General features: G+C 36.6%; 17 protein-coding genes and 2 long non-coding RNA genes across 36 annotated transcripts in view; 7 read left to right on the top strand and 12 right to left on the bottom strand.

Moving 5' to 3' along the window:
• Positions 1-6,949, bottom strand: part of LOC132110751 (glutamate dehydrogenase, mitochondrial-like) — a 10,601-nt gene extending 3,652 nt beyond the window's left edge. Inside the window, exons 1-6 of the mRNA XM_059517614.1 lie at positions 6,408-6,949; positions 3,847-3,927; positions 3,702-3,757; positions 3,292-3,355; positions 2,485-2,579; positions 442-621 (exon numbers count right to left, since the gene is read on the bottom strand). Coding sequence (XP_059373597.1) covers positions 442-621; positions 2,485-2,579; positions 3,292-3,355; positions 3,702-3,757; positions 3,847-3,927; positions 6,408-6,810 — 879 coding nt within the window. The 5' untranslated portion in view covers positions 6,811-6,949. The remainder of the gene's footprint in view (positions 1-441; positions 622-2,484; positions 2,580-3,291; positions 3,356-3,701; positions 3,758-3,846; positions 3,928-6,407) is intronic.
• Positions 6,950-14,605: 7,656 nt separating this feature from the next.
• On the top strand, positions 14,606-28,527 carry LOC132110750 (nuclear factor NF-kappa-B p100 subunit-like). 2 transcript variants are annotated; one of them, XM_059517612.1, is made up of 24 exons: positions 14,606-14,807; positions 15,249-15,304; positions 17,330-17,369; positions 17,922-17,991; positions 18,104-18,144; positions 18,378-18,476; positions 18,565-18,716; positions 18,874-18,986; positions 19,085-19,243; positions 21,409-21,513; positions 21,601-21,689; positions 21,798-21,936; positions 23,575-23,715; positions 23,816-23,992; positions 24,092-24,233; positions 24,534-24,648; positions 24,803-25,010; positions 25,130-25,299; positions 25,480-25,582; positions 25,911-26,134; positions 26,246-26,327; positions 26,413-26,576; positions 27,814-27,925; positions 28,019-28,527. In XM_059517612.1, the coding sequence occupies exons 2-24, from the start codon at positions 15,288-15,290 to the stop codon at positions 28,093-28,095; spliced, it is 2,739 nt and encodes a 912-aa protein (XP_059373595.1). In that variant the 5' UTR covers positions 14,606-14,807; positions 15,249-15,287; the 3' UTR covers positions 28,096-28,527. The 2 variants fall into 2 exon arrangements, with proteins under 2 accessions (XP_059373595.1, XP_059373596.1); XM_059517613.1 differs by lacking the exons at positions 14,606-14,807; positions 15,249-15,304 and adding an exon at positions 16,946-17,100.
• Positions 28,528-30,473: 1,946 nt separating this feature from the next.
• Positions 30,474-65,536, bottom strand: LOC132110749 (PH and SEC7 domain-containing protein 1-like). 4 transcript variants are annotated; one of them, XM_059517608.1, is made up of 17 exons: positions 64,732-65,536; positions 55,062-57,365; positions 54,857-54,974; positions 53,484-54,015; positions 52,482-52,937; positions 47,956-48,141; positions 47,534-47,614; positions 47,296-47,408; positions 47,099-47,157; positions 46,291-46,380; positions 39,173-39,216; positions 35,923-36,110; positions 35,250-35,320; positions 34,992-35,149; positions 32,408-32,552; positions 31,625-31,768; positions 30,474-31,548 (listed from the first exon to the last, which is right to left on the bottom strand). In XM_059517608.1, the coding sequence occupies exons 2-17, from the start codon at positions 57,201-57,203 to the stop codon at positions 31,288-31,290; spliced, it is 4,788 nt and encodes a 1,595-aa protein (XP_059373591.1). In that variant the 5' UTR covers positions 57,204-57,365; positions 64,732-65,536; the 3' UTR covers positions 30,474-31,287. The 4 variants fall into 4 exon arrangements, with proteins under 4 accessions (XP_059373591.1, XP_059373592.1, XP_059373594.1 ...); XM_059517609.1 differs by lacking the exon at positions 64,732-65,536 and adding an exon at positions 62,230-62,383; XM_059517611.1 differs by lacking the exons at positions 53,484-54,015; positions 54,857-54,974; positions 55,062-57,365; positions 64,732-65,536 and adding an exon at positions 48,853-48,988 and having other exon boundaries at positions 52,482-52,608.
• A 413-nt stretch (positions 65,537-65,949) lies between these two features.
• LOC132110748 (uncharacterized) lies at positions 65,950-69,260 on the bottom strand. The gene is made up of 3 exons (XR_009424677.1): positions 68,916-69,260; positions 67,800-67,931; positions 65,950-66,404 (listed from the first exon to the last, which is right to left on the bottom strand). It is a non-coding gene; the product is annotated as an uncharacterized LOC132110748 (long non-coding RNA).
• A 170-nt stretch (positions 69,261-69,430) lies between these two features.
• On the top strand, positions 69,431-78,478 carry LOC132110324 (DNA replication ATP-dependent helicase/nuclease DNA2-like; the record flags this gene model as incomplete). The annotated part of the gene is made up of 23 exons (XM_059516877.1): positions 69,431-69,511; positions 69,587-69,634; positions 70,110-71,041; positions 71,300-71,476; positions 71,583-71,766; positions 72,256-72,404; positions 72,574-72,705; positions 72,831-73,059; positions 73,164-73,281; positions 73,805-73,961; positions 74,061-74,252; positions 74,356-74,586; positions 74,691-74,807; positions 74,899-75,008; positions 75,151-75,260; positions 76,287-76,508; positions 76,700-76,893; positions 77,074-77,163; positions 77,380-77,587; positions 77,699-77,788; positions 77,886-78,068; positions 78,139-78,285; positions 78,425-78,478. Coding segments are annotated over 23 exons (4,155 nt in total), but the record flags the coding sequence as incomplete, so codon positions are not given.
• A 1,105-nt stretch (positions 78,479-79,583) lies between these two features.
• On the bottom strand, positions 79,584-81,757 carry LOC132110747 (phenazine biosynthesis-like domain-containing protein). The gene is made up of 9 exons (XM_059517606.1): positions 81,598-81,757; positions 81,390-81,486; positions 81,209-81,307; positions 81,026-81,135; positions 80,887-80,916; positions 80,725-80,813; positions 80,291-80,466; positions 80,029-80,091; positions 79,584-79,890 (listed from the first exon to the last, which is right to left on the bottom strand). The coding sequence occupies exons 1-9, from the start codon at positions 81,679-81,681 to the stop codon at positions 79,778-79,780; spliced, it is 861 nt and encodes a 286-aa protein (XP_059373589.1). The 5' UTR covers positions 81,682-81,757; the 3' UTR covers positions 79,584-79,777.
• Positions 81,758-82,656: 899 nt separating this feature from the next.
• On the top strand, positions 82,657-88,460 carry LOC132110746 (heterogeneous nuclear ribonucleoprotein H3-like). The gene is made up of 10 exons (XM_059517605.1): positions 82,657-82,810; positions 83,555-83,664; positions 83,760-83,915; positions 85,333-85,476; positions 85,844-85,982; positions 86,464-86,660; positions 87,259-87,464; positions 87,567-87,702; positions 87,785-87,841; positions 87,965-88,460. The coding sequence occupies exons 2-10, from the start codon at positions 83,577-83,579 to the stop codon at positions 88,036-88,038; spliced, it is 1,197 nt and encodes a 398-aa protein (XP_059373588.1). The 5' UTR covers positions 82,657-82,810; positions 83,555-83,576; the 3' UTR covers positions 88,039-88,460.
• Positions 88,461-89,222: 762 nt separating this feature from the next.
• LOC132110744 (RUN and FYVE domain-containing protein 2-like) lies at positions 89,223-105,465 on the bottom strand. 3 transcript variants are annotated; one of them, XM_059517603.1, is made up of 19 exons: positions 105,327-105,465; positions 104,739-104,881; positions 99,369-99,542; positions 98,808-98,925; positions 98,342-98,443; positions 96,601-96,724; positions 96,445-96,512; positions 96,281-96,346; positions 96,068-96,137; positions 95,878-95,979; positions 95,492-95,608; positions 95,229-95,396; positions 95,051-95,148; positions 93,235-93,354; positions 93,017-93,146; positions 92,738-92,832; positions 92,603-92,651; positions 92,346-92,426; positions 89,223-90,163 (listed from the first exon to the last, which is right to left on the bottom strand). In XM_059517603.1, exons 2-19 carry the CDS (start codon positions 104,812-104,814, stop codon positions 90,020-90,022), a joined length of 1,902 nt encoding a protein of 633 aa, XP_059373586.1. In that variant the 5' UTR covers positions 104,815-104,881; positions 105,327-105,465; the 3' UTR covers positions 89,223-90,019. The 3 variants fall into 3 exon arrangements, with proteins under 3 accessions (XP_059373586.1, XP_059373585.1, XP_059373587.1); XM_059517602.1 differs by lacking the exons at positions 104,739-104,881; positions 105,327-105,465 and adding an exon at positions 103,309-103,854; XM_059517604.1 differs by lacking the exons at positions 89,223-90,163; positions 92,346-92,426; positions 92,603-92,651; ... (3 more) ...; positions 104,739-104,881; positions 105,327-105,465 and adding exons at positions 93,628-94,005; positions 103,309-103,854.
• Positions 105,466-110,236: 4,771 nt separating this feature from the next.
• Positions 110,237-125,002, bottom strand: LOC132110743 (tetraspanin-15-like). Its single transcript, XM_059517601.1, has 8 exons — positions 124,836-125,002; positions 120,000-120,185; positions 118,953-119,027; positions 118,294-118,389; positions 115,837-115,950; positions 113,596-113,646; positions 113,101-113,217; positions 110,237-111,115 (listed from the first exon to the last, which is right to left on the bottom strand). Exons 1-8 carry the CDS (start codon positions 124,917-124,919, stop codon positions 110,954-110,956), a joined length of 885 nt encoding a protein of 294 aa, XP_059373584.1. The 5' UTR covers positions 124,920-125,002; the 3' UTR covers positions 110,237-110,953.
• Positions 125,003-126,745: 1,743 nt separating this feature from the next.
• On the top strand, positions 126,746-132,121 carry LOC132110742 (neuromedin-K receptor-like). The gene is made up of 5 exons (XM_059517600.1): positions 126,746-127,513; positions 128,523-128,717; positions 129,020-129,170; positions 131,229-131,425; positions 131,654-132,121. The coding sequence occupies exons 1-5, from the start codon at positions 127,119-127,121 to the stop codon at positions 131,844-131,846; spliced, it is 1,131 nt and encodes a 376-aa protein (XP_059373583.1). The 5' UTR covers positions 126,746-127,118; the 3' UTR covers positions 131,847-132,121.
• Positions 132,122-140,024: 7,903 nt separating this feature from the next.
• Positions 140,025-154,684, bottom strand: LOC132110739 (hexokinase-1-like). The gene is made up of 18 exons (XM_059517598.1): positions 154,372-154,684; positions 151,751-151,913; positions 149,403-149,551; positions 149,096-149,215; positions 148,863-148,958; positions 148,660-148,759; positions 148,203-148,386; positions 147,960-148,115; positions 146,869-147,102; positions 143,251-143,555; positions 142,527-142,675; positions 141,997-142,116; positions 141,816-141,911; positions 141,587-141,686; positions 141,273-141,456; positions 140,721-140,876; positions 140,347-140,580; positions 140,025-140,229 (listed from the first exon to the last, which is right to left on the bottom strand). The coding sequence occupies exons 1-18, from the start codon at positions 154,432-154,434 to the stop codon at positions 140,082-140,084; spliced, it is 2,757 nt and encodes a 918-aa protein (XP_059373581.1). The 5' UTR covers positions 154,435-154,684; the 3' UTR covers positions 140,025-140,081.
• A 4,193-nt stretch (positions 154,685-158,877) lies between these two features.
• On the bottom strand, positions 158,878-167,713 carry hkdc1 (hexokinase domain containing 1). Its single transcript, XM_059517596.1, has 18 exons — positions 167,230-167,713; positions 165,928-166,090; positions 165,643-165,791; positions 165,226-165,345; positions 164,958-165,053; positions 164,720-164,819; positions 164,433-164,616; positions 163,783-163,938; positions 163,278-163,511; positions 162,868-163,172; positions 162,480-162,628; positions 162,208-162,327; positions 161,964-162,059; positions 161,653-161,752; positions 161,332-161,515; positions 160,421-160,576; positions 159,822-160,055; positions 158,878-159,731 (listed from the first exon to the last, which is right to left on the bottom strand). Exons 1-18 carry the CDS (start codon positions 167,290-167,292, stop codon positions 159,581-159,583), a joined length of 2,760 nt encoding a protein of 919 aa, XP_059373579.1. The 5' UTR covers positions 167,293-167,713; the 3' UTR covers positions 158,878-159,580.
• On the top strand, positions 163,866-173,454 carry LOC132110741 (uncharacterized). The gene is made up of 2 exons (XR_009424676.1): positions 163,866-163,967; positions 173,235-173,454. It is a non-coding gene; the product is annotated as an uncharacterized LOC132110741 (long non-coding RNA).
• Positions 169,320-179,073, bottom strand: LOC132110740 (ATP-dependent RNA helicase SUPV3L1, mitochondrial-like). The gene is made up of 15 exons (XM_059517599.1): positions 178,676-179,073; positions 178,365-178,442; positions 178,060-178,167; positions 177,136-177,250; positions 176,810-176,978; positions 176,603-176,714; positions 176,279-176,356; positions 175,099-175,190; positions 174,806-174,986; positions 174,526-174,619; positions 173,717-173,936; positions 173,545-173,625; positions 173,278-173,454; positions 170,077-170,225; positions 169,320-169,937 (listed from the first exon to the last, which is right to left on the bottom strand). Exons 1-15 carry the CDS (start codon positions 178,929-178,931, stop codon positions 169,559-169,561), a joined length of 2,289 nt encoding a protein of 762 aa, XP_059373582.1. The 5' UTR covers positions 178,932-179,073; the 3' UTR covers positions 169,320-169,558.
• A 1,231-nt stretch (positions 179,074-180,304) lies between these two features.
• On the bottom strand, positions 180,305-187,034 carry LOC132110737 (vacuolar protein sorting-associated protein 26A). Its single transcript, XM_059517595.1, has 9 exons — positions 186,890-187,034; positions 184,837-184,986; positions 184,673-184,748; positions 184,037-184,193; positions 183,681-183,845; positions 183,429-183,535; positions 182,509-182,577; positions 181,788-181,930; positions 180,305-181,665 (listed from the first exon to the last, which is right to left on the bottom strand). Exons 1-9 carry the CDS (start codon positions 186,890-186,892, stop codon positions 181,552-181,554), a joined length of 984 nt encoding a protein of 327 aa, XP_059373578.1. The 5' UTR covers positions 186,893-187,034; the 3' UTR covers positions 180,305-181,551.
• Positions 187,035-188,808: 1,774 nt separating this feature from the next.
• On the bottom strand, positions 188,809-191,966 carry LOC132110736 (serglycin-like). The gene is made up of 3 exons (XM_059517594.1): positions 191,768-191,966; positions 190,308-190,446; positions 188,809-189,092 (listed from the first exon to the last, which is right to left on the bottom strand). The coding sequence occupies exons 1-3, from the start codon at positions 191,832-191,834 to the stop codon at positions 188,828-188,830; spliced, it is 471 nt and encodes a 156-aa protein (XP_059373577.1). The 5' UTR covers positions 191,835-191,966; the 3' UTR covers positions 188,809-188,827.
• Positions 191,967-194,905: 2,939 nt separating this feature from the next.
• LOC132110735 (KIF-binding protein-like) lies at positions 194,906-203,376 on the bottom strand. Of its 4 annotated transcripts, none has more exons than XM_059517590.1 (7): positions 202,933-203,376; positions 202,716-202,814; positions 202,102-202,181; positions 201,826-202,012; positions 197,351-197,444; positions 196,216-196,328; positions 194,906-196,133 (listed from the first exon to the last, which is right to left on the bottom strand). In XM_059517590.1, exons 1-7 carry the CDS (start codon positions 203,374-203,376, stop codon positions 195,255-195,257), a joined length of 1,896 nt encoding a protein of 631 aa, XP_059373573.1. In that variant the 3' UTR covers positions 194,906-195,254. The 4 variants fall into 4 exon arrangements, with proteins under 4 accessions (XP_059373573.1, XP_059373574.1, XP_059373575.1 ...); XM_059517591.1 differs by having other exon boundaries at positions 201,826-202,009; XM_059517592.1 differs by lacking the exon at positions 202,716-202,814.
• On the top strand, positions 203,274-218,950 carry LOC132110733 (phosphoinositide 3-kinase adapter protein 1-like). 8 transcript variants are annotated; one of them, XM_059517586.1, is made up of 20 exons: positions 203,274-203,413; positions 203,609-203,676; positions 206,596-206,710; positions 208,011-208,109; positions 208,320-208,430; positions 208,937-209,160; positions 209,931-210,075; positions 210,256-210,398; positions 211,005-211,134; positions 212,208-212,404; positions 212,654-212,819; positions 213,034-213,102; positions 213,519-213,794; positions 214,115-214,177; positions 214,296-214,498; positions 215,112-215,172; positions 215,603-215,770; positions 215,877-215,962; positions 216,511-216,611; positions 218,052-218,950. In XM_059517586.1, the coding sequence occupies exons 4-20, from the start codon at positions 208,031-208,033 to the stop codon at positions 218,158-218,160; spliced, it is 2,331 nt and encodes a 776-aa protein (XP_059373569.1). In that variant the 5' UTR covers positions 203,274-203,413; positions 203,609-203,676; positions 206,596-206,710; positions 208,011-208,030; the 3' UTR covers positions 218,161-218,950. The 8 variants fall into 8 exon arrangements, with proteins under 8 accessions (XP_059373569.1, XP_059373570.1, XP_059373567.1 ...); XM_059517587.1 differs by lacking the exon at positions 206,596-206,710; XM_059517584.1 differs by having other exon boundaries at positions 208,011-208,430; positions 212,654-212,813.
• An 817-nt stretch (positions 218,951-219,767) lies between these two features.
• On the top strand, positions 219,768-269,852 carry LOC132110732 (sorbin and SH3 domain-containing protein 1-like). Of its 2 annotated transcripts, XM_059517579.1 has the most exons (27): positions 219,768-219,874; positions 233,632-233,674; positions 234,279-234,365; positions 234,480-234,596; positions 238,816-238,931; positions 239,665-239,812; positions 240,418-240,566; positions 240,680-240,740; positions 240,894-240,968; positions 242,307-242,336; positions 242,418-242,514; positions 245,369-245,483; positions 247,049-247,132; positions 253,217-253,266; positions 255,343-255,518; positions 257,397-258,743; positions 260,162-260,247; positions 260,886-261,050; positions 261,186-261,232; positions 261,357-261,471; positions 261,563-261,688; positions 262,542-262,736; positions 262,922-263,470; positions 264,602-264,700; positions 265,208-265,392; positions 266,897-267,003; positions 267,162-269,852. In XM_059517579.1, the coding sequence occupies exons 3-27, from the start codon at positions 234,335-234,337 to the stop codon at positions 267,227-267,229; spliced, it is 4,338 nt and encodes a 1,445-aa protein (XP_059373562.1). In that variant the 5' UTR covers positions 219,768-219,874; positions 233,632-233,674; positions 234,279-234,334; the 3' UTR covers positions 267,230-269,852. The 2 variants fall into 2 exon arrangements, with proteins under 2 accessions (XP_059373562.1, XP_059373563.1); XM_059517580.1 differs by lacking the exon at positions 262,922-263,470 and having other exon boundaries at positions 219,769-219,874; positions 240,864-240,968; positions 265,340-265,392.
• The last annotated feature ends 18,506 nt before the right edge of the window (positions 269,853-288,358 follow it).

The raw sequence follows: 288,358 nt of genomic DNA, 5'->3' as shown, positions 1-288,358 counted from the left end.
ATGTTTACACATACGTGTCCCAATTACTACTACTTATATTTGCAATATATATTTACTTCTCTGACATTACAATTAAGTGTCACAACACATAGTAAAATGAGTTTTTAATCATTTATGTAGGAAGTATAACATTTGCTTGTTTAGCACCCTTTTAAGCTTTCTTTATAAATACTGATTGGGCATCTAAAAGCACACACTGAATATTTAAAGTCCTTAGACAAGCAAAGTCAGAATGATCCGTGTCAACGTACACTTACTGATAGCACAGAGTCATGAGATAATGGACAAAGTGCCTGTAAGTGCCTGGAGTTACAAGTGGATTTTGGACCAATGCATAACAAGAACAATTCTTTAGCCACTGATTTGATATGACAAAAAAAATAAATAAATAAATGCCATAAACTTGAAGTGTGGTTTAGGTGTTAATTGACATGCACGAACCTGAATAATAAATGACTTGTCTCCAAACCCGGGGCTCAGGCCCAGCTGGCTCATGTAAGAAGCCTCATTGACAAAATTCTCAATGCCATGGAAGACCCCACGGCCAGTGGCAGATATCCGCCCATGGATTCCACCCTGACTGATGGGCTTACCGGTAACACAGGCGTGAGCATTGATATCCTGATAAAGAAGAATTATAATTCTAAACATTAGAAGAATGTTGTTTGATTTCAAACAGAGTAACATAAACTGTAACAACTTATTATGAGGCACGAAGCTATGATATCTTTGGTGTTAGCTGGTGTTTAGCGAGATAAGTACAGGTCCTGTTGATGCTATAGTATATCTCTCCTGTCCTTTCATTTATCTCACTACAGGGCAGCTTGCAAACAGAACAGAACATCATGGCTACCTAGACAAAGCATATGACTGGCATGGGAGGACAGACTGTACTGAAGGAGTCTGTCAGGAGAGGGTGGGAAAACACTGGGGCACTTTGTTCTCTTGGTCCTATAAACACCACGCTCCTTGTCTGGGACAGTAAAGGCTCTGGGCACTGAGTCACCAACAGAGCTGCAATCTGTTTGCTAGTTCTTCCAGATATCCTGTAGGATTTTTCAAATTAGCTACAATATGTAAAAGCTTAACTGAAATCACTGCACCATTTCAAGGTAATGTAGGCCCATGCATCAAATTTCCTGTATGTGCTTATTTAGCTAAGATATTATGCTATTATATGTGTCTTTGGGGGAAACTAGATTTGAATTTCATGAAGGACATCTTGGCAAGGCAGCAAAAGAGTGTTAACATTTTGAGTAAGTTTAGTTGTTAGCTTTTCCTATGATGTGGCATATTATTTACAGTAAACCAAAGTGAGTATGTCTTGTTTACAGTCAGCTAGACAAAAGTATCAACACATAATACGGCTATAAATAATTAAATATCATTCATGCTTTCATCACATCGCGTTTAGATTATTGCAACTCCTTGTATTTGGGCCTTCCTCAGTCAACCATTTCTCGCCTCCAGATGGTTCAAAATGCAGCTGCAAGGATGTTAACCAAAACAAAGAAATTTCCCATGTCACCCCGATCTTAACATCGCTCCATTGGCTCCCAGTCCATTTCAGAATTCAGTTTAAAATTCTTTTGTTTGTTTTTAAAGCTCTTAATGATCAATGAGAGAGTATTTGATATACCCACTCTTATTTAAAAGATCTTGTTATCCCACATTCATCTAGTAGATACTTAAGGTCTGCTGATCAGTATCTTTTATATGTCCCTCGATCACGTTTAAAAACCAAGGGCGACAGAGCTTTTTCAGTTGCTGCCCCTCGCTTATGGAATCAGCTGCCACTGGATATTCGTCTTGCACCTTCTATTATCATTTTTAAAAAGAGGCTGAAAACATATCTTTTCTCCCAGGCGTTTTAATTTAATCTTAGTACTGTATTTTTTAGTATATTGTCTTCCATGTTGTTTTATATTTATTTTATTTTTATTTATTATTATTGTTTTTTTTATACTCGGTTCAAACTCAGCTACGCTGTGTTTAAATGTGCTATATAAATAACATTTACTTCCTAAATAACTGCATGGCAGATTAGACTAATAACCATTCACTATGCAAAGAGATGCAAAGAGAAATACAAATAGAATAAAATACAAAAAGAATGAAATATATTAAAAGCACATTTATCTTAAAATAAACTCTTTCTCTTGAACAAATACCTCAGAAATGATCAGAAATAATGTAACTACAGTGTAAAGATGAATTCAAGTACTTTATGCACTTTCGCTATATTCTTTGAGACGTCTACATTCTTATCCTACTGATTATTCAGCTGGCATATTAAATAAATAAATAAAAAAATCTATCAGCATCAAAATATCACTGCTTGCATGTGATGACAGTGGCATGATCTGTAACATAGCATATTGTATAATACAGCATGCCAAACAATACGATTGTTTTCTTATAAATTTTTGCTAAAGCAAACCTGTTGTATACTATATGAACACTTGGTCAGGTTCTTCAACTTACATGATGGCCCATTGTGTTAGCATATGTGTCAGCAATCCAGGACATTTCCCTTTCTCCTGTGCTCATGTCTGGGGCTGGGACGTCAATGCCAGGCCCTGACACGGGAAACAGAAATAAGTGTGCGACTGACCCTCTCTTCCCATGGCTTATTTATTTAATTCAAATATCTGGACACAGTTAATGTAAATCATAAAAACCTCTTTGATAGTATATTTATAAGACATTATTTCAACTGTCACTGAACAATTTTTTGAGGAGCTACACTGTCAGAGAGCAATGTGGGAATCCTGCACTCAAAAACACCAACTACCTAAGGAAAGTTGGCTCTATTACAAGCTCTTTGAATTATTGTAATATGAATACAACTTACCTAGGCTTTAGGGCTACAGGTTAAATAACTTATGTAGAAGTGGTGTCAATTGCAGCCTGACTGTTAAACTTTACTGTGCCATCTGATAATAAGCATTACATGACTATTGTTCCTGAGTTGTGGTTTAATCATAGAATTCCCATTTCATTCTAGTCAAAATGGTAACATAAGCAGACTTATTTATCATATTATTTTATATTATATTTATAATATTTTCTCATATTAGGAGGCATTCTGTAGAATTTGACTGAATGAATCCTTAAAATTATTTAAACAGAGGAGTATGCTTTTATTGGTAGATGAGTGCATAATTGGGCAAATTATTCCATAAACATCCACAAGGAATGAGCGATGTGCGATAGAGTTTTGTGCATGATGGTCATTTCGATTCTGCTGAACTCATGAGCAGAATCAGTTTATGCCTGCTCATAACTCACCAATGAAGCCCTTTTTAGCCAACTCAATAGTAAACCTTCTTGTGATCTTCTCCAGTTCTAAGTCCTGAGTAACAAAAAAAAATGTTGGGACATCTGTGACTTACCAATATGAAAGTATACTGTACATTACGAAAGCAATGCTTGGGCATTCTTTATTCCAGCTGTGAAAGGGGAATCGTCATCTGAGCGCTAAACTCAAAATTGCATGACACTAAGGATTTCACTTTACGAGTCATGAAATAAACACCATCCTGAATCTGGTTGGTTCCAGAGAATTCTCTGTGCACTGCATCTTACTGCTTTTTTAGAACAATCTCATAAAATTTTCAACATCACTTAAAGGGGACGGATTCTTCATAAAATCTAAAGTTAATGTCTCTTTTGTCAGAGAATATGAAGAAAACACTCACGGAGTAATTCTTTGGGTTAATTTTCACCCCCGCTTTAGCTCCTCCAAAAGGCACATCTGTTAAGAGCACAGTTCATGTGAATGATTCAATGTTCATACTAACCAATAACAAACACATTTACACATAAACAAACTTAAGCACTTACCTACAACTGCACATTTGTATGTCATTAGTGAGGCAAGGGCTTTCACCTCATCCACTGACACCTCTGTGCTGTAACGGATACCTGGAGAAGCAGAAGCAGTGTCCTCGTCAGACTTTAGGTCTACGCAAATAATGTCTGTAGATCACTCATTAAACAAGCATCAAAATAAATCACATGCATTATAGCCTTCGTTTTAACTTGTTTTATTCATATTCTCTCAAGCAATTAAAGCTTACAGACTACAACACTTTGATAAACTTTCATTTCGCTTGAGTGCTTATATAATGCAAGATATTTTAGGGCTTTTGAAAGCTCTTGGGAAAATAAAAGAATAAATAATAGAATAAGAGCTGCCAAATATTCGACCACTGCAAAGGTGGGCCTTGTCTATCAGTTAAAATAGTATTGATGATCTGGACTAATATGCTGTTTAGAGCAGGAAGTCTGGAAATGTAAAGTCCTGTAAGGCCTTGCACAAAAAAAAGACAGGTCTAGAGTTTTGAGAGGGGAAGTTCTATGTGGCTGAACAGGCAGTAAACCAGCCACCCTGATGACTCACTCTCTCCACTGAAATAAAAGGGAAGAAAATCTAGGCAGGGCCCAAACTGGGTGTGATTAAAGCCAATGTGTACTCTAAACTAAACATCTCTGTTTTTAGTCGGCCTCAAAAGCACTGCTTGGACAGCACTAGCAAATTTCTTAAATTCATGGATGATGCGCTAGTAATTCATTTCAAATTACTACTAACATCAAATAAAGTTATAAGTGCAAATTTAAAGGGATAGTTCACAGAATAAAATTATTATTTTTTTGGTCATTATTTATTCACCCTCAAAAGCTAACATTCTTCAAAATATTTTTTGTGCTCAACAGAAGAAAGAACCTTGTACAGGTTTAGAATAACTTGAGGTTGATAATAAAAGCAAAAGTAACTATATTTTTCATTTTGGGTGAACAGTGTCTTTATAGAACAGTCTCTTCCTGAATTTATTGGTGACTAAGTGCATAAGGTAGATTGAATTGTTTTCAAAAGGCTGTTTTGTTGGCTCTTCTGTGCACATCTGGTTGAATGAGTATGTACTACTGTATATATTCAGTGAGTCCAAAGTCAAGCATGTTTTTTCTTAATTTATTGAGTTTTTAATCAAGTATCTGAATAAGATTGCAGGTTATATTATTCTTTACCAAATTTCCTATACCCCTACATAAGCCAATAGTAAAAAACAGTACAGGATAAATTACAGCGACATACTTTTTTTTTCTGAGGAGGAAAGAGCCAACCTTGAGCTCTTCCCTCATGAAAACTGGTTTTGAGGGCTCTTATACATTATATTAAATACAGACTTCCCAGCACACAAGGTGTAAAAACACATGATGTGCTATCTTGTTATCCGGTTACTAGACCTCAATGTAAAATCATTGACTAAGCTAATTTAAAAGCTTAACAGTTTAAAGTCTAGCCATCTATTCATTGACTGTCTCACTGAATGCTCTCACTAAATCTACTATACAGAAGATCAGGAAGTGTACGTTATAAGATCTCTTCCAAAACTTTGTTGATCAGTTTAGCCTGACTCATCTGCAATGTAGACCACTTAAAATGGTGGTTAAAGTAAATGATGTAGTTTTAAAAAGGGGGAAAGAGTCTGAAAATGCTGATAGGATGGAGTTGTATTCGAGGAAACTGCAGAGAGATTGAACTGCTCTCGGGGGGCTTCCTCCTCTCTTCCCTTATAAAGCATTGCACAGTCAGTCCTGACGAAGCAAAATTTAATGGCCCAACAAACAACTCCAGACTTGGTCATCTTACACAAGCACATTCCATTGATAATAAATGAGTTCACAACTTCCAAAAAGTACACAAATATCTCTGCAAAGATAAGACTGTAATTTATAAGATGGGGGGTTATTTCAAGCTGCACATGCAGCTGGATTCCTGTTGGTCTAAGTTGGTCATTAGCTTGTATAACATCTTGTTCCAGAAACAAACCAGAAACCAAGTGGTCCAAACAGCTTACGGTGGTCAAACAATGTTTTAAAACGCTCTAGTTGGTCTCTATCTGGTCTAAGGTGGGCACAAGCTGGTCATTTGCAGCAACAAACCAGCAATGACCATCTTAGACTACATGTATACATTAGACCATCTAAATGTCAAGCTGGCCATAAATCATTAAATCAGTTTAGTCTTATATAACACCTAAATATTAGCCGCTTTATTATCAGCTACAGTACACTGCATGTTGGTTTTATTGTGAAGCTTCAAACTCCGTGTAAGTTTAAGAGTTGCACCCTAATGTCGCAGTGTCGCTACGGCGCAACCGCGATTTGGGATTTTTTTCCTCAAGTTCATTGGCACGCTTGTATCATTTAGCACTCTCTGTTAAATTTTAAAGACAAAGCGTGTAAATAAATGTGTTGTGACGCAGAATCATGACGTGGCAATGCAAAATTAAAAAGATGCTATGACAGATATGTGATATGTGTTTTAGTTTGCTTCTGTTTTCTCCATAGAGCGCGACTGCTTCCTATTAACGCCTGTGTAAATAATGCATTGAACTTGCCTCCTTTACACGGGGTTCTGTGCTGACTGTGTTGGGCTCTGTAGCCCTCGATCATCTCCCACTCCCCGTTGTCTCTCTTGATGGGAAACGACACGGACAGGACGTGATTGCAGGGCTTGATGATCTTGAGGATCCCTCGGACTCGGTGTCTCTTCTGCTCGGGCGTTTCTCTCGTCTTGAGATCGTGCACGAGTTTGTCCTCCACGATAGAAGCTCCTCGATCGAAGAAACCCTCGACCATCCTAAAGAAGTTAGGGTCATCGTCTTTCTCTCCCACGGCTTCGCTGTAACGGCGGACCCGCATGAGAGTCGCAGAAGCAGGCAAAGCGGAGTCAACGCATCCCGAGGCCAGCGCGCTGCTGACGGCTGCGCGGGTGACGAACTCCCCCAGACACCTATACATGATTTTTAACTAACCTACTAACAGTATTAGCAAAGAGAAAAAAACTTAGACATAGAGTGTCAAAGGGTGAGACGGGGTGAATAAGCGGACTCCGCAGTTCCTCCTTTTCCCCCACTCAACAAAGTGTCAACTTGAGAACTGTTTTTGAGTTGTTTTAAGCGGCAGGCGTGCTGTGGGTCTCCACCTCAAGCTGGGAGGCGCTCAGAGAGCAGGAGCCCGTGAGCAAAACACTGCGCTTTGAGTATTAAAAGTATTAAAGTTGCTGCTGTATATGAAATAAATGTATTGGTTAAATTGATGTAATTTCTCTGTAAAAATTTTTATTTATTTTTTATTTTTGGGGGGGGGGGGTGTTCTTCGAGGTACTATGTACTGTAATGGTCACGGTATTTTACTACAAACTATATTATAGGTGGATTTAAGAAATAGTGAATGAGATTTTTAAATTTATTTTTTATTTTTGTGAATGTCAACTGAAAAGGGCTTTCAAAACAGACTGTGATGCCTATAAATAACACAATGAAATTTGTAAGAACTGTTTTGAAATCATTTTAAATGACAGTATTTCTAAAGCTGTTACTTTTGTAGTCCTAAAACCCCAGAAGAGAATTTGCATTTTGAACCATTCCCTCTGGTGTTTCTTTTTTAGTATGGTGGTCTAAGATTTATGAATAAAATAAGATTTGCTATTAACACTACATCAAGAGAATTGGACATTACAGTCATACCTTGAATGTGAATTTGGAAGTTGCTATATAAGGATTACAACAGTTTCCCATGTTGCCATAACTCAACCTACTTGTGGTAATAGTAGTTCTTATCTACTGGCTAGAAGCTTTAAAAAACAGCAGTTTCATTTATGCTCACTGAATATTAACTGTAGTAAAGTCTGGTAATATTTTTTAATTATTATTATTATTATTATTATTATTATTATTATTATTATTATTGATAAGGGCAGTAGGTTTTACAGTTTTTGCTTATCCAGTCTGGCTTTTTCCTGCGTGGCTGAGGTCAGATAAGGTTAGTTAGTTAAGGTTAAGGTTATTAGTTAGTGTCAGGGTTATTGATCTTTTAGTTAATTTTAAATACTAGCCTACTGAAAGTAGTATTTTTTTATTTTAAATTAAGTAATTTTAAATACTACTGAAAGTTCATTGTACTTAATAGAAAAATAGTGGCATCAACTCAGCTGATTATATTAAGCTTTACTCAAACTAAATGAGATATAGCAGATTTTGTTACTTCGGACTGTAAAAAGAGAGTAAATATTGAGATTAACTTATTTTGTGTGTTTTTGCACAAGATTAATATAGGGATAGATGTTTTATTGTTTATGTTGGGATTTAACATGTTTAAACATGGAAACTCACTTCACCTTCAGAGGATCTGTCCGGGGCAGTTCAGTCTCTGGTTGCAGGGCCACCGCACCGAAGCAGACTCGCTGTGTGTATGAGCCAGACTGAGCGAACGCCGCTCTGCACGTTTGAATCAGGGACGTAACTAAGTATTTGAGGGGCAGGGGGGAAGGGCGAATAATACATTTAAAATTAAAAAATAAATTGTTCACTTTTGGTAAATGTATTGGACATAGTGGTGGGTTGATTTTGTAAGTACAGTTTTTGGATCATTAACGTTAGGGGGGCAGCTGGGGGGGCAAGGCTCTAGAGTGGGGGGGCACCTGCCCCCCCTTGCCCCCCTGTAGATCCGCCCATGCCTTCATGATCTTACTAGATATTCCATCTACATTCCAGCGGTATATGAGCTCCTCAAATCAAAAATAATTTTGAGGAGTTCGGTACTGTCTGTTGGTATAATGAAGAATGAGTGAATGTAACTACCAGAAAGAAAATGCTTAAAAGTGACACCCTTAGGTGGACTTATATTTTTTGACAGATTCAGACCCATTGAGGCAAAATGATTATTAAAACTCTCTCTCTCTCTCTCTCTCTCTCTCTCTCTCTCTCTCTCTCTCTCTCTCTCTCTCTCTCTCTCTCTCTGTCTCTGCACACAAAAACAGATATGACTTAAATACGACACTAAAAAGTGCCTTATATGTATTTTTCCTTTACTACAAGGTGGCAAAACCAGAGTTTTCAGAGGCAAAACCAGGCCTCTCTGATTGTTTTCAAGGGTGGAATTTTTGCTTGTTTTTGGCATTCTCCCAGGATATCTCTCAATGTGTTGATGTCTCCATTGCCTTAGAGAATCATAGTAGGTGGTCCACAGCAATGGGTTGCTATACTTATATTTCTCATGCTTTTGCTATTAAAAATGTACTATTTGTACAAAATGCCTGATCTCGGTGTCAGTGATATACATTAAGAGTGTCCATAATTGGTAATCATAAAATATAAATAAATCTTATTTTAAATAAAACGTGATAAGTTATTTGGAATGTATTTTTATTCATGTTGGTTTCACATGGCTTTGAAAATATTTGTACTATTTTCAAAAAAAGTTTCATTTGATGGTGTAAGTAAAAAAAAAAAAAGAAAAAAAAAAAAAAGAAAAAAGAAAACCTGTCAGCTCTAAGTCCTCTTTCTTCGACAGCACCACCCCTCCATACCTCCATCTCAGTCTATAAATTCTGCCTGGAATAAATCACACTGTAGTTTGAATGAAGCCTGGACTGCTCTGTCATTGGCTGATGGGGTGCCTGCCTACACCCATATGGTTGGTGAACTTCTGGAGAGTCACTCATTAAAATTCTATCTTTCTTCTTTTGCTAAGTGAAAACAACTGATTTGAGGAATGCACACTTGCACAGACACATTAAAGACCTCTTAGTTATTCCCACCAGCTGTAAAAGGTTTTTCAGTGTATTCCTGCTTTTCTTCCTCAATGACTTTGCTTGGAGTTCTCCTTTACTGTAATTTAGCATAATTTAGCAACTGTGTATATATATATTTGGTTTTTGATAATATTTAAATGGACAACCAGTGTAGTTCTATATACTCTTATAATATTATTAAAAAATATATTTTTGTATGTTCAGTTTTCATTGGACTTTAAGTTTATTTTAGTAATTTTTGTGCTTTTGGCATTTTTATTAGTTTTTTATTTTTGTTAAAATATTGTTTTTATATATTTATGTTCATCTTTTTTAATTTCCGTTTTAGTCATTTTAATACTTAAACCTAAATGTATTTTATTTCAGTTTTTCATGTAATATTTTCCTTTTTTTAGCTTAATTAATGAAAATATTTTCTTTTTTATTGTTTTAGTTAACAGTGGGGACAACATCGGGCATAGTTTGCCCAAAATTGAACATTTTGTCATCGTTTACTCCCACTCATGTCGTTCTTAACCTGTGTGACTTATTTTATTTTGTGGAACACAAAAGAAGATATTCTGAAAAAGGTTTTTCCATGCATATTCTTTATTCATACATGAAAGTCAGCTGGTTCTTGTTTTGTTGTTTTAGACACCATTGACTTTCTTTGTATGGACAAAAACATTTGAAACATTCTTCAAAATATATATTTTTTGTCTTCCGCAGAAGAAAATCATGAGGGTGAGTAAATGATGACAGAATTTTTGGCTGAACCATGCCTTTAATAACTTTGTGAACTTTTGTCTGTTTGTTTTAACTAACAGTATGCATTTCTGTTTTCTGTTTCCTACAGATGACTTCTTTAATCTGGCAATCTTATGACTGGCCCATTATCAGTCCAATTTAAGGACAGGAAAATGGCAAAAAAAACAAAGATTCATGTTTTTTTGGGTGCCCCATGTCCCCAAGCACTCGCTAAAGAGGTCTAGGAGAGACCAGCCCCACACTGGAAGATTGTGGACCTCGCTTGGTGTCAAGACAGGTTGATTCCCAAGGAAACCATTAGAGAAGCCCAAACACTCCATCGGGCTGCCACTGCTCTCAATCCAAGGAAAAGTGTGTTGAAGAGAAGGAGTTGAGTCCTGTATTAGTAACAGAATACCTAGATAGTTGCTTCTCCTGCTCACATACTAGTCACGTGTTTCAACAGAGACTGAGTATCTGAGTACATAATCAAAGTCTCAAGCCTTGCTTCTTTGAGGTAGAGTGTCCCGTTTTTTATTTTTAACTTTTATTGTTTTTGTTTTTTTTTCTTTCTTTTTGGTTCTCCACACACCCCTCCCAAACAAACGCCCTCAGCCTCCATAAGTTCCCCAGAATTCTGTCTTTCTGTGATTTCAAGTTTTCCTTTCCTTATCCTTTAAGATCCCTAAATTTACAAAGACAAAAGACTCAAACCCAAAGATATATTCTTTTATAAAATTTAAGACCGGTGCACACCCTCCTAAAACTCCTTGTTTAAACACTCCCCACATGTCTACGTCACTGTGTGGGAAGATTTGCATAATGCCACCCAAATGTTCACACAAAGAATGAAGGCGTAACTTTATTGTTGACTCAGCCGCCATGTTGTGGAGATGCTGTGTGTTTCATTGCAAAAGCGAAAATACTTTGTTTGGTCTTCCAAAAGAGGACACAACTTAAAATCAGTGGTTAAGTTGTATTTACAACACTGTTCCAGAACAGTTCAACCCAAATATTCAGATGTGTGCAGTGCATTTTATGGTTTCCTGATCCTGGGAGAGTAGACTACAATACTGGCTGTTCTGACTCACAGCCTGTAAGTAAGTTTTCATATGTAAGAAGGGCGGGGGATAGAAGAGAAACAATAATATATAGTATGTGGAACATAATGTGTTTTTTTTACCTTAAATCGCATAATTTTTATTTCACCAAGACTAAGACTGTCTTATTTATGCACTCGTTAGGGGATGTAGAGCTGGGAGTTAAAATCATGGCGTTCCAGACCCAGAGCACTCCATCCCAGGAGGCCTCACTGTTAATAGATGTCAACATGCCCTTGAAAAGGATCCTGGATGTAGTCTCTGGTGACATCATCTTTGCCGGCTGTGGCCAGTGCTCTGCAGAACTGGAAACAGATGAGAACAGCATATACAGACCCTGATACCAATCTCTTTTTCTGTCTCATCCAAAGTATGTACATATATATATACACACACACACACACACACACACTATCAGTCAAACATTTTTATGTTTAAGAGAGCTTATGTTTGATTCAAGAATAAAGTTAAACAGTAATATTGTGAAATAGTATTATACTTTAAAATAAATGTTTTCTATTTTCAAATGTAATTTATTCCTGTGATGGAAAATTACTCCAGTCTTCAGTGTCACTTGATTCTTCAGAAATCATTGTATGCTGCTTTGTTGCCTATTTACAGATAATGGGGGGGGGGGGGGGTCCTTTATTTGTATCATGATACATATACATAATTAAATTATTGTATCTTTAAAAGTTCTGTGTGTGTGTCTAGCCCCAGCAGGTAGTGGCTAACAGAATTAGTTCCATATTGACCCCCATGAAGAACACATTTCACCTGACTGTCCGAAGTCATTTCCAGTGTGATGACAATACCATTCCTGTCATTCAGAACTTTTTATTATTACACTTGAGCTCACTAGAGGTGTGAAGAATATTCATGTGTCTTTAAGACGATGCCGAGTATTTTATGATAGGATTATTCTATGATTAAGCTGTCTTAAGGTTATATATCATGTCTAACTTTCAAAACACATTATTATTTTTGCATCCTGGATAATTTTTTGAAAGACGTATTTTTAATGTTGCTAAAGCTATAATTAAAATGTATTACTTAAGAAATTTAATGTAGTGGTCTCCATCCTCAGTATGGTCCATAGTGTGTGTGTGTGTGTGTGTGTCTGTGTGCTCTTGTTTTTGTGACATATCCGGACACAACTCTGTATAATGACATGGGTATTACACAGATATTACAAGGAGAGGGTGACTTATGTGCACATAACCCATGTCCCCATTTTTCAAAACACTTATAAATCATACCGAATGAGTTTTTTTATATATAGTTCTTTTATATATATATATAGTGGCGCAAAAACGGGGCACTTTTTTGCCGAAATCATTCTGTGAAAATCTTCTTGAATAAAACATTATAAATAATCTAAATCTTATTGTAATGAAAAATTTTAAATTAACGATTTTTAGCATTTTTTATGAGTAAAAAAATGTAGTCTTTTTATTATAAACTGAGTACATATCAACCGCTCAGCCTTCGACACATTACTGGTACAGACAGAGTCAGATGAATAGAGGAAGGAAACACTCTGGGGTGCAGAACAGAAAAGAAAAGGGGGAAAAGAACAATGCCTTAAAATAAGGACAGCAATACCCAAGTGAACTAAAAGAAATGTGTAAGCTTACTCCAAAAAGTCATGCAATATTTAACGTTGTTGCCTAAGAGGGCAAAGTGATTAACGTGTGTTAGTTTATTTCTGAGTATCTATAATTGCTAAAAAATGTCGCAATATGTTTGTGAATAGGCGTTTGATTTACATTTGAGAGGAACTGAGGATTATTAACAAGGATACAAACAAGCTACCTTTCGCCAAAAATTGCAAATAGGCCGTTTGTGTGATTCGAGTTTTTTTTTTAACTCTTGCTACTTCATGCTTCGTATAAAACAATGCTGAACTTTGACAAATAAGTGATTTTTAAATTTTACAATAGTGTTTTTGTGGAATGCAGATTAAATAACCTAACTGAAAAGTTAGCAATGTTACATGTGTTTGAAGAAAATTACGTAAGAAAATAAAAATAAATTCATTCTACTGTCTGGGGTCAGCCATGTGGAGTTAAACTGGATGTGTTTCAGGATGCACCAACGAATATAGGAGTCTCCATAAGACCGCTGAGAACACGGTAGTTAAATTTCATTTACGAAGGATGTCCCCGAAATAAACGGAAAAGTCCTTTATGTTTGTGCTAATCATTTTACGCGTGACTGCCTCACAAAGGAGGCTCAGTTCAGTGCTGGAGCAGTGCAGAGGATGATTCTGAAAGAGGGATCAATAGCAACAATCGTGTGCGAGCATCAGCTCCAGACAAAGTAAGTATCACGCGGCATATTTTGTTTTCCAAAAGAGCTTTTTGGCACTCTGTAAGGCTAATATAAAGCTACCATTGTCTCTGCCTGTTTTCACTGATGCTGCTTCCACGTGCTACCAGAATGATCATAAACAGGAATGCTGTTGGTAGTTAAAATTTGCACATGAAAGCAAGTGAAGTCCACCACTTGAATTTGTTGAGCTCATGTGATAGCACGCAAAAGCAACCATGAGACCAGCCATTTCGTTATTTTTATCACTCCGTGCTCCCCGTCTGTGTAATACACAAATGCGCATTTACTGCACAGTACAGTCAGGTAGCTGATATTATCCTGTTTTGTTGTTGCCGGTGTTAAACCGAATTCAGAGAGACCACTGAATTATGTGACTTCAGTAGGCACTGTAGGGTAGGTTGGATTGGCATGAGATCTTGAAGCTCCGCCCTCTTCTGAAAAGGGAGGTGGGAGCACCAGCTCATTTGCATTTGAAGGCACAAACACAAAAAGTGGCAATTTCAACAAGCTATAGAAAAATATCTATGGGGTATTTTGAGATAAAACTTCACATACACACTCTGGGGACATCAGAGAATTATTTTACATCTTGTAAAAATGGACGTAATAGGTCACCTTCAAGCAATCCTGTCTATTGCATTATGTCATAGTTTATAAGATTTGGACAGTTCATAGCCTAACTTTGCTATAAGGTTTAAGAATGGGATGATTCATTAGCAGTTGAAATAAAACCGATATTGGAGCGGAAGTTTTGGAGGACCTGCAAATCATGATTGGTCTAAGAACCAATCAAAACTCTCCCACCAGGCCACGTGATTGCGGAATTCCCCTTTGAGTCGGGGCTTTCCAGCACAAAGAGTGTTAGATTCATGCACGCTCGCACTGAGAGCTCACTAAATATTTATTAAAGAAACTGGAACAGATTTGTTTGATGGATGGTGCATTTTGTTTGTTTTTCAGGCGTTTGCTAAGATTTTAGTAGTAGTTAAGTCGACTTCTAACAGAAACTATACGAGAATAAGCAGACATCACAGTTGTCCAAGGTAAGTTTAATACGTCCTCATGTAACGTTAACTAGGAAAAACGAAATTATCAGTATTACCGATCAGTTTTGTAACAAGGCAGGTGTGTCTATAAATAGTAGAGAATAATAGTCAGCTTTCTTATTTGGAAGTAATGACTCCGCTCATAGAGAATCTATTTTTAAGTTTGTTTTGAAAACATTACAGAGATGCAGTAAGGTTACAGTTATGCCATCGCGTGCATAGAGTATTACTGAATATTAACAATAAGACCGTGAAAATGTTGTGCAGTGTTAATTAATGGCAGTTATCGATAGTGTACAAGTTTTGTCCCGTGTGTTTTGCTGCTGTTCGTGCGAATCTGCGGGAAATTCCCATTAAAAGTCAGTACTTTTTGGATCTGTCTTAACGTTACATGTGCAGGGGAAGCACTCATCATTTCCATCATTTTCAATTTGACAGGAGTCCAGAGTCGGTTCGGATGACCCAGCAGAGCGCAGAATGGCTGGAGCACTAAGGTAGAGTTTGATCCACTATTGCTGTCTCGCATCCTAGTGAGCTGTCTGTCTGTGCAGCCTTTCATTGAGCATCACTGGCACATACAGAGTCAGATGTCCAGTAATGTTGTTCTGACCGCCAGTTCACTTGGTTATGAGACTTGTTAAAGGTAAATGTACTACGAAGTGTGTGGACATGATTACATGGCGCATCTAGACTTGTAATGAGTCAGATTTGCATACTGAAACCAATAGACTTGTAATAGGTAAATAATTAGAGGGTTTACATACAATAGCTTTTTTGCCTTTTAAGTTCACTCGTATGGAAGAGCTGGAACCGTTTTGGAACAATTTTATTGTGATTTTTCTACATCAAAAAAAGTTTCATTTTCTTATGGTTAGTCTTTAAAGAACATTATAATGTGTTGTCTGTAAGGAACAGCTGCTTGATTTGAACCTTTCTATTGAGAGCAATCATGAGTGTCAATAAAATTAAATAATTTATCCGGAAATTAATCTTGTTGTTTTGTTTTTGAAAGGCGTATATGTTCAATTAACATGTTAACATACTGAAAGACATGATGTCAGTAATACTTTTTTTATGGTTAGCATTTAAATTAAATTGAATTACGTTTATATTACATTTATGAATAATTTACAGTAATTTTGCACCATTGGATGTTTACTGTGGCCTTTACTGTCTCTTTGACATCCGTTGCTTTAGACTGATGAAACCAGTCTTTCTTTTGCGTTTTCTTAATGAATCTTTTCGTCTATATTTGAGAGAGATTTAGGGGTTGTTTGGCTGAAGTGAAGATGTTATCATTTCACAGAATAAGGACAGGATGTGGTTGTTATCCAGAAGAGTCTTACTCTCTTTTCAGTGATGTAAGGAAATGCAGTTTCACTCAAAGTGAGCCCTGATACCTCAGAAAGAAAGTTCATAGTTTATTCTGCTAGTCGTCCCATGGGTTTAAGAATATGTGCTACTTTAGAGCAATCTTAGTACAGCTCGTCCTGAACAGTGCGACGCTTCCTCATTCCTGTCAATGGCAGTTTAAGCAAACTCTTGTGCAATCCTGTCATCCAGTGTAGTCAAGCATAACCAATATAAATAAACAAATACATATATCAATAAATAATGAAAGGAAACATTTCCGTTTCTCATTATTTATTAGCAATTCTATCATTTAGCTCAATTTCTTGTTTGGTTTACAGTGGAAGTGTTTGTGGGTACAAAAATGTGTGGCTGCAAAGGGGAGGCCAGCAGATGGGTGGCAATCCCCGTCTTTCAGGGCTGTTCTCATGGCATTTGTATTGACGGCACTATTGAGATATCTGACTAATTCAGTTACACAGACTCAGAAATACGTTTTTAGTCAATTACACACAGGTGGATTTTTTTTGACCTACTTTTCACAGAATTTCATTTGAATATTGATAAAGAAAACATTATAGGAATTTTGTTTCAAAAGTACCTCGAAAAAGAGAAGGGAATTCAAAAAAGCCTTTGGAAATTTGAGGAAATTCAGATATGAGAAGGCTTGATGACTTGTGTGAGTATGCTTGTACCTGCATCTCTCAGGATTTGACATCAGAGGCAGCAGTGAGCTGGTATTCTGGGGGCTTTCCTCTGTTTTTTTTCACTGCCTTACTTCCTGGAAGTAACGCAAGCAAGTCAGCCAGACAGAAGGAGGGAGGCAGAATAACAAAAATCCGGTGCACGTCTCCTTGTTCTGACACGGAAAGTGAAACGGACTCTGTGTGAGACCTTTGTGTAAATCTGAGAGCCTCTTTCTCTGCATTTTGTTTGTCAGGTAGGATAAGTGTACATACAGTACGTATACGCCTTTATGTGGATAAGTCACAGCAGGGGAAAAACGGGGGAAATTAAATGCATCTGTAGGGGGCTGCAGCTCAGTTGATGTTTTGATTCAGCATGATGACTTTATTAGAGAACCTCAGCTCTTGATTTTTTTGAGTACTAGGTTTGTCTCTGTGCGAGACGGTCTCAATAAGAGCTCCTCTGTTTCTTCTACATTACAGGATGGATGATACACAGTATCCCATGAAGTTTAACAATGAGGTGAGACACCTGCCATCCATATTACTGCTGTAGTTTGATTTAGAGTGACGACTTTTAGTGTTTCGTTTTTTGGATGCACAATATACTGGTATACTCTCATCATTAGAGATTTTTGTTAAACAATCGTATCAACCGATATTGTACAGTGTATTTCATTTTAATATTTATAATTTTCTATTTATATTACCTTTCCCATTATTAAACACTAAGTTAAAGCTAATCTTTAAAAATGGTAATAATTGAATAACACTGTTAAATGTAATTTTTACAAATCCCAATATCCTGAAAATCCGTACTGTACATTATAATGTTGTGATGCCTAAATTCACTTGTAGTTTGTTTAATTTAAATATTTTTGAATATATATTTAGACAAAATAGTCCACAATTTTATATCAGGCCAATTATGTTTTGTCTTATTGGTATTGGTCAGAATTTTATAATTGCTGCCTCCTTAATTTTCAACCTCAGATACATTGTGTTTAATAGACACATAAATATATACTTAATATAAAAACAATAACATTTTGTATTTGCCATCTTTTGTCCTTAGTTTATGGTGGACCTTCCATACCTTCATGAACCTTTTGAGGTGAAGCCTGAACCCTTTGTGCCAGAGACAGGTGAGTGTGTTAATGTATTTAATGATGTTTTTCATTTGTTGTTCGTTTACCTTTTGATTTGAAATGGACAAATAAGGATAATTTACTGTATGTGGTCTGATCTTTATTCCAGGTCATGGGCCTTACCTACAGATAATTGAGGAGCCAAAGCAGGTACAAAACTATTCATTTGCCTGTTTATTTATTTTGACAATACTGACATGTTCATGTTAAAGTGTATCATTTTATGAGTGACGATAAGTCATTTTGAGCACATTCGTAATGTGTTGCACTCAATGTGCAGGCAATGTGGGATAATTCCAAAAAGTATACCCTGGAATTCCCCAAAAACTGGGTTTTATCAGTGAGTAAGGTGTAGCATGAATAATGTTCTTTGTGTGTTACAGAGAGGATTCAGATTTCGCTATGAATGTGAGGGCCCATCCCATGGTGGTCTGCCAGGGGCCTCTAGTGAGAGGAACAGAAGAACGTATCCCACAGTCAAGGTAGGTTATGCAACATGGAAAATCTAGCAATCTAAGTTTTAAAGAAACAGTACATTCATAAACACACACACACATTCCCCCTCTACAGGTGTCAAACTACTTGGGTCAAGCTCGTGTAGAGGTTCAGCTAGTGACGCACACAGACCCCCCTCGTGTTCATGCGCATAGCCTTGTGGGTCGCCATTGCAATGACAACGGGATATGCACCATTGATGTCGGGCCTAATGATCTCACAGCACAGTGAGTGAACACTATTACTGTTCATGTGATCTCATTCTTTGTTATTATGATTCATGTGAATTGCATAAGGCAGTGTGTATCATCATGTGACACTTGTGGCTTTCAAGTGAGGTTTATGTATAATTGTGCGACCTTTATTCATCTTTGCATCCTCTAGATTCAGTAATTTAGGCATCCTCCATGTCACTAAGAGAGGAGTGGCTGAAGTATTAACGAAAAGACTGAAAGAAGAGAAGAGGAGGATGAAAGAGCCTGGATATAAATTTACTGGTAAGTCTCTGATTTCATTATTCAGCTGGACATACAGTAACCACTGACTGCTTACGTCCTCATTTGACATGCTTGCTCTCTCTGTCACTCTCATACAGATGCAGAGGAACAGGCTATTTTGCATGAGGCCAAAGAACTGGGCAAATCCATGGACTTAAACATTGTGAGATTAAAGTTCACTGCTTACTTGCAGGACAGCAATGGGAGTTTCACAAGAGCCTTGAGGCCAGTTGTCTCCAACCCTATCTATGATAGTAGTAAGTCCTGCCAAACAAGAAGAGAAGTAGTGAAAATCATTTACCCGTATTTTCCAGACTATAAGTCGCACTTTTTTTTATAGTTTGGCTGGTCCTGCGACTTATAGTCAGGTGCGACTTATTTATCAAAATTAATTTGACATGAACCGGGAGAAATGAACTAAGAGACATGAACCAAGAGAAAACATTACCGTCTACAGCCGCGAGAGGGCGCTCAGTTCTGCTCAGTGTTCCTGTAGTCTACAGTGAGCAGCACAGAGCGCCCTCTCGCGGCTGTAGACGGTAATGTTTTCTCTTGGTTCCTGGTTCTAAATAAATGCGACTAATAGTCCAGTGCGACTTATATATGTTTTTCCCTCATCATGACGTATTTTTGGATTGATGTGACTTATACTCAGGTGCGACTTATAGTCCGGAAAATACGGTACAAACATTTACCTAGGACTTATTTCAAAGTTTAGAGGTCATTTGGTCATACCTACCAAAATAAAAAAAATTATATATAGGCACTATGGTTTAAAACAGTGGTTCCCAAACTTTTCCATTCCACGACCCACCTAGACAAGTGTAATATATTTCACGACCCACCAAAATATTAAAAAAAAAAAAAAAACAACGAGTGAAATTACTTTAAACCTAATCTTACTTAAAATTTTTATGACAGAAATTAAGTATTTAAGAAAAATAACCATTTTATTTTAGAGTACAACTGAAAATTTCACTACAAATTTACAAGTTTTAATTTTTGTTTACTGGCGTTAAAATATGTAGTGTCCATAAAAACGTGAAGCAGGCTCACTCCAGTGAAGTGTGATCTGCGCTGCTGTGTTTTGTTGCATTCATGATCCTTCCGTGTGTGTCGGCGAGAACGGAGCACAATCCAACACTTTTTTAGAAAAGCATAAGAAGCAAAGCAGAACTATCTAAAACAGTTTGGAGATTAAAATAATTGTGAAATAGGTAAAAAAAGACCGATTGAACCTTTTAATGACATTGCTCTGAGACCTTCAAAACACGCAACGCACACGGACTTAATTGCAATTTGAAAATCACACTAAGGATATTGCAGTTCATTATTAATGTTGGTGGGCTATATCGTTGTGATGAGTGGGTTCCCAGTTCCCGCCTCCTTCTTCCTGTGATTGTGAAGATTTTAATGTTTTACACTGGTGCCGAAGCCAGGGAGGAAGGAGGGGCGCGCTGCCGAAGATCCTTCGCCGCTGGGGTGAATCCGCAGTGCCATCGAGCAGGGCGAAGGAGTCTGCCGCCGAGGGTGCTCGATGTGGTGGGCTGGAGTGAGTTGCCGGGGGGGGGGGGGGGGCGAACTCACTCCAGCCCACCGCCTCGATGACTCCTTCGTGGAAAGAGGTGGGAACCGGCGGACAATCAAACAAAGTTTTAATAACCAAATAAACACAAAACAGCGCGACAGCCCCTCTCGGATGACTGCCGTGCACAAATAAAAAACAAACACAAAATAAAACCCAGGCCTGGTCCTCTCTCGTCCTTCACTGTCATCGCTCCTCTTTTGTATCTTTCCGATCTCCTCCGTGGTTCTTGAGACCGGTGAGTGTTGCTCATTTCCCAATCACTCCACCGGCCTAGCTCTGTTCCCATGGCACTAGGCCCCGCCCCACTCGTCACATTCGTGCAGCCCTAGACTGAACTGTGTTAGTGTCTGTGTGTCATTGAAACGCAAAATTAGCTGCAGCCAAGTGACTTTGTGCGACCCACCTTGTTCCATTCCGTGACCCACGAGTGGGTCGCGACCCACAGTTTGAAAACCCCTGGTTTAAAAGACAAAAAATGTTACTCATATGTAGTTACCTAATACCTATACAAATATATTTTTTTAATTATTTAATTATAGAACTTCCTGTATTTCTATGTAATTGTTACGTTTTTAAAAATTAATTACTTTTTATCTGCAAGGATGCATTAAATTTATCTAAAGTAACCGTAAAAACCATTTCGAACGTTTCTGAACCTTCTATTCATTAAAGAATCCAGGCAGAAATCTAACAAAGTTCCCACAAAAATATTATGCAACACTTCTTTCTGAAGATTTGACTTCTCCAAACTTTTGAACCACAGTGTAAATTAGAAAAGTATGTGTTGTTGATCTTTTGTTATAACTAATGTCAAATGTGCTGATCTTTACCTAGAATCACCAAATGCTTCGAATCTGAAGATCTCCCGCATGGATAAAACCTCTGGATCAGTGCTGGGAGGAGAAGAGATCTTTCTGCTCTGTGATAAAGTTCAAAAAGGTTATTACGATTATCTCATTGCAGAAAGGATCACCAGTCCTTCCCATCCTTTCAAATCAAATAATATTTATTCTCTTTCCTTTCCAGACGATATTGACATTCGTTTTTATGAGGAGGAAGATGATGGAGGATGGGAGGCATTTGGAGACTTCTCCCCTACTGATGTCCACAAACAGGTGTGTTAGAAATTGACATGTGCATATCATGATTGACGCTTCCAGATTTTGCCGCCAGTTTAGCCTTTTACAACAAATGTTTAATAACACTGTTATTAATTCCATCAGTATGCGATCGTGTTTAAGACCCCACCGTACCGCTGCGCAGATATCCCACGTCCTGTCACAGTCTTCCTGCAGCTCAGGAGGAAGAAGGGAGGCGACTGCAGCGAACCCAAGCAGTTCACATACATTCCTCACAATCAAGGTTAGTAGTGCTATATTAAACATTAGCCCTTAAGCCTGAATAAAGCATTTAAAACAACAGATTACCACAAACTGTCATGTGGAGACCGTTTATATCTCCTTCCTTTGCTTTAGTGTTTCACTTCCTTTTTTTTAGCACTATGCACCTAACCATTTAAATGTCGGTTTCAGAAGCCATTACTCCAGTGTCACGTGATCCTACAGAAATCATTCAGAAACTGTTCTCATTACCAATGTTGAAAAAAGTTGTGCTGTTTAATGTTTCTGTGGAAACCATTGTATATTTTTATACAGCATTTATTTGAAATCGAAACATTTTTTTAATTTTGTAAATATCTTAATTTTCATTTTTGAGTTTAATGCATCCTTGCAAACAGTATCGAACATATTTTTATTAGTGCTGTCAACGTTAACGCGTTAACGCATGCGATTAATTTTTGTCTGGTTTAACGTGTCAAAATATTTAACGCAATTAAAGCAGCATCTGTATTTTCTGCCATCCGTTGGCTAGCTTTACATTATATGATCACGCTCTTATTCATTTAAATGCTTTTAAACATTTCAAGCACGGCAAGACAAAAGAGAATGCGCTGTCTGTGAATGCCCTTATGTGACGCATACACACGTACACACACACACACACACACACAATGCATAGACAGGGCGCCAGAATTCAGTTCTCTCAAGCGCTTGAACTAACAATAAACATCCCAAAGTGCCAGTTTTGTCGATTATCCTCATAAGAGCAATCTTAAATGATTTATATAAAGTCTAAAATGAACAAAAAGAGTTGTGAGAGAATGAGGCGAGATCCATAGACAGTACATAAACGGTGAGATCCGCATGTCTGTCTGCTCTTAAAGGGACAGCAGCCAATAAAGCTTCCTGTCAGTAAAGTTAAAGAACAAAGGGAACAGAGAAAATGACTCACTGCTCTTGACTAAATAACTTTTGTAGCTTTAATAAGGATTAACTATTTAATTTATAGTTTATGCAGTGCAGACTGCATATAACTTTGATAACTTTATAAAATTTCTGTATATTTCCTAACTGTTAAGACAGGAAGGGCAGGAGTAAACATGACATTTATTATGGGTTTATGTTAGCATTGTTTTAAGTTTACTTAAATTAAAACCTGTTATATTTTTGAAGCCTAATAATAAATGTAAAAAAATTAAAAAAAAATCAGTAGCTGTATTAATATCAGTAATACTGGCCTTTATTCATAAAAAGATGCCATTTAAACAAGTATTTAAAATATACTGTCTTTATGTTGTTTCTACATTAACTTGATTAACTGTGAAATTATTACATTAAATAATATATTAAAAACGTACAAAACATTTCTTTTTATTGAGATTAATTGCGATTAATCACAGAAAAAATGTGTGATTAATCTAGTTAAAGTTTTTAATCGATTGACAGCACTAATTTATATATATATATATATATATATATATATAATGTGTGTGTATATATATATATGTACATACACACATTATATATATATATATATATTTACATATATAAAAAAACCTTACTAACCTCAAACTTTTGAACTTTGTTTGTATCCATCAAATATTATCCATATGAGGTATTTCTCGTGTTTGATTGCATGTTGGCTCCTGTTCCCCCATAGACAAAGAAGAGGTACAGAGGAAGAGGATGAAGGCACTTCCTCAGCCCTATGATCACTGGCGGGGAGGACCTCAAGGAGGAGCAGGGGCCTTCGGAGGTCCTGGATCTGGAGCAGGAGGAGGTGGAGGTGGCATGGGAGGAGGTATAACATTTTATATTCCTGAACTCTTGCGTAGATTGCCAGTTCTGGTGCACATAAGAGTGTTCATAAATGTAACATTTTATGTCAATTTCGCCCTTAGGTTATCAATTTAATCCTGTGATGGATGCTTCAGGGTTTTTCACTGGTGGATGTGGTGGATTTAGTGGCGGGGCACAGATGTCAGGCTCCACCCCACAGGCTGATGGATCTCAGAATCAGCCGACAAACACACAAACTCAGTCTGGCTCTCAAATGCAACAGCAGCTCTTTCAGATCGGTGAGTATAATTCAGCCAGCCACCACTCAACTCACACATTGAGATATTAGGTACATATGCACTAAGTGATGTATGTTTTCTTTCCTGTATTGTTTCCAGCCACAGTTCTGCAGAATCGTGCCAGTTTGATGGCAAAGTACTCTGCTCGTGCTTTGTTACAGTACTGCAGCACAGGGGATGTGCGCCCTCTGCTGCTTCTGCAAAGACATTTGTGTGGAGTGCAAGATGAGAACGGAGACACGTACGTCTTTCACACTTTTCACCTGGACTCTGTGAATCAATGCCTTCATACGTGTCAACTATACCAAATTAAATACATGGTTATGTGTCTACTACCCTTAAATATTTATAGTATAGTTAGTGTATTGTAAATTGCTTTGGAATAAAATGATCTGCTAAATGAATAAATGTAAGTGAAATTATAGTGTAGTGACGTTTTTAATAAATTGAACAATGGTACACAGATACAACTGTAAGTGTAAGGCTATAGTGATTGGACTTGAAATTTATTTGAATCTGTATTGTATATATTTTCCCATAGTCCTCTGCACTTGGCCGTTATCCATCAACAACCTGTTGTGGTGCAACAGCTTATTCAGGCCCTGAGCAACACCCCACAGCAGAAGTTTATCAACAAACTCAACAAACTCAATCAGGTAATATAACCGATATGTGCTCTTTTATTTTATTATTATTTAATAATTCTATTATGATTATCTTTATTAATCGTATTTCTTTTTTATTTGAATATTTATTAGAACTTTCTTTTGGTTTCAAGTGTCATGTTAAAGTTCATCTTTCTTTCTCCAGGCTCCACTGCATCTGGCTGTGATCACGAAGCAGCCCAAGTTAGTTGAGATGCTGATGAAAACCGGGGCAGACCCGAGCCTGCTGGACCGAGAGGGCCGGACAGCGCTTCACTTGGCCGCTCACACCGGCGATGAGACCATACTACGACTGATCCTGGGCCTGCTGGGAGAGCGCAGTGCTCATTTAATAAACTCTGCTGACTTCTCAGGTGAGAGTTACACATGCCATTGTTTCTCAATCATTGAAATTGTGCTTAAGGTTGCATTTGGAGTATTACAACATACTATATTGTTAACATGCTGAGACTTTTCCCTCCTTGTTTCTTAGGTCAATATCCAGTTCATCTGGCAGTAAAGAAAGATGGAGTGCGCTGTCTTGGATTGCTGGTGGAGGCAGGAGCAAAGATTAACATGCCCGAGCAGAAAAGTGGCTGCACAGCACTACACCTGGCAGTGAGGGACAACCTTTTAAAACTGGCCTGTTATCTCATCACAGAGGTAAATGACCAACAATTCAGATTTCTTGTGGTTCTATGGCTATAGTTTTGGATCAGTTATCACTATTAGGGGTTCACCAAGCTGGAAATTTGAGTAGAAATACAGAAATGGTTTCACCCTGATTTAACACTCCTTCAGCAGACAGCCACAACTGTTTTATGTTTGTTATTTCTGTTCCAGCTGAAGGCAGACGTGAATGCATGTACCTACGGGGGCAACAGTCCTCTTCACATTGCTGCCAGTCAGGGCTCCCCACATCTCTGCTCCATGCTGATAGCTACAGGTAACCTTTTTTCCTACAGATTTAATACGAATATGATGTACATCTGTGAAGGCCTAGAAACCACAAAGAAAAGTAATTAAGAATATGCTCATGTTGTTTTGTTTCTAGAGCAAATATGATAATTTACTCTATAGCATGTGATTTACGTAAAGTCTTTGTCCTGATTTTCTTAATGTGTGACATTAGTTTATTATGTCATTCATAATTAATGACATTTGAACGGACTATCCTTTGAAATTAAGCATCATCATATCCAGAGCAAATGACTGAAATAAGTCAAGCTTGGGGTCAGTGCTTGATTGATGATCTTCTTTGTCCTCTTTTCTAGGTGCTGATAAACGCATGGAGAATGACGAGCCTCTTTTTTTCCAGAGCTCGTCGTCATCGGATGAGGATGACGAGAGCGTGAAGAATGAAGTCGACAGGCAGCTTCCAGATCACATGGTTCAACAGGTTCACTGCATGTCGATATCATCTGAAAAAAGAACATTTAACCCACGCAAGAGACCTGCTGTGGGACACACTCCATTTGACCTGGCCAAATGCCAAAAGGTTTGACCTTTTGTATTTGTCTTTATCAAGTATAATGTGTGAACATTTGTAGGCGGATGAATAAATAAATGCGATAGATTTAAACTTATGAATCCCCACTGTCTTCCGCAGGTTAGAGATCTTTTAGATGGCAGGAAAAGCCCCAAGCCCAGTTCAATCGCCCACAAGAGAACCAAAATCAGCACTGACGAAGGTAATGAGAGTTAAACGCATGCACAATGTTCTCACAAACTCACGATTCTTGCATACGGGACTGATCTGTATTCCTCCTCATCCAGCCAACCAGGGTTTGGACAGTGAGGTCCTCACAAAACTGTGTGGTATTCTCATTGAAGACTGCGTACCCTGGAGAGAGCTGGCGGAAAAACTGGGCATGCTCACACTCTCTCACCTTTACCAGGATAGTGTCTCACCCTGCCAGAAGCTTCTCGAGAACTACCAGGTAAGAGACAGTCGTTGTGCAATCAAAATTTGGAAATGCTGTTATAATGTTAAAAAGGTACTGGCACATTATGCCAATTTTCTATATGCATGGATTACTTGGATGTCGATTTCATTTGCCAAAATGTGCAAAATACATTATAGATTCTTGTCATATCTCACAATGTATTGTGTTTGGCTTGACCTTCCTGTTAAAGTGCGACGAATCAGCTGGAAGTAATATAAAGCTACATTATGTAACTTTTTTTAGTTTGAAATGAACAAAATGTAAACAATGAGCGAATACATCCTTGATACATCTTCCAAACAGTGTTTGGCCTTACCCAAGTGGGGAAGTCGTGGCCTAATGGTTAGAGAGTCGGCCTCGCAATCAAAAGGTTGTGAGTTCGAGTCTCGAGTTGGCAGGAATTGTAGGTGGGGGGAGTGCATGTACAGTGCTCTCTCCACCCTCAATACCATGACTTATGTGCCCTTGTGCAAGGCATTGAACCCCCAACTGCTCCCCAGGCGCCGCAGCATAAATGGCTGCCCACTGCTCCGGGTGTGTGTTCACAGTGTGTGTGTGTGTTCACTGCTCTGTGTGTGTGTGCACTTTGGATGGGTTAAAAGCAGAGCATGAATTCCGAGTATGGGTCACCATACTTAAGTATGTCATGTCTGTAAATAAAAGGAAAGAAAGTCTGACTAGGCTACTATTACTATATGCAGTGGAAGGTGTTCTTACAGCTTGAATCCACAACAAATAAGCGCTGATGAGTTTGCAAGCAAAAAGGGAAATTTATAGTTTGCATAGCATCACATTTACTTTGCATTGACAAGGTTCACAAAACGGTGTTTATGTTGGTAACAGTGCCAATCTCTAAACCAGTTTTTACCCAGACAGCAAGCAGTTTTGACCCAGATCTGGCCCAGATGTGGGCAAACACTATGTTGCTGTCTGGGTACTTTGCTCTATTTGATTTATTACCTACCAGCCAAATTATAATAGTATATACTGTCTTTCCTAATCTGATATGAATAGCAATCATTAACTCTAATGTCAGTAAGATATTAAAATGTTTGTAACCTTGTTTTAAAACGGCAGTGGCATTTAAGGTACTTACGGACCTTTTTTTTTTTTAAGAAGAATTGTAGCTTGTATCTGTTCGAATAGACGGATTTTGTATTTGTAGACCTACTGTTGGTTGGCATGGCATCCTTATGAGTGGTTTATTAAGCGTATTTATTTGCATGTTCAGTTGAGTGGTGGTCCTGTGGACGGCCTGGTGGAGGCGCTACAGTCTTTGGGTGTGAGTGAAGGAGTGAGACTGCTGAGAGACAGCCAGCCCAGAGAGGACAAGCAGAGCACAGGTACCGGTTCACCCTCTGAAAGAGAAACCTCTCACACAGACAGAAACTCTTTAAACAGTAGACTGAGCGTAAAACATGTTTCCTTTCTTCCAGATTCTAAAGCAGACAGTGGCTTTGGGAGTCAGTCTATTGGAGAGGAGATGGGAAATCCTGCAGTGGCCAATCACTGATTATCAGGATCTATTCTTTGTGGACAACTTGGCACTTTAATTGACTGGTTTTGCAGGTGCAAACTTGTGGACTGTTCATCATTTCAATAAAGTGGAAATACAGTACATCACAGGAGGAATTGAAAGGATTGTTTTGAGGTCCAAAGCCCTTGCTGGTATTACACAAAAGCAAGACAACATCACTGAAATCAGTTGCTTTTAGATACTCAAATCTCCAGTGAAGCTGGAGTGAAGCTGTAGTCTTAGTGCAGACAATTCATTACTTTTATCTAAACAACAACTCGATAACTAACTGAGATTTTACAGAAATGTAATGGTAATGCAGTGTTCATTAACAAGTATAGCTGCAATCATGGAATATTTCTGCAGAATATTCTGATATGAATGTTTCTAGTAAAGCTGTTTTGATTTATATGCATTCGCTCTGGTTCATTTTCTGATAGGTCTAGAGACATCTATCCAAAACTGTTTATTTATGTATATTTTGGTTGCAGATATATGCTTGTTCAGAGTTTGAGTAAATATGTTTGTGTTTGAATAAAGTTATTTCATTGTTCTTTGTCTAATATGATGAATGAATATAGTAGTAATAAAAAAATCAGCATATTCCAATGATTTCTAAAGGATCGTGAGACAACGAAGACTAGGGCAACAGCTGCTGAAAACTCAGCTTTGCCATCACAAGAATAAATTAGATTTTAAAAAACAAAGTTATTTTCAATTGTAATATTTCACAATGGTACAGTTTGTGCTCAAACAAATGCAGCCTTGGTGAGCACGAGAGACTCAACATGTAAGAAGAATAAGAATAGAATAAAGATTGGGTTTTTAAAAACCTATATTTAAATATGAAACGAAACAGTTATCCTTTTAAAATGGATTTATTTTGCCTCTGCCTTCAAAACATACAAACATAATATAGCATTTTTTACTGAGCGGCTGTGACATAATCACATATACAGCTAGAATGGATAACACACCAAACTTAAAAACTAAGTTATAAGAAATAAGTTACATTTACAGCAAAATCTTTGGGTGACACCAAACTACTTGAGTGTTCCCTATAAAAACTTGTTTATAAACCTTTTAGTCAATATGCTTAAGTCATAAACAAATACTCAATACTCCGATAATAAATGTTCAAAATATATAAATAACTCTTCATTACATAATTTTATACACCTTTTTTTCATAGTGTATCGAAGCGTAACACTGTTGAAGTGCCATTTGATGGAATTCGGGTCCCAGATCAGGTCAAATCATTTCATTTTTTATTTTTTTTTTGTATTTTGTGTCCTTTATGTCTGAATTTGATTGATATGCTGGCAGTGTTAACAGTCAGTTTAGAAATTCATGACCTGGATTTGCATTAGTGTTGTTTTTCAGGTTTTACAATTTCTTGGATCCTTTATGTTTCTAACATATCAATAAGACAATTCATGAGGTTATGATAAGCAGCACAGAAGCTTGCCTTCACTCTCCTTTAAAGCAATACTTCGCATGACTTGGAACAAGAACACACCAGATTGTAAACAGGTAGAATTACTTCCGACTAAATGACACTCCCTTGAGCAGGTGTCTCAGCGCAAATGAGGTATTAGATGTGGTCTTCGTTTAGTGCCTCCTGTTTAACCCCAGCACTGAATGAATGATCATACATTTGAAAAAGAATGCCTGAGAAGTCAATGGCTTGGCCATATCCAAAGGGTTTTAACACAGATTTTGCATCACGTCATTCTCAAGCTCAATACATTTTAAATACACATTATACAAAAAAAATACAAAGGAGTTGATGAATTTTAACATCCGTTTCACATGGTAATTGGTCATTGTGCACAGACATTACTGTTGAAATTATGACGGCATGGAATCCATTGTGAAAAAGAAGTACACTTCAGCATACTTTTAAAAAGAGTACTTACTGGACACTTAACTGCATGTTATTTGCAATTAACTGATAATATTATAAAATTAATATTATAGTTTAAATGCAATATTATATCAAATGCAATTAGGTGCATTTAAGAGTGAATGTTTGACATACTCAAGTAGGACTTCGCATATCTTTCTCTGTAATTTCATAATTACTTCAATTGACTTTAAAATATGGTTAAAATGTATTGCCGAATATACTGACAAGCACTTACATATACTTTAATGTCATTTCAATTGAAACTTGTCATATATATATTTTTTTTCTAATTACACATTTGTAATAAAGTTGCAATTAAGTACATTTAAAATATATTTATCTTAAATGTAATCTCAAATAAAACACCACAGTTAAAATCAAGTAATTTACATGTGCTTTACCATGTTAGTCAACACATCAAAATAAGTGTATCATTACATCATTACAAAGTGTGTTATGAAACAAGTCAAGAAAGAGTACTCTAAGAGCACATAAGTGGCCTTAATTTCATTAATATTCTATCATCCTCAAGTAGAGTTTTTAAAAAATATACTTTTAAGATTTGAAGTACTTCAAGTCCACATTCATACAATACGATTAAGCGCACCTATTTTTCCAGGGAATGTGTTATTTGCATTTGTCATTATCACTAAACAGCTGTCATAAAAAATAATGCATTCATATTTTTAGTAACTGTACCAAATGAGGAACTGATTGTCTTCAAACATCTTAGGCATGCTTTGAGACGTGCTTTAAGAAGGTTTAAAGAACGAAACTTCCCATAACGAGTTAAAGCGCTTGATCGACCTCAAATGATGAAATGATAGCCTTAAAAAGCAAAATCTACAATGCTTTAAATATATAAAGTGAACAGTATGTTCACACAACAAAGAGGTACGCTTCTCATTTGGCTGCCGCTCCCAGGGCCACCAAATTAAATTTGCACTTCAGCTTGAAAAGCCACGAGTGCTAAACTGACGATCAGCAAGCATAATACACAGATAAACCGAACAAGTTCGTGGTGAAAACACAGACTAACAGAAATAAGACAACGTGAGGCTGGTGCTCCTTCTCATCTGCCGTCTGGCAGATATGGGCTTGCGGTTACTGGCCAGAAAAGCATGCTTTACCGGCGGTCACATGGGGCACAGCAACCCCAATCACAGTTCCATAATCATGATGACTTTAGAGCAGACATCAAGGTAAACTGCAGCCATCCTGGTAACGCTCTATATTCAGCCCCTGAATGCAGATAAACAAGCCCTTCCGCTTGGGCTTTCTCACAGTTTGACAGCCTGTCTGTAGCTGTGTCTCTGACTGTGTGAGCGTTTGATCCTCCTGCTGCTGCCGCTGCTGCTCCTGCTCCTGGTCGACGCTCTGGTGCTGCTGCCGTGGCTGTTGTCCTGGGGTAACATGGGGCTGGAGTGAGCCCTCTGCAGGCCGCCGTCGTCAAACAAACGCGCCTCAAATGCCTCCAGGTCTGTTTCCCCTATGCGGATCTTAGCTTTCAGAAGCATTGCATATGTTCCACAGCGTGTTTTCTACAAGATACATTTAGGAAGATATAAATGGAGCGAAGAGTGAAGGAAGGAAGCGTGTAGTGAAAATGTTTTTTACCTCAAAGTCAAGATACTCTTCCCTTTGCTTGTACTCTTCTTGGTCCCTGCTTCTAGTCCTGCGGTCTTGCGTCGAAGAGCGTAGTTCCTGGAGCTCAGAAGAAATGGCTCGAAACCGTGTCTCATGAGACTTAAGCTGCTCCTCCTAGTATTATAATGAAGAACATTTTTTATTTTTTTACATTTGTTAAAAATTCAATAAATAAATATATATATATATTTAAAAAGTTTAAACTGTCAGTTTGGATCTATCAATGACAATAAAAAGGGAAAAATAATACGCAGCTTTGTAAAAATATAAATAGTTTTAAAACAAAACAGCAATCAGACTCGTGGTGAACCAATGTGCAAAAAAAAAAAAACATAAACCAGGAAATTACATCATAGAGAAGACCAAAGAGCCTCTGTGTCAAGGTTATTATGTTTCTTAAAATAACAGATATCAGGTAAGATTAGTTCAGGTAAAATGTCATATGGTATCAGCAATGATATGTATTATTATTATTATGAATTGATAATTCATAATATTTGTTAAACACCTTGAAAAATGTATTTAAAAATGTTTTTGAAAATAATGCACATTCACATGTATTTTAAGTCATTTAATTTAAACTTGTGTTGAAAATGTTATAAAGTTTTTCACACTTAAATTCAACATGAGAGCAAAGATATTTGCAAAGAGATTTGCTCATGTTTTAAATGTTAAACGTCTTCACATGAGCTTGCATTTCTGGTCTCCAGCATTCACATGCATGTGAGCGGAAGAGAGAGCAGTGTTGATTACCTGTGGGAGCTTGGTGTTTGAACCTGGCAGAAGAGGGCGGCTGAACTTTTTTTGGGAGCCAATGGCTGCTGGGAAGGGAGGGGCAGAGAACATGGCTGCCACCGTGTTGATGCGTGTTATCCAGGACTGCATTTGCTCTGCGTTGCTAGAGGTGAAATGCAAGCACCGGTCAAACAGAGGGCAGCAAAATAACAGAATTCAGTTGATGGAAAAAAACATGTCTAATTTTTTTCCTGCTCAAAGAAACTGTGCTCTGAGTGGTTAATACAAATGACACAGACTGGAAAAACTGAACAATTAGCAGGCAGCTATTAGCAGAAGAGATGAAGTGGAGCAGATGGAGCAGAATGAAAGGGAGATAGTTTTAGTATGTGTTTCTGGGACAGACAGAATAGCTGAGAAGGATCCATCCTCTTGGGAGATATACGTTGAGCCATTCATCTGAGATGAGACCATTTTGACAAGGGCATTACCAACCCTACATGTATTCAACACCCAAAAGTTTTGAGAATTACATAAATATTAGTTTTCAAAAAGTTTGCTGCTAAACTGTTTTTAGATCTTTGTTTCAGTTGTTTCTGTGATGTACTGAAATATAATTACAAGCACTTCATACGTTTCAAAGGCTTTTATCGACAGTCAGTATTTGCAGTGTTGGCCCTTCTTTTTCAGGACCTCTGCAATTCGACTGGGCATGCTCTCAATCAACTTCTGGGCCAAATCCTGACTGATAGCAAACCATTCTTTCATAATCACTTCTTGGAGTTTGTCAGAATTAGTGTGTTTTTGTTTGTCCACCCGCCTCTTGAGGATTGACCACAAGTTCTCAATGGGATTAAGATCTGGGGAGTTTCCAGGCCATGGACCCAAAATTTCAACATTCTGGTCCCCGAGCCACTTAGTTATCACTTTTGCCTTATGACACGGTGCTCCATCGTGCTGGAAAATGCATTGTTCTGCACCAAACTGTTGTTGGATTGTTGGAAGAAGTTGCTGTTGGAGGGTGTTTTGGTACCATTCTTTATTCATGGCTGTGTTTTTGGGCAGAATTGTGAGTGAGCCCACTCCCTTGGATGAGAAGCAACCCCACACATGAATGGTGTCAGGATGCTTTACTGTTGGCATGACACAGGACTGATGGTAGCGCTCACCTTTTCTTCTCCGGACAAGCCTTTTTCCAGATGCCCCAAACAATTGCAAAGGGGCTTCATCTGAGAATATGACTTTGCCCCAGTCCTCAGCAGTCCATTCACTATACTTTCTGCAGAAGATCAATCTATCCCTGATGTTTTTTTTGGAGAGAAGTGGCTTCTTTGCTGCCCTTCTTGACACCAGGCCATCTTCCAAAAGTCTTGGCCTCACTGTGCGTGCAGATGCGCTCACACCTGCCTGCTGCCATTCCTGAGCAAGCTCTGAACTGGTGGCACTCCGATCCCGCAGCTGAATCCTCTTTAGGAGACGATCCTGGCGCTTGCTGGACTTTCTTGGACGCCCTGAAGCCTTCTTTACAAGAATTGAACCTCTTTCCTTGAAGTTCTTGATGATCCTATAAATTGTTGATTTAGGTGCAATCTTAGTAGCCACAATATCCTTGCCTGTGAAGCCATTTTTATGCAACGCAATGATGGCTGCACGCGTTTCTTTGCAGGTCACCATGGTTAACAATGGAAGAACAATGATTTCAAGCATCACCCTCCTTTTAACATGTCAAGTCTGCCATTCTAACCCAACAGCCTGACATAATGATCTCCAGCCTTGTGCTCGTCAACATTCTCACCTGAGTTAACAAGACGATTACTGAAATGATCTCAGCAGGTCCTTTAATGACAGCAATGAAATGCAGTGGAAAGGTTGTTTTGGGATTAAGTTAATTTTCGTGGCAAAGAAGGACTATGCAATTCATCTGATCACTCTTCATAACATTCTGGAGTATATGCAAATTGGTATTATAAAAACTTAAGCAGCAACTTTTCCAATTTCCAATATTTATGTAATTCTCAAAACTTTTGGCCACGACTATGTGTGTGTGTGTGTGTGTTTGAAAGAAAGACATTGTGTATTTCTGTGCTGTCCTGCTTCCAAAAGACAAAGCAACAGGAGGCTTCTGCTGACTAAGGCTTCTTGTTATCAAAAGTTATCAAAGTGACAAAGTATCCAAGTTATGCAAAAGTTGCAAAAAGTTCTATAAATGGCTAAAAACTGATTTAATTTCCTTTCATATATACAGGACAGTTGAAATGTTTAGGGTCAGTACGGTATTTTTATGTTCTCTTATTCTTACCCAGGCTGCATTCATTTAATCAAAAATCCAGTAAAAATAGTAATAATGTGAAATATTATTACAATTAAAATAACCATTTTCTATCTAATATAGTTTAAACTGCAATTTGCTCCTGTGATGGAAATACTGAATTATGGCATTACAGTAGGCTTCTGTGAATTGTGTAAAGGGGTTAAAAAAACGTACTTAAAAAAATTTGAAAAAAAAAATCCTTAATAGTATTAAAAAAAAGCTTAAAGATGTAAAATTGTCTCTGATTTTGAAATGAATCACCCCTATAGTACATGTAAGACAACAACTTACGGGGCCTGGAAAAGAAAGACCCTCCAGTCAGCAGTGCGAAGGTAAAACACATCGGGTCGCTTGCTATAGTCTGCTGCCCGCATGGCTAAAGAATGATGGATTGATACTGCATTCTTCAAGTCCTCATCAGACAGCTGCTTATCTGGACGATATTCATCCTGTAGACCAATTCCAACATTTTTTTACAGTTAATATCTGTACAGCAACCACAGGAAAGTATGGTCCAAATAGTATGAAACATTAATGTCTAAAATGTACCTTTTGCAGGTAGAGGATCAGTCCTTTAAGAATAGCATGAAATGTCTTCCATCCTCTTTTACCTCGTGGGGCTAAAACAACAACAAACAGTAAACCTTAACTTAATAGTTAAGTTAAATATTCTAGAACTAGATAATCATATTTATAAAAATACAGTGAAATAATCATAATACAGATAATCTGTATTTTTGTCCTGATTTCTAGTGAAAATATACAAAAATTCTTAAAGCAAGATACATTTACTAAATTAGCAGAACTTTGAGATAATACTTGTTTTAGGAGAAATACTTGTTTACTTGTTTTTATACCCATTGACAAATATCTTGTTGTTTAGATTTATTAAAACAACAAAGAAAAACACTTATAAAATTTATAAAATATTATAAAAATATATATATATAAAGTATAATAGTATAATAAAAAGTATAATAGTAAAATATTTTATAACAAATTTTTGTCTATAATTAATTGCTTATTAGTTAAATGCATGTTTTTGTTATATACGTACAGTATTCATATCATTTTATTCAGATATTTGATATTTTTACTGGAAAGCAAAACAAGAATTTTCTTCTTTCATTTTCTAAACTAAAATATATTTTTTTAATTGCTGCATTAAATAGATGAAAACAAACCAAATCAACTAAAAGTCTATATTTGAGGGATGACTAACTTTTCTTGCCATCAGGATCCGCGTGAACTTTCCTCACGAGAAAGCCGTTCATGTAGACCTGAGCGCTGGACTGCTGTGCAACACTGATGAGGGGGTTTCCACCGCTGCTGGTCCGCTTCATTGTGTGTGATGTGGAGTCGTTCTTGCCATCCAGCTCAGAGAAAGACTTCCGCAGTTCCTCCTCATCGCTGAAGAATACACAAGCAAGAGCTTTATTATGAACAGTTCTCTGGATTCTCACCTTTACCCAAAAGGTATTTTAACATACTATTGCTAAATCCCCAGACTTCCAACATTTACCTTTAAAGGGGTCATGAACTCAAGGGGCAGATCTACTGGGGTGGCAACTGCCACCCTAAGAAAAAGCATTGCCATCAACAGATAGATGGGTTGCTAAAATGATGCTAGGTGGTTGCTATGTGTTTGTTTGAGTGTTCTGGGTGACCTATCATAATTAACACAAACATTCTCAGTGCATTGATATTTTGACCGTTTTTTCTAGCAAATTTGAAAGTTTTCTTTGCTCTTACACTTTTGATGCACTAAAACTTGTGATTTATATATCATCGCCTGCACAAATAAACTCATCTTTATTATGGTGCACCTACTCTAATGAGATCAGAGAGATTTAGCATGTGTTGAGGAGTGGTCGACCGATATTGTTTTTTTGACAGCCAATGCTGATGCCGATATCTTGGAAAGCAGGTAGGCCGATATAAAGCAGGTGTCTTTTTATTATTATTATTATTATGATTATTATTATTCATATTTAAGAAATTGTAATGGATTAAAAAAAAGTTGTAAAATAAACATACTTATACTTTGGTTGTCTAAGTATTTTTCACAAATAAATATTTAATACAAATATAATTAAAAAGGAAGTAAACACCTTAACCAACAGTATTCTGGGAAGTTTGTGTGCACTGGGAATCATATTTTTCAAATAAAGCAAGGGTAAAACTCATTTCACATACAGCACACAGAGAAAATGACATGAATATGACAGTGGGAAAATACATATAAAATGTATTTTTATATGTACATTATAAAATGTATGGGAAAATACAAGTGCAGTTATAAAATGAATGTGTGCAGTTATAAAAATACATTATAAAATGTATGGGAAAATACAAGTGCAGCATAATTTGAAATCACGAGTTTAAAGTTTAAAGCATTCAATTGACATGGACCGAGCGTCACACAGTGAACATGCGATCAAGCAGCTCACATGCACATTTCACAAGATGTCACAGATGAAATATGAAATTTACTGCTATCCATTTAAAACGAAGAGACCAATTTATTGGTCTTTTCCCAGAGAATATAATTAAATATTATCAAATTTCTATAAAGACACAAAGACACTTACTAACTATTGTGGTATGAATAATAAAACAAACACTTAAACTGCAAGCATAAGTTATGGCTACACATAATTATAGAAATAAATGATAAAAGATCCTGGAGGAAAAATGCTTCAGATAAAGTTCGCCACTGGTGCTTCGATGATTGCGGCTTATTGTGCATTTAGAGTCACTGATAAGGACTGAAACTGCATCTTTATTACCTAGTGCTTGGCACAGTTGTATTTTATCTACAGTACATATTTCCAGCTGAGTGACAACTGTGCAGGGAGTGCAGTCAGACCCCCTGGAGAGCCCCTGAGGTCTGGAGCGCTACACATTTCTCTCCAACTGCTATGGAGTACAGCACATAGCCTTTGCCTTCACATGATAATGCTCTCATCTGTTGCTTAGTAACTGCTGGCCTTCACACTAGTAACTAAGAGAGCCAGCTCAGAAGATGGAGCACCATGAGAGAGGGAGACAGAAAGAGAGGAGAGGGAGGTAGAAAGAGCAGGCACATAAAAATGGTGACTGGCGTGCATTGATTCATACAGTGAACAATGGCCTTTAGCTGAGAATCACACAATGCTAAATAAATGAAAGTGCAATGAAGTGAATCAAATGGAGGGGGTGTGAAACAGAGAGACTAAAAGAGTGGAGGGGTAGAGCGTAGAGACGCTGGGATAGATGAAGATGAAAGAACTGCTGCTGATGAAAGAGATAAAAAACAATAACTCATGCTTTTCTCTTTCACACATTAACAAGAGTACTGCAGAAAATCTCAATGAGCGAACACAGTTTACATGAGAGTTAGTATGTGTGTGTAAGAGAGGGTTGTGTTTAAGTCTGCACATTATTAGCAAGTCAAAGATTTCAATCTGTAATTAAGGGGAGGCTAACTGCGGTAACCGTGGCAACAAAATCTGGAAAGCCAGTGTGTAAAGTAAGGGTTTAGAGCATCATACGGCTCTGGACAGGTCATAAATACACACATATACAGTAGTACCTGTACATACACTAATAAAAAAAGGTTTCCAAAAGGGGGGTTTTGCAACAATGCTATAAAGGAATCATTTTAGGCTCCCCAAAGAACCTTTCAGTGAACAGTTCTTAAAAGAACCATTTTTTAATAATCTTAAGAACTTTTTTCCCCTAATGAAGAACTTTTTGTGCGATGGAAAGGTTCCATGGATGTTAAAGCTTCTTCATGGAACCATCAGTGCCAATAAAGAACCTTTATTTTTAAGAGTGTATGGTTCTATATACAACCTTAAAGGGTTTACTCTTTATATTTGGAATCCCTAAAATATTCCTTAAAGCGGCTTAATCAAAAAAGCCCTACTGGATTCTTTGTAGACTGGTGAAAATGTTCTAAATAAAAACAAAACCACTTTAAGAGTAGCAAAGATCATAATATTTTATGGATTTAGTTTGCTTTACTGACACAACATTTCAGTAATAACTGGATTAAACAGTTTGTAAAAATAGAGACTGTCGTTAAAATAAACTAAAAAAACAAAACAAATGAGTAATAAAAAAGTAAGATTAAATACTAAAATACTAAAAACTATTATTTAATGAATCCTAAAGAATCCTTTCATTTATCTTTAATATCAAAAAGGTTAATTTTTTAATAGAATAGAGTGGATTCAAAAACCTGTATAAAAACTTTATAACACCTATATTAAAAACTTATTTTCCTAAAAGTGCACCTAATAAGCACATCTCACAGAATTAATGAAAGGCCTTTCCAGCTAAAGGATTCTATAATGAGCTTGCACCATTTTAAATGAGTAACACTTCTAGAGGCATTGAATTATCTTCAAATGTTTTGGATGACACTGGATGAGGAGGATAGTGCTCTTGAATATAATGTAGTGAAAAGGGGAAAACATTAGACTTACATTGTCCACTGCAGCTTTTCATTTTTGATCGAGTTGTAGAGAGCCTGTTAAAGAGGAAAACAAAAACGTTAAAGCACACAACCCCATCAATAGATTTGCCCTTTGCGTGTTTATGTGTGTGCGTGCTCAAACATCCCACTGACGTGGCTAAAAATAGCAAGTTAACAATAACCATGAACCAGAAACAGGTTGCAGACTACACTTTTTTTCATGTAGCATTTCAGTTCAAACATGGAAAAACAACCCAACCATCATTAAAAGGAAAATAGAGAACTTCCATGGTCAGCTCCTGTAGTTAACAAGTGTTACCTTTTGTTTTTTCTTCCGGGTTTGTGGGTGATTTTGGCCATCCTGAACCTTGCCGAGCAGATCAGGGAAGGCCAGGGGCTTTAAGGAACGCGAGCGAGGTGCTTTGGTGTAACGGAATGGGTCCATCACACTGAAGTCCCGTCCACATCGCACCGAGCACAGGGAGCGAGAGCGGAGACGACCAGTGGAGTGAATACTGTTTACACCAATCATTATTTAAGATACAGGATCCGCAGATGACCAAACGAAGGCTTTAGAATCAAACAAATGTAAAATTAAACTTGATGGAGTCTTTCTTCCACGAGTAGAATCCAGAGTTCTGGGAGTAATCAGTAGAAATGAGTTCAAAGAGCACATCAAATGACACAGTGGCAAACTCAAAGTCTCTGGCAGAGGTGAAGCTCTTTGGCAGATCCTTGAAGGTGTCACATGGGCATCAAGCCTTCCATAATGATTCCAACTGTTGCATTATGGATCCATTCCTATTCATTATGCATGTAAAAACATCACCCGGCCACTGCAAATCCACCAGCGCCATTTTGCATCAAACTTTCTACTTTGACTGAAACACCAAAGACGTTCAAGGATGTGGATCCGTGAGCAACATCCAGTTGTTTCCTTGTATACATCCTCGAATTCATCACACCTACACACGTTCACCAACGCATGCTGACACGCTCACAGGTGCAGTGCAGATGGCTTGCGAGGACCGTGATGGTGGATGAAGATAATTGGAGAAGAGGACAGACGGATGAATGCGAACATCACTGATGTAAATGCATGAGATAAACACACATGGGCTCATGCAGGGAACAGACTGAGAGGGTCTGTCTTCCACCCACTCTCAAACTGGCATCCCAAAACTGTGACGTCACCTAACGTCCCTCTCTGGGACGGAAAAATAGATATCAGATGTGTGAGAGACAGAAGGACTAGATTTGAGCAGGAAATCAGTAAAGCAATAAAGACAATCCTGTTGCTTTTTTCCGGAAATCTCTGTCATCCCTCTCTTTCTCTTCAAGCTTGTATCCTCACACGTGTTATTCAATTTGCAGATTCTTTGCACAGCTCTGCAGCATGGCTGTAGGAACAATAAAGGTTTGGCGTCTGAGTCCTGCGATTTTTGTCTTCTTCTCCTCACAGTCTTTTTCTTCCTCCGTGATGCAGATAAAAAAAATGGGCTGTGCGGTGAGAATGAGATCTTGTGAGGGAGGAGTGTTCACCCTCCCATCTCTCTCTTGCATTCACAATCTCACCCGATCTCTTTCACGGTCTCTCTCATGCTCTGCTTCTCAATTGATCCCATCTCCCAGCATGACTGACAAATCACGGCACTTGAATGTTCAAAGATCCCACCCTCCTGTGAATGTCAGTCAGTTTTCAGGGATCTCGAACGTGCAAATCCTCACATCACATTACTGCCACGCTCTCAATTTCAAGACACATCAAGTAGAAAAGCTATGTTGTAATATATAACGATAATAAATAAGCAATAAACCTGTTGCTCTAATTATTATCATGTTAATTAGTATGCTGGAACTCAAAATCAGTATTAACCCTCAAGTTATTTGATACTGGCTTTTTGTATTGGCTAGAATTATAGTAAAAAAAAAGTAAAAAAAAAAAAAAATCATTCACATTTCAAATTAATAAACAAACTGATTTAAATTTGTTTATTAAACCATTAAAAATGTATCAAATGTCACAATAAATAATTAATTGATAAATCACTTTAAATGCAAAATGTCACTGTAAAAAAAACTTGTAATTATTTGTAAAATTTACTAGCCAATAATCTTGTGTTTTATTTACAACTCAGAAAAATCATTTTTACAGTTATTGCATAAAGCTTGTACAAATTGCTTTTCTAATTTATATCCATTACCCAAATGCTTTATCCATTTGCCAAATTCGTTACAAATTATAACTGGACAGTTCACACATGGGAGCAGCCAATTGAACAGTCGACTTATGTTATCAATACAAATTAGGCAATATAACAAGTCACTGGGGATATTGTTGAAGCAGTGAATTCATTTGGTTGGTGCAGGTTCTTTTGGCACTCTGCTCACTGATGCATCCTGTTCTCGCTCGCTCGCTCTCTCCCTCTGTCTGTAACGGACAGCTCTGGGACACTGGACATCCCATAGTCTGAGTCTAACTTTATTCAAACGTGACCTGCTTTTATTTGGCCACTGTCACCAGGCAGCCAGCAGTTATCCCAGTGAGCTGGGCAGAGTGAGCTTTTATCTGCTCATGTTAGAGCACAAGAAAGACTCCATGTGTTCATCAAAGCAGACTGGGATGCCAGCAGTTGAGATTGCACAAGCACAGCCTGAATTGAAAAGGTCTGTATACACCTTTGACAAACCAAACACATCTTGGAAATTAAATTGGAAATGGAAATGGAATTACATCCATGTTTGTTGTGCAGTGGCTGCTGCAACATAGATAGTGCCTGAACTATTATGAAAAAAGATACTTTGTTAAATTTTCTTTAATTAAGTTCCAGTCCTGGATGGTAAAAGATCAATACAGCATTCCATCAGTGATAAAGTACACATGTTAACAGTAATGATGTATGAAATAACAATAAACTATAAAATAGATAAAATCATATTTTTTCTTTTCATCTTTTCTTTTAATCTTTTTTATTATTATTCCTACTTTTAATAATTTTTTAATCTTAAACTGAATCTTATTTTGTACATACACTACCATTCAAAAGTTTGGGACTTTATTTAATTTTCTTAATGAAAATAATACTTTTATTCTGCAAGGGTGAAAAAGAATACAAGTATGCATACAGTATATTAAGCAGTACAATGTTTTCAACATCAAAAATTATAATAATTGTTTTTTGAGCACCAATTTAGCTTTGCCATCAGAGGAATAAACTGCATTTTAAAACATAACAAAAGAGAAAATAAAATATTATAAAAATAATTCACAATCGTTGAATTATTATTTTGATCAAATACAAACCCGATTCCAAATAAGTTGGGACACTGTACAAATTGTGAATAAAAACAGAATGCAATGATGTGGAAGTTTCACATTTCAATATTTTATTCAGAATCCAACATAGATGACATATCAAATGTTTAAATTGAGAAAATTTATAATTTTAAGGAACAAATAAGTTGATTTTAAATTTCATGGCATCAACACATCTCAAAAAAGTTGGGTTGTTTACAACTGTGTGGCATCCCCTCTTCTTTTTATAATAGTCTGCAAACATCTGGGGACTGAGGAGACAAGTTGCTCAAGTTTAGGAATATGAATGTTGTCCCATTCTTGTCTAATACAGGCTTCTAGTTGCTCAACTGTCTTAGGTCTTTGTCGCATCTTCCTCTTTATGATGCACCAAATGTTTTCTATGAGTGAAAGATCTGGACTGCAGGCTGGCCATTTCAGTACCCGGATCCTTCTTCTAGGCAGCCATGATGTTGTAATTGATGCAGTATGTGGTCTGGCATTGTCACATTGGAACATGCAAGGTCTTCCCTGAAAGAGACGACGTCTGGATGGGAGCATATGTTGTTCTAAAACTTGGATATACCTTTCAGCATTGATGGTGCCTTTCCAGAAGTGTAAGCTGCCCATGCCACATGCACTCATGCAACCCCATACCATCAGAGATGTAGGCTTCTGAACTGAGCGCTGATAACATCTTGGGTTGTCCTTGTCCTCTTTAGTCCGGATGACATGGCGTCCCAGTTTTCCTAAAAGAACTTCAAATTTTGATTCGTCTGACCACAGAACAGTTTCCCACTTTGCCACAGTTAATTTTAAATGAGCCTTGGCCCAAAGAAAACGCCTGCGCTTATGGATCATATTTAGATATGGCTTCTTTTTTGACCTACTGTATAGAGATTTAGCCGGCAACGGTGAATAGCATGGTGGATTGTGTTCACCGACAATGTTTTCTGGAACTATTCCTGAGCCCATGTTGTGATTTCCATTACAGTATCATTCCTGTATGTGATGCAGTGCCATCTAAGGGCCATAAGATCATGGGCATCCAGTATGGTTTACTGGCCCTGACCCTTACGCACAGAGATTGTTCCAGTTTCTCTGAATCTTTGGATGATATTATGTACTGTAGATGATGATAACTTCAAACTCGTTGCAATTTTTCTCTGAGAAACTCCTTTCTGATATTGCTCCACTATTTTTCACTGCAGCATTGGGGGAATTGGTGATCCACTGCCCATCTTGACTTCTGAGACACACTGTCACTCTGAGAGGCTCTTTTTATACCCAATCATGTTGCCAATTGACCTAATAAGTTGCAAATTGGTCCTCCAGCTGTTCCTTATATGTACATTTAACTTTTCCGGCCTCTTATTGCTACCTGTCCCAACTTTTTTGGAATGTGTAGCTCTCATGAAATCCAAAATAAGCCAATATTTGGCATGACATTTCAAAATGCCTCACTTTCAACATTTGATATGTTATCTATATTGTATTGTGAATAAAATTTAATTTGATTAGATTTGTAAATTATTCCATTTCTTTTTAACTTACAATTTGTACAGTGTCCAAATTTTGTGGAATCGGGTTTGTAAATGCAGCTTTGGTGAGCATAAAAAAATAATAATTTCAAACCATAAAAATCTTACAAACTTGCACTTTTTTGAATGGAAGTGTATACTTATACTTTTTTAACATTTTAAGTTGTAAAAATTAACATTAGTTATTAGTGTATTATGAACAAACATGAGTTAACAATGAACAACAAAATATTTATAAATGAACATTAAGCAAGATCAATTAATGCACTTTGCTTTATTGTTAGTTCGTGATATCTAACGCATTATCTCATGTTAAAGTACTGAACCTTATTGAAGTGTTACCAGATTTCTAAAAATCAATCGTCAAAACACCATCTCTCACAGTTTGAAGCTGTAAGTTGTGTAGTGACCAGTAGGAGGAGCATAATACATAACGCAATGATGCATATGCACACACTCATTAATCTCAACCTGAGAGATAACAAAGGAATCATGCTGTTCTCACAACTGATTCAAAGAACATAACCATCATTTCCACACTGAAAAAGAGGGAATAAAAAAGAGAAAGGGGGACAGGAGAGAGAAAATGAGCAATTTGTAATGCATTTATGATAATACCATGACAAAACCCTCATTTCAGTGAGAGGCCGTGTGGCAGCCAAATTCCCATCTGTCCTCCCTGCCACCCCTGCTGCTGCTGCTGGCATGAAGACAGACTTCACACAGGTTTGTCATGGCCGTTAACTGTCATGAACCACACAGGCACTGAGAGCCTCACCTGTTGGCTCGCAGGCGTCTCTCTCAGTTGCCATCTCTATCTGCGCTATATTTAACCCTAAAATATGTTATAATATCAGGCAGACAGAGATGAAAAAGAGGGTCAAGAGTCTAAAATTATGGGAAGAAATATCCAAGTAGATAAACGCTGCAGAGCCTAGTTAGACACACTAACTCTCTTTACTAGGCAACTGTGTGGCAGTCACACCTCGACATAGTGTTAGGAGGAGAGAAACCAGGAGAAAGAAGGCCAGGGCTGAGAAGAGAGAAGAAGGATGCCATTCATCAGCCAAGGCCTGAGATAAGGAGGATTCTATAGATATGGAAATATCCTAGATAGAGATGGTTAAGCACAGTTCAGGAGAGTACGTTTTTGCAGATTACAAGGTGAAACAAAGAGCAAGATGGCAGAGAGAGAGAGAGAAAGAGAGCGCAGAAAAACTGTGAAGAGCGAGGGGGTGGGAGGTGATGGAATAGAGCGAGGCACAGAGTGAGAGGGTGGAGGAGAGAACGAGGGATGAGCGACAGAGAGATGGCCTGAGGAGAGAGAGAGAGAGATAGAGTGGGAGGACCAAAGGTTTGAAAGGCTCCATGTGATTTTAAAGCACATATAAGCAGAGTGGTTCAGGTGCGGTCATCATGTGGCTATTATTCTTGTGCAGCGTGGCCTGTAATCCGAGAGAAGGGACTAAAATAGACAAACCCTCAGCGCTAGCACATTGGAGCACAGGAAGTTCGTTGACATCAGCTGCGACTGAAATCCTCTAAAAATCCTCTGACCCTCTGATTACCCTGATTTTAGTCACAACACTCAACTTCAAACATGGCAAACAATAAAATGGCAATTAATCAATCATTTCAGGCACAGAGTGTATTCAGTGCAGCATTATAACTCAAAGCTTCAACTTGTAGCTATGATCTGTGAGAAGGGTTCTTCCACAACTTCAAAAACATCTACAAAAAAGCTGCCCTTTATATGGACAAGAATATTCTGATAATAATTTACATGCACAAGAATGTTCAGATATGAATCAGATTATTATGATCATTGATTGAAAACATTGCAGATTCTATACATTTAAATAAAGCAACAAGAGTATATCAAAGCATATTATGAACTGTTTTTTATCAAATAAATGCAGCCCTGGTGAGCATAAGAGACTTCCTTCAAATACATTTGAAAAATCTAACCAATCCCAAACTGTTGGCATTTGTAGTGTAGGAAAATATTAATTATTTTATTAATAATTTTCAACTATTCTACTATGACAATAATGAGCTAATTAACTATCCATTATTACTAAAATGCATCATATTAATAAGAGTGAGCCTTTTTTCAAGAGAAAGAATGTGCATGCCTTAATTTATTTAGAATAAGCTAATTACACACAGGGATATTTCACTAAGCTGTGGAGCAGGTAAATGTCTTCTATGGCTTGAACACAATTAGACCTTAATGGGATCATTCAATATACAAAAGAGGTCATTGTGTGAATGCTTGAAAACCCTACAAACCTTGAGAAGATCTTTTGGGAAGTTTTGGCCATCATTTAGCCCCTCCAGGTTACTAATGAACTGCGTGCAGGACATCCTCTTCCCGATGTTCTGAACGAGAGAGAGGCGATAGCATATAAATTCACAGTCAGCTGATGCGCTGACCTATTTCACAGTTCCTGTGCACTCAACAACGCTTAAAATACCAAGTACACAGTGGGCAGTAAACATGTTAATATTTTGTGCAAAAATTCTTTTGCTTCCCCTGAGAAATGTTTTGACTATTACATTTATGGATGAATTTCTATTTTAATTCCTAACTGTAAAACCGACACTCCTCCTCATCCCCTCAGGGTGCTGAACAGCTCAGAGAAGAAAATCCATCCTAAAAACACAGTTCCAGCTCCCCTCACAGAGACTCAAATCATGTACATGTAATAATAACAATAGTAATTTCACAATAAACAACTTATTATAACTTCCAGTTTTTTAAAAGTCTTATAATATTTTTTAGTTTTCCACAAAACAGACATGAACATTTCAAGGATGTGACTGGCATTCATTTTAGAAGATCAACTTATGCACGGCAAAAACATAGTAAAAATTTATGGATTTAAGAATTTATGCTTTATAGCTTACTGTATATTACACAAATAATAATCATTTAATATAATTAATATAATAATAAGTTACATTTTCATGGAGTATGTTTAAAACTTAAAGTCACAAAGAATCAATGTATGTTTTCCAAGTTAAACGACATTGGGATTCTTTTTTTTTCATTGTGTGTTATGTTTCTGGTACATCAGAAAGTCATTCTCAAACTCACGTGACCATGCAGATCAGTGTTGAGCAGCATCAGGGCACAAGTCAGTGTGTGAATACTGTCTGAAACACAAAGGCACAGCACTCCCATTAGCTCACACAATCAGAGCAAGAGCACCCCCTAGTGTTAGCCATATTATAATACACACCAGATGCACAACAATGGCATTCATTCACACACACAATGCTGGTATGGCTTACCTTCATTTAGTTTCGTGTTCGGGTTGCACTGAAGGTATCTTTTAGAGAAATGGGATAATACCCGCTCCCTCTCTTGTGTCTCTCCCATTAGGGCAAACTCTCTCAAAAACACTCTAAGAAACAAGAACGACAAAAGACAACAGGGAAAACAGACTGAGAATTTGAATAAACCTGTTGGACATGTGAAAATGAAAGCAAATATTTACTTAAGTAAAAAAGGGAGGAATAGCTTGCTCACCTTAATGCCTGATCCACCATCATCCCTGAGAAGTTAAAATAATTGAGATACTCCGCCGCCACCATACGACTAAAATCATTGCTGCACAAGTCATGAAAAGACAAAAGCTCAGAAAATACATTTTTGGGTCTCATACTGGGGGGGGGGGGGGGGGTCCAAAAGTCAATCCTTTCATACAAAGATGTTCACATGGTTATTTTCACAAATAAGTGACCCTAAAACAGTGCAGAATTACTCATATTTACTATTCATTTTAGTTTGTTACATTTTTTTATTTTCGAAAACCTAAAACTTTATTTTCAGGTTTAAATATTTAAAACACAGTCCCCACTGTATATTTCTAAAAGAAGAGCTAGGACTGAATTAAAATAAATGCAAACATAAGCTCATTAGTATTTATTAATGGTTAAAATAAACCTCACTTCTTGCTCAAGTGACGTGCCACCTCTGACTTCTTAAATCCATCAAGACTGTACAAACGTTTGGCCAACCGTTTTGCAGCTTGGAGATCAGATTTGTTGCCATTGGTCAGAGTTTCAGTGCCGCCCACAGCCAATCGCTCTGCCACCACTGGATCGGACTCAGACACCGGACGGGGCGGCCTCTCTCTGGAAACAGAGGAAAAATAAATGTCATCTACATGACAGGTGACACACATTTATTTGAAAAGGAGTTACCAAGTAAAAGTGGTAAACATTTTACTTGTAAAAAGACAACCCGGATATGATATCTAAATATGCTTGGGCTTAAAATCAGCCATCATGGACAACACAATAGCATTCTGAACCATACTAAAGCATACTGAACATATTAATACTGACTATTCATTAAAGCAGTCAAATCATGAGGTTAAATTTGTTTATCTTTTATCAGTCATGTCTGAACCTGTCATATGCACTAGCAGTGTGATGTAAATAGAGTCTATCTGATCTACCTTTACAAACTCTTTCCCAGCAGATCATTTCAATCCACCATTTACAGAGAAACTAGCATAACAACTAAAAAAAAAGAAAAAAAGAAAAAGCACACCTGACAAACTATTGTGAGCGCATAATACATTTACCCTTTGTACACCAATCAAATGCACAAAAGCTTGTCATACACACACACATAAAGGTCTTCAACTGATATTGACATGTGAATAATTAGAGAACGAAAGAAGTTTAACTTGTATTAAAAGAGTCAAATATATATATACTAAATACATTTCATTCAGTCTTGAAACAAAAACCAAAACATAAAACTCTGGCAAACTTTACATAAAACCAAAACAAGTGGAGCTCTCCCCAAAAAGTGCTTTAAAAAAGCATCTACTCTACCTTAGTGACCCAACTCTGCCTTTTAACCACTGCATTCCAAAAGTCTTTTAGATGAACGAACACCAGAAAGTTCATGCCACATGCAGGTCACACCGTCATCTGTCTTTGGTTTGCTCTGAAGTTCTCCATTCCTAACCTACTCCGACCGGATAGTTCACAAACAAGGCAGGGGAGGAGACTCGAAAAAAGGGTATGAGGGCAGACTGTTTCTTCTTCAAACAATGTACAGATAGTAACATGGCAGAGAAAACCAGGAAGAAACATAGAGAGCTTTTCCGCCATGGCTTCTAGGATGTGAGAAGGGCTTTTACAAAGATGCACAGTGACTAATAGATACACCTTTGCTAAATATAGATATTTTTTTTATGTCAGACATCATATAATTAGACATCTGTGTTTGAATAACTTGTTTGGTGAGGGCACTTAAACAGAGCTAAAATGCAAGACAATGATAGCCACAAATGCCAATACATATTTCTACATTGCACAAATAAATGCAGTGAGGCATATGCAAATAATCACCTCATATGTGCCGAGGCTCTACAACATTCCAGTGCTTTTTAAAAAACTTTTAACACACCTCTTTTTAACGATGGATGACAAGATTTACATACCAAAGGAAGAAAAAGGACTGCATAATTTAAACATTTTTTGCATGACTACATAGCTTAGACTAACAATGATTCCAGTATCACATGCTGAGGATATGATACTACCTTACACTGAAAAGGAGTTGCACTAGAAGTTTAGGTCTTGACTGGTAATGAAAAGTGACAATAACAACAAGATCTATACAGTGGCTTTTAGTGAGCTGATGTTTTTCAAAGAAATTTGAAGGAGGAAGTTTCACAGTGTGTTGAGGTTTGTCTTGTGTAACGCAATATAAATCTGATTGTGATATCTTTGTCATATTTTAATCAGCAATGAAGTGATAGTGACAGTGTTTATGTTTTGTCAATGCTCTGTCAGATGATGATCCTAATGAAAAGGAACTGACCGTGACTATGGTCACATCCTTAGGCTAATACGATTTCTGGTAGCGAGCATCTATTTACAATCAGGTAGCTAACTAACTAATCTAACTTTTTTGTTACCAAAATATATATATAAAAAACCCTGACTAAAACATATACTTATATGTAAAAGTCATTTTAACAACAAATTTTAATTAGAGGAGTCAGACCACCCAAACCTCAACTTAATTCAGACCCCTGCTGTTAAACTGAGACCATAATGGTCTTCATAAAAATCTTGAAATGCTTTTAAATACTGCATTTTAATAGTGCGATAAACTGTGGATTGCCTCAGGTATTCACCAAACACTATTTAGCAAATGAGATTAAGATAACTAAAGCTGAAAAAATAAGAATGAAAAATAAACACTACATACATTTTAATAATGACAATAATAAATAAATTGCTAATAAAAATATCAGAAACAAAGGAACATTTGTAAAACTTTACAAGTAAAATGAAAATGCAAAACATTAATAAATCTATAATAGCATCTCACTGATACTATAACAACACTGATACCGACAAAATATTCAAAAGAAGTCAATATTTTCTACTCACCGGTATATGGCAGGGTGGGGGGCATACATGTAATTATCCTCCAAGGCCCCACCCCTCCAGCAGAGCACATAATGAGCCATCTCCTTAGCCCTGCCCCTTCACACCTTACATAGCCAGAAGACAGGAGCTTGCTTATAAACCCAGCATCCAGCCTCCCTCATTTTCTACCCTTCCCTGAACCTCCCTTTGTCCAGAACTAGCCTGTGGAGGTTTAGAAGAAATCTGACCCTCTGCTTATGCAAGTCCCTTGTCAACTGTCATTGAAATCTTTTAGTTGCTGTGATAGCTGATCCTACTCCAAACTTTTACAAGCTCTTTTTGTGCCCAATGCGTAGTCAGAGGAGCGATACAGCTGTTCATCTGTTTTATTTTCTCTCGTTCTTTCTCGCCCCACCAGCTTCCACCTTACGCTTGCCTGTTTGTGCGTGTTTGTGGATCTGAATGCATGTTCCTCTCTTATCATCTAAGCTATTTTTCTCTGGTGGATATGGTCTGTATTTCCTTTCACAACAGTTTACCCCCCCTTTTCCCCTCTTTTCAGCCCTCTCTTCCTCTCTTTGTCTTGCCTTGTTACTTTCGTCCCTCCCATTAGACTTAGTCAATCTCCATTTCAACATGGTGCTGAATACATAGTCTCATTATCAAATTATTAATATGTATCTATAAGGACAAATACAGGCCAGAATTATGTGATTGAATAATGGATTGTGTTTTTTTAATATCAGTGGCCATTTAAATAAAATAATGGACAGATACAGCCCTGCTGAAACAGTAATAGTTTCCTACTCACTCTATTTAAAACCCTGAAATCACAAGACAATTTAATCTGCTCTCACCATGGAGACCGAATGTGTCTGGCAAAGCTCCAGGTCTATCTAGCCCCATAGCAGGAGAAGGAATGTAGTGGATGAGCCAGGTATCAAAGCATACAGTGTCGGCTTTCAGGCGCTCTTAATAACCACAGTAAACCTCAGATAAAATATCCAGACATTGTTCCTTATTGTAGGGGACTTGAAAACCTTATGCCACATTAAAATGCCGGTCTAAAAGCTACAAAACTCTGTGAAACTGCTGTTGTTGCACAATTTTTATGTTCCAAAAAGGTCAAATGGATATATTTTCAACATTGTTGTCAACATCAACATTGTTGTCTTGTGTGTTTTTTTGACTAAAACATTGACATAATTTGTTTAATATAAATCTATCATAAAAGATAAATTAATTTTGCATATAAATCAAGAAACAACAATTTCCTGATGAAAAAAATGTAATACAAATATTACATTTAAGAATTATACAGCAAGATCATTTTTATTTTGGAGTAAATTGAAACTTTTTAAATTCTTTTGTTTTTTTTATTTATTGGAAAACAAGATAAAATAGCTGACGCTGCCCTCGGATTTATTCTGACAGCAGACAGGAAGGAGTAGTAAGATACTATAGGCCTAAACACAACTCTGACCCTGAGATTCCGGGTCAGTCACAGCCCTGGAAGGATACTGTGCAGCCATACCCAAGGAAAACTTATTTAGTTAGGAACTTTATCCTTATATAACTACTTGCTACGTAGCGTTCTATTTCTCTGAGGATGGTTTGAAGCAAGCCCTGCATGTTAACACACATTTAAAAAAATGCATAAGAAAAAAAGTTCACACTACATTCATCAAGGGCATTCCTAAAACAAAGTGAGTTGGTATCTCAGTACAATCACAAAGCTCGGCACTGCCCTCCAGTGGTAAATACTCAACCGTTGATTCTTTTTGTAAACCCATCTTATAACAGAAAGCCCATTAAATCCCTTTTCACTCATCAACTGGTTACTCAAATATGTCAAAAAGAACAAAGTCTCTGAGTTTGTCTGTGTGTGTGTGTGTGTGTGTCTGCACTGCCAGCTGTTCCTCTTCTAATGTGTATAATTGCTATTATTCTTCCAGGTGTTTATTTCACCAGGGGGGTTTGGGGGTGTTAACATTACACTAATTTATCTGTTAACATGCAGTGATGATGAGTTATTTATGACAAATCATGAAAAATATCACCAGACCGATACTAACCTCACGGCAGCATCTGTGTCAGAATCAGGCCTGCGGGCTTGATCAGAGCTGGATCCACTACAGAATGGACTCTCTTCTACACAGACACCACTCTGGTCCTTCCTGTGTGGGCCCTGGGAGGCCACACACTCCGTGGGATCAGACACAGCAGGTGGTTTTGGGCACATTAGAGGAGAGAAGTTCAGTTCGATGATCTGCTTGGCACTTTCACTGATCTGACTCTGGATCTCAGGAGTGAGAGTCGGAAAGTCAAAAGTGAAGACAAGTGGGCCACTAGGGGTGATGTCTTCACTATCCAAGCTGCTATAAGAGGTGCCCTTGGCACGGTGCGACTCCATAATGCTCTCAAAGTGTCTGCTGAAGGAGTCCAAGCCATCTGATGAGATCTGACAGGGGCTGGTGACAGAGATGGGAGACTTCAAAGCCATGTGGCTGTCAGGCTGGCAATCTAGGGGACTACAAGAAGAGCATAAGTCATAGATGAGCTCCTATGAGTGGTTTGCCTACATCATTTAAAATGAATTAAAACTATGCCACAGAACTGACACCTTTCTAGAATTCTAAATTTTCATGAATAAAGACCCAATTAATACAGTAAAAAAAACAGACATGTAAAATATTTAGTTTATTTTAAATTCACACTGTATTTTTTCTACCCACCATAAAAAGACATAAAGAGAAGCTACTGAAAATATGGGTTTTAACAGAAGAAAATAACTAATTAATCTGATGGAAGTCTTTAGTAGTGTTATAATGTATATGTAAATGTGAATTTATGTTATGTTATTATTAAAACCATTTTAATATTATTTAATCTATTTTAATCTGACCCCCTTGAACTCCATTGCAGCCTCCTCGGCGTCCCAAGGAAACTATATAGACCCATTATAATTTTCCCCTAAAGTCTTCAAAATGGAGCAAAACAACATGAAGCAGGCATCACTCAGATATATGTGTGTGAATTCAGATATGTAACTATAGTGTATTCTATTCCACACTCACCCTCTTAGCAGTCGACTAAACACTTCATCTCCTTCAGGTGTGGCATTTTGCCTCTTTTTGTCACCTTGTATCCTCACACTTGCCCAGCTCACCACCTCTTCATCTTGCAGCTCCTCCTCACCATCTGTGTGTGGGCACAACACTCCCTCCAGGGGGCTGCTGCTGTTAGTGCCTGAAGTGCCTAGCACACTGCGGTTACTGCCAAAAGCAGAGTCCACCTCCTCCTGTTCTGCCAGCATCACCTCATCAAGGTCTGTTTCCCTGTAACAGCGCAGGGGCACTGCATCTATGTCGGTCTCTGAATATTTCACACTACGTCTGGTGATGCCGGTCTTATTGGAGCTTTCCATTGTGGGATGATGGTTTATCAACTCCACTTCAACTTTCTGCACAATGTGGCATACAGATTTTGAAGAGCCAGTTGCTTTACAGGGTCTTGACTGTGTTGTTTTTGACCTTACAGGGGTAGACAAGGGTGAAATGGATGCTGGAAACTCAATGGTACAACCACTGGAGGGTACAGTGGAGGAGCCTAGAATGTGTGTTAATAAAGGAAAATCAAAGGATTGAGAGTGTCATGTCCTAAATAAGGAAGTTTTATATATATATTTATATATATAGTCTCTCTAAACAGACAAAATGTTTAACCTTTCTAATTCACAGTTTCAGTAAACGGTAAATGGCTTTGGCCACATTAAATTCTATTTGCAGAAAGTTTTATCTGAATTGGCTTACAAATAAGGACGTTATTAAATTGTATAACATTAGGCCCTGTCGCTTAACAAGTAGAGTATGGCACTATCAGTGCCAAGGCCATGAGTTTGAATCCCAAGAAATTCATACACTGATAAAAAGTGTAGCCTGAAATTGTTTTGGATAAAAGTATTTACAAACTGTATACATGTCAAGGTAAGGTAAAAGGAATAACCACATAAAACAAGCAATTCTCAAGAATAATTCTAGTGACTCATTCTCTTCTAAACTCTCTCTCTTTGACAGTGAATTGAAAACACCTACACACAGTAAAGAATTGAAACTCAATGAACCTAAAAATAATCTATTTGAAAACCACAGGAAATACAGATAAATTAATAATTTTTCAAGAAATTTATACACAACATAAAACCACAGCTAAAATCAAGCAAAGCTGTAACAAAAATCAACTAAAAGATAATTTCACTAAAACGGAAAAGGGCACATTCTAATGTCATGCTTTAGGGATGAGGCTTGTTACACAGTTGGATTAAGAATTTATTAATGAGGCAAACAGCTTGTTTACAATGAGAGGCATATGAAGGATGAAGAAAGAAGGATGACTTTTCAGAAAACTGCATTCTGGAAGTCTGAGTTAGAAATTTCTAAGAAAATTTCACCCTTTGTTTCGTGTTGATCTTGTTGATCGGAGTGGGACCCAAACAGGAACTCCCATTTGGCACGAGCAATCTTCTGATAGTGTAAGGAAGGCCTCAGCAGAAATGGTCCCCTTTCAGACTACAAACAAAAATTGAGTTATCAGACAACAAAATCACGCAGTGAATCAAGGCATGAGCTGAATCTAAAGATGTGTACCAAGATTACCTGTATTCCTGTGTTTCCAGAGTCAGGACTCTTTTGGCTGGTTTTGCTAGATATCTCAGAGGATATGCAGTCTCTCTTATGCAGAGTGCTCTCTATAAGGCTGCCTGTGAGCCCACTGGAACTCTGTGATGCTGTACAACTCCATTCCTGTTTATTCTTAGTGTCAGCTTTCATCTCATTTTTCTGCATTGAGACCATATAATGGTTCTCTTGAGAGACTGGTGTTGTTGGACTATTCCTCCAATGACTGTCCATCTCCCTTAAGTTTTCCTTTTCTCTGACTAAGCAATCCTCTACCCCATGATTTTGCTGAGTGGTCCAGCTTGGTGTCTCTAGGTTAGGCCTTGTAAAATGTCTCCTGCTGCTATTTGGGCTGTCTTTGAGACTTCTGAGTGTCTCATACTGCCTATGTTCATAGCTATGTGTATGATTATCTTTTGTGTACTGGGAAGGTAGGTGCCGATGCAAAGTCGGGCTGTCTTTCCCTACCAACTGTGTTCTCTCTGTCCGTGGGTCTCGTATAGGAGAGGATGGTATTACATCTGATCGGTTCAACCTTGCTGGAGCTGCTGGAGATATACTTCCAATGTGGGGCAAAAGAGGGGTTATTTGTACAGAATGGTGACCAGTTTTGACAAACCCTTGTTTACATTTGTACTCCTGACTAGGAAGGTTGCAATTAGAGTGAGTCGGTTCTCCAGGGCCCTGGAAGTTAGCATAGAGCTGAGGCTCTCTTGAATGTCCCAGCTGGGGACTGTAAGACCTTACTGTGTCTGTTGAAGATGGGGTTGGAGACCCCCTGGCTTCCATAAGTATGGAAAGTTTGGTGGCTTCTTTTGCTAGTTTACAAGCCATTTCAGGACTTGTGGCTGGGGATACGCTCCTCCTTCCACTCAGCTGGTTAGCTCCTTCTTCTACATTATTTTGTGAGTTGGCCAGGTTGAAATTAACTCTGTGGGCTTGCTGTGGATTATCACTTATGGAATGACTGATTTGTTGATTGCTTGATGGTTGATTTGCTCTTTGGTTTGAGACCTCCTGAGTGTTGGTGCTTGAGTGTGACATTGTAAAGTAAGCTTGCTTGGCATGGTTAGACAGTTGGTCGGTAGCATGGCTCCTAGGAATTCTATAAAACAAACTATTCCGCTCATGGTCCATTATTGTTGCTTTAGTGGGCAGGGTCCTAGAACTGCATGGTATCACCGGTGATCCAGACCAAGACCGACAGCAATGCTGCTCTTCTCTTCTGACATCATGACCTCTATCAGGACAGTTGCCGGCCAGTTTTTGCCTTAGTTGTGGGGAACCAAATTCTTCCAATGCTCGATGGCTGGCTTCTCTGGCAATGGAGTCTAGAGTTGCCCTCCTAAAGCTGGGCGTACCTATATGTGAGTTTCCCAAACCTTGACTAAGCTGTTTTGAACTACAGTTATTCATGGATTCCAAGCTGTTGAACCACACTGGATCACTGAGCCTTTTCCTGAGGTGAAGAGGGGTAGCACTCTCCTCCATGGTTCTGTTGAAAGGATTCTGAGGCTCGCTTTGGCACAAAGAGTTATACTGACCCTCTACTGATTTCATTTGAGCTTTTTCAATGTAACTGAAAGTGGCGACAGATCGCTTCCCTTCATTTCCTCCCTTTATCTTATTTGGGCTGCAAGCTTTACGAGTTCCACTGGGAGTAGAAGGGGCAGTAAACCGTCCTGAGAAGTGAGGTTCCTTTCCAAAGAAGGGATCACTTTCAGAAGGAGCACACACCAAGTGACATGCATTTCCAGTGGGATCTTTTTGAAAGACAGACAGTAACTGGTTTATCTCATCATAATGTAGACTTTTTTGCTGTTGGGTCACCGGTTGGTCTGAGTCATGTCTTGGATGTAGCTGAAAACTTACAGAGTGTCTAGATGTTGATTTACTAGAGGCCAAGTTTTTGGTGCTGCTTCCACTTTTATGCAGGACTCCACGTGGGGATGTCCGGCCATGTGATGCATTTGGGCCACCATTCTGTGATGACTGAAGAATGTCTGGTGCTGTCAACATGAGGGAGTCTGTTTTCGCCACATCTCCCAGGTCTTTTCCTTCTCCATTAGTGACAGATTTCACCTCTACATACAGGTGGAGGATTTTACCTGACTGAGACATGACTGACCAAAATCAGCCTGCAGATCTTTCCTATAGCACAACACCTGTTCTCTGCAATTGATTTTTCTTACTGGTCATCTTGTTTGCTCAGGAAGTATGTTTCTGTTCACATCTGAGATTTGGATGAGTTTGGATGGACTCCAATATCATCTTCAAAATCATCTATAAGAGACAAACAAGAAGTATTTCAGCTTTAACTTTACATTAATATCTTTTATAATACATTCAGCATGGCATTTTTACACTGACCAGCATAACTCACACTAACATTAAAGGGTTAGTTCACCCAAAAATGAAAATCAGGCTGTGTTTTACTCTTTAGCCCGAGGCATACCTAAGTGTGTATCACTGTCTTTGAATTTTCAAGCAGTTTAATGCCACTCAGTGGGTGTTGCATGCTTCAGTCAAAAAGAAGTTAAATAAAAAGCACCAATCCATAAAAAGAAGTGTCACGCGTGGCTCAAGGGGATGAATAAAGGCCTCCTGTAACGAATCAATGTGTTTTTGTAAGAAAAATGTCCATATTTAAAACATAATAATCACTTTAATCTAACTTGTGCTCACTGTCGTAAACAGAAGCAGTTCCGGGCGGATGACGGATGAGTTCGGCTTTGCACATGTGCCGCTCAGAATTGACGTATGCAGAAAAGCAGGGGAGAGATCAAAACAAAACAACGGTCACTAATTAGAAGTACAAAACAAAGATTTGTAAAGAAGAATGTCAGAGGATTTTGATATAAGCCAAGAGGAGACTGGTTTTCTTTTGCTAAAGTAAGGAAACTTTGCTTCCTTTGATCCTGCAAACAAATGTTGGTTTTCACAAGACTCATTGGCGCATACGCAATGCTGACCTCATACATCATCAGCCCGGAGCTGCTTCCGTCTACAACTGTTGGCACAAGCTACATTAAAGTGATTATTAAGTTTTGAATATGGATTAGGGCTGTAGCTATCGAATATTTTAGTAATCGAGTATTCTACCAAAAATTCCATCGATTAATTGAGTAATCGGATAAAATGTGTTTTTGCTTAATAAGTGCAATATTAATTATGCAAGAGAAAATAAGACTCCTGGGTCTCTTAAAATGAACAACTAAGTTTCCTTTTTTTTTTAAAAAAGATTTTTATTTTTTAAATGCATAGAATGCCATACATCAAAAATTAACATTTAATTATTACCCATTGTTTTTCTGTCTGTACTTGTACTGTGAACAATGACAATAAAGTTGACAGATGAATTAAGTGCATTTAAGTGCCATTCAGTTGGGGTTTTAAATAAAGCATTTTCTGAGATGCACATAAAACATTCATTTAATTTATCTTTTAATTATTGAAAATTAACTTAACTTTTTGGTAAACAAAGGGGATTTACTATTAAAAATAAAACATGGAAGAAATGTTGTGCGATTAAACCTGAAAAAAAAGAATGTTTGATTTTTTTTTTAGTTGAACAATAGTCTTTAACCGGACTTTTATTTTGATGGGTTGATGTACCTTTACAGTTCTGTGTATGTGATGTGACACTAGTTTTACTCAAATCAAACGGTCAAATGCTCATGCAGTGGCTGTCAGAGCAGTTCTGGAGATGTTGTTCATGTGTCCTTATTTAGTGAGACAGCAGACGCTGAAATCACCGCTAGCGTCACGCGTGCTTCAGTGTGTGTTAATAAACATTCATTAACAGAGGCACGCAGAACATGCAGGATTCATATTTAAATAGACTGTTCCGGCTTAATATTTACAGATATTAGTCCATATCATGATTTGATGTAAGTGCAATGACCTATTTTAGATTAATTCATTCAAAATTTGGCATATTCCGTGCCATTCCGCGTTAAACTGTAAATTCCGTTTGTATGACTGGATTCCGCGATTCCCTCCGCGTTTTCTGCATCGCGGAAACCATAGGGCCCTAGTTGTGGTATGCCAGCTCTTGCAATGGACATACCACGACGTTCTCTTTACGTTTGCACGCGCCCTCAAATCAAAACACTGCTGACTCCTTGCAGTATGCGATTTTGGACACAGCGCTTGTGTCTCCTTCAGCTTTGTGGGTGACGTAAACACGTTGTGTCACATTTAAAAAAATAATTGTGAAAGAACCTGACGTGAGATTTAAAATAAATTAAAAGAGGCTTAGAGGCAGAGGAATTTGCCTCGATCATTTTTTGTAATCGAGTTACTCGAGGAATCGTTTCAGCCCTAATATGAATATTTTTCTTACAAAAATGCATCGATTCACTACAGGAGGCCTTTGTTCACCCCCCGGAGCCATGGGAGACACTTTTTATGGATAGGGGCTTTTTATTTCACTTCTTTTGGACTGTGGCACTGCAACACCTGCTGACCGCAATGATAGAGCTTGGAATAGCCAGGACAATTTTTTATATAACTCTGACTGGATTCGTCTCAAAGAAATAAATCATATAAACCTAGAATGCCTCTGGGGTGAGTAAAACACAGCCTAATTTTCATTTTCGGTGAACTAACCTTTAACATTAGCAATATGTTATAGTTCTAGCTTTTGAACTCTCATTTAAATTCTATTAAAAAGTTAGAAATCACACAATACCTCTAAAGCAAAACATTGTGAACTAACCACTTTGGCTGCTCGTTTATAAAATAAATTAAGTGTTTTTACTGATTGCAAGAGGATCTAATGTGTCACATGCTAATCAAAGAACCTAAAGCAAATTCCACATACATAAGCACCTTGCACTGCTGCTGGCAGGCCCTTTCTCCCTCCACCTTCATATTACATACCTGTAGTGGTAAATAAAATCTACTGAAGCTCTTTCAGTGTCACAGTGCTACTATGTGGGAGCGACCAAAAGTACATCAACAAGGTATTTAATGATAATTAGGAAAATTCAAGAAGCACAGGATGTAGACATAAACAATACAGGACACTGAACTAAAGACAGAGAACACTATTTAAACACCTGACAAGATGAGGGGAAGACGAGACACACTTGGGATTAATGAAAACAAATGGGGAACACCTGGAATTAAATCAACATAATAAGGACAGGAAACTAACCAAATATGGGCATAAACACTGGGACACAGGGAGCACATGGGGAACAAAACACAACACAGGCCTGACACTCAGAGGTATAGTAAGGTATAATATAATTACCTAAACAGAGATACTATCAAGTATGTCTCTTGCGTAGTCAAGTACATCTAAGCTAGCTTTCTGATCATCTTTACTGATGAAAACCTTGCAGGTTAGGTTAGCTAGGACCAGCATTCAAAACTTAACATATCCTTGTGCCAGTAGAATACATAGAACTCCATATAAATCTTTCTCCTGTAATCCATTCAGAAAGGCTTTACAATCTGCATTAGACTGCAATCACCTTTACAAAACCTCAAAGTCAGTTCACGTTAAATGAAATTAACCTACTGCATATCTCAATAGCTCAGAAGAGAGATGAGGCTAATCATTACAAAAAGCCTTCGAGGCTTCATTATCTTTGATGCTTATAAGTCAGTCTAACCTCTTAAATGCTAGTCTCACACAGCTGCTTGTGTTCTGTCAGCTCTTGTGAGAGTGGGCAAGTGTGGCTGCGATTGGACGTGTGCCAGGTGTTGCACTCAATTGAGTTTTACGCACTCGGCATCATGACCACCACTGCAGTTATGGGGGATGAGGCAGGGAAGGATAGAGAATAGATTTATCTCAGAGACCACACACGTGCTTTTACATATGTATGGGAACTCTCTAGGTCTCTCTGCTCTATTTCTCTTACACACTCACACACACACACGCTACAAACACGTCCTTTGTATTTGAAAAACATTATTCATCACATTCACAAACCAGACACTAATAATGCCATGGAGTCAAACTACACAGACAGGTAGGGTGACAAATACTTGAAATAACTCTCAGCTCATAATTGCAGTCAGTCTGAATGTCAGAAGTAGAGCTTTTGGACGCGAATAGCAGATTTTTACATTCAAAGCCCTTATTTACTGCAGTCTTTCTAAATTTACTGAAATGTAATGAATATTTTGTAAGCCTAGTAACATTATCTATTTTACATGTTCCAAGGTAACCTGTAACAACTTGAAATCGATCCCCCTTTAATTAACTTGTTTTTTGGATCAAATTCCTTAACTGAAAGAAAGTTTACATTCAAGACAAAATATGGTCAGAAGTTTGTTAAGAATTTTTTTTAGAATTGACTACAAATATATGTAGATGTAGAAAGACTTATTTTGTTTCTAGTGCTACTTTAATTTATTTTTAAGATAATAAAAAATAAAACTTTTTGGTAAAAGTTTACATTAAGGAACAAATATTCACTACAAGGTTTTCCCTTAATGAACTCCTAATATGTTGCTTATTGATAGCTGTAGTAATTATGTTTAGGTACTGGGTAAGGTTAAGGGATCTGAGATATGGTCATGCAGAAAAAGCCATTAATATGTGCTAAATAAGTACCAATAAACAGCCAATATGCAGCTATAATAAGCAGCTAGTTAATAGTGAATAGACTTCCCTAATCTAAAGTGTTAAGTCGTTTTTGTTGTTGTTTATTAACCCACAGATTTTATTATTTTATAATGAGTACTAATTAGTTCTCACAACTACTGCACAAATCTTTGAAATTAAACCTACAATTTTAATTTTAATTATGAAAAAAAAAAGAACAAAAACTTTCCCATCTTTAATAGTCCCAAAGAGTATGAAGAGGTATATGGTGTAATTTTTAATTTTGTTCGTTTTCTTTTTTTTAATATTATAAAACATGTTTATTAATTATTTTGACTTTTTCAGCCATTTAAATCATTGGTGTACTATTTTATTTCTGAAATGTGAGAAATTGTCAAAATTAGCTAAGGATATTGTTCAAACGAATATATTTGATATATCTTCTTTCTGTTCAGCAGGCCATTTAGACCTACTTTTCCTCTGCTGTAGCGAATAGGATTCCTTCAACCCCTCCTTCTGTCCACACTCCTGTTACATGAACAGACACATAGAAACCAACTGCAGTCAAACCCCTCCCTTTACCTGTTAACTCCCCTCTGAACCGCTCCTTCCCATCCGCTACACTGCAGCAGTGGGAACGCAGTAAATTCCCTCCTTCAGAGTCTTCAGAAAAAGAGGCTATTCGTGTGTATGAAGTCTCTGTGCCTCCCTCTCTTCTCCACAGAAAATAAAAACAGCTCTGGCCTGCCTCACTGCCTCACGTATACTAGATTTACACCACCCACACGACTTAGTGCATCTTCTCCAAGGCCCCCCCACACTGAAAACCTGTCTTAGCTCAACAGGACTTCCTGTATTCACCCTGTCACTCATGTTCTTAAGACCCACCTCAGTCTAGAAATAATCCTATCAGGTGCGCCAGCTCTCAGTCTGTTCTGTGAAGTACTGCATTTTGCAGTAACACTGTAACAGACGGTAAAATGTTCAGCTCACTCTGCGGGGGGGTTGGGGGCTTTGGGTGCTAGCCAGAGGGAAAGCCCCTTGTAAACAGACTTGTACAGTAGCAGGAGTTAAGAAAAGAAAACAATCCTGAGTTTCAGCAGACACTCTCACAATACAATTCTGTTGCCCGCATGCATTACAGCATGAACAAATGTAACATTTTATTATATTACCCATCAATTAAAAACAAATATGCAACAAACAATAAATAACATGTTGCAATATGGAATTAAAGGGGTCATATGATGTTGTTAAAAATAAGTTTTTGGTGTAATGCAATGTTTATGCAGTTTAAGATTCAAAAAACATTATTTTCCACATACTGCGCATTATTGTTGCTCCTCTATGCCCTGCCTTTTTGAAAAGCGCTGATTTTTTCAAAGCTCATCATTCTGAAAAGCGAAGTGTACGCTGATTGGCCAGCTATCCAGTGTGTTGTGATTAGCCTAACATCTACAGAGTAGATATTAACAGAAATGTTACGCACCTCACCATACTGTGATGCCATGTCCCCCCGCGCGACGAGACAAACTTAGGGGCCTTTCACATGTCCCGTCTTTTGCGGGCTCAAGTTCGTTATTTCAAATGTAGGCGCGCGGTATGCGTGCGTGCTTATGGAAAGCCAAGCGGCGCGCCTAGCGTTTTCCACGCGTTTTTAGGCGCGATATGTCAACGGCTCCTTAAAGAGCACCAAAACTGTATTTATTGTTTGAATTTTGTTATGAATTTGGAATAGTTTTAAAGCTGATACTTTGTAAATTAAAAAGTAACAAAGCACAAAGCTTTTTGCGATTACTGGACGGCAAGTGCACTTCAAATAATGAAGTTAATGGCATTAACAGAACACAGCATGGACTAAGATCTTGTTAAGAAGAAGCCTTATGATTATAAACGAGAACTGTTAACGATATTGCCAATATCCACACAGATGACAGCTTTACCTGTTGTAGTTTGATCAAGATATGAACGAAATAGACGCTGTTTTTCTGCACTTTCTCTTCAAGTCTCCATCATTTTTCTCTCTCGCGCGTTTATCTGGTGTGTGTCAGCGCTGCTGCGTGGCAGATGAGGACTGTTTAAAACTCTTCTTCCCACTAAAACTTCGATGCGCATTCTCTCAATGCGCGAACATAACAAAAGATGTGAATGCAAAACAATCAGGAAAAAAGGCATTACATGCAATTTTTTAAGAGATAACATGTAAATACATAGGCCTAGTCGCCAGTGGCGACCTCAGCAAAAATTTCAGTCGCATTTTAATATTTATGGTCGCAAATGCGACCATTTTAGTCGCAGTTTGGAGCCCTGATATTGTAAATATATATTGTAAATACAGTAAATATTTTATTGCTAACAGCACTATACTTGCTGCCTCAAGAGGATTGTGGTACATAAATCAAGAGTCAAAGCCATGGTCTAATGGTTAGTGCATGTGACATCGTGAGCCTACAATTTACTTTTCCCCTTTACTTTATACAGTATTTGAGTATTTGACGTGATGTAACAGAACTATCCTTCATTGTGCCAACAATCTTTTTTCTATAAATGTTTATAAACACTTTTAATGTTAATAATTTTTTTAATATTGTGTAATCATTTAATGACATTTTTATAGCGCTGTACAACTATTGTACAACTCGGCTGACCTCCCACAAACACAGAGACACCAGGCACTGTGTAATGCTGTACTGCATTACCTACTGTGTTATTTGAGAGCTTTGGAAAGAATACTTTACTCAGATTGAATGCTCTTAGACATTAGCTTCTAAGGTGACTGAGAACAATAATGGACATCTAGGGTACGGTATATGACAGATCTACGATCAAAAATTAAAGCACATGAGTTCAAATTTACATTAATAATACACTATTTTTCTGCAACCACTAAAATAGAATTTACAATTGCAAAGTCAAAACAAGGACAAGAAGCCTATAATCAATCCAATAGACAATACCATTTGAAGACAGCCTGCGGTAAAATTCAGAAAATAAATAACAGGTACACCACACTCTCAAGAGGCTTGCTTTACCTACTTTATAGCATATCAAGAAAAAAACAGAGGGAAAAGCAACATGACATACCTGATGGGTCCAAGAAGAGGTGCAAATGCAGGTGATATTGAGACTTCATGGTTTCATTGTGCAGGTGGTGCTGAAGTGGACAGCTCCGCTGTAATTAGAAAAACTTCTACAGCAGACAAAGCAGTCAGTACACTTATGCCTGTGTCTTTAGGGAGTGTCCGTATCACATTAACAGAGCACTGGCAGGAGGCCCATCTGAGCTTAAGGTGGACTACAACTTTGTAAAGAAGTGCTTTCTATCTTCTAAAGCTGGATAAACTCAGGTTTTTATTAATAGAATGAGAAGCAATGAGAGCTGATTTTCTAAATATGGACAAAACAACAAACGATGACAGAATTTTCATTGTGAGATGAACTGTCTTTTTAAAGAAAAAAGGGCTAAATAGTTTACTACAATTAATTGGGTTAATTTGTCTATATATATATATTTCTATTTGCACAATTTTCTCACTTTTCAAAAAAATCCAGAGAATAATGGGTTCATTTTAACAGTTAATATCTATTGACGCAGAAATGACAAAAAATAATCAAAGTATTAAATCCTATATTTCTCATGATAACTACACCAAACTTAATTATATACAATTATTTTAAAAATAAAATAAAATAAATTATATAAAATATATAATAGATATACACTATAGAATAAGCTATATTTTACTTATGATACTAGAAATATTTTTGTTTCATAGATTGACAAGAGGCTGACTGTTTTGGCCATTTATGTCAAAACTGGGATTAAAGATGGTATAAACTGGGCCAGAAAATTCAACACAGAATGAGTGGAGCAAAGCCAGCGTATCACCATCATAGATAGACATATTGAATGGTTTTCCTTACTGCCAGTGGCTTTTTATTTGAGTTCTGTAACAATACTGTAACAGACGGTAAAATGTTCAGCTCACTCTGCGGGGGGGTTGGGGGCTTTGGGTGCTAGCCAGAGGGAAAGCCCCTTGTAAACAGACTTGTACAGTAGCAGGAGTTAAGAAAAGAAAACAATCCTGAGTTTCAGCAGACACTCTCACAATAAAATTCTGTTGCCCGCATGCATTACAGCATGAACAAATGTAACATTTTATTATATTACCCATCAATTAAAAACAAATATGCAACAAACAATAAATAACATGTTGCAATATGGAATTAAAGGGGTCATATGACGTTGTTAAAAATAAGTATTTGGTGTAATGCAATGTTTATGGCCATTTATGTCAAAACTGGGATTAAAGATGGTATAAACTGGGCCAGAAAATTCAACACAGAATGAGTGGAGCAAAGCCAGCAAATCACCATCATAGATAGACATATTGAATGGTTTTCCTTACTGCCAGTGGCTTTTTATTTGAGTTCTGACAGATGAGATATTTTCCATTACCATGATAGATGTAGCAGAATGCATTGTTAAAGTCACCATTGCAATGCTCTGAATCCTGATCTCCTGTAGCTGACCCATATGACAGACCAATCAACCAATAGGGTTTCTTCCACACAGCCACCTCCCAGTAACGGGAGCCGCTGGAGAATCTTTCCTTGACCCGGACGCTGTACTGAGAGCTGATGTTTGTTTTCTGTTTCCTCTCTTGGGTTGGATTCTTACTCCAGTATACCTCCAGCTTTTCTGCTGACACCTCCAAGGTGTGCAGTTTCTCGGTCTAAACTTATTGCTCTGAGACCTGCAGGTGGAAAAAATGTGATATGTCTCACTATAAGGATTACTGTTTGTAAAATGTAAGCCTATGTAAGTCTAAGTATGTATTTTATCGTTGGGCATTGAAACATCATACTTACTAGAGTGTTCTGAAGGAGAACTTCATCTAAGTTATCAACCAGCTGTTCGACTGTCTTCATCTTGTCTGAGGTCCTGTACTCTTGCTTTATCACAGCCTTGAAAGGCAATTCCACCTGGGAACTAGAGTGATGTTGAGGGATTCTTTGAAATATAGCATATGGCACTGTAGAAAAAGAAAAAACACTTTTAAACGTTAATTTGTCAATTCAATCCTGAATAAAATAAAGTGTTATTTTACGGATATGTTTTGTAGATGGATTTCAAGAGAATGCAGAAAAAACTCACCCTAGTCCATGTTTTTTGAAATACTCTAAATATTTTTTTTCTCTTAGTCATCAAATACAGATGAAAAAGAAATAAGGAAAATGTACACTCAAAAATAAACTTAAAATATGCACCTGGAGAAATACAATGTCATTCTCAATGTCTGACTCACTTCTCCATCTTCTCAACATCAGTTTCTGATCCTCCTCAATGTGGGCTTTTATCTGGCTGTATTTCTCAACTATTCTGACTCTGTATGCTTCTGCATTATTCTGCAAATTACCACAAGATGTCAAAAAATGTCAAAGTCTGGTAAACTTATAAGCTGGCAAAAAAAAAAAGATTTAAATCACAGCACATTTGCATCACGTACACTTTATTTATAAAAAAAATATTAATTTCAAATCATAATTATCTGAGATGTGATGTATACAAAAATTTTCTTGTTTTAATTGGTTATTATATAACTCATAAAAATAAACACAGACACCTCTGAAAATAATGGCTCCAAATCTTGCGTAACAGACTCAAATAAATGTTTTCTGAGTTAAGGAGTGATGTGATGGTCTCCAACACCTTCTAAAAACAAGGGATATGTTTCCATAAGTTCTCAATACACGGTTACTTTAATAATAATAAAAGTCTGTGTCTGAATTGAAAATCTGAGTTAATTAATTTTTTTTCCAGATCTATTAATTTAATACAAAAAATACATGAAAATCCCAAAATTAACTGAACACACCTCTTCTATTATAAGCATGTAAATTCTGTACTAAAATTATATTAATATTATATGTAAATATATAAATATACTGTACATATTTATATGTACTCTAGTTTTCACTTTTACTAACTTTTTACTCGATTATTATACCATTTGACATTTTTAGAGTCAGAAAACACTGACTCTTATAACTTGACACCTGTGTTTTTGTTTTATTTCTATCAACAATATTTTTTACTTTTTAACTTTAATTTTTTAACTTATTTTTAAAATTAACTGAAATTGAATAACCTTGAATTCTGTGCATGCATCTTGCAGCGTTACAGCTCGATGGTTTTTGTGTGCAACTGCAATGCACAGACAACACACAGCGATCTGGTCCTCCCGACAGAAGAGCTTCAGCTCCTCCTCATGCTCCTTAAACTTCAAAAGAAATCAAGTCTTCAGTTACTTGGATGAGAGAGTGTCCTCTTAAAGCCTCTCTCTGCTGGTACAGGAGGGTGTGAGCAGAGCACAGAGAGGCATCGCAGGCGAGCTCTTCACAGCCACCTCAGTCTTTCCAATACACTGATCACACTTGATAAAAGGAAATGACATTTGAGATGATTCTTCCAGCGAACGTGCTCTTGCAAAGACATCCTGAACTTTTCTTTGAAGACCTGAGTTGATCTCTAGCTCAAGATCAGGAGGAAGAAGTACAGCAGCCCTTCTCTGGAGGTTTTTGGGTCATCCATGTTCCAGACCACTTGGATGCAAGTTGTGCTCACATGGAAGGCGTACAGGGTCTGTAAAGCTTTCTACACAAACAGGACATTTTAGTTCTTCTCCTAGAGCATCCATGTCAGCAAACCTTCTACAGTATGTGTGCGGTAGCTCTGCATGAATATTTCAAAGATGAGGTTCAGATTTCAATGCCATTCTGTTATGAGTGTATTTAATTACGATAACCTGTGCATGTCTTCTAATACAACATCAAAATATTTCAAAACAACTATGACATGCAGTGATATTCAAACCCTTCCTTTCTTCAAGTTTAACTTCAAATATTGAAGAAAACCACACCAAAAGGCTCACGAATGCCTTTACTGTGAAATTATTCAAGTGTAAAATTTATATAAAATTCAATTTTCTCATTCCATTCATGTTTCTTTATGCATCATTTCACATTTAGATCATTTCATATCAACATTTCTGCAACTGTAATTTCTGTATAACAATGTAACGTAACCGCATTAAACAGTCTGTATATAAATGTGCATTTTATTGTGGTCTGGATTACAGTAACGTTGTGTATTACATAACGTACCGTTGTTATGTATTATTAATGACAGTCATCTGTTAACAATTTGAAAGGCCAAATGTATAATTAAGATACCTAGCATGTATCATAAAACGTGCTTAACTTACCATGTGGATATTCAAAGATTTGTTGTCTTGGTATCTACAAAATTAATTCCTATTACATAGAAAATGACGATATAACTGCCCGTTTTTCGTTCAAAAATATACAACACGAGGCTAACGGAGTGTTAACAATAAAACTTGGATTTGTTTCAAACTGTGTAACAATTACAAACTCGACCAGTGATCTCACTGACGCTAGGTGGCAGTGTGTGTAATAGCAATGTAAATGCAGCAGACAAAAAACAACGACGAAACGTTTGCTTTCTCCTTCTATGGCGTCGTACGCGGGAATTTTGAGATCGCAGTGTTTTACTCTACTGAGATCCAGGAGGAGTTGTTTATGCGCGAAATCTGCTATTTTTAGTCGTGTGCATGTGTCAAATCATATGTGAAAATGCTGCAGGAGAATATCTGCTTCTGGACTAATTACTTTTGAGCCGAAATAGCTGTGGCTATCTTTATATGCAGCTCAAGTGATGTTATAAGTTTTTAAGTTTTGAGCTGCTGTGTGACATTGGATTCTCTGTAGAAAAATAATTTTTAGTAATTTTAGTCACTTACGGTCCACGATGATTAAGTGTAAATCCAGCAAATCTTCCGTAAGTATTTCAGATTCATTTCTGATGCTTTGTTATTCATCCTCAGCTATCCTCAGCTTTTTTTTTATGTTGTAGATGGTCAGTGGAGTTCAGTCAAACATTTCTGCCTTTTTTGTCTCAAAGGTAAGGAGTAAGGACATAAAACAGCAATTTGCACTTAAAGGGATAGTAAACTCAAAAATGAATATTTTGTCATAATTTACTCACCCTTATACTGTCCCACATCTTTATGACTTTATTACGTGTAATATGAATTTTGTTTTCCAAATAATGACAGTAAATGGGGTCTGAGGATGTCATTTTAAGATTTATTTAGAAATTATAAATAAAAGCCCCCCAAACTTTTTTGGTAAATAAATTTAATATGTTTGTGATGCCCTTTAATTTGTCATTTAAGGAATTTGTTTATGCAGTTACTCTGCATCGATTTATGTTATTTGATAAATATCTTCAGAACCTTCTTAATTGATTTGTATTTTTGAAATTCAATAAAAAAAGTTAACTGTACCTTGCACGTTCAAGTTAAAAAAGACCACCTGCTCTGATGTTAAAAATATGGTTGATGTCACACCATAACATCACCTTTATGTGTTCTCAGGTTTCACCAAAGTCACCTAAAAAAATTGCAGGTGGAATTACAAGAGTCCCCATTTCACTGAAGATAAAGGATGAAAGTGTCCCCTGCTCTCCAATCCCTTCTGCTGTCCCAGAGACACCAGACAGTCTGAGGAGCGACAACCCTTCAGACACTTCATATGAGAACCGCTCACCTGTGTCCCGTGGCCTTCTTACTAAAGGTGTCAGGGGTAAACCTAGCCTGATGGCACGTAAGCTGATGCAGCCACAGAAAAACAGCAATTTAGAGCCAGAAGACACTTTTGAGCCTAACAAAGGCGTAAGTCACTCTGGCTCTGTGAAGAGGTTGTTGCACAGCTCCGAGAACATCCAGAGTGCAAAGCAGTCCAGGACTATGCAAGTTCAGAAACTTCCCGATTGTGACACAAGCTCACCAAGGGCTTCATCTTCGGGAACGTTACAGAGAGCATTCTCAAATAGTCCTGAGAAAAAAACCAAAGCTGATTCTTTCAGTTTTAAGAGTAGCCGACTGACAACTGGGCCTTGCTTGAAAATGAATGGAAAAACAAATGGTTTCTCAAAGGTCTCAAAAAAATCCTTTCATCAGCTGAGCTTTAGTACCAGTGAGAAAGAGAATTCACTTGCTTTAAACATGAAGCCCGAGATCGACTTGAGTACGGTTTCTGGAACAAATGACTTTGATCTTGTGATGTCATATAGTTCGTGGATACAAAATGAATCTACTGAAGGAAAAGAGACTTTTCTCAACTGTCCAGTCACTAAGAAGAGATCCTTGAGTACTGCTGTTTTGCAAGTAAAAGACAAAATTGCTGATGGAGAGACTTTGCCAGCTCCATTTGAAGATGATTTCACTGATCTGATAGACGATTGGTTTGATGATGGTGTGGAGCAAAAAACTGAATCTGAGCCAAAACCCAAGAAGTTCAGTCACGAGTATGAATGTGTTATTCAATCTATCTATGTGCACATAAGTGTGCTTTTACTAATATTTGATAGCTTGGTGATTTTTGTGTATTAAAACTAGTATTATTTTAGGATAATTTACATACTGTTATAGTTTTTATTCATATTTTAAATGAGCTTTTTTATGTTTCTATATAAATATATTGCATTTGTGCTTCATCTTTAAAAAAAAAAAAAAAGATTAAGTTAATAATAACCCTGCTTTTAATTGATTTCTTTGAATTTTAGAAAGAACAAATGCATACCAGAGCATGTTATACTGGCCTCTGGTGTTCATAACCGATACTGGGTACTGGATGTACAGGACGTCATGTCATCACAAAGTTGCACGGAGAAGCACTTAACCATCACCTGCTCCAAGACGACTCCAGAGTCCAGAGAGACCTGTATTCTCAAAGATGGCTGGTACAAAATGTTACTTGCCCTACAAAAAAGATTTTTGAACGAGTTCTTTCTTTCTGATTGTCTTGCTGATTTTTTTCTCTTTTACTTTCCAACCTGTTTTCTAAAGGGAGAGTACTCCTGTTTCTGTGGGGGATGTCGTTCACTTGGAAGGGAGGAGTGTTTCTGGCTTGTGGACGATTGATAGAGACTCTGGTTTCCTGGTTCTGCTGCCTGACCTGCTGATATCGGGGACCAGCATTGCCAGCAGTATTCACTGCATGAGGCGAGGGGTGCTGGGAGAGATGTTTAAGGTGTGGAAATTTAATGTTGTGTATGTACCTTAAAGGGGGTCAGTAAGGTTTTTTCAGTTGGTCGATAATTACAGTGAAGACATTAATAATGTTGCAGAAGATTTCTTTCTAGAACTGTACATTCATCAAAGAATCCTGGGAAAAAGGAAAAATACTATGGTTTCCAAAAATAAATTAATCAGCAATGTTTGCATGATTGATAATAATATAAGATGTTTGTTGAGCATGAAAAAAAAAAGTTATTCTGAGATTTTCTAAATTGTTTAACAGTGTTAATGAGCATGTACAATTAAATATCAATCTCACTTTGTCATATACAGAATGTACAGTGTATACTGCTCATATTAATGTTTTCAACAGTGGAGAATACTGCGCATTTATGTCTTTCCCTTAATTTATGATTCAAACCTTTCTGTGTTCTTAATTGTTCTTGTGTCAAATTTTAGTGCTTAAAATAATGAAACCATATGTTGTTTGTTTTTTTTACAGGCATTTGATGGTGGATCTAAGCAGATGTTAAATGGTACCATAGTTCATGATATCTTCCAAAAAGCAGCCATGTCCTCAGATTACTCCCCAGAGCGGATACAGACATTTGCTGCAGAGGCCCTTAGAAGCCCCAGCTACCTCAGACAAATGTAAGATAAATGCCTCAGATAAATGCTATCTTGTAACATCAATTTCATTTATAAAATATGTTTTTATTGTTTCCTCAAATACAGATTTTGTGCTAATATGTGTTTGACAACAACAGCTCTCTTATGTGCCTTAAAAGGGCTGTGTTTGTCTTGTACTTGCTTTAATTAGGTATAGTCTAAAGCTGACCCAGGCTGACATGAGACAGGAAGTAGAAGAATATCTTCCCTCTTTATCTGAGTGGGCAAAACACTATGTCCACACTTCACCGCTGGCTGGACAAAAGCAGCTCACTCTCAAACTGTGAGTAAATATGTATGTATTTAAAGAAGACCGAGAGCATGGTCTTGTGGAAAATGTTTCTGACAGGTTCAGTTTTCATATTATAAATCAATTATGTTATGGTTTGTGTGGTTATTTACTATCAGCCCTAGCGACGGGGCTCTGAGCAAGCAAGATGCCGTCTGTAGTGTGACAGTCACAGATTTTGTGGACATTGAAGAGAACATGTGGTGTCCACGTTTTGGACTGAAGGGGAAGATAGATGTCACAGCTGGAGTTAGGATTCATCGGAGAGGCAGAAAGCCCACAGAGAGGATTGTGCCACTGGAGCTGAAAACTGGCAAGGAGTCCAACTCCATTGAGCATCGCAGTCAGGTACAAAACACAACATAAACTGTAGATATTTCACATGTTAAAAAAAAATCACTATGTATGTCATTACTGAATATCGCTTATTATTTGACACCTTTTTTTTTCAGGTTATTCTGTACACGTTGATGAGCTCAGCTAGACGCTGCGATCCAGAGGCTGGTTTTCTTGTCTACTTGAAGACTGGCAGTCTACATCCTGTTGTGGGCAACCACATGGACAGGAGAGGTTGGTTTGTTTTATTAAATATATAGTTCAATTAAAAATAAATGTTGTCATCATTTATCTTTAAAACACAAATTAAGGTATTTTAATGGAACCTGAGAGATTTCTGTCCTCAAACCACATTGATTATAGTTTATATGGGAATAAAAACTAAAACCTAAATCTCCTCCGCATCGGAAGACTTGGATCAAGCTGCTTGATTCATATGGATTACTTGTACAGTGTCTTTCTGAACTTTTTGAAGCATGAAACTTTTGAGGTAGTTGAAACCGAGATACCGAAATCCATCAGTTTCATCAAAAATATCTTTACTTGTGTTTCAATAAATGAGTTAAATGGGCTTATGGGTTGGCAGTGTCGTGAGGGCGACTAATGAATGACAGAATTTCCATCGTTGGGTGAACTGTCCTGTTGAGTCATGTAGTTTCATACAAATGAGTGTCAATTTCAACAGGGTACATTAAAATCTAAGATAGGCTTACATCCTGCTTATGACCGTACTGATTAAAAAAAAATTCCATCACAGAACTTGTTAAAATAAGAAACACATTGGCCCATCACATCGGAAACAGCTTGGTCAAGGTGGAAGGAAGAAGTCAAATGGCCCCATTGCCTGCCATTGTATCTGACAAGCAAGCTTGCAAGTACTGTCCTCAGAAAAGGAATTGTGCAGTTTACAGCAGGTATTGTTTTTCTCTCTTCGTGCATCATCTTCTATTACAGCTTCAAACCGAGAACTGTAATTCCATTGAGCTTCAGCTGAAATGCATAATTTTGTGTAGAGCTGTAGAGAGAGATCACGTGGAGAACTGTAGTGAAAATCCACAGGCCTTTGTGCAGTCGGAGAGCGAGCACCTCAGCCATGTGCACCTCCAGTACTTCAGCCACTGGCTGCTGCTCTGCACACTGGAGGCTCTCACCATGGAAAACAAAGGAGGTCGGCGCAATATCTGGCTTCAGACTGCCGAGCAGAGGTGGGTGTTTTATAAAATAAGACTTTTACTATACTTTGTGTTTGATGGAATTAATTGAATGCTTTTGGCCATAATGAATGTCTCTTATTTTGTTCATTCTCAGGGAGAAAAGTGGTGGCTGCGTGGGTAACATGCAGTTAGCTAGAGAGGTCAGCATCCTATCAGATGGAGTATATAAGCACAGCTTTGTGAGGAAGGGGGCCGATCAGACTCTCACTGGGCTGATGGTGGGCGATAGGATTGTGGTCAGTGATCAGGACTCGGTTCTCATAGGACTAGCCACAGGATATGTCACCGAAATAACTACCAGCGGAGTGACTTGCTGTTTGTCCAAGTAAGTCTCTTGCAGATGATTTTCATTATGTTGTTCAATTTGTTATTAATTTTACACAAATCTGAAATATTCAAAGCTTAATTTCACATTCATATCATTTCCAGAAACCTTTCCAAGTTTTCCTCAAACACAGTTTTCCGACTGGACCAGGATGAAGGTGCAGGGGGTCTTGGCACTCATCTAGGAAACTTGTCTATGTTAATGGAGAACACTCCAACCAGGTCTGATCATCCTTTTTTTTTGTATTTAAATATGTCCCTGGAGGTGTTTTTTGTTCTATATTAAAAGCTAAATATGTATAATTTTCTGCAGTGAAAGACTGAGGGAGTTGATTGTGGAGTTCAGGCCTCCCCAGTTCATAGACGGCCTCAGCAGTGTTTTGCCACGAGATGCCAAGGACACTGTGGCCAACATTCTGAAAGGTTTGTTCAGACACTGCCTCCTCCTGATAATCTACTCTCATTGAGCCATTATCGCACTCTTTCTGCAGTAAGTTGCTTTGAAACAAACCCTTGATGTATTTGTTTAAAGTTTTAATCATTTTTTAATCATGTTGCCTCTCAGGACTCAACAAACCTCAGAAGCAAGCCATGAAAAAAGTGCTTCTATCCAGAGATTACACGCTTATTGTGGGAATGCCAGGTACTGGGAAAACTACCACCATTTGTACACTGGTAAGATCTTGTTTTGGAAACCAGTAGTGTTTTAGATAATGAACAACTATATAAATTTTCTTGCCACTGCAAATGTGGGCATTTTCATCTTTCACCTTATATCATGTTAATCTTGAGTACCTATAGAGTAGTACTGCATCCTTCATATATCCAAAAGGTCTTTAGTTTTATCATATTTGTAAAAGAAAAATACAGCTTTCCGATTCTTTCCGGAAAAAGCCGAGCTCCTGGAGGCGTGCCATGAGCGGAGCTATAATACTGATGTTTTGTGTTGTTTTCATTAACATATTTACTTATGTGCTGATTTTCAACAAAATCCAGAAATCTGATGCTATTGTACTTACATGAATGGGGTGTTTTATCACAGGGACGGCTCCATGTTTTAATAGCAAACGATGTGCAAATCCAGCGTCGACTTGGGCCTTGTTTATAAAAAATAGGTCACTCAAATGACCAGAACATACAAACGCACTTGATACACTCCATTGCTGCCCAGGAAAAACAAACTGCATCCACCTTTCATGTAACGCTGGGTTCTTGGGGAAGCTGAACACTGTAAACTTTCCCTCACCAAATGCACTTATTTGGAGGCATTCTCGAACAAATCCTATCTGCCAAGACTTGTACCAACCCGGAAGTAAGATTTTCGGCACAGAAATTCTCAGTCATTCTTCTAAATTATTTTTTTAAACTTTGGCCATGTTTAGCATGAGAATCCATCTCTTTAACACTGTGAACAGCTCTGAATACACGAAACACCATTGTACCTCCCTTTAAAGGGGCTGTATTTTAAACAACCTTTTCACCACTTGTACTGTTAATCAAGTTTTTTTATTTTATTTTTTTTTCATTATTTTGTTTGCATGAAACCCCCACCCCCTCTGACCCATAGAGTGAAATTGACTTTTTGTTGTTTCTACTGTTTATATATATATATATATATATATATATATATATATATATATACACACACACACACACACAAAGGAATGTTAATCTGACATTTACATCTTCCTTATTTTACAGGTGCGCATACTCCATGCTTGTGGCTTCAGTGTACTTCTGACTAGCTACACCCACTCTGCTGTGGACAACATTCTCTTGAAACTGAAGCGGTTTAAGATCGGCTTCCTACGCCTGGGTCGTGCTCAAAAAGTGCACCATGATATCCTGCCCTTCACAGAGGAGTCATGTCGGGCCGAAGGGGTCCAAACACTAGAAGAGCTGGAACAACTGTACAACAAAGAAGTAAGACACATTAAAATCATTCATCTTAAATTTTCAATTTTCATATATCCTTGATGAATAAAAGTATTTTAAACATCTTCCTCACACCAAACATTTGAACTGTAGCATAAGGGATAATGTTCAATCACTGATTGCTCCACATTTTGAAAATCCAAATAGTTTTGTAAAGCTCACCCCATTTTTCTTTGTAGCTGATCGTGGCCACCACCTGTATGGGTGTAAAGCACCCGATATTCAGCCGTAGACGCTTTGACTTCTGCATTGTGGATGAGGCATCTCAGATCTGTCAACCTGTATGTTTGGGTCCGCTGTTCTACGCCCAGCGCTTTGTCCTGGTGGGAGACCACCAACAGCTTCCTCCTATTGTACAGAACGTTGAAGCCAGGTAGTGAACTTCTGTCATCATTCAAATGAGCTTTGTGAAGGATTTTCATGTTGAGCCTTTGAATGCAGCATGTGTTTTTAATATCAAAACTGAAGAAGTCAAAAACCCAGTTACACCATCACCATATAATTACCAATTATTTGGCTAAATAATTTAAGAATTGCTCTAATTTTTCCTCAGAACCCTGGGCATGGATGAGAGTTTGTTCAAACGTCTGGAGCACCACAGTGATGCAGTTGTTCAGCTGAATGTGCAGTACCGAATGAACAGGTGGGAGTTACACCAGTCAGACAGATTGTTAAATGGAAAATAAGTCATCAATATGTAAGTTATGAAAAATTTAGACTAAACATTTTATATTAAATATCTCTATAACAGGCATTTAAAATTCATGGGGAATACTAATGATTGTTTCCAATACATTTTTTAGAATATTCGCAACCACTAGCTCTGCAGTTCTTATACTTGCCGTTTTCCATCCTGCAGTGCGATCATGTCCCTGAGCAATGCTCTGATGTATGAGGGCCGACTGGAGTGTGGCTCTGAGAGGACGGCAAACGCAGTTCTGCAGCTGCCCAGTAGAGTTCAAGTCGAGAAGGAGCTGGACCTGTATGTGTGTCAGCCACAGTACAGTATTTGGGTCCAGGCTGTGCTGGAGCCCAATAGCCCTGTCTGTTTCCTGGACACCTCTGTGGTCAGTCTGACTTGCTTTTATTCTTAGAATTTATTTCATTTTGCCTCTTATAGAATGTGCATCATTTGCTTTTGATGCATTTTCAGCAATATGCACTGTATCTTTCTTCAGGTTCCCGCCCCTGAGACGATGGAAAAAAGTGGCATCAGCAACCACACGGAAGCTTTATTGGTGCAAGCCCTTGTCACTTTGCTGCTCAAGGTCCGGACATGCCATTTTTTTTTTTTAAACACACCGAAATAATTTTTTTATTTTTTTTTCTAATTGAAATTACATTTTAATTTTAAATGTGTTGTAGGCTGGATGTAGAGCATCTGATATTGGGGTCATTGCTCCGTATCGACAACAGCTAAAAGCCATCTCCAGTCTGCTGCAGGGAGACGCCTTTAAAGCTCTGGAGGTCAACACTGTGGACAAATACCAAGGACGTGACAAGAGCGTCATCATTGTGTCCTTTGTTCGAAGCAACCCTGAGGGCAACGTAAGTGGCCTTTCCCCCTGAATTTAAACAAATGAAATATTTAACATTAATCCAATTAACTGTTTTTCAGCTGGGAGAGTTGCTTCAAGACTGGCGTAGGCTGAATGTGGCCATCACTAGAGCCAAACACAAGCTCCTCATGCTGGGCTCGGCGCCCACCCTTCGCCGATACGCACCACTAGAGAAACTTCTCAGCCACCTTCAACAGGAAGATATGATATCCTTTACAAGTGTTTATGAATGAGAATCTAATTGCAGGTACATTCAGTGACTTTTTTTGTCACTCTGTCATTGAAATTAATAAATTAACAATTTATCGAAACCAAATTTTTTAAATTCTCCTTAATCTAAGTCACATCTTCCAGCTGCCTGCTGCTGCCCATGAGGCACTACCCAGGGTCCACTTGTGATGAAAACAAAAACCTCTTCTGATTCATAGTGTAAGTCACAAAGATAATGCTGTGAAACAGTTACTTGAAAGAAATTTGTGAAATGGTATACATAAGCTTCAGATAACTGTAGACACCTTTTTTTATTTTAATGATGGATGTGAAGTTTAATAATAAATCAGTGCTGACAGGCCCTAGTGCATAATTTTCACTTGTGAGTTTTTTTATTTTTTACTTTACACAATTAATTCTCACTACCTCCTGTTGCATATTTTTTAAATCCATTACAGTTTTATCCATGCAAGTGTTTTGTGTATGTGCGTTTTATATATATAAGAATTTTAAGAGTTTAATGTTTTTGTTTAATAAAAAATTGCTGCAAATACTACATTATCTTTTACTTTTTTTTCCCACCGAAGACCATTGACCCCTAAAGAGACATAAATAAAAAATGTTTGCAGTCTGTGAATTTGCACTCTATTAAATGGCACATAACTTATAATGCACCTACAGATTAATGTAAAGAGCCATAAAAAATTCCCTGCACCTTTCAAGTATTTTTTTAAGGAGTATTTGAAGTTAAGATAGACTTTGACCGCAATGAAATAAAAGGCTCAGATTAAAAGTACAGAATCAAGATTTCAAAATGCCTTTTTAGAAAGACTTTTTTACTCTCATGTTATCTTTAAAAGAGAGTGGAAAAGAAGATAATGCTGATCTATAATTAAAAAAAAAAATATATATATATATATATATATATATATATATATATATATATATTCTACACTAAACCAGTAGCAGTATTGTTCTTTGTTAATGGCATTTGCATTTTCACCTATTGGTATTTTCTTGTAAATACCTTTTATTGTAGACTTTATTATACAATCTAAATGAAAAGGCAGTTTGCCGCCATCCATCAGAGCAGCTGCTGGGATTCCCCTGTAGGATGACCAATGCCTGATGAGCGATGTTCAGTCAACCATCACCTCTGATCTCTCGCTTCACATTCTCCCTGTGACTGTAACCATGGTTTGCTGCATCCTGGATCAGTATCAGAAGATCTAGCCTTACTCTGCCCAACACACAATTTTATTAATATTCTGCAATAAAATGTATAAAACATCCATTCAGATTTAATTTACTAGTTTATTATTTATTAATTTATTCAGACAATATTTTTTATTGTATTTTGGCACACAAGTAACCACATTTGTCCATTCAGCATATGAAAAAAATAACAGTCTGTGGATCTTTGCGAAAGAAAATTGACTTATTTCCTTAAACTATTAACTCATTCAGTGAGAAAGTTTTATAGGTTGTCTAGATTTTAAGAGTTCCCTGAAGAACGATCTGTGCCTGACCACTGATGTTGAGTCGACCATCATCTCTAACCTCCAGCCCAAGCTCTCCACCACGACTGGAGCACTGATAGGCTGAAAAAACATAGGACAGAAAAGAACCATATTGTGCATTTTATTTAAGCTTTTTGAGAAAATTGTTTAAATCAGTGAACTAATGTATTTACGAATTTTCTTTGATTCACCAGTGCAGGAACAAAAAAAGGCCTTTACCCAACATTTTCTTTTTGTTCAGCTTTTCAGACCAGTAGGCAGCAAGAACCGTATGTGCAGAACCTTTGAGAAATAATTATTAGTCTTTTAAAAACACGAAACAAATTCATATGAAAATTATGATTACTATAATTGTGCATTTCCATTTCTAACTATTCAGATTCATGGCTTTACATTAAAACATGGACACTTCTACAGATTTCACCTCCTGTATTGTAGGTTGCTGCATTTTTGAGAATTATATATGATTATTTCAGCTCACCACAGACTGGATCTTCAAGGATCCCAACCCAAGGAGCAAAGTAACGGGAATAGAAGTCATATCCAGGTTGTGCGGTTGGAGCTCCCTTCATTGTAACAATGACACCTTTAATCTTCCCAGTGGATTCATTTTTCAGCAGAGCTTCTGCTTCAGGCTTCAGAGATGTTAGTTGAGATCTACCAACAACAAAGAGTCAACAACCTTGCTTCATGATCTAGATACTAGAATACTTGAATAACTGCCATTTTGGACAATATTACCAACATACTATTAATTCTTGTCTTGACATAGTCTACATTTGCAATAAATTCTCTCTTTTTGCTTTGAGCTAATTGTTTTCTGTTACTCTCTTGACATTATTCGTCTCATTTATATCCACAAACACAATGCATCCACAATATCATTATATTCAGCCTCTGAATGTCCAGCAGTACCTGTCACATGTGTCAGCCAAACGAATCATCAGTTTGCTTGTGGTTGGACTGTAGCACACTTCCTGAATGGGCACATCTCCTACTGCGGCCTGAAAATACACATAGAAGCTGGTTTTTCCATATGTCCTATTAAAAACCTAAATTACTCACTGGCTAACTTACTTTCAAAAGATCCTTGACTTCATGCTGATCCTGGAAATAAAACATACAAAACTCAATAGATTCAGACCGAGAAACACTACTTTATTTATCATGAGAGACTATATGAAGAAAAGGTCAACAAGGTGTGTTGTGGTCATACCTGGGGGTTCGGTTTGTTTAAGGGAAAGTCCATTATTAGAGATTCTTTATGCTGGCGCACATAAAGCTCTCCACTCATAGTCTCAAACACCAGTACAGGGTTGACATTTTCTGTGTGATGATTAGAAAAGTCACAGTCCATTGTCTTTGGTAAAATATTAATTTAAGAACAAGTGTTTCTTACTTTTCAGGTAAAAGAGAACTGCTGCTGAGGCCAGTGTTGCATGTCCACACAGTGGAACCTCACTTGTGGGAGTAAACCAGCGTAATCCAAACCTTGCACCTTTCAAAATTTAGCAAAACCAAAAACAGACATGTAAATCAGTTGTTTGAGTATTTCATCATGCATCTCACCAAAAGAATACCTGAGGAGAAATCCATAGAATTCAGTTTTGTGATGAAAGCAGTCTCTGATAAATTCATCTCAGCAGCAATGCTCTGATAAAGATCATCTCTCAGCTCCTGAATGTATTACAGATAAACACTTCACATTCTGATCTGCATAGCTGCCAACATGTTTAAACAATCAGAAAGTAAAAAACATAAAACTGTCTTGTGCAGTGTAATACTTACGTTCTCTATAAGACATATTGCAGCAGGATTACCTTTGAAAGGTAAGTTAGTAAAAGCATCAACAGTAAATACTGGAATCTCCATAGCTTCTGCTCTAGAGTAAAACAGCTGCAACAAGTTTAGCGTAACATTTTAGCAAGTCATAGTCCAGTGTTCTGAGGTTTGCTTAGACTTTGACCCCAGTAGTGAAACACCCCATTTTAAAGTTACAAGCAACACGATTTCAGAATGTTTCTTGTGTTTGCTGTACTCATTTCATTAAGTGTTAAAGCTCATTAAGAAAACAGAGAAAAATAAAAATGTATTAAAATGTTACTTTTTATTTCTTAGATAGGAATAGGATCAGGGTCCAACTTAATAGGTATCTGAAAATTACTTTATTCACTAATTATTACTTAACGTCTTCATGTTGTATTGCAAAACACTTTTACAACTACTGAGGTGGAAAACAGGTAGGTTAAAGAAAGAGTTTAGGGGAAGGGGTATCGGGTTAGCAGTGTAATTATGAATGCAATCACAAATTAATTTCATGTAATTATGCCAGTGTTTTTTTTTTTTTTTTTTTTTTATATATATTAATACCAAGAAAAATGTATGTACACAATAATTGCATTAATGATTCAATAAAAGTTTAGTACACAGTAGTAACAAGACACTTGGTGATCTTTAATCAGTTACAATATTAATATTTGCATAGTTGCATTGTTAATTTTTTTCACTGTCAACACAGACAAAAACCGTAAAAAAAAAAAGAAAAATGTTAAAAATTATTTTCTGTGCATGTTGATGAACCATTCATAACTAACAGTTATTATTTAGGGGGGAAATCAAATTGATTTTTCCAGTTAGCTTCATGGTTTTCACAGTCTTGCCACAGCTGTATTTGTTTGTACAGAGCTGCAGGCAGTGGCGGTCTCTCGCAGTAGTACACATGGAGGTCCTACTTTAAGTCTGGAGCGTTCGAATGTGCCACATTGCAGTATTATCTTGGATTAAGTACAAGCCTAGTGACTACGCTCGATGATTCTCCCGTGATCCACGCGCCACATGCGCCACACGCGCGTGAAGCCTCTGCTCATACCTCAGACCATTCGCTGCGCCTGCGACGAGGTCAATGTCCTCTGACAGGCGTTCTCGCGAGAGTTCGACTATCTGGACTACTGGACTATCGTTCAAGGGTTACCTGAGAGGACGGGCGCTTGACGGTGAGAAGGTACAGTATACGCTATTCATGTGCACATTTCTTCATATTTAACTTGTGTATAAGTTGATATTTTATATTCAATGGTGAATATATTCTGTTTACTTTGGATCGCGGAAGTGCTGGTATTTGTTCCAGAATATGTCAACTTGTAGGTCGTTGATTCCTGTCACGCTAATGTTTACAGTCGTTGCGCTTAAAGTTAACAATCAGTTTCGGTTGCGGTTTGTTTGACATGACCGAACTGTTTTCCGAATGCTATATATAACATGTACCATGTTAGTTTGGTCTTAAATTTAAAACTATACTGTATTTTGACCTACCGTTACCGGGTAGTGGTTGTCTAGCTAGCTAACTAACTTGAATTGACGTTTAATATAAGGTGCCAACTGATTTATACTAACGTTAGTCTGTATTCTAAACTACACCAAAACATGTTGCGTTTGTGTGAAATGTCATTATTGTTTGTCTTTTTATCTCTTAAAGGAAGCCTCTTTCTATTGACAACATGGCTGTCTTTCAAAATATATTGAGTTGCCTAACGTTACCTAGACAGCATTTTTGGGCGTCATACGTGCGTTCTTCTGAAATGAGTCAAAAATGCTTTCCAAGTAGACAACTTCCTATGTTTGTTGCACTAGCAAGGTTAAAAAAAAAAAAAAAGAGTAACACAAACTATTTTGATCGAGTCTAGGTAGGCAGCTCACTAGAGGTTTAGAGGCACGGCCCATGTGTTACAATCATTTTTATTTTCAGACACAGTCCTGACCAGGTAAACATGTCTCATAACGATGAAGGATATGTGGTACGGATCCGTGGTCTACCTTGGTCATGCACACAAGAGGAAGTGGCCTCCTTTTTCTCTGGTATGCAAAATCTCAAAATGAAAGCATCTTTTGTAGTGCTGTATGTGAGTTTACAGAAAAAGAGCTGCAGTTGTGTCCTTTTCTTCCATTTCCAGATTGTGACATTGTAGGGAAAGTGAATGGCGTGTGTTTTACCTTCTCCAAAGAGGGAAGGTCGAGTGGAGAGGCATTTATAGAGCTGAAGACATCAGAGGACTTTAAAAAGGCTTTGGCAAAAGATCGTAAATACATGGGTCATCGTTACATCGAAGGTACCGGACATTCTTGTCCACAATGTAGAAAAGACCAGTAGGAGTTTTTATCTTCTGTTGATCACAAAAGATGATATTTAGAAAAATATTGACTTCCATAGGTATCTTTTTTTCTATACTGGGTGAACCATCGCTTTACCATGAATGATTTGACAATTATAATTTTTATGGAATATTGCATTATTATACATTTATTTGTGCAATTTATTTTATGCATCTTGTAATTAGAGATGAACCAGTGCAGAATTTCTCTTTACATTAAATTCATTCTCTTGAATTTCACTGATAACCGATTTTTCAGAATGAAATCTGCCAATGCCGATACAGATAGTGTGATTTTCTTAAGGAAAAAAATCTCTCCTAACTAATGCTGTAAATTGTACTGGGAACACTCTCATTTGCTACATTGCTGTTATAGCCTATTAAAGGTTAAAATTAATAACAGAGCTATTATATTCAACTGCTCTTTATTTTCAAATAATTACACTCAAATAAAAACTGAATTGTCTGTATACAACTCAGTTGCACATTACGTTTTCCTAAACAACTGTCTTCATGTCAGATTTGTCAGAGAACGAGCTCCTCTTTAGTGTTTTTGTAGCTAACTAATGAACTGTGTGGAAGAGACTCATACTCCGTGCTGTCGCTTGAACTAAAGCTGCTACACAGTGATCCGTCACGCCACATTTAAATGTGTCAACATAGCATTTATTGTTTGAATTTCATGACAGTGGATAGAATTTGAAAAATGAGACTTTGTTTCTTATCACAAGTAACAAAGCGCAAAGCTCTTTGTGATTATTGGATGGGAGGTGCATTGTTTGGTTTTAAGGGGAAAAACAGTGTGCATCTGGCAAACCATGGCATGAACTAGGCCTACGGGTGATTCATTGGGTCAAATAGAGCCTGCTTTAATTTAGCTCATTTGTTAAAAGGGTCATATGATTCTGCTAAAAAGAACAGTATTTGGTGTAATGCAATGTGTTTATGTGGTTTAAGGTAAAAAAAACAAAACAAAAAAAACATTATTTTCCATATAATGCACATTATTGTTTCTCCTCTATGCCCCGCCTTCTGAAACGCGTCGATTTTTACAAGGCTCATCGGTCTGAAAATGCGAGATGTGCTCTGATTGGCCATATCCAGTGTGATGTGATTGGCCGAATGCCTCAAGCATGTGATGGAAATGTTACACCCCTTAACATACTATGCCGTCTCCCAGGCCAGCAGCATGAGACTCAGCCCAGCTGCACTGCTCGTGCACATCCCATCATCGGTTCTCTTTTAGCAGAAAAGACGATTGCTATCTCTTTCATGCTGATTTTAAATAGCACAAGTTAACACACATGATATTTTTGCTCATTTGTTTTTTAAAATGTATATTAATTGATTGTCTGCCTTTTGCCCCTTCCCACAGTGTTCAAGTCAAACCGTAGTGAGATGGATTGGGTGCTGAAACGCTCCGGTCCCACAGACTATGACGGCAGCAGTGGTTGCATGTTGCGTCTAAGAGGACTGCCGTTCGGCTGCAGTAAAGAAGAAATTCTACAGTTCTTTTCAGGTACATCTGTTGTTTCACTTCAACACCTCCTAGACTTGCAGGTATTGCCAGGTTATCCTTTTAAAACGATTGAAAATTGTGATTTGTGGTTTTTGAATCATGTCAGTTCTTCCTTTTTATGTCTTTATATAGTCAGTCAGATCATATTGTGAAGGTTTTTCATTTTATATACCCAGCAGCTGTGCTATGATTTCTTGATTGATTTTAATTTCATGGATTTATCCTTTGTGGTATGCTTAAGGGTTTTTGTCTGACATAGGGAATGATGTAGGGGCTCATTTGGTGGGGGATGTATTTTCTGCAGATGAGAATGTTGCGGCTCTTTAACATGTTTCCCCATGTGGGGTTATTTGTCCTTGGGTTAAAGGGTTGAAAATCGTGCCAAATGGGATAACATTGCCGATGGACTACCAGGGGAGGAGCACAGGGGAAGCCTTCGTGCAGTTTGCCTCAAAGGAGATAGCAGAAAAGGCTCTGGGGAAACACAAGGAAAGAATAGGGCACAGGTGGGGCTGGCAAGACTGGGCTGGGTGCTAATGGTCTCTCTAAATGTGGGATGTTGGGGGGGGTATGCATCTTTCTGCTTTGGAAAAAGATGGTATGATCATGTTATTACACTTGAAATGTTTAATTTTAGTTAAACATGTCATGAGGGGACAAAAAAAAAGACAAATATGATTTCATAATGTGGTTGGGTAACACTGCAGAAGCAAAGGAGCCTTTTTATAACAGGCACTATACAATACTTTTAAGATTCTGTTTCTGTCTGAAATTGGCCTTTAAATGTAATTTATGACTGGGCAGAATTTCAGACACTTGCTACTTCTCCCTCTGGTTAATAACTGACAGTAAATTGCCAGTTATTGTTATGTCATAATGAATTTAGTCAGTGGGCCCCAAATACTGTCTTCCCTAAGATCTTCCAGATTGCTGTTAAACATTCAGCAGCCTGTACATTTAACATGTAGCATTTCAAAATAAACTCAGGTATATAGAGATATTCAAAAGCAGCCGAAATGAAATAAGTGCATACTACGAAGTGCCTCGGAGGATGATGGGACAGAGGCCTCGTCCATATGACAGACCCGTGATGGGACGCGTGAGCTTCTTTGGGTCCAGTCCTGGAAGGGGAAGTGCTGCCCTGGACCTGGTGCGCAGCGGAGGTGGAGGCGGTTACAGCAGTGGTATGCTACTTTAATAGTGCTTAGTAACTTTATTAACTCTTACTGGGTTTTAGTTAATAAGATGGATAGCTAATTAACAAATATGGGTTTAAGTGGCTATGCACACTACCATTCAAAAGTTTGGGCTCAGAAGGATTTTATATATATAAAAAGAAAGGATATAATACTTTATAGTGCAGGGGTGCATTCAATTGAGCAAAAGTGACAGTGAAGACATTTATAATGTTACGAAAGATTTATATTTTAAAATAAATGCTAATTCATCAAATAATCATTAAAAATATATGACCCTTTCCATAAAAATATGTATTATAATACAAAATACAAATCTCTTGAGCAGCAATGCAGGATATTAGAATGATTTCTGAAGGGTCATGTGTCTGAATACTGGAGTAATTATTCTGAAAATTCAGCTTTAAATGGTAATAAAATGTTGCAGTATTGCTGCTTTTTTACTGTATTTTTGATCAAATAAATGTTGCTTTGATTAGCATTTCCCTCAAAAAGAAACAAAAAACATACCGATCTCAAACTTTTGAACAGTTCTTTCACTGACAGGAAGTGACCTAAAAGTATTGATTTGTCTCTCCTTCTTAAGGATATGGTGGGTTTGACAACTACAATGGCTTTAACAACTACTGCTTTAGTAACGGCATGTTTGAAGAGCGTGTGCATGATGATAGAGGAAAAGGAAGAACGAGGGGTCATGGCTACAGCAGCGATTCAGATTCAGGCTTTCACAGCGGCCATTTTGTTCACATGAGAGGTCTACCATTCCGTGCTACAGAGACAGACATCGCACATGTGAGAAACACCACAAGTGTTGCCACTGGACATATTCTTACAATATTTTGTTTTACAGTAAAGTATTATCGCCTTCGTGTGAGTGTTTTCTTTCTTTTTCAGTTCTTTGCCCCTTTAATTCCTGTGAGGGTGCACATTGATGTAGGACCTAATGGAAAGTCTACAGGAGAGGCAGACGTTGAGTTCAGATCTCACGAAGATGCTGTGTCTGCCATGTCAAAAGACAAGAATCATATGCGTAAGTGGTCTCCATATCCAAACCTCTGTCTTAGTCAAACTGTACCACCATCCTAACTTTTTTTTCTCCTTCCTCCCTGCAGAGCATCGTTACATTGAGCTGTTCCTGAATTCAACTTCAAGTGGGCCGTCCGAAATGGGTGAGTATGACTGCGTGAAGATTGTTGTTATGTAATAGTTTTGTTAAAAGTGTATGTATTAGAAGGTGTGAAGACAACATTCAAACTAAGTCTTTTGTTTTGGGGGGAATTAAAACACTGCAGGCCGTGGAGGAGGTTTCTATGGCAACTCCGGCGGTATGGGCTCTCGAGGAAGTGGACTAAGGGGGATGTATTGAGGATGCTTAAAATTCATGCACTTTTCAACCCAAAGTTGGAACTTCCAATCTTTTTGTATGAATATGTTTTCACATGTTCCTATGAAATATGCCCACAATATTTTCCAGACTCTAAGAAAATGTAATCTTAATCCATATATATCTAATATATATATATATATATTTGAGCTGTTGCATATAGATTGACCGGCTACTGTACATTTTGCTTAATGAATTTTATATGACATTGCTTTGTATGTATTTTGACTCAAAAATGAGTGTGAATAGCTTGAAGCCCAAGTCGCGTGTGAGATTGCACTTTTGTTTTCTTTCCCAAAGCAATAACATCATTTTGGATGTTTACCTGTTTTTGCTGCTCGGTAAAATTTCTAATTGAAACCTGTGAAATTTACACATCCGTGGAATAAAACCTTTTATTGATACATTTTGTTTTTGACCTAAGAATGTTTACTGAAGACCACTGTAATGTAAGAATAAAGCGTGATATCTTGCTGTTGGTCAAAGCTAGAGGAAACATATGGCATCAGTCCATTCATATATCATGGTTTTCAAAGCACAGGAAGATTTGTGTACTAGCCTTGCGTTTGTTCATTACCATGTAAAACTTTAGGATCAGTAGGATTTAAAAAATGTTTTGGCTACATTTACTTGATTAAAAATACTATAAAACGGTAATATTATGAAATAACAATTTAAGCATTGTTACAATTTAAATAATAAAATGGATTTATTCCTGTGATGGCAAGGCTGAATTTTCAGCAGCCATTACTTCAGTCTTCAGTTTCACATGATCCTTTAGAAATAATTCTAATATGCTTATATGCTCAAGAAACATTTCTTGTTTTTATGAATGTTAAAAACAGTTGCACTGCCTAATATTCAGTCTTCCACATGCATTCTGTCATCTGAATGATAGTGTGTATAAGGAGGTAAAAGGAAATCTTTACTGATTTTTATAAAGTAACCATAACATTAACTTTTATATTTTCAATATTATATTATCAAGATGATCGATCACTGGACTGAAGCAACTTAGGTTTACATCGAAGAGTTGATGCATATTTGCTGAATAAAACAATTTCTTTCAAAACAATCAAACAAAACTAACTGTTCTGACCCCAAACCTTTGAACAATTGTGTGTGTACTGTGGCACCTAAATGCAAAATCCATCACACGAAAAGTAGAACTATAATCAATTTTAATGGTTTAAGGCTATGTATAGTTTCATACATAAACTTTACATTTAAGTCAACAGTTGTATTTGAGTAATTATCCAGACAAACGTTAGCACAGATCCTCAAAATGAGTAGTGTTCCGGTTCTGTACCAAGGTAAATCTGTAATTGTGAAACTAATACCATTTGCAGACAAGAAACCTGAACACCATATTCAGAACATTATTTCTGTGCTTTCTGACATGAACACCTCAGTCATTCCCTAGCAGCACTGACAATATTCTACTTACATATACATAAGGTTTTTGCCCTTCTAGATTCAGGGAAACATTTCAAATCCTTATTTGTCAGTTTGGCTTGTTATACAGGCACATATGAATCTAAGGTTATGGATTTGAAATATAATTGTTTAAGAAATGATATCCCTTTAAGTAATTGCATTTGTAACTTTTGAATCTTGAGGAATGAAACCTGTTCACCCTTACATATCAAAAGTATACACTGCATGGGAGTGTTGTACTAGTACTGTATAAATAATCTAAATCAGTCTACTTGCAGCCCAGATGGAGGCACTCAGTCATTAATTCTTTGTAAACTCATTTCTTTCATTAGACGCTCTGTGACAAACACTGCATTGGCCATCTGCACAAGTGCCATTAAGTCTTCTCTGAGGCAACAGGCTTTATCCTATGTGAAATGTAAACTTCAAACACAGAGAAACGGGTGCATCCATTTTGGTCACTTTGACTATGCGGGACAGCACAGTCTGATTTTGGCCCTTGTTACGATGTGCTGTCATTTCTATCTTACGTGGCATTGGAGGAGCAGCGCTGGAGGAGCAGAGCATGGCAGGTGTCGCAGACTCTCACGGGTTTGGGTGAAGCGGGGAGCGGCAGCTCATTATCTGAGCAGGCGTTGCAGAAGATCTCCCCACAGTTCCTGCAGTGGTGCTGTTCAAACAAAGACAAAGAAAAGAGCTTTCAATTAAAGGGCCTGTTGTCTTTTGGTTTGGATTGGACTCTAAATGACTCAATGGAATCTTCACAACTGATATTTTGGGATTCATCCAAACAGTTGCTCTAGGGAATTTCCCTTTAATTGTTTTTCATGGGAGTTAAATATATAAATCCGAATTTTTTAGAGTAAGGTCCCATTTAAAGATAAAACAGAAGTAGTAACATATATTTTTTTTTCCTGTATTATGACATGCATCCAAGTGAAATAAATTATCAATGCAGAAAGAAAGAAAAAATGCTCAGCATGGATGCAGATATGAATATCAGCTTGCAATTAATTGTATGAAAAGGGGCAGGGTTTAGGCATATTAAAGGGGACATGATTCGATTTCAAGTTTTCCTTTCTCTTTGGAGTGTTACAAACTCTTGTTAAATGAAGAAGATCTGTTGCAAAAGACTAAAGTCTCAAATCCAAAGAGATATTCTTTATAAAAGAAAAGAGTCAACCACGCCCTCCTAAACAAGTTTGTTCTAACACGGCACAGAGGAGAAATAATAATGTACAGTATGTGGAAAATAATGTGTTTTGAGTTGAAACTTAAACCGCATAAACCCATTTGATTACACCAAATACACAAAATAATGTTTCTTTTTAGCAACATCATATGACCCCTTTAAATCTGTGTCCCAACCGGTCCCAACGGACAGTTTTCACGTGACGTCACACACTAATAGGAACGCCCACCTGGAGAGCAAAACAAGGCTTTTCTCCACTGACCACCAGTTATTTTTACACAGTTTGCATTAAGTAGTAATGTAGTAAAATGCAGATATTAAAATGTGAAATTCTGTAAAAACTTACAGTTAAAAATGAACTCAGAATATAAACACAATGTGCAAAGTTTCATGTTAAATGGTTTCCCATAGAAAATCATTATAAGGAAAACACTGAACCAGTTCATATTACGACCTCTTCTGCTTGCCTATGTAAACTATGCATCATTAATATAGTGTTTACTGAATTTGTTCTTTTAATATTACTGTTTTAAGTGTTTTTACAATGCTTGTCACACTGTTTAATGATTGAAATGCTTAATATGGATTGAAATTGCCAAACTTGAATTTTGTTCACAAACTTTTGTTTTATTCTTTTGAAAGGTTATGTAAATACTTGCGGCTGTGAAACAGATGGAAATTTGAAAGGATTGTGCTGCAGTTCTATGAATGTTTTGCCCTCCAGCTCTTCGAGCCAGTCACATGACTGAAAGGGGCTGCATCCTAAGTCCACAAAGGTTGAACTGAATGTTGTTAAATGGAAAAGTCTAGCCTTCAGAAGATTGTTCTTGTTGCCTAGCAACTATGAAGGCCGCATTTGATGAGTGCCAGGTCCAGGACTATTATAAAAATAATATTCAACTGTCTGAAAACAAACCAGGGTACACAACCTGTCTAAATATGTTCACCTTGGTCCATCATATACTAAGAATAAACTACCAATAAAATCACATCTTGGTAAGATATGTCAACATTTGAACTGCTTTAAAAAAAAATTAATAATTTTTACATTTGTTTCATTAGATATTTGAGTAAGTTAACACCAAATATTAACATTTAAAAGTGTTGTAATCTGCAATTTTGAAAGTCCTGTCATCTGTCTAGGCAAGGCCGCATTACATCCTTCATAGATCGGGAAAAAAAGAACTCAATTCAAGGTCATATTTGAGACTTTGAAATGGGACAGCTTTGTTTTGTTAATGCAGCCTTCAAAGGATGCAGCCTCTGAATTGGAACACAACTTAAAATGTTTGTATAGGTCTGGCATGCATCACCAGAAAGAAGGCTGTCGTTTCACTGGAGGATCAAGTAATGACATTTTAATTAAATATTGGGATGTCCCAAAAAGTTAAACATGCATAGATGATAGACCCTTCACAGTGATTTAGAAAACTTTTCATTTCATGCCGTCTTCAACAGTACAGACCACCACTTGCCAACTCAAGTCCTTTATTCAGGCTTCATCTAATCCTGATTTGGACATGTTTTCAAGTCTTAAATCCAGTACGGTCTTTGTGCCAGTGAATTTCTTAATTTAGAGCAGTTGAATTTGTGTGGATGTGTGAGATTGGACAGCAAGCTGTGAAAGAGACACCGCTGTGCATTACAATTTGATACTGACCTTTCTCCTGGAGATTGAAAACTCCTTCTCACAAAGCTTGCAATTCGTAGCGTCTTTGTCCTTCAGCCAAACCTGTCCACCCTGAAATCAATTGTTTATTAATATGATCAAGTTAAATTACTCAAGAAACTGAAAATGTTCTTAGAAAAAAAAAAAAAGCACCGTGATGGTTTCAGATGGTACATTGATATATATCATAGTTCATATCCACAAACATGTTCCAGGCACTTTTTTTTGTTTATCTCAATGTTTCAAACCTGAAGTGCTTTGTTGGCTTCTTTTATATCTTCAATTTTCAACTTTGACCTAAACAAGAAAAATATGTGTTATCAGTAAAAGAATGACATGATTTGAAGGCTCCCAAATGGCATTTGTATATAAATCCTACATACTCTCTGAGTTTGCAGCCCAGCTCCTCCAGCGCCTGTTCCTGCTCTTCACAAATTCCCTTCAGCTGCGTATTCTCTTCCTGCAACCTGTGAAACTCCTGACAAGACACAAGGACACATCAGAGCCCAAGACAGGATGTTTGGCTTTCACCACAACGAAAACATCCATGAAGAGGCATTTCAATGACACAAACACATTAGTCCTCATACAGATGTATTGTGGACTTAATGGTCATTACATTTCTCTCCCTCGCCATTGTTGAGATGAGAAATTCATCGTACTTTTTTGAGTCCGTTGATTTGCTGTGCTTCGGTAGCGAGTTGTGCGATGGTCTCTCGTTCTCTTTCTAATTCATCCTGTAACGTCTGCCGCCAGTCCCTCTCTATTTTCAAGTCTGTTTCCAGCTGCATCCTGAACAAAAAGTGCCAATTATCCTAATTTTCCACTCCAGCATTAATGGGATATTGTGATACAAATTCATAGCCATTGCAAAACTTACATTTGTTTCTCTCTCTGGGCAATCTGCTTTAGGAGACTGTCAGCTTTGTTTGTGAAGTCCTGCTTGAATTTGCGCACCCCATCTTCGGCACTGACACGTTCCCTCTCGGCATCCTGCAATCTGGTGTAATTCAAACCAACTGGGTAAAACTACGGCTCAGAATGTAATGGAATGGGCGGGAATGTATTGGAACAAATGGGAAACAAAATAAAATGATGGCCATAATTCAACAGCCACAATAGAGCGGGAACAAATACAGAGCCAGACGACAGAAATGCGCTGCGGGAAAAGCCAGAAAGTTGAAAAGAGTTGGCAATTTCATAAGGGTCGAGGATACTTTGATTTTCTAACGTGTTTTTTTGTCAAATAATTCACAAAGTAAACAGTCACGAGTAGTTGAAAACATCAAATTTATTGAAGGCTGTGATAAAAGACACGTCATATTTGTGGTTTGTTTGACTGTTAAACGTTACAGGTAAATATTTATGCTACAGAACCACAAGAAAGATTCGCTCACTAAATAGTATGTGGAAAAACAGTGACCATCATCAAGTAAAACTTAAAAGGGGGCTAGTGAAGAATGATCAACTCATCACTTTTAAGAACACTGCATATTGCCATACAACTAGCTCTGAGTAATAAAGAGCAAATTTATCTTAATATCAGAAGGAAATATCTTTGACAAGTTTGTACTGGTGCTCGGTGTCTGTGCTAGCGCATTTTACAAATGACATAGCAAGAGTTCTTGTCTGGCTGAGTAGGTCTTTGTCACTATTTGTTGATCGAGGAAAAACATGGAATTAGAGGAATGGAAAAGAAAAGAAAAAAGAAATGAAAAGGGGAACAAAAAGGGAAAGAGGATGTAAATATCAGTGAATTTCAAATTCATCCCAAGGCTTTAAGAACTTGTTAAGCAGTGCAGTCATAAAACATCAGAAATACGATGGCGGTAAATCAACAGAAGAAAGGGAAGGATGATTCATGTGGACAGAGAAATGGACATGACGGCACTACGTCACCACAAGAAAATAACACAAATGCTAAAGGATGAGCGGTTAGATGAGAGAAAGCCATTCAATGTGCCTTCAGAATACATGCATGCAAAATCCTTTGCATGCTATCAGGTATCTGACACTTCTAGCCCCTCTGAAAACTGATTCTACTGATGAAACAAAAGCACTTTTGGTTTGGACACCATCAATGCACGCTAATTTGATTTAGGCTTTAAAAGCAGATATCATATTCTGAAATGCATTTACACTGGTACACTAGCATTCAAAAGTTGGGGGTTGGTAAGATTTTTCAAGTCAGTATTTTATGTATTTTATTCCTGTGAAGGCAAAGCTGAATTTTCAGCAATCATTGCTCCAGTCTTCATCCTTAAGAAATCATTCCAGACTTTTTTTTGTAGCAAGTTCATAAGAGCAGCATTTACTTGAAATAGAACTCTTTTGTAACATTATAAACGGGTCTACTGTAACTTTTGATCATGTTAATGTGCCCTTGCTTGAAGAACAAAAACTCACTGACCTCAAACATTTGAATAGTAGTATACTGTACATATGCTACTTCCTGCAGACAAAAATCTGATTTTCTCCGAATCTCAAAAAAAAAACTGGCCAAAAATGTAAAGTTTTTACACAAATCATATAATTACAAGATTAAAAACCAGGCTAAACTAAATATTCTAATTAAATTCAAATAAACAATTCAAACATTCGAAAACAACTGAAAACATTCTGAATGCACTTCAGGAGTATGATGACTAAACGTAATGCTCGACATGATTCTAAATAAATTAGGAACTGCTTCTCACCTTTGTTCTAGTTGTTTCATAGTCGCCGTTATCTGATTGGTCTTCTCCTCTAACCGTGCGATCATGTCGTTTTTTTGTCTCATGTTGTCATCTGAAGACTGTTGATGATTAAATAGCTTGATTACAACATATTCTAACCACAAATTGTGAAGAACACTCAACAAAAGATGTTATATACCTGCATTTTTTGGTACATCTCCACATTGATGGCTTTAACTTCATCTAATTGGTGCCGAAGTCCAATCAGAGTGTCTTGCTTTTCATGGATGTCCTTTTCTAACAGCTTCATGGCCATTTCCATCTCCTGCTTCATGCTCACCTGCACAACCAGCTCGTTCTCCACATCCTTGAGCACAAATACATTTAAAAACAGGTTTGACCTCCACTGAGTGCCACCGCACAATCTGAATAGCAGGTTCCTATTTTTATATGAACACAGACCTGCCTGAGTTGACATTCCTCTTTGAGTTGGCGTCTTGCCTCATTGAACATTTCATCCAGGCCCTGCCTTGATTGCTTGTACGTGTCAAGCTCACAGCTCAAATCTCCTTCTGCAATCTGAATAGAGTACAGTGCTTGTACAGTATACAGCAATTATAATATATAATGAATATTGTATTTGGCTTGCACATTGATTTATGAAATCCTTTAATTATTATCGCGTAAAACTAGGGTTCCGAAAGGAAAGGGGTGTTAGGGGAAAAAGTACAGAGAATTTTTTTTAAATGTAAATATTTTTACAGATCACATTTTTCACACGTTTATAATTTTTTTTTATTGCTTTAAACATAAATACAAACACACAAAACAAAAACACTCAATAATACCTCAAGACGCTGTTGTGCTTTCATAAGAATGACTGAATTTTCTGTTCTGAGTTGGTGGTTCTCTTCCTGTAATTTAATTATGTTGTTTTTCGCAATTGCCAACTGCAATAAAAAAAGATGACAGCAACAAGTTAGTATAGAACATAACTATTTCACAGATGAGACTTATTCTTCTGAAATCAAACAGTACCTCTTCGATGAGTTTGGAGTTGGATTTTTCTAAGGACTCCACACGTCCCTGTAAGCCTTGAACTGAAGAACTTCGACCAAGACAACGTTTTAGATAAAAATCATAAACGCTCATATCGAAGTTTTAAAGGGCTTTCACAGATTAATCTGTTTTTAGAAGCCACAATCACATCCTAAATATACCACAAAAGTTTCAGAAAAAACATGAACTTACTTCAGCTGCCTGTTTAATTCTTCAACATAGTTCTTCTGATCCAAAATAGCAGAAATTTGTCCATTTCTATTCAAAACACAATCAAGATTATTCGAACAGCATAATACATCAAGGTTATTATAATGATTTAATGTGATCAGTTATCGTCCGAGTGTACTTTCAACCTTTCTTCACTTCTGTAGTCATCATCAATGTCATTTTTCAAGTACATGGAGAAGTCTATTACACCAACCTGTAGATTCCAATACGAGGTATTAATATTTCTCAGACAGACGCTAGACAGCAGGTTATTAAAAATGGCCAATACACAACGCTCATACTTGTGTATCGAGGTCCTCGCCCTTCACACATAAGTTGGCATCTATGACGTTCAGTCCCACCAGGAGACCAACGATGACAGCTCCCTCCTCCTCCAGCATCACTGCCGAGTTCTCATAGAACTCACTGCAAATTCACCAACACACACACACACACACAAATGCTTTGACATTTATCAATTATTATTGGAGTAGACGTTTATTTGAATGTATCTCTGAGGGGAACTGAATGTCTTTAGAAAAGTCTATGGGGTTTTTTTTTTTTCCATCTTGCCTCTGAAAATGCACATTAGTGTTCACTAGGGCAGCTAGCGGTAACCCAGGAAACACTAGCTGAACCCAGGAAAAGCGCCACCTGCTGTCAAAGAGTGAATCTGCATCTCATTCAGTTCATCAGATATGTTTTATGTAGTACAGTTTCCCAATAATAAAGTCAGAACATTCTTTATTTTTTTTTTGCTTCAAATTTCGAAATTATTCAGTCTAATTTAGAATTAAAACTACTCATGCTGCATGTATGCTGCATCTTTAGTTGGATCATGATTAAAAGCCAGTGGTTGTCTCTAATTTTAAATGGAAAAGGCACAGACAAAGCCTTTTAGTTTGTTTATATTAAGATATTTATTTTATTTGTGCAACTTGTTTGATTTGGGGTTTGTTTTAAAATTTCAATTACATTTTTTTATATTTTAATTTTTACAAAGAAACATCCAGCATTATCCTAATAAAATTACAACGTTTCATTTACTGTATGAATTTAATTTATGTGAATTGTGAGATCAAGTCAAAATTGTGAATTGAATCGTGAGTTCAGTAGATCGTTACATCCCTAGTATCATTTAAATATTTAGGGTCAATTCGATTTTATTTTTTAAATTAACACTTTTATTCCCCAAGAACTTTCTTTTCATCAAAGAATCCTGAAAAAAAATATTTTATGATTTCCACAAAAATATAAAGCAGCACAAATGTTTTCAACATTGATGATAATTATAAGAAATGTTTTCTATTATTATTATTTTATCTATTTATTTAAATTATTTATTTTTTATTTTGGGTTTCTTTATGCATGTATATTTATCATCTTTGGAGTTGTTTCTGTAGTTTATTTTAAGCAAAACTCAAGTCATGCAATATTTTAAAGACTTGCTGTTAAATTACTGTATTTCTGTTTCCTTTAGGAAAGCACACTGTGTACATTGATCATGTTAATTCTGAATAAATAAAATAATAAAATAAAATAAATGTTTACTAAGAAACAAATTAACCAATTAGAATGATTTCTGAAGGATCATGTGACGCTGAAGACTGCAGTGATGAAAATTCAGCATTCCCATCACAGGAATAAATTACACTTAAAATATATTACAATTGAAAACAGTTTTTTAAAAATGTAATACTTCACAATAATAATGTTTTTAATTTTTATCAAATAAATGAAACCTTAGTGGGCATAAGAGACCTCTTTCAAAGTCATCTGAAAAGACTTACTAGCCACAAACTTTTGACTGGTAGAGTGTATTTTAAATCTCAGGCAGTAGCAGCAGAAAGAGTTCTTTAGATGGCTACAAGTGATGCACACCCTCTAGCCAGCACTGTTCACTGCACTCTGATGACCTTAGCAGGAAACACTAGTTTGTCTCAGACACATGTTATCACTTCTCTAATAACTAATTCTCCACCACAACTGTTGTGATGAAGGAAGAAAGAATGAATTACAGGTGCTGGAAGGGAAAATACTAACCTAAGTATATCTTTCCTGGTGATGAGGAGACGTAGATAATCCGCTAATTTCTTCTGCATCAATGCCAACCTTAGCCATGCTCTGGCTCTGCCCAGAGGTGTCCTAACAAACACATTCAGGTTGATTTACAAATCATAGATAGAGAGATATACAGTGAGAAAGAAAGTCAGACAGATAGTGATATGCATAATTCTGGAAATAGCCTTTACTTGCAGTTGCAAGTTTCAGTTTTGTCAGGGAACTAGAACTGAAATTTGCACTTCCCTATTCTGAATGTCACATTTCTTAATGCAATGAAAAATGACTGTGAGAAAGCATGTGTATATATATATATATATATATTAGCGGGCCTGATTGCTTTTATATTAGTGTATTTGAAAGATCTAAACAAAATTGAAGCACTTAAAGCATTGCGTGCAAAGTAATCAATGTAGCAGTAAGGCCAAATATTGTGAACTGAACATACTTAAGGCCGGGAAGGTCTCGTACACTGGCTGCGATTTCGCCTGCTTCTGGGCAGAGCTTCTCAACCATCTCCAGAGGCCCCCACAATGACTTGTTGTATCCAAGAAATGATTTCTTCACTGGGAGATGGAGACAAACGTGTTTGTTAAACAGCTCAGGGTCACTGTATGTAATACAGAGTATGCAAACGCTTCGATTAAACACTCAAAATAGTATTCAAATTTTGTTGCAGCACTGGCTCACTGGACGAGAACTTCAGAAGGATCTGTCATCTGAGAATGATTAATAAAAGCATTTCCTCGTTTTATTTTCCTATAAAAAAGCCTAGCATAACAGTGGCTGCTGTCTGTCTGATGCCTAAGAATAACACTAGCATATGCCTATAGGAAATATATAAAAGATATTGATAACAGATAATGTTTAACACCAAATCAGCTATTCTACCAAAAAACAAAAAACGAGCATATAATAACTTTGAATGATTATGATGTTTTGTATACAGTTGTTGTTAACAGTTGTTTCTCTGTGGCTGGCTGTTTGGTGATGGTTGAACATACTGTACCTTTGAGACCGTGCTTCAGGCAGTGCTCCATGACAACAAAGAACTGTTGCAGAGGCGGATAGTCAGAGTCCAGAGTTCGTCCAAAGCTCAGAGCCGACTCGATCAGGCCTTTGATGCTGAGCTTAGCCATATTAAGCAAGTTTGCTCGTTCCATTGCCATTGGATCTCGAAAGGCTAGAAGACACAAAGCCCATAGACTACTTTATCCAAAAATGATAGCATTATCGCTAAAATCAATATCTTACAGTAGTAGAAGATGAAAATGAATATCAACAATCAAGCTAAACTCATCACTGCACTTTAACCTCTGGCTGTTTCCTTAGAACTAACATGTGACCACACTTTGCATGGCTAAGTTTAAATTTTAACAAACCCTTAAAGCGCTTTCACTGGTCTTGACTCTACTGTCATTCAACAGTACTTAACAGCAGCATTTCACTTCTTTGTTTTGTGTTTCTACAACAAATACTGCACAAATGATATACACTGGACCCTGTTTTCACCATCAGGCTAAACAATAATCGTTATGCAAATATATTCAGACAGGCTCTGTCTAGCAAGTATATTGACACTGTGGTACTCTACTTCCCACTTATATCAGCTGGTTCCCATTTCCAATTTATTTGGATATTATATGAATGAGGCCTTTTTCTATCAGACTTCTGGGGTAAATAACTTTATATATTTTGCATTTCTCCTTTCTTTTCAGTATTTTTCACTATTATTACTATTATTGAATTTACAGTAACTGTATGGATGAACTGGTGCTTTGTAGTCTTAAAACATCAAGATTTATTAGATGCACAAATGAATACAAACCAACAAGGCACACTCTTCATGACATCATACCATTATTACATCATGCAGAAAATGTTGCATGGCAAGCCATTTTAACAAATTTCTTAAAGCTAATATAATTAGTATCTATATTTTCTTACTATCATTTACTAGTAAATATTATTCAGTACATTACTAGTATATTTTTCAAGTTTACTAGTAACTATTCATTACACACTAGTACTTATTATTTAGAACTTAGAGACAATTTTATTAATGGCAAGTGATCACAATTGCTTTTTTTGGTTGTGTTTTGTTATGTTTAGTCTGAATGTATACTTTATAATTCAATTAAAAATCTCACTAGTAAGTAACAATAGGAACACATAACTATTTTAATAGTCAGAGGTAACTAAACAATATAGTTACAGAAATAGTAGTATCTCTTACTAGTAAAAATGTAATCACTATTAGCAATAATTATACTACTATAGGCCTTCTAATCAAAAGCATAAAGTTGATACATAACTGCACAAATCCAAACTGAATTCAATGGCAAAAAAGTGCAATTTGTTACTAGCAATAGCTGCATTTCCACTGTCGGGCCAGTGTGAGCCAGTGCTTTAAACGGGCCGGGTGGGTCTAATATAGAGATGTTCCGATACCCTTTTTCTCTTCCCGATACCGATTCCGATACCTGGGCTCAGGGTATCGGCCGATACCGAGTACTGATCCGATACCTGGGTGTGTATCTGTATATACAGCTGTATATACTACTAGCCCTGTGTAAATTTCTAGAATTAATTTATGGTGTGCTCCAGACTTATCCCTTGATAAAACATGAACAAATACATGGTTAACTACTGTATTTATTACAGTATTTTTATTATCTGACATGAATTTGACAGTAATATTATTTAATTTCTTAAGCGAAAAAGAACTTCAAATGCAGCCAAAAATCTAACACCGCAAACTAAAAAAGGTATTTTAGTATTTTAGTTTTACAATATTAGTGTATAAAAAACTGCAACAAATAAGTCTAGGAATATAAAAAATTCTATATTAATCAGATAATCTCTTTACAACAAAACAAGTAAAAAACAAGCAACCGTCTAGGCATAATTATTATTATTAATAGAGACGTATTATTACTACATAGAGACGTAGCTAAATCTACTGTAGGCTACAACAGTAGCTTAATATATTGTCAATTTACTCGCCATGAAGATCTTTGAGTGTCTGTGTTTATGATATGACTGTTTTCTCAAATGAAACGTTAAATTCTCATGAAGTGACGGTTTATGCGTTCATGTCCTCATATAGTGACACAAAACAGCGAGCTCCCGTGCATCTGCGCCCGTCTCCCACAGACATGTAGACTTTGCAGGAGTAATATTTAAATAGTATTTTGCAGTTTAATATTCACAGACACTAGTATATATATTCGGCTACAGTCTGGAGCCCTGCGCTTAGACTAACACGGAAGCGACTGAACGCAGCTGCGGGTAACGAATATACTCAAACTTACTACCGGTTCTACAGAGACGCTGGTATCATCACATTTTAAAATTTTCAGCACCGTCTTGGTAGTGAAGTGCCAGTACTTGTGGCATCCCTAGTCGCCGTTTTACTGTCTGGTTGGTCCAGTCTGAAATACTGCTAAACAGCGGACATACTGCTAACCACTGATCTGTAATATAGAAGCGGCTTCACTGTCTGTTGGCAGTTTAGAACGCGATGAGCGATCCAGTCATATATAGATCAGTGCTGCTAACGCGTTTTCATTTCTTCTTCGCTGCTCTAAACAGGGGTTGCTTGTGGCATTACAGCACATCGTCCTGTGTTTGCAATGCATTCTGAGCAGCGAAGAAGAACCGTGCAGCGGTTAGGCAAAGCTAGCGTTCATAACTAGGTCTTGAAAATGGTATCGGATCGGTATATGGGTTCATGTACTCGCCGATGCCGATGCCAGAATTTGTTGTGGTATCAGAGATATTTCCGATACTAGTATCGGAATCGGAACAACTCTAGTCTAATAGATTTGGACCTGTAACACCGAGGCCAAAATAGCACTGCGTTTCCACCATCGGGCCAGAAGCTCTGCTGCGCTTCACTCAAACCCGCCCTTTACATGCCTTTCAGGAACAACGTCATGCAACTCCATCATTTCACCAACAAAGAGAAGTTATCAGAAAATAAGAAATAAGTCACTGGAACTAGCGCGATCACAGAACGAACATGATAAAAGCGGCCATTTGTTTGCATGCTTTATTAAATATTTAAATCTAAAAGCATCAATGTTTTACTATAATGTGATAGCCTACACTGATCATAATGAATTAATTCATCAGGATTGAAAATGTCACACAGAAATAAAGCGTTATGAACATAGCCTGCTTATTCAGTCGAGTCTGTTTCTGTTTATTTGTAGTCACAGCAGCCTATATACAAAACAATTAGCAAAAATTAGCTAACTCTTGAGATGAGTCTTATGACAGCTAAAATATGTTACCAAATAAATACACGATTGTGATAGAGACTAATAAGATGACGTCTGATTTCTTCAAGTGGTCACATTTACCATGTTTACTATGGTAACGTTAATGCCTTGAGTGCAAAGTCTTTTGCATCGCTTATAAATATTTCTGCCTTGTATGGTGATAATCCACATCGGATCAAGTTATTTGAAACACTCGCTGCTGACTGAAAGTGAATTTTGAGCTCAACTTATTTTAAAAATTTTTTAATGCTGGTGTTATGTTAGCTTTATGAAATGATCCGCGGCGCTGACGCTCTTGTTCATAAAACTCCGCTTTTGTTCATAACCACTCCAGCTGGCCGGCTTTGGCCCAAGGTTTTTGCCAAACAGTGGAAACGCAGCTAATAATGGCCTAGTTGCATGGCAAACTATTGGGTTACTGTCTAGTGGAAAATGTATATATAATAGTGAAAACAACTGAATGAATAGATATTAATCAGAATTGTATCTCTCTCTCTCTCTATATATATATATATATCATTAAAAATAATTACTAGAAACAAAACAGATTATAGTTAGTTTTAAGCAATAAATGTTATCACGGCTTGCCATACACGTAGGCTCTGCATCTGAACAACTGAATCCCAACCTCAACCACGGGCTTTAATGTTATACATAACCTACCCTTGGCACCCCATTCTTCGGGAAAAGGCGATGTTTTTGGCTCTGTCACTTTGGGCAAGACGTGAATGCCACCCGAGAAGGTTTCTGACGCTTTTCTGGCTAACGCGAATATGGGCGCCTGCCATCTCCCGTCTCCAGTTTTCATGGCAGCGGCGCTCACTTTCTCACCGGCGGCCGATTTATCCTCCTGCAATCGGAGGATACCGAACATTTGCGCTCTCTCTTTGTTGCTCTCTGCTTCTGCCAACACAAGGTCCTGTTCTGCAGGTGTCGCCATCGTTAACGAAAATAGCTTACAGTTTAGGATAACGCTTCACATATCAACCACGGCGGTGATGTGTTGAGCGGCATTGATAAACAGTTAACGACGTGATTCAAGCGCTTTCCTCAGTGATGGTCCTTGTCAACGCCCCAACGGCGACGTATGATTTGCATTCATATGATCATGGTATCTCTAGAGAACAAATGGCTAGATTGTAGATTTGTTTACACCCGAGCACTCCTGCACGATCCGTCTGCAGCAAAGGGGTGGTGTCATAACGATAAAAAGACGTAATTTAGTGGAAGAGTACGGATATACTACCCTCTACTGCTTGTATGAAACATTGTCCTGGACTGTTATTTCAATAGTATTTCATTAAGAAAATACTGAAATAATCACTGGTTAACAGTCTTAACACATAATAGTTCTTAGATTATAATTGTTTATTGTAATAATGGGGGCGAGTATGGGGTCATTATAATAAAATGACTTCGTTCGCTCCATCATGCACTGACTCATTCACGTCTCTCCCCGGTGAGTGACTGCATTCCCTTTTCAAAGACAAAACTTAGGAAACACTCTTTGAGAGGAAAAAGTCTCTCTTTGATGTAGATTTAGTAGCATGCAAATTTAAATAGATGAAAAAATGTCCGCATTCACAGTATTCATAAACAGTAGGCGAAAAGTACCCGGATGAATACTTCTGCCAATTATGGTGTGTGCATAATATCCCATAAAGCCATAGTTGAAGAGGAGTTGTGACGGCTGTGATGCAATGCAACTGGTGCTGATCCTGGTGGATGTAGTTTGTCTTAATTTTATTTATACTATATAGACAGGGCATACTTTTTTAGCAGTCACAAAGTATGTTTCAAACAAAAATCCCACTATTAACTTTGAGTTATTTAAATTAAATGTAACTTCTTTTTATTAAGTGCAAGTGTTAATCTAACAGTTCTGACACTGAGGAATTCAAACTTGCGCTTTAAAATGAACACTAACAACATATGCTGACAGCCCCCTCACTGGTGCTGAGTCAGGATTCTTCTCCTTGTAGACTAGGGTGTCACTATGCAAAGCTAGTTACAAAAGGGTAGGTCTGCAGTTGCAAACAACTAGAACTTATATACTTTGTATAGTTTTAGTAAAATAAATTCTAGAAGCTTACCTTGACTGTAAGCTAAACGCTCCATACTTTCACTATGGGTGATGCCCCACCGGTGGAGGCTCTGAGGGGAATACATGACTGCTGCTCCACAACCCTTTCAGGGCAAAGATGAAGCTCTTGTTTCTCAGTGAGCCCTGAATACACTGAACACATAAAGACAATAGATGGGTGGTTAACATTTCTATACATAACATAACATGTCTAACTGAACTACTAGCATACCTATTGTTATTTATTCGTAACTAACTAAAATGTTGCAGAAAATTAAAGCTAATACTGCTGCATACAGTTGCTGACCTACATCCAGACATCCAGTCACAAACTCAACATGTTTCTGTTGTTTTCTGCTGATCAGGATCTGGCTATCATATGACTCTTATTTCCTGCACCACTGTGCCTCCTCACATGGAAGGAAATGTTTACACATTCCAACTGAACAGACTAAGATTTCAGTGCAGTAAAAATGTGGAGCTAATAACAACATGAATTCAAACATCTAAAGCTTTGTCATCTTAGACACTTTCTTCTACTTTAAAATGTAACTGAATCACTCAGTGATGCTGCAGCAACATAATAATACACACTTACCCCTGTTAAGTCTACACCCGGTGCTGGTGTTCTTCTGGTACTATTGGGCCAGGAGAGCTGATAAGGTGAGGTGCAACCATTTGCTGCATTAGCTGGTTGTGGGGAGGAGATGTCTCTCGCTGGAACAGCTAAGTGCATTGGGGCAGTGTAGCAGAGGCGGTCAAACAAAGGGGGCAGGACATGTGAGCCTACTGGTCAGCCAATAAGTGTGGAGTTGCAGACTACTCAGGAAGTGGGATTCAGAATGAGACTGCACTGCAAGAGTAACAAGCATTAATATGACAGGCATACCTCAAAGTATTACGGCTAATCCTTATTGCAGCTGCATTTTGTGTGGTAGCTAATTTTATGTGAATGCATTCACGTTCCACACAAAATAATGATTATACACTACTGTTTAAAGAAAATAGTAGGCCTACTTTTATTTAGCAAGGAAGTATTAAACTAATCAAAACTGACAGTAACGTATTTAACATGGTTACAAAAAAAAATGCTATTTCAAACAAATGCTGTTAATTTGAACTTTCTATTTAAAAAAATAAAAAAATTCCACACACACAAACAAAAGCAGCAACATTAAGCTGCATAACTGTAATATTGATAACAGTAAGAAATGTTTTTAGTACCAAACCAGCATATTTCGTAATATTAGTTTTTATTGTATTTTACAGTGTTATACTGTATTGCTCAAATGAATGCAGCCCGGGTGAGCATAATAGACAAAAAAAATTATAATTAAATGAAATAAAATAAAAACTGAATAAAAATATCTAACCCCAAACTTGTGACTGTAATGGAGGGTATTTCCACAAGGGGAATGCCCTGTATTCAACGTTTTTTTCCTGTTTTCGGTCATTTAGATTTATCAGAATTAAACTGCAAAGGGGGAAATTCTTAGGTTTGCCTTATACAAAAAAAATCTGATCGTGTACCTATACAAACCTGTATTCGGTATTTATTTAAATAAATAAAATGAATAAAATGCCATAATTTTATTTAGTGGCTTTCCATTGTCTTTAACCAGAAGATGGCAGTGTCCTAAAAAAAAGAGTAAAAAGAGTATAAAAAAAAAGTATATATAAATCATCAGTTAATCTTCATCATAAAATTACTTTGATTACTTCAATTACTTCTTCAGTGTTCAATTTAAAAAAATCTTCCACTGACTTGACGTTTTGATGAGTGGATTTCACATTTGTGATCTTCCTGGTAGCACAAAGCTAAACAATGTTGTGAAGAGAGGAGGAGTGGCAGTAAAGAGCTTTCTTCTGATTCATTGTCTTGAAGTGCTCTGCATTAATCTCCAAGCTTGTAGGACTCCATATGTGTGTAGGGTTCTTTAAATGAATTAATACATGCCTTTCATTCAAAGAAACAAATCTTCAGCCTTTACATATAAAACCTATGTAAACACTAAGTGTGATATGTGGCAGTAGACCTATTTAAATATGCTCACTGTCCAGTAGATATAACCAACCTAAAATAATAGCCATAGTTTGTAGTTCCATGGCACTCATTGACTATGTACAATAGTAATCTAATATGATTTTTAATCTTGGATGTTTTTCCAACAGTTCCAAAGACCTCCAGAATAAACAATCAAATAATGATAAAAAATTGTGCATTATCACAATTCTGCATGATTTTTAATAAACAGTTGGTTTATTTAGTTAACATTATGCCAGGTATGCAAGGTACAGTATCACTCTTAAAAATAAAGGTTCTTTGGCCTTGATCACCTTTAGGAGCCTTATCTTTATGTGTAAGAGCTTCAAAACCATTCATGGGACATTAAAAGCAACAATTTACATGCCTCAAAATTTACATGTAATTGCACACTTTAGTTTTCCATCTATTTTACGCAATATAACAAACACAAAATCTACATAATGTTAAAGGAGTCCTCACAGCCATCATTATAAAGGGTGAGGTGGTTTTTCATTATCACAAACTTTCAGCGTTGGTGCCTTCCTAAGAACAATCAAAACAGGATAATTTTGCTCTTGAACAGAATCCAGTGATCTTGTTGGATTAGGTTGCATCTTTCATGCCACTCAATAACATTAGTTCAAAGCTGTCCAGTAACTCAAAAGTTGCTGCCAGCACGGGAACAAGAATCATCAGCAATGCCGTGAATAGGAAATCACATGTGATTGAGTTTGAAGGGTTTTTCAGACATTTAACCAGGCTACTTTAGATTAACTGCTGCCTCCTCGGCACTCCCTTCAGACGACTCTCGCTAAAGGATTTTGCTTGGTTATAAATAGCATTGATCTTTCACATCAGTATAATGAGTGCATATTTTGTCCCTTAATTTCCATAGCCTTGGGAAGTCAGTATTTGCCACTTGGAGGCCATCACAGGGAACCATCACAGGGAAGCTCCTGTGAAAGTTTAAAGATGTTCTAACTGTTTAACATTGATAGTTTTTATACACCTAACTTGATGGCAGGCTGGTGTAACGCTTATTACCTGGGAAATGGGGAAGGTCAGTTTTGTACAGACATTTTATTGTGTTCAAGACTTAAGACAGCACAGTGTTGATTTTTTATCTATGGCTATGGCCTGAAATTTATATCTTAAATGATTTGTGCACAGATACTGATGTTGGGTATTACTTTAATTTGTCTGCCAAAGGACGTGATAAATGAGTCCAAGAAAGCCTCTTTTAGATCAGCGATGGGTGTAGACAGCAAGACCTACAGTCCTCATCTTCTTCATTATTAACTGAGCCCAAAGAGGTAATTATGAGCTCATCTATTTAAAGAACCCGCTCAAATGAGGAAAGACTTCAGCTTATTAAATAAATAAAGACCTCCTGCTGGAGAACGTGGGTGGGCATCGTAATGCATATGTCTTTTGGTCTTGAGACACTGTAATTCAAACGTTATGATCATAAAGATCCATTGCAATGACTTATTTCATGCAGGAACAAAATAAGGAAAAGTGATGAAACAAGATTGTGATGGAACAACAATGTATGGTGCTTTCTAAGGCAAAATTCTTCATTCATTCTTCTTTCATTTTATCCCAACTTTAATTGAGATTATATAATAGCCTCTAAATTATCTTAAATGTGGGCTCCTTTGATTTGGACAAGTGAGCAACAACTTAGCAATGACCTAGAACACCCTAGCAACCATTTAGAACATCTTAGCAACAGTAGCAGTGCTCTGGTAACTACTCCATCCTAAGAAATGTGGTTGCAGGTTATTCATGCACAAACTCCTTTTCCTTACATCATTTTCTTCAGAAATGTAAAAATCAAGTTTCAACTACAATTTATTTTTTAAACTATCCTTAATGAGGTCAGAATAGTTTTTTCATATATCTTTCTGAAGCACTGCACTCTTATCGATAAATGTGGCCGATCATAGAGAAGTATGTGTGATGCAGCTGTCCACTGACTTATGATCAATGGTTCATTTGTTTTTAATTTATGTCATTTGTAATACTTCATTGTAATTCTTTTAAAGCCATTACAGTCTTGTACCTTTGTCTTTTTGTCAAATAATAAGCTTGTTGGATGTTATCAAGTAACATTAAGGTAAAAAAATTATAATAATGGAAATTCTAAACAGTATTTATTTTATGAATTCCTTTATGCCTTCACTATATGGAGACCACTCACCTACAGGGATGACACAGGACTTCATAAAAATATATATATTTTTATTCTTTCACCCTCACTATAAAAGAAATATGAACCTTTGAGGCCCAGGCTGTGGTCAAGAGTTTTCCACTACCTTTTCTAGAAGCATCTTTTTACTCCACAGAACTTAAAAGTTTCATTCACATGCCATAGAAGCAGCTTATCAAAAGGCACTTTTTGTTTTGATGAAACGTATGCTAAAAGTGTGACCGATTTTAACATACCTTCTCATAATGATCAGGTGATTGCATGCAACAGCAGTCCTTTTTACATTCAGCAATATTTATTTAAAAAATACTTATGGTAAAACCAGTTAAGAGCTCAACTTGATTTTCTAGCCTATTTATCAAAATGGGGAGAAATTACAGAGAAACTCAAACATACTTCATCAGAATGTGTGTAACTAGTTATTATAGATTATATATAAAAAAAAATTCTAATATTTGCCCAAAGCCACACTTTTTAAAAGATATGAAGGAAATTGAACAAACAAGTAGATAAAACACAGACTGTCACATATTTGTGAAACCAGACAATAGCAGTCCATGTTTATCCGAGTGCCGCAGTTCTCCTGCAAACACAAAAACCAGCGTGACAGAAAACAGATAAGAACATCCACTGAAGCAGCAGAACACAGCTCTGTAAACATCATTTATTCATTCATTCAGCAGGACACTCACTGTGTTCAGGGCAATACTCAAGCTTTAACAGTCAGGTCAATACATCGTCAAAATAATCACATAAAGACAGCAGAGAATTCCAAAGATAGACCAAGAAAATGGAAAAAAAAAAAGAACAGAAAATGTTAAGGCTTAATATTACCATTCACTTCAACTTCTTTGTTTGCAATTATCTTTCAGTGAATAAAAACATTATACGCATGCAATATGTTGTGCATTTTACATAAACTGTGGCAAACTTTAAATAAATATGACATTATATGATTCTCCTGTCATTTAATGACAAGACACAAACATGTCATGTACGTGTTATAAAAACAGGTCAAATATGCAGTTTACCTGGATTGTTTTCATGTTTATACAAAAAAAAATACCATCACCCTTTGGCAAAAAAGAAGGAAAAACATTTTAAAATATATACACAATGCAGTGTTGAATAAATACAAGAATCTAGACAAAAGAAAAATATCATGAGAAGCACAACATGTAAATGAGGGACATTAAAACTCCCAGATTCACAGATTACAAAATAATCAGCTCGTAATTTGCCGTATTTTATTAAAATTAAGAGGAACAAGCCCTGTTTCAGGTAAAGACTCAATCTGAAGTAAAACAATTATCAAATAATTAAGAAAAAAAAGTTTTATAGGCAAATATGGTAAACTAAAGGATTGGATTTACACAGCTTTTAAGTGTGGTAATGTTTGTAGCCAGGATTTATTATGTTACTCATCTTAGATACAATGTACAAACAAAACTGACAGCACTCATATTATGCTCAATGTAGCTGCCGTTTTCATAGACATTTACGGTATAAGTTCACATGTGAAGAGCACTGTTCACGCTGGAAAAAAGAAACCTTGAATTTCCTTACCTGAGACTTACAGGGTGCCAATTTTCCAAACAGGTTCCCCATTAAACAGAACTAAGCTTTGTAAAATCTAAAGGCATTTGGACTGTCGACATGACGGAAATGTTAGTGTTCTGCTTCAGGTCTGATTTAGTAGAAAGATCCTAAGACAGAAGGTCAGCCCTAGCATTGGTCAATTTTGACAAAAAACTACCCATTTTCAACTGACAGGTGAAATAATGAATCTTGAGAGTAACAGTGAAAATGATATTGACAGTTCAAAAATAGCTTTCTTGCATTAGTCTGTGGTTGATGTTACAAAAGTACAGTACAGGACAGTTGTGTTTTGCATTGCTACAAACCGTTCATTTCATCCACAGCATGTCATAGTAACTGTATATACCTTTTGTTTTTATCAAATTTAAGGCTTTTTAGGAGATGGCACTCAGTCAATCAAAGGCATGCATTTGCAACATTTGGCCCACTTGCTTTGGTGCTTGTTCCCCTGGGGTCCGCCGTCCAGCAGACCATCCATATAGTGTCCATACTCTTCGATGGCATCTTCCACACGAGTGATATATAGCCAGGTAAAGATCACACCAAAAAACTAAAAAGAAAAAAACAACTTTTACTTTAGTACAATTCAATTGTATTCTGTGGGAAATGAAAAAAAAAGATATTGGAGTGGTTTATTGTATGTATTGCAAGCACCTTGCAGCATTACAACTGGATTGAGATCTGAACTTTGATTTTGCACTTCAATATCCCTCAACAGATGACCATTTTGCACATTTTGTGCAGCCTGTTTTTTAATAGTTGTCTGATGCACATTTTCACTAACTGTTGCCAGAGCTGCCTTCAAGTCTATAGATGGCACCCTGAGGTTCTTTGGGACTTCCTGATGCATTTACTCTTGGGGTGAATTTGGTAAAATGGTCTGGCCTGGACATATTGCCAGTGGTTTAAAACAGTTTCCATTTGTTTTGTGTACAATGGAATAGATAAAAATTTCAGATGCATATCCTTCAACAGTCCTCCTCTGAGGCTCAAGCAGCTCTTTTACTCTCGATATAATTGCATCATGTACTTCAATGCTTAGGACAAAACCAGACCAGTTTACTGAGGTTTATATAGGGTGTGGCCAGGGTTGCCAGGTCTATATAAGAAAACTAGCCCAATGGTCAATCAAAAATAAATAAAATTAGCCTATTGAGAAATGTTAAGAAATGTCTCATTTGCGCTTGTCCATATAATGGCAGTGAATAGCAACCAGCATCAAGCTTTTAAAAAAAGACGCAAAAGTATCACAGAATGATCCCATGTGACATGTGTCATATACTTAATGTGTCCTGTGGGTACACAATAGGGTTTGGTGAAAAACAAACTGAAATGTAATGTAATGGCCGGCACATTCATGAGACTATTACTGCAGCAGTTCACTACGACTTAACCAGAAAAAACATAGATGACAATCAGAGCTCCAGTCTGGAGGTATCCAACTCCGTGAAGAAAATAGCCTACAAAGATACTTTTTTTTCTTTCTAGGCATTGTTTTTACCATGTCACATTTTTATTAATCTTGATTTCTCGCAACTTGTGTGAGCTGACGTGTTGCATCGGACCATTCTGTGATAATTTTGCATCTTTTTTAAAAGCTTGATGCTATTCACTGCCATTGATAGACAAGCACAAGAGGGGCATTTCTTTACATTTCTCCTTTTGTGGTCTGAAAAATAAAGAAAGGCATACGGCATTAGAACAACACAAGTGTGAGTAAATGATGACTTAACTTTCATTTTTGTGTGAACCTTCCCTTTAATCGGCACACTTCATACTGCAGCTATACAATTTATTCAGTAATATAAATCTTATTATAAACAACTGAGATAGTTCAGTGTGGACAGACTAACTAATGACTTTCCCCAACTGTGAATCCCGATTTACTGAAAAACTATGAAACTATAAAAGTGTTTTGATTTCAAGAATTTTATAGCAAAAAAAAAAAAAAAAAAGTCTCACCACTCCTTCCCACTCGCATTAACATATTTGCCCACCGCACACAAACAGCAGACTGAAAACCATTCAGATGTGAACGTTGAAGTCATTGCTGGCAAATGTTCTATTAAAGTCTATCTGAATAATACCTGTGCTTATTGCAGATGAAGCCCTGTATCATCTGGCATCATCCTGTGAAACCGCCTAAAGATAGGGACTGTCTGACCTTATAGAAACTTATTCCTGTTCCCAGAACCTCCAATGTACTGGAGCCTTTATTAGAAAGAATTTAATTACTTTTGATGTACATGTGCTTTCTGTGTATTGGTGGGTTATCAAAGATGCAGCGTTAACTAAATGGATTCAAAATCTATGTGATTATGAAAACCTACACCTGTGACTGTGCAGTGGTGTTTTTCAGTGCATCAAAAGAACCTCTTTAAGGCTTTTACAACTAAAAGAAAAAAATTTGTTTTTGTCAAGCTTATAAAATTATAATTGAGCATATGTGTTTTATATAAACATTATGACATTTGATAATCAAAAAGACTTATGCAGACAATCTGAACCTACTTCACTGAGAAGCATGAGTCTTACCTGAGGAACTAAGATGCCCAGAAGAAGTCCAGCCATGATTTTATAGTTGTCCATGAACCAAATGAAGACGGCATTCGTGCAACCACGGGTGTAGATCACATCTATATTTTCTAGCCTCTGCGGGCAAAGTTCAAGCAATAGAAATGAGCTGCCATCACTGCATGTCTCATTAACAACCAGTGTTACGAATTCATTCATTGAAGATGCATTGAGAGATAACTGGAGGTTGTTAGAAGGCAGCTCATCATTCATCTGAGGTGCTGCATATCCTCACAGCTTGTTAAAATTTAAAGGAGGTTCTGATTGCTGTTCTAAGATGATCAGACCTTTGACCCCTTCAAATGACCATATTTATGCCAGGAGGATCGACACAGGACACAGAAACCTTTTCAAATATCAGAATGCTTTAATAAGCTACTTTAAAAAAAATTCTTCATGAAAGTGGACCTAATGTAACAAAATATAGTCAGAAAGAGAGGTGATCAGGGCACATACCTCTCTCTGCAGGGCCTTGTATCCACACATTGTATTAACAACTTCAGAAGGCTGTAATACACAAGGAAATGATTGTCTTAATATTTCCATACAGGTTAAATGCATATAATAGTTAACATTTATCTAGTATCTCTCTCATCAGCTGTGAGATTGTGTTAAAGTACCGATTTGGCAAACAACTAGCTACAGTACTCTCTACATAACAGGTTTCCATTATAAGTTTTGATCCTCGTTTTGTCATAAGTTACAGAGGTTTTAGTCTTCATCTAATGCAGTGCTAAGACTACTAGGCTTTTTACTTCATCTTAATGTCGTTCCAAATCCATAAGACTTTGGTTCATCTTTGAAAACCAGTTGAAGAAATGAAATTATTTCGATCCCTCTATTGTAAGTTCAGGAAACTTCAGTCAGTATGCTCTATGTATGTGCGTTGATCAATGTCTGTAAGTAAATGGCTTTAATTAAATCAGTGCATCATATAAAGTGATGGTGTCTCTTCAGAAGATTTGGCTTGAGCTACTTGATTCATGAGTTAATTTCCTGATCTCTTTATAGACTATTTGATACATCAAATTTTTGGTTGCATGAATTTCCATGATTAACAGAAATCAGATTTCATTAAAACTATTATCAATTGTGATTCAAAGATGACCAAAGTCTTATGGGTTTGGAACTATATGGGGATGAGCTAATGAGGGCAGTTTTAATTTTGGGATGAATATCTCAATATCCAACAAGACAAACTGTTCAAATCCTTTAATTTGACAAATTAAACAAAATTAGCTCAAGGGAATGTAAAAATCTGGGTTATATTAGGCTAAATATTCTTTTAAACAATGTGATTTTTTTAAGTTTATATTACGTTCACAAACAAAAAGGCAGATAAGTTATCAACATCTAGTTTCATTTGCAACAAGTGTATCTAATACGATAAGCACACATTGTTGTAACTTAGGCACCTTGAAGAAATTCAGTCAAAATGGCTGTAATATCAAGACCTTGAAGGCACCATGCCTTAAGATTATACTTAGAAAAATCTACCAAATAAGAGATTATTGTTCTCTTTTATTTGGTTTGTTAAATGGTTAGCAGTACATATATTAAGAGAGAATCAAATGTTTAGCATTTGCCAAAATTTTCTACAATTTATTACTTCCTATACTGAGCCAGGTTAAGTGATGTATCATTTTATATCTTATAATCTGGCATTAATGCAATGTCCTTAGATAAGATTCTGATATTGGATTTCAGACAAAACATTCTGATGTAATCTTCATATATATAGAAATCAGCATTGCTTTGTCTTCGACTGAAGCAGTGATGAGGTAATGTTTGTCCACAGGTAATCTGCACACAGCTGGATGTTAGCAAACAGGCTCTATGCTTTTTCCAAATCTAATGAAAAATGTATGCCCTTTTTGACTGCAAGACCTGCTTTAGTATTGCACTTAAGAGGACACATTTGTTAACTGTCCTATGCAATTAAAAAAAATTGGCTCTTTTAATATTCAAGAAAATGTAATTTCAAGCTGGGCTTCATCTCTGGCTCAACGTTTCCATAAATGAACAAAAATAAAGCCACGCAACTGGGTATTATGAAAACTGGAAATCCTGAGCAGAAAACAGTGCATGCATAATTTCAAAAATATGATGTGTGGGCAAAGTTATTTTCCAATTCACTGGATGTAGTGTCATTGTTTTTCCACCTGTAAAAATCAGAATGTGTCAGTCAACTGTGAAAATTAAAGCAGACATGAGGAGAGCTTAAATGGGACAAAACCAAACTAACAAAGGAATGCTGAAATACATGCTGCCCACATTTATCAATTTACGTCTCCTTTCATGTGAGCAAACAGTTTCCTCACAAAAGACTCAATCACAAAAGCAATAAATGCTATTGTTTCCTATCAAGTGAACTAGGGCTGATCAAAATCTAGAAGTATTTGCTCCCATTGACTGCTGACCGCAACAAATAAGTTTACAGACATCCTGTAGAGCAATATTTGTTTAATTTAATGTGTCCTTACTGAATAAAATTATTAATTTCTTAAAAAACAACAACAACAAACAAACAAATGAACAAAAACCCTTGTTGGTTCCAATCTTTTGAATGGTATTGTGCTTTATGACAAACTGGAGTCATATAAATGTGACTCTTTTTGCAAGAGCAGCAAACATAAGATAATGAGTGGTGTGTGTGTTCACATAGCAAGACAAATTAAAAAATATTCATAGACAAACCTTGCTTAGACAACAGGTGTAAGGCACTGCACACGCTAGCGGACCAGGAGCAGAGCAGTTGTGATACATGTTCACCTTCCAGTCTGAGAAGTCTGTTCCCCCACAACATTTGAACTGGAGAAACAAGAATCAAAGCATTAACAATCACTTTAAAAAAATCGAAATATCAGCAAAGCTTTAGAGGAATGCCACTATTACTTGATAAAGCTGGTAGTTTTCTCATCTGGCACCGCAAAATATGGTAGCACATAGTGGTTCGACAGTGATGTCACTACTAGAGGAATATTTGTACATCGCATTTTTAAAAATAACATTTGGGTAATGTGCAAATGGTTGGATAGGAGTTGTCATCAGCAGCTAAATTGCACCTGGTTGACAAGGTATTAAACATAAGAGGTGAAAAGAGTAATCTGACCTGCTCTGTATTCATTTCTTCAGCCAAAACTTTCAGAAGACAAGCATAAATAAATAATATAATCGGTCTTCTTTCAATGAATGGGACAATTCATATTCCAGCCCCTCAGCTCATTTAAATGGCAGTGAATAACATTAGAGGTAATAACTCGATTCTCTTATAAGAAACATAATTATTATACATCAATATGAGATATATGACAATCAGCTTAAGGAAAACAAAGGGCATAATTGTTTGATGATGTCCTACTGCAGAAGGCAGACAGAAACTAATGCAGCATGGAATGTCAATCACAAAACAAATAAATGAGGAATGACCTAAACCACTGGGGATGAAGCCACTGGACACCGCAGCCAGAGAGAACTTGCTCATTTGGAAAGTATATGTTGCCTGATACAGACTGAATACTTGTGTGAACAATGTAGAAACTATGTCTGCAATGACTTAAGCTGAATAGAATAACAGAAATACTTTTCACTGCTTATTTTAGCCCAAATTTGTGATGTATTGAGGGGGTGCAAAATGACTGTCAAGTGTCTTTCTCTCTCTAAAACTTGTCAATTGATATTCGGATGTAGACTTGATCCCTGTGATGTGTTCATTGTCCTTCAGATTGAACACACATTACCTCTATGATCTGGAATCTTATTCATTATAATTATCCTGTGAAGCAGAAATAAATACCCACTGTGTCATGTTGAGCTTATCGGGAGACTGTTTGACAGGGAAAAAAAAAGGAAGGAAGGAATTTCAAGCACTAAAAAAAAATTTCCAACCACAATGAAAGACTGCTGTGACGAGCACTGAAGGTGGTTTAACCAGAAAAATAATCCCTTTATTTTAACAATGGACTGAATGGAATGTGCTAAACTTTTGTTTCCGACCATCACAGTGTGAGGAATGATTACTTGAAACTGACTGTTCTTATAAGCACAGCTCTACTTAGTTTCTTTAAAGTCAAGTCAAAAAGGATCTTTGTAAATAAAATAAAATTGCTGTAATATTTGCGTACATAACCGAGCACTGCTGAAACAGCTCGCTGTAATCACTCATATTAAACCGGTACATGCAGATGCTCAGGGTGAGGTTGTGCAGCCGGTGGACTGGTACAGAGTCATTCTGTTCATTCTGAATGCACTCTGAGTTGTTGTTACCTAATTAATGGTCATAAAAAAAGCACATTTGAGTGATCTGAATATAGGGATTTTTTCATGGAAAACACAGACTTGCATTATCCAGTCATTAAAACAGAATTTATAAAGCAGAAAGTCATGGAATTTGGAAAATAATAAGTCAGTGATGCTCATGGTTTTTTCAGCATCTACTGACTATACGAGGACATCCACATGAACTTCATCTCCAGAGCCACTCTGAGATTTCATGTGATAAAAACTATCTGCAAATACATTATCTCTAAAAGGTCTTCATTATAAACTTCAGGTTGTTTAACCTGAAAAATTATGGCAGAATTCTAAAGAAAAAAGACTTTTTCGCAGCCATTTATTTAAAAAAATAAATAAAATTCATTGTTTGTTGAAAAAAGGAACCATTCTATTTTCATTTTCTTACAATCTTTTAAAGATTGATTTTATATATATATATATATATATATTTATTTATTTTACAAAAAAATAAATAAATAGAATTTAGAATTTCATATGGCATTGTTATTGTATTTTAATAATAATTTATAATACATAATTTAATACATTTTAATAAATTATTAAATTCAAATGATTGCACATGCTTTTAATGATAAAAATATAAATCTTAAAAAAAAAAAAAATCACAGGACCTATAGGTTTCCTATAACACATAGAGTCCCAGTTTCTTTTATTTTCAGAAACGATTAAAGAAAATTTTGTTTGAAATTCAACAAATTTTAAACAGAATGGGTTCACCAATAGCAATGCAGAGTGAATGCATGCAGCAGAGAGGTCTGGGTTTTCATAGTTTCTTAATGTGAAACTTTGTTGACAGGTCAAGCTCAAAGTCAGCATATTAAATCTGTGCCTTTCATGTGTCCATGACAAATCTCTTACCTTTATCTGAACAAAGTCCATGATGTTTTTGAAATCCAGGTCATCATAGTAATTGACCATGCCTTTACGGATGTTTTTGTTGAGAAGGTCCTCTGTCTATTGGACAAAGGAAATTCTGTGTTATAACAGAATTTTTTTTTTTTTATTGCAATAAAATGTATGATTTACTTTAACATGGGATGTTGAGCTTTCGTTGTTCCTTTCATTTGTTTTGAAGCAGAAAAAACTTGAAAAACAACGGTAATATCTGAGGACTAGTGCAATTTGTTTCTTAAAAAATATGATTAAAATTAAGTTCACAGTGATGCTTTTATGCTCTGGCATCAAAATTATTTTGTTAATGATTGTTGAAGTGTCAAAAAGCCAAACAAAATTCAGCAGATGCTGAAATACAACATCACCTAATCAGAAAACGGTCATGACCCAGCAACCATTTAACAATCCTTTGGATCCCATTAGCCCAATGAAATGAATAACAAAGAAAATACCGAAAATACCAAAAATTGCATGGCTAATGACTATAAAATACTGCAATACTGAATTCTGTACAGTATGTATACATTTCTTGCCACTTGGAAATTTACATAAACAAAAATTGTCTTATTATCAAGAAAGGGATTTGTCAAGAAAATTTTACATGCAACAAAAAAGGACTGTACCTGTCTTCTAAAGATCAAAGCAATAATCCCACTGACGAGCTCCAAAATGAGACAGAGAGCCAGCATGTAAAGAAACTGCAAGGAAACAGTAAACAGTGGATCTCAAGTGAAACAGAAACACACGCACATTGCTCAGAAGCAGCTGAAACAGTCACACGCCTCAATTTCTGCCCTATGTAGGCTGTGAGTCCGTCTATGCGTGTACAACACCCAGTGTCCTCTTTACAAGGCAGATGGACCAGTGAATACATTTCCCATCAGCTTGTTTTCTGGCTAGTGTGTGATTGGGGAGTTGTATTAACAGAGAAATTGGAAATTAGAGGATGCTATTCTTCCACTCTTGCTCTGAAACAGGATGTACTCTTAACATCGTTTGTCATTTTCAGCCCTGTCTGTAATAATTGCACTATAAAAATTTAATACAGTATGTCGATGGCCCTGCTTTCACCATGATGTTTAGGCAATGAGAGGTAATTTTCATATTGGGTTTGACTGGTATTTCAGTATTTCAGTCTGCAAAGTTCATGTTAATTCTCCATCAGGTGAACTGATGTTTGACGTATCAGATTGTGTTATTCAAATCATTCCTTTACGCAAACTGATAAATGACTCATCCTTTTATAAACTAGTTAAGTGTGGTTTGTTTTTGCTACTTTTTTAGTACAAGTGATTTAAGTAAGAATGTTTTCCTCTTTCTACTGTTGACTCCCTTTCAACCTCTATTATTTTTTTGGAATGCAAAAGAAGATATTCTGAAAAACAGTTTTGTCCATATAATGATAGTCAGTGGGGAAAATAACAACACTAGGCACTGACTTTCAATGTATGGACAAAACAAAATATTTTTTGTGCCCCCTTGAAAAATGAAAATCATACATCTTTGGAACAACATGAAAGGGTGAATGAACAATGACAGGATTTTCTTTTTTTTATCTCTTTGTGTTAATTTTATTTTATGTTAGCTTTCTTCAAAAAGCATCATTATAAAGAACAGAATATGAAGGGCACTACTGTATGCAAAAGTCTACTGGAAAAATGAAAACTTACCACTTTGAGAAGGCACAAGTTGTCTCTGAGAGATGCCAGAACGCCGATGAAGGAGACGATGAACATGATCACACCAAGCAAAATGAGGATAATGGCAGGAGCCAGGAATACTCCTTCCAGCGTTTTGTACTGTTGCCTCTCCACCTCCGCATAAATGCCGATGGCCAAAATAAAGCCCCCTATCAGCTAAAACAAATCACACAAATCAGACCATTTGGGTTTCATGCAAAATTACACATGGAATGAAGATCACTATTTTACTGCTATTAGTACCTTTAAAAAGGCACATGGGTTAAAAACAACCCAAAAGAGTACATAAAATATGTAGATTCACTTTACTAAATCTAGGAATATATTCTTCAGTATGTTTTTTATATTTAAAGGTATTATGATTCAAACAAGAGTGAAGTAGAGTTATGTGAAATTTCCCGAGTTTATGTATTCTAACCTTGAATCTTAATGGCACCCGATGCGCCGAGTGTGATTTCCATTTAGATATACTCTACAGGAATATTATACTCTACTGATCGGAGCTGTGCTTAACTAATTGAAAAATTAAAGCATGTGGTGTGAACCCCAAAGCATCTCTGTGTCACAATGAAAAGTAGTATAAAGTAGATCTAGGAGAAGCATATTCAGATGAATTTGTGCAAAACTGACATAGAACAGCAAATGCACTTGTGTAACTTTGAGAAACAAATACTGAGCTCTAGTGACATGGCTTAATGGCACAATCAAATAATAACATCATAACGCTGCCCTGGTAATTGCAGTAAAACCACTCCATATCCATTAACTCACTGTGTGTGTGTGTGTGTGTGTGTGTGTGTGTGTGTGTGTGTGTGTGTGTGTGTGTGTGTGTGTGTGTGTGAACATGTCTGTGTGCAATGCATATGGGCTTTACAAGACATTTGTTGTACTAATGCATTCCTTTCTCATTCAACATCACACCAGCATGTTCTCTGTATGGATAAGTTTGAATCTTTCTCCTCAAATGAATAGAGGCATCATCGGTATATACCAGGTTGTTTTTTATAGGATGCCTACTCGAAAGCATTCAGATGAAAAAATGATTGTCAGTGCATAAATAAAACAAAGTAAATATTATAAACTAAAAATAGCGTGTAATACTCAACAGTGACATCAGCGGGTCAAGTTTCAGAAGTAGCTAAACTGTATGAATGTGAGGGGGTGCAAACAGGTTAAACTGGTGGAAATGAATGGACTAATTAGAGTAAACGACTTGCCTATTCATTCCCCTTTTAGTCTCGTCCAAATTGAAATAAAGTAGAAACATGAAATGATCTGTGGGTGATCAGGATTTAATGAAGGTCTTTGCAGTTCGGTTAATTTAAAGGTCCACCTCCGTATCTACCGTCATCATTACTTTACAGAGGGTTTGTGGACTAATGGGCTAAAAAAAGAAGGTGGCTTTTCATATCAGTTAACAACAGGTAGTGTTTAAGATAAACAAACATGTGTTACTGTATTTTTTCTTTTTTTATTATGAAGCAACATAAATCTATTAACATATAATTAAATGTTAACTTACACTATCACATAAATTGTTTAAAAATGTTTTTGAATGAAGTCTTTTATGCTCTGCATTAATTTGATAAAAAATAAAACCCATAATATTGTGAAATATTATTACAAATTAAAATATCTATAAAGTGTTTTAATATATTTTAAAATGTAAATTTATTCATGTGATGGCACAGCTGAATTTTCAGCATCATTACTAATCATTATGATAAGCTGATTTGCTGCTCACTATTTTTTTAATTATTATTATTATCAGTGTTGAAAACATTTGTGCTGCTTAATATTCTAAATATCTTAACAGTCATTTTAAAATTAGGGCTGCACGATTAATGGCATGTGATTGCCATGCGTGTCTCGTTAGTAAAGCCGGTTCTGTGATTAGCGGTAAATGTCCATCACCTGCTTTCAAATGGAGCGGCACTTAATAGACAGAGCCGTAGTTCGCTTACAAGCTACGCAATATCGCGTTCATTACCGCATGTGATTCATCTGTGATTATGACGCGATATTGCTATGCATTATTAATGCATATATTAGCCTAATATGTGATATTAATGCGTCTTTGCTGAAAAAAAAGCTAATTCGTTTTAAAAAAAGCCTTACTGATCCCAAACTTTTGATGAGTAGTCTAAGTTAATGAAAACTTGATGTGAATTGATTTTTACAAACATCATTTTACAAACATATAAAACAACATGGTAGCATTGATTAACCCAGATGTGTAAATTAAACAACTAACTAAATAAATGAAGAGAAGCAAAGCAAACAGAAGCAAAGTCCTCTCTGCATTTCAAAAGACCACCAAACATCATAATGTTTTTATTTTATTTTTTATGTTTTCATATTTGTTAGTTAATACATACATGACAACAACTAATACCTTGGGATACTGAAAGACTGGAAAAAAGAAAACAGAAAAAATAAATGCCTAATGTTCCAAAAGGTCGCCTGAGAAACTGAAAGTATCGACCAGAGTTATGAGCTTTGGAAGACTATAAAGACTGAAGGCATAAGTGCTGATGGAGTCCAAGACCACCACCACCTCATTTCAACAGAAATTTTCTGGGGCTGAAGCTGGCTCCATCTGGGTGGTCATAACTTATAATCCATTTATTTTCATGCACCTTTATGTCAAAACACATTGCTTAAACATTATTTAAAAGTATATGAAAACAAAGAACATCATGATAGAAATCTACAAAACCTCTAGCACATACATCTGCAAATATAAATTAATCAAAACTATTCCCAAACATACAAAACTGCTATTAAGCCAATCTATAAATTTACCACAAGTCAAACAAGGTGTAAGCGGACGGTGGACTTCAGAATGCCTTTGACCAATTAACATGAGTGCACATTAATCAACAGAGATGGTAAGAACAGATGTACTCCCTTGCCTTCGTGAGCAGAAAAAATCCACTTGCATAATCCACACATAATAATTCACCCTTTCAGCCCTGTGTAAGGCACGTGCACTAGGTCTCTTGTGAACCCGGTGATGAAAGCAGCACAAAGTGTGCGCTGGGTCAGTCAGCACTGTAATACTGGTGCCAGTGGGCCACCAAGAGCCTCGGCTGGTGGCATAATGGTCTGAAATGGGCTCCTAAGGGGCCCATTATTTATGCTGTCAGTGTGATGGGCTCAACATGTGCAGACCTGCTCTTGACAGTACACAGGGAGAGAAGCACAATGGTGCAGCAAAATGGACACCCGCCCTTTATTCACAATAATCTTTTTCAAATGTCAATAATGTTATTTGCATATTTAAACAGTATAAATAATACATTAATGGCACAATTGTGAAATGTATTTAAAAGATTATTATGAGAGTTTATGCAATGATGATGTAAAATAATTAAAAAAATAGGAAAAATAGTCTGGTGAATAACATCAAATGAGGAGAATAGAAACAACTGGGGACAGAACATTAAAATGAATAAACAAACAAACATTGCATTGAAATTATAATCAGGATTTCCGTTTAGAATTTTAATCAGATCTGAGTTTGAACTGTCAAAGGAATTTAAAACGGCAAATAACAGGACTTAAATAAACCCAAATTACTCTCTGGTTTATTTTTGGGAAGTCACAGGCTGACAACAGTAAACAAGAGTATTACGTTACTTGAAAACTAAAAATAGAGAAATACATGCATGGAAATAATGTATCAAGAGTGGGAGAGAGAGAGAGAGTTCTGCATCTATAATATAATATTTTCTTCAATACTATATTATATATTTTCTTTGATACTATATTTACCTTTTGCAAAACCTAAAAGTTCCATCTTTACCCATAAATGGTACATATTAATACTTTAAAAGTAAATATTAGCACATAAAGTGAACATATTGGTAATTTATTGTAATCCTGGGTTCAAAACAAGCTTGACCTTATAAATGCAGGTCTTATTAATAGCAAACAAACTTCCTGCTTAAGACAAAGAAGAAAAAATCTGTTCATGAAGATGGAAGAAAGTTCTCATTTGGTAAATTTTTAACACGCACTAAACAATGCATGTTGCTCATCTTGAGCGAAGTAATAATGATAATGTGCAAATTAACTATGAGTGTTGGTTTACATTTTTTTTAATTTTAAAGGGTTAAACTTTGCACAGTATGACCACATTCAGTATTTTGGTCATCTGATAATCATGCAATCAATAAGAGAAGCAAAATAACACACAAAGCACTAAAAAGAGTCTGTTTCAGTTTCTATCTGCTTCTTTTTAAAGTCAATGCTATGTATTTATTTATTGTTTTTGTACAAATGAACACATACATTTAACAAGAAAGTTGTTGCTGTTTTAGGGGTTATATAGCCTACCTATAATTTACAATTTTCACTTAATATTTTCTACAGCGATGTCTGATATTTATTAATAAATCGATGGATAAACAATTGCAACATCAGATGTTGTTATGCAACATCATAACAACATCTAATGTGTTTAACAGCAAGTTACTCTACTAAGAAGATCGATAATTCAGCGAGTAACAAACCCATAATGGCACAGTACAGAATAATAATTCAAGGAGGAGGAGGGTGGGGTCAAGAGCACTTCAACGGGTAATAATGGGTGATATTATAACATATTAAAATATATAAACATACACAAATATATAAACATAAACTCAAATTTTATTGCTAGTAGACTTTTGAAATTCAACTTTATTATTTGCTTTCTCTGTTTCTTCAGACTCCTTACACCGCACCTGTGTACAGTTGCTGACTTAACATTACAGAATACAACACAGGTTAATAACATATAACAAAAACAATCAAACTCACCCAGAAAATTGTTGCATATACGATTAAGCAGAACTTGAGAAAGAGGTAAGAGCACTTGTCGCAATATCGGACTTCACTGGACATGTTAAAAACGTATACGACACGATGATACGAAATATGTTCGCGTAGACACTTCCTGGTTTGTTTGTCTCGTCTACCTGATTGAACGCAGCGCGCGCCTCATTATCACACAGTATGAAGCACAATGAGTTGATTGATGGGTGCTTTGTCCAATGAGAGCGCTGGATTCACATCCCCTGTTTACTATCTATATTTCAGGAGAGTTTATGGTTTTAGAGATCAGATTTTTCAAGGACATTATTACTTTTTGATTTAACATTACAATTAACACGAAAATGTTATATGTTTGTGTTATATATTAATGGTATTTAAAGATATTTAATATATTGAAACATAATTTTCATTATTCATTAATAGATTTATATATCTAAATAAGCCTGGATTTTAAATAGATATTTTTAAATTAGACACCACTGATTTAACCTCTTTTTTGACTGTATGCGTCCTATTCTTCCATTGTCCATTTTCTGGCTTTCTATCCTGTCTTTGGATACAGATGTAATCCATAAACACTTGTAAAAAAATAAATACAGTGAATATACACATATAGATTACCATCATCATCAACTATTAAAGAACTTTTTTTTTTTTTTGCACAGGAAGAACCACAACAGATTAAGTTTGCAAAATCTCTGTCAGAAATTCCCATTAAAAATAAATAAATAAATACATAAATTAATACATTTATTTTAGGGTAAAGTGGGCTTAAGAGAGGGTGAGATGCTCTCCTTAAGAACAATCTAGGCTGGATAAGTTTAGCATATGCAGGATGAGGATACATCAGCCAGTGTCTTTAAGGGATTGCTATGGCTAGTTGTTATAGCAATGTAAACTATTAAAAGTCTAGAGTATCTGCACCATGCACTCTAGAAAGTACAGAGAGTATTTTTTATTTTTTTTACAGAAGGTAATAATAGCTTTTGATATAATATTAATTATATAATTATTAATATTTCAATTAATAATTAATAATTTCAATATTTTATCTGTCATTCATGTAACATACTAAATCAACTGTTCTATTTAATATTTTATTTTTATAATTTAGTTGAATAACTGAATAACCGAGCAGAATCCAATGAAAAGAAGATTCATCTGAAAAGTAATTTACATATTTAATAGCCTATTAAAAGAGCGAAGATATGTCATAAGCAACACTGTGTATGCAAAATGTTATGATTTTACTTAATTAACCTATAGGGTTTCATGAAAAATATCTAATAAATGGAAATAAATAGTGCATAAAACCCCAATAATTACAACAAATATTTGATTTTAAAATGAAAACACTAGTAGCAACATGCAACTTGGGGTCATGTGCAGTTCTCTGTCATCTTACCCGATTTAATCTCTTTACTTCAAAATAAAAACTTTTACTTTCGCTCCACAAACCCAAAAGCATTGATTTGTCCACATATCCCTAGTAAAAAAAAAAATAAAATAAAAAAATAAACACACAATAAAAGTCACAGATCACAAATTTCTAGAGACACAAAATTAAAAATAGCTAGCCATTCATCAAAAGTGTTGAGATGGAATTTTGCGCCAGTTCTGCTGGACATCAACCAGGAATAGCCTACTGTACCGTGCTCGAAGTGTCCAAATAAGAGTAGCCTATACTGTGTATCACTCTCCATTTCCTCCACCTGCTGCCCAGACTCCTGTCTCACTGCTCTGACAAAATGAACGAATATCACCTCACACCACTGGAGAAATGAGAGGTGTCTCACACATGCTCAGCAGACCTCACACATGCTCTAAACTGTAACATATTTCCATTAGTGTACGCTACAGGGGGTTGGCAATTATTAATGACAGCAAGCTGTTAACGCGTCAATTGCATGCCAATTCAATATTTTCCTTATCGCCAGCTTTAAGTAGAAGGAAAGCAGGATGCTGTGCGTCACAATGCGCGCTGGAAAAAGTGTGTTTCATCCAACGTCACTGCATTAGACCCGACTAACCTCCAACACGTGGCACACATTCCTTCAGTTTTTCAGTGCTATCATCTCTGCAGGCGCGTTAACACTCTTTAGCATGCAGTTTGGACACAAGGCGCACTGACCACTCACAGTTTGGAAAACTAACTGCTGCAAATGTCTAAAATACACTGGTTTACCATGTCGTAGCGACAGCAGAGTGAGTCACTCACTGGAATAAGCATACAGATTGATTTATCACCTTTGACAACGGACAACTACGATGGATACCACTTTGGACCCCCTTTCAACATCTCTTCTATACGACGAGGAAGATGGAAACGAAACCTCTACCAATTTATTTGAGCAGCCGGACTGGCAGGTGGCACTATGGGCGATTGCATACTCCTTGATCGTAATTGTGTCCTTCATTGGCAATGTCACTGTTATTTGGATAATTCTGGCACATAAACGCATGAGGACAGTGACCAACTACTTCATTGTAAACCTCGCCTTTTCTGATGCATCTATGGCATCTTTTAACACCGTCTTTAATTTCGTGTACGCTTTACACAATGACTGGTATTTTGGTTTGGGATACTGTAAATTTCAAAACTTCTTCCCAATAACAGCAATGTTCTCAAGTATTTATTCAATGGCGGCTATTGCTGTTGACAGGTAAACAGACAACAAAGCACTTAATTGAACATCACTGCAGTTATTTTACTACAGTAAAATGTATACATTGCAATTAATAATCTGTTTTAGTTCTTTTTAACTTTACCATAACATGTTCCCACGGATTAAGATAATTAATCATCATACATGACATAACCATGTCATAAATCAGTTATGGCTTGTAAATTCCCGAAAGCATACATGATCTGTTATGTATGCTTGACATGACCTTCTTATGGCAGCCGGTTTTCTTTTAAGGTTTTGTTTTTTTGTTTTGTTTTTTTTTGTTGGTCGTATTAAGAACTCTAAAGAACTCTAAATGCATCATCTGGCTAACATATAAAGCATCTATCTGTGCTCCATCTACCACAGACGGTCAAAAGTAGGCTATAATGGTATTTACTATTAAAATAGATCTGAAAAAACGTATTCATTCTAGCCCCCTTTAATGATAAATAACTAATTTGTCATAGTAATTGTCTTTAGCAATTGTCATGGTTATCTTAAAAGTGTTTTGAAAATCGTTTATATGCTCATGCAAGTTAATGCAAATGATTAGGAAACTTCAGCTTAAATGAGAACATGTGGGCATGTAGTTTGCGCGCGCAACGTCCACGAACATGTCAAATATGCAATTAAAGAGAGTCCATTTACTGCGCGCAAATCATGCATTTGTGATATTCCTGTATAATCAATTCCAGTTGACCTGGTAACACGTGCGCAAAAATGTATAGGGACACTTCACGTGGAGTGTGGATCGCTTTCCACATTGTGTGTTCTGATGATATGAATATAAGAGTCTGATTTAGTGACATTATGCATGCAGTAAATTCCGTCCAAAAAGCGCTGTGATGCACTGAATGGCAATAGAAGGGAGAGTCAACAAACTGGTATTGGCAACCTTTTCCATTTTGTTATTCATAGTAGGTTATATATCATATTTATGGTAGCCTATGATTTAAAGGTATACGTTCACTGTCATTTTGACGCTGTTTGCTGAAATCCCCAGATATATGGCTATAATCCACCCTCTTAAGCCCAGGCTCTCCTCCACTACTACTAAAGTTGTGATCGGGGTCATCTGGACTGTGGCTCTTTCACTGGCGTTTCCTCAGTGTTATTACGCCAGCACAAAGTTCTACTTCCCTCGGACTGTTTGTATGGTGGAATGGCCTGACGATTATGGAGGAAAACATCAGCTCTCGTAAGAAAAAGAGACGACAAAATGTATCCTTTTATTTTGTATGATTCAAAGTATTTTCTCAATTTTTGCTGACAAATAAACTGTTAATAAATTCACTTGAATAAGCAGCAATAACTATGCTTGAGAGAACATGTTAGAAAACGAGGTGCAACATTAAGTGATTTTGCACTTATCAAAGATTTTAATCCCCATCAAAGTTATTATAAAATAATTATTAGTATTATTTTAAATAAGAGTAATAGATTTACCTAAAAATGTTAATTTATGTAGATTTGACTTGAATTGATGCTTAATCTCACTAGGTATCAGATTGCTGTGATTGTCCTGATCTACTTGCTCCCTCTACTGGTGATGTTGGTGACCTACAGCCTGGTGGGAAGGAGGCTGTGGGGCAGCGAGATCCCTGGAGAAGGATCAAACCACTACCAGAACCAGATGCAGGCGAAACGCAAGGTCAGTGATGCTAGTATTTACTCATATCATTTTTTTTTTATTTATTACAGTTTCTCCAGACACTTAACTAAGCCATGCCCCATACATGCCCATTCAGATGAAGGCAGTTTTCATGTTTCGACTCTTAACAGATACAGTCGTGGCCAAAAATATTGGCCCCCTTGGTAAATATGATCAAAGAAGGCTGTGAAAATTGATTTGCATTGTTAATCCTTATTATCTTTTATTTTAAAAATTCACAAAAATGTTTCCTTTCATTGGATAATAAGAATTTAAAATGGGGGGAAATATCATTATGAAATAAATGATTTTCTCTAATACACATTGGCCACAATTAATGGCACCCTTTTATTAAATACTTTTTGAAACCTCCATTTGCCAGTTTAACAGGTCAAAATTTTCTCCTATAATGCTTGTTGAGGTTAGAGAACACCTCACAAGAGATCAGAGACCATTCCTTCATCCAGAATCACTCCAGACCCTTTAGATTCCCATCTCCATGTTGGTGCTTCTCCTCTTCAGTTCACTCCTCCCATTTTCTATAGGGTTCAGGTCAGAGGACTGGAATGGCTATAGCAGAAGCTTGGTTTTGAGCTCAGTGTCCCAGTTCTGTGTTGTTTTTGATGTTTGTGTTTGGGTTATTGTACAGTTGGAAGATCCAAACATGGCCCATTATAAGATTTTTAACAGTCTGTTTGTTTTAGTCAGTCACTTACTAATTTTTTTTCTGTTGGTATTTGATGGAATCCACGATGCCATGTATCTAAAAAAGACGTCCAGGACCTCCAGCAGAAATATAGGCCCACAACATCAGAAATACAGCAGTATATTTCATTGTACACATGGGGTACTTTTTTTATCTCTGTGTTCACCAAACCTATCTTGAGTGTTTGCTGCTAAAAAGCTAATTTTTGGTTTCATCTAACCATAGAAGCCAGTCCCATTTAAAGTTCCAGTCATGTCTGATAACGGAATATGCTTTAGTTTGTTTTTGGATGAGCTAGGAGAATTTTTCTTGTAACCCTCCTAAACAACATGTGGTGATGTAGGTTCTGTTTGACAATTTTTTTAAAGGTTTTCTGAACCTAAGATTCAACTATTTTCTGCAATTCTCCAGCTGTGATCTTTGGAGAGTCTTTAGCCACTCAATCTGACCTCCTCACCATGCATTAGGACGATATAGACACGTCCTCTTCCAGGCAGATTCGTAACATTTTCTGTTGATTGGAAATTCTTAATTATTGCCCTGATGGTGGAAATGGGAATTTTCACTGCTCTAGCTCTTTTCTTAAAGCCACTTCACCAATTTGTGAAGCTCAATTATCTTTTGCTGCACATCAGAAATACATTCTTTGGTTTTTCTCATTGAGATGAATGATTAAGAGAATTTGGGCTTTGTTTTCCCTCCTCTTTATATTTCTGTGAAACAGGTAGTCATGGCTGGATAATTTCATGTTTATAATCACGCTGGAGTGCTCAAAATTGTGAATATGAATGGGAATATACTTCAGAGATATTTTACTCATAAGGATTTCTAGGGGGGCCAATAATTGTGTCCAACGAGTATTTGAGAAAAACCTTTATTTCCTAATGGTATTTCCCCCATTTTAAATTCTTATTATCCAATGAAAGGATACATTTTTGTGAATTTTTTAAGTAAAAAATCTAAAGGATTAACAATGCAGAGAACTTTTCACAGCCTTCTTTGATCATATTTACCAAGGGGGCCAATATTTTTGGCCACAATTGTACATATCATTGGTTGCTAAATTAAAAAAAAAAAGTGTATTGTCATAACCAAATGTAGTTAAGTTCCATAAAATCTTAAAGAATTGATGGTAAAATCTTCCCTCTGGACAAAACACTTTGCTTCTGTCAGAACAGGAAATTGTTTTTGTTTTTTTCATTCCTTTCACTATTTTCTTTTTCGTGTCCTTTATAATAGTAAGCCTCTCCAGAGAGATATTTCATAGGTGTCAACAGCTATTTATGGTTTTGGATTATAGTCCTTGTGTTGAAAGTAAAAAAGATTCATGCCATTTTTACAATTTAATAAAGGTTGTGAAGATGATGATAGTGGTGGTGACGACCTTTTCAATATGTTGGCTTCCATACCACATCTACTTCATCCTGGGGAGCTTCAACAGGGACATATACAAGCAGCACTACATCCAGCAGGTCTATTTGTCCATCTTCTGGCTGGCCATGAGTTCCACTATGTACAACCCCATAATTTACTGCTGCCTAAACCAAAGGTAAATGCACATTACATCTGAAGATGGAGAAAAGAAATTAGATGTAAAGACATTAACATGGATATTGAGTACAGCATTTGCATTAATGTCAGAGTTAACCTAGAAAAGTGGTCCCTAAAGTTTTTAATCCCAATCCCAATCCCTAATTTCAATCAATATTTATTATTCAAGAAATCACATTCTTAATTCACAGGAGGTTTATGTCTAGCATATGCTGTCCTTCTTTAGATTCCGTTCAGGTTTTCGCAAAGCCTTCCAGTGGTGCCCCTTCATCAAGGTTTCTGAGGAGGACAACATGGAACTGCAGCACATGAGAACCTTCCACATGAAACGCAGTTATTGCACTGAGACCACCAGCGTTGTGGTCCGTAATCATGTCAACGAACCAGAAGACACCACATCCAAACTAATCAAGGCCTGAATCTACAATATTTCAGTGATGAGGGTGAAAAAGACGGCTGTTGGCTATTCTTAAAATCAAGCATGGCCATACTTGAACATAATACCTCACAACAGAATTAGATTTTCCTTCCTATTGTTCTCTATTCAGTGGGCTTTACGAGTATTCATCTACTCCTATGGCATAAGCACCAAGCCTTTTTTGTTTCCGTGTTGCTACATGAAGTACTAGTCCTAGTATGTATATAGATCAGTTCATTTTATATATGATGTATACACTGCTTTTAAAAGGTTTTAATAAGAAATGAATACATTCAGAAACAATGCATGAACTAGATAAATACTGACAATAAGGACATTTCTAATTTGACAAAAAATACTTCAAAATAATCTTTTGAACTTTCTATTCATCGAATAATCCTTAAAAATGTATCAGTTTCCATAAAAATAATAAGCAGCACAAGTGTTTTCAACATTGATAATAATAAGAAATGTTACTAGAGCACCAAATCCATGCATATTAGAGTGATTTCTGAAGGACTGGAGTAATTAATACTGAAAATTTTGCTTTTATTTTATGATTAAATAAATGCAGATAAAAATATTACTGACCCTAAATTCATGAACCACCATAGAGCAATGGATGTTTAATGCTGTAAATATTGATTACATTTCAAGTGGCATCTCTAAATGTTAAAACAACTGCAAAATCAGCATTAAACTGGTCAGAGCATCTGTACCCTAGGTCAAGAGTATGGATTGCTTGAGATATATACAGTTAAGTGTAAGCAGGATGATGACTGTTGGGTTGAATTGACAGCACTGGGAAAAGAGAGACAAAATTAGGTGGGAAATCTGTGTTGCCTAATTATCTATAGTGGTTGAAGACATTATGGCCTGGTTTCACAGACAGGGTTTAGACTACACCAGGATTAAGCCATAGTTCAGTTAGGACACTTAAGAAATTTTTATAACTGTGCCTTAGGAAAAAAAAACATTACTGGTGTGCATCTTGAGACAAAACAAAAGCAATGACATATTTTAAGCTCAATCAGTGCAAGTTTCTTTTAGTTAAAACAGCTCAAACTTACATTTTAGTCTGGGACTAGGAATAAGCCTTGTCTGTAAAACAGGGGGAATGTATATAGGCAAGCTACAACATAAACACAACCTAACACTTGTAATGGAATGTACATAGACAAGCAATTACCTTTCAGTGATACTCAATGTTTACAGCATGTATTATCTTTAATATACATGTGCATGATAATGTACATACATATGTTTTAATGATTAAAGAGAATTGAGTAAGATTGCATGAGTTTTAGCCCTGAGATATTTCATTTCAAAGTCATTAATATCTGTTACAACATCTACCAAATTAAAAAATGCTGTATGTTTTCCATATAAAGATGATTTTGTTATCCTGTCACATATAATGGCAGTGGGTGATACACAATTCATATTTTTATTGATTTTGTTGGTAAAATGTTATATTTCTTTTGTGTGATTGTCTAGCATCTGTTTAATTGTATGATTGTTCTGTGCTGAAATCTAAGTAAAGATTACTGCATTACTAGTGTTTTGTTAAATACAAAAATGCTAAATGGAACAGAGGGGTTGGGATGTACATGTACCCCAATAAAGCAACCCAGGTATGTAGAGAGAGAGAGAGAGAGAGAGAGAGAGAGAGAGAGAGAGAGAAAGCCTTTTTTAATCTTTCTTTATTTGTGATTTTCTTGTGTGTGAAATGCCCTATATAGTGTGTAAATAAAAATACTGCAAGAAAGTAAAAAAATCTATAGTAACCAGCATTTTCACTGTAACAATAAGAAATATTTAGCCTGTGTGATTTGCCCATTTTGTTCAGGAAAATCAACTTTCAATACATTCATTCAAGAGATATATGTAATGTCTGTTTTGGCTTTTGTTTCTTGTTCAGTTTTCATGTCTCTTATTTTGCAGTTTCATGCCGTTTGTGTCATGCTTCCCTTGTCCTCATGTATCGTCTATTGCTGCATCCGAAAACTGTCTAATCAGGCAATGACTTTGCAGGCAGCGTTTTTGCACGAAGGCACCTCACGAAACTGATTTTGGACAGGCTTCACAACCTTGGAATGCGTCCCCCGAAGGCAGCATTTTTCATTTCTCGGATGCAGCCTGTCTTGTGTATGTGTCATGTTCGCATTGGTTATTGTCTTGTCATGTGATTTATCAGTTCTGTTAGTTCATTGGTTGTTTTAGTCGTGTGCCTTGTTCCCCATTGGTTTGTTCATGTCATGTGTCCTTCTTTGTCTGATAAGTAGTCAGGTTCCCTTTCATAGGTCACTTCAATGCTGCGGTGACGTCACCACTATGGGAACATCTTCGGTGTGACGAATGTCTGAAGCCCTATACCATCCCGCCAATCCTATTGGCCAAATAGCGCTTGGCACCGCCCCACGCATGCGTACGCATATATACCTGGTGCCGCGCACCATTTCACTCAGATTTCATTCCTTCAGTAAATGTAGCGAATCTAGCGAATCTTCTGTGCCCTATTATCTCGCGTTCTCCAGCGATCTTCACGAGCAGTATTACTCCTCTCCGCGGACGCGATGAGTCAACGAAAGGTAAGAGCCGTATGATGGGTTTATCACGAGGAGGCACTTATGAGAGGTTCGTTGCAGCCTCTCTACAGGTTCTCTCCTTGATAGCCTATGGCTACAGTAAAAAAAAAAAAAAAAATATATATATATATACATAATAAGAAAGTATCCGCGCTCTGGAGTGTATTTCTTAAGTCGCCTCGCGTCTAACCCCCACCGTTTCGCTTCTGTGGTCGCCGAGGCCCCGCACGAGGTGTTGGTTAGGGGCGATATGTGCGGCTTGACTATGAATACAGTGATGCACTGGAGTTTCCACTTGTTCGCTCTCCCCCACTCGAGCGCGTTAATCAGCAAAATTGCTCTTCAAACTATGTTTGTCCGACTGCGGCCTCGAACTCTGAGTAGGCTCTGGCCGGCATACGCGGTTCTCTCCCTCCGAGCGGACAGGAGAAACGCGCCTCTCCTTCCACAGTGAGCTATTTATGTGGCTACTCGCATGGTGGATTACGGCTCACACAGCTACCGCGTTCTCGCTAGCGGCGTGGCCCTATGTTTATCTTGTTGGATTAAATCCTGCCGTGGATACGCTTCAGGATTATACACAACGAAACGCAGCGAGTTTGACGTACACGCTTTTCTTCATGTTAAAATGCCAGGGACTGTGCCCTCCACTGAGAGTGCTGTTGGACTGCTAATGCACATCTACCCTCTCACTGCAGTCCCCACACTCTAACATTGACTGTCTTGCAGCAAAGGCACCTCGAGCGTCATTGAACTGAGCTATCATTCGAGTGCCCCCTCAGACACTCTGCACAATCCAGCCTTCAGAGTTTGAGGGATGGCACGGAAGCTGGCAAAGATGGCCAGTGTATTACGGCTCACACAGCTGCCGCGTTCTCGCTAGTGGCGTGGCCCGATGTTTATCTTGTTGGATTAAATCCTGCCGTGGATACGCTTCAGGATTATACACAACGAAACGCAGCGAGTTTGACGCATGCGTTTTCTTTCATGTTTGCCAGGGACTGTGCCCTCCACCAGAGAGTGCTGTTGGTTTGCTAATGCACATCTAACCCTCTCACTGCAGTCCCCACACTCTTACATTGACTGCCTCGCAGCAAACAGCGCTTCGAGCAGCATTGGATTGAGCTGTAACGCCAAACGTTCCCTCAGACACTCTGCGCAATCCAGCTTTCAGAATTCGAGGGGCGATTCAAGGGTCCTGCACAGACGACCCATTTATGACGGCTCGCACAGCCGCCGCTTTTCGCTAGCGGCAGAGCCCGATGTTCAATCTGTTGGCCTAATTCCTGCCGTGGACACGTTTCAGGATTATACACAACGAGACGCAACGGCTCTTATGCATGCACTTCCCTTGTGCACGAACGGCATGAGCTTTTCGTGCCCGGACATTTTAACATGTATGACAGCGTTGCAGGAAGCGGAAATTTTGAGACCGCTAGTATGGTCTCGGGCCGTGTGTGAACTCTTGCCCGACATTTCTCAATGGGTGTTACGCACAATTTGTCACGGATACACCATTCAGTTTCAATAAGGCCCGCCTCCTTTCCGCAGAATTATTTCCACGGTGGCGAAACCGTGCGAAACCGAATATTTTCATATTCAAATCATCAAGAGACTCAGGAAGTTCCTCAGATTCGCTTTAGAGGGCAAAGCGTATCAGTACTTTCTCAAAGTGCATGGATGGAGCTCTGGCCCCGTTGCGGCTCCAGGGCATTCGTGTATCAACTATTTTAGGCGATTGGCTGGTGTTAGCGCAATCGCAGACTCAAGCACACTCTCATGGGGATCTTGTGCTGAATCATTTAACAGCCTGGGCTTACGCATGAAATCCAAGAGAAGTGTTTTAATCCCCTCTCAACGGATAACCTTCTGGGATTAGAGTTGGACTCTCGCGCGATGACAGCGAAGCTTTCTCTCCCGCGCGCTCAGTCGATTGCATCATGCATGCGGCGTTTCAGAGCGGGTCGCGCAGTGACAGTGAGATTGTGCCTCAGACTTAGGTCCTATGGCAACGGCATTCCCTGTAATTCGTCTGTGATTACTTCACATGCGCCCTTTTCAGTGGTGGACGAAAAGACGGAATGTTTCACCCCGTTGTCTTCCGCATCGGACGATTCCGGTGACACGGTGGTGTGTGATGGCGCTAAAACTATGAATGTCAACCGAATTCCCGAGAGACTGTCACGACGGATGAGTCTTTGACCGGCTGGGGAGCTGTTTGTCAAGGGCGCCCAGCCCACAGAGTGTGGACAGCGGCACAACGCAGTTGGCACATAAACAGGTTGGAATTACTGGCGGTTTTTTCTGGCTCTCCAGTATTTTTCGAATCTGCTGATCGGCCGTCATGTGCTGCTCAGATCAGACAACACAGCGGTTGTGTCATACCTGAATCATCAGGGAGGATTATGCTCTCGCCCCCTGTGCAGGCTGACGAGCCATGTTCTTTTGGTTTCAGAAAAAATTTCTATCGATCCGAGCTGTTCATGTCCCCGGACGTTGAACTTCGGAGCGGATTTGCTATCCAGGCAGACTCTGGAGCAAGCGGAATGGAGATTGCACCCCCAAATGGTGAGTCTCCTATGGCAGATTTTCGGAGAAGCGAAAGTGGATTTATTTGCGTCGAACACGACTAAGCATTGCCCGCTTTGGTTCTCCCTATGCCCTCCAGCACTCCTGGGCTTGGATGCATTAGCCCACAACTGGCCCAGGACCAGTTTGTATGCGTTTCCCCAATCCATCTGATTTCGGCGGTATTATGCAGAATACGGCTGGACAGGGTGGAACAGCTGCTGCTGGGGGCTCTGCGGTGGCACACACAGCTGTGGTTTGCGGATCTGATCAATCTGTTAGCGGGCTCTCCATGGGAGATTCCCCTCAGACAGGATTTATTATCACAAGCACAGGGACTGATTTGGCACCCGAGGCCAGATCTATGGAATCTGTGGGCGTGGCCTCTGAGCGGAGTGAGTTAATATATCCCGGTCTTTCTGCTGAAACTACCGAGACTATACTGAATTCTAGAGCAGCTTCTACGAGACGCTTATATGCTTTCAAGTGGAGACTGTTTACGACCTGGTGTGAAACTCATAATATGGATCCAGTTTACTGCCCAGTGGCGTCAGTACTGGAGTTCCTTCAGGACCGTTTTTCGGATGGAGTGACACCAGCTACCCTAAAGGTTTACGTGGCAGCCATTCAGCTTACCACGAATATATATATGGTGCCTCAGTGGGCCGTCATCAGGGTGTGCGACGGCTGAGGCCTTTCCGCCCGTGAAAGTGCCTTCATTGGATTTATCCATTGTGTTGCATGGTTTATCAGGGCATCCGTTTGAGCCCTTGGAAACTGTACCGGATAAAATCCTGACTTTTAAGACACTTCTTCTTATGGCTTTATCCTCTCTCAAGAGAGTTGGGGATTTACAGGCTCTTTCTGTCTCATCCTCGTGCATGGAGTTTGCACCGGGCTCTGTGAAAGTGTTGTTGCGACCAAGGTCTAATTATGTCCCTAAGGTTGCATCTAATCCCTTTCACTATCAGCAGGTGTTCCTGGAGGCTTTATCCCCTGCTGTGGCGGAGTCTGGAGATCTAAGTCTTTGCCCTGTGAGAGCTTAAAGACTTATGTGGATCGTACTGCCCCATGGTTGAGTCTGACCAGCTGTTTGTCTGTTTGGACAAAGGAATAAAGGCCATGCGGTTACAAACAGCGCATGTCCCATTGGCTGGTGGAGGCAATATCTTTAGCCTATGAGGCGCGCGGGCTCGCTTCGCCCTTAGGAGTTAAAGCTCATTCCACGAGAGCAGTGGCTTCTTCTCAAGCTTTTCTCAGTGGATCTTCTATGGATGGTATCTGTGCTGCGGCAGGTTGGTCCTCACCGAGCACTTTTATCAAGTTTTACAGTCTGTATGTGAGGATGGCCCCTGGCTCCCGGGTTCTCTCCGCTTGAGCAGATGCTTCCTTGGATCCCAGCTATCAGGTACGTCAGGCGTTATGGTATAGCGTTCCCATAGTGGTGACGTCACCGCAGCATTGAAGTGACCTATGAAAGGGAACATCTCGGTTACGTATGTAACCTTGGTTCCCTGAATAGGGAACGAGATGCTGCGGTCCTGGCCGTGCCATACCTTGATAGCATTCTTCTTCTTCAGTCATGAAATCTGAGTGAAATGGCGCGCGGCACCAGATATATATGCGTACGCATGCGTGGGGCGGTGCCAAGCGCTATTTGGCCAATAGGATTGGCGGGATGGTATAGGGCTTCAGACATTCGTCACACCGAAGGTGTTCCCATAGTGGTGACGTCACCGCAGCATCTCGTTCCCTATTCAGGTTAAGGTTACATACGTAACCGAGATGTTTTTGTCCTTGTGGTTGGTCGTGTATTAACGTATGTTACCTGCTGTCGGTGAGTCAAGTCTGTTCAAGTCAAGTCTGTTTCCGTCGAGTCAATTATTTATTTATTGGTTGGATCATGTCTGGATGTGTGGATTATCACCTTTGACAATAAACTGCACTTGGGTTATCACTACGCTCGCCTTCAGTGGACTGATCGTTTATATATATATATATATATATATATATATATATATATATATATGTATATGTGGAATTTATTTTACTGCACAAACAATTACCATATAGGATGTAAATACTGAACAAAAAAATGTAAATGTAAACAAAAAATGCTAAGATGTTTGGGCAACCGCAAAGGACACCACAGAACACAAATTGAGTTGATCAAAATATTTTTATGGTTTTTTCCTATAGGTTTTTCCAGGAACAACTATTTATATTGTGCAACTATGAAATAGTACAAAATCAGTGGATGTTAGACCTCGGTTACCAAATAAGGCATGCATTCATCAAAAGCTCTCTGAACCACTAACGTTACACAGATTCACTCACATCAACTACACAGGATCAATCACAAATAAGCAGCCAGGGCACACAGAAGGATATTTACTGGGAATCAATTCCGATAACCCGAGTATCTGCATACACACACAGCAAAAAGCTGACAAAAGCAATACGCATGATACAATTTGCTAAATTCTGCAGAAATGAGGGGGTTATTATTTCAGATATTATTTTAGAGAAAGTGGATATGAAAGGCAATCGTTTTCCTGTCCTTGTTCATTTGTACGGCAACCAGTATAACAGGCTTGAATTTCACAGGAAGGCAGCTGTGACTGCGAGTCTGAACTTGTATGTCGTCGTCACTTAAACCGTGACCAATGAGGGTGATGGTAAGCGAATGCTCTTCAAATGTTGTGGAATATTCACACCACAAACTGCCACAGACAAATGACAATATGCAGAGGATGGGAATTATCTTACCATAATCGCAACTAAATTCTTCCCCTCAGGTATCCATTCCTGTTACGTCTACCATCAAATATAAAAATAAAATAAATAATATCTCCATTTACTTGGGCAAATATTTTAACTTTAATGTTTGTTTTTGTGCTTACATTTCTTCCTTTTTTCCAATATACATCTATAAATACTTGAACAACAGTTTATTATTATTATTCTTTAACAGTTTAACATATAGTTTGGGTCGACATAGGCCAACCCCTAATAACACACAAAAAATATACGCTCTGAGAGAGCCAGAGAAGGAAATGAGGGCTTGTTTGGCGCAGGGTTCAGCTCTTTTGTTCTTGCTGGCGGAGGCGGCACCCAACAGCAGTGATCAAGGCGGCACCTTTCCCGCTTCCATCTTCTGAGAGAAGGAAGTTGACGTTGCAGTTGGGGGCAAGCTCCTTCACAGTCTGATGCATTATTGGTGAGAAACTGAAGAGATGAATGAGGCATAGGTCAGGTACCACATTTACGCCCATCAATTGGAAATAAGTACTGTACCTACATCACAAAACCTATTAAAAATACATTCATTCTGCATGTACTTACTGTGGATGGAGCTTATACAGAGTGCCATCCACACCAACGGTGATATCCAGATGGTCCAGACCACGGTTCTCTCTGATTTTGTCAACAACAGCAGCCATTCCTGCTCCACAGATCTGAGCTGCCCGGTGAGAAACCGCTCCACACACTTCCTTGACGATGATACTGTCATCACATGTGCTGTCCAGGCCCAGATGCTGCAGAATAGACCTGACCTGCAGTAGCGCCAAACGGTCACTAAAGGGAAGAAACGACATTTCAGGCCATGACCATTAAGCAGTTTGAAATGTTTCTAAACAGAATGGGTTTTAGCATTTCAGTATGTCTGGTTTTCATGATGAAATGTGGCAATGGAATCTGAGGAACCGCTGCAGTACCTCTCAATTTGGGAAAGGAACTTGGTTTCGAAGATACCCCTGGTCTTCAGGGTCTCAGAGATATGTCCTCTGAAGAGGAAGCCACGCTTTGTCAAGTCGATCAAGATGTTCCGTACAATCTCACCCAGATACATGCCACTGCACATCTTCTCATACCTAAAAGATAAAAAAAAATAAAAATTTAGATCTCAAATATGCCAAAACATTATAAAAAATATTAAATATTGTACACTTTCTTTCAAAATGTATGGGCTGATTAATTTTTTATTTATTTTAAAAGCAGTCTTTTATGGAAACCATAATGATGCATCTATTTAATGAATAAAAAATACAGAAACTATAAATAGTATTATTGTGAAATATTGCAATTTAAAAGAATATGCAGCAACACTATAAATATTTACCGCATCTGCATTTAAATTCTTAAATTATGGTACAAATAGTAGGCTCCTTATCTGACCAATTCTTCCAGATTAGCTTTCTTATGTTAGATCAGTTTATTTTCAAAACATGTTTTCTTTTCCTCACACTCGACCGGGTAACACTGCTCACTTTTGTTTGCCGGCATTGAGGGAGAGATCATCCACAGCATTATCATACTGAGTCCTGATGTCATCCAGGCAGCCATTATCTCCAAATGCTCCCCACTCCATGTTCACACACATCCTGCCCTCCACACCATCGACCGTCTCAATGTTTCGCATTTCCTCCATGTAGCAGGCATTGCTACCCGTTCCTAAAAGCACACAAAGCATTTTCTCTTAACTCAAATGTTTATAACACTCTTTAAAATGTAGAGTTACAATTGTATTATTTGTTGTCACATTTAATATACTGAATAATATTTGATAATACATTGTATTTACCTGCAATTAACCCAACCTCACATGTGGGTTCCTCATATGCACAGGTCATCATTGTACCCACTGTGTCATTCACTATGGCTACAACGTCCAAATCAAACTCCTGTACATAATATACCATACACACACACACACACACACACACACACAAAAGAACATCACACGTGGATCAAGATTTAAAAATGAATTACTCAAATGAATTGAAAAATGAATACAATATGCCATAACTCACCTCTCTTCTTTTGATCGCATCTCTCAGGAGGCCGACAACATCTTCTCCTTCACAGTCTGTGGCTTTAAAGCCCTTTGTCCAATTTACCAGAATTCCCTGTATCCATCAAAGCATGAAAAGTCATCAGGATTTTATTCAATAGTTGAGCAAATGAAACTGAAAGAGCAAACAAGCAGCTCACCGCATCCAGACTAGTTTGTCTGCAGGGGAAGGAAAAGGTAAAGCCCAGAGGCAGACGGGTGTTCTTCATCCCCATATAGTCCAGGAAGTCAGATATGCAGTGCACAATGTGATCAAATAGCTGCGGGTGGTGTGGAACAGCAATTAATATCATTTAGTGATGAAATGTTGCCTTTATTTAGAGATAAAAATTTGTTATTAAGCATTATGTAGGCATTAATGAAAAAAAAAACAGCAAAATGTGAATATTGTGAAATAGCATAACAATTTAAAATAATAGTTTAATTAAATTAAAAATTGCAGCCATTACTCCAACTCCAACTTTATTTATAAAGCACCTAAGAAAACAACTAAGTTGACCGAAGTGCATTACAGTAAGTTCAGTTAAAAGAATATAATAGCAAATAATAGCAAACACTAATAATATAATAATTACCGCAGTTTTGAGTGTCACATGATACACACAACTATATAAAAGATGCTTTTTGAGTAAGTCTAGTCTTTTAATAAGGTGCAAATATGACCACACACCTCCTCTCCGGTTCCTTGCATTACTTCAATGGGAATGGCATAGATTTTATTGTGCATCTCCACAGTTCGTTTCTTGCCACTGCGAATCTTTACCAAAAGCACCCTGAAGTTTGTACCTCCCAGATCCAGAGCCAAAAAATCACCATTTTCTATATAAAAGAGAAAATATAGGAACACCTAGAAGTCATGAATCATGCATCATACAAAAATGTATTTAATAATGCCAAATTTATAATTTAGGATAAGAACGAGAGGACAGCATAAAGTTACGGTACCGTCGTTTCATTGTATTGCTATATTTTTGAAGTTAGAAGGTTTTGAATTCTCAACACATTTGTTCAATATTGATATTCGTTGGATGGTGAAAACACATCTGCATGCACTTTTCTTAACTGAGCTGCATATTAAAAACCTTAACCTTAAATCGCCATCAGGGATAAAATACAATGTCACGTGTCTGTTCTGAGTAAGCCTGGGATTATACTATGATGCAATTCAACAGGGATAAAGAAAATTTAATTTACTCGTAGCAGAGGAGCAAGTGGATTTTAGACAAGATGCATGAATGCATTTTGATAAATGTAATTATGACACTGCATGTTTTTTTTTTCTTTGCAGTGAAGGAAAGGCAGATTATATCTGGGTTATCACTGCATATCTAGAATTCTTGTAATTTGCTTGCCTATTTTTAGGAAAATAAACTGTATTGCTTTAGATCTTTCACCTGTTCCATCCGGGGTGCTCCGCACATAGGTGGGCAGCATCTTGACGGTGGCTGTGCTTTGGGTATTCTTGCTCAGTCCATTCTGGATCTCAGTTTTCATTCTCTTTTTCACCTCCAGCAGTTGTTCTTTGGTCAGGCAGAACTCTGCCAGAGTCTCGGCAATCTGATGTGTCTGATCGGCCAACCGGGAAGCCCAGGCTGTGACCATTGCAGCTCCTTTGCCACTTCCGCTCTCAGAGAGCAAGAAGCGAACGTCAGACTCCGGCACTAGACGACGCACAGTTTTGTGCAACCGGCGGGAATACCTGGAAGAAACAGACGGATGTGGATTTAAATGTCTGTGTGTCATGCGTGTCTTCCAGCCAGTTCTATCAAACCTTTACAATTAATCCAGAACACGGCAGCAAGATTAATTTTTATTGAACTGAAAATAATATACATCACACCTCTGTTTATCAATATGCACTGGCTTCCAATAGCTGCTCGCATAAAATTCAAGGCATTGATGTTTGCCTACAAAACCACCACTGGCTCTGCACCCATTTACCTACTTCAGACTTATGTGCCCTCTAGAAGCTTGCGTTCTGCAAGTGAACGTCGCTTGATTGTGCCATCCCAAAGAAGCACAAAGTCACTTTTACTGACTTTTACAACCCGAATTCCGGAAAAATTGGGACGTTTTTTAAATTTTAATAAAATGAAAACTAAAGGAATTTCAAATCACATGAGCCAATATTTTATTCACAATAGAACATAGATAACATAGCAAATGTTTAAACTGAGAAATTTTACACTTTTATCCACTTAATTAGCTCATTGAAAATTTAATGCCTGCTACAGGTCTCAAAAAAGTTGGCACGGGGGCAACAAATGGCTAAAAAAGCAAGCAGTTTTGAAAAGATTCAGCTGGGAGAACATCTAGTGATTAATTAAGTTAATTGATATCAGGTCTGTAACATGATTAGCTATAAAAGCTTTGTCTTAGAGAAGCAGAGTCTCTCAGAAGTAAAGATGGGCAGAGGCTCTCCAATCTGTGAAAGACTGCGTAAGAAAATTGTGGAAAACTTTAAAAACAATGTTCCTCAATGTCAAATTGCAAAGGCTTTGCAAATCTCATCATCTACAGTGCATAACATCATCAAAAGATTCAGAGAAACTGGAGAAATCTCTGTGCGTAAGGGACAAGGCCGGAGACCTTTATTGGATGCCCGTGGTCTTCGGGCTCTCAGACGACACGGCATCACTCATCTGCATGATTGTGTCAATGACATTACTAAATGGGCCCAGGAATACTTTCAGAAACCACTGTCGGTAAACACAATCCGCCGTGCCATCAGCAGATGCCAACTAAAGCTCTATCATGCAAAAAGGAAGCCATATGTGAACATGGTCCAGAAGCGCCGTCGTGTCCTGTGGGCCAAGGCTCATTTAAAATGGACTATTTCAAAGTGGAATAGTGTTTTATGGTCAGACGAGTCCAAATTTGACATTCTTGTTGGAAATCACGGACGGCGTGTCCTCCGGGCTAAAGAGGAGGGAGACCTTCCAGCATGTTATCAGCGTTCAGTTCAAAAGCCAGCATCTCTGATGGTATGGGGGTGCATAAGTGCATACGGTATGGGCAGCTTGCATGTTTTGGAAGGCTCTGTGAATGCTGAAAGGTATATAAAGGTTTTAGAGCAACATATGCTTCCCTCCAAACAACGTCTATTTCAGGGAAGGCCTTGTTTTTTTTCAGCAGGACAATGCAAAACCACATACTGCAGCTATAACAACAGCATGGCTTCGTCGTAGAAGAGTCCGGGTGCTAACCTGGCCTGCCTGCAGTCCAGATCTTTCACCTATAGAGAACATTTGGCGCATCATTAAACGAAAAATACGTCAAAGATGACCACGAACTCTTCAGCAGCTGGAAATCTATATAAGGCAAGAATGGGACCAAATTCCAACAGCAAAACTCCAGCAACTCATAGCCTCAATGCCCAGACGTCTTCAAACTGTTTTGAAAAGAAAAGGAGATGCTACACCATGGTAAACATGCCCCGTCCCAACTATTTTGAGACCTGTAGCAGAAATCAAAATTGAAATGAGCTCATTTTGTGCATAAAATTGTAAACTTTCTCAGTTTAAACATTTGCTATGTTATCTATGTTCTATTGTGAATAAAATATTGGCTCATGTGATTTGAAAGTCTTTTAGTTTTCATTTTATTAAAATTTAAAAAACGTCCCAACTTTTCCGGAATTCGGGTTGTAAATTAAATGTTCCCTCCCTCCCAACTCAATCCGACCAGCTCAGTCCTTAGCCACCTTCAAGAATCGGCTTAAAACACAGATCTTCCATCTTTATTTGACCCTCTAACCTTTAGCACTCACTATTCTAATTCTATTCTTAAAGAAAAACTACCGTTCTAATCTTTTTGTATTCTATTTTCTTTTTATTTATTATAAAATTATAAAAAAAGACCTCTAACACTAGCTTGCTCTATTCTTTTTCTATTCTATCTCTTTTCTTTTTATTTATTATAGCCTATTGTTTAAAAGCCCTTGCTACGTGTACTGTGTTTAAGCTAACTGAGACTTGTTATAGCACTTATATATCATTGCTCTTTTGTTGTTTTTGATTGCTTCCATTGTCCTCATTTGTAAGTTGCTTTGGATAAAAGCGTCTGCTCAATGACTAAATGTAATGTAATGTAAAGTGTATTACTGGTGGGGAATTTTGACCGACTCTTTCTGTATCTTACATATTGGGTAAAATGATTCATTCAGGAACACAGCAGCAAGTGACTTTCTTTATGAGTGAGTCAATGAATCCATTCAAACGATTCGTTCAGGAATGAAACATTTGTGTTCCATGGATTCGGCCATTTGTGGAACGATACGCGGAGCAAATACACAGAAATAACCAACAATGTGTCTAAAATGTAAGTTACACAATGTTAATTTCTCCAGTATGTAATTACTGAAATATTGAAAAACTGTGAAATGGTTTACTGGTTGTCAGAAGTTTAGGCGTTCTGTGAGAATAGCTCATAACCTGTTTACATTTTAACGTGAGTGCCGCGTTTTTTTTTAAATATGCGGCGCGAGAGGAACGGTGAGGGAAAACTACGAAAAAGCGTTCTGTGTGAACGGCCACTTTGAACACAGAGAGTGATTAATCAGAATTTCACTGAGTAATACTATGCCTTTCAGGTTTATTTAAAGGCTTCCTCTCTATTCTGACATTCAAAGAGGCCTGTGAACTCTTGTGAATAGGTGACGTGAATAGCATTTAAATTGATGTTTCAATTTATTGATCTGCTTCTTTAATCTTTCAACTAATCCCTCTGTGACCTTGTAACATTTAATTTATTGTCCAGATAAGGTCAGTGAGTAGTGTGTCACAACAAATAGATGTGCAGCTGCTCCTGTGGCAACCTACTCAGTGTTTATTAATAGAACTCGCCTTTGTCTGAAGAGCCCTCAAGAGGGTTCAGCGCTCACCCGGGGGTCCCATGCCCCTGCAGATGTGTTCCTAAAACCCTCTGTGATGACTTACTAAGCATGCTGGGTACATCATATTACTGATAAGTACCGTTTTAGTCTGATTTGATGATCTGAATGTTATACTCACTGTGGATGCATCTTGTAGAGGGAGCCATCGATGCCCACTGTGGTGCGGAGGCGCGGGGTGTTCTTATTGTCCTTAAGACGTTTAAGGATTGCACCCAGAGTAGCAGCAATTAGATTTGCAGAGCGAAAAGAGACAATAGCGCAAACATGCTGCACAGCAATGCAGTCATCTTCAGATGGCTCTACACCCAAGCGTGTCAAAATCTCTTCAGCTTTGGTAAGTCCCTCTTTGCTCCTAAAGAAAATGTGGTTGTAAGGTTAAAAATATTATGATTTTTAGCCACAAAGGACCATTTATATGACCCCTCCCCATCCCCAAAAAAGAAAAATGTGCTTACCTTCAGACCATCCAAGATAATTTTGTTTCTTCATTAGAACAGTTTTGGAGAAATTTAGCAATACCTCACTGCTCACCACTGTATCACCTTCAGTGAATGGGTGCCGTCAGAATGACAGTTCAAACAGCTGATAAAAACATCAAAATAATCCACAAAGTGTTTCTAGTCCATCAATCAATGTCTTGTGAAGTGAAATGCTGCATGTAACACAAATTAAACTGTAAAAAAACACCTTAATAATATATTTGTTTCTGAAAAACACAGCTTTTCAAAGGCGTTAACTGATGAATTGTTAAATGATGGAGCTGTGTGGATTACTTGTGGATTACAGTGATGTTTTTATTAGCTTTTTTGACTCTCATTCTGATGGCACCCATTCACTGCAAATGATCCATTGGTGAGGAAGTGATGTAATGCTAAATTTCTCCAAATCTGTTCAGATGAAGAAACTTGTGGATGGCCTGAACTATTTGGGGGTGAACTATTTCTTTAATTTCAGCCCACTAGTGACAGTGATTAAATTTTTCAAATTAAAAAATAAGTACATTTTTTAAATGAAAGTTAGATAATAATTTCTAAAAATAAATAAATAAATAAATGTTGTTTATAAACTCAACACTTAAACAGATAAATATCAAATTACCTTGTATTTTAGAATGTTTTAATATACCTTAAAATGCTGGAAATGACAGAATTGAACTCTTTTTTATTATTAAAATTAATAATGACCATAATGAAACAAACGACAGCTCACTTCTCAATTGCAGAAACATGCTTGGTTTCGATTTTTCCTTTTGTAAGCAGCTCTGGGGTGATGCGGCCCTCGAACAGCAGCCCTTCCTTAGCCATCTTGACCAAAATCAGCCTCACCAGCTCACCCATGTACATCCCACTGACCATCTTCTCAAACCTGAAAACAGCCAAAACTCACCTTTACCTCTTCAAATGTTATGATAATTTATGATTTTTTGAGAGCTTTTAAAGTTCTGTGACTTACAACTGCTTGCCGGGGTTGGGGGACCCGCGATCAATCTCCCTGTCAAACTCAGTTCGGATATCCTCCAATGTGCCATCGTCTCCAAATGCCCCCCATTCAGTATTGATACACATCCTCCCTTCATCTCCCTCCACCAGATCAATGTGTCTGAGCTCCTCCATGTAACAAGCATTAGTGCCGGTACCTGAGGGATCACAGCAGCATATGCCATGGCAGATGTTCAAGAATCCAGAAGCTTTACTTGAGCATATCAAGTATATTTGTGGTATTCACCATTCATCTGTATTCTGTACACTGAGGGAAGTTAATTTTACAATGTTGCTTTGAGGAAATTGATTTAAATGTTAATTTATGTGATTCAAATGGGCATTACAGCTTTACAATTCTGATTTTAAACTCATTTGATGTCCATTGATAAAATATATAAAACAAACAGATATTAAGCTAAAGTTTTTACCAATAATAATGCCGACTTCACAGCGCTGGTCATCAAAGCCACAGGTCATCATAGTTCCCACAGTGTCATTGACTACAGCCATGATATCTGCATCATAGTCCTGGAAGTGAATCATTACACCTTTACTTCCTCAGTAAGAAGTCAAAAATGAATATCCACCTGTATAACATTCCTTAAATAAGGGATTATTTTCTCAGACTCACCCCACGTTTTTTGATGGCTTTTTTTAGAAGCTTTACTACATCCATTCCCTCAACCCCACTGGCCTTAAAGCGTTTTGTCCATGTTAGCAGAACAGCCTGTAAAAATACAATGGTAAAAAATATGGTCAAGTTTGTATGCATAAATTGGATCTGTGACGCACAGTTTTAGAACAATATAAAATGTAAATGGCATAACTTCTTAGCAAACCACATAGAATCTACTTCACCGTTACCTCATCCAGTTTGGTGTGTGCACAAGGGAATGAGAACGTGAAACCCATGGGAACCTTCTTGTCTTTAATTTTTTGTTTCTCCATGAAGTCTCCAAGACATTCTGCAACATGGTCAAACAACTGCAAGAAATAATGAGACAATTAAGAAAGCTGTCTACGTGATATTAAACACACAATGTTTGATTTTTAAACATATATTGACTGTTCCGAAGGCGTTCAATATTAATTTATATACTTAATTCCACACATATTTTCAACAAAAACTGGTTGTTTATGATTTCAGGTGGACAGAGAACTGGTCATGTACCCGTGTTCCGCTGCCGTGGATGATGTCCTCTGGAGTCTCGTATATTTGACTTTCCATCTGCACGGTCTGTTTCTTCTCATGAGACACTTTGACCCGCAGAATACGGAAATTAGAGCCACCCAGATCCAGGGCAATGAAATCTCCCTTCTCTGTAAGTGAATTAAAGAAATCATCAATTTATAAGTATTTACTATCAAGTGTTCACAAGTTTACTTCAATGCATGAGGTGTGTAAATGATGACAGAATTGTCATTTTTAGGTTAGCTATCCCTTTAATGTATTTAAAAGTATGTAACATTAAACTAGTTAGAGCCTTCCACTTCTTGAAATTGCTTTACTAAGCTACCTAAAGGACACTGCAGCTGTTATCCTTATGACAACATGGCAGAAACTTGACTGGGTATAGTGTAGCATTCTTTTAATAGTGGTACTGCCCATTAACATTTATTTTGGTCGTGGCAAAGGGGGCTATATCAGGAATGCTGTTTTTATCCTTAGCTGGACAAAGACATATCACCACAGGCAGCAATCTTACAGTGAGAAATAGTGAATCCTTCCCAACAGATTCTTCAGAAAACGTTTGCAGTACAATGGTGATTATCAACAAGTCTGTTTGTGCCATAGATTAAACAGAGAAAGAGTAATGCCAAGAGATGTTTGCGTTAGGTCAAGAATGCACTCTGTAACGGTCTTCTTTGGTTCTCGGGGCTCTTCGACGTGTCTAGATTGTTGATATTATGTGCAGTGCTTGTTACCAAGCAACACTGAAAATCTAATGCCTTTCTTTTTCTTGCTGTCTTCTGTTTTTAGGTTGGAAATGATATGTCTGGGAGTGTGAAGGTTTTTAATACTGTAAACTCAGCATCAACTTGAAAGGTCGGTTAACTGGAATTACAGGTTACTAGGTAGCAAAACTGCAACCTAAATGTATTTGAATTTTTTTATTATAACTGAATTGATCTGTAGTAGACTTAATATGTTGTTTAACAACATATTAAAACCATTCATGGAAAACTTGATCATTTAAGTGAAGATGAGTACAAATATAAAAAGTAACAAAGTAAAGTGTATTATATCTCTAACGATCTAAAATCACATCCAACCAAAAAAAAACTGATCCATTTGTTGTGGGCATTTTAATATATTGAAGCACAGACTTGCTGTACACACTCAGGCATTTTGTCATTGGGAAGTTAATAGGTCAGAATCTATATATAGCATTTTTTATGATCTAGTGTCCAGCACTTTAGGACTAGGGAGCTGCTCTTGACAAGCTATTCTGCATTGAATGTGTGTTTATTATACTGCATATTACAGTGATGGATTATTTATGTGGACACAAAATCAATTAGATGTGTCCATGTTGTTATAATTGCTTTGAAGTTTGAATTACTTTGATGGCGCAGGAGCAATAAATCTGCCATCCCTAACTAGAATGAAAATGCCTTGCAGAACACATCGTAGTAGGAAAGCTAAAAAAAATCAGTCAACTTTCACATGCCAATCTGACTGGGATTACAGCTCATATAATCCGTGATGTAACCCAATGAGTTCGGTTGGATGCTGCAGGGCATGTAGAAAGGCATGAGCACATGTCAGAGAAGCTTTCCATGTGTTGTGGTGTGGGGAAAATTGGTTCAATATTGTGAGCATTCAGTAGTAGATTCACCCCATTCTGTTCTTTGGTAAAATGTGCATTGTAAATATATTTGGTGGCAGGTAAATGTTATCATTTCAAAAGCCATTTAAAATAATCGAACCAGATGCCTTTAAAAGGTTTCAGATGTAACCATTATTTAGCCTTGATTCAAATTCTTGGGAAATGAATAAAATGTGCAGAACTGAATATGCATTTTAAAAATGGATCAAACAAACAAACAGTTAAAATTAAAATTCAGATTGCAAGCACTTTTTGTGTTATGGTAAATCTACACCTAAGGCAATACTGGTTAAACCAGTTTTCTTCTCAGTTTACAAACAGCCTTTAATAAATACCTTCTAAGGTTGTAACCTTATGAAATGCAAAGGTATGTCTGAGGGCATTCACTTAAGGCATTTATTCAAATTTAAGAATCTCATTTTGATTCAGAAAACAATTTACTTATTGTTCTTTCTTTTGTCAGACCGTTTAAAAGAAGTACAATGAAGAAAGCTGATATTTCTTTTTTAGACTGATTTGCCCTGATGGACAGAACTGCAGACTCATTTCTATACACAGGATATTCCTTTCTGGAATACTTCCAAAGCTAGCTCTTGTAATCATTTAAGGATTTTGTCACCAGATAAATGTCTTTTACTTATATAAGGCATTTATACACGATTTGCAGCCATAAAAATGATAAGCTCACCTGATCCATCAGGAATGGACCTTACAAAGGTGGGCAGCATCTTGATGGTAGCTGTCGGGTTAGTGTCGCGTCCCAGTCCGTTCTCCATTTCCCTTTGGAAGCGGGCCATGATGTCACGCAGAGTCTCGTCAGAGAACCGCATGGCGTACAAGTATTTGTCAATCTACACAAATTGACACACAATAATCTACATTGTGCATTTGCCCCCATATTTCTAAAGCATACAGGTGTTTGTTAGTAATCAGTAATGTTGAACATGATGAATGTGGTCAAGTCATTGCCTCAGTTGTTAGGTCAATGTGACCTTCAAATATATGGCCCACGGCCTAGACTATGCAGACATATGAGAAATCTATGGGCAAGACCATTTATAAACACAAATGATATTCATCTGGAAAATGGCTAGGGGAAGATGTTTCACTGAAGTCTAATGCAACAAAAGTGAGTTAATACTGTAAACATAAGCACCTGCTCTTGCATATGCTGACTCATGATTTAGTCTTTATTGTGATCATATAAGAGATTTAGGCTGGAATCTGTGTCTGATGCCATTGCTGGAAAAATGGTTTACTTTAGTATGCAAAGTGTTGTTCTTTACCTGCTGGTGTTGGTGATAAACTTGTTGTTTTTAAGTATGATGCAAATATTCAATATACAGATTAATAAGCATACTAGAATATATTTATTTATTATGCTACACAAATATATTTACATTATATTATTAATTATATATTTATTATATTCGTGAACTTTATTTTTAGTCATTTAAATGCAAATAATTTTTCAATCAGATATTGTTCTGTACATAGCATAGTCTTCCAAACTGCAAGCAAATGTAATTTTTTTTTTACAAATATCACACATGTATTTCTTTCAAGTTGCTTAATTTGGTTTGTTAAAAACACTAGCAGAGTGTGTAAAATGGGTAATTGTGTAACCAGCATGAGTAACATCCAACATCTTCATAATACATGAGAGCAGTGGTAAAGCTGCCATAACTGTCTAAATGAGGGTGAGGAGAATGATGGCTTTATCTTTAAATATGCTAAGGGCACTGACATATTCTTCTGTCTGTGTGATTTGTTTGCAAAGGCTATGTCATACATGCTATGCTTCAGCACTGTTTAACCGCTTATTCACAAACTTCCTGTCACATTAGCAACGAATAACTTTTATAATCAAATTATATGTATGACATCTATGGGTCATAAAACTCTTTTCATTTGCCTTACATGTTGTTATTGTAACCATGTTACACAATACAACTACTGCTTTTTACTCTGAAGTGGAATTGGGCTTCTGTGCAACAGTATTGTTGTTGTTGTTAACTAAAACTATTAAAAATTGTTAATTGAAATAAAGCTGAAAAACATAAATATTAGATTAAAAAAAATCTAATTAGAAATGAACTGAAATAAGTTGAATTACTACTTAATAAATAAAAACAAATTCAAGCTAAATGAAAATATAAAAACAAACTAATAAAATGACAAAAGCACATACAATTACTAAAACTAAAATGAAAATATACAAATAAAAGCTAATTAAAATATAATTAAGTACTATAATAATATATTATAATAATACTAAAATAACATTCATGTGGAAATTAATAATGAGACCTATAAAATATCTGACTTGAATTCAAACCATAATAACTTCTTGATGCACATTGCCAGAGTAACTGGCACATATGCAAATTTAAATTTAAAAGGAAGTTTGAGACAAAAGAAATCTGGTTAATTAATTTTGTGCAAATGTTTTCAAATTAGTACTATATAATAATTGAGCGCAATATAAGGTAATAAGGATTTTTAGTTCATGTATTTTTTTTATTACAGATTATTTAAATGGGATTTTCAGTTGTAATCAAATTTCCTAAAATATTACATTTAAACCATTTATGTATTAAAATCTTAATGTGTGTGCTTATATTAAGAGTATTTATCAAATATTTCTTGGTACTTGGTACTGGTTAAGTTAAAACTATTGAGTAATCTCATTTAAAAAAGGTATTTTAAAATCAAGGTTTTTTAATGGGCTAACACATAGTTAAAATATGAAGACTGCATACTCTCAAAGCGAGACACACAGGCATGTGCATACACGCAGTCCTGCTCTGTTTACACTCCTTTACTCCTTTACAGTTGCATTAAACACGGTCAAAACTCTGGCAAAGTCACGTTAGTCAGCTATGGAAACCTGATACTGTTCCTGCCGGGGGAGGGGGGTGTTGGTGCTCACGACCACCTTCCCCAACTCAGAGACGTACTCTGAGATAAGCACGTTCACACACAGACGCACTCATTTAAAAAAATCGCTCCTCTCCTCATGGCAGCTCCATGATGCCCCACATCCTGCTTTCAAGGACATTGCAGCATGAACCCAACAAGCTATGGCGACGACATTGTGTCGTCATTTACAAGGGTAGCTATACCTCGTCCTCTCATCCTCGCCTTCGCACGTCGTGTGACGTAGAAGCTGCAGATGGAGGGACGTGAGATGATGCAAATCTAAAATGAAGGCCTGTGTCACCTGTTTTCATGGGTCTGGATAAGCTCACAAACGCTCGCAATGCCACATTTGCTAAGCACTATTTAAAGGCAAATAATGAAACTCACCTTTTTGACCTGGTCATCCTTCAGTTCAGTGAAGAAGTAGGCCAGAAGCTGTGCCGCTATCATCCTGCTTCACCTCGTTGGTGAAAACGCAACAGAAGAGAGAAGGACAAACCTTACGACCCTTTCCAGTCAGGAGGGCAAACAATATGAGCCCAGAAGCAACGTGTGTTTACTGTAAAACGAGAAACCAGCACGTAGGGGTGTTCCCTCCCAGCACTACGGCAATGTCCGACTTTCTTCGGCCTAGGAAGTCAAGCTGCAATGTAATGCCCTTGCATGAGATGCAGCGGAGGCTAGGATGAGGCACGGCTAAAGCCCTGCCCACTCACTCTGCACCTATTGGCTGAGCTTGATGGGCTGGCTTGTGATGCAGAGCACAGCTGACAGCCGCCCCCCTCCTCCAGCTCTCCTTCTTGCTTCTTCTCTTCAGATCCCACCTCCTTCTTCCATTCTATCCACTCTGTCATTTTCAGTGTTACTTCTTCCTCATTCTCATCCTCATTGAGGGAAAGAAAAAGGGGATTCACCTAAGAGGCACGTAGTGCACGTCCTCAATGCGTCACATACCCAAAGCCATACCGCTTGAGTTCTTAAAAGTGGTTAGGTTGGTAGATTTGAGTGGAGAAGCAAAAATGCTGAGTAATGCTATAGCCAAAGTCATATCAGCACAGAGATGCGTGTTTCCTTCTTCTACTGTTCAGCGACATGACCGTTATGTGTGACGCTGGAGGAAATAAGGAGACTTGGGACGTTATTTGAGGGTAGTCGGCAGGGGGGATGGTCAAAAGGTTGCCGGCAAAAATGACATCAGGGGGTCAGTCTGGAAAGGCCTGGCCTAAAATGTTTGAACAGCTGGTGATAATTTACATTTGAAAACAAGAGAGGATGAATATAACAGGTTGATGGTATAATACACATAATGACACACAATGCAAAGGAAATGAACTCATTATGTGATTTAATTGTCATTTAAAATGTTCATTACAATGACTGAGGCTCTAAAATACCCATTTTACATTACATTAAATTGTTAATTTTCTGATAAGGACAGGAACACAAAGCATTAGACAAATGTTGTAATTATGTAAAAAACAAACACTTGGTACATACTATATACATACGTAATAAATACTGATGTAATCAGTGACCAGTATCTCAAGGGAATGTCATGGTGGGAAACATTCAGGGAAATTGGAAAATCCGTTGAAGCGATGATCTTACTGTGTGTCGTGCTTTAAGGCAGCGGTCCCCAACCCTTTTAGCGCCAAGGACCGGTTTAATATCAGACAATATTTTCACGGACCGGGCTTTAAGGTGTGACGGATAAATACAACAAAATAAAATGATACGACTGGCATAAAAACTGTGGTATATTGTAAATATAATAATAAACATGAATCCACTGTGTATTCGTATGAAACTTTATTAGCAGCGTCCTCGTAACATCGCACCAACAACATAAAATGAATAATATATAATGAGCGAGTAACAGTTACATCATGAAACCATTTTCCAAACCATGTTTTTGTCTTATCCTGAATCACTACGGTACACCTATAATAAGTGTTTATATTCGGACTATTGTAGTCTGGGGGAGGTCGGCAACGCTGCAGAATAGCACAGTACCTGCGTGATTCGCCGCAGATGTAAACAGAGAGAAGTAGCTCCGGCTAATGTTCTTCCGCCAGACGCGAGCAAAATAGTGTTATATTGTAGAGCAATACAGCTTTATAAAGCAAAGAAAACTGTTCAATTTTTTAATTTAATTTTAATATTGGTATTTAATGTAAGTCCTACGTATACGGAGAGTTGCTACAGTTTATTTTTAGTGACAGACAGACAGAAACATTTACAGAGATGAAGACATCAAAATCCTTCATGACCATAATACTAGTGACTCAAATTGAGATAAGGTTTCTTGGAACAGAGCTATTCATATTCTACAGGACATGCATCGTACTGGCAAAAATGTCACCATATGGCATACACTCAAATGTCTCTCATTCCCGAAAGTTTATTTACAAGGGAACAATGTCCAGCCAGTTAAGTACTTTGCATAGTTGAGCAATGATATCATTTCCTGGCAGATTTACTCACAGCACTGGGAGTGTAAAGGAAATGAATTCTGTGTCTTACAATATAAATCTCATTGTTAGCCTATTTAATTGTCATTTAAAATGTTCATTTACTGACTAAAGCTCTAAAATACTCATTTTGAATTACGTTTATTTGAATATTCTTCACAAATCAAAGCACTTTTTTCAAAGTAGGGCAGATTTACTCTGATTTACTCCAGGACTGTGTTTGCTTAGCGTCTGTGACAGCAGAATTATGACATATAATAAATAGTGGCTGATATTTTCACAGATGACCTACCCAGTAGATACTACACCCCTTGACAGCTGAATGTTCATGCATGAACGAGCCACACAGACATACAAGCAGATACAATGACCAGCTTTGTAAAAGGACACGGACCAGTTCTTAACCAATATGATACATTCTCAAGTCCATGTTGTAGTTGTTATATATATATATATATATATATATATATAATCATTGTAAATTTCTCATAAGGAGGAATGGTTGATCCAGATCAGGAAAAGTGACTAAATATAAGATATAAATTAATTTTAATAGTATTTTTTGAAGTAGGCATAGGTGTAAGACTGACTGCTGTGATTTGCTAAAATTTAAATTTAAGAATCAGCTTATGGTGTGATTGGCTTATTTAGACTGCCCAGTGGAACTATACATTTGAGATGCATAATTACTGGTATTTTAATGAAAGAAAAAAAAGATATTCTAACTGTTTAACAGCTTTTTTCTAAAATGCTTTTAGGCTCCAGTAATTATACCATGTCTTCAACAGAACATCCAGAAGAACAGGAATAAACTCTGCAGAATGTGTGTCTAGTTCGAACTAGTCTTTACTGAGGCAGAGCGAAACACTACCTCTACAAGGGGTAAAAGAAATGCTCATGATTTACTAATATACAATGCATTAGGCCTAATATAATTATCATTAATCTGTCTGGAATTTGCACTCTGGACCTGCATACATGATTTGTCGGTTTACTGTGTACTTCTCTCTAGCAGAAATTACAAATAAACATGATTTATCTCATGTATTACCCAATACTATACAACATAGGGCTTTTGCTGAAATTTAAAAGACCTGAGAGAACATTTTTAAGGAACTAAACACTATAAAATATCAGCCTGTTCTCTAAACACAGCTATTTGAACAGACACAGGATGCAGGAACTTTTAGTTATTTACTTTCCATAACTAAGAGCATAGTTTACTAATATATATATATATAAACACACACACACACACACACACACACACATTTGGATAGAGAATCTCACCATCAGCTGAACTAGTTGGCTTCTTGAGATCAAGTCGGATTAAACACATACTCTTACATAATTCAATGCCACCTCAGAGAAGGGACCTTAGGACTGTTACTGAACTTGTGCTTTTGATGTTTATTGATATGGAACAAATAACAAACCGTGCTCAATATTTTTTCCTTGTATCGATTTAATGAACAGAGGTAAACAATATACCACAGAAAACAATTACTGTAAGCAGAGAGATGTGTGTTTCTTATTATACTTAATTTAGCAGAGTTATCTAACTTGGCTAACCTTAGCTAAGTGTAAGTGAATGTGTTTGCATGCATACTAGAGCACATGCAGGTAACAGTGACGTGCTTATGAGCATGGTTACTTGCTTCAGCTACTGTTGTTTGGCAGTGAAGCTAGTTAGCATTTGCAGGAGGGATTACGATGAGTAAACTTTTCCATTCCTGCACCGTGAGGATTTGTGATCAGGAGCTGGCCTGGTTTACTTGCTTTGTTAAATCCTTTAGAAGCTTAAATTAGTGTAAACAAAAGGGAAATCCTAATGGATCTATTAAATCACCATTTGAAAAGTGGCCAAAGATAATTTAAATTCAAATGCATACTGCACTACGTTTTGAAGAATATACAGTACCATTCAGTTTGGGGTTGATTTTGAAAAAAAAAAGTCTCTTATGCTTACTAAGACTGCATTTATTTGATCGAAAAATACAGTTAAAGCAGTGATGTTGTGAAATGCTAGTACAATATAAAATAATTGTTTTATATTTTCTTATGTTCCAAATGGAATTTATTCGTGTGATGCAAAGCTGATATTTCAGCATCATTTCTGCAGTATTCAGTATCACAGGATCTTTTAGAAATCATTCTAATATGCTGATTTGCTGCTCAAGAAACATTTCTTATTATCAATGTTGAAAACAGTTGTTGTACTTAATATTTTTGTGGAAACCATGAAACTTTTTTTCAGGATTATTTGATGAGTATAAAGTTCAAAAGAACAGCATTTATTTGAAATAGAAACATTTTGTAACAATCATTGTCCCATTTGATCAATTTAATGCACCCTTGCTGAATAAATTTATAAATTACTTTTGAACAGTAGTATACTAGTCTTTTCCTCTTTTATCTTTTCCATAAAATGACAATGAATGTGGACTGGATCTTGTAAAAAAAAAAAAAAAAAAGATGTAAATATACCATAAAATGATCTTAAATGTCTGCTCACATTCGATTTCAAATAAAATCTTAAGTCATTTTTCACAATACCGAAAACAAACTTTCAATTTGACTCTAATCTGCCTCTACTATTTAAATAAATAAATTGCTTTTCAAGTACAGCAGTTCCTGATTTAATATGGCTGTTTGGTCTCTAAGCTTCTCAGACACCATCGTAGAGCACTAGAGCAACATATTTTCATGACATTCCACTGCACACAGCCACTGCCCCCTTTAGTTTAGGCCTCTGTGAGCCTTTCACTCTGACTGCCCATGCAAACCGTTCACTGAGTCGGAACAAAAAGACCCTTCAAAGTGGCAATGTACAGTGAGAGTGAACCAATGCTGAACATGATAAACATCAGTGCAGTCTTAATTGCACTAATTAATACATTTTTAAAATAAAAGAATAATAATAGAAAAGTAATAAATGAACACTTTTCTGCCAATGTACCTGATTTTCGGATTTTTGTATGCAAAAAAATAAAATGATATGCAAGCTGCAAAATGAGCAAGAATTTGTGAATGTTGTCATTTGATAAATCTGTGATTACTTATACAGCAGAAACCTGAACTCTTAAAACAACACATCAGCCCTCAAAGAAACCCAGTCTGTGCATCTATTGAGGTCCTTGTTTCTCTATATTATGCTGCTGTGCTACCGCTGTGATCAGGGCCGCCCCTTTCCCACTGCCATCCTCTGATAGGATGAAATCCACCTTACAGTTGGGCGCGAGTTCTCTGACAGTGTCCTTTAAGATTGTGGAGAAGCTGTCACAAAAAGGAACACATCAAGTTTAAGATATGAATCCAACACTGATTGAATGAAAATGTTAAGTTGTTGCACTAATCTTTACTTACTGTGGATGTAACTTGTAAAGGGTGCCGTCCACCCCTACAGTAATCTCCAGATGGTCCAGACCACGGTTCTCTCTGATTTTGTCAACAACAGCAGCCATTCCTGCTCCACAGAGCTGAGCTGCTCGACGGGAAACAGCTCCACACACTTCTTTGACGATGATACTGTCATCACATGTGCTGTCCAGGCCCAGATGCTGCAGAATAGACCTAACTTGCAGCAGCGCCAGACCGTCACTGAATAAATGGAAGAAGCCAAAGCATGAGTCAGAATAAATACATAACGTTGCATTTATTCACTTAGACTTTAGAAGTAAATACATTTAAATGACTTTGAGAGTCTATTATAAAAGGAGCGCTCCGTTTTTTTCCCCATCATTTAAAAACCTAATACTACACTAATTTATGAGCTTCATATACTGTACATGAGGCTCATAAATAAGCAACTGAGTGCAACTTAAATGTGAAATTCAGCTAAAGGTGAAAGCTACACAATAGGTTGAACAACATCAGCATGATATATAAAGGTATTTGGCAAAATATTTAAGGAGTTGAGGTCAGGCATGTGACCAATACATTTATGTCATAAATGGCGACTGTACCTCTCAATCTGAGAGAGGAACTTGGTCTCAAAGATGCCTTTGGTCTTCAGTCTCTCTGTGATGCGACCACGAAACAGAAGACCATGCTTTGTGAGATCAATGAGGATCTGCCTTACAATCTCTCCCAAATACATTCCACTGGTCATCTTTTCAAATCTGGAAATTAGAGGAGAACACATCAGAACATATCTGGAAAACCTGAGACTTTGTTTATATTTAAAAAAAAAAAAAGCAAATTAATAATAGTAGTAGTAGATTTTTTGTGACGCTGGACCACTAAACCAGTCATATAGCAAGGATTTATTTGTTGCAATAACCAAAAACACATTGTATGGGTCAAAATGATCTATTCTTCTTTTATGCCAAATGCCAAAAATCATTAGGATATTAAGTAAAGATCCTGTTCCATGAAATTTCCTACTGTTAATATATCAAAAATGTATTATCATTAGTAATGTGCATTGCTAAAGACTTCATTTGGACAACTTTAAAGGCGATTTCTCAATATTTAGTTTTTTTTGTACCCTTAGATTCCTGATTTTCAAATAGTTGTATCTCCTAACAAACCATAGGCTACATTAATGGAAATCGCTCATGACTTTGTGGTCCAGGGTCACATTTGTATTTTAAGTAAAATTATGTAATTATTATTTCATATAAATTAATATATAATTAAATTCTAATCTTCCCAATAATGGCAAAGTAATTAATTACTAATTAATACCCCTTATTTTTGCTTTTTGCCTATAAAAGGCTATGTGCATTGCAACATTAGTGTCGCTAACACTGGTTTCATGCTTCCTGCATGAATTCCTGATAGTATACTGCCTCCATGTGGACTAATGCGGAAAACTCGGAACTGTTTAGAATAACCACTGGAAAATAACATTGACTAAAATGGTCATTTTTACCTTTGTTTTCCTGGATTGAGTGAGCCTCCGTCCACTTCTCTGTCATATCTGGTCCGGATGTCCTCAATATTATCATTTGCCCCAAATCCTCCCCATTCAGTGTTCACACACATCTGGCCTTCATCACCCTCCACTAACTCGATATTCTTCATCTCCTCAATGTAACACACATTGCTTCCCGTTCCTGTGGATTTAAGAATCATAGAGTTATCGATAAGTTGCATACTATAATCTTTGTGTGTTTTGGTTTATAATCAGCAGTGAGGTTGTCAGTTAACATACAGCCTCACTGAAACACCATAGAAATACATTAACACATACCAGCAATAAGACCAATCTGACATTTAGGGTCCTCATATGCACATGTCATCATTGTGCCAACTGTGTCATTCACTATAGCAACGATATCAAGGTCAAATTCCTGAAAGAACAAATTAAATCATGACCACACCAATACAAAAAACAAGTAACACAAAAAACTAGAGGAGATTATAAACTACATTATAATTATTTATGAAAAAATATAAGCATTTGATCAAGTCTGAATATTCTGATAATGTGACAATGGAACATTGACATTAATGATGATAATAGTGCTTCTTGATGAGTGTGTCATGTTTGCTTCTCCTCACATTTCTTCTTTTGATGGCCTCTCTCAGCATATCCACAACATCATACCCCTCGCAATCTGTCGCTTTGAAGCCCTTCGTCCAGCAGACCAGATCTCCCTAAACATTTGGATGGCAAGGATGATCAATCGAGAGTTGCATTTGTCTGTGTGCTTAAACAGTTTGTTTTAAGGTGTTTAAGCCTTGTTATGAGAATTAGTGGCAGCTGAAGTGACTTCTGATATCTCAAGAAAAGATTCTTGTTTACCTTATCAATACCTGTCTGGTTGCATGGGAAAGAGAAGGTGAAGCCAAGAGGCAAACGAGTGTTCTTCATTCCCATATAGTCCAAGAAATCCGAGATGCACTGAACTATGTGGTCAAACAACTGGAATAATAATAATAATAAACAGCTTTTCAAAACTAACATTTCTTGTGAATGTTGTACTGATACATTTCTGACCTTATAATGACGGTAAACGTTATACAAATGTATTCATTTGGACTAAAATAATAGTTTATTTATTGACAGTGTTTCACCTCCTCTCCTGTGCCTTGCATGATCTCCAGTGGAATGGCATAAATCTTGTTGTACATCCTGACTGAATTCCGCATACCGGTACGAATCTTAACCACCAACACACGGAAATTGGTTCCACCAAGATCCAAGGCAAGGTACTTTCCTCTTTCTGTGATGGTAACATCCAGTGACATAATATGTATGTTAATAAGTAAATTATCATAACCCTCAGACTTCACATCTATTCTGTATCCCACTAAATATACAAATGAAATCAAAATAATGATATAAATATAATAGCCTGCAGCAATAGGACAAGTGGTTTGGAGAATTATTATATTATAGAATAGTATAGTGCTAAAAATAAATGACTTACAAAAAATTGCTATAATAGCCAGTTTCCTTTACCTGTCCCATCTGGAGTCCTGTAAACATATGTGGGCAGCATTTTGACTGAGGCAGTGGGATGGGAGTCTTTCCTCAAGCCTCGTTCCAATTCCACGCGCATCTTCGCCTTTACTTCCTGAAGCTGTGTGGAGCTCAAGGAGAATGCTGCGAGAGTATCATCGATCTCCTTCCTTTGGGAAGCCAACCGCTGAGCTACTGCAGTCACCATGGCGGCACCTTTTGCACTGCCACTTTCAGACAGCACGAAACGGACATGACAGTCTGACACCAGATGGCGGACCACCTTGTGGAGCCTCTTGGGGTACCTTTAAAATTTAAATACAAGTTGTGGGTTTTAAATCTTCTTCAATCCAATTTCAATTTTCACCTCCTTGGGTTTGACATTTGTTTCTGAAAGTGAACTGACATACTGTGGATGTGTTCTGTAAACCATCCCATCCACTCCTACTGTGGTCCGAAGGGTTTTCAGCTTTTTGTTTTCTCGGATCCGTGTCAGAATGGCAGCCAGAGCGGCAGCAACCAGATTGGCTGACCTGAAGGAGACGATGGTACAGACATGCTGGACAGCAATGCAGTCATCTTCACTAGGATTTAGACCCAGGTCTTCCAGGATCTCCTTGGTGTTCTCCAGACCTCCTTTATACCTGGAAACATCCTCAGTTAGAATATGCACATTTAACCCCATCTAGACCAGCACTAACCACCAACAACCAGACTGAGCCAGGGTGGAAATCCATGCTGATCTAAACTAATCTATTCAGCAGGAAAAATTCTCAAATAATCACACATGAATATTTAGAACCTTAAATCAGTCATAATAGGTTTGGCATAGGACTCCTCATAGAAAGAAAAACGTTTTGCTTATTTCAAACCCATTTAATATCAGTTTATATTTTTGTGACTATGTAATCTTACTGTTCAATCAAGCAGATATGTTTGGTCTGGAAAGTTCCCTTGGTTCGAAGAGCATCAGAGACTTGGCCACAAAAGAGTAGACCCTTTTTGGCCATCTTCAGCAGGATGAGTCTCACGAGTTCTCCCATGTACATCCCACTCACCATCTTTTCAAAACTGGGAAGGACACAACCAGAGTTACAAAGGTAATATATTATCTATAAAACTTGGCGAAAATAGAAAATTAAATTTTGGGAAGAATCTTAATTTACACGTTTCGAAACCTTTTAAAATGAAAGGCCAAAAATAAAACTTGATTGAGGCTCAAATGATTGAAAACTTGATTGTGGGAATAAGTAAATGATGCATTAAATCCAAATATTATATTTAAAGGTGCTGTATGTAAGACTGTAGCATTGGTTTTCAGATAAACAAGTATGTTAACTTAGCACGTTTCTTAAATATCTGCAAACATGTAATAAAATATTTTATTTTATTAGTTTATTTTATAAATAAAATGAAAATTCAATTGCACCTTTTTTCCTGCTTTTGAAATATGGCATGACGGCCAAATCAGAGGTCATTACGAGCTAACTTTTGCCTAAAAGGCCCTGGTTTGGGCATCTCTGTGTTAAAGCAATCTGATGACCTGCCTATTAATAAGCACTTACAGCTGTTTTCCTGGATTAATTGAGGCGGCATCAATTTCACGGTCAAAGCTTGTGATGAAATCATCAAGCACACCATCATCTCCAAATGCCCCCCATTCAGTATTAATACACATTCTGCCTTCATCTCCTTCCACCAGATCAATGTGTCTGAGCTCCTCCATGTAACAAGCATTAGTGCCGGTACCTGAAACAGATAGTGGCACAAATCAAACATTTACATTTCTCTTACTCTTGCATGAGTCTTATGAGTTTTAGAGCTCTTCTTTACGTGTCCAGTGAGGCCTTACCTATAATAACCCCCACCTCACAGTTCTGGTCATCATATCCGCAGGTCATCATGGCCCCCACTGTGTCATTGACCATAGCCAGGACATCCACGTCAACATCCTTCACAAACAACAAAAAATATAAAAAATAAAAAAAAATACCAGCTGACTATTGCTATGACTTCTACTAGCACCAGCTGGTTTCTACTTTCCCATTTTATTCACTAAAAATGATGAATGAAGAAAATAGTTTCCATACCCCAACTTTTCGAATGGCTTTCCTTAATAACTGCACCACATTCTTCCCTTGAACACCTCTAGCCTTGAAATTCTTTGACCATGACAACAAGACACCCTGTGTCAACACGAACACAATGTGTCAGTGAGATCTGCTGATATCAGTGTCTCTTCTTTCATTTCACTGGTGCAAGAAAATCCACTTGAATCAATATCTTGACTTGAACACCTTGATTGAAATAAAGGGTTAAGATGATATTGTATATAAACATGTCTGAGTTCAACTGTACCTCATCTATTTTGGACTGAGCACATGGGAAAGAGAAGGTGAAGCCGAGAGGTTTTCTTGTGTGATTAATGTGGTGTTTCTGTAGAAAAGACTTCAAAGATTCTGCCACATGCTCAAAAAGCTGAAGGAGAAACAATAATTTAATGAAAACATTATCAGTTTGAATAATCCGCTTCTTATTCATGTTATTTTTTTTTTCAGTGACTTAGACTTGAGGTCAGCTGACATTGTTTATTGAACACGAGCAACGCATGAATAAATACATAATTGCTATAAATGTATTGGTATAATTACGAGAACTAACAACAAAGTTTATTCAGTCTTTTCTTATCAACATCGCAATCACAATACACTGAAAAAAGTGTATCCGCAATAGATTACTTTTTGTTCAAACTCATATATGTGAAGTGATGATCACCTCAGTTCCTCTGCCATTGAGGACCTCTTCAGGGATGGGAAAGGTTTCACTCTCCATCTGGACTTTCCCCTTCCCATCTTCAGAAACCTTCACCTGTAGTACCTTAAATTTGGAACCCCCCAGATCCAGCGCCAGAAACTCACCCTTCTCTGCAGGAGAAACATATGAAAGAGAACAAACCTCAACAGATTTTAATTATTTAATATTACTCTAACGCAGAGGTTCCGAATTTTGCTGGTGCATGTGAAAATAGTTATAGTAGGAGGCATGTATATGTCAGTGTACCTGAGCCATCGGGTGTTGAATAAACGTGGGTCGGGAGCATCTTGACTGCAGCTGTAGCATTGCTCTCGTTTGACAGTCCTTTCTCCATCTCCTGCCGAAAGCGAGCTGATATGTCCGCCAACTGATCATCTGATAAGCGCATTGCGTACAGATACCGGTCTACCTGTTGAGAAACACAATTATTTCAAACACTACAACTTTCTTATTTAATACATTCACTGAAACAAAATACGGTGGAATAAGTGACTGAATAACAAAAAAGGATAAATACACAAAATACTGACAAATAATATTAAGAATTAAATGTAAAATGCTGAAGGAATGACGACAAGAAAATGACCAAGTTATAAAATAATACTAATAATATCAGTGACGAATACAATTACATGACATTGTGAAAGATAATGTAGGTGTGTTTCTGGAGATAAAAATTATACTGTTATATAAAATGACATCTCTAAATGTAGGGATTCGTTTGGCTTACACCGGAACACTCGAGATTAGTTTTGCATACAGATTTGTCAGTGGGGTTCTTTATGAAACTAAACTTTTATTTATATATATTTATTTGACATTTATTAACAGATAAAGGAACAGCAGTGGAACAAGTATCCAGCATACTCAGTAACTGTTCAAAAAGAATCCCAGAATGTACCTTTGCTCCCTATATAATTCCCATATGTCCATTTGTGTTATTGTATCACTTTGGTGACTTTACTATTATTATAAAATTTGGAAAACAGTAATAATAAAGAGTGTGTAGCGGTGTCTTTAACTGATCAAGTATAACAGATAACTTCATAGCACACTACTGAAATTGAGAGATTAAATAGTTAAAAACAAGGTAAAATAGATAAATCTACAACAAAATAGTCATTGTTTTAATTTTGGCTCAAAACGGTGTGAACTTTTATGGAAATGAAAAACATTTCAATAAATGCAAAAGAGTAGGTCAAGGTCCTCTCTCTCTCCTCATGCATGCGAGAAGAGTTAATGATTCCACAGGCCACGGTGAAATCACATTCATCATGGACAATAGGCTGATAAAAGAAGTTACAGCATAGCACTTACAGCATAGAAAGTTACAAAAAACAAAAACAAAAAAAATTCAGAGACACCTCAGAAAGAGAATTGAAATAATGATACATAATAATAATAATAATTGAAGTGAAGAATAATACATACTTTATAATTGAATACAAGGCATAATTTCTTAAAAACAATTATTATAATTATCTTCTGATGGAAAGTCTGTCTAAAAAGATATTTTAACAAGTCGAGAGGTTTTATAAACACAATTACCTTCTTGATCTGATCCTCCTGAAGCTTTGAGAAGTAAAAGGACAGCAAATGGACCGCAAACATATTGACTTCCTGACACAGGTGGTGACCTCAGAAAAAAAAAACGTGATTTACTTATTGAAAGACAAAATGAGTCCTCAGGTTTAAATGTGTCTCGAAGCCGGTCCCCCTCAATCCTCAGGAGTGATTCTAATATGACTGAAAGATTTCCTCTGAGCTTGTATTTCCCTATGTGAGAGTTCAGCACTTCTTTTCCCTCCCCTTTCACGGCTAAATAATTAATGGCTAAGCCTCGTCCGGCCTCTCTGCTCTCCAGCCTCACCTAGCAATGTGATTGGCTTCCCTCCAAACTGCAGGAACACCTTAAAACAAATCTTGAGTGAAACAATAGTTCAAAAAGAATCCTCTCTGTTCAGTTCGAGTTTAATATGTAAACATCCTTAGTGGGAAAATGGAGAGAAGCATGCTAAATGCAGAACAGCCTTATCTGTGTTCACCAGGACAGAGCTGACAAGATCAAAGAGAGGGTATGTCCACACAGACAATTTCAGGCCTTTGCTCCACTGGGTCTGTAACTGTAAAGTATTAAATGTAACATAAATGTGCTGTTAAAGGCAACAAGTTCACAAAGAGCTTTATGGGCTAAAACCAAGGAAAATGTTCAAGGATTAAGATGTTTCTCAGACGTTCAGCTAATACAGTTACCATAGTAATGGGCAGAGATTAACCGGGGCCTTCAGCAAACACAGAGCAGCTTGATCTACCAAACCTTTTAACACTTCACTTCATTGCTGAAATTTTAATCCTGAAAAAAAGAAGTCCATTATCATGATACATGCTATTAGCTGTTCCATTTTCGTTGACAGTTACAATGGTGCAAATAAATCAATGTGTAGGCATAACTGTCCAGATAATTTTCACAAACAGAATACAAACAGGTTTCCCGTTACTTGAAATAATAAATTAATAGTAGTAGTAGTCCAATGAATAAATACATTAATCTCAAAATTGCAATTGTTGGAAAGAGGACTATTACCTATTAACATAGCATGAAAGGTAACTTTAAACAGGCCAAAAGTAGAAAAAAAAATTCTGAAATTTTTTTGTTTAAATCTATTGAAAAGAAGAAAAATTTCACTTCATTTAAATTTTTCAGTATAAGTAGAACTGTAATATATGACAAGTTCTGATTTGCATTGATTTTTTTTTACTGACCCTTACACTGCCCTCATCTGTACATACACGGCTGTTGACGAAATCAATCCACATATCAGCTGTAGTATTTCATTGGTCCAGTAGAGTTCCTAAAATAACATCAGATTGCATAACCATGCTAAAAATAAAAGAGGGTAAATACAAACTAGATGAAAAAGTCAGTCAAGACAAACTTTAAGATTAGATTTAAATCAGCACAGCCAGCGAAGGATTAAATGTAACCGTTTTGAATGACACGGAATGAAAACATTTTTTTAGGAGTCGTGGCAGTAATGTTAGAGGCGGCGCGACTATAACGATGTGTGATCAATACTGCCCACTCTAAAGCAGCACTAAACTGCAGTGGAAACTCATACCGTGCCGCGCTCAGCAGTGCTGTACTGTACTGGGCTGTGCCAAGCCGAGCCGTACCACGCAGTGGAAAAGCTCCACTAGGGTAATCCGGGTGGTTGCTAAGGTGTTGCTATGGTACTCTGGGCGGTTGCTAGGGGTTACTAGCATGTTGTTAACATACATTAATAGCTATCACGTTTCAAGCATGTTAAACATGTTACTAGCAAGTTGTTAACATGTACCTGTATAGACCTGTAACATATGACAAGTTCTGATTTGCACTGACTTTTTTTAAATGACCCTTAGACTGGCCTCATCTGTACAAGGCCGTTGCAGTGAGGTGCACACTAAATCAATCCACATATCAGCTGAGTTCCTAAAATAACATCAGACTGTATAACCATGCTAAAAATAAAAGAGGGTAAAATACAAATCATCGTTTCAATGGACTGCCAAGAACCTTTCAATGTTTTTGATTCTGGTTATTATCTTGTAGAAGAAACAAAAATTTTTTTTAACATTGGTTAGGCAAAGGAGAGCCATTAAAAATATCAATATCATTTTATTGTCACATCTAAAAGGGGGTGTTACATGTCTCTTTTTGACACTCAGTTTTAAATTTCTATGAAAGCTGTGATGTTTTATAGCAAGATAGATGTCATGTGCTCCAAAAAAATGGTGAGGCACAACCATTACATCCAGTTCAGAACATCAGAAGTATGGCCATACTGTTCTCTTGATCCTCTCAATGTACAGAAAAGCCCATGTTACACATTAATGTTCACTTTTTCTTTCTTTTCCCTTTATTTGCTGAATTGGAGTCGTCTCCTTGTTGGCTCTGCTCTCGAACCCATTCTCTCTGCAGCTGCTGTAAAAGTTCCTTTGTCAGTAGGCCGTCCCGCACCAACCTTGAGCTCAGTGAAGAGTCCGGCGCCCTGGGATCTTTTCTTTGATTCTTTGTCCCTCGTCCCCTCCTCAGTGGTGGTGTGTCTAAAAGAGCAAGTCCTATGGAGGCAGTGTTTTGTGCAGAGGCGGGTTGATCCTCTGTGGCACGGATAAGCCGCGTGATGTTACGCACACCAACCTGGATGATCCCGTCCAATTCCTTTTGAATATCACGGATGAGACTAGCATCAGGGAACATGTCCATGAAGCGATAGCTGTGAGAGGGAAGCGGTCCAAGAGGTTAATCATGGGAAATGAGATTTTTAGTTAATTATTGATCTCTGATTTAATGCTACAATTCAAATAAACAGTTATAGATGGTTTGTGTTCAACTTTAGGGTAAAAAATATATACCTGAGCCAAAGGTAAAGATCTAGCACATCATGGACAGCCTCGAGGTGAACCAGGTCCTTGATGTTTTTGGGAGGAACCAGAGGCCAATTCACATGTCGACACACCCAGCTGAATGTCAGAGGTTCATCTCTGCTGAACTGTCTGGCAAACTATAGAGAACAGATTTAGTTTTACAGCTTTTATTAACCAGGTCAATGTTAATTTATAAATATACTATTATACAATTACTACTAAATAGTGTTACTATTCTTAACAAACTAAACATTTAAAAAATAATTTCAATTAATTTAAATAAAAGCTGAAATAAAATATTACATGAAGAAAACATTAGAAATCTTGCATTGGCAACTAACTCATAATAATAATATATTTGTAATAAACTTATGCATTGAAATATAAAAATAAAAGCTAATTTAAAAAAATAAAAAATAAATAGCATATAAGTCATACTAAAATAACACTGCTACTATATTGGATATTTACATTGGAAAAAAAAAAAAAAAAAATCTTTCCTTTTTTTAGTTAGTTTTCTGGCTCAGAAGACCTGAAAAGAAAACACGCAGCCAGTTTGTTATGGGCTGTGAAGACCCTAAATAATCATACCATCTTGGGCGTGAAAGAGAACAAACCTCTTTGGAAAATGGGCATCCGATTTCCCCTTTAAAAACAAATTTATATTTTGAAAATGTTATTATCATTAATATATTTAGAAAACGGCTACACAAAAATTGTCCACTGTTATTTCATACTAGATACTGCTTTAACTTATGTTAACAAATAGAACCTTATTATAAAGTGTTACAACCTTATTAAATCATCTTCATTTTGATGCAGGTTAACAGATACAAATATACCATTACAATAATAATAATTTTTTTTTCTTCTGTGGAACAGCAGCCATGAAAGTGACAGGGTTCAGTCCATGGACCTTCAGGTCGTTTGATTTTCTACTTAAAAAGAAATAGAGAAATGAGAAATGGAAAAAAAGAGAAATGATTTTGTTTTAAGAAACAGAAGAAAAAAAATTAGCTAGATTTTTGAGGTTTTTCATAAATAGGCCTAGAATAAAATGAGTAGGCTAAAATGATGCCCACACATTCGAAAAATAAATATTAAAGCATAATTAAATTTTTTACCCATGAACAAAAATATAAAAAATCAGCTTATTTTAAAATGAAAAAAATGTAAATAAAAAAAATTTAATTTCTAATTTTTCTTTATTTCTTTTTAAGTAGAGAATCAAATGACCGGAAGGTACAGTGACTTGGGATCCTGCACGTTTTTATTTATTTATTATTATCCATCAATTTTCCAGTTTTTTTTTTATGTCCAGGCCAGGATTTAAAAAAATTATTTTATAAAACAACCATATGGAATGATATTGCGGACTTTATTCAAAAGGAATTGCAAATTGTATTTGCAATTGCGTTTTCAATTTGTGGACGCATAAAATGTGACATAATCCAAACGCAAATCGCGCATTACCATTTTCATTTTCGATTAAGTGAACGCACAGTGTCTGCCAAATTTAAAATGGAAATGCAAAGTCCATTTGCAATTGTGTTTCCCATATCTTACGAGCTATGAGCCTGTCATATTTAAATAGCAATATTAATTACCACATTTGCCTTTTCACTCTCTCTGCACTGTGCATGTAAACTGCCAAAACTCAAATGGAATCGCAATACCTTTTGCATTTGAATTTCCAACGTCTACACGGAAACCTGTCAATCAAGTGACAGGGGTGGGGCCATTTTATTGGGCGTGTTTGCATTGGGAAGTGACGCCACTCACAGTCGACGGTAATAAATAATTATTTATTAATTTGTGTGGACTTTGTCATCTAAATACTTAATAACCAATAAGATTAAGGATGTGTCTTACAAATTACTTCATCTTTTCTATCCTGTGAAGCTTTAAAAAAGATGTTTCCTGCTATTGACACCTTATGCTCTTTTTGTGGTGCTGAACACGAATCCATTTCTCATCTCTTCTGGGAATGCACATATACAAGTCTGTTCTAGTAGAATTTTTGTATCTTCGATCGTACTAAAATGTACCATGTTTTTACTAGGGTAAATATGAGTTAACGATAGTGTTTATAATTAAGCCACAGTAGCCACAAATGTACAGTTGTCTAAGACGTTATGAAATGTTCTTTAACATCATGAACCATAAAATGTAGTCAGTGTAGTCAGTGCTATTGTTCATTTTCATAATAGGTAAACACAGGCCACAAGTTAACACGGTCACATTTCCTTGATTCAGCAGCTGCACGATGTAAAGCCGAGAGTCCTGTCTTGAATCTAGAGATCTGGTGCTGATTCAGTGTAGCTTGGTAGCTCAGTGGTTAGTGTCTGTCATCTCTCACGGCATACCGTCTTTTAGCGCGTGTTCGAAACCCGGGCCAACACAGACGTTCTTTATTTTTTTGTTTATCCTACTAACTTCAGCCGCCAATGTAAAGTGTGAATGAACAATAAAAGATCAAAACACTTTCAAACAATATCTAGGGCATTTGTAGTCCAGATTAAAAAAAAAAAAAAAAAAAAAGAATGTTTGAAGATAAATAGCCTATTAAGTCTAAATATTTCAGTAGTTGGCTCTGTCATAAACACCATAGGGAAAACACAAATCTGAATGGTTATTTAAGATTATTTAAATATGGTTTAGAAAGTAACAGCTGCTTTATTTACTGTGCTTACAGTGTAAGGGCTGCATTTTAGCGCCATTTGCTGTCAGAGAGTGAATGTGCTTTCATTCAGCGCGTCTCTCACGTGTTCCTCCATGTGCTTCTCATGCGTGCTTGATTATATCAAAGCACACACATGTCTTTCAAGCAGCATACAGCAATGTTGTGCATTTTAAGCAGCTGATGGGAATACTATTCTTAAAATGCATTCCAAATTCTGAATAATTTGTAATGTATATTTATTCACAGTATTTAGAAGTGCCCACGATAACAATATCGTGCATATTAATCACCGCAATATATCTAACATCCAAATATAACTTTTTTTTTTTATTATGTCTGCACAATTTTCACATACAATTTTCCACTGGCTTATAAATAATTTCTTAACCAAATCAATTCACTAAATGTTCACCATTTTCTATTAGTTATCTGTAATTCTTTTTTTTTGCTGTGAAATATTCAGGTTTTGAGCTCCAGGTGGTTCGTTCAGAGATTATTACACTCACCTTGAGAAAGGATGTGCAAACGAAGGCCTGTTTCTTGTTAATTGGGGCCGTGCAGAACACATAGCGGGTCCGCAGATTCAGAGGAATATGCTGAATCATATCCGCCAGGAATTTGAAGTCATCAATGTTGCAGACAAAGTAAATTCCATCCACTTGTGCAAGACTGACAAATATATCCTGTATAAAGGAATAGAAAGTAAAGGGAGTGTTTTAAAAGTATATGATTATTAATCAGTAAAATAGTTGTGTGATAATCTTTAGACTTACAATAAGGTTTGAGAGAGTTGCTTGGGGGAGATGATAGGCGAACATCTCTATCTGCTCTGCTGTGGGGTGCAATCCTGCTGTCTAAGATCAGGAATGCATGAAAAATACACAAATAATAAATCCTTTTTCCAAACAGCATATATACTTTTATAATAAATCACATTATTCTTACCTCAATAGGATCAACAGGCTTCCCCAAGATCTCCTTTAAAACAGGCAGGTCGTCCCTTTGCATAGTAGTGACCTCCCCCTCTTTAAACACAGAGCAGAAGCGTCCTGCTCGGCCAGCAATCTGCAGCGCCTGTGAGGTGGAAATAGTGTCCAGCTCCCTCTCCCCCTTCTCATTCACACTGGGTTTTACCAGAGAATTAAAGATGATTCTCCTAATACTCCTGAAGGAATCAAAGAACCAGTATTTTCATTAAGATGCTGAAGAAATCAAACTCTGTTGTGCAAAAATGAGTGCAATGTCACAAAAGGCTAAAGCAAAGCTTACATGTAGTATACATGTAGTTACATTTTTCTCAATCTGGGGCCATTGAGTCCACAAGAGGACCTCAGCAAACATCCGAGGGGGCAACTATTTAAATTAATAAATTTAAATATCCTAATCTAAATTAAAATGCTACAAAACAAACAAAGAAGATATCAACTGAAATCTTAATTCTTTTTCTCTCTGTATTTTTAATTGAAAACCTTGAAACTTCTGGAGTCACACAATTTATTGTGGTTAATTTAATATACGTATAAATACTAGTTACCTTTTTTATGTTTATTGAACCCTGCAATACTTCCAGGATAAAATACTAGATCTCTGCCTATATGGAGGGCTTTTAACTCAAAAGGTTTGAGAACCATTAATTTAATTCTCAGGATCAAAAACAAAGCGGGGAACTGTCATTAAAAACAGGGGGATAAGGTTTTGAATGTCAAAATGTAAAACAAGGTTACCGTTTTATTTTATTTTAAGAAATTACTCACAGGTTCAACCCCATTCCAATTGCATCTGTGGCAACAAGGATTTTGCAAGGGTCGTCTGGATCATTAAACTTTTTTGCTTGAGCCAACTTGGTGCCTGTTGGCCAATCAAAATGCTACGTTAGTATCCATGTCATCATTATTTTGATGTAATGACTGGAAGGCAATGTGATATTAATAAAGCAAGTTCGAAAAACTAGAACCAGAGCATAAATATACCAATAAATATAAATTCAATTTCCTCTTATGACACATTTGAAAAAACCGACTCAAGGACTCTTACCAGGGGGCAGGCTGCCATAAATGACAGCACACTCCAGGCCACGAACTTCTATCTGTCGGCTGATCGAGTAGATGTCATTTTTGCTGAAGCACACGATGCAGTCGCCCGGCTTCAGGTTATCTAATGATTCCACTGCATGATTTGAGACTGAAAAAGGGGTCAGCCTTTTATAATTATGTACCTTAAAAGATATTAAAAAAACACACTTATGGCTTCAGTATCTCACACCATTAGACAAACAGTGAAATATTATTTAACTTCAAAACAAATGTACAAACAGTACACAGACTCACCTCAACCTCTTCACCAGTGGTGTACATGAGTTCAGTGACAAAGTCAACTGCTGCTGCTTCTCCACACACATGGATCTCCTCAGCACACAAACCTATTCAGAAAGAGTAACTTCATATTTGCACCTCTATATATCTTTAACATAACTAATCTATTATATTTATATGAAATCTAAATTACCCAAACAATAAAATAAAGTTATAAATAAGTGGGTCTAGAAAAACATCTGAGACCACTTATGAAAATGCTTCTCATTTGCATTCTTTACTAATTCAAGCAATTTGTTTCACTACAAATCAATATTCAGGTGAAAAATTCAAAACTTTTTCTTAGTCAATTTCACAAACTTGCTTATTTGATTAATGACAGAGAAAGTTATATATAGTGGTCAACCGAAGTATTTTTCAAATATTGGCATTGGCCGATAAGTTTTTCTGCTTGGCCAATGTGTTCAGGGTGGGACTTTTATTTTAACAGCGCTGAGAGATCTCAGCACAGTGCTTTAACAGTTCTGTCTGATACGGATAAAAGTCTTTCTAATAATCAGATAGAACGGTTAAACAAAGGAATTAATGTATACAAAGTATTATCATGATTGCGTTTATATTATTAGTAATAGAAAGCATTTCCTCTGTGTGCTGTATGTAAAATGAGCGTTACCTTGGCTTTATTTGAAAAATATGTTTCCCAGTGCACACAGACTTCCCAGAATATGGAGTGCCCTGTTGGTTACAGTGTTTACTTCCTTTTTAATTATATTTCTCTTAAATATTTATGAAAAATACTTTTTCATCTAAAGTATAAGTGTTTATTTTACACATTTATTTTTTTAATCCACTGTCAAATGATTTCAAATTTCTTAAATATTAATAAAAAAAAAAAAGAATGATCGGCTATCGGCCCCCCACTTTTCAAGATATTGGCTCAGCTGTCAAAAAATAAAATGAAATAAATAAATAAATAAATAAATATATATATATATATATATATATATATATAGGTCGACCACTAGTTATATATTCTTTTTTTATTTTATCTTTTTTTTTAGTTCCTAAAGCTTGTTATTTTTCTTATTGAAAAACAATAATAAATAAATAAATAAATAAAAATCTCCCAAATATTTGAGCCCAACTATATGTGTAAATAAATACTGTTTCTGGTGATTTCCAGAAGTGAACCCACCTAGAAGAGCTCTTGTCCAAGCCCATCCTCTGGCAGGATCTTTGATCATCTGAATCTCATCAATGACAGCCACTTCATCTAAACAAAATATTCAAACAATAATAATAATAATATGTCTTAGTTACACAGTACCTTTCCACAAGCTCAAGGTAGTGTTACAGTGAATAAGCAATTAAAGAACAGTCAAGTAAAATATTTTTTTAATATTTACCTCTATATCTTTGTACTTATTAATTGTGCATTTTCATTAGATTGCTTAAGATTACTATCAGCACTCAACAGGTATCGCATACAGGTTCAAACAATCTTGTTCTCTATACTCACAAGGAGTTGTGACACTGCACATCTCTATGGTAGACGCAATGTGGCCAGACACTCTTCCTTCTGGATCAACAAATATTCTCTCTTCTCCTGTGACCAGATCACATGGCACTCCCTAATAGGAAACCATACATAGCGGCTCTAACATTCACAGCTAATGTGTAATTACATAAGAAACCAAGACAAGCTAGTCTGAGGAGAGAAACTCACTGCGTCATTACTCTTCTCATGGATTTCATGGGCCAGCAGCTTTAGCGGTCCACAGTAAACTCCACACTTGGCTGCTAGGAATCTCTGGATGGCATGATAGGTCTTTCCACTGTTGGTTGGTCCTGCATGAAAAACAATCTTTCTTTGAATAGCCCTGGCCTCTGGATACCTGTAACACACATTTATCACTTTCAAATGATTGCATTGGTAAAAAAAAAATACTAACTGTAATGACTAATTCTGAGCATTGTGTGTTAAAACTTCAGTAAGTGCAAATGAGAAAGTATACATTGATGGATTAAATCTGTGGATGAAACTCTCAGTACCAGTTTGCTGGGACCCGTAAGTCACTGATCTTGCGTAAATCATCCATACAGTCCAACATAGGGAAAATCTCTTTGGCATGTCTCATAAAGTATGGGAAAATGTCATCTATGTGACCTGGAATGAGGAAAGGAACATGATAGACTTGGCGTTCTCTTATGGATATTGACAGTTCAAGGGTTAGTTCACCCAGATAACAAATTTATGTAATTAATAACTTACCCTCATGTTGTTTCTTACTCTCATGTTGTTTCAAACCCGTAAGACCTCCGTTTATCTTTGGAACACAGTTTAAGATATTTTAGATTATCTGGCTCGGCTCGGTGTTCATCTTCAGTTCTCTCTTCACAGCAGTTCAGTCAGTGTACTGTTTGAGTGCATGCATTACTCCGGGATTTTGGTTTGTTTGAACTCAGAGGGAGTGTCAGCCACATTAAAAAAAGTTAACAGCTTAAGTCATTTGTGGATGAATGCGTATTAGAGATGCGAACCGTTTAAAACGATTCAGTTCGATTTGGTGAACTGAATGATTAGTTCGCGAACCGGATATCCAGACTGTTTTGATTTGAACTCTCTCTCACAACAGACACAGAAGAGAAGACAATGCTGAATAAAGTCGTCGTTTTTGCTATTTTTGGACCAAAATGTATTTTCGATGCTTCATAAAATTCTGACTGACCCTCTGATGTCACATGGACTACTTTGAAGATGTTTTTCTTACCTTTCTGGACATGGACAGTATACCGTACACACAGCTTCAATGGAGGGACTGAGAGCTCTCGGACTAAATCTAAAATATCTTAAACTGTGTTCCAAAGATAAACAGAGGTTTTACGGGTTTGAAACAACATCAGGGTAAGTTATTAATTACATAAATTTGCTATCTGGGTGAACTAACCCTTTCAGTATCTGATGTAAATACTCACCAGCTCCACAACAGATGTCACTAAGAATGATGTGAAACTCAGCATTCAGTGAGTTCATCTCCAGCACATATTTCCGAAAACTCACAAACGCTTGATGGAAGAGACGAGCTGTTGAAGAACAAATAAACCACGATCACAAAAATGCTTTGTGACAAGCAAAATACAGTAGTATTCTTGACATACTTCTCTGTGCATTGTTTTTAGATGGGCGTGTTGTTATAACAACACAATGTGATGGGTGTGTTTGACAAATACAATGTTAAATATGTAAGATCATGTAGTAATAATGGGTCCATGATTCTTACCATCAATCCCCTGGTCAGCAGCCAGTTTTTGCATTTCTTTCCTTTTGTAGAATCTATTCAGTACCTTCAGAAGTTCACCTGTTAAAACGGGTAAATACACAACGATCGGATGTATTTTTATAATAGTTAACTGAATCGAATATTGTCATTTTCATCTGCATGGTCAAATCTATAGTTTGGTTACATATACAGATGTTGAATGAGGTTTAGGTATATTAAAGATAAATTCAAATGCTAATATGAATGTCCAGAACTACAAGTGATTCATATAGAAATAGATTATAACATAACACTACTAAAGACTTGTTTACTTTTGTCCAGCGGTTGCGTCAGCTCCTCGCCGACTGTCCCGTCCCCTTCATCACTTCTGACGGTGAGCGGGACAAACAGGGATGTGTCCAGGGGTCTTGAAGAACTGTTCGAAGATGAATGTCTACTTGATAACTGTTTAAATGTCCTTCTTGTTGGATGCAGTGTAGTGTAGTTTGCTACAGAAGCTGTGCCAGCACAGACCCGGGATCGGAAGTGAGAGCGCGACAATAAGTAAACACAGCGATTTACCGACATTTTCAGCTTCCGTTAACCGAGTGCAATTGTTTCAACAGAATAAAATCATTTTAATTAACTATGTTTAGCTACAGCAACAGTGCCAGCCTCTATTATGACAAGGAGGTCAAGTTCCTCTTACACGTGACAACATGCAGAAGGACCCAAGTATTTTTGGTACCCGAAGTAATGCCTGTTTCCTTTTATTTCACTAATGATTCAAGTGTTAAAGTCAAGATTGGAAAAAATTAGGGAGAAGATATCATAGTCTATGAAGTGTATTATAGACTATGATGTCAAGAGAATGCGTTCGCTATAACATGTGCAATCTTGAAGGTTAATGATTTTTGGAAAGTGGCACAAACTTGAACTACATGCGGGGTTTGACCATGGTTTGACACTAATCAGATCTGTGAGGGGACAGAATTTTTAATGGTGTCCGAAACCTTAGTGGACATTATCAAGTGCACTCATTAAATCCCACAATGCACAGCAATAACGAGTGTACAACTGATGTTTTTATTTTTTATTAATGCCAACACTTAAGCATAAAACAAGCATATAACCACAACAACCTCAAAAGCAATAGATGACAAAATTTAATAATAATAATAATAATAAAAGATAAAAAGTTTTTAAAAGTACATAAGATAAACGAATGAATAAACCTAAGAAGAAGAAAAACAGAGGGGGGAAATTATACAAGGTTAAACATTTAAAGCAATTTTTGACAGTGATTTTTTTTATGCCCATCTAAGATAAAATGTAAGAATTAGTCAACCATAAAAATTTACAGGACTGCGTTCTTACCCAAAAATGTACACTTATGAATAAAAAAATTGCCAAGTATAATAAAAAGATTAACAATATAATGAATCCAAAAGTTAGTTATAATAAAATAAAATAATATCAAAAGTGTTGATACATATTCTAACATTTGTTTTATCTGAGAGATAGGTACATAACTCATTCCAAAATAATTTGACAAACACAATCACAAAAGTGTTAAATTGATGCATGTTCAAAGGCTAGATAATACCCATAATACCCTGAAAGAGTGAGAGTCTCTCCAGAAGTAGGCGTCTGCAGCTGCATCATCCATCCGTTCATTTTACAAACCGCTGTTCAAGGCATAATACAACCTAATTCATTAATTACTTATTTCATCTTACTACTATCAGTTTCAAATTATTATTAAACAGCAAGCGCAAACTATGCAAAAGTCCTTCCGGTGCACCCAGTGTCCAAGTGAACTTTATTAGTAGTCTAGAAACTAGTTAACGAGGTTTTAGAAGTCACTATGGTAGATTTATCAAGTTTTTCTAGAGAAAAGATGGCTTTTTAGCACCTCTCAATAATAACACCGATATTATAAAAAAAGACAGTGTAGCTGTGAGTATAAACTTGCTTTTTTATTTGACATTGGCAGATAAACAAACTATGGCTGGATATGTAAAAATCTTCAAGATGTACAAATGACTCTGTTGCCGTAGCACAACTATTCAATCAGTTCTCCAAACACTTAGGTCTTTTCCATTGGGGCACTCAATGGCTTCATACACAGACATTTCCATTAGTAATGTAGTGTGAGCTTTTAAAATCAAAGCAATAGAAGAACGGAGAAAAAAAAGAGAATACATTTGTTTTAGAGTGAAATCAAAAACAGTTTCAAGATGAAAAGGTCCAAATAAACATTAATCCACAAACCTCAAAATACGCAACAGCATATTTGCAAGAAAGAAAAATTGTTAACATTCCCCTTTGTTAGGAAACCTAGCAGGATGACATGCAAAGGATACAACAAAATTCCATTATTTCTCTGGGGCGTCTAACAATTTAGACACTATGAAATGTAATTGCATCGGAGATGATATTTAGCAATCAATACCAATGATTTATTTCAGAAAATCACCTTTTCTACTAAAGCCAGTATGTTATTCAAAACTGAGCTGACGAGTTAAATACAAGTGCCCAATATAATTATACAAACCGCCCTAGTTTCATAAAGCTTCTAGCCCAAACCTCTTTAAATATTTTATATATAGACAAACTTTTTATTTCAAGGACAGACTTCCTTTGACATAAAGGGTATTTAAGAAACAAACAACAGAGAAGATGGTTAAATAAGTTAAATAGAAATGTTTTACAACATTAAGTGGATTGCAAATACAGTGTAGCCTGGGTGCCATTACATTCCTTGACCTTTTTAAACTGACCCCATTGCCTTTATTAACTGTTACTATGCACTCAGATTCACCAGCTAGCATGCATGAGGAAGCTTGTTAAAATGTGTTTAGTTCTATGTGTTTCTGCTCTATTATGTGGAACATAGAGGATACCAGTGAGTGCACTTTTAAAAACATTTCTTCATCTAGGGAGGCGTGCAACCTTCAGGATGTGCTATATTACTTACATTGTTTCCAGTGCTTTCTAAAAAGTGTCCTTGATATACTAACAGATTGCTTGCTGTGGACGGCAGGGAAGACAGAGCCAAATCAGGCACAGTTCATCACCATAAGCTGTGAGGGGTGACCATGAGAACAGCGATCTGCATGTATGTTCGGTGGAAGATGTTCTCCTCTCCTGCGACTGCTCACTGAGAGGTATGTGTGTCCCTGGCTGCTTGCTTTCCAAACCCCGCTCACATTTCCGGCTGTTCAGCAGAGAGACTCGGCCGAGGCTCAGGTGATTCGTAGCGCTGATGGAAGTTCCGTTTCCGCAGTTTCTCGGGTGCCTTCCTCCACAAAACTATTTCCTACAAAAAACACAAAACATTCTACTTGACTTGCTGCACAAAGAGACACTGGAAGTACAGTTTTTATATAATTCTTATAGATCAAAATGATTTTTATACTGTAAATTTGATGACCACTGTACCTGCTGTTTGAAGTATCTCCTATCTTCTTCATCTACTAGCACCAAGTTCAAAAAGTACCTGACAGAGAACTTCTTGTTCACGTCCCTCATAGTGGCTGTAAGGTCATAACCAGCCAGGAAAAGGCGAATAGGAATGGATTCACCTAGAAATGTTTTTTTTAGAAAAAAAAAAAAAAAAAAAGTCAGTCTAGGAATAATGAAACTGGCAATATATAATATATATGTTATATGAAGTACTGAACCAGGGTTTATTATCTTTAAGATACTATTAAAGTTTAAATTTTTTGGATATTTTGAATTACTTTTCATTTTGATATTTTAGCTAAAGTGTTTTGTCTTTTTTTGTTTTGTTTTTTGTTTGATTAGCTAGTAGTAGTTATTTTATTACATCAAATTAAACTAAATGAAAACGCAATGTTTCTTTAGCAACTAGCTGAATTAAAAAGCCCCCCCCCTTCAAGTAAAACCCTTTTTTTATTGCTTTAGTTTATTTTACTATAATAGCCCTGATTAAACTGAATGTGATGATTCATGCATGAAAGGTTTAATGGATGGTTTACACAGAAATCTGTTCTGATTCACGAATGAGGCCAATTATTTATGTTCTACCTGGCATTAGTACTCTGTTTCTTCTGTAGTAGCTATTCAACTTTTTAAAAGACTCCTCTACACTCATATCATTTCAAAATGATACAGAAAATGGTGTGAAGCAGCTGCTCACCTTTCACTGGTGCTCCATCCATAATCTCATATTTGGCCACAGTCTCGGTTTCAGTAGTTGTGCTTGGCCCTAAAGAAGCATGTCACATGATGCACTTCATCAATCTTACATTATTCAGCATCAAATGAGAAACTAATGAATTTAAAGTGATTAGGTTTTTATGAAAAAAGAAAGTTTATAAAAACAAATATTCGATTGTTCCAAAGTTTGGGGGCATTTTTTAAATTCAATTTTAATATTAAATGTTCTATTATGCTATTTATGATTTATATTTCAAATAATTGTTTGAATTATTCATATATATATATATATATATATATATATATATATATATTTTTTTTTTTTTTTTTCTTCTTCTTCTTTTAAATGTTGCTCTTTTGATGAACTCAATTCATCAAAGAATCCTGAAAAAAATAAATCATGGTTTCCACAAAAAATATTAAGCAACACAACGGTTTTCAACACTGATAAATTAATAATGTTTATTGAGCACTAAATCAGCATATTAGAATGATTTCTGAAGGATCAATAAATTATGCTTTAAAATATATTAAAATGGATTTTTTTTAATGTAAAATGTAATAATACTTCACAATATTACTGTTTTCATAGTATTGTTTTACTGTATTTAATGCAGCCTTGGTGAGGAAAAATGCTTAAAATGTTGAAAAACACACACACACAAAAAAAAAACTCTTACCAACCCCAAACTTTTGAATGCTAGCGTTTATAAAGAAATGTTATTATTTGAAATAAATAGCATGTAAAAGAAACAGGAATAATATAAATATAATAATATAATAATATTTCTTTAATAATAACTTTGGTTATTGTAAAAAAAAAAAATAATAATAATAAATATCTTTTTTCAAAACATATGCATGTGTGTGTATAAAACTTAACACAAAAGGACATCATACCAATTCCTGTCATTTCTTTCTTAATCAACTGAAGCTCCATGTGTTGGATTTTAATCCGTACAAGTAAGAAGTAGATTTTACCCACAATTACATCTTTGAGGTGATACCTGATAGGCAAAAAGACTTTTGTTAGCTCAAAATCATTTAGACTAATAAGTTTAAGCCAATGAATCCACACATACTTAGAATTACTCAGCAACTCACTTTATGTAACCAGGATTAAATAAATAGTAAAGTTTTAAGTGCACTTACTTGGACTTATTATATTCAAACTCTATATGTAGGCAGTCTTCAATGCCCACCTCCATCTTGATAGAGTTGTTGACGTCTGGGTAGGAGGCCAGCTGATGCACAATGAGGTCATACTCCTTTACCAAATCAGACAGCCTCCTCACAATTGTAACTTTAAGGAAATACCTGCAGAGGTATGAAGAAGCACATGATCTTTTCTGACTTTTAGAAAAAGATCAAGTGTTTAAATTAAAGCCAAATTTGAAAGATTAACTGTGTCCTAAAGCAGCAGTCAAAAGGCAAATAATGTTATCTTTCTCATTAGTGTTTGGCCCAACTTAGCCATGATGAAAGAAAAAAAAAAAACCTTCACTAACCTCAATCGCACATTCGCTCCAACATAAGACTCATATGGCTTTTCCACCTGCATGAACTCAAAGTCATAGCTGCGGTTCTGTGTCAGCTCGCCGGGCAGAGCGAGCTCCTTCACAAGGTTTACAAACTCATGAGTATTGCTTTTATCACTGAAGAGCTCTGCGTGATGGGAAAACACACACACACACACACACACACACACACACACACACACACACAAACACACACACGTTCTTATGAAGTCTGGACATAAAAAAAAGACATTGTAGGCAGCAATTTTGAGATTGCTGAGACAATAAGAATCACTGATGATTTCTTACAATTTCACAAACTATTACAAAATAATTGCAAGTAATAAACTGAATTAAATGTGGAATTTCTAAGTCGTAAAAATATCCAATAATGTGTGTTTTATTTACAACTTGAAAAAAAAATTACAGTGTTGGATATTTTTTTACTTTTTTGACCTTCTTCATGTGTTCAACTAGGGCACAATCACCAAAAAAAAAAAAAAAACGGCCATGTGACAGCCACATGCTCTCATAGGCTCTCAGCACAGTTGAACAGCAAAACTCAAGCTGGATTGCTGCATGAATGCCTTGAGAAAGAGAATAACTGAATGTGTTGCGTTAACTCACCGATTTGTCCTACAAACTCAATGCGAATTCCCTGATGTTCAAGTCTTTTGCCTGTTTGTTTCACATTGATATTTACCTTGGGGTGACATAACACAATGCATGTCAATTGTCTTTGAAATGAGACTGTAGGAAATGACTCACACAGGAGATGTCTACTCGCTCACCTTTCCTGAAACGGATTCTCCATCATAAAACAGATAATGCTTCTCCAATTTCCCATCTTCAGTCTTCAGCTCGGCTGTTTTTCTGCTTTCAGCATCGTTCAGAACGACATCGATTTCACACACAGGACCAAACAGACCTCCAAGGAAACTCTGAAAGAATTACACAATATCTTTAGATTTTTTTCAATTCACCTTGTTAACGAAGTTAAGGATTAAATTCATATTCATGTCTTTAGTCCCTGCTGAGTGGCGAAATTATTTAAATTACATTTACATTCTATTCTGAATGTCTTTTATATTATTAAAGTCATGATGAAAACGGAAGTAGCAACCGATCTTTACCTCCATATTGTGGCGTATAATTAAGTTAAACAGATGATAAAAAATAAAAACACCCTGATCTGGTAACTCCCATTACTATCCTGCAGACCTATACTTGGATCTGAATGCGAGCTTAAGTATCATTGTAATAAAGGGGTGGAGTTTAGTCAGATTAAATGACTAGATAAATAAGTTTGAAAAAAAATTATATGCATGTATGAATAATTTACAAAAAAATCTATAATGCATTTAGAAAACAGATATGGTGAATTTTCATCTCACGTCAACTAACATGTTTCATTTCACATACTTTGTGTTCGAGTCAAAGATGAGACATCCCATTTTGGGGTATGCATCAAATTTAATGTACAAAAGTGATTTTACATATCTATGAAGCATATTAAATGCAAGTAGAGTGTCTACTTTAATGTTTCTAATAACTTTTATGAAAATAAAATGTCAAAATATCTGTGAAATAATGTTCCATCGTGATTCAGTGTGAAGCAACATATTAATTCTTACCCTGATACTTAAAATGTATAAAAAGAAAAAGTGAGCATAATAAATTTGACTATATTTTAAATGATTAAAACTTGGTTTGAAGGAGTTTTTGGGGGATTGCTTTAAATTTATTTTAATCATTTCTTTTAATGTCACCAAATGTTTCTTGTTCTAAAGAGACATGACAAAACGTTTTGGCATTTGAACTATTGTTACACTGAATAGCATTTTAGTTGGTGTCTTCAGTAAAATATAAAAAATGTATTATACTCATTATGTTTTATGCAAAAAAAAAGAAAAAAAAAGAAGCTAAATAAGCATAATTTAAAAAATATCTGTATTAAGCATTTTTATTTTGATGCTTGAAAATCCGTTTTTTTGTCTTTGACGCACTTCAAGCTCAAATTTTTACAATCCCAAATCTGTTTTAGACCGGTCTTTTGGCATATCACAATTTTCGGTAACAGGTTGCAACATTTTGTATGAGACCAGGCATTTGTACATCATTTGTGTAAAGTGCAGCAGTACTATAAAAATATAGAAAAATTTTTAACAATGTGACATAACTATTGGGGCTGACTAACTGGTAGTCCTACTTCACAAATAGGTGAAAATATCAGCAAACCTAAAGCTTCATTCCAAGTCAATCTGTTTTACACAGTAATTTAACACATTAACATATGTTAGTATTATCTTAACAGTTCAATATATCTCAATACAAATATAAATCACATCTATGGAATAGCTAAAGGAAACGTTGACGCAGTGCGAAAACATCCATCATGTGCATGCATTGCTCAAGACCCATAGAGAGGAAGCGCTGTAGAAACATTGAACAGTGTGTGCAAAATGGTAACTTAAAAACAACTTCATTTAAGTGAAAAACAACATTAACTAGTTTGGATTCAACCTTCAGCTGTTTGTAAAGGTCCTGGCGGATTTGCGTGGATGTACGTTTTTTTAAACAAGCTCAAAATGTACATATGCTCCATTGGAGCCCATTATTACAGTCACTAGAGTCTGTTTACTGTTTCCTCGGTGTTTTATCGCTGACTGATAATAAGCAGCCTCCACACCCAATCCTTCACGACTTCCATGGCCTACTTTAGACTGGAAACACTGTAAACATGTTCGACAGGATCGTGAGCTTTTGTTTTTAGAGGGAGTAAGGCAAGTGGTGTAGTTAGAGCAAAAAATGTATCCATGAATTTCAGTCTGAGTTAACACTCACCATTTCAGCTCCGTGGCTTTAGCTTGATCGCAGTCCTCCTCAGTACAGCTTGCGCTGGATCCCTGTTCCTGAACGGACTGTGACCGACGGAGACACCGCGAGTGAGCGCGGAAACATTAACCATGCCGCTGAACTTCAAAATAAAAGTTTCTTTTTTAACATTGATATGTTGGTAAGGTTTTTGTTCATACTTTCTTAGTTATTAGTTTAATTTTTTATCCCATGATTAGTATAATCATTTGTAGCTGTTGGATAAAGAAAGCAATAAAAGCCCAATAGCATGCATCTAGACATTATTATTAGTATTATTATTAATACATTTCACACACTCCTTTATATACATTTAGTTTTTATATATTCATGTTGTTGTAATAATAAAAAAATAGAATTAATATTTTTTTCCATGCACGTAACAAACAAAGGAAAGATACACTTTTTTATTTTTTATACTTTCAGGCATTATTCAGGCTCTTTGTGTCTGTTGTGATTATTTCAATAACTGAATTATAAAAAATAAAAAATTCTGGTGGTCAGAATAAATTTATGACGTATTTGTGCCGTTTCATTAATTGTTTTATGTTCCTTATAAATTTACTGTTTACATTGTACTGAAAAGCCTTTAGTAGACAGCTGAATGGCATATTGCATTGTGGTAAATATACCCCATATATTGTGATTACACACCTTACTATTGTTAACAAAATGTAAAAAAAAAAAAATTAGAATAAAAATAAAAAAACCTTTAAACCTGCTCTGAGAATCCTACATGTTTTCAGACTGTGTTGCAAAGTAATATTTAAAAGCATGATTTAATTTATTTTTCTATGTGTTATTTAATTAACTTTTTTTCTTGAACTTCCCTTGAAGGAGTGGAACGTGTTACACAGCAGATGAAACATTGCACAACACAAACTTCTTCTGACATCAGGCCAGCTATTCAAATGAAGCGATGGTCAGAGGTGAACAGAAGACCAGCCACTACACTAATGGAGCTGCAAGAAACCGGAGATACTGATCTCTTCAGCTCTTGAAAGAGTGGCTGCCACTTGGTGGGGTTTGCTAGCAATGTGAAGAATAGTTTTCAGAAATGGCCCCATTAAAGTCCAGCTTTGAATCCAGATGAAAATCTCATTTTGCTCCTAAAAATTTACAAGTGTTGAATCTAAAGCAAGAAAAATATTTGACTGTGTTGGTGTAACTTTGAAGGTGTAACAGAAATGATATGTGGGTGTACAGTAAATGTTTTCTGAAGGCACTGTATCATCTTAACCACATGCCATTCTTTTGAATCCGCACATTTGCACCTCTTGAAAATAACTGTATAATGTAGCTCTAAATACAGAATGATTCTAAACTGTATGTCTGCACTCTATATGCTGAGAAACAGGTCATGAGATGTGAATCCGGAAATGCACAAGATATAGCCAAAGTGTGATCAAACGTGATCTCACTTCTGGTAAAACAGGAAGCCTGAACAGCTGAGCTCATCTCATATTTAGAGCATTTGTTCAATACAGTTCATTCCTCCTTTTTATGGGGTAAAGTGCTTAAAATAATAGACAAATGCTTTATAGTATGAAAGTTTTTTTTTGTGGAAAGTTCAAAATATATTACAAATACAAAAATGTACCTTTTTGCAATCCATACATTTTATTTAAATTGCCACCCCAAAATTAAAAATATTGTTTTAATACAGATCATGGGTCACACTGTGGACATTAAGAGTAAATAAAATAATAATAATATAAAGTTTCAAAGATGAACAGCAGATAAAAATAGATCCTTACAATGGAAACTGGAATATAATAAACCTTTGCAGAGCATGCCACATTTTAAGAATATATATTAATTATTAATAATCTGTGACCAAAACAGCACCATCCCATATGGCTTATATTGTATAAAAAAGAAAAAGCACATGAGATGTAATGTAGCCCTTTATGCAATAATGTTTTCCTCTTTCAAATCCTGTTCAGAAAGCCAATCTGTTTTCTGAGTTGAAACATATTGGGATAAATAAATGTCTCCACTGGATTCGACAGCTGATCCCTCCTCTTCGTTCTTGTTGCCTTCTTGCTCTGGAGCGTCTCTCATCATCCGCTGATCCATGCTGCTAAACGGAGAGAAGGTGTCTGAGTTACCTGAACCCTCTCCTGACTGCTCCTCTGTCTCAGGAGTGGCTTCCTCTGTGCTAACTGGGAATCTGTTGGAAACAAAAGCACAAAGTCACTCTAGAGCGCTCCAACATCCTCTCACCCCTTCCTGTAATTTTGAGAACATAAAGAGCCCATTTCTTAACCATCTCACTGACTTCCCCAATCTAGACTCAAAAAACTAAATGGAATGTCTAAATAAAAATAGCATATTCCTTGTGACAAGTACTGTACAATGTTGCAGAGTACCTGTACTTTAGTATAGGGAAGATATTGGGAAATGTAACAGTGAGTGAATAACAGGGACGTTGGGACATTTCACTCAAAAAATAAATTTCTGTCCTTTATTCACACTCAAGTTGTTCACAATGGGAAAAAAAGACAAAAAAATACTATGGCAATCAAAGGAGACTAGAAACTGTTTACCAACATTGTTGTTGCCAACAGTTTACCAACCAGTATCTGGTCAGCATTTTTTTTTTTAAAATAACTTATTTTGTGTTAAAAAAAATAAAAATAATAACAATAGTACCAATAAAATCAATAAAACCATAATCACGTTGTGAAAGCGCCTTATCTAATACACAGCATTTGTAGGAATGAGAACTAAACATATATATTTGACATAATAAAACCTTGCAGAAAACATCTGTAAAACATTCTTTTTCCAAGAACTACTTTCAGTAGAAATAATCTGCACTGCCAGGAAAACGATAAAAGAGATTTGAATCATGTGGTGAAGCTTCACAATCAGTACGTCACTACGTGAGTGATTAGGGAAATGCGCCTGACCTTCAACAACTTCAGCATATATTTTTTAAAAGTTTCTTTTTTTTTTTACTTCTTATCTAACCTCGATTTTCTATGATACTTAATGAGGAAGCAGTCAGTACTTCCTGTAGGCAAAAAAAAAAAATCTCTTACAACTCTTTCTATTTTACAGAGCCCTTTGTTTACTTTCCTGGTTGTTATTTTAACACATCCCTGAGGGATTTCTTTAAAAGCTCTATACGAGTATGTAAAAACTCCAGCTTCCTCTGGCAGATTTTGAAATTATTAAGGCTATTGCTGGATGATTAAGATGTAACCCAATATATGACATGCAGGGACAGTGGCTTTATGATTTTTTTGTTGTGTTATCAAAATCTACTCAAAATGAAAGTTCATTTTTGATAGTAGCATGCATGCATCCTGTTAGCTGTGACTAATCTTAGACATAGATGCATATAAATTAATATTTATATATGAATAAACAGCCAACTTACATGTGTTTTGCAGCAGAAGGTGGAAGTCGAGAGCTTTTCCCTGATAGGGGCACCAAGGGGCCCACCTGTGTGACACAGTTTGCATTCTTAAGATCCGGGTTGCATTTCACGAACATATATCTTCCTGTGACTGGGGCTCCTGTGTTCAGGGATAATAAGGAATGACAGATGAGGGCTTGTCAGACATTAACACCATCCTCAAATTATTTTTTAATAATGAACATAAAAGATTACTTAAATATCTTCTGTGTTTTTATTATGTAGCCTATGTTGTCATTTGTAAGCAAGTTGTATTTATAAATCGATTCAATGCGTTTTTATGTAGGCCTATTATCTATACCTTATGCATTATATACTGTATTCATTGTCTGCTTGTTTGTCTATTTTTATTATGTATCATATGAATTCCGCCGAAGAATATCGTGCTATGTGACATTTTTTCTCTTTATGAAACAATTTCCTGCTACAGTTATCCAGAGGCGTAACAACAGCGCTACTTAACTTACAGCGCTGTGTGATCAGTGTAGTCCGATTCCCAAACTAACAACTCTAAAGAGTCGGTTCTTTTTAGTGAATCAAAAACCAAGCTTCACGTTGCTGTGTAGTCCGAAATCCGAACGAATGATTCTAATGACCAGGTTCGTTTGAGTGATTCAAAACCACACATCTCTAATAGCCCGGAGGCCCATCTCTACTGTTGAAATAAAATTATTTAATCGACAGCAGCCTGTCGAGCACAGTAACCTATGTGTAATAAGATACAATAATCTAAATATTTCTTCCTAAGAAGCAATAAAAGTATTCTCTGGGAACACACATAGCTATTTGTCAAAAAAAAAAAAAAAAAAAAAAAAAAAAAAAATATATAAATAAAAAAAATATATATATTTATATAAGCGTCTGCTAAATGTATATGTAGGCCTAAATTATTAGTTGACAGACCCGTTAATGAACCGGAATCGTTAACGGGTAACGTTAACGGAATATAGAACAAGCAAATTAATTATGAATTCCACACTTATTAAAAAAAAAAAAAAAAAACATTAAAGCTACAAATGAATGTCAGTAGGCTAGCCTAAGGGAAACGCTCGGTATAGTGAATTTGTATAGGCCTACGTCAATTATTTTTATTTAGGCTATTTATTTTTAATTGACAAATTAAAAGCGTCATCAAGTCAAGTTTAATCTTAAAAGAGCTGGTTGAGGCTAGGCTACTATTTAATTTTTTTCAGTATAACTGAAAGATTATTGATTTGACATAACTACTGGTGTTGAAAGTTACTTCAATTTATTTGATTTGATTTCAATAAAATATAATTTATAATGATTTCTTTTGAACTTTGCATGAAGACACGCAGTTTCTAAAACCTAGAAACACTTTCCGTAACAGTCCTTAAACCTTCGACTTTATCATCTTTTTTAACATCTGATCTTAAAATGCGTTTAAAAAAAAACCTTACCCAGTCCGCTGTCCCCAAAAAGGCATATTATTGCCAGTGCCAAAGTTATTCTATGGTAAAATCCCATTCTATTGTCCCTGTCAAGCAGAAGATGCGAAAGAAAATGTCTTCAAATGAACGTCAGACAAGAACTTTTCCCAGTTCAATAGTAGAAGACCCTGCCCCTGTGTGCGTCATTGTTTCCTGAAAGCAGCATACAGCAGAACGGTTTGGCAAGGTCTCTCAACACTCAATCCTAAAAAAAACACGGAGTATTAGCCTACTAATACTCAAAAGAATCCAACCGTCGTTTTAAAAATACACAACAGGAATTAGAAAAATATGTCAGATTAAAACTAAACAAAAAATATGAGAAAAAAGCTATAATGAGAGAAACGTAATTTGATTCACAATTAAAATGTTTTTAGAACTTTTGTGTTATCAGTCCATGAACTAATACAAAGGCACTGGAAAACTGAAAGCTAGAGCCTAGCTAAAAGTGATTGACAAATGTAAGATAAGATATTTTACTAAAATTAATTTAAATTTTTTTTATCATCTTTAAAAAAAAGTGCAATTCAGTGATTTTTTTTTTTTTTTTTTTTAAATCTGTACTCTATTATAAATCGTTATTGTGACACTAGTGTGTCAGGCAAAGACTTGAGCAACAAGTGCAGCAAATGCTGTAACATCCTGAAAGCCATTGCCTCACGGCATGGTCACCATCAGTTTCTATGAAAATCTTTTCATGCCACCACAGTCTTTACATTTTGTTGTTGCAAGATGTCCGAGATGTTGAGCAATTTTAACCAAATGCCCACAGAGGTTAAATTCTGCAGAATCACCCATACATTTAGATTAGATTATTTGGAATAACATCAATGAAAAATTTGGATTAATGCAGGATTAATAACACAACGACAGTATTTTTAACAAACCAAAAGAAAGTACTGTAATGTGTTTACTACTCAATGTCTATTACTTGTAATACTGTCCATGTGTTGATAAATCAAACACTGACAATACTATAAACATAAAAATATTTTTTTTTTGAAGTGAGATGGATATGCAATATGTTACTATAAATATAAGCATATGAATACATTTTTAAAATATATGTGAAACGGTAAACTATAGTGGAGCAGTGTTGTGCACAGTATATAACAGTTGATACAAAGTTGTCATAGCTTGCAGGAAGTGGGTTTTGCACACTCAGGAAATGACAAGGGTTTCTCCTTTTATCACACAGCATGGTTTATCACACAGAGGAGTTTCCCATTATATGCATAAGCAAAAGGAAAGTTTGGGAAATTCAGTCGAGTAGGTTATTAAGTATTGTGTTGTGAATGTTGTGATGTCTGCTGGGGAGTTTCTGTTTCTGTTAACACTGCTAACTGGGCCACACTGTAGCAGCCAGACTAATCACTTTCTGATCAGTTTTCAAGTATGATTACTTTGAGAACACAAATTAAGACTGGACTTAATGTACAGCATTAAATATAACGTAGGCCTATGGAAATGACCTGACAACTGATTCCGATAATAAAGGAGACCTACAACTCAAAGACGCAGTTGTGCATGAAGAAGTTTCTAAACAATCTTCATGTTTTAAATGGCACTGAGATGGAATGTACATTGAGTTTGGTGTCTGTCAAACTGTATACTTAACTCTTGGCTAAGTTCGGCATCTGAAGTTTGTTTATTTCTCAGACTGAAGATGACTAAGAGACAGAGTCCCAAACACACAGACACAGGACATTTACTCATATTTCAAGCATAATGATCAGATATCTCAAGAACAGAGCATGTCATTTCGGTTTGGTAGAGTTTCCTCTGAGCAAGACATATTGTTCCTTGCAGAGAGTTGACTAAAACACATATCCTTTGGGAAAAAACCCTGCACTCTCTGGATCTCTTTTTTACGGTTCCTCAGTTAAATTCAGTGCATTTCTCTCTTTGTGATTATAACAACCACACAAGAGCTTTCTTTAGTTTAACCTAACCTAAAACGGAAAGGATTATTATAGACACAAAACCACTAAGGTTTACTGGATATTAATGCATGAAAATGTGAGTAAAAATGTATTTACTAAACCATTTTAAACTGCAGCAAGTCTCTTATCTCTTATTTTTTTTGTGGAAACATGGCATACAACCATATCTATCCTGGTAATTATTTGATATTAGTTGTTTATCACATATAGCATAACAATAAAGAGAAGCACCAGAATGGTATTACCAAAATATTTAGAGAAGGAAATGCAGTAAGTTTAGGTTATACTTTGCGGGTCAACCGTCTGTTGAAAACAGCCGTTAGTTGCACAGTTCTCTCTGTGAAATCAGCTCACATTATAAATGCTGTTCTAATCTGTTATCCATTTTGTACAATATGAACCACTAGAAATTCTAAGTATTTTTGCTACATGAACTCAATTAAATGGCACAAGCAATGTAGTCTCTGGTACTTTCCTCTTTGCATTCAGGCGCATAATCTGCCAGCTATAATGGCTGTGGCTGCACAATGATGGCTGCTAAACTAAGCCGTGTGTGTTTGTGTGTGTGTAAATGGAAATTTACAATTAAAGGAATAGTTTACACAAACATTAAAACATTTTTAACTTGAGTCCTCTATCCATAATATTGCTTTATCCAGTCAAATATACTCTTGTTTGAATCAGGAGAGAAATATGCACAGATCAAACACTGTTTACTGGTGAAAACAGTCCAAAACATTTCTAAACAAACATATTGGTGGATTTTGATGTAAGAGGACAGCAGATGGACCTTATCACTGAAACAAGCATTGGATTATGGAAGACTTAAAAGTTAAAATGCCTTAATGATGAATTTATCTCTTACTAACATGCAGCTTTATACAGCAAAAATTTTTAATTTATGAACTGGAGTAAGATACTATGGATTCTTGTGATGTTTTTATCAGCTGTTTGGACTGTCGTTCTGATGGCACCTACAGTATTTACAAGCAGATGAAATGACGTAGTGCTACGTTTCTCTAAATCTGTTAAGAAACAAACTTGTCCACATCTTGGATGGCCTGATGGTGAGTACTTTTTAAGCAAATTTAGATTTTTGGGAAAACCATTTTTTTTTAAATTCTATGAATAAGCTGAATTTTGACTGAATAAGACTAAGCAAATTTTTTTTTCTTTTTATTATTCCATATTTATTGGCATAAAATTCTTTAATGTACAGCTATATGTTAAATCTTGGGCCAGCTAAACATACCAATCATAATATTTGAAACAAACATTTTACTGCATTAAATACAATTGTACATTGCACAATGAACATAAATTAGTTACTGTAAATCATGCAGTTACATCCGTCCACAAGAGATTGTGATAAATGGTCCTCCAGTTGAAGGAGTTTCTTACAAGGTGGTCCTAGGGAGGCTTATTAGAACTGGCAATGAACAACGGGTAGTGTATATTTGTCAGGTATTTGTATTTATACGACAGGACAACAATGAACGGTTTTCAACAGCCTGTTATTTGCAGGAGGCCATTTTGGATCGAATTCTGTTGATCTTAAGAGGAAGCAGGGAGACCATCTCATTACTCAACTCTAGCTCGGTTTCAACAGCCTTCTTGGCTTCTGGGTTCTCCTCACAGTATTGCACTATGAAACTGTATGACTCCAGGGAGTGGTTGAGATTCTCCAGTTGGGTGGCCAGGTTACTGGAAATAAGCTTGGACTGTAATCTGGCGACACGGAATTTGGCCACCAGAGCCGGCCTTAACAGGTCATCCTCGAGCTTTTCAGGAAACTTTCCCTCTGGTGAGCGGATGGAGTCGAGGAACATCTGATAATACTTAATTGAGGAGGAACACAAGTGGTTAAACTTCTTTATGGTGTGCACATCTGGCTGATCCTGCTTGTCGGACACAGCCAACTTCAGGTCCATCATCTCATAACAGGTTTCTGCAAGTTCAAACTGCAGCTGTCGGCAGATTAACAAATAGTACTGAGCATTCAAATCCTTGCAGACTGGCTCCAGCAGGTCGACGCGACGTTTGTGCATTTTACAGCGGCGTTCTAGATCCTGTTCAAAGAAGGCCAGGACCTTGAAGAGAGCGCTATGGTCCTGCAAGATCTCAATGTGATCTGTCACGTGACCATCCATTGCAAAATACTCTTCGGCCTGGGCTACGTAGCTTTGACCCACCAGAAAGATGCTACGGGCTTCTTCAAAGTCTAGTGGAAGCATGCTGCTTACTTTCTCTTCCAGGCTGCAAATGGAGTCAAAGGTATCACTTGAACCAAAAAGGATGGCACTTTTTCTTCCCTTCTCTTTATCTTCCTCTTCATTCCGACGTGCCCTCTTCAATTCTTCCTGCCGATCTAAGTCTAGTTCTCCGATATTATCCTATGAAGCAATGGAAAATGCTTAGATAGGTCAAAGTAATAAGTCAAAGCTCTTGAAATGTTAAAGGAAAATGCATGGCTACCTCAAGAAGTTTTTTAGCATCTTGCATCAGATTAAGGCAATATTTAATCCAGCATCTGGCAATTTCAGATCGCTTCTGCAGGAGCTCTTCACGTTTTTCACATTCAGCATCACCTTTTGGAACATTCAGAATAATTCACTGTAATTTATATCTTTTCAAACCTTCATGTATTTATTTTAAATAACGTGCTATGCAGATAAAAGGAAAGCTGGAAAAGCCTTTATTTTGGGACATTAGGATTTATTATGTTTTTTTTATGTTAACATATTTAACAAAAGTTTAAGAAACAAAGTGTAATTTATTTATGTGATGTCAAAGCTGAATTTTCAGCAGCCATTACTCTAGTTTTCAGTCACACAATCCTTCATAAATCATTCTAATATAATAATTTGTTGTTTCATCAATGCTGAAATATTAGTAGTTGTGCTGCTTAATATTGTTTTTAGGATAATTCTTTAGACATTTTTCAAAAGAACAGGATTTATTCAAAATATAAATATTTTGTACCATTATAAATCTGTTTACTGTCATTGTTAATCAATTTAATGAATCTTTGCTCAATAAAAGTATTAATTAAAAAATATATATGTCATAAAAATCATACTGACTCCAGACTATTGAATGGTAGTTTATATACACTACAATGACTCTGCATTTGTAAACATCATTAGTCCCATGCTTCAAATGCAGAATTGTAACTCTACTCTAGATCTTTCAAAGATGTTTAGTAGGTGTAACATTTTTTGTACTTCATGGAGTCTCTGGACATAACTATCTTAAATATTATCTCTGTATGTTAGAGGTTCTGCATTGTTGGCCAAAGTTGTATAAACCACAATTTATTGGTTTGTACAACCTCAGGATCTGATGAAATGTAAAACAACCAACAAGCTTGAGTGTTACAATAACAGACAGAGTCTTGTTAAATGCCATTGTTTTAGTACTATAATAATCAAATACAGTATTATCACAGTTTCATTATGAGTAAAGCTAAGGCCAGATGTGAACGGGCTAAAATTAGGGATTTTGGTTTTCATTTAGCAACCATCACATGGCATTCAGTAAAGCAATAGAAATTTTGGGAAATACACAACATCCAACAATATACAAGAATGAACAGCACACAGGAACCCACTTTCTTTGGCAGCTGCTTCTGAGGGGATTTCTCCTGCAAGAGAAGCAATGACACTAGCCGCAGCCAAACAGTGACGAGCCTCCATGTACCGTGTCTGTAATACAACGACAACAGAGGCAAAGTTAATAACTATGACCTTCACTACAGAGTCATGGAGGTCATTATTAGGGATGTCTCCAGCCGATCTCAAGGATTGGGATCAGGGCCGATTAAGCATTTTATAACTATGCACCTTCCAGTAGGTTTACCAATAACAGAAAAGAAAAAGCTGCTCAGATAATTTATTTATCGTTTATTTTTATCAGCCTTCTGACTATGGGTTGCATCTTGCTTCAAGACTTGACTAACATTCTAACATTCGCGAGCTTCATGCTTTCTAACCTTATTTCCACTTTTTCCCCTTTATGTTTAATTTATTTTGCTTACTGTACATATACATATAAAATACAAGACGTTTATATCAGTAGTACCATATTTATGATTTTGACCACTGTTTACAATGTCTACCATTCATTTAACAATGTATGTGTGCGTGCAGATATATATATATATATATATATATATATATATATGTGCTGTCAAATCGATTAATCACAATTAATTGCATCCAAAATAATAGTTTGTGTTTACATAGTATAAGTGTGTGTCCTGTGTATATTTAATATATATATATATATATATATATATATATATATACACACACACATATATATATATATATATATATATATATATATATATATGGCCAAAAGTTTTGAGAATTACATAAATATTGGAAAAGTTGCTGCTTAAGTTTTTATAATAGCAATTTGCATATACTCCAGAATGTTATGCAGAGTGATCTGGGCCCGGTTCCCCGACAACGCTCACTCTCAACAAGACCTCAAAAGATATATCTTAACAAAAAGTTGTTTATGTTCCTAAGTGTGTTCCCAGAAGTGTCCCTTAGGAAGCTTCTTAGCACGCTGCCTCTTACGTCCGACGTTACAAGAGCGCTGTCCCAAGTAATGGTGCTGAATTAGTTGGCATCGATTGCTCAGGAATCGATTTTCCACTTCACGCGAAGGTGCAATACAGTGTTAAGAAAGACAACACGTTCTATCCAAATGAAACATTCCTCAAATTATTACAGTAACATTTATTTTAACAGTTTAAGTTATCAGTAGAATATAGACTATAAATTAAATTATCAAATGGTCAGTAATATGTTCACACGATATGTTGTGACGGTTAGACGAACCGGGTATCCCTCGCTAATCATCCACACTCCTTATCCCGTTGTGCCGCTTCTTGACATGGGTTTAACGACGAATGATATAATACACTTTTATATTAATGGTAAGGTACTTTACAATCAGAATTGATTGCCAAGCAGCTGCAGTTACTTCTGTTTAATGCGGTATTGATTGCCATTGGTTAATGTTTTCAATAAAAAGCAACCTATGAACATGAAGAGAGAGTCAGATACAGAATATGGTCGGGAAGCAACGTATGAAAGGGCACCTAGCTTAGACCGTAGCCCTCTCCCACGACCTCGATGAAGCTCCCTGCTGCAAGCAGCTGGTCTTCAGGGCTTAAAGCAGAATTCCGCCGCGTTAGCCTGGCAAGCGCAGGTCTGAGAAGGTCCAGCAGCTCCATGAGTTGTCTTGGGAGGCGAATATTTTTTAATGTAGCCACGTCAGGCAAAATGTCAAAAGGGCTTAAGTTTTGCCGAATAAAAAAATTTACATGGACTAAACGTCTCCGCGGCCGGCGCCGTCTTTGATTCAATACAAGGACACGTTTGATCACTGCCATAGTTGGTCACTTACTGGACACCACCATGCTTACCCATTTATAGATCTTAGTCATTTAGTGCCAAATTGTTTGCCAGATTTTTTTTATCAAAAGTGATTGCCAATTTAAACGCTTTGACATTACGAAATAGCCTAGGCTAATTATCAGCATATTAGTTCTGATACCACATAAAGTCAACTTCATAAATTGGCCTGTATCCATTGCGAACATATTTTATTATGAGTCTTAAAATGTCCATAACATAAAATCATTGTTGCGCTACAACATTGTCAACATACCATAGTTTGACTTGTACTTTGCTCAGCTGATTTCTAAAGACTGCTGTACAGTAGCGTCTTGAGCTCAAACAACGCTAAGAGAGAGTTTACGAATGGTCCAGACCAACCTTACGAAAGTGTGACTTACAGAAGATATACTTGGCGTACGAACGTGTCGGGAATCATGCCATAAGGTTAAGAGAGAGGTTAAGGAATAGGATAAGAACTACTTAGTGATAAGAACGTTTTGGGGAACCGGGCCCAAATGAATTGCATAGTCCTTCTTTGCCATGAAAATTAACTTAATCCCAAAAAAACCTTTCCACTGCATTTCATTGCTGTCATTAAAGGAACTGCTGAGATCATTTCAGTAATCGTCTTGTTAACTCAGGTGAGAATGTTGACGAGCACAAGGCTGGAGATCATTATGTCAGGCTGTTGGGTTAGAATGGCAGACTTGACATGTTAAAAGGAGGGTGATGCTTGAAATCATTGTTCTTTCATTGTTAACCATGGTGACCTGCAAAGAAACGCGTGCAGCCATCATTGTGTTGCATAAAAATGGCTTCACAGGCAAGGATATTGTGGCTACTAAGATTGCACCTAAATCAACAATTTATAGCATCATCAAGAACTTCAAGGAAAGAGGTTCAATTCTTGTAAAGAAGGCTTCAGGGCGTCCAAGAAAATCCAGCAAGCGCCAGGATCGTCTCCTAAAGAGGATTCAGCTGCGGGATCGGAGTGCCACCAGTGCAGAGCTTGCTCAGGAATGGCAGCAGGCAGGTGTGAGCGCATCTGCACACACAGTGAGGCCAAGACTTCTGGAAGATGGCCTGGTGTCAAGAAGGGCAGCAAAGAAGCCACTTCTCTCCAAAAAAAAAACATCAGGGACAGATTGATCTTCTGCAGAAAGTATAGAGAATGGACTGCTGAGGACTGGGGCAAAGTCATATTCTCCGATGAAGCCCCTTTGCAATTGTTTGGGGCATCTGGAAAAAGGCTTGTCCGGAGAAGAAAAGGTGAGCGCTACCATCAGTCCTGTGTCATGCCAACAGTAAAGCATCCTGACACCATTCATGTGTGGGGTTGCTTCTCATCCAAGGGAGTGGGCTCAATCACAATTCTGCCCAAAAACACAGCCATGAATAAAGAATGGTACCAAAACAACCTCCAACAGCAACTTCTTCCAACAACAGTTTGGTGAAGAACAATGCATTTTCCAGCACGATGGAGCACCGTGCCATAAGTCAAAAGTGATAACTAAGTGGCTCGGGGACCAGAATGTTGAAATTTTGGATCCATGGCCTGGAAACTCCCCAGATCTTAATCCCATTGAGAACTTGTGGTCAATCCTCAAGAGGCGGGTGGACAAACAAAAACACACTAATTCTGACAAACTCCAAGAAGTGATTATGAAAGAATGGGTTGCTATCAGTCAGGATTTGGCCCAGAAGTTGATTGAGAGCATGCCCAGTCGAATTGCAGAGGTCATGAAAAAGAAGGGCCAACACTGCAAATACTGACTCTTTGCATAAATGTCATGTAATTGTCGATAAAAGCCTTTGAAATGTATGAAGTGCTTGTAATTATATTTCAGTAAATCACAGAAACAACTGAAACAAAGATCTAAAAGCAGTTTTGCAGCAAACTTTTTGAAAACTAATATTTATGTAATTCTCAACACTTTTGGCCACGACTGTATATATACAGTACAGACCAAAAGTTTGGACACACCTTCTCATTCAAAGAGTTTTCTTTATTTTCATGACTATGAAAATTGTAGATTCACACCAAAGGCATCAAAACTATGAATTAACACATGTGGAATTATATATGGAATTATATACATAACAAAAAAGTGTGAAACAACTGAAAATGTCATATTCTAGGTTCTTCAAAGTAGCCACCTTTTGCTTTGATTACTGCTTTGCACACTCTTGGCATTCTCTTGATGAGCTTCAAGAGGTAGTCACCTGAAATAGTCTTCCAACAGTCTTGAAGGAGTTCCCCGAGAGATGCTTAGCACTTGTTGGCCCTTTTGCCTTCTGTCTGCGGTCCAGCTCACCCCTAAACCATCTCGATTGGGTTCAGGTCCGGTGACTGTGGAGGCCAGGTCATCTGGCGCAGCACCCCATCACTCTCCTTCTTGGTCAAATAGCCCTTGATGCCTTCATTGTGACTCTACAATTTTCATAGTCATGAAAATAAAGAAAATTCTTTGAATGAGAAGGTGTGTCCAAACTTTTGGTCTGTACTGTATATATATATATATATATATAAATATTGAATCAGAGGCCCAAAAAACATGATCAAGGCCATCTCTATTCATGATACACAAACATATTACTTTGCAAACAATGGAAAAAGGCAGTTTGCATGAGCTTTTTCCAAAACTAAACGAACACACTACATGCATCATACCTTGGTGATGTAGTACTGTGACAGTGTGGCTGCATTAATGGCCCACTCAAGCGGCACAAACTGCTTGTACTCCAGCTGTCTCTGTAGTGTACTGTGACAGTACTGTCCAGATCTCTCATACTGCTGCAGATTCTTGTACACTTGAGCCAGATAATACAGTGTGTGTGTATATGCCATTTCAAACCTGCTGACACATCACATACAGGGAAAAAGTGGGGTTAAAACATTTGTGGAAGCACAATAATAAAGAGGGGTTCATGGGGAGGGAGATATTACCTTCTTATCTTCTCTCGTTGGGATAATTCTTCTCCCTCCAACACAAAATAGTCTTGAAGATCCAGTGGTGGTTGACCATCCTGATATGCAAACAATGTCATCACAAAACATCATTATCATCATGTATGTGTAACTGTATTTGGTTTTATATATTTTTGAGACTTTTTGGAGACCCTACAGTTAATTGTGTGAAACTCATTTTAGTAAATATATCACTGTCCTAATTTGGGTGTCTAGCTGGGCCTGTCACCTATCCCAGTAAGAAACAGCTTATGAAACCTGTCCAATTTGCTTTATTAGAAGTCGGCGTAAGTTACCATTAGAAGGATAAAAAAATAATGTCTAGTTAAAAAAAAAAGTTAGTTTAATAAAAGCAGTTTTTATAAAAACTAAAGGTGAAATGTGAACACTTCACGCACAAATGTAATCATATAAAATTAATAAATTAGAATACGTCGAACAAGTGTGTCATTTGGGGTTGGATTATCAGGTTACGCTCAACTATTGAGGAGATGTCACAGCGACGTCATGCGGAACTCATAACATAATTCCGTTGCAGTTTAGGTAACGTTAGGTACTTTACTAGGTTTTGAGACAAAATGTGCCACCCAGACCTCTTTCATGTAGAGCAAATACATAGATTCGGCGATTTCCAGAAATCCTTGAGCTTTTTCGATTTCATCTCTTCCCGCCCACAAAATGCCGAGCTGATTCTGCCAAAAAACAAAATACGTACGTTAAGTTATCATCACACACCAAAGCGCAGAAGTCAACCACCAAACTGCACATTTATTAACCTATATGAAGATTTGGAGAGCTGTGTATATTTACCCGGGCCTGTATGAATAACGAAACGTTCTCACGTGTTGTTGTGCACTTGTCGATGAGTTTCAGGCAGTTGATCAGATGCTGCTCTCCAGCGGACAGCTCCTCGGTCTCTATGTGGTTCAGGCCGAGACAGTACTGCACCACCGCGAGCCTGGCCGCTCGCAGACCGGCGGGAGAGTCTCCGGTACACGCTTTCCCACATTCACTACCCGGTTCTCCATCCACCATCTGCCTGGACTCACCTTCTGCTTCATTGTCAGTCTCGCCCTCCTCGATATTAATTTTTTTCAGTGAACAAAGGATTTCCTTTAACAGGTCTCTAGCTGTGTATTTCGACCGGAAAGGGTTGTTCGCAGGGTCTTTTCTCGACTCTACCTCAGAGAGTTCCTGGGCCAGGCGAAATTTCTCGCACACGGTCCTCCACTCTGTGCTCTGGGGGGCAGCCATGATTTCTACGAGCTGTGACAAGCGTTCACCAGCAGAGGTCAGTCAACAACTTACTGCCATAGACAGTAAAAGAGCCTACTGCTAGTATTCCTGTGCTTTTAACGAGCAAATGTAAATATTTAAAATATTTATTTAATATCATAATTATGATGTAACCACAATTATGATGCTAGCTATCTTATTTTATTTACTAGCTTCTGATATGGCTGCACTGTCTATTTCTCCCTTCCAGATATTCTGGCGCCATCTCCAGGTCCAGCAGTGAGTGTGTTTCACAGACAGAGCTGGCGGATATAACAGGTGAATCATTTTTTTCCACACCTTACCTCGGTCCTGTTCCAATACACTTACTTGTGGTCTCTGAACTTGACCACTTGTCTACTTACATTACATATTTCCAGTATTTGACCCATATGTCCAACTGTGTAGATACACTCAGAACATACAGTAGTGTAAAAACATTTATACAGAGCTTTATTTACACACTTTGATTTTCAGTACTTTTACTATTTAAAATAAACCTGTTCCCTGTAGTCACTGTTGTAAAATACAACCCAAGTTAATTGTGGTGCTTCTAATTAAATGATAAAAAGGTGTTTCACTTGCACGTTTTATAACATGTTTCTATACATTCGTATCTCTACACCAATAAAATGTGCAACAACACAGTATGTTTTACTGCCAAATTATATGAAGAGTTTTACAATAATACATTAACACAGTGCTATATCCCTACTGGCTGGTTTAAGGCAAGACATAAAAATGTTTAACTAGTAGATATTACCACGCTTTCTATGTCACTCACAATTGATAAACCACAATACATTAAAGCCAAATTTATCCCAAATCCTCAACTGCTCCCTGGGAGCCCAACAAAAATGGGTGTGTTTATGGGGTGTGTGTGTGTGTTTGTGTGTGCACTACTCACTGCTGTGTGTGTATATTTGGATGGGTGAAATGCAGAGCACAATTTCCGAGTATGGGTCACCATACTTGGCCGCACTTCCTTTCCTTTCCTTTCCTTTCCTTTCCTTTCCTTTCCTTTCCTTTCCTTTCCTTTCCTTTCCTTTCCTTTCCTTTCCTTTCCTTTCCTTTCCTTTTTACAGACACTGCAAAGTTTGGTGTATGTGTGTAAATGCTTCTGAAGTGAAGATCTCCACAAACTGTCAAAACGAGAGGTGTGTGGGGTGGTACAGTGTTTTCAAAGGATGCTTTAGTAACCACAAAGTTAGATTATAAGTTGATAAAGATTTGTCTACATAGTATCGTGGATCTTGGCACTGAGTAACACTAACAAAAATTCAAGACAAAATTAATAAAATGTCAGCAATTCTGTCTTCTGCCTATCCGGTTGAACCTTTTTGAACATTGGCCTGGTTAGCCAACAAACACCAGATTGCAGCAGCTGTTGGGTTTGTGTTTTGACTTTGTTGTCTATTGGATTAAAGTGAAAATGACACTTATTTTTCCCAACATTATAAATACAACAGCTAATTTGATCAAATTTGAACAAGATGGGCTAAACACCTTATGTAAATAGGTTCTGTGCTTGTTATGCTATTAACATGTTTTATGTTTTTAGTACATTATAAAGATTATATATATATATATATATTTATATATATATATATATATATATTTATATATATATATATATATATATATATATATATATATATATATATATATATATTCTTTATAATGTTTATAGCCCTCTAATATTAGTCAGTTAATAGCTGATTTCAAGTCTCTTGAGTTGCTGTTGTTTAGAAATGTTAAAAGATTAGTTCACTTCCAGAATAAAAAGACAGAGAGACATGAACATTTTAGTGAATTATCAGGAAATTTAGTATTCTGGAAGTGAACTGATTCTTTAATTTAAATGTCCCCTGTCCCTTTAAGACAATCCTTTCCATGCTGTCTCTTTTCTAACACCCACAGCATGATTCTTGTTTTACATCACTAACTTAAGAAGAAGTTCATGATTGTTCTCTTGAGCGTGCAACTGAGCAGAGAATAAAACCTCTCATGGGATCAATGACATTTGCAAGGGTTTCTGGTCATGTATCAAAAATTATAGAAATGTTGTCTGTAGTCACAGAAATCATTATAGAAAAGTTTATATTTATAAGCCTTTCATATTTACAGTATACCATGTGTGTCCTAATTTATCTCAAACTTATTCTCACAATTAATGTTTGTTTCACTTCAACGATTTGCTTTAAACTGACTCAAATGTACCTGAAGCACTGCAATGTTTTAGTTCCTCTTTTTAGTTAATTGTGGGTTGAATAATGTCATGAATAGCAAGGTTTTAAATAGGAACATTACAGGGTTTTTTAAAAACTTTTTTTTTACATTGTTTCTGTATTTGCCCATACAGAGTTAAATAATTAAAGGCCGGTTACAAAAGCTGTATACTCCCACTGTCATTAACAGCTAGCAAGCTGTTCATAGTTTTTATGGCTTTAAAATCATCTAGTGAAATAATAATCTAAAACAGGGGGTTTAAACTGCACTGAAAAAAAAGAAAAAAAGAAAGAAATGCTGATAAACACCATAATAACAGAGGTGGTTAAGAGAAAACCACATGATTAGTCAAAGTTCACTACAGTTGAAGTTATTACTAATATATATGTAGAAAGTGCAAGATGTTACCAAACACCATCATTGTAACGCCCACAGTAATGCAATTAACATAAACAATATTACACAAAACCCTAATGTTCAGAACTGATAAAAGTCCAGTTATTTCAATGAAAAACCATCAAATGTGAGGTGTCTCACAGAATTCTGGGAATGTCAACTATAAGGTGACTTTTTATTTTTCTTTTCCATAAACTGCACATTTAACAGTATTTTACTGTAAAATTACATCAAATGACCTATTAGATCTATTACGGGTTTTCACTGTATTGAGTAAGGAAACCTACTGTTAACCAATTAAAAGCTTTTGATTGTAGATTGTAGCATTTTTACAATATTTTACAGTCTAATTATTATTATTATTATTATTATTTTTAATTATTATTATTATTTGTTTTTTACAGTGTGGGGTCCATGAAACCTTTCAGACAGATAAAATAAAAAAAGAACAGAAAGATACAGAAAATACTATACCTTGTATAGTGTTCTGGCTGTTTTAAATACAAGCTACATTATAGTTTTACTTAACTTCTGTTTTTAACTTTTCTGGGAAATGTTCTTTCTGTTTTAAAGAGTCACAGCAGCCTACAGTAGCTCTCTGGCTATGTGAGTTTAAGCAGTTGCTGTGTATTTTAGGAAGTGACGCCACCACCCACCATCAGGAAATGGACTGTTTCTTTTAGTAGATGTAAGTCATGAGCTGAAGGCAAATCGGTATTGTACTGCAGTCACATACGTGGTGTATTTTGAATTAGAAGCTATAGACTGAGAACGGAGGTAAACAGAAACCACTGTGGGAAAGTGCAGTCACTATACACTATATATTACAACCTGGCAGTCTTATCTACAGCAAGAAACAAGGTGAGGCATTTTTTGAATAAAGATATCATTTATTGCCATTAAAAGTTTATGCCTGAACGAACAAAATCTTCTTGGTTTGGTCTTTAGGTTAAGAATTGTAGTTTTGAAATCTTTTTAGAATTGAAATAAATTACTGACAGAAGTTTTTTTTGTTCTTTTTTTTTGTTATTTGAAAATGATAGAGATGACGTGATGCAAAACAATCATTTTGGTGAAAACAATAAGGAAGTTGAAAAAAAGTATTTCGGTATATTTGCTTTAACATTCATTGACTTTGTGGGGAAAAAAAATAATAAAAAAGATAATTCTGCACCTCCTTTCAGAGAATGAGTTTCTGTGTATATCTGCGTGAATTGTGTGCTCGAACTCAATTCAAAGTCAAATGTTTTAAGACGGCTACTATTGACGTACTGTGGAAAACCTGAAGTAGTTTAAGGAAAACTGAATCCTCTTTCAGGTTACATAAAACAGGGTTTGCACTGAAACCATATTTGATCACTTCTGTTGTGTTGATGTGGGTTGTATAGTGGATGTTATTTCATGGTTTAGCAAGACTGATTCATAAAATTCCATTGGTAAATTCTTCATTCATAATCATGTGTTTAACCAGTTTTATTTGTACACAGACACTATGTCAGAGTGCCATATATAGAGCATATTAGGAGTCAAAAGATGACTAATTACTAACTTATTTCTCTATCATCCTAATACAAAAAGTGTCCAGCTCAATAACGTAGCCCCTGCAATATGGCTAGCATTCAGTTCTTCACTGATTCACTAATCAGCAACTAAATAAGCTCTTTGGAGTATACTTTGGTTAGATTTGAATAAAAACAGTTCATTTAAATTGCAGTTTTGCAGAAGAAAATGATTAATTTTAATTTCCTTCACGTTTACATAAACTGTAAAAAATATATTGGAGTACATATGTTTTTTAAGTAAATTTCAGTCTTTCTACTTCTTGCCTTTTCTTTGTGAATATGTAAAAAAATAAAAATTAGTTTTGAGGAAATTTCTGAGTAAAAATTGTTTCAAGGACAGAGTAAGTTTTAATTGTTGTAATTGATGAACCAAGAAATTATTTTAAATTCTTCATATTCTTCTATTTATTATCCATTGTTTTGCAGTATAATCTGGATACTCCATAATGTGTGAGGTGTTAATTGTCCATACCAGTGAGGCCAGGGAATGGGCTGAGTATCTGCAGCAAATATTGGTAGCATCAAGTAAGTTTCTGGAGGGCTCCCTCATTCTGTATGATGTGAATGAAGAGATTTGGATGAAAAACAATGAGCTGTTTGGCTCTAGTAAGTGCATCATGCTTTTGCTGTCTACTGCATTCCTGGACATGCAGCACGACCCAGAAGTGCAGGATAATTTCCGGGATCTTCTTCAGCCTCCTTGCAAAGTTGTTGCATTTTTGTGTGGTGTATCAGAAAGGCAAGTGTCAATGGACTATTTTGAACACTGGAAGTATTGGAGAAAGCTCAATTCAGAAGATGAACCATCAGCATATGTGTCTGCGGTCCTTGAGTGCATTAATACTGGTGTGTATTCCTTATACTTTATATATAGTATACGTCTCATTCAGCAAAAGAACATATTATTTACTTGCACTAGTGTTCCCCTTTAATAACAAAAACAATAATAAAAATACAACAATGTCCTTAAAATATATAAAACATTAACATAACTCCCCTGGAGACTGACACACACTGCAAAAGAGTGTATATGAATATCATTTTAAGAAATATGTGTCGTATTCAACTTTTTTTTTTTAATGTAAGATTTGTATATTCTTATTATTTGTATTATTGTTTTTTTTTTTTTGCTTCGTTTTTTATGTACCATAAATAGTTCTGCTGAGTTAGTTTTACTAAATGCTAAATACATAATCTTACAGCTGGCCAGAAGTAATTATAGTCTGTGTAGTCTATTTTATTTTATTATTTTATTTAGAATAAATATGTTTGCACAGTGGATCAGAATTAATCTTACTAAACATGAAGAGGTCGACCTGAAGTAAAGTTTAATATATTATTTTTCATTCTAGGATCTGTTAGTGAAAATTGTCAGAATCCATATGAAATTGAACTAGAAGAACAAACGAATGAGTTCACATTATCAGAGATTCCTGAGACATTACCTGATGAGACGGAACAAACTGAGGTGATTGGGGAAGATGTCCGTCATACTGAGCAGACTCCTTCAAATACCACGGGGCCACTAGGTGATCAAACTTGCCTCACCATTCAACCAGACAGAATACTATGTGGGGTAGGTGCATTACACACAATGCAAGCAAAACATAAATAGAAAACGTTTCTAAGAATATGTAGTTGTTAATGTCAGCAAGAAGCTCACATGGTCAAAGCTCACATGTGCTTTTCAAATTAGACAGGAAGTCATTGCATGGCCCATCTGTGAAGCTTGATTTAGATCATATAAGCCATTCTTAATTAAGTGACATGTTAAAAGAAGGATGATTTAGCAGTGATGGGTGATAAAACCATTACAAAAATATCACAACTGCCCATGCTCTACTTTTTAAGTAAGTCACTATTAAAGTTGTCGTCTTTATAGACTACATTTGCTCCTGCCCATGGGGTGTTTTTACTAATCGCTTAAATACTCTACCATCTAGCTTTAAATCAATCGATTTGATTATTTGAGAATGTTATAAATCAAATTATGCCTTATTTAATTGAATGGATGAAGAGACATTTTATACAGTATGTCTCGTGGTGTGGACATTTCAATATTTTAGTGTACATATGGCTTAAATAATGTCAGTGTTGTTCATATTAAAAAAAAAAACCTATGTATCGTCTTTTTGGAAAAGTACTGTTATTTTTTAATTCTAACTATAAAAGTTAACTGAATAACTTGTGAAATCAAAGTTTACACTGTAACAAACTATAGCTTCAGCATTTCATTCAAAAGCATTTGCTGACATTTGCGGAATCAACATCAATCGTCTTAATGTTACTCTATGTCAGTTACTGACAGTCTCATGATCTTCTCACCATTTGTTTGTTCCCATAAAGAATCGTGTGAATATTTATATAATAATGGTAAAGAAAATTGTGGATGAGGGCAGACTGGAGGTGGAGTTTCACTCTCAGTACTCGACACCTCAGCGGATCCCTGGGACTCTTGTAAACGAGTACATTGTTACTGTACAGTCACCTGGTAAGAGAAACACACAGAAAGAGGAACTTTTCATATCAGTTCCTCCATGCTTTTTCACTTTCAACTGAATTTACATATTGTTTCCTGTTAATGTGCTCATTTATTAAAAGAGAAGCTTTGTCTAATTTGAGTTTGGCTTTGTCAGTGTTGTTTTCTTAACAATATTTTTTTTTCTCTTAGATATGCCAGCTGGGAAAGTCTCATTGACACTTTATAAAAATGAATCTGTGGTCTGTTCAACAACGGTGACATATTACACAGAAATGGAAGAGATTTGCAGGTATCTAAAGAAAGCAATGGATCCTGTGCAGTTCATGTGTCAGGTAATAATGAAACTGAATCGAAACAACTGGATGAAACAATCGATTAAAACCGAATCACATAAACTGAAATGACTTGTTAACGAATGTGATAATGGAGTAAAGTCATGTGATGTTTATTTGCATAGCGCTTTTTTCAAAGTAGCTTCACATTATAATGGTGTTGTGAAAAACTTTAATGTCCCATAATTAATAAATAATTAATATCATTAAAAAAATATATAAATTCACACATTAAATTATATAATATATAGTAATTTTGTCGAATATATGTGACAGTGTATCAGCCCGAAAGGTGGTCTGATCTCGTACCGATGCTCGAGTAGCAACACGCAGCCCTGAATTCAGCAATGGAAGATGCTTTATGTAAATTGTTGTTTAGTCAGTAACAATAATAATAATAACAAAAAAAAAACATAAAAGTCAATTTTAGACATTTTAAAGGAGTTTATGAAAGGCAGGAGCAAAAGTAAACATTTCATTATCATTCACTAAATGTTAACATGCAGACCATAATGTTTGCCCTTTTAAAAAGTAGTTACAGAAAAGGACCTGTCATTTAAAGACTAATATTGAGCCAATTTTAATTTTATTATACTCAATTTTCAGGCATTTGATATCACATCAAAGGTGCCCGAGTCATTGGATAATTTGCTTGCAGACTCTCTGGAAGAACGGATGCCTCTAAAGGGATTAGAAGTATTTGGAATTAGTCAAATTGCAGATAACACATCCGCGAGTAAGTGATTTAATTCATAAGAACTTGCTTATGTTATAGTTTATAAAAGTCTAGCTTAAGATGAATATCTTATATGGAGGTACATAACGTAACACCAAGTTAAGGAACTGGTTAAAGGATGGTTAACAAGGGATAGTTCACCCAGAAATGAAACTTTGATGTTTATCTGCTTACCCCCAGGGGCATCCAAGATGTAGGTGATTTTGTTTCTTCAGCAGAACACAAAGGGAGATTTTTAACTCAAACCATTGCAGTCTGTTAGTCATATAATGTAAGTGGATGGGAATCACGGCTTTAAGAGTCATCAAACATACACAAACAAAACCAAATTAAACCCTGTGGCTCCTGAAAATGCATTGATGTGTAAAGACACAAAAAAGAAACCGAACAGTATTTATATAATTTGTTACCTCTGATTTTCACTGCAATGTCTAAACTGTCCTCAGCGCTTTCTTCTTATTTAGTCTGCGCCTGAGGCATCTTCTTCTTGCTTTACGGCAGATCATAGACTTAAAAGTGCATTACTGCCACCTATCTCTTAAGTGGACCATTGACACTCCTAATTGAGATTGTAGATAGAGTGTCAATGGCAGTAATGCACTTATAAGTCTGCGATCTGCTGTAAAGCAATAAGAAGAAGAAGAAGACACCTTGCACAGGCTGAAGAAGAAGATGCGAACACACTCAGGACAGTTCAGATATTGTGGTGAAAATCAGATGTAAAAAATTATATAAATACTGTTCAGCTTTTTGCACAGACCAATCGTTTTGTGTCTTTACACATCAATGTATCGTCACGAGCCACAGGGTTTAATTTGGTTTTGTTTGTGTATGTTTAATGACTCTCAAAGCCATGATTCCCATCCACTTACATTATATGCCTAACAGACTGCAATGGTTTGAGTTAAAAATCTCTGTTTGTGTTCTACCAAAGAAACAGTCACGCACATCTTGGATGCCACCCTGGGGTGAATTTTTTTTGGAAAATTTTTTTGGTGAATTATCCTCTTTTTTTTTTTTGTAGATGAGAAACTTTATTGAACAACAATGAAAAGAGATTTCTTTGTTTTCAGATCACAGTAATGTGGAACTTCCAACACTGCTTCACTTCTCGGCCAAGTATGGCTTAAAAAAGTTAATGTCTTTGTTAATGCGGTGCCCCGGAGCCATGCAGGCCTACAGTGTAATGAACAAAGATGGGGATTACCCTAACAAACTGGCAGAGAAGAGTGGCTTCTCTGATTTAAGACAGTTTATGGACGAATATGTTGTGAGTTAATTGCGTAAATGTTCTTAATGGCTTCTATAATTGACAACAAATTGTAGAAAACTGAGTCAACCAATTCCATTGCACATAACATTGGTAACAGAATTCAATGATGTAATTATGTAATATAGGTCTGTTAATAATCTGCATACATTTATACAGCAGTATTTGTATGTGTCTTCATTTCAGTATAGCAGAGATGATGCCAGTTATTTATGTATCTTAATTTTCTTTTTTCATAAAACAAAACAGGAGACAGTAGATTTAGTGAAGACCCACATGGAGGAATCTCAGAACACCTCTGGCAACGAGGATATCTATGAGGACATGTTGATGGCTTCCCAAAATTTCATCAGTAATTTCGATAATGAGGACGTTTACGAGTGTATGATGAAACTAAATCCTGAGATGGGTTTGTGTATGAAATTTACTTTCAAAACTCTAGTGTATATTTTCTTGCACAGTAACAATAGTCACTATTGCATAAAGTTAAAGCATTTCGAGGCATATTTTGTTATGAATATATTATGTGATAATATAATGCAAGCATTGTTTTATAGGCCTACTGTCAGATGTTTAAGGTATGTTCTGTAAACCATGTATACAAAATTGATTAAACAATGTTTCTACAGATGATGATGACATAGAAAGGGCTATGGACGACTCCAACTGTGAGTCAATGCTGAGAAAGTTTTTTGAAGGTACATCAATGAGAAATGACGGTCATGACACAGCAGTTCTTTGTGTGACTATGTGACTTCTGTCACTTTTTTCCCCTGTGTGATGACACTTTTCATCTTGTCTTCCTTTAAACTTACATACTTCTTTGAAAACTCTCTTTAACCTATTACTTAGAATTATTACCAAGTGTACAACAATTTCGTAAAGGCTTACAATATTATCCTCATGTTTGTAATGTAACACACCTGGAAATAGTTCAATTAGCCAACTTAGCTTACTCTGCTAGTATGTATTTAAACCGCTCTGCCACAGGATGTACAGTAGCTTGTTTGCATAGTGCATAGTTGCTAATATATGGTTTTTATAAAGATGTACACTGGTACAGAAATGTTGTACATTTTGGAGTTGTCAAATAACATGAATTGTTTTCATTTAGCACAACCTGACAGGAGTTTACAGTCCTTGGAACATACTCCAATCAATGGTGGATTACCTGAAATGGATGATGATGAATACCGTGACATGGGCCTTAATGCGGAAATCTATGGGGAAATAGAAGAGGAGGACCCATATAACCCATGCTGCCCTGATCAAATTTATGACATAGTGGAACCACAATCCACCCCTGAAATAATCAACCGTCCACCTGCACCGATTCCACGACCCGCCAACCTGCCGGAGCCAGAACAGAACACAACCTACATTTCCAAAGGTGCAAACCAAAAGTTCACACAGAGGCTCTAATATTAGTGTAGCATCATTTCCTCTCTCTTATATTATTCTAAGCTTGCATGACTTTTTTTTATTTTTCTTCTGTGAAATGCAAGAGAAGATGTTTTGAAGAGTTCTGGTAAATAAACAGTCCCGGTAAAAGTCCACATGGTTATCAACATTCTTCAATTTTGTAATTTTATTTTGTATTTTACAATTTTGGAGTAAATTATGACAGAATTAAATTTTTTTTTAATGTAAATCTTAATTCTGAAACAGTCCCTTTATAGTAATGTCAGTTAAATTTGAATTGTTTTACAGTATTTTGTCTCAAGGAACCTGTATACTCACTCAGTCAACGGCCAGAGAGTGATTCCTCTTTAGGTAGTGTATAAATGTTTCTTGAGCCTAATTGTGAGCCATATGTGTATATGAGCAGACTATGGATTATTAAATTGAAACTACACCTACATTTCCATGCTTAAATGATCCTTTCTCGCAGCACCTGTAAGGCTGGTGAGAGACAGAAACATGAGCAGTGACCATGACCCCTATGCAGGCATGAAGACCCCGGGACAGAGGCAGCTCATCTCTCTACAGGAGAGGGTGAAGGTGGGTGAGCTGACTGTGGAGGACGCAGTTCAGGAGTTCAAGGCTTGGCAGTTTGATCAAGATAAAAGATGGCGCTCTCTCCGCTTCCAGCAGGTATGTAACTCCAGGTGAGATTTTTGCATATGTGTTGCATGTAAATCAATGAGATTTTAAGAACAGTATAGTGGACTACTTACATAAAATGCATAAATGTAATCTTATTAAGATTATATTTAAATGCTTAGTTTTATAATCAAAGCTCTGTAGTTTTTATTGTGGGAGGCAAAACATATTCAACAATACAATGATGATTGAGAGAGAAAAATAAATGTTCTGATGTGTCATATTTGATCTATTTTAACATTATTTCTCTAAAAAGTTGCTTCAGTCCAGTAGGTATTCATCTTGAAATATTACTAACAAAATAAAATTAATCTTACATTTAATTTATGAAAATCATTAAAGATTTCACAGCAAAATGACTCTTGTATTACAATCTGTAGGAGGATTATTTTAAAATTATACTTAAAGACCTTTTAATTGCTAATAAATTTATCAATCTCAAGGCATGAAGTAAATTGTGTACAACTGTTTTTTCAGCAATGTTTTGATCATGTGGATCATTTAGAGACCTTGCATATCAAATTCCATGTTAACCCTACATAGACTTAACAAATAAAATGAGTATCTCTGATGTTTCTGTAACGGTCTCTCCATTTTCTTCAAGGAAAATTTACAGAAATTAAGAGACAGCATCACTCGACGCAATAAAGGCAAAGGGCCGAATGGTAAGGAAATGCAGGACACCTTTCATCATACAATATAACGTGGCATGCTATTAGAATGTACACGAAAAGTTTACATATTACTCTTAGGGCTCAACAAAAAGTATAAACTAATGGAAGTTTAGACTAAAAGAAGTTTAGAAAGAATTTTAGACCCTAGTTATTGCCCGTTTAAAATGATGAATTTATTGCTGTCATGGAATTATTTAACTGTATAGTTTTTAATTGTGTTTATTTTAAATATATAAATTAAACAAATATTTAAATATTAAATGTTTTTGTTTCTGGCACATAAAAATAACAAACATTATTTTTTTTTTGTGGTGGTGCCAAAATAAATTTATTGAAACATTTTGTGACATTTAGCATTTAGAATCAAACAAAACAGAATGTTTTATGTCTGTTTTCAATAGTCTTTCTGTTTTTCGATTAGAGCTCATGATTACAGCACCAATACAAACAAACAGTCAGTGGGGCTCTCAAATGAATGTGAACTGCTCAGTGTACGAACCCACACCTCGGTTGATTGCCCAACCTCCTCCTGTTAGTAGACCGCTGCAGAGAGGAAGCTGGCAGACAGGAAGCACCTCCAGCACTTCTAGTATGTAATAAAATAACTTCTTTAATCTCACAAAATAACATCTGATATTACTGTGAACGGAACCATGTTTACAAGTATGGTGTGTTTCTACAATGTAATTGTGAAGGTCTGACCTGTGCAGGTAGTAGCAGTCACAGATTGAGCATTCAGAGCACCGTCAGCAACAGCAGTGGGATGGAAGGTGAATGTGAGGTCAGTTTTTTCCTTTAATCATCATCAAAGATTCCTGAAAAGAAGTATCATGATTTCTACAAAAAGATTAAGCAGCACAACTGTTTTCAGCATTGATAATTAAAAGAAATGTTTCTTGCGCAGCAAATCAGTACATCAGAAGGATTTTTGAAGGATCATGTGACACTGTGGCTGGAATACAGGCAGCTTTGCACCATAGGAATATTATATTTTCAAATATATTTGAACAGAAAACGTTAATAATATTTCATAATATTATTGCTATTTTGACCAAATAAATATAGCCTTAGTGTCTTCCTCCAAAAACATTTAAAAAATCATAATAGTCGCCAAACCTATAATACATTATACATTATTGTAATATTCAAATATACTGGCATGAAGTATTTTAGCTTAGATTGTCATAGTAGAAATTTAGATAATAATTTAAAATATAATTAAAATGTTTTCCTTAATAGCAAATATTAAAACATCCAAGAACTTTTTACCACTTTTAATTTATTTTGTTCTTTTTAATGATCATATCATCTTTACATTAATGGTTTAAGGAGCCTCCGGACATTCCCCTTCCTCCACGGCCTCTCCGGCCCACTGTGGATACTCCACCAGTACTCCCTCCACCCAGGGTCCCACGACGTGTAATAGAGAGGTATGTGTTCAAAATCACTTACACAATACCAGGTGAAACAGAACACGTTTTCTGTCACATTTTTCTCTATTATGAAGTATATAAGTAAACAATAAATGCACTCAGGAGTTATTTTACCCAGTGAGTCTATATGTTAAAGGTTGTAGAGAGCGAACACATACATAAATCTATACATAGAGAGTTGTGGCTTTGTCTAGTTTTATTTTCGAAAGGTTTCACTGCGAGAATGTACCAGATGACTGGATAAAACTTTGGTGGAGCAAAGGTGGTTGTGTGTGAAACTCATACACCTCTCCATTTGACTAACCACAGCATCCATCGCTAAACTCTTTTAACCGCAACGCCAGAGTTTGTGAAAGCTTAACTTTACATCAGTTACTTGATCATATATAGAAGCATCAACCTTTAAATCTTATAAAGATGGAGAGTGGGTTCAGAATGCACTACTTCTTCAGCAGCTAATATACACAAACAAAGACATCAGAGGATTGGTATCGTGTCAGAGAGGGGTCTGATGTGGGTGCCACTTATCCTCTGCTAATTCTTGCCTAGCTGATGGGAGCTATGATACATTTAATGAAGTTTTAGAAAGGTGTGCAATCTGTGCCCATCCAACCCAGGCTCAGAACTGTGCCTTCTAAGGGGGCTATAAATGGTTATAGTAATGCAAAGAAGACAAAGCCAATCACAGTTCAGTATGCAAATCAGTGTAAGTCGAAGGGAGATTTTCAAACTTAACTTTCTTTGTAAAAAACAAATTATAGGTCTTGATAAACATACAGCTAACATATTGTACTCTTCAAAGATTTAAAAAAAATAAAAATAAAATAAAAACAAATACTGTGTAAAATAAAAGAAAATAATACAATTAAATTGGGTTCTCTTGTACCTTATTCATTAAAGAATCATAAAAGTAAAGTATGTACTGTATCACAGTTTCCACGAAAAATACTAAGCAGTGCAACTGTTTTCAAAATTATAATATTAAGATATAATCTCTGAAGAATGATGGGTCTCTGAAGACTGGAATAATGGATGCTGAAAATTCAGCTTTGCAACCACAGAAATATAAATGACATTTACAAATATTTTTAAATAGAAAACAGTTATTTGAAATTGTAATAATATTCAGTATAACTGTTTTACTATATTTGTGATCAAATAAATGCAGCCTTGATGAGGATTTTTTTTTCAGAAACATAAAAACTCTTAAAAACTCATAAAAACTCTCATAAAAACTCGAATAGTAGTTTTAGGTTAAACAATTCAGACAGAAATAATGGCTTAATTTTTGGGGATAGCCGTCCAGAAAAAAAAAAAAAACTCTCTATATATTGATATTTGTTTATTAGGGTATATAAGTTTATTATTTGTCTCTGGTTTGTCTGGAGCTCAGTTTGTATATTGCTCATTTTAAATTGAACCTGCTCTGTCTCTTAGGAATACAGAGATAAACGAGCGATATGTATCGACTCCATCCCGTCCTGTTCATCAGACACCTGCGCAAAGGCCCATGCCACCTCCACCAATACCGAGACGCACATGGTGATGGCCTGCTTCAGCATGGCTGGCATTCGTTCGGTTTGACTCTGCACTTTTCTTGTTGAGCCTGTGAGATCTGTGAGTCTCTTCAAGGAGGAACAGAAACTATTGGCTGTGTCGGAAACTGAAGAAGCTCCTTTGCTGCCCTATCAGTCAGTGACCTTACAGAGGTTTTGTATGAAGGTGACTCTTAAGGAAACTGGTTTGCCATTTATATTCTTTTTACCAACTGCCATCTATTGTAGGTAGAAAACAGGATATTATGCAAACATCAGATTCAGAAGTCTTGAAGCTATCTTTTTTTCATATGCTGCCTGTGGTTTCAGACACAGCCAGTGGATCAGTATCCAGTGTTCAAGTGTTTTAATCTAGACTCAACTTGCAATGCAAACAATCGCCTTAGTTTATAGGTATTAAATTATAAATCTTCAGCTGAAGATATGCAATATGTTTAAGTTTTTTTTTTCAAAGTCACTTGTTTGCTATAAAGCCATTTGATTTGTGCTCTCTGAGTGCCTTTAGTAGCAAATAGCAAACTCAAGAATTTGCCTACATTTGTTTTTAATCAGAACTATACTTTGTGTTGGCTGTGATAGTTCATGAGATGATGAGATTTATTGTTCAACAGTTTTCTGTGTTTTAAAAATATTTATTGATGTATTCACATATTATTGCTGGCTGTAATGTATCCCCGAAGCAGGGAAACAGTGTATTTAACAGCAGAAAAAGTGTGAATGCAGTGTGAAGAAGGAAGATGTGTGTTATGTGCGTATGTATTTGTTTGTCTGCGAGTTCATGTTTGTAGTCCATGAAAACAAAATTAATTAAAGTTGTGATTAAGTAAGTAGTCTTTTCTTCCATCCTGTGTTGTCTTTGTTATATATATATATATATGTTATATATATATATATATATATATATATATATATATATATATATAACCCTATAAAGTCTGCTAGGCTCTGTTTATAAATTCTAGCCTGAGTATAGCGGAGGTGTTTGACAAGTGCATATATTTAGCCTACACAATTCACATGAAACATGTTTTATCTTTTGGCTTAGATAATATGCTAAAAATCAATTTGCAAAATGATTTAATAATCAGTTAGCTATATATTTACTTCTTGCTTAAAAAATCGCATGTCAGTCTTAAAAATGACTTTTTCCCCAAATCCTGTGATTTTTTTCTTTGCGTATTATAATGAATTATATTAAACGTATTTTCCTTTGGTTCTTTAAAAAAAAAATCTATATTTACTTTCATTTTTTAACCTCGTCTATAAACTTTAGTGCTCTGGGACCACTAGAGGGCCTCAGCAAACTTCCAAGGAGGCGTAAGACGACTTAAAATATTTTAAATAACCTAACATTAAAATAGTCTGACTTATTACCCCAAAACGCTAAAAAAATATATTTCCAACATGTAAGCTAAACTAGCATAATTTTTTTATTGTGATAAACTAGTAATTTATTAACTAAATATAATATGTAGCCTATTATTTAAATGTATTTTTGTTATTGTTATTGTTTGCTGAAACATAAGTTTGATTAAACGTCTGTGCCTCTATGGAACGCCCCTCTCCTCCCGCTCCAGTGATATTGTGATGAGACCGTGAGAGGCTCCACGCTCGGGCGAGCGCGCGCGGTGACCGTCACTGAATTGTGCAGCGTGCAGCAAGCGGTGTTATCAATACGGAAACCTGGACTGCTTCCTTAGAAAGGTGAGTATTACTTAACGCATGCTTCATTCTCAGCCAGATTCCCAGTATTTGAACACCTCAGTGATATTTCACATCAAACTGAAACGGAAAGTTCACGTGTTTTCTTCGTTTGGGCACTATTATTTGGCCTAGGCTTATTATAATAAACCGCAGCGGCCACCCATTGCAGACAAAATGTGCAGTGCAGTAGTGCGGCAGCGTGGCTTATAATGTTTCAGTTACTTCAGCACTAAAGTTAGTGATATTATTATTTTATGATAATTTTATGGCTATATTGACGGATGTAAATGGCGAAACTATGCTTATTGACAGCACACGCATTTATGAATTGTCCGATAAATGAGATGGGATAGAGATGGTTCGTATTCTGCAGGAAAGGAGATCTGACTTCGGCTGCACTTGACATCCAAATAAGGAATAGGATTGACTGAATATGCGGAGGGAGCAGGACAGTGAAGCGATCTTCACTAGCTTAACCATCTCATTGCATATGGCTTGAAAAAACAAATAAATAAATGAATTGGACACATAAAAAAAATTATCCTGATTTTAGTGGTATAAATGCCTGTATGTTAGTTGTAATGTAGTGCGGTGTATGCGGTAGATGTATACATTAGCAGGGTAGATGAACTATGCAGAAGTGGGATAGTTTTTTGGTAGATTGGTGACGCAGCACAGATAATAGCTTTTCACTCTCAGCCTGAGTTTTTTGAGGCTTTAGCCCACCTACATTTAAATATATAAAATAATGTATTCAGTTTCTAAACAGTTACTGCTTTATCTTTTTTTTTTCCAATCTTAAGGTGGTTAGTGGAACTTGTATAAAGTCTAACAGCTCCGGTGGTCTACCAACTTGCTTTATCATGGTCTGCCAGGTCAACCTCAGTCTCACAGGCTGGTAGTTCATATAATCAATCATCTCTAGACCATTAATGATCAGTATAATCAAGCAAGAAACCAAGCAGTTTTTCATAAATATATACTTTTCATAATTACAGTTTGTATATATAAAATAATAGTAAATGTATAATGAGGATGATTTCTATTCTTTATACGACATTTGTTTCAATTGTGTTGTTTGTCACTTTTGCTAGTGTAAACTTCCCATAATAAGCTGTCCACCCCAAAGGCAATAGATTAACCAAAATTCTAAATCTCTGGGAAGAAGTAAGAAATTCTAATTATTTAAATTGAAGACTTAAATATTCTCAATATTCCTAAATTTAGAATTCTTACATTTTAAAAAGGTTATTCTTGTTCTTTTATAAGATTATTTAACCTGGTTAAATTACTTTATGGGAATTATTTTTAGAGATTTGGTTGTAAACCAGAACAATCTGAAAACCAGGTATATAAACTTATTGACATCACTCAATAACATACTTTTCCTTCTTTAAAAATAGTTTAGTGGCATTAGAGACTAAAGTGAAATAGGCTTCTGTATTGCTTACCGCTTAGTATTTATAAATCTTAAATAAACTGCATTGTTCATCAGCAGGTTTTCCCACAACAATTAACACAAGGCAAAATGTTCTAACTATAAGTTCTGTTATGTTCCTCAATATTATAATGTAGTTGTAATGCAATCAAAGAACGCTGACAAGGGGATTGTACAATGGCAAAAAAAAGAAAGAACATCTCACACCTTAAAACTCTCACCCTGTGAAGATGTTCAGCTCATCAACTGTGCCAGACCTACATGATGTTATCATTATTTTCTGGAACAGGAGATATGTAGTATTTCAAGAGGAAGTGAACAACATTAAAATCTGAAGTAGGTGAGAAACTACAACATCTGTGAGAAGTTTCTGCCAGTGTCTTTGGTAGCCGTCTCCTTACAAAGATAATGAATAATTTGTGTTGGCTGCTTAATATTTTATAAGCTTTCTGTAGGATCATATTACTGTCTAGTGTGATGAACAGGCACCAAAAAAAAAAAAAAAATTAAATACAAAGATTGCTGGTAAAACACTGTCTAAATGAGTTTTCCTGTGAAAGATTTGATAAAATATTACATTTAAGATTGGTGATTTTATAGGATCATGAATTTATTACATAAAGAGAGGCCATTATGATTTTAAGTATTTTTTACAGCTCTGTAAGCACTGATTATGGTATAAAAGTTTTTACACTGATTTGTAAAATTAATAAAAGGGGTCATATTATGTTGCTGAAAAATAACATAATTTTGTGTATTTGGTGTAATGAAATGTGTTTATGCTGTTTAAGGTAAAAAAAAGCGGCTTTCCACAAGCTGTACATTTCTGCAAGTTACAAGTTGCTTCATTCATTCAGTCGTATCATTCAGGAATGAAAAAAGTGAGTGAGTCATTGATTCATTCACTCGTCTGATTCTTTCAAAAACAATTGATAAAGAAATAGTTACTGGATATGGACGCGGTATGCACTAAATACACAAAGTAACTGGCATTATTGTGTCTAAAATGTATGTAATGTTAACTTATTGTTTATTTATTTAACTGTTGTACAAAAGCAAGACAATGATTGAGGCGGACTTGACAGATCATACATCACATCCACTCCAATCCAGACCATTTCAATGTTACACCATGTTGCTTAGCAACCTTCATCTAACCCCATACTTTCCTTCTACCAATTGACTGCAGCGTGGCTTTGAGTGGCACTTGAAGTGAGCACGAGTCTGTTTGTTTTGTTAGCGCTACAAATTTCAAGGTCTGTGTGCACAAAGCAGCACGCTAATGCAAACAAGAGGTTGAACAGACCGTCTCTGCTTCAGATTGTTTTGTGCTGACAGATTTTTCTTTTCACCTCTTGCTGCTTTTACAGATTGTGGACCAGCTGGCTTGAAGTCAGTGTTTAGATGATGTTTGCCTAATGAGAGTTCATAGTTTGAGTGCAGATCATATTTAGACAGAACATGATGATGATATGTCAGGGCTTAAACGTTATGCATTTAATGTATTTGCCATGTAACACATAGCTGGGACACTCAACATGATGGACCTTCAAATAATGTGTTAATATTGTCTTTTTCAGATCACTTGAACTATTCAACTTTCAAGAGAGTGTGAAGTCCTCGTATGTGTGTGTGTGTGTGAATGAGTATGGCTTGGCTTGCTTTATTAAGGCTGTGCCTGGTTTTGTTGCTCAACACTGAGATTTGGGGTCCTCCATCATTAGGGAAGCACTTGAAATGTCTGGATTAACATATAGCCGTTTTTAGGTGTGGTTGAATAGTCTACATCCCCTGATAAAATTATCAGGCACCAGTCACATAACTGAGAGGTCTGAAACAGTTGCATTGCAAGTGGGATGCCAACAATCTCTGTTGGTTAGAATAATGTTGACGAATTGTTGGCTGGTGAGATTTTCAGGGCTAAATACGGAAACAATCCATAGAAAAACAGGTAATGTCCTGTCAGAAAATGACCAATACCTTTAACATTAAGAGCATGGACATTTCCTTCAACCATAAAACGTAACATAATTCAAAGTGAATCAAAATATAGGTAAAACACCTGTGAAAATTCAATAGAGAAAATTCCTTTATATTAACACTTTGGGACGTATTTTTACAGATTTTGTCTTTGTTTTTGCATTGTACACTGTTATACACTGGGTGTATAACACAGAGAAACTAATATAGTTATATGGTTAGTATATGTACATGAATTCAAAGCCCAGTGATGTGGCATTTTTTTTCTTTTGTGCTATCCATTTATTTATTCAAAAACAATATATACATTATATATATAGAATAACTTGAATACTCGTTTTGATGTATAAATCCCAAATGTCCACGTGACACAACTGTTAAAAAAGAAAATTCTAATTAAAAAGAAAACCTTATTTCTTTCTAATAAAATCTTATAATCTTTTGTTAGTATTTCTTGATTTTTTTTTTCATGCAAAACAACTTAACTTGGAACATTATTTTCTTTTCTTTTTTTATTATTATTTCTTAAGTCATGGATACTCTTATATATCATTAAATCTAATGTATCACATCCTGAACTGTTCAATAGCCAAAATTCAGTATTCCAGATCTCAGTCTGGTCCATTATTTTTATAGCCTACTAAATAAGTCCCTGCATGCCTTACGAGCTTTGTCAGTCATTCGATATCAAAAGCCACCCCGTTATGCACTGCTTTGTATCCCAAGTGTGAAACTCATTATCATTGCCCCATCTGTCCTTCTAGAACATCCATGCTGCACACAAAGGCTTTTTTTCTGGCATGTGCTTTGGTTAACGCTGTCGTGCCCCTCCCTCTCTGGCTGCCTGTTGTCTGGTCAGCAAATGCCGAGGCCTGTGAGGGCCAGACCCAGAGACTTTGACTCATCTTTACACAGCTGTGCACTAGAAAATCTTCCAGACATAATGGGCTTGTGTATTCTATGATGTAATGATGTTATTTTAAATGTCACTCTATTTCAGATGACATCGACATGATGTCATTTTACTGGCTGAGGATAGCTCTCAGTAGCCGTGCTAATAGTGTGTTATCAGTGCTCAGTAGTGGTATGGAAATATTTAATTAGTAATAAAGCCAGGTGATTGTGAGCGGAATCTTTAATGGTTGTAAATTTTTGTAAACTTTGCTACAAAGTTTAAGCAAAATTTGTTGATCACAGAGAATACAAACTATTAGTATTATACTGGTTTATGATTACTTTTATTAGCATTATAATAAATATTTTTATTATGATTTTATAGTCATAGAATATGTTTTAAATTATTACATCATAAATGATTATTTTTCCGTTGAGGTGTTTGTGATCTTAAAAGTATAGATCACACAAAAATGACAATTCTGTAAGCCTTTACTCACACTCAGGTTGTTCCAAACCTGTATTAGTAACCCAACATTCTTTAAAATATCTTAAACCAAAAATTACACAATCATCTGTCATTTTAACAGTTATCCTTTTTTATAAAATAAATGTAAGAATATAGAACTTACGGTTCAACGTTTGGAGTCAGTAAACTTTTGAAATGTTTTGAATCTTTTTTTAAATAAATCTTGATTTTAAATTAAGCAACACACGTGGCAGAACCTTCAAAAAAGCTACCAGGTAGGCAGATCTCTTCATATTGTTCCAGTTAAAAGTTACAAAGTCTCTTGTAAGAACATTTTCAGGACAAATTGATTATCATTACTGAAACTGGTAGTTTTCCACATTTAGAAAAATATTAGATTAAACATTTTCTATGAAAATATACTTCATTAATGTCTGATTATATACATTGAGTAAAAAAATTGGCAAAATCATCATGGCTTCTGTCGTTAGCAAAACATGCTAATACACCCCATCCTCCGCAACACCATTCTCACTTACTGCAACAATTTAAGGCCAGTTGCGGTAGAGAGAACTTCTTTTTCGGTAATGATAATTTAATCACACAGACTATTTTTAAATGTATACAGTATAATGAGTTATTAAATTAAATATTATTTAATAAAAAAAAAAAAAAAGCAAAAAAGCTTAAGCAGAGGCTAGGGTGAAAACGTTTATATCAACCCACCAACTCCCAGGATGGAGACAGACATTATGGGTTAGAGCAGGGGTCGGCAGCCTTTTCAGCATGACGTGCCATTTAAAATTTTTCTGGTTAACCACTGTGGCAACAAAACCTGTGTTCACATACACAGGTTTGTTTCACTATATTAGTGAGAACACTCATAGGCTACCACTGTTTTATGTCAGGTTTATGATATTTTCTATGTCTTAACCTGATCCCTATAACCCTCACAGAAGCATGTACACATCATCATATTTAAATGGATAATTCACCCAAAAATTAAAATTCTGTCATTAATTACTCACCTTAATGTCGTTCCAAACCCGCAAGACCTATATTTATCTGCAGAACACAAATTTCGATATTTTTTATGAAATCTGACAGCTCTCTGACCCTCCATAGACAGCAACACAAGTGCAATGTTCCCAGGTCCAGAAACATAGCAAGGACATCAGTAAAATAGTCCATGTGACACTAGTGGTTCAACCGTTGATTACGTTTTAGGGTACTCTCCAAAATGGCGGAAAACGGTAACTCAGGGAGAAGAATTGTTTAATAAATTATGTTGTTATTATCACATAAACTGTTTTACCGATGCCCTCTCTACATTTCTGAACCTGGGAACATTGCAGTTGTGTTACTGTCTTTGGAGGGTCAGAGAGCTTTCAGATTTTATCAAAAATATCTTAATTCAACTAGATTTCATGAAAGTGCACATAAAAAGTACAGCAAATAAGAATGAAAACTCGTGGTATTGATAAAAATTGCAAAAATTGACTTTTGCTGGTATAGGCTGGATAGGATTAGGGTTGTGGGGTAGATGCGCATCATATGTACATAAAAACTGAGTATCATATGCATGCGAAAACTGTGTGTTATATGCACGCCAAACAGGTGCGTAGCATATGCATACCAAAGTCCATTTTTGCGTATCAATACCACAAGATTTCATTTTTATTTGGTGTACTATTTATATGCATTTTCATGAGACCAGGCTCCTTAATTTTTGTTTCTGAAGATGAACGGAGGTCTTATGGGTTTGGAATAACATGAAGGTGAATCATTGATGACAGAATTTTAATTTTTGGGTGAACTAACCCTTTAAATATAAACATTTTTACAAACATTTTTAACTAGTGAGGACATAAAATGTTGGGTTGATATAAACATTTTCTCTGAAATTGGTCACCTTAGCCTTTTTTTATTATTATTAAATAATATTTTATTTAATAACTCATTATATACATTTAAAAAATAGTCTGTGGGATTAAATTATCATTATCGAAAAATACGTTCTCTCTACCGCAACTGGCCTTAAATTGTTGCAGTAAGTGAGAATGGTGTTGCGGAGGAAGAGGTGACTTAGCGTGTTTTGCTAACAACAGAGAAGCCATGATGATTTAGCCAATTTTTATATAATCTATCTATATAATCAGACATTAATGAAGTATATTTTCATAGAAAATGTTTAATCTAATATTTTTCTAAATGTGGGAAACTACCAGTTTCAGTAATGATAATCAATTTGTCGTGTACATGTTCTTACAAGAGATTTTGTAACTTTTAACTGGAACAATATGAAGAGATCTGCCTACCTGGTAGCTTTTTTGAAGGTTCTGCCACGTGTGTTGCTTAATTTAAAATCAAGATATATATATAAAAAAATGGTGTGCTTAAATGGCCCTCAAATTTTTTTTTTAAGTCAAGTCATTTATAAGAGTACTAGAAACGGAAGGGACAGCCTTTACAGGATAAAGAAATTGACAGTAAGAGGAGACTGACTGTGATTAAAGTGCACGCGATGCATGCTCCTGCAGATCATTAATGTGATTTTATTCATCTTAATTAACTTTATTAATACATTTTTTTTAACTAGATACTTAAACTATATTCACTATATAGCCTACAGTGATTAACAAATTTATGTAAGATTTCTGCCACTGCTGCTCATTACTATCAGTATTGGTAATTACTAAAATAATTTTTTAGCTTTCTGTATTGGTTAGTCCTCCAATATGCTTAAGGTCTTTAGTTACAGTAGTAGGATATTTCTATTGCTATACTATAATTATTGCTGTTATCTATGAAAGAAAGGAAGAAAAAAGTGCTTTATATTTTTAATTCAGATACACAATTAGTCAAAAAGTACAAAAGTGCCAGCAAGCATGTGAGCTGTTATCAAAGGAAAAGGAGGACATTTTTTTTAATTATGTGAATAAATACCATTTAGTTGTTTCGGTTTGTTATTTTGCCAATAAATGACTAACATTTTTAGGTTAAAATTTTTTAAATATGTGCTTTCTCCATTATGACAGGTGGTCTAATAAATTGTTAAGCACTGTATGTTTTCATAGCATTCAGTTGGCACATTTGTTTGAAGGACATTGGGCAGAATGTGGAATAGTGTGTTCTTGTCAATCAAATTAAAATAAAGAAAATTGAAGATTGCCGTATTTTCCGGACTATAAGACTTTTTTTCATAGTTTGGCTGTTCCTGCGACTTATAGTCAGGTGCGACTTATTTATCAAAATTAATTTGACATGAACCGAGAGATATGAACCAAGAGAAATGAACCAATATTAAACATTACCGTCTACAGCCGCGAGAGGGCGCTCAGTTCTGCTCAGTGTTCCTGTAGTCTACAGTGAAGACATAGAGCGCCCTCTCGCGGCTGTAGATGGTAATGTTTTCTCTTGGTGCTTGGTTCTAAATAAATGCGACTAATAGTCCAGTGCGACTTATATATGTTTTTTCCTCATCATGACGTATTTTTGGACTGATGCGACTTATATTCAGGTGTGACTTATAGTCCGAAAAATACGGTAATTGAACAAAATAATAGGCCGACTAATCGATTATCAAAATAATCGTTAGTTGCAGCCCTAGTAAAGTGAACTCATTGTCATGTTGAAGAAACCAGTCTGAGATTATTTGAGCTTTGTGATATGGTGTGTTCTTCTGCTGCTGTAGCCCATCTTCTTCAGGGTTCGACATGTTGTACGTTCAGAGATGGTATTCTGCATACCTTGGTTGTAACGAGTGTTTATTTGAGTTACTGTTGTCTTCTATCATCTCTAACCAGTATGCCCATTCTCCTCTCACCTCTGACATCAACAAGACATTTTCGTCCACACAACTGCCGTTCACTGGATATTTTCTCTTTTTCGGACCATTCTCTGTAAACCCTAGAGATGCTTGTGTGTGAAAATCCCAGTAGATCAGCAGTTTTTAAAATACTCAAACCAGCCCGTCTGGCACCAACAACCATCCCACGTTCAAAGTCAGTTAAACCCCCTTTCTTTCCCATTCTGATGCTCAGCAAGTCGTCTTTACCACATCTAGATGCCTAATAGCCTAAATGCATTAAGTTGCTGCCATGTGATTGGCTGATTAGAAATTTGTGTTACCAAGCAATTGAACAGGTGTACCTAATAAAGTGGCCGGTGAGTGTATATATGTATAATCATCTTAATAGAGGAATAAACTCTCAATGTTGCAAGAGACCAAGTTACTGATTATAGGAGCAGAATCGATGTAATTAAAACTGGCAAACGGTCAAGCAAGGCAACTATAATTATTCATATCTCCATGCATGCTGGGTAAAGGACAAATGAGAGTAAACCACAATACCTTTCTGTATGCAGGCCTATTTGAAATGCTATGCTTGATGGTTCAGCTTTTGAGTTCAGAATTGTGAGTAAAACAAAATAAGTGCACAAATATTTGGCTATTCAACATTATTATTATCTACACCTGTATTTGTTCTGTTGGAGTTATTAGTTCCCTTTTGAGTTGTTCACCATCTTTCCTGTTATTTCAGAATGGGAGGTTTCTCTGAGATTGATGTCATGCTCTGTAAAAAGATGTGTGTAGATGAACGGTGGCTGAGGCAAATACCACAGTTGAATACTTTTCCTTTTATGATGGCGTTGTTAAAATGTGTTGAGAGTATATCAGTCTAGGCCTCCGTCCAGTGTGTCTGCTGAAGATGTTTATGGTTACGGACAGGCTATTCTCAATTAAAAACCCATGGTTGTTCTTCTACAGTGCTACTCTCGAGCCATGTTTGGAGCTGTTTGCTGTGATCCTGGTGACTTTTACTCTCTCTCTGCCCCCCTCTCCCATTTGTTGACAAAGCAAAAGCAGACGTCAAACTGTGTTATGTAAGAGCCAACCCCCTCCCCCCCCCCACAGCCCCCTCGCTTCAGTTACAGAAGGCCCCTTGTAGATCTCCTTTGTGTAATAAAGCTGGACTCTTTAAAAGCTGTCATGGAAATAGAATGAGGCGATCCTCAGAGATTCTTGGGTGGACTATTATGGTACTTTTCCTTGTGTCATCCCCTTTATTATTGTAATAAGCCTGGCATAATGTAATGGAAAACCGTGAGGGATGTCCAGTACATGATGACCTTCAACTGTGCTTTGGATCTAATGCTGTGACTTATTAACTTTTGGTTGGAGAGTTCTCACAGATTTTATTACGTCAATAGTTCTGCCATCAAAATCCATAATATCTGGCTGTATTTCACAGAGTTTCCCAAGTTCCTAAAATGCATTCAGCAGCATTACTGATATGCAGGACATTTTAGATGTTCACAACAAGACAGAGGCATTGCTCATAGAAATGAGCCAGTGGAAGGGAGGGAAGTCAGCTAACAAAAATGTGCATTTAGATTTTTTAAATGTTTGCAAGCAATGTTAAACAATATGTGTTTGTATATACTGTATATATGTAAAATATTGTATATTCATTGTATATTGTATATAAATAAGAGTATATTTAATAATATATCATTTAACATCAACATAAAACAGAAACAAACTTAAAATAGCTAACACCTGTTTACAGTGTATTATTGATAATATTCTGAATGGAAAAATGGGGTGAGTAGAGCTAGTATGCTATGTCATTATTGAAATTTAGAAGAAAAGCTCATAGATGTGTGTTAGCAGGATGAGGTATTTTATTTTATGATTATTTTATCTGTGGTTGCTAGTAAAGTGTAAAGCGCACGGTGCAGGTGCACTCAGGGCGTATGCAAATCCACTTTTGCTATTTTAACGACGGAAAAACGGTCCGTGCACCGGGGCGCATTTTTGGAATGGGTTGTCCCTATTCTCTTAATGAGTAATGGGCGTAACGTTCAATACACCAATCAGAGTGTCATCTCCCATTCCCATTAAGAGCGAGATGCCCTCGCGCCAGGACAGATCACTATTAAATAGCGGAATTTTTTTGCTTCTCAAGCGAAGAAACCGATCTGCTCGCGCGTCAAGTTAAAGTGTGCGAGCAGATCATCGGGACAAGCAGGGATCCACCAAAGCTCTGCGCGATGAATCAGTTAGTATATATGTGTGTGTATTGGCCCAATTGTTCAATTAATTTGCCAATTTCATTCATCATTATAAGTAGTAATAGGCTGAATTGCATATAGGTAGCCTAATCAAACACACCTGAGCATACTAATCAGTGTCTTCAGGATCATTAGAAAATCACAGGTAGTTGAGTTTGATCAGGGTTGGAAATAAACTCTGCAGCGCATTGGCCCTCCAGGGCAAGATTTGAGGAACCCATGCCTAATTCTAATACATGCAGTGACTATCCATCATTACATTTTTATATTTATGCAGCCTACACAATAATATTATTTAACACTGTAATCCTTTTGTTTTTAATATTTGGCATGTTTGTGTGATGCACATCCCTGTGTGTAATAAGCAAAGTCAACGCGAACTGTGGACCCGCTCAGAGGCGCATTTTCTACCATTGCACTCTTTAAAAAACAAAAAAATAATGTGCCATTAACTTTAGACTTCAGACCAAGTTTCAGTTTATTTTCAACTCCTTAAAATAGCAATGTGCCTAAACACACCTCTTTTTTTAGACCAGCATGTCCATGGGCGCACAAATGGGCGCAAATGCATTTGCTAATTAAACGACGTGGCTCAACTAGCAAACACACTTGCGCTGCGCCTTGCATAGCATTGTGCTGGGTGTATGATATGGCCCAAAGACTTGGACCCTTGTTTGACATGAGAAAATATTTTATTTTTAGCGCACTGGACAAAGACTGTAATCATCAAAAGTGTTGTTAATACACAAGAGTGACTTGAACTGTCAGTGTTCATGCCTTTGACCTTGATATGACCGACTCAGATCACTGTTTACTGTGAGAAAGTAGTGTCTAGTCCAACTTGGCCCTTTCCCAATTCTGATATTCCTTAAATCAAACAGTCAACAGCCCATACTTTATCTTATTAATATGACAAACATCCAGATTTAAAAAAACATTTAGTCTTACTTACATAGCCTCATGAGGTGCTTGGCATGCCAGACAGGGATGGAGAGGTGGATGGATAGCAGGATGCTGTAATTCGTTCAAGACATACTAAGTAGGTGCCACATTTCCAGGTGGCAGTTGCTGACAGGTCCATCTTGGTAGTTGAAAGTGGCAAAGCATTGGTAAGGTTCAGTTTTTTGAAGAGAACAGAAAATGATAGTTGGGATTTTTAAGACGGGCCACAAAAAAGGAGATTTAAAAGGGCTCCCTCTATGTTTGGGTGCTTGTTAGGTCTTTAAACCATGTTAAGCTCAGCTGAAGTTCTCTGAAGGTGAAGGTCCTTACAGGTAAGGTGAGTCGGTATGATATTAACAAGATTAATGTGCAGAAATAAATCTTTTTCATATGATAATTGACTATTATGGCTTTGGATTTAGAAACTAAAATTTAGGATTAATAGCATATCTTCTACAAAGGCAGCATGTGGAGCAATTCAGAGTATTAAGGATACTCAGACCATGTGACTCTTTATTGATGGGTTGATGCATGCAGCTGTTATAGTTGGATCTGTTTTAAGTTTATAGTGGAAAATGATTCCCTCTTATCTAATTCAGTTTGCTATATAAACAGTATATTTGTGTATTATTGTATTACAAAATGGCTGTTACGTAACTGTTCAACAACTCCAAATTTAGGATGATATCCATTTTCAAGTGGGTAAATCCAGTGCTAACAGCCTTTTCTGTAAACATCTGAAAGATTTTATATATATATATATATATATATATATATGATATATGATTTTCATTAAGATGTGGGCTCTATTAAATTATCGAAGTTAAATTATTTGGCTAATTTACTGGTTTTGATATATAGACAGGTACTATAGACAGTAACTGTAAGCTAAGTCAGGGAGACAGAACACGTCGCATAGAGACAGATGGCTAATGTTTACATTTTGATCCATTAGAAATGTTACAGGAATATATGCAATTATCCAGGACCTCTGTAATATTTTCTATGTCTAAAGAAAGCTCTCGTTTGGCAAATAGTAATTAGTATCTAAAATACTAATCCTTATTTGTTTAGGCAGACACTTTTAACCAAAGCAACTTACTCATTTATTACAGGGCAGAAACATCTGTTCTAGAGGGATATCCTTTGTGAGCAACTGAAACATATACATTTTCATTGACCCAGATTTCCTTACTCAGCCAATGTTCTGTAACAGGTCACTTTGTATCTTGTTTCAGTGTGAACCACAGCCATGACACATCAGTTTAGAGGGATTGTCACTCTCGTCATGCCTCAGCTCCCTCACGTTTATCATATTAGAAGGATTGTTTGTAACGTTATTCCGGTCGTAATTTCACAATCGAGCCAATCAGATTGTTTTCAGATTTTAAATATTTACAGTGGTATAGAAAAGAATCACCCCCTTTAAAGTAATTAAATTTTGTTGCTTTGTAGGCTGAAATGAAGACGGACATAGTTTGTTTTATCCAGCTTTATTACTTGCAATTTATAACATCCAACAGATCCGAAAAAAAAAGAAAAATACCCACTGTATATTTAAAGCCATTGAAATCAGGCCTAAATATACCAAGCAAGTCAAGCAAGCAATTTCAACAAATAGGCCAGTTTATTTTTTTATATATTTTTTTTTATATTTTTTTAATTTTCATACTTTTTCTAGGGCTGCGCATTAGGTCGGTATATTGTGATAACACGTTTCAAATTGTGAAATAAGATTTTGGTTAACCACCCACCCCTACTTTTTGCACCAGCTTTTTTGCGATTGTAAAAGCATGCTAAGGAACATATATTTGAGGTGTTGTTGTTGAGTTGCCGAAATCTTTATTGCCAACCACCTAATATTCTTTGTTCTCTTTCCTGATGACTTGCTGACCAACACTGTTCCCTGTCTCCGCATCTCCTTTCATCTCTCCTTTCACCCATTTTCATTTGCAGGGCTCTCCAGCAGAGGGCACAGGGAAATTTGATGCAGCCCCTGGTAAGCATGCCACATTTTCAGTACCTCCATCAAGTTTCTTGAGGTTACACCAGTGTGGCTGGCCTTTAGTTACAATTATATGGGCATGAATGAAACATGCAAAACAAAACAATTGCAACACAGATATATAAAACAACAGAAATATATGATAATGTATGATATTGTTTAAGTCTTTTTTACACAATTGAAGCTGTTACACCTTATTAAGTAATGCATAAAAGACAGTAGCAAGGAATTATAGCTGTCTAATGTCTTGATACAGGAGGCTCATGAGTAAGCAATCACAAACAGACTCTCTCTGTCTTCCTCTCTGGCTTGAGTCATTGTTGAATCAGTATTCTCACTGCCAGGGCCCCTATTTCCTTCCGTTCATCAATCTTTCTGATATTTGCGCCAGCCATCAGAGAACACTGTGATTACAATCTTCCTTGAACTTAAAAAGCCATAACAATAACTCCGTAAACCTAGCTCAGTGGTTCTCAACAAATGGGTCACAAAATGTCACAGAGGAGGTTAAAAACAATGATAAATGCAATTATAGTAGCTCTACTTAGTTTCTTTTTTTGTTGTCCACATCTCATTTATGGATGTATGTGTCTCGTAGCATGTCCACCCTGTCGGCGCACTGTATCTGCTGTGCGAGTAAGCCCTTTGAGGATCATGAAGAGTTCCCCTGATCTCATGCCCACTGGTAAGAGCAGCATTTTTAGTATTTGGGGGACTAACATTGTGAGTAATATCAAATGAGTAATATAAAACTTTATTTAGTTCTTTGAAATAACTTCTTTGCTCTATGTTTTTGCAGAGCTGGACCCTACCCGTGTTTGCAAGGGCATGGGTGCTGTTACTTTGAGGGCCACACTAGTGCACATCGATGATGAGGACAGCACAAGCCAAGAGCTAACCAAGAACACTGCCAAAAGTAAGTTGGAAATGCAGGATTTGTCAATAGGAGAGTGCTCTGTAAATATTGCACAAAGCAGAACAGCGCCAGACTAATTCTTGTGTGCTGTCATAATGTTACTTATGTATGCAGATAATGTTCACTAAATGTGCTTTTATTTTTTTCTGTCCTCACATTAACTGGAAAGATCTTTGTTTACAGGAACTGTGCTTTCCTGAGTTTCCAATTTTCCTATTAATGGAAAGGTCCATGTTATGTTATTTTGACAGTCAATGGATTTGATGTGGTTACTTGCTGAATTACACAGTAAATTTGATTTGTACAGATTTGTATGTTTTGTCACCTTTTTTTTACCCATGATGAGTTTGCATCCCTGAACTAAGCAAGCCAAAGGTGCAAGTGGCAAAGAACAAAAACTCCATCGGCAACAGAAATGGAGAAAAAACCTTGGGAGAAACCAGGCTCATTTGGGGGGCAGTTCTCCTCTGGCTAGACAAAACCAGCATGGTGTGGTTTAATTCTAGGCTGCAACACAGGTCAAATTCTGCAGAGGACTTGTCTGGTTCCCACGGTCTTGTCCCAATGGCCGTCTAGTTGGCGAGGTATTTGCAGGGGATCTGTCTCTGGGGCTCATCTAGTTGACGTGGTCTCTGCTGACATTCAAGGCTGTTGAGGTCGTCTAGGTGCTGATCCACCATCTGGTCTGGATATGGACTGGACCTCGGTGGGGACCATCATGTCTGGAAGTGGACTGGATCTGAGTGGCTATGGTGACCTTGGAATAAGAATGAAACAAACTAAAATTAGAGTAGAGGCCATTCTTCTTACAAATTTAACGAGTATTGGGTGTTATGGGAAGTGTTCCCGGTTCCGGTTGACCTATTTAATGCAGCCTAATTATATTTTAACGAATTAGAATTATAGAAATGTGAGAGTGTGTTACGTGTATGCCAGGTTAAAGAGATGGGTCTGTAATCTAGATTTAACCTGACAGAGTGTGCTTGCCTCCTGAACAACACTAGGTAGATTGTTCCAGAGTTTGGGCGTTTAATAGAAAATAATTTGCTGTCAGTATTTTGACATTCAATTAAAGTTTATTTGTATAGCGCTTTTTATGATACAAATCATTGCAAAGCAACTTTACAGAAAATGAAGTTTCTACTATATTTAGTAGTAGCTTACCAGTGGTGACTGTCAGTTTATGTGCATATGGCAGAAATTTTCAGAAAAATTAAAGACGTAGTCAAACAGACAATGAACACTATTAACAGCAATTATTAAATGATGCAATCAAACTACCAGCAAAATTTGGTAGTTCTGTATGTTGTTTCAGGTTGTTTCTGCATCATCTGAGGTCTGAGATATCTGAGATATTCATTTTGATATTCTAGGTATTATCAAATGGCAAGAGTTTCACATCAAGAGATCACAGCAGACATGAAGGACTATAATGTGATATGAGCTCGCTCAAGTATTGAGGAACTAAACCTTTCAGGTCTTTTTAAGATGATTAGCATGATTTTAAAATGAATACGATATTCAATAGGGAGCAGTGTTAACATAACTGGGCTAAATATGGTCATACTTCCTGGTTCTAGTAAGAACTCAAGCAGCTGCATTTTGGACCAGCTAGAGTTTGTTTATTAAGTGCGCAGAGCAACCACCCAATAAATCATTACTATAATCTAACATTGAGGTCATGAACACATTAATTAACTTTACTGCATTTGACACTGAGAACATAGATCATAAATTAGATAGATTTTTAAGATGGAAAAATGCGGTTTTACAAATGCTAGAAACATGGTTCTCAAAGGAAAGACTGGTGTCAAACAACACACCTAGGTTTCTAACTGATGATGAAGAACTGACAGAGCAGCTGTTAGGTTTTACACAGTGTTATGGATTATTACATTTGGAAGTTTTCCAGAATTTACCAGTAGGAAATTACTAGCCATCCATTTTTTTATACATCAACTGTGCATTCTGCAAAATGGTATGTTTCATCAGGCCACGAAGAAATTTAGAGCTGTGTATCATCATCATAACAGTGAAAGCTAACACCATGTTTTCTGATGATGTTTCCCAAGGGAAACATGTAAAGCATGAAAAGCATTGGTCCTACTGCTGAGCCTTGTGGTATTCCATACTGTACTTGTGATTGATATGATACCTCTTCATTCGCTGTTGTAAACTGATGACGGTCCGATAAGTAAGATTTGAACAATGCCAATGCGATTCTACTAATGCCAACATAATTTTGTAGTCTACTCAAAAGAATGTCATGGTCGATAGTGTCAAACACAGCACTAAGATCCAGTAACACTAATAGAGAAATACAACCACGATCAGATGATAAGAGCAGGTCATTTGTAACTCTAATGAGAGCAGTCTCAGTACTATGATACAGTCTAAATCCTGACTGGAAATCCCTTACAGATACCATTTCTCTCTAAGAAGGAACATAGCTGAGAGATACTGCCTTTTCTAAAATTTTCTTTTTTACAGAAAAGGGAGATTTGAGATCATTCTGTAATTAACTAATTCTCTACGATCAAGGTATGTTTTTTTAATGAGAGTCTTAATAACAGCCAGTTTTAAGAATTTTGGGACATATCCCTAATGGCATTGATGAATTAATAATATCCAGAAGAGGATATATGACTTATGAAAGCAACTCTTTTAGTAGCTTAGCTGGAAAAGGGTCCAACATACATGGTGTTGGTTTTAATGATTTGACAAGTTTATAGAATTCTTCCTCTTCTATAGCAGAGAATGAGTGGAATTGTTCCTTAGGGCATCTATTCCACTGTCTGATGTGATACTGTAGCTGACGGCTGCATGGTTAGAATTTTATCTCTAATAGTATCGATCTTGGAAGTAAAGAAGTTAATAAAGTCATGACTGCTGTGCTGGGGAAATGTCTGCACCTCTTGATGCTTTATTTTTTGTTAATTTAGCTACTGTATTGAATAAATGCCTGGGGTTGTTTTTGTTTTCTTCTAAAAGAGATGAAAAGTAAGCAGATCTAGCATTTTTTTTTTAGCTTTTCTATAAGTAGAAGTACTTTCCTTCGATGCAATATGAAATACTTCTAATTTAGTTTTTTTCTAATAAATGATCTGTTCTCCATTTTCCCGGTTGTAAGTGTGCTCATTATGCCCTGGCGTCAGACTGTTTTCGTTAATATTCTTTAAACATAAAGGAGCCACCGTATCTAAAGAAAAGAGAGAATCCATAGATTCTATTACAACATCAAGTTTTTCTATACAACTCCAGAGTGAAGAAAGGGGCAGGTAACATCATCACAGACTCCTCTCACCCCGGGCCAAACCTGTTTGCACTTCTCCCCACAGACAGATGTTACAGATCTCTGAGCACTAGAACATCTAGGCATGAAAACAACCCCCCCCCCATGCCATCTCCAGCTTACAAAAAAAGAAAATACAACTTGTCTTCAGTAATTCATTTCTTAATCAGTAATTATTGCCCTTCTCTCAAATTTTATGTAAATGCACATATTTTTTATTTATATGGCTGTATATACAGTAAATAATGCACAACTCTGTACATAAATATTCTGTTCCAGATGTATACCACATTATTATTATTTTTTTTTTTCCCTTAATCTTACTTATTTAAAAGTTCTTTCTGTTATCAGTGTCATACATGTATGTATGTATGTATGTTTTTACCAAGAGCTCCTAAGAAAACACAACAAATTCCTTATAAAGCAAATAAAACTCATTCTGATTCTTCTTGGACAACTTTTAGTGAACGTCCATATTTGCAGGGGATCTTCAAAGACATCTTTTGTTCACACCCAAGTTGAGCTGTGGAAACGGGAACCTTCAGCGTGGATGGTTGCACATTTCACAATTGTTGTTATGCCTGAATAAAAAGGCCATTGGAATAAACACTTCTTACAGTGGGTTCAATGGTCTCCTTGTTCTTCTGTCAAAGTTCAGAGAATCGTTTTTTTTCCAGTCATAAATTAGCTTCTATGTGGATGAAGACTTTCTGTGGGGTTCAGTTCTGACAGATTCTGGCTGGTGTTTAATTTATTGGAGATTTAAGGATTTTTTTGTGGCATAAATTGTGGTTAGCGCTGAAAACAAATAGGTTCACTGCCAAGTAGAGGCAGCTTTATTTCATGTTCATGTGTTTTTAGGTTTTATAAAGTTCCTTGGAGATTTTCTGATCCTTTAAGAATCCAAACTGTTTGGATTTGTTACAGGTGGATGGCTTGGTGCGGTCAATGGAGATCCCATAGAAACAAGTCTGACTGAGAGAAGTGTAAACAACACCGGAGCTGATTTAAATTCAACTCCAGTCAATGAGACACCAAGAAAGGTGAGTCACCATGTGTGAACCTCGTTCCTTTTTAGCAATGCTTTGCTTTCTTGCAAAAATGCCAGAGATTGAAATGAATGCTAATTAAACTGCTTGATCCCAAGATCTCTGGAGACATTGAGGAACTCCTTAATCTTAAAATAATTTAAATGAGTGCAGTGACTGAATCCTGTCAATATTTTAGAAGAGAGATGACATTTCTAGTAGTTTTTTTTTTTTAAATTGCATTATCATCTATAATGGTATAGATCCAAAGTATTCAATTATTTATTCCTGAAGTTACATTAGGGAATTAGTGGAGAAGTTACATGAAAAATTAATGTAATTTCTTATTAATAATAAAATTGTTATTGGAAATAACTCTGAAAAAAAAATTACATTAAAAATGTAGAAAACTGAAAAAGTTGAATGTTTTTATTACTAATATGACTAAAACTTAAAAATAAATTAAAGGGATATTTCACCTAATATTTAAAATATGGTTATCATTTACTCACCCTCATGCTGTTCTGTATGATTTTTCTTCTTCTGTTGAACACATAAGATACTTTGAAGAATGCTGGTTACCAAACAGCTGACTTTGACTTACATTGGTGAACTATCCCTTTAAAATTTAAACTGAACATATAAAATATATTCATATTAGTCATTTAATGTAAATTATATAAATACGTACTATAATATTATAAATACACTACTGTGTCTAGAGTGTCTGCTTTTGTGTTCTCCTCAGGTGGACTCACCTGTAAGTGATGGTCAGTCTCTGCTCACATCCTGCCTTGATCAACCGAGTGCTGTTACCTTATCAGCCAAATTGTCCTCTTCATATCCCCCCACCAGCAGCGTCAACCCAACAATCATCTTGCTGCAGCACAGCAGAGGTAAATAACAGCCTTCAGTACTTCAGGTGGGGTTAAATGTAAAAGTGCTAAATGCTTTCATGATATAAGAGAAACAATATTGAATGTTCTTTCCCTTGTGATTAGTTTTCAATGTTATATTTTAGTTAAAATTACCATAAGACATTTGCGATTTCATGTATTGGACAGGATCTCTGTAATTATTATTTGGAAGTTTATGGTTATGGGAGTGGAGATTAAACATTTTGTATAAAATGTGAACTACACATTAAATAGAATTCATAATAAAGGTGCATCAGTCAGTACCATGAGAAATGTAGTCAGAGTATTCAACAAAGGTTAAAATAAATGAGGAGAAGGGTTGCAAGAAAAACGGAAAAACATGTTTGATTCCGAAAGGATTAAAATCACAAAGTACATCTGTCAAATGCAAATATATCTGTCCTTCTTAGGAAAAACAGTTGCCATTCAAATAGGGCTGTAGCCATGATTAATTAGTTTAAACATTAAATCCTTAAGTGATCCTTTTAAAGATTTTGTCCTAGATAAATATCAGCTGAAAGTACCAGGCCAGTGTGTATTTTATCTTGTGTTCTGGACGTTTATGATCTGAGTGTGTGTTTCAGAAGCTATGGCGGAGCAGGGCAGAGGCACTAATCAGAGTCCTACCGTCAGCCAGAATAAATCTTCCTCTGAGACTCCTGCAGACATGGAAGGAAAGAGAATGAGACTTTCTGAACATTCAGCTGTCCCAGCTCCCAGAGTCCCAGTTCGGGTAACAAACAGCCATTTCTAGTTATCAAGACACACCTGTGCAGACTTTGACCACATAACTATATCCAGAATCATATATAAATAAAACACCATCTGTACAATTTTCTCTTTTAGAACACAGAGCTGTCAAAGGACTGGTACAGAAACATGTTCAAACAGATTCACAAAGTCTCAGGTAAAGATGCACCTTAGGAATAACATGCAATCAACACTTTTATTTCATCTTTTTGTGTCCATATCCGAATATGTCCAGGTCACATTTCAGTCATGTATCTATGTGTGTATTCATCTTTGTCAGTGTGTTTTGTCTTTCATTCACCTTACTCAGAGCCTGTCGAAGAAAATCCATATCGTCCCACCTACATATTTCCAGAGAGCAATGACAGGCCACTGAAAACCAGAGGTACCTTAATAATAGTTATAATCTGATATTTATTAACATTCCTCCATGTCACTCTTTTCTGTCTGTCATTTAGCAAAACATTTATTCCTGTGTATATATTGGGCTAATTTTATATACAGTTCATGAAAACCAAAATAAAAAGGAAATACACTGCCGTTTTGAAAGTTTGGATAAGATTTTAACATTTTTTTGTAATGTTCAGTACAAAAATACAGTAAAAACAGTAATATTGTGAAATATTATTACAATTAACAATAACCGTTTTCTATTTAAATATGTATTTTAAAATGTAATGTAGCCATTACTCCAGTCTTAAGTGTCACATGATCCTTCAGAAATCATTCTAATATGTTGATTTGCTTGTTGTACTGCTTAATATTATTGTGGATATTATTGCCTTCTCAGGTGTAGAAAGTAATAAAAAACAGCATTTATTTGACATAGATTTTTTTTGTAACTTAATAAATATCTTCACGGTCACTTGCTCAATTTAGTGCATCCTCTCTGACCCCTAATAAGATGTTAAATGCGCCACATGCTTGGCTCCATCCTATGTCCATTCTTTCACAAATCTCAACCTGCATTAGATGCTGATTTATATGCACACAGTGTCAACAAATTGATCGTCCTAAAGTGGCATCATAGCACTCAAGGTGAGCTGTGGAAATAGAGCTATTTTCAACACACTGAGAAAACCATATCACCATGTATTTAAAACTCGTAGATTGATTACCTCCATTATAAGAGCTTTCATACATCTGTGATGTGTTTTGTGGCTGTGCTCTTAGAGAACCATTCTGCTGAATTATTAAAGCAGTCACAACACACCTAATGGGTTTTGTGTATCCATTGGATTCTTTAGAATATACACAGTTAGCAAAGCCATTCCAATGCTGGTCTCAAGTATCTGTTAAAAATCATCATCTTAATGGCTCCTTTCATTAGACTGCGGTGAAAATGGCTTATTTGTACTGTAACTTCCCAGCTAACTGAATATTCCAGCATCAGAAAAACACACTGCTGTGGTTATAGTGCCATCCACTGGTTGGATTAGTCTGTGGAAATAAAGCGGCCTTGTTTTGGAGCTGCCATTTAGTTTATAATGGACTGCTATATATGTCACACTTATCCCTGTAATTTTCACCTAGTATATATTAAATGTTTAGAGCAAAGGCTATACTAAGTAGAACACAATAAGAGACCAGACTACATTTGGAATACATTTGAAATGTGAAATAAATATAATATATTGTAAGTTGTATTATTTCAGCTGTATTGCTCCATCGCTCAGTGTTAAGTTTTTATTTGTGCCTAATAAGTATTTTCCGACTCTTTCAGATGAAAGGCCGTCATATGCTGGTGAGGATGGTAAGTGTTTTTGTTTTAATCCTGTGAGAGAAAATAAAAACTACACTATGCATTCTTGTTTAAAGGAAAGCTGTGTTTCAGTGCGGGCGGTCCCTCGTTCCAAGAGTGCTGTAGACATGGGGAGCTCCAGAGCACAGCTGCCTGTGCCAACACACACATCTTCCCTAAAACCTCAGAGGTGAGCCGTGACACTATGAAACAAATATAATGGTTTATGTGAGAGATTCTAGCACATTTATTGATGGATGTCCTGAAACTTCTGTATTATGGTGTGAATTCTTGCACCCTGCTAGTGTTGCTCAACATAGAGATGATATAATTTCTTCTCAAACTCTTAATATATGCAGTATTGTGTTTTAGCATTTGTCATGCTGCCTTAACAAGCATGTGTTGGCTTAGGAGATGTTGCTGTTTGCTGTTTAAATTCATAATAGACACCAGTCATTCAGTCATCAGTGTTCGCTAGTTGAAAAGTAATTAACATAAACTGTCTTTAACTTGAATCTTCGTAGATTACTTTTGGTTTTATACATAAATTCAAATATATGAATTCAAAATCTAAATTAAAACTGGGAAACTTCTGAAATGTTTTATTTTTTACATTTGGATTTTCACTTACCGGTAAATTAAAAACAAAACCTGATACTTTTTCAGGATTTCAGGATGAATAGAAAGTCAGAAAGAACAGCATTTATTTTAAATATAAATCTTTTGTAATTTTATTAATGTCTTTAATGGATTAAATTGATCAAAATAAAAAAGTATAGATGCTGATCCCAAACTTTTGAATGGCAGTGCACTATAATGTTAAATAATTATTATATTATGGATATTTTAAACATTTTCACTTGAATTATTGTAGTGGTAATGTCATTTGGAGAAAACTTTACAAAAAGGTTCAATTCATTAACACTAATTAGGTAAAGTGAACTTACATTAAACTGTGCTTTTAAATTTTTGATTTTCCAGGTTAATGTTTATTTCTTCTAATTTCTTCTTAAAGCTGAGTTTATTATGTACAACCCGAATTCCGGAAAAGTTGGGACGTTTTTTAAATTTTAATAAAATTAAAACTAAAAGACTTTCAAATCACATGAGCCAATATTTTATTCACAATAGAACATAGATAACGTAGCAAATGTTTAAACTGAGAAATTTTACACTTTTATCCACTTAATTAGCTCATTTAAAATTTAATGCCTGCTACAGGTCTCAAAAAAGTTGGCACGGGGGCAACAAATGGCTAAAAAAGCAAGCAGTTTTGAAAAGATTCAGCTGGAAGAACATCTAGTGATTAATTAAGTTAATTGATATCAGGTCTGTAACATGATTAGCTATAAAAGCTTTGTCTTAGAGAAGCAGAGTCTCTCAGAAGTAAAGATGGGCAGAGGCTCTCCAATCTGTGAAAGACTGCGTAAAAAAATTGTGGAAAACTTTAAAAACAATGTTCCTCAACATCAAATTGCAAAGGCTTTGCAAATCTCATCATCTACAGTGCATAACATCATCAAAAGATTCAGAGAAACTGGAGAAATCTCTGTACGTAAGGGACAAGGCCGGAGACCTTTATTGGATGCCCGTGGTCTTCGGGCTCTCAGACGACACTGCATCACTCATCGGCATGATTGTGTCAATGACATTACTAAATGGGCCCAGGAATACTTTCAGAAACCACTGTCGGTAAACACAATCCGCCGTGCCATCAGCAGATGCCAACTAAAGCTCTATCATGCAAAAAGGAAGCCATATGTGAACATGGTCCAGAAGCGCCGTCGTGTCCTGTGGGCCAAGGCTCATTTAAAATGGACTATTTCAAAGTGGAATAGTGTTTTATGGTCAGACGAGTCCAAATTTGACATTCTTGTTGGAAATCACGGACGCCGTGTCCTCCGGGCTAAAGAGGAGGGAGACCTTCCAGCATGTTATCAGCGTTCAGTTCAAAAGCCAGCATCTCTGATGGTATGGGGGTGCATAAGTGCATACGGTATGGGCAGCTTGCATGTTTTGGAAGGCTCTGTGAATGCTGAAAGGTATATAAAGGTTTTAGAGCAACATATGCTTCCCTCCAAACAACGTCTATTTCAGGGAAGGCCTTATTTATTTCAGCAGGACAAGGCAAAACCACATACTGCAGCTATAACAACAGCATGGCTTTGTCGTAGAAGAGTCCGGGTGCTAACCTGGCCTGCCTGCAGTCCAGATCTTTCACCTATAGAGAACATTTGGCGCATCATTAAACGAAAAATACGTCAAAGACGACCACGAACTCTTCAGCAGCTGGAAATCTATATAAGGCAAGAATGGGACAAAATTCCAACAGCAAAACTCCAGCAACTCAAAGCCTCAATGCCCAGACGTCTTCAAACTGTTTTGAAAAGAAAAGGAGATGCTACACCATGGTAAACATGCCCCGTCCCAACTATTTTGAGACCTGTAGCAGAAATCAAAATTGAAATGAGCTCATTTTGTGCATAAAATTGTAAACTTTCTCAGTTTAAACATTTGCTATGTTATCTATGTTCTATTGTGAATAAAATATTGGCTCATGTGATTTGAAAGTCTTTTAGTTTTCATTTTATTAAAATTTAAAAAACGTCCCAACTTTTCCGGAATTCGGGTTGTACAAACATGAATTAATAGTATAAACAGTAGCACATATTTATATACCTTTAAATAAACTGTTGCTATACTAGTGTTATACAATATTATTGTTACAATATTTGTATAAATTTATATAATCCATTTATATGTATTTACATAAATGAACAGTTCTCAATGCAGATTAATAAATTGTTAAAAAATTTGTATGGATTGTTAGTTCATGGTACCTAGTACATAACTAAAGTCTGAAAGATCTGAGATGTATTGTAAAGAACTGCAGTGCTTGTATATAAGAGATGTATGATGTGTTTTTAAAACATAAACTGCATGTATGGAAACGTGCTGCCAAAACTTGCCCTTGCTGGTTGCCATGGCGTCTCTCCACCTCCCTTGCTGTATCACTCCATCTCTCCCCCCATGCATCCCTGCAGAAATGAGTGGGAGCCCCCTGACAAGAAAGTAGACACCAGGAAGTACCGCGCCGAGCCCAAGAGCATATTTGAGTACGAGCCAGGAAAGTCTTCAGTGCTGAAGCTGGAGAGACCGGTATGAAGCTCTTTATACATGCATGTTTGTTTACTGGTGATGGTTGTGCAGACCTGTGCATGACTTTTGATGCTGCAAGAGCTGTATTCTGCCTGTTTCACTTACAACGACAGCACACTCGCAGCTGTACGTCTTGGAAGTCTTAAGTGATCTCGGTTGGCTTGACTTGTTCTGGTGACCCTTTTCATGTTGTGATACATACTGTAGCATATATATCTTGTGTATTGATGCACACACAGTGTCTTACAGTAACGTTAGAATATAGGAAGCAGGAGGACCCCTTACTCAGCTATGAAAAGATCATCAATGTAGTGTCCAGACTCAGTTAAGAATAGAGGCTCTTGCAGGGGCTTGTATGTGCCTGCAGTCTGGTCATCATTCAATGATTCAATCTTGTTAGCATGATTCATTCTGGGAGCTGCTACTATTACATAATGTCTTTCTGATGACATACCGCTGTAATAGGTTTATTGTAGAAGTAAAGCAAAGCATGTTGGATGTTCGTCAATGAAACAACTGAAGTAGAGCAAGTGCAAGCTGCATTAGGTCTTTCATTTTTTCCCTCATTGTTAGGGGAAGTAATTAAAATGGCTCTAGGTCAGGTCCTATCTAGGGCAGAAGATAATGTGCTCACTGTGTCTATTCATTTGATTTAGCTCTGAAGATTCTGTGTTGTGGAATATTCTAATTGCATTTAAATGATATGTACACTAACACTACCATTCAAAAGTTTGGGGTTGATAACAATTTTTACATGTTTTTAAAAAGAAAATTAATCTAATGATAAAATAAAAAACAGTACATATCTAAAATATTATTCTAATTTAAAACTTTAATTTTAAGATATTTTAAAGAGAATTTATTCCTGCATTGACATTACTCCTGTCTTCAATGTCACATGATGCTTGACATGATCCTTATTCCCTTAAAAGGTATAAAGGTTGCAATAGAAATCTTTTGTAACATCATAAATGTCTTTACCGTCACTATCGATCAATTGAATATGTATTTGCTGAATAATAATAAAATGTAAAAAAAAAAATTACTGACCCCAAACTTTTGAACGATAGTGTAATGTTAAATATGGCATTATTATTGTATTACAGATATTTTTTAAGTAGGGAAAATATTTCTTTTACAATCATCAATTCATAAATATTGATATTCATAGCAGAAGGATAAAATTATTAATTTAATATTTCTGAATATGTGTTTATTCCTCTTATTCACCTTATTCTCTCTAGCTCTAATGGATCCCTTTCCTTATCAGGACTTTTCCTTTATGAGATATTTATTTCCTATTTCCTGTTCCTTCGAATGCTGAGATCAACCAGATGTTCTTGAATTATAAGTCATCAAGCCGGAAACAAATCCAATCATGTTTCCTCCACTCTCTCAGCCTGGAGCCTTTCTTACTGTCTAAGATCATGACATTAAGAGATAATTCATGTAACATCATCATTCAGTCTTACTGTACATCTCATTCATATTCTGAATCTTCCTCTCTCTCTTTCTCTCTCTCTCTGTCTTTTTGTCCTCCTTTCCTTGTTGCCATATTTCTGTAGACTCAGAACATAAGTCCAGAAGATGTAGATTTAGAGAATGAGCCTTGGTATAGGTTCTTTTCTGAGATGGAGTTTGGCAAAGCGGTAAGTTGGCAGTATTAAAGTGACCCATTTTTATATATATATATAGAAAAATGCATGCCATCCCTAAATATTTTTGTCTGTCTGTTAGAACCATTCTTATGTCACTTCCTGTCTGCACTGACCATCCATATGTATGTTCCTTATCCAGCCCATTGTAGTTGAGTGCATAGCAATAAAACAGTAGAAGTGGAAGAGCTCCTCTGAATGTGCTTCAGAAGCTGCATCAGAGATGCTAAAAGAAATGGTAAATGGTGCTGTCAATCATGGCAGACACCACCTCTCAGTTTGCCAGTATTATTCCTGATCATATTCAAATCCATGATCTGTTTGAACCTTTTTTCACCATCTTTTACATCACATTTTTGTCTTTTCTGACTAATTGAATCTCAGTATTTTATCTTTTGCACTGTGATATAAAATTAAACTGGCATCGGATTTGCAGGGTTCGTTCGACAAAAAAATTCTGCAGCCTGTGTGTATTTTTTGAGGCCTTGCTGTTTAACTGGCAGTAATTCTGGTGTTGGCACAGATGACTTCGAGTAGGCTTTCAGTTTTATGGAGTGCCAGGACTGGAAACAGACAGCAAGCTATGATGTTGCAACTATATTGGTAAAGACGACGGACTCAACATTAGCCAAACTCCTTCCCCTGTGCTTAACCCTGTTGCATGTTTTCAGTAGCGTTACCTGGGAACATTGACTGAAAAGTTAGCCTCTGCATCATCCACTTATTGGTTGTCAGATTTGCTCCATCCACCTTAACTAATGTGAAAGTACATAACATCCTGCCGGAAACTATCTGCTCATGGAGATATAATCTGAAGTGTAAACTTTTTGTCTGACCTTGATGCAGTAAGTAAAGCACTGTAAATTAGCACCAGTGTGCTGTCACTGGGATAGGAAGGCCGTCGCTATGCTCTCAGTGGCTCAGAGCCTGTGCAGCATTGTCATCAACTCAACACCTGGGAGTAAATAGCACATTTGTTCACACTTATTTACTTGGAGACAATTAAATTAAAATTAAAGCTTTTATTCAGAATGGACATGATTTTTTTATGGTAGGATTCCCATAATAAATCAGCTGTAAAAATAAAATTAAGCACATTTCTAAAGCTTTGTAAACACTCTGAAATGTGTTAGTATTAGAAATATTAACAACAGCATCCATCATATATAGCAGCTTAAGTCTTAAAGCACTGCATCTGTGGTCACAGAAAATCCCAGCAATAGACTTGTTGAGCTTACAAAAAAATAAATAAAAATGAAGGGTCTATAATTTTTATGGTAGGTTTACTTTAAAGAGCAGGTCGTATGGTTTTTTGAAAAATTATCTAATTTGCAGTTTATAATGTAGCTATCCTTGAATGAAAACAATCTGCGAAGTTGTTAATCAAAAAAGTGCATGATAAAAAAAGGATCTTGTCTCGCAAAAGAGAGAGTCGACTCAGAGTCGCCTTAACGAGTCGTCATATTTTCAAATCTTTTGCCTGTTACCGGTATACTTCACTGGCTAACACATTTGCATAATCCCTGTCTTGCTGCGAAATACGAACAGAGTGTGACCTGTCCACAAACACTTCTGCTATACGTGTTTACATCATGTTGGGTAGCACTGTGTTCAAGGAAACCACAGAAATAGAATTAGAACCTTTTGTTGTGTGCATGTCATTTTATCAACGACTGCTTCTCTAATCTTGGCTTTTATTTTCGTTGGTTTCTAATCTTAATTTGGACTAACAATCTCTCCGAACAACAACCCATAAGTAGGATTGACACATTATGTGTACGGTTTCAACTGAGTGCTCAAAATAGAATTTTTTTTTAGTTGTTTTACTCCTTCAATAAAAAAAATAACTAAAAAAAATCTAGTTTTTGTGCTAACATGTGATGTATACCTAGTGGAGCTTTAGATTTCCAGGTAAAGCACATTACTGTACTGAAGTAGTTCTGATAATTTGATGTGAACCCGCTATTTCCTAAAAATGTGTTGATTAATGTACAGTAGACTGACGTTGTTCTAATTACTTAGTTTAATAATAAAGAATGTAGCACACAGACTTTATAATCATTGTGAAATTGCTGTTTATTTTGCTGCACCAGCAGTTGTAGGGTTAATGCGGGAGAGACGAGCGAGTTAACAGGCTGGTGCTCCTGTGATGCAGCTGTTCTGATTAAAAGTTAAGACAGAGTGTCTTTTGTCTGTCGTTATTCAAACATTACAGTAGACATATTTTGGATTACAAACTGTATTGTTTTATCAGTTAGTCACATTAAAATACAGAAACACTTATGCAAGCTGAAGTTTAGCTGCTAAACTTTGAACACTTAAAAACAATAATTGGTGGGTTGTCCGTTTCCAAAAATACAAGCTATGATATTGAGAAAGGTAGCATTGCCTGGCAACATTGAGAGATCAGCCCCATATACAGTCTAATGCTCCAATACATTCTTATAATAATGACATAAAATACAAATGCAACACGGTTAAGCACAGGGGAAAGAGTTTGGCTCATGTTGAGTCTATCGTCTTTACCAATCTAGTTGCATCATCTACCTTTCTCATTATCATTCTTACCACATGAGGCAAGATCTTGCACGGAGCTCCAGACCAAGGCTGAAATTTCTTCCATTTCCAAATAATCGCACCAGCAGTTGTGTTGGAATGGAAGAAACAGATCGTCTGGACAGGTGTCTTAAACACCTAACAAGCTGACATTAGGAGTAACTTCTTAAAGTGGCAGGACTAATTTGTGCACCACATGGACACATAACTAATCTGTGGTAGCCAGAATTCAAATAATCTGTCAAATACTTATTTCACTCACTGAAATGCAAATAAATCTCTAACCTTTATATAATGTGTTTTGTCTGGGTTTTTTGGTTTGTATTCTGTCTCCATCCATTAAAATAAACCTACCATAAAAATGACTGACCCTTCATTTCTTTGTAAGTGGGCAAATTTACAAAATCAGCAGGGGATCAAATAAATATTTCCCCACTGTAACTGGGGGTAACTTTAAGTATAAGGCTGCATGTGTGCTGTCTTTAAGTTGGTCATTGGAGACTGCATGTGACCCGACCACGCCAAAGTCTAGTGACAAACACAGTCAGTCCGTCACCTACTGATCCTTTGTTTACCATCATGTGGAATGACAAATATGTACTGCACCAGGAATCCATATCCATTATGCACTTGTTCAATTAGAGACAACATTCCTGTGTAGAAGATGTGCTTTGATAATAGCAGTGTATCAAAGAATGCGAGGAAACAGTTGCGTATAAAGTTACACTTTCATTAATGGACACATAAGCCCCATTTGTTCACGTGGTTAAGTTGCACGGCTCCGCACTCACATTGTATGCTATTTATATAACAGAAAAGTTGTACATTTTCATTTTGTACAGAGTCATCTCCTGCACCTGTTTGGAAACTAGCACATGAAAATGAACAAACATACACTGTTCCACTAACTAGCCCTAAAAATCAGGGGAAAGGGATTAACATCCTAGTAAATACTGTGGTAAACATCTCCTGATCTTTATTATAACCTCTTTTTAAAAGCAGTTAGGATCATGAGGCACATAAGCTAGAAAAACTTAAATACCATAAAAATACCATATGATTTAATTTAAAAACAGGTATATAAACATTGCTGAAAAAAAGAAGAAAACAACTTTAAGTTGCAGCTTTCAGCACATTATGGCTTGTGGCATTTGGCACATCACCAAAAAAGTAAAATTCTGTCATCATATACTCACCCAAACCTGTATGATTTTATTTTATTTATTTTCTTTTGTTTTTTTGTCAGAATTTTAATTTCTTGTTGAATTATGCCTTTTAAGCATAGATTCATTGTACATAATGGCCTACATCCTGAAATTAGAACCTGTGTATCCCTTATGTGACAAATGGGACATGTACTACCAGATAAGACGATGGGAAATTCTCAATGAATACTATTTTAGTATTATTACTTCCTGAGATATAATTTTTTTCTTTAAAGTAAATACCTTATACAAGAAATGCAATTTCAGTTGGCATTTAAAAAAACATAAGGCTTTGAAACAATATCCTCAGTGACATACTGTCCACGTCACTTTCACCCACCATCTCCGTGGGTCATGTCAAGAATGTAAAGTACTCAGCTTAAATCTCACTTCTCACAGTTTGGACTACTGCGGTGGTTGTTTGTGAGTCTGTTTCCTGTAAACTCAAGGGCCATTTACTAGTCATCCTTACAGTTAAGTATAAACAGAATCATATTTTTAGTATGTCTACATGTTTTTGTTTTTTTGTACCATATTACTTTAAGAATACTTCTTTTTGTGCTGTCAGATACAGTATACAAGGCTTCCTGTACTTTATAATGCCAGCAACAGTGTTAATATGATACTTAATTGCATAATTTCACTTTCTTATCATGTCATCTCAACAGCTGCATCACACTAAGGTATTGTACTGGCTGTCACAAGTATTTATATTAAGATGTGTGCCACTTCAGATAAGGCTTTCATGCATGCTTCCTGTTTGTTATTCTTCGCATCTGTGCCAAGTCTCGTGCAAAAGCCTCTTGGGATGCTGAGCCAGCTGTTTTTTAGAGAGAAGCAAAGAATGGGTTGCTTTGCACACGTAATAGTGGGTTGTTATGTCACTGGGTGTTCCTCAGGAAACAAAACTTATAGAAAATTATGTTGTATAAATAGAGCAATATTTTCACACAAAGCCTGTATTTATTCGCAAAGGTTATTCGTGATCCTCTTTACCCCAGCAACCAATGGGATGAATAGCTGCAGTCAAGTGTTGAACTTTTCTTCTGTCAGTCACAAGAGGGGGTCGTGGGGTGCTGGCACGCATTTTGCATGCCTCTATAGGGACAGTGGTAGACTGGGATTGTGCAATCGTATTTGCAAACACCACTTGGCTTTTTTCTTCGGAGGTGTGCTGTCACAGTATTTTTACCATCTGTGACGTTCACTTGGGCTATAGGCCGCCCCAGCGAATGGCTCTCCTTATTGGCTTGACACACACAGTGCTGGGTAGATTACTTATAAATTGTAGTCTATTACTGGTTACAAATTACATGATGGAGACTGTAGTCAGCAGTGTTAATCCATTACGTTACACATTTTAGATAATATAATACTACTTTTAATTACTTTTAGATGACTTTTGACCGAACTTGTTGATTACATATCATTCATTAAATCATAAAAATGCTTTTAAAATAATAATAATAATAATAATAATAAAAAGCCTGAACACTAAAAATAGAAATATTTCATTTGTTTATCTGTATGTCAGTGTGACCATTAACTGACATCAGAGAACTGTGTACATGCAAATATTTTGTTAGATTATAATATTAAGAAAAATGAATTCTCGCAGGAGATTCGGGTAAATATTTTTGCTTAAAATAATATGTGAATATGTAATCATTACAAGAAGTAATTGTAATCTGATTATAAGCATTTTAAGAAGTATATTATCGAATTACAAGTACTGAATTTTTGGAATCTGATTCTGTAATGAGATTACATGTGATCATTTACTACCCAGCCCTGGATGCCCGTTATGTGAACTTCCTTTGATGTATCGCCCATTGATTTTGTACAGCATGTTCGATCCAACACTCGTGATATTCTTAAATATGTATGTAAATCTATTTGTGTGTGTGTGTGTGTGTGTCTGCCCATGTAATTTGGCCTGCTTCCCACACCAGCTGGTTAATTGTCTCTGTGTCTGACCGGCCAGTAATGAGAGTGACTCCATAGAAGACAAAAGAGAGCTTCAGTGAGAGACAGCAGCTGATTGGTGGAAGCACTGACAGCCCCCTCCCAAAATGGGCGCCCTTGCTAATCCCACCCCTCGCTCCCAGTCGCTTGTTTTCCCCCCTAACTTGCATGCAGGCCAAAATACCTGCTTGCTTCTCCCCACTCGGCTTCGTCCGGAGGACCTAAGAGTTTCAGAGCTTTGGACACAGCAGACATTCACAAGCCCGACTGACTAATGTGCCTCTCCCTTTCCAGCTGCCAGAGAGTCAAGCCTTTGGAGCTATCAATGACTTCTTTGTTTGGTTTGTTGCAGAGTGCCCCCTCTTTCAGCCCCTTGGAAACATCTTCTGACCTACAGCAATAGTAAGTCCATGTTTCTTTTTTCCCCTCACAAATGTTCCTCTCCACCATTTTTAGATGCCCTTATTGTATGTGGGTGTGTTTGTGTGTCTGTCTTGCTCTGCAGTCATCTATTCTCAGGCAGAGCTGTCACGGGGCTCTGGAGATTTCCATCGTTTCCTTTTTCCTGAATGACCATTTGCAACCCAGGCTGTATGTGTGATGTATATTTGTGTACATGTTTGCATGCGTTCATGGAGAGGGCTTGTTGGAGGAGAGGCCATAGATAGTGTGATGATTTATTTTGTGCTGAAACTAGGGTCTGAAAATAAAGCCTGGCTTAAGAGAGAGATAACCTTGTACATCCGCCCATTCAGTTAGAAGAAATATTTTGATGTGCCTCTAGGTAGAACATTTTATTCTTAATGTCAATATGTGTTGAAAAAACATCTGAAGCATCATCTAAAGCATTCATTTAAGCTTTCTTTAAAAAGCATTCTTTAAAAATAATTTGAACAGTAAATACAGTATATTCATTATTAGTTAAAACAGTTTATAATTTGTCTTTGCTTACTTTGAAAAAACTGTAACAGTAAAACATACAAATGAATGAATGAATATATCTTTTGTGGTCCTTTCATTTCTTTTAAGAATCTCTGGCACACGGTTTTAGCCAAACAGTCTTCTCTTTGGTGTGTGGATCTTTTTGATGTTTGGATGTGGAGTTTGTTTGATCAAAAGCCACATGGTTCAGTTAGAAACCAGGAGGCCAACTAGTGTTCAGCCAAAACACTTAAACTGAAAATATGCTCTCATGACTTGAGGACAGAGACAAACCCTGTGTAAGTGTAACCCTGAGAGAAACATAGTTCTGCTTTATGGATAACAGATCCTTGACAAGGAGCCGAAAAGCATGAAAACACTATACTCAGCTTTAATAATGGTCAGATAAATCTGGTAAGACCATCTCTGCTCCAGCAGTTGTCTGGCAGCTGCTCAGGTTCCTGAGTTTGGAGCCAGTGGCGTCTGGAATGACGTGGGTTCACCTCACACTTCTGCAGCGGAAAGCACCCCATACATCCCTGGAGTGATGTCATTTATTGAGACTTTATTATATGTACAGTATGATGGAATATTTCATAAAGCGGGAGTCACAAGAACAGTATCTTGTTCGCACACATCATTTTTGTTGAATAATGGGTATTTTACTGTTTCCAACTATGAAGTAGGAAAGTATGCTAGGTCACTTAGGGGATTTTATTGGCATGTTGAGTAGTAACTGGTAATATGATTCTCTCCGAAACAGAGCTGCCGATGTGTAAGACCATTGTCTGTGTATTTAAAATCCTTGTTTTGGTTAAAATTCCCTCCCAAATCACCTAGCATGTTTCCCGTGTTAGTCTGTTTTGTTAACCTTGCTGGAAAAAAAAACAAATAAGTAAGCATGATATACATACATTTTTCCTATTCAAACATGTCAAAATTATACAGAGTGACTACAGCTCATTATATGGGAGGGCCGGACACAAGACAAGTTATTAAAGGTGTGCATCCCTAAAAACTTTTGTATGGTTTACTGTAAGCATATACTGAAAGTTTAAATGCTAAGGTTCTAACTGCTACATGTGGAACACTTCAAGGATGTTTTTTAAAGGATGCCACACAGGCCTCTGAGGAATGTTGTGATAAGGGCCAGAGCAGCTGGTGCTGTCTCATCTATATCAAAGAGCAAACACAGGCTGACTAAAAAGTTCTCAGACTGTTTAAAATGGTTTGGCCTACATTACAAGTAAATCGAATATTTCTATTTTACATTTTTTAAATATAGGATTTTTTTTTTTTTTCAAAGTATGAGCAGGTTAGTAAGTGCTGAAATAAATCTTCAATGTACAGTGTACAATATAATACATGGCAAAAACATTTTTATATTTTATAGTATTTTTATTTCTGTATTTCATATTTTCTATGTCTGCTTTTAATAACAAGCATTTTCTTGTCATATACAGTAAGCGTGGCACTAGCATTTTGTTCTATTCAGATGTGTCACATGAAAATGATGATTTATGTGAGTCACAGCTTTATATCTCTATTTGTGCCCAGCTCAGCCTGTAAAGCAGGCAACGGTGAAGTGGAGAAGAAGGACAGCTTGTCTGCCAGTGGGCAGACAGCTCCGGAAAGTGACCGTCACATTTACAAGAGTGTCCTGGAGGGCGGCGACATCCCACTGCAGGGCCTGAGAGCGCTTAACAAGCGTCACCCCAGTACTTCTTCTAAAGGTAGGCTTCAAGGTTATTTTGTGTACGTTTATTGAGATTCAAAGGTTATTCAGGTTTGTAATGATTTTAACTTAAGGATTTTTTAATCAGAATCACACCACGTTATTGTAAAGCCCGTTGAGCCACTTTTCATCAGCATTTTCCACATTCCTGCCTTCACAATACCACACAAATAACAGCTCATTTGTCTTTTAGTGTATTCTTAAAGCTGGCCATTTTTCACAGTTGAAACATAACAGATGTCCAGTTTGACCTTTAGTCATTCTCTCCACACCGGTCTGTTAGACAGAATGAGCTCATGAGATCCGGCTCAGTTGGGTGTCCAACTACTTTAGAAGTGGGCCATATTGTGGACCGCGAGGAAAGGGGATGGACTTAGAGATTAATAGGTGGATCTGATGATTGACACTCACCCTGGAGAGGAGTTCGACTTGCAGCATGTTCAGGGGTGGTCTAGTACGAGGGGTCAGCTGTCAGAGTGAGGTCATGAATGGAATGCTAGCACATTTGACCCGAGGAAGGGCTGCTTGGGTCGGCAGGGGGGCGGAAAGGGTTGAAGATGAACACTATATCCGTTAATAGTTAACATGACCCACATGTTTAGACAGGGGCTAAGATCTTTTTTTAACTCTTGTTTCTGTCTGCCTTGAATTTTTAAGACAACATGTTTTGAATACAGAACATACAATTCAGTCGTATATTTTGTTGAGTCAAGTGTGACACTTTTTAAAAAAGTATATAGAGTATAAAGAAATTATTAAAGACAAAAAATGAATTACCCATTGAAACTATTAAGCTGTGGTGAGTTGTGGAGTTTGAATCTGGCTTGTAACATTTCCCTGATCCCTCCTGCTTTTAAGTAATCATTACTATCAATTCCTCTCTGTTCCTCCTGGATTTTTGGCAATGTACAGTAAACATCTATTAAAATTCTGCCTGTGATTCCTGTGGATAGCAGTTTGTAACTTCACAGCAAACTTGAGGTTTCTTTGGTGAGAAATCCCAAGACTTGTGGAGCACTCAAGTAGCGTTTACATTAGTTTATGACCACATTAGGAGTAAGTGCCTGTCTTGGAGCGGTTTGGGGGATCCTGTGATATGTCAAAGAGAAAATCATATTGGCACATTTGGACAAACCTTGACAAAAGGAAATAAATTATGCATTTGATTGGACTGAATAACTTAATGGAAGTCAGAACAGAAGTAGTATATGTATATTTCATTGTATATGTCTCTAAAACAGTTTTTGAACATAAAAGTGTTATTGTGCCAGTCACATGCATCATGTATTTCCAAGGGAGTCACATACTGTACATGCTGCAAGACATGTTCCATTTGGCAGTTGTGTGGTATTTCAATTCATTGGCAATTGTAAGTTAACAGAAATAGTAAACTTCATCATGCAGTCACCTGTCAAGATACATACTTCATGGTTTTAGAGTTTAGAAAAATCACAGATGAATCAAATTTTGACAGTAATGCTTTTATCTATCAAGATGTCCTACCATATGGTAGGTTAGAGTTAGGTGTTAGTATTTGTTTCAGTGTTGCATGGACAGTCAGCCCTGTTATTGACATGACTGTTGAAATCTTTAGAATCAGCTATGGGACAGGGTTTGCAACTTACTGGTTTGGGGAAAAAATCATGCCATGTACTATCCTCAGGCTTTACATAATTATATTCAGAGTAGAACCTCATTGAATGCTCTAGACTGGTTGTACTGACAAAATAATTTTTAACATCATTTTGAATGTTTATTCAGAAATTAATGTGGCATTTCTTTCATTATTTGCCAGTTGTGTGATACTATTGTGTCTTTGCTTATTGCCAGTTTAATCTAATTCACTGTTTGTTCTGTTACCCTGCATGCCTGCCAGTGGATTATAAAAGTGGGAATGGCTGTATGATTTCATCCTGCTCTTCTGTAAATACTCACTCAGTTCATGCCACTAATTCACTAGTTTTTCAGTATAAGACTAAAAAGTCCTTGTCTGCTGCCAAAGCCTGCATCCCTCAAATCCTTCCCTCTAAGTTTAAGCCCAAGCTATCACCCTCTACTGATGAGAGCCTGGAAAGACGAACCGAGTCGACACAACAGCGGCCTAAGGCACACAGCTGTGGAGATTTGCATCAGGAGGCTTGTGGCTCACGCAATGGAGATATGACAGATGCCGATCACAGGTTAAATTCAGCTTGCAAGGGCAATGGTTCACCAGAGAGCAGGAACCTGCATAAAAATGGACCTGTTGTGGGATCTGTGAGGAGCACAGCCGAGTTCTCCACCCTCTATAGGAACATGCACAACATTCAGAGGCCGAGCTCCCTGGGCTCCAGCCCCCAAGGTAGTGTCCGTTGCCTGGCTTCCTTTTTTGAGAAGCCGGGGGACGACATTACCCTGGAGAGGACTGAGATCATCCCCCGGGATGCTGTCACGTTTCGGGTGATGGAGTTTGAGCGTATCATTCAGTGTTCGAACTCTGTGCCCACTCGTTCTGCCTCGATGCCCATACTCCCTAGTAACCCAAGTCCTTCCCACAGCCCTGAACCGACCTGCTGCCTCCAGTCTGCTCTATCAGCTGAGACTCTACTCTTGCCAGGGCCTGCAAACACTGGGGACTGTCCAGCCATGAATACAGAGGCCCAGACCCCCAAAGGGGAAGCTTCTGTATTGTATGAGTGCCCAAACACCTCAAGAACTGACTTACCTATGGATCTAAATGAGGGCAAATCAGAAGAGAAAAACGGTTGCATTCATGCTCCTGCCAAAGAGACACCCTCCGGTGGAACCTCAGAACCCACAGGTCACCATCACCACGAACACTTCCCCTTCCACACCAATCAAAGCAAGTGTAAAGGCACCTGCCCAGCTTCTTACACACGTTTCACCACAATCCTCAGGCACGAGCGCCAACAGGCCAACACCCAGCAGCTGGAGAAGAAGTGCACCCCCCCTAGGAACTTGCTTCTGATGGGACCAGCCCCTTTCTCTTTAAGGAGGTCCCTACACAGTCAACACGCCAAAAAGACTTGTGCACTCTCTGCCATGAAGCCCATGACCGGAGATCTCATCTCAGCCAAGCTGAAGCCTTTGATTCCCCAGCGCCTGTCCTCTTTGGAGGTGCTGGAGAGGCTCAGTAATGGAGAGAGCTCTCCCTGTGAGGAGTGTAACTCGGATGACCTCATGGATGTGGAGGGCTCAGAAGCCAGTAAAGATCACTCTGAAGGTGGCTATAATGAGTGTCATGAGTGTCAGATTGTCCACACTCATGTTCGGGCATGACTATGTCTGTGATCACTCATCTTCCTCCAGCCTTTCTTTCTCCCGTCTGCTCCTCTGTCATCACAGAGTGACTTTACTTTTTCCATTTCTGCTGTGTGCCGACTTTGTGTGGTTTGTAACCAGATTGACGTATTATCCATTTCTGTTGTGTAGTGTAAAAGTGTGTCATGTCATTTTTTTTTTATTATCAGACTTTCACTTTTTTATGTTTTAATATATTGTCCATAATTGGCAACAAACCAAGACCAGACTTAAAAAAAAAAAAAATTAATAAAAAAAATATATATATATTCCAAAGGGATTTCAAAACATTCTTCAATAAAGTTTAAGCTTTAAGTTTTTATTTTTAACAAAAATTTATTTGAAATGTATCAGACAAAAGGTACTTTCTGTAAGTTGTTTTGTAAGGGAACGATCCATGCATCCTATGAAACACTGAGAATTATGTAATTAAATCATAAACAGTAGTATAATATAAAACTTTTGATGACTATATTTTAGGTTTATTGTAAAATATTCAAAATAATAATGTTCTCTATTAGAAAAATTAATAGAATTTTTACTTGTATAAAATGACTGTTGCACTCATAATGATAAGAGTTATTATCTGAGGAATGTTGGTACTGGATTCACCCACTTGTCATTTAGCTTCTTGTCAGCTTGAGAAAATATTCAGGCCTCCCATGTTATTCTTAAACACATGCAGTATGTACATTAAACAGGTATTTAACAGTGTTTCTTAGCCAAAGAAATTGCATCTTACTCCAAAGCCTTGTAAACTACAGCTTCACAGATTTGATCTGAAATAAAAAAAAAAAGTCAAATTACACAAAATAGTGTAACCTAAACTTGAGTCTGTTTCAACATCTGGACCATTTATTTTTATTTATGTTTTTAATTACATGTTTGTGTCTAAAGTTTTGATTGTCAAAACTGCATTATACATATTACACTATTGATTTTTGAAAAGAATGTCTGAATGTTGTGTATTTTTACCATCTTTTTTTTTCTTGATGCATGCATCCTTTTATTTTGACAGACCATGGCTTATGCGTATCAGGCAGATTTCAAAATATGTAGATGAATAAACTATTGCAATTTTAAACTGTAAGATGTGCAGGCCATTGTATGTTCATGCAATTTAGATATGTATTTTATTTACCTTTTTTTTGTGTTCTCTCCAGAGTGTCTGTATCATCCCCATTGACCCTTTCAAAGCTCTGTATAAATGAACATTTTAAAGATATGAAGTGTTTTGTAATACTTCAACCAAAACTGATTCAAATTATGGCACTTACTCTTTCTTTGTGTAATTTTGTTTATCATGGCGACACAAAGTGAATCCTGTGGTTTTTCAAACAGAATCTGATTCCTCACATCCATTAAGCCAAGAAGATCATGGAGAAAACTCAGACGAGGCAGTCAAGAAACGCTATGGAGATAAAGAGGTGCAATTTGTCTTGACAATATCTCCCCACCACAAACAAATCATTTTCTTAATCAGTATCTTTGTTGGTTTCCATGAACAACATGTAAACATCCTTAAAATAAGATTATTTTATTTATGAAGAAAAATTTATACTATGACTTGTTTTCAAAGAGTGTATCTTGAATTAAGTAGAATTCTCTGCCCCACTGACAAAATTAAATTAGGTTTGATCATAAAACAGTAAAAAGAAACTGATTCAAAATATGTTCTCAGCAAAAAAAAAAAAAATTTTTTTATATATATATATATAGATATATATATATATACAGTGTATATATATATATATATATATATATATATATATATATATATATATATATATATATATATATAATTACACAGTTTTATATTTTAAGGGTGTATTATGGGTGATATTTTTACCTGGAAAATATGATGAAAATAAATTGTAAAGAATTTTGTTTTAAGCTTTTATCTGTTTTGTCAGTGTTTAGGAATACATACTTGTGTATAAATATTGATAATGATGGATTTAAAGCACGCTTTATTGAGACCTGTTTTGCTGTTATATTATGTGGTAAATCTGTAATAGGCATAAAGCCCTCTAAATGTGAATTAAATGCCTGTTTCTGTTTAAAGAAAATTCTGGAAGAGCAGAGACGGTTAAAGCGAGAGCAGGAAGAGGCAGACACAGCTGCTCGGAGACATGCTGGGCTGGTTGTGACTCACCAACAGTTCATAACTAATGACCGCTTTGGCGACCTGCTGGTTGTTAATGAGAAAGAGAAGAGAAAAACCATAGAGGTGACATATCTTCTATTTGATCCCTTAAAGGATCTTGTTTGATGCTTCCTGTCTTTATGTGTTACAAAGAGAGTTGCTGTGATAGAATCGATGCAGTAATGTGATATAATGCTAATGGTCTCTTATTGTCTATAGAGGATTCCTGCTCTGGCACGATTTGACTTCAGAGCAGAAAGTTTAAAGTATGTGTATTACTATTCAGATCTATGGATGTTAATAAGATCATGAAGTGTTTGTTAATAACAGCATGTCAAATTTAGAATACTACTTCACAAATCGAACCACGTTTTGCTTCCCCTTTATTAGGGAACTACCATTTCAAAAGGGAGATGTTGTATACATCTACCGGCAGGTTGATCAGAACTGGTTTGAGGGAGAGCATCATGGGAGAGTTGGGATTTTTCCACGCAGCTACGTTGAGGTACATTTTCTTTATCCTTTAGGCTTATGTTTTTATTTTATACAGTTTTCAAGTGTGCGGTAACCTCTCTTTTGTTATGCTGTTTCTCCAGCTCTTGCCCCCTACAGAAAAGGCTCAGCCCAAAAAGAGTGCTCCGGTCCAGGTGTTGGAATATGGAGAGGCTATTGCTCGATTCAATTTCACTGGTGACACTGCTGTTGAAATGTCTTTCAGAAAGGTATTGTTTCAGCAATTTAATGAAGCTTACGCTTTAGTCTAAGGGTCGGCAATCTTAACCACACATACTGTACCACTACTGATATGCGAGCAAGAAGATTTAGAGAGATTAGTATTATATGTACTGTATATGTTTTGTTTAGTTTTTTTGTTTAGAAAACTACCTTGTGGAGTAATCCTTCAATGTCATGCATTCTATTATTATTTACTTATGAGCTGAATGTGAAGCCAAAAAACGTATTGTTTTTTATACTGAAAATTAAGCCAGACATTCACAACAGATTTGTCACCAGCCAGCTGAATAAAATGAGCTGTACAGAGACTGCAGTGAATATAAGCAATTCAGCAACAAGATAATTATATTTGAATGTTGAGTCACACATCTAGACATACAGTATGCATGTCTACAGCAGACTTTATTACAGGTAAATTAGTAATGTCAGAAAATGACTACTGAAATGCCAAAGAACACACTGCACTCACACCATTTCAAGTGTGTGTGTGTGTGTGTGTGTTAACTGATGATGGTTTATACTCTTACCTTTCAGAAGTTTGGGGTCGGTAAGATTTTAAAAAATGTTTCTGAAAGAAGTGCTTAAGAAAAATGTCTTATTGTTTAAACAGTTGTGCTGCTTAATATTTTTGTGAGGAAACTGTGATACATTATTTTCCCAATTTTTTGATAAATAGAAAGTTCAAAAGAACAGCATTTATTTGAAATATAAATCTTCTGTAAAACCATACATGTCTTAACTGTCAATTTTGATCAAGTTTATGCAGAAATAAATGAATATGTGTGTGTTGCCTAATTGATCTCCTCAGGAACTAATTCAAAATCTTTTGTCTGCCTGTAGGGGGAGCGTATTACACTGATTCGCAGAGTAGATGAGAACTGGTATGAAGGCAAAGTTTCTGGCACTAACCGGCAGGGTATCTTCCCTGTCACCTACATAGAAGTGCACAAGAGACCCCGAGTGAAACATGGAGTAGACTACCCCGATCCCCCCCTCAGCCAGTCACCCCATCGGAGCACTAATGCCTCTCCACAGGTAAAGACCTGACAAAATCTTTGGTCCTTCATTTTCTTTCAACTCATGTGAATTGTTTTCATTTCCCATTCATTTTTATTTATTATCTCGTACAGTTGTTCTCACTGTTTCACCTCTCCATTTCCTCCCTCCTCTTTATTGTTTCCTCTCATTTCTCCTGACACCTGGCCTTGCCCTCCTAAAAGCCTATTCGTAATCGGCTCACCACCTCCCCTCTCTCTCTCCCGCGGTCTCCCCGCCGCTCAATCTCTCCTGAAGTCCACGCCATCTCCAATGAGTGGATTTCTCTCACTGTGGGCGGAGTCAGCAGCAGCCCCCCCACCGCACCCACTCCACCCCTTCCACCTTTGCCTAGCACTTCATACCGCTTGGGCGAATATCTGTCCCCTTCCATGTCAGCCAGTCCCGTGCCTCCCATCAACGGCAGCCCCTACTGCATCTCCCCCATGGCTTCTCCCTCCACATCCCCTTTACCCCCACCCTATCCGCCCCGCCCCTACTCGGCCACCCCGTTCCTCACCTTCACTCCGCCTCAAGGTGAGGACTTCCTTCTTTCTCCACCCTCTCCCCGCCTGTCCCGCAGCCTGAGTCCCTGTGGGGGTGCTGGGCTTGAGGGTTGGCTTACTGGGGGCAACAGGCTGGATCAGGAGTTTCAGGAAAGGGATGGGGCTGAAATAGACAGGGCTGGCAGCCTCTGCAATGCTCCTTACAGCAGGAACAATAGCCCAGCAGAGGTATCTTCTGCATGGTGTGGTGTGTTTGTTAAAGTTGTCCATTATACAGTGCCTGAGCTCATGGGAGGTCACTGTTTCCATTGGCACAAGTTTTAGATCTAACATGTTGAAATAGGAAATTATATCTGACCCATCTGGTTATGCTAGTGAGGTTCAATCACACTTCGGAGGCTTCCACGCCACGAGGAAGGGACTATTGCATGAACCTCTAACATAATTAGCATGAAGCTTGGATGTTGATATTTTTTTGTTTGTTGCCTATGATTATGAAATCATGCATGTCTATTTCATTACTTATTTGGAGGCTTTTTTAAGCAAATACTGATATATGTGATGAATTGTGATTGTTTGATTAAGCATATAATGTAGTTAATCAGACAAAAAAAATATTAATATAAATATTAAAATTAATAATAGTTGGTTAATTTTGTGGAATTGTTGGAAGAATTCTTGCATTTTGTATCTGTGTTCAAATGACAAATACTCTGCGGTACAGTTTGTGGGCATTACGATTTTTTAAATAAATGTATACTTTTATTAAGCAAGGAGGTATTAAATTGATTTAAATTGCCAAGAAACTTTTACATTGTTACAAAAGATTTCCATTTGAAATAAATGCTGCTCTGCAATCACAGGAATAAATAAAATTTTAAAAGATAAGAAAATAGATAAAGATATTTTAAATTGTAATATATTTAACAGTTATTACCATTTTACAGTATGTATGATCATATTTATGCAGCCTTGGTGACTTAGTGACTAAAAAACACTAAAAAGTCTTACCGATTTGTAAATGTTAGTGTGTGAGCTACATACTTTAAAAATATGAGCTATTCTAAACACTTTTTTCACTAGAGGGAGCACTCCAGCTTGATGTAATGCTGTTTCAATGTCGTTTCCAGTCCCTTATGTGTTTAATGTACTGTAAGGTTGCACTGCAGTCCTCTGCATATAATAAGGCACTGATCAAGCGGCAACCATACTGCTCTTTATGCAAATTTCAAATTTGAATCCAAACCTGATGGATGAACATGAACCATTGCGCGCACACACACACACACACACACACACACACACGCATATGTTTAAAAAAATGCAAATCATTTGATTCACATTCTTTTTTTTTCACAGCCATTTAGAAATGATGTAGAATATTATGGGCGATCTTCAAGAAGTCCTGTCATGCTGTTTGACATCCAAGACAGCAACATGAATGCTGATTCATTCACGGTAAATTAACTTTCAAGAAGTTTCAATTTCTTTTTAGATGCACGTACAGCACATACTTATTTCTTGATGTCATCTATATTGATTGAATATGAATGATGAATATTAATATGATTCATATTCTGTTTTGATCGATCCTTATGAAACATCACAGTCAATCACAAAACTCATCTGAATGTTTTATTTGATTCGATATCTAATGCTGAAACTCACCCCTAAAATGCACGACAAATCTTTGTACCCTGTAAGCCTGTCCTATATGATTGTGGCAAATGTTTCGCTCCTTCCTCATGCACTCACTCTGTTGTCTTACTCTTCCATGCTTATCCTCTGGGACACTACCATCCTTTCTGGCTTTCCTTGGTATAAATGGACATTCCCTTCTTTCTGCCCTGTTACTGTCTTCTCTAACCACACCGCCCCTTCCTCAAACTCAATTTTCCATCTGAATGACTGACCCCACTTCCTGGTTTGTGGCCACGTCTTGGGCCGACCCTCTTCCACCAATAGGAGGCAGTGTGTAATGAGATCATGAATATTGCAGAGACCTCAGTGAGGTATTGCAGCACTTTGTCACGGCCTATAGACTCCGCCCACCGACTCCTGCCTCCTCCCAGTAAACACTCTCTCATCATTTCCCAGCAACCCCTGTCCCAGAGCAGCAGTCCTGAGCCTGGACGCATGAGCTGTGGGGTGTAAGTATGATCTACCTCAGTGTGTTTCTGTGTAGATGCACCTTTCGTTTTCACTGACTTGCACCTTAAAACCACTTCAGCTGTTATTTTGATTTTTTGAGAATTAGGCATATGCAATATTGGACCCACCGGTGGGTCCCCAGAGTTGATGTGGTTAAAAATGGGACAATCCTCAGGAATTCTCAAGACCACTGTTGGACCATGAATTATGCTAAATATTAAAATATAGTGTTCAAGTCATACTTTTTGATCATGAAATTTATTTTATTTCATTTTTTACAAACTACCATTTAAAGCAATAATAAAAGTATACTGTAAGTAGTAACCGTTTGCAAATAAAAACTAAATGATGAACTCAAGTGATTTATTTTATAAACAACAAAGTTGTTTAATTTAGGAAATTAAGTAAGTTAAATTATATATAGTACCGTTCCAAAGTCTGGGGTTGGTAAAATCTTTTAAAAGACGTCTCTTATGTACAAAGCCCCCAAGAGGCACATGGTAATGAAAAAAATAATAATAATAAAATACGAGAAAAAAATATGTATTAGTGCTTTTGTGTTCACTTGCAATACCTGTGTGTTTTGTTGCAAAACATTTGCGTTCTCCTGTAAAATTACTGTGTTCCCCTGAGAAACTTTTCCTTCACTCACTAAAGCACTGAAATATAGTGTTTCCTATTACCTCATATTATTTCCATCACAAGTTTTGCAAGCGAACTGAAAATTTCCCAAGAGAATACAAAAGGTTTTTTGAGAGAACGCAAAAGCATAGAAATATAATTTTGCTCACCAAGGGTGCATTTATTTGATCAAAAATCAGCATTGAACAGTAATATTGTGAAATATTATTACAATTTAATTTGAATAGTTTTAATATATATTCATATGTTATTTACTCCTCTGATGGCAAAACTGAATTTTTAGCATCATTCCTCCAGTCTTCAGTGTCACTTGATCCTTCAGAAATCATTCTAATATGCTGATTTGATGCTCAAAAACTATTTATTTTTATCAGTGTTGAAAACAGTTGTGCTGCTTATTATTTTTGTGAAAACAGTGATACATTTTTTCAAGATTCATTGATGGCGAAAGTTCAAAAGAACAGCATTTATTTGAAATAGAAGTCTTTTGTAATATTATAAATACTTTGAACAAAAGCGCTAATGACGACAAATTTATTAAGGCTTGTTTTAGGTAGATATCTGTTAAGCATTCATACAGTACACATAATTGTATTTCATATAACTGTGGAATGTCCACTTTTTATGAGCTGTCTGCAGGCACATTGAACTCTACTTAACATGGTGCTCTGCCAAGTGTGCCATGTGACACATTATATATATGTTTCAGACAGACAAATCTATGTGCAGTGTTTTTAATTTTTTTCAACTAAACTGAAAGGCTAAACAAGCCTTAACATTTGGTCAATAGTGTGATTTGTGCAGTAGTTTCCTATACCCTCTCTCTTTTCTTGTGTAATGATGTATTGTGTTCTGATGTAGATTCCAGGCTCTGTACAATTACATGCCTCAGAATGATGATGAGTTGGAGCTGCAGGAAGGAGACCTGGTCAGTGTCATGGAGAGATGTGATGATGGCTGGTTTGTGGGTATGTGTCACTGATCATTGATCATTTGACTCTCCATGAAGTCATCTCTCCTGAATAAATCAAGTTTAACCAATATTATAGAGCTCTGTTGTTCCGGAGTTGTACGTTTTTTTATTTTTATTTGTACCAGGCTCTTACATATTGGGTTCTCTGTGCAGGTACATCCAAGAGGACAAAACAGTTCGGCACTTTCCCAGGAAATTATGTGAAGGCTGTTAATTTGTGACATGATGCATTTGAAGAAATGATGGTTTGTATGAAGTGATTCTAACTATGCTTAAGCGGCTTGATCTTTTTGGGACACTCTACCTGTTGATGTCAAATGAAGACTTTTTCTCCCCTCCAAAATTTGATCTTTCTAGGGATGAATGTCCAGGTATGTGATCGGTAAGGTGTGCGGCATGTCAGCAAAGAACATGTAGTTCAACTGTACTACAGTGGCAGCACTTGTTGAAGGATTTAGAAGAATACATTGTTTTTCAGACTCATCTAAAAGCCATCAATGTAAAATATATCAGACTTGGAAAAGGTGTTTAAGTTTACAGCTGCGAATTGTACTGAAGTACAACTTCATCACATACCTGACATTACTGAAAAACATGAAATTCTACAATTTATTTTTTGCTGTGAATGTTGATGGACTTTGAGTGTTACCGTTAGAGGTGACACTGTATTGAAAGCACCTGAAGGTGTCCATATTAAGAGTTACAGGTCAGAGAAGCTGTAAAGGATTGTAGAAGTTAGGTTTAGCCATTTTAAAAAGTGTTTGAATTTCAATTTACACTCCCATTGTGTAAATAAAATGCATATTCAGTCAGCTTTTTTTTATCATACTCTCATAAAGAGTATGATGTAAATTTCTATTGTGATGAGGGCTCAGTGGATGAGACAACATTAGTATTTGCAAATCCAAGCAAAGCTATTTGTAGACATCAAAATGATGTAAATCCGTGTTGGTCATGTTAAGGAGGAAAACGTCACAGCACTTACTGTACTGTCAGATTTTATGGACATACAAAATTACAGTAACACTTTACAGTAAGGTCTGATTTGTTAACATTTGTTCATTTGATGAGATGTTAAACCAATGTCCTGTCTCTTTGTGGTCATAAAAAGTCCCAGGATGTTCCTCAAAAACAGTAGGGGTGTAACTGGGTGCTTTAGTGAAAAAAATATAAATTAGTGATATAAATTAGATTTTATTTTATTTTTGATGCATTAGTTAACATGAACTAACTGTGAGGAACTATTGTTAACAAATGTAATTTCATTGTAAAGTATTACCAAATTTCAGTTCATAAACATTACGATGGAGTGACCAACACTTAGTTGGTAACAAAGAAGACTTGAGCTTTAAGCACTATGTAATGTAGTGAGGTGAAGGGCTACAACTAAACCCCACTTAACAGATCTGAACATATTTAGACGCTTTGCCTCGAAACATACAACTAATATTTATTTTCCTGAGTAATGCATATTTTGCTCTTTCAGTCATCCATTTTTGAATGGGTTGTTCTGAAGAGTGTATTATGAGTCTGAGGCGCACTATTTACCTCTGTTAACAAGCCTTGATAACATCTTAATCAGGTACCATTTGACAGTGACATTTATATAGTGTTATGACTGGTAATATGGTTGCATTTTGGGGATCGATGATCCGTATAAGATTGCTGTACCTCATTTTCAAAGTGCCATTCACAGTAGAGGATGCTACATGTGGACCGTTGTGTTCATGTAGTTTGATAGTCTCCACTGATTAGCTTGTGGTCTTCCTTAACTGAATGTAGTTCACATCTACTCCAGGTTGTAGATTTGCTTTTGCTTCCTTTTAAGAGGTAGAATTACAAATTTGAAGATACATGTTTGGATTTCTTCAGATGAAATTGTGTCTTTTTGAATTTGCCCTTTGGTTTATACGGTCCATTCCATATAATGCTGGAGAACGTGCTGCTAGAGAGCATGAGGGTCATCTGAGACTCTTACGCTCACCAGCCTTGCGTCCAATTCAAAACAAGAATTAGGAAAAGTTAGTAAAAATTAGTAATTTAAAGTATCTAGATGATATATTTTTCACTTTTTTAAACCAGTGGTTGTTGCTAAAACCTTTGTCACAAAGTAATCACACAGAAGATCAACAATAAATTAAATATGTATATGATCTCTATTGAATATGAACTTGAAAATGTGTTTCAAGACCGTTATAAGATAGCAAAGCATATCTGAATGAAGTGCTGTGAGAAACTTTTAACTTGGATGTGAACATTGAAAACATTGAAACATTGAAATTCTCAATTTTCCTATTCTGTCAAGAGTTGTAAATATGTAAAGAAAAATGAATGAAAGTGACAAAGTTACAGCAACCTCTATGAATATTACAGTTTATATTAAATGAAGAATATTAGGAAAGCACAGAGATTTGCTTAACCCAGGCCGTCTCATATGACTGAAGGAGTGATTCTGACACTGTGTTGGGATTTAAATGCCTTTCTGTCTCATGGCTTCATTAAACTGTGCCTCGTTTTATCTTATTTTGTTTTTATTATTATTATTATTGCCTTGAGGTAAACATGTTACTTTTTAAGGACTTTTAAAGTAAGTTTTAGTGTGTCACAGGAGACAATTATCAAGTTCGTTGCTGCAATCACATGAGTTATTCAAGAGTGTGTGATGACACCTGAGATGTTTACTGTATAATTATTACTTTGTGGTCTGTATGCAGAGGCGAATTTTGCATTTTTGTTTGTTTGTTGTTTATTTGCAGTGGTGTTACAATTACAATGAATTTAAAACACTAGCTACTGCTGTGATTTCCTCATTATGCAATATTTAATAAACAATATTACAGCTTTTGACTGACTTATGTTTGTTGTGGTGATGTGCATGGCCTGTGCAAATGCTACACAGTCAGTTTGATGAAGTAATAGTGAAAAATATCAGTTTAAACCCCATATCTTCTCACCAGTTCAAAACATACCTATAATTAATGGAAGCATTAAAAGCTTAAAAAAAAAACAGTTGTATGTATAGCCTTGTGTATTTTTTTCTAGTTTGGAGACTCTTAAGTGAGTAGAATTCACTGACTAGTACACATGCATTTGTTGCTGTCATTTGCATCTGTTTTTGTGCCCACTCACACTCCCAGAACAGATGTTTGTGGGGAGTGTGAAAAATAAAAATCCATTTTCCGTTTAAGAAGTCTGAAATAATTTTACAAAGGAAACAAAAACAAGTCACATGCTATTGCATTGTAGCAAAACAAAAACCTTAGATGGATTTGGATCCCAGGCCATATATAAACAAATTATAACTTGCCCCACACCCCTACCTAATTTAATACATCCATTGCAATACCATGTTATGCCACTATGGAGCAACACAGACAAAGGCATATCCTCCTCCTAGGGCTGTTTGAATCCACAATTTTTGGAATCGATTCCAATTCCTGGTCCTGGAAATCGATGGGAATCGATTCCTCACTGTTGTTTTCGATTCTTGTTTTTTAGATCAAAGGAACCTAATCTCACCATGATGACTGCAGAATAGGTAGTATAATGTATCCTTCCTAATATGAGGCTGAAAAAAAAACTATATATATTTTAGACTATACGAAAATTTTTATTTTGTCAGCTTTGTCCGTGAAATTAGTCATAGCCCAGCTCAGCAGGGACATGCGTTTATTGCATGAATTAAATAAGACATGAAGTGTCTAAAATAAATGTGCACAGTTCAGCTGAATGATGAAGTTTACTTTGTATACTTTGCACAATATTAACAAACTGTACACTGAAACAAAATAACCAGAACATTAATGATTGATAGAGCTCATGGTTTATCTGTCAATCAGATGCGCTCTCGGCCACTGATCTATGCTCGTGACGTGTTCTTTTATAATTATCATTGGCTGATAGAAATGTTTTAAAAAATAGTATTTTAGATGGTAATAACATCAAGACCCTGAATGACGTCATGATCTATTCTGTCATGCAGCGCTCAAAATTGTGGACAAGCCAGTTCCACCGTAAAATAACCTCTGAATTGTATATATATATATATATATATATATATATAATTGAAAAAAATCTTTTATCTCACAATTGTTGTAATTATGGCTAATTTTACTTGTGAAACTGAAGGCTACATCCTAAAATTAATTTTTAGTGGGGTTTTATGCCCTATACATAGTCAACATTTTATTAAAAATAATAATTGAATGTAATAAAAATAATATCTTATGCTTACATAAAGCTTAATCCGGTCTCAGGTTAACAGAGCAGCTTGGAATGTTTCGGCAGCTCAGCAAAATGTTGATTTAAGTTTAACTAGGAATCCCAAATACTGACCTACTTGAGCTCTTCTCCAGTCAGAATTGTTCATTTAAAGCTCAGAGGGGTTGCTCTCTGCATAATGTTGATCTTTTTCAGTTGAGGAAGCACACTTGTTTCAAGGTGCTGGGTAGATGTTGTAATGTCGGATCTCCAGACTTTGATCTTACAGCAGTGCACTGATCAAATACACTAATGGCATCCAGGCTAATAATCTTTACTTAATTATTATTATTTTTCTTTTGTAGTCTGGGGGATTGATCAAACATGCCAAAATGTTAATTGCTGTAGAGGTGCTGCGCTCAGCAGGGGTTTAGGAAACACTATGGAATAACCAGCTCACTCTGCAGGAAAAAGTGGAGATAATTTTTTTTTGTCTTTTTGGAGAAACGTCTTTGCTCTGATGCATGGTTTCAACTACAATGGGTTTTACTGTTTTATAATGCAGAATAAATATTACAAGGGCACACAAATCTTAGAAGCTATTGACACTTTTTAATTGTGAAAAGTGTGTGAACTTAATCTCTATAGCATATTTGTCTTCATATATATATATATATATATATATATATATATATATATATATATATATATGAAGGGCACCTAAGGAGACACTAACTAGGAGCAGTTGCAAAAACTTTTCTTTTCCTAATAAAGAATTTAACTTTCAGAACATAATTATTTATCCATCAATTCCCATGGCTGGAATATTTCAACAGCGTTCCCTCCTTTCCATTTTACAATATCATCACTGCTATATTCACAAACAAAAGAGAAGCAAACATATTTTTCACAAACCAGCTGGAACATTGTGATCTTTTTTGAAGAAAGATAAATATAATAATTTTATCCTCCAGATCCACCATGTAACCTTCACATAAAAACCTGAAATTAAGCGACTGAAGACATGAAGGAGTTTGATAAATTTTTAATGAAGTTGAATTCCACAGATGTAGTGAAGACAGCTGTATGTGGTTAAATTTTGGTTAAAGTTGATTTTTGCTATCTTACAGTATTTTTCGGTTATATCTTCCTATACTGAAGGCAGTTTATTATGTATTGAGACGTCATTTGTAAATTTCATATTAATGATACAATTAACTAATGCTAATTAGTTAAATCTTCTCATTATTCATTAATTGTGGTTAAAGCTTATCAGAACTCTGAGCATTTATTTTATCACTTGACACCATATTTGTTCTATTGTTTGTTCACTGCATAAATGTTTTGTACTGTATGTACACTAGCTAAATGTCACTAAAATAAAAGAAAAATGTCCAGTTCACACAGTGAACAATATATGTTGCTTTCATGGTTTTCTCATTTCATCAGTCTTAGTATTACAACCTTAGTAGTCCAACATAGAAGACATCAGCCAAGGAACAAGACAAAGACTGCAGCAAAATTTAATTATTCACTTTTTTAATAGCACATTTTTATTTTTAATATTTGCATTGTGAGTTTGCTTTTTTTTCTCTATGAAAACACTGTGTTAAGCAAAAATGTAATGTTTAATTTTAGCTCTCTTTCATCCTTCTCTTTGTGTCCTGTTCCTTGTTCTTTAGATCAGTGAATTCATTTTCTTGCTTTAACTGGGGACTCTTTGGCCTAATAAATCTAATAAATCTTTAAATGCTCATCATATTTATTTTTATTAAGTAATGGTTATGAGTGCCTATGGTACCAATAACTTGCACTGTTATTAAAAATAAACAATCTAAATTAATTGATCACACTGATCAAGTAAGCAAATGTTAAACAAATAGTTGAGACCCTAACGCAAGCCCAATAATTAATAAAATAATGAACTGGTATATAAAAACAAAGCGGTTGCGCTTGAAGTATCATTACTGCAGAATAGCAAAGCAAACAATAGCCTGCTGACCCTTCACACTCTTTTCTCAGACAAACACACACCTCTTTGTCATCTGCCTGCTGTGGCAGCACATCCAATCCTTCCTGCATCTTTCACACACACCAATTAAAATGATTGGCAACAGCAGCATTCTGTTTTTGTGTGGTTTGACATTCATTCTGCTTGGTAATAAAAAATATGATAATAATAGCAACATGTGGGTGATGGTAAAGGGGTACAGATGATCGAAACCTCGCAAGCAAAAATAATATGAACACAAATTGCATAAGAGTAAAAATGGAAGACACATAGCAGGATGGAAAAAAAACAAATGGGTGATAAGAATGTTTTATTCAAAATATACTGAAGATTAAATCTTATTTAGCCATGATTGTACAGTTGTCTTTTTATGTAATTTTATGTAGTTCATGCACTTTGGAAAATAAGTATTATATTTATTGTAAGAATTTTAATTGACATCAGTATGATATGCTACACTCCACCTGTCACACATCAGGACAAAGTAGTTAGGACAAGGACCTAAAATATAAATGTTAACCTAAAAATCTATAGAATGCTATGCATTTTTTTTTAAAGAAGTCTCTTAAGCTCACCAGGGCTGCAATTATTTAATCAACAAGAGCGTAAATCTATATTATTGTGAAATATTATTTCAATTAAAAATGTCATTTGTTGCTGTGATGGCAAAGCTGAATTGTCAGCATCATTACTCCACTCTTCAGTTTCACATGATCCTTCAGAAATCTGCTGATTTAATGCTCAAGAAAACATTATTCTTATTATCAGTTGAACACAGTTGTTCTGCTTAATATTTTTTATGTTAAACATGACACATTTAGGATTCATATGAATATACAGTTGAAAAAAAAACATTTTTGATACAGAAAACCAAACTTTTTTTAAAATAAATCCATAAAAAATGGATTAGGCACAAAATTAATTAATCAAATATGGACACTTTTGTACCCCTTTAATGTAAATGAGCGTGCATGCACACTCACACACTCATCAGGATTAGTGTTAAAGTCTCATACCTTGCTCAATATGAAAGAGGATTAATCTGGCTAAGGTGACTTTGAGAATAGACTCTCCGTGACCAGTACAGGAGACCGCCCCACTCCTATTGTCTGCATATCCACCAGATCCTTATCGCACAGGAAAAGACAGCAGCACTGACAGAGTCAGACGTTAATGTGTGTTACCTCGGAAGAAAACACTCTGACAATTGAGTATTGATCAGAGCTGACACCTTCAAACTGAAATGGCTCATTCAACCGAGGCACTGCATCAAAATTAATATTGGTGTGACACTGAGATTATCCCTATAATAGGACAATCCCCGAGTCTCCCCACCATTTTGTTTCTGATTCCTCCAGTGGATGTTGCGCACGCCAAATTACCCAAAGGGTCCAGATCCTCTGCTTCAACGGTATCATGGCCCCATAATTGTAAAAAAAATTCTAGAACTTTGAATAATAAAGAATAGTTCTGAGATTTTTACCCCCCCTCAGATCTATCCTTTTATGGTCTCAGACATGGTATTTTCAAAAGGTGCTTTGAAGAGACACTATTATTATTCATCACACTCAGAGATGTGCCTCTAGCTTAGTTCCACTTCATCAGACAGACATTTGTCCCGGAATTCAACTTAATATGCTGCATTCATAATCTACTAGATAAAAGTCTCAAACTCTCTTCCAAGTATGGCCTCTGTGCAATTACTTTTGTTTCCTGTGTGATTTTCATTTAAAGGGATCATGCTAATGACAACCTCATAGATGCTTTTAAGAGTGCCAGCACACCCGAAATTGGCTCATCATCATCTGCCTGTCAACAAAGGAAGAGAGCCAGAATAAGTGCCCTTTGCCACTCCGAATCACAGCCGCTATTCTGGCAAAGTACACTCAGAAAGATTGCAAAGAAAGTGTTATATCAGTTGTGATATTTCTGTAGACACATGAAAAAGTATGGATTGTTTTTCAAAAAAACAAAAAACACAATTCTTGTGATGTGCAAATCACTCTTCCCTGCCAGTTCACCTGAAAGGAAATAGGATAGAAAGTGGAATATTGGCTGAACAGACAGAGGCCCTATTTCACAGGCTTCATATCCCATGAAACTCTGATTAAGGCAGCGGTGCTGTGGGAAACAAGCATGTGTTATGAGTTTGAAACCGCGTGGAGGTCAGTGGTTCAAGGTGAAATGGAAGAAGACAGCCTCCATGTTGTTCTCCCCAAAATAGAAGCGCAAACATGGTCCTCGTGGAGAATATTTGTATGAAGCAGCTGGCGAAGAATCACTTGTCAGGTTCCAGGTTTAAGGCATCAATCATTTTTGGCAGGCGCTTGATTGCTCTTTTAGATCACCGGCTATGCCTGTGCCTCATCGGTTTAGGTAAAAACAGCTTTTAAAAGTATAGCTTGACAGTGGACTGTATTTCACACTTCAAAGTGATCACAGAATTTTGCAGTAAATCTTCACACATCCATAAACAGCCTAATGAAGTGTGCAGATTTTGAAGTTAAGAGTTCTCATTAAGAAGAACAGGTGGTTGTTATATACTAATCACTTAAAGGTGCAATTTGTAAGATATTTGCAGTAAAATATCCAAAAACCACTAGGCTATATATTTTGTCCAGCTGATTACTAACAATATCTCTAATGTTTTCAACTACTTGTAAAACATGAGAAAATTACCATTTTAACAATGACACGGGGCAGTGCAGTCGTCTGTCAATGACGGTATTTACCCTTTGTTACCGCCTTTACTGATGTAGAAACCACATGACAACAGCGTCGTGGACAAATGCGGAAGTAGCTTCGCGACAAACTTCAACTAGAAAGAGATGCCAATCTCGCTTGTGTTTTACTCGACAGGTGAGTTGTTTTGATTCGTATCTTTACAGAAAACGTATGCTATTATAACGATCAACAAGATAAGTATTATGGGGCATACACGCCAAACGTGGAGCATTGTACTTTGTATGTAATCGGCTCGCGCAAACCGTTGAACTTGCGTTAAATCCATGATTTATCTTTCCGTCTGATTGATGGCCGTCAGCGGTTGGGTAGAAGACAACAAATCCCATCATACCATGCTCCTCCTTAGCGTCATCAAACCACGCGATTGTTATTGTTTTGGTAGTGCGTCCTCTAGTGGCAGGTCCTACAACCTGTACCTTTAAACTAAATGACAGTATGCTTTTAAACCAGATGTATATGGAAGCTTGTTTCTGCCCGAGTTAAAAATTAAAATGGTAATTGTGAGATACACTGTGAGACAAAGTCATGCTGTTAAGATATAGTCACAATGTGATATAAAAAGTCATTGTGAGTTATAAAATCACAGTTTAAATATTCAAAAAGTCATATTGCAAAACATAAATGGCTGAACATATGAGACACATTATTAATATAACCTCACCTATACCATGTTTGGTATCTACAAATTTGTATTTTGATGATCTAAATTATGCATATTAAAGTGCATATTATTTGTTGACACCTATTAAACATATTATTGTTATAAGAATCTTTGTTTTGTTTTGCATCAACACCCAATCCAGTTACATATGCAAATGCTCCTGTATGTACAGTATGCATGAGTGAGTATGTGTGTATATGTTTGTTAGACTGTGTTAGTGTTTAGTTAAAACATTTGTGCACAAATGACATGAGTTTCTGATTTTGTCACTGCTTGTGAATAGTTTCCCTTCAACAATCCAACATGTTACATGCTCTAATGCACTAGAACTGTGAGAAAGCTATTTTCTGTTGCCACGAAAATATCTCTTCTTAGAGTTGATATGAAATTACACTAAATGTTTGCTGGACTAACAGACTAGTTAATGGTAATATTGATTCTGCTACAGTTACTACTGGCAGCTGATATAAATAATTGTATAGGCGTCGTATTCCTATAGGTAGATGTGGATCAAGCTTGACACAAGCTTGACTGGTGTGAACTGACAGAACTAAAGATATGATTGATATATATAAAATTTGATTAACAACCTTATAGCTCACATTAAGTCTAGGTTAGGAAAGTTATAATTGAAATGGAAAAAGTGAATGTAATTTAAATTATTCAAACACTTACCATTGCTCTCTATTCTATGCTTTTCTACATACATACTTTTTTTCAAATTGTATTTTGATCCTGAATAGTAGTACCCTTATTTATTACATGACTGAGATTTATCCAATACTTTAATCTGGTGGAATCAGTATGCTGTGAATAGGAAGTACTGCCACATGGGTGACTGTTGTATTATAAAAGCATGGTCAAACTAGAAAGGCCGAGGTAGGCTGCATAATAACCAGGTGGAGGGTAATTGAGTTCTAGGGCCTGTGTGTTAAAAAGCCCAGTGATGGTGGTACAGGGCGAGCAGAGGGAGGCTATCAATAATTAAGCCACAGTGGGGCGGGATGAAAGGCAGTAGCTCAGCCAACTGTCACTTAGCACCTCCACAGCACTATTTTTACAGACTCCCTTGGGGGCTGAGGTTACACCCCACCATGGCCTTGACTCCACTACTACTCAACACTCAGCCTGGGGAAGTGGAGGTGGCAGGCAAGGCTGCTTTGCTGGAGCCCACACAGCTCTAACTGCACTGCCTGAAGGTCTCAGGGAATGACCTGAGTTCTGTGCAGACCAGCATGTCAATATGCTGCCATTCTCAGCTCATGGCCTCAATGCCAAGTAGAACCACTTCTAAAAATATATATATTTTATATAATTATATCTCTATACTTTTAAAACTATGTATTTTAATGATGTGTTTATATACAAATATTGTATTAAAATCAGCATCATGAAACAGATTGTAAAGGCTAAATGATGATTTATCAAAAAGAGGAAAGAGGAAAGAGAGAACACACGGATTGAAAGAGGAAAGAGAGAACACACGGATGGAAAGAGAATTTTTGATCATTTAATTTTTTCATGAGGAATTATTCAAGTAAAACCAAATGCATTCCAAAGATGTTGTTGACAATTTACTTTGACTGTCTCAAAATCATTGTCTGAAATGAAGTGCATATCAATAATCAGGAACTATTAAAAACATCTAATCGTACAAAACTAGCCACCATAGTGTGTTGAAAAACTTTTTGACTCTGTCAGTATAGATGTTGCTTTGTCTTTCGGTTCCAGCTCAGTCACCAAATCATTAGCTACTGGAATATCAATGTGCTCCGCAAACATGCTGGCTCCTCTATCTGTCAACATGCCATCATCTGTCTAAGTAAAAACCACAAAAAGGGTTTAAGGAGATGATTAGTAAATGTTTACTTTATCCAGCCTGGTTGTTGTCCAATTTCACGTGTCACTGTTTCCAGGTCAAACGCTCCTTCAGATCCCAAAAGAAAATAACAAATGGTGCTAATATGCACTCATAGTGTGCTGTACTACTACTACTTAAAAAATCATGATCTTAACCTTCATACTGAAGTCTCAGTAGGACAGACTTTGTCTTTGATTTATTTTTTATCAGTTGTTAAAATATTGGTGTCTTGGATGCCATGAGCCCAGAGACTGTAGTGTACAGCTGTTCAGATTCTCACTTGAAACAGAGTAGAGGGTTGAACTCCGAAATAGTATTTAATACCTCGTGACTTAGCAAGCAGATTACATACTAGCTTGTTTCAAGCTGTGGTTTCCCTAAAATTTAATGTTTGAAGTATGACTGTGTGTCATTTATGAAAGCTTACAGAACAGAGCTTTACTCATAAAAAAAGTATGTATACTTTTTCACTTTTTCACATCTTCATATGGAACTGCTGTTATTTATTGAGACAATACCCTGCTGTCTCTAATGATAAAATTTTATTTCTCTGTGTAACTTTCTGTACAACATCACAATGGATTAAACCATAACTCTGGCTTAGGAAACTTTTAAATATTAACATGGTTATCAATGTCATATTTCTTTGTCAAAAACATTTTTGCATTTTAGATTACAAAGCAAGAGCATGATGTCAGTAAAGCTTGATCGCAGCATTGATCAAGACATGATTCATTTTTTAAACTGGCTATTGAAGATCTGCCAATCAACTGTAAGGCCAAGGTATTTTGGGGCAGTCAAGACAGGTGTTGCAACTACCGTAATCAATTATCATGTATTCTTTTGTTTTGTTTCCTATATGTCCAACAGCTCACAAGGTGAACTTTGGTGAAAATGAAAATGTTAAAGGGTTACTCCACCCCAAAATAAATGTTTTGGCATTAATCACTTATACCCCCGTAAAAGCTTTGTTCATCTTCAGAACACAATTTAAGATATTTTGGATGTAAACCAGGAGGCTTGTGACTGTCCCATACACTGCCAAGTAAAATACAATATCCAATTTTCTCATGTCCAATTTTGGTGAACCTGTGCGAATTGTAGCCTCCGTTTCCTGTTCTTAGCTGACAGGAGCGGCACCTGGTGTGTTCTTCTGCTGCTGTAGTCCATCTGCTTCAGGGTTTGACATGTTGTACGTTCAGAGATGGTATTCTGCATACCTTGGTTGTAACGAGTGTTTATTTGAGTTACTGTTGCCTTTTTATCATCTCTAACCAGTCTGCCCATTCTCATTCTCACTGGATATTTTCTCTTTTTTCGAACCATTCTCTATAAACCCTATGGTTGTGCGTGAAAATCCCAGTAGTTCAGCAGTAAACTAAATGCTGCCATATGATTTGCTGATAAGCAATTTGTGTTACCAAGCAACTGAATAGGTGTACCTAATAAAGTGACCAGTGAGTTTGTGTGTGTATATTATATATATATATATATATATATATATATATATATATATATATATATATATATATATATATATATAAAACAATAACTCATTTGGCTGAAACAAATCAGAGTATTTTTTTTAAGTTGGTCTAAAGTATCTTTTTTTTCAGTGTATATAGAAGGATGGATGGACAGACAGGTATTGTAGGTAGGTTCTAGAGTATTACAACATTATCTCATTCTCACACACATATCTCATTCTTATCTCTATCATGACACCCTGACATACTCCAGACTGTGATCCACTCTAATGTCTACCTCTTAACACTCTAAACAGGATTGCATTAGTCATCTATTGATCAGTCTGTGCCTCTGGCTTACCCTAGTGTATAAAATGATCCCGATGACCCACTGAATGTGCTCTGATATTAGGAGGATTAGCCATTTCCCTTATGGTGGCAGTTAGCCATCACAAATGAGATTGACACAGACTGGCCAGGTGTTAATGAAGTGTCTTGTTTTACCCTTCTTTCTTCCTTGTAATCTGATAATTATTTGAGAAACTCTCACCTTATTCTCAAGATGGTCATTAACAAAGTATCTAGGGTGTGTGCTGAAATACTGTCCCTCTCAGAGCCTTGATGAAGTCTCTGACAACTTCTGAATTTGCACTTCCTCTGCTTGAAGTCTCTACAGTATATAATGTTATACCTGCATCAAATGTTGGGTCATATTCCAAATATCTCACACTGTCAGGAGGGAGGATTGAGAGCTTGCACATTTTAATATATTGCCCTTGGACTGTACTGAGCTGTGTAATTTATTCAGATGAACACTGCTAGAGTGGCTAAATGCAACTTTCACAGCTCATCTCAGTGAGAAGTGCGTCTGGGTTGTTTACAGGAAGCAGGTTTTCAGGCTCCTGTCATGTTTACTCAAGCTCTATTAAAGTGAGGGCTTGAGAGATGAAAGGAGCAATTCCATGTGGTTTACCTGAAACAATTTCCATGTTTTACTAACCAGAAGCATGCCGTGACTAAATGAAGACCACTACAATAATGCGCCATGGTAACCAAGGTCTTGACCAAGATGAAACTGTTTTCATAGTTTCTAAAATAAAGCTGTGGCAACTGTCACCAAATATTGCAATATTTTACTGTGCTCTTTGACATTTGTATAGAAAATGCTGGTAGTAAGTCACAAGATATCCCTTAAAAAAACAACAACAACACAAAAAACAAAACAAAACATAAATATAGTTACTGTAGTTTAACCATGGTAACCACACATGGTTTTGCTACACTAATGTAATTTAACCATTGTATTTTTTGTAAAATTGGTTATACAAATGGTAATCAATATGCCAAAAAAAAACATGGTTACTTACACTTCCTGATATCATACCTGTATAATGGAGACGCCTATTTGACATCTGCATTTACATCTGTAAGACCTAGTTTTTTCGGAGTATTTGCTCATTTGCAATATGTATAGGACATTTCCTGTCAGACATAAAATAGATACAGTCTTAGAAAATGTTTTTATTATGTCTGACATTATTATAAGATGTTTGTACACAGTAGATGCTTTTCAGATGAAGCAATCTTTAATAAACATCTTGCAGATCTATGCATGCTATATGGGAGTTAATTTTCGTAAGGGATAAGGGTTAGTGTGATTTTTGTTATGTGTTTCTTCGTCATGGTAAATACCGTAGTTGCTGCAGGGTTGCCAACTCTCACAAATTTGGCATGAGACACGCTGCAGGCTCTATCTGACGCTCTCACGCTGCCCATGTAAATCTCACGCCAAATTGGCAACCCTACTTACGATATAAACAGTGTCATTTTTTTTTATTTGGTAAGTATTAATACGAAATTTCAACAATAAATACAGTTTTGGTGCACTAAATGTGGTGAAAACTGTAAAATGTAGCGCTTCGGTTAAAGCCAGAGCCATTGAAAAACAGAGTTGCGACAAGCTTTGGTCACGTGGTACATGGAGCTCTCCAAACAAACCAGCGTTAACAAACCGTTTGAATGGGTTTAAAGGGATGGTTCACTTTCAAATTAAATTTTTTATATGCTTTAGCTTACCTCAAGGGCATCCAAGATGTAGGTTTCTTTGTTTCCGCAGTATTTCCCATTTTAATATTTTAGGTCAAACCGTTCTTGTCTGTGACTTATATAATGGAGGTCTATGGTCACCACCTCAAAGAGCATGCACAGAGAAGTCCAAATTAAACAATTCCCCATCGTAAGTACACATTAATGACCTAAGACACGAAACGAGCGGTTTGTGTAAGAAAACAAACGGTATTTATATCGTTTTTACCTCTTGTACACAACCACGTCCAACTGATCTGAGGGCGCATGTGCCCTGTGCACATCTTGGATCTCCTTGAGGTAAGCTAAAACATATAAAAATTTAATTTGAAAGTGAACTATCCCTTTAAGTAGAATATACAATAGCTTCACTATACATGTATTGCAGCAAATTCTGGCATTTAAAAAACATTACAGCATATTATGCATTGGTTATTATGTCGATGACATTTACAGTATCATTTTATTCTGGAGAGTGATGGAGAGGCAACATTTATATGGTTTTCTTGTATTTAACCCTCATGTATTGCTTACTTATAATGTGACCACCATATAGCGCTCTTTTTCAGTTAAATAAATGTTTTATATTTTAATTCAGTAATATTAATTTAATATTTTCTGGAGATTTTTTTGGTACTAAATACTATTTGTACAATAATTATGGTATATTAATAACTTAAAAAAATTATAGTATTTATTTTTATAGTATTTAAGGTTAGACTAGAGAAGGAGTCTTAAATTCTAATGCAAATAGGAAAATTAGAGTCATTTTGTGGTCAGAAATATTATTATTATATATTTTTTTCATTTGTAATGCCATGGTTAACCCTCCGTATATTGCTAATTCATGAATTCCTTTTTTGGAAATAATTATTGTAGATGCAAGCAGTGCAGAAATTGGAAAAGTTAGAAGGAACATATTTTAAAGTTGTTAACATATTGGGAGGAGGTAGGAAACCCAGACCTTATGCATTTTAGAAATAACCAGTGATTGAAACAATGGTTAAAACGGAGCTTAAAAATTAATTAAAACAATGAGGACCTTGGTAATATTCAAACTATCTGTGTTAAGAAAATGCAAAAGTCTGATGCAGTGTAAAATAACACTTTTTTGTTCTGAAGTCTAGTCCATCAGGAAATATTACATTTTGGTGTGATTTTCAAATGGATCAAGTGTAGTCACATTTTATTATTGAAGTCATTATATTATTTTTATAGACATCTTTATACAATAGAGATGTTTCAAAGCAGCTTCACAGAGTCAAACAGGAAAATAACAGAATCAACGGTGCAAACTTTAAAAATGAAGTTAACCAAATATTCTGCTAAGCAGTAGTAGAAAGACAATAGTGTTATTATTAAGCTCCTGTCAATTCAATGCTTGTTCAATTCAGTTTAACTGTGTAAAGTCCATTCATTATGACACAGAGATAATCAGCTCTACTGAAGACAGTAGTGTCATTATTCAGCTTGAGTCAGTTCAGTGTTGATTAATTTCTGTTCAATAACAGTGTTGATGTTGCAAAATTCATTAATGAACTATTTTTAGTATTTTACTAAATATAACTCAATATAACTTTTTTTATACAATACTAAATATACCATAATTCAGTGATCTGTTAACTGATTTAAAAATTCTTCAACAATCAAAGATTGTGTGTATGATAACAAATGTAGGTGACTGAGTTGAACAGATGAGTTCATTACAAGCAGTAGCATGAGGAAAACTAAAAGATTATTATGATCTATGTTTCACGTCAGGAAGTGAATCATCTAGCAATTCACGTCTGTTAGAATGAGCTCGACAGATTTCTTTAGTGAATAAAAAAATGAAAGAAAATGTTTTAGAGCCAAAGGTCACGCATTTACCCAATCTCATTGGGTTAATGATTAATTAGCGCTTCATATTTCTCCAAGTGGGCCGTACATATTGAGCATTGCTTATGCATTTAAGAAGACAACTGGGAGATCAAACACTTAAGCCTTGGATTCTTTATTTAGATGTGGTTTGCAACTAATGAGTAGGGGAATACTATCTGTTGTTTGTCCCTGAGAATGTTAGCAAGCTCATTTCCTTTCCTGCCACACTGCAAAACTAATGCTAAACACTTCCAATGACTTGCACTATGATGTATGGGGATGCACATACTGTGTGAGGCATTTTAGAACCATTTGTTTCTTAAAATCAATGCCACATATTTCTGCTAACATTTTGTATGTTGTACATTTGTGGGAATTACATGTATTAGATTCCCCCAACACAAGTGAAAGAGAAAAAATGGTTGGCTGTACCACTGAAGGAGTACACTAACTCCACTGGTTTAAGGTGCTGTGATTGTTACAATGTTGCTGCATTCATAATTTTCCTTTCATATTTTTTTCAACCTCTTCTTGCGGTAAATTTCACTTTGATTTTCCATGACAGGTGATTAGGTCCCTTTGAAAACAGATTGTTTTATACAAAGCAAGCCCTCAGCTGTTTGAGTACTATTTTTCTTTTTGTCAGTAGTGGTCCTCGAAAGACAAGACACGTCCAGCACTGTTTACAAGTAGCCCGAGGAGCAATAAAATGAGTTAATCTTAATTGATCATGGAGAGCTCCCTCAGTAGAATAGGCAAACTGTAATAACTGCTGATATTAGGATGCCCTGTGGGTCAAAAAAGCTATTTCAATTACTAATGTAAGGTCTTTTATAGGTCTTTTTGCCCAGAGGCTCTTATTAAACTTTCTTTTACAAGGGAGCTTACAGTGGAAATTATTGTTGATGACAAAGGGTTTGGGGTTGTCAGGGTACTGCAGACTCACTATTTAACCCCGCTGGCTGCTGGGACTCTTATGGCCAGGGGCTGTGGCAGCCATTATCTGCTCTGGCCTTCACCATCATAAGCCTAATTTAGATGTCTGTCCTAACATTGCCTTAACACATTTTGCCTTAATGCTGACCTTTATGAATCATAATCTTTTAATGAACATGAACAGCTGTGTGCCCACCACTCACACATTCTACTGCTCGATATAGGCTTACTGTATATTCTAAAGTAATTATATGCAAACCAGCTGGGCCTCTGACTACCACAGCCTTTGACCTGAAAGTCCTGAAAACAAGGTTTTGTTAAAGTAGAATTGAAATTTATAGATGTGTTGCTCATTTGTTCCGGTGTTATTCGATTATTCATAGATGATGCCAGAACAGTGTTCTAAATTGTGACCAAAAATATATTTAACTCGTTTGTAACTGAATTGTTGGATTGTCATGATATCTAACATTTTATAATGAATAAAAATACGATTTTATGAATGTGTTTGACAGCATTATCTATAAGATTACTTTATGTCTCCTGACCTATGTCTGTCATTTTCATTGGCAACAAAATTTTGTACAACAGAATGTACTACAGACTAAGACAGTCGGTACTGTTTATAGCATCATCTCAATAGCTCTCTCTACCCGTCAGGGCAGAATGGATTGCTTTGTGTGAAGCAGAGAGCTTGTTAAAATAAATAAATACATACATTTCCAGTGAAGAAGCGGGAGGTTGATGTGACACAAGTGCCTGAGATGTCATGTGAACCCTTAGTCCTCAAATTGAGCAAAACTTAATATCCCATTACCCCATTTCCTCCCCTTTCCTGATTTCTCTCTCAATAGTGCTGGTTAATAATTCACACTGTGGGCTATTGCATTTCCACAATCGGAGACTCTGCTAAAATACCAAAGCTATTGTCCCTGTACATTCGCTCAAAGTTTTTGATACACACACACACAAAAGCCTTCATTAAAGTGCAGCTCAGGATTTTGAAAATGTTGCATGCTACTAAACATTATTAGTGTTTAATAGTTGTAAGGGAGATTTATCTGAGGTGTAAAGTCAATGTACTTTAGCTTGTAATGCCAAGCCAGCAGAGGGAGCCATCACCCGAGTACTGACTGAGCGCTCCCTCTGCTGCTTCTACATTCACTTCCTGTTTGGGACTACTTAAGCTGGGACCATGTGCTTTCTCATCGCGAAGTATTGCCAGTTTACCCTGCCTTACCAAGCGTTTTCCCTGATATTCTGATTGTCTGCATGTGTATGATTCTGCCTCGTTCTCTGACCATTGATTCCACGGATTTCCCTTTCTGGATTGTTTGCTTGTGTGGACTGATCTCAAGGTTTGACTTCTCTGCCTGGTTTCTCACTAACGTCTCTTGGATTATCCCTTGGATTGTCGAAAGATCGGACTGCTTTACTGTTATCGACCCTCTGCCTGTTTCCACGTGTTTGTTGTTTGATATTTGAAATAAACTTCTGCATATGGATTCTAATGCTGCATCAGCGTCCTCATTACAGAATACTTTGCCTACCGTGAATCCAGCGGAGGTTTCCAACTTACAAGCCGCATTCGCTTACCAAAGCGAGATTCTGAAGAATTATCAGGAACAACTTGCAAAGCTACAATCAGTCAACGAACACCTGACGCACTACGTACGATCTCTTCCCCCTCCCACACCTTCAACGGTAAGCTTTGCTCTTCCTAATAAGTTTGATGGCTCTACTGAACAATGCAAGGGATTCATTCGACAAGTAAAGCTATATTTTGAGTTCCAACAAGATCGATTTGAATCTGAGAAGAGATGTGCATTTCTCATGACTTTGCTCACGGGAAAAGCCCTCGATTGGGCTTCAGCGGTGTGGGATAGCGATACACAACTCAGGAGATCCACTGAGTATTTTTTACTTCAACTTCAAGAAGTTTTTTTAATATCCCGCAGGGGGCAGGGATATTTCAACACAACTTATTAATGCAAAACAAGGTAACCGCACCGCAGCTGATTATGCTATTGAGTTTTGCACACTGGCAGCTCAGAGTGGATGGAATGATGTCTCTCTTAAAGCTACCTTTTACAACAGCCTCAATGTTGATCTGCAAACTGAACTCGCCTGTCGTAGAGAGGATTTATCATTTTCAGAACTTGTTAATCTCACCATCAAGATCGATAATCTCATGAGACAGACTCCCAAGCAACGTACTAACAGAACAGTTTATAATCATTCCCCTATCAGCCATCTCACAGTTGAAAAATCATCTGTTGAACCCATGCAACTTAACGTTTCTCGGAAGACTTAACTTAACGTTTCTTTTTGACGGAAGAGGAACGAGCAAGACGTCGACAAAATCATCTGTGCTTCTACTGCGGTGAACCAGGCCATCGCAGTATCGGTTGCCCACTCAAAGCCAAGTCTTCAACAGGGGTAAATATTCACAATTTCTCTGTCCTTAAAAATAAGTCGCTTACACTACCCATCACCATAAGAACTGATACTCTGTCTCTTGATCTCACAGTGCTGATTGACTCTGGAGCAGCTCTGAATATCATCAACAAGGACATAATTCAGAAGTTTAATATTCCTACCCAACCATGCATTCCACCCATTCAGATCAAAGCTATCGACGACACTCTCATCAATCAAGGTATCCAATGTATAACAAAAACCCTGAAACTTCAAACCGGTTTGTTCCATCAAGAAAACATAACCTTGTATGTCGTTGACTCTGATCTTAGGATTTCCTTGGCTCACCATCCACGATCCTTCCATTTCCTGGTTCCAAGGGGAGTTAACTCACTGGTCTCCATTCTGTTTGATGAACTGCCTTTCAATTCAGCCACAACCATGTCTCACCACAAGCATTGAGAGTCCCAAAACCCAGGTAAAAGTATCCATCCCTAATCAATATCAAGATTTGTCTGAAGTTTTCAGCAAGACTAAGGCCACACAACTTCCTCTACATCGTCCATGGGATTGCGCCATTGATTTACTTCCCAATGCCATGCCTCCCAAAAGCAGAGTTTACCCATTGTCCAGGATTGAGGATCAGGCTATGGAGGAATATATTGAGGAGGCTTTAGACTCAGGGTTCATTCGTCCATCCACATCTCCTACAGCCGCCGGGTTCTTCTTCGTGAGTAAAAAGGATGGTGGTTTAAGACCCTGCATAGATTACCGTGGACTTAACAATGTCACAGTAAAATTCCGCTATCCCTTGCCTTTGGTACCTCCGGCTCTGGAACAACTACGAGAGGCCACCATTTACACCAAACTAGACCTACGAAGCGCATACAATCTCATCAGGATCAAAGAAGGTGATGAATGGAAGACTGCATTTCTCACCACTAGGGGGCACTTCGAGTACTAGGTAATGCCTTATGGGTTAGCCAACTCTCCAGCTGTCTTTCAATCCTTTATAAATGAAATCTTCAAGGACTTCATGAACAAATTTGTTATTGCCTACATCGACGACATTTTGATTTATTCCAAGACACTGACTGAACATGTTAC

The sequence above is a fragment of the Carassius carassius genome, chromosome 30 (genome assembly GCF_963082965.1).
Source record: "Carassius carassius chromosome 30, fCarCar2.1, whole genome shotgun sequence".
Lineage (NCBI taxonomy): Eukaryota > Metazoa > Chordata > Actinopteri > Cypriniformes > Cyprinidae > Carassius > Carassius carassius.
Note: the sequence above shows the minus strand (reverse complement) of the source record. Positions and strands in the feature narration are given on the sequence as shown.

Coding starts and splice junctions, on each gene's coding strand:
- LOC132110749 (XM_059517608.1), bottom strand. CDS start 57,203: ATGTCTCAGTCAGGTAAAATCCTCCACCTGTATGTAGAGGTGAAATCT. Junction 36,111..39,172: donor GAAAAGCTGCAGTGGACAAT/GTAAGTCTAATG, acceptor TGTATTCTTCAG/CGATGAGGAGGAACTGCGGA. Junction 35,150..35,249: donor TGATCCTCTACCTGCAAAAG/GTACATTTTAGA, acceptor ATTGGTCTACAG/GATGAATATCGTCCAGATAA.
- LOC132110750 (XM_059517612.1), top strand. Junction 18,145..18,377: donor TAATTGAGGAGCCAAAGCAG/GTACAAAACTAT, acceptor TGTGTGTTACAG/AGAGGATTCAGATTTCGCTA. Junction 26,577..27,813: donor AGCTTCTCGAGAACTACCAG/GTAAGAGACAGT, acceptor TTGCATGTTCAG/TTGAGTGGTGGTCCTGTGGA.
- LOC132110733 (XM_059517583.1), top strand. CDS start 208,031: ATGTGTGAGGTGTTAATTGTCCATACCAGTGAGGCCAGGGAATGGGCT. Junction 211,135..212,207: donor TGCAGATAACACATCCGCGA/GTAAGTGATTTA, acceptor CTTTGTTTTCAG/ATCACAGTAATGTGGAACTT. Junction 212,405..212,653: donor AGTTTATGGACGAATATGTT/GTGAGTTAATTG, acceptor AAAACAAAACAG/GAGACAGTAGATTTAGTGAA.
- LOC132110736 (XM_059517594.1), bottom strand. CDS start 191,834: ATGGGATTTTACCATAGAATAACTTTGGCACTGGCAATAATATGCCTT. Junction 190,447..191,767: donor TTTTGGGGACAGCGGACTGG/GTAAGGTTTTTT, acceptor CCCTGAACACAG/GAGCCCCAGTCACAGGAAGA. Junction 189,093..190,307: donor CCTTCTGCTGCAAAACACAT/GTAAGTTGGCTG, acceptor TGTTTCCAACAG/ATTCCCAGTTAGCACAGAGG.
- LOC132110737 (XM_059517595.1), bottom strand. Junction 184,194..184,672: donor TGAGTTTGTAGGACAAATCG/GTGAGTTAACGC, acceptor CCCATCACGCAG/AGCTCTTCAGTGATAAAAGC. Junction 183,846..184,036: donor GGAGCGAATGTGCGATTGAG/GTTAGTGAAGGT, acceptor ATACCTCTGCAG/GTATTTCCTTAAAGTTACAA.
- LOC132110747 (XM_059517606.1), bottom strand. CDS start 81,681: ATGGAGATTCCAGTATTTACTGTTGATGCTTTTACTAACTTACCTTTC. Junction 81,136..81,208: donor AGTTCTCTTTTACCTGAAAA/GTAAGAAACACT, acceptor ATCATCACACAG/AAAATGTCAACCCTGTACTG. Junction 80,814..80,886: donor AAGTCAAGGATCTTTTGAAA/GTAAGTTAGCCA, acceptor GTGTATTTTCAG/GCCGCAGTAGGAGATGTGCC.
- hkdc1 (XM_059517596.1), bottom strand. CDS start 167,292: ATGTTTGCGGTCCATTTGCTGTCCTTTTACTTCTCAAAGCTTCAGGAG. Junction 161,753..161,963: donor AGGCCATCAAAAGAAGAAAT/GTGAGGAGAAGC, acceptor TTGTTCTTTCAG/GAATTTGACCTTGATATCGT. Junction 160,577..161,331: donor CTCAATCCAGGAAAACAAAG/GTAAAAATGACC, acceptor TCTAATTTCCAG/ATTTGAAAAGATGACCAGTG.
- LOC132110742 (XM_059517600.1), top strand. CDS start 127,119: ATGGATACCACTTTGGACCCCCTTTCAACATCTCTTCTATACGACGAG. Junction 128,718..129,019: donor GGAGGAAAACATCAGCTCTC/GTAAGAAAAAGA, acceptor TAATCTCACTAG/GTATCAGATTGCTGTGATTG. Junction 129,171..131,228: donor AGATGCAGGCGAAACGCAAG/GTCAGTGATGCT, acceptor AATTTAATAAAG/GTTGTGAAGATGATGATAGT.
- LOC132110746 (XM_059517605.1), top strand. CDS start 83,577: ATGTCTCATAACGATGAAGGATATGTGGTACGGATCCGTGGTCTACCT. Junction 83,665..83,759: donor AGTGGCCTCCTTTTTCTCTG/GTATGCAAAATC, acceptor TTCCATTTCCAG/ATTGTGACATTGTAGGGAAA. Junction 87,465..87,566: donor CAGAGACAGACATCGCACAT/GTGAGAAACACC, acceptor TTTCTTTTTCAG/TTCTTTGCCCCTTTAATTCC.
- LOC132110732 (XM_059517579.1), top strand. CDS start 234,335: ATGAAGAGTTCCCCTGATCTCATGCCCACTG. Junction 234,366..234,479: donor CCCTGATCTCATGCCCACTG/GTAAGAGCAGCA, acceptor ATGTTTTTGCAG/AGCTGGACCCTACCCGTGTT. Junction 267,004..267,161: donor TGATGATGGCTGGTTTGTGG/GTATGTGTCACT, acceptor TTCTCTGTGCAG/GTACATCCAAGAGGACAAAA.
- LOC132110744 (XM_059517602.1), bottom strand. CDS start 103,585: ATGGCGACACCTGCAGAACAGGACCTTGTGTTGGCAGAAGCAGAGAGC. Junction 99,543..103,308: donor CGAAGAATGGGGTGCCAAGG/GTAGGTTATGTA, acceptor TGTGTCTTCTAG/CCTTTCGAGATCCAATGGCA. Junction 98,926..99,368: donor CCTGAAGCACGGTCTCAAAG/GTACAGTATGTT, acceptor TCCATCTCCCAG/TGAAGAAATCATTTCTTGGA.
- LOC132110739 (XM_059517598.1), bottom strand. CDS start 154,434: ATGATAGCGGCACAGCTTCTGGCCTACTTCTTCACTGAACTGAAGGAT. Junction 148,760..148,862: donor AAGCCATCAAAAAACGTGGG/GTGAGTCTGAGA, acceptor ATTCACTTCCAG/GACTATGATGCAGATATCAT. Junction 141,912..141,996: donor GACAAACTAGTCTGGATGCG/GTGAGCTGCTTG, acceptor TGATGGATACAG/GGAATTCTGGTAAATTGGAC.
- LOC132110743 (XM_059517601.1), bottom strand. CDS start 124,919: ATGTCCAGTGAAGTCCGATATTGCGACAAGTGCTCTTACCTCTTTCTC. Junction 120,186..124,835: donor TATATGCAACAATTTTCTGG/GTGAGTTTGATT, acceptor GATTTGTTTTAG/CTGATAGGGGGCTTTATTTT. Junction 113,647..115,836: donor ACACCTGTTGTCTAAGCAAG/GTTTGTCTATGA, acceptor TGTGTATTACAG/CCTTCTGAAGTTGTTAATAC.
- LOC132110735 (XM_059517590.1), bottom strand. CDS start 203,376: ATGGCTGCCCCCCAGAGCACAGAGTGGAGGACCGTGTGCGAGAAATTT. Junction 196,329..197,350: donor AGAAGCAGCTGCCAAAGAAA/GTGGGTTCCTGT, acceptor ATGTTCCAAAAG/GTGATGCTGAATGTGAAAAA. Junction 196,134..196,215: donor ATGCTAAAAAACTTCTTGAG/GTAGCCATGCAT, acceptor ATTGCTTCATAG/GATAATATCGGAGAACTAGA.
- LOC132110740 (XM_059517599.1), bottom strand. CDS start 178,931: ATGTCGGTAAATCGCTGTGTTTACTTATTGTCGCGCTCTCACTTCCGA. Junction 176,357..176,602: donor GTGCAGTGTCACAACTCCTT/GTGAGTATAGAG, acceptor TATTTTGTTTAG/ATGAAGTGGCTGTCATTGAT. Junction 174,620..174,805: donor TTATGGCAGCCTGCCCCCTG/GTAAGAGTCCTT, acceptor ATTGGCCAACAG/GCACCAAGTTGGCTCAAGCA.